This window comes from Phasianus colchicus, chromosome 1 (genome assembly GCF_987193195.1).
Source record: "Phasianus colchicus chromosome 1, bPhaCol1.hap1.1, whole genome shotgun sequence".
Lineage (NCBI taxonomy): Eukaryota > Metazoa > Chordata > Aves > Galliformes > Phasianidae > Phasianus > Phasianus colchicus.
This window is the reverse complement of record NC_143436.1, coordinates 113,760,117-114,048,474: the sequence shown is the minus strand read 5'-3', so window position 1 is coordinate 114,048,474 and position 288,358 is coordinate 113,760,117. Positions and strand designations below refer to the sequence as shown.

Here is a 288,358-nt window from a genome sequence, read left to right as displayed (position 1 = left end):
AGGTCACCCTGAGCACACTTGAGTATTATTTCTGAGTGGAAATGCTCCGCGTACAAGAAAGAAACACAGAAGCCCTTTGTCTCAGCCCAGAAATAAAGAATAGCAGCCCTTTGGGATGTGAGCTGTCTCCAGAGTTCCAGTCAGTGCTGAAGGAGCACCTGCACAAACCTCAGGCCCCTGAGGTGCTGCTCCTGCTCAGGATGGGCCCCACCTCACTCCTACAAACTGGATCCCCTTCTCCAGGGGGAGGGCCACAAATACTGGACTGTTCAGTGAAGCTGTTGTGCTCACCAGGAGAAGTAAAGCATTTCCAAAAGAGCTCCAGAGCCACTCCCGACATAAAGTATTACACAGGGTCATGCTAGTACATTTCCATAGAATACAGAATTGAGTTGGAAGGGACCCTTAAACGCCATCTATTCTAACTTGCCTACAATGAACAGGGACACCTTCAGCTACATCAGGTTGCTCAGAACCCCATCCAGCCTGACCTTGAGTGTCTCCAGGGATGGGGCATCCACTGCCTCTCTGGGCAACCTGTGCCAGTGCCTCACCACCAGTATTGTAAAAAACTTCTTCCTTATATCCAATCTAGTTCTTTCCTCTTTTAGTTTGAAACCATTTCCCCTTGTCCTATCACAAGAGACCCTGCTAAAGAGCCTGTCTCCTACTGAAATTTTCCCTCCCCAGGGAAGAGACAAATATAAAATAAAAGAGATGGCAAACAGCAGCAAAACTCAGTGACAAGGCTGACTCATGGGACTGAAGCGAAGGCATTTCCACAGCATTCACCTTGCTGGCATAGACTGGATGTTGGAGCAGCGCTGGGAACATCGCACCGCCTCAGCAGCACAGACCATTTACCAGCACACTGCGGGCGCTTCCCAAAATCGCTGCCCCACGCTCCCTGAGCCATGCTCGGAGGCGGTGGGAGGGAGCACTCACGGATGGTAAATGCCCCAGCAGGTTCCCCCGCGCAGGCACCCCCGACGCTGCCAATTCTTGATCCGGCAGCACAGGGCGGATTAGCAGCGGAAGATTAATTCCTTCCTGTCATCTCCCCGGGGAGGTTAAATGATCTCAGGAGCAATTTCTCCTGCTGGGCACGCCGCAGTGCCGAGGCATACCGCTCGCTGCCGCAGTGTGTGTGGGGCTCTCACGGTGGCAGCGAGCCGGGGGAAGGGTCATCCGCCCAAGATACATTTATTTAATTAAATGGTGGTTTCTTGGGACCCTTTTTTTTCACGCGAAAGGGATCTACAGCATGTCAGGATCTGCTAGGGACTAACAAACAGCCGTAGCTACGTGCATCTTGTATGTGGATATGGAACTAGGTCTGCATTGCAAAGAAAGGCTATGGGGAAGAAGCCAGCAGTAAAGAAGACAGCTCAGAATGCTTCGCTGCTGACCAGGTCTTCAGTTCCAGGCACTATGCATTAAGGCAGCAAAGCAGATACATACTGGCATGTGAGCCGTTTCGCTGGTTGCAAAGGGATCGCTCAGCTGCCTTAAAGGTAAGCATAAGGCTGAGTGCTTTGCTCCACCAGACTTTGCAAGAGCTGGGTGCACAGCTCTTGCATCAGCATTTAAACGATGCCCAGACACTGAGACACAGTCACTATGAGTGAGGAGTGAGGGAAATCAGAGACATATAGGGTGGGTGCTTTATAAACACACTGAGCAGGATGGAGGTGAGCTTCCTATGTGTTAACAATCAACTGGAATGGTTTACGTGTGCATTACTCTCAGAAAGTTGCAAGACTGCTGCTATCCTGTTAGCCCAACAAACCAGTAGTGGCACCCAGATGCCGGAGGGGTTGATCAAAAAGTTACCTTTGTCTCTCACAGTTCCCCTTACACAAAAGTTACCGTTTGGATGCAAATATTGCTGTCTTGCTATTATGTGTATTAAAGCCAGACAGAGCTGATCTGGAGCAAGATTTCATCTGGAAGGCATCTGCTTTGTAACAATCACAATTCCTGTGCATAGAGGCATGAGCCTGCAAGGTAAAATGCTTAGGAGTCCATACAACACAGGGCAGGCTGCACACCCACTGCATGTTGGCACGGCTGGAGGACAGTGAATGCTTATTTATTCTGTAAGGGCACTAAACCTGCGCAAATGAAACTTATGCCTGTTGTACGAGTTCCAGGACTTCCCTCCAGAGAACACTTTCCAAAATTTGCTGACTTTCAGAGCTTATGGAATTTCAAGAGCCAAGTGATCCACGGGAAAGTTAAAACCCAGCTAGTAAATGAAACGAGCAATTAACCAAACTGATGAGAGGGAACATGAAAACCCTGTAGCCACAGATCCTGGATCTTTAGCTTCTACTTTATTATATAGAAGAAAAAACGCATCTTGTGACAGGCAAGTTGAAATGACCTGGTTTATTACTGAATGATACATTCCATGGGTTTAAAGCACATGTTTGATACTGCAGGCTGAGGCAGGGATTTCGGAACCCACTACTCCTCCATTCCCTGTCTGTCAAAAAGGAAGAGGATGCGGATTGCATCTCTGCTCCCTCCCAGAGATAGGAATCCCGTGTGTGGTGGGAGGAGACGCAGCAGCTGCATTCTGGGCTCGCTGTGCTCCCAGCAGAACTGCATCCCACAGCCCCGGCATCGCCATGCCCTGCTGCTCCCAGCTGCCAGAGGCAGCCTTTTGGGGCCGAGCGACAGTGGCACGTATGTGACAGAGGACAGCTGGTTTCTGCTGGGCCTCCCAGGCTGCTGACAGCTGGTTTTGCCTGCGGCGTAATGTTGTGTGGGCTGCTACAGCTTTGGGGAAGCGTGGGTTTAAGGACACCTGAAAGCTTTGCTTATAGCATTCAGACCTCCACTGGACAGGGAGTAACAGGGCAGTGGCAGCCTTCATTTTTGTTTCAGCCAGTTTTTCACACTCCTTGCCATCACAAGGATGCAGATCACCAACTAATTCCAGCTTCTGCGTATGGCACATGACACCTGTGGCTGCTGGGTATCTGCCACAGCTTGCTAGGGGTAGCAGGAAAAGAGTTGGTGATACTGGTGCATATCTAGCACCTCCTTCTTATGTCTTTATTTTTGGTCTTACCAATATTAAAAATAAAGAAAGAAAGAAAGAAATGAAAGTAGAAACGTGTGTCTTTGGGCAGGCCTCTACAGTCCCAGGTGTCACAGAATCACAGAATCATAGGGGTTGGAAGGGACTTCTGGAGATCATCTGGTCCAACTTTAACTTCCCGTTGTAAGCTGCTTTTTCCTTGTAGAAACCATACAACCTCTCTGTGTCTCAGCACTCCCACCGGTAAAATGGGTGCAGCATCTGGCAGGATTTCGGTAATGTGAGGGCTGTGCTGTGAGATTTCACTGTTTGCCAAGCAATTTGAGGTCCTCCATTAAAATGTACCAGAGAAACGCAGCATTGCCTTCATGCACCCCGGCCCTTCCCCACCTTCTCCAAAGGCAGTACAAAGCATGTGCAGCAGGGTTCTTGCAGTGGCTTATTGCTTTCTACTGATGTTGAGGCAGGGTTGTTTGGAGTGTTTTCACAGAATCACAGAATCACAGAATCGTAGGGGTTGGAAGGGACCTCCAGAGATCATCGAGTCCAACCCCCCTGCCAAAGCAGGTTCCCTACACCAGGTCGCACAGGTAGGCGTCCAGGCGGGTCTTGAATATCTCCAGAGAAGGAGACTCCACAACCTCCCTGGGCAGCCTGTTCCAGTGCTCCGTCACCCTCACCATAAAGAAGTTCTTGCGCACATTGGTGCGGAACTTCCTATGCTCCAGCTTCTGGCCATTTCCCCTTGTCCTGTCTCCGCACACTGCTGAAAAGAGTCTGGCCTCGCCACTTTGCCCCCCACACCTTAGATATTTATAGACCTGGATCAGGTCCCCTCTCAGTCTTCTCTTCTCAAGGCTAAACAGACCCAGCTCACTCAGCCTTTCCTCATAGGGGAGATGCTCCAGGCCCTTCACCATCTTTGTGGCTCTCCGCTGGACTCTTTCCAAGAGATCCCTGTCTTTTTTGTACTGGGGAGCCCAGAACTGGACACAGTACTCCAGATGAGGTCTTACCAGGGCAGAGTAGAGGGGGAGGATAACCTCCCTCGACCTGCTGGCCACGCTCCTTTTAATGCACCCCAGAATGCCATTGGCCTTTTGGCCACAAGGGCACACTGCTGGCTCATGGCCAACCTGTCGTCCACCAGGACACCCAGGTCCCTCTCCACAGAGCTCCTCTCCAGCAGGTCATCCCCCAACCTGTACCGGTGCATGGAATTATTCCTCCCTAGGTGCAAGACTCTACACTTGCTTTTGTTAAACTTCATCTGGTTCCTTACTGCCCAGCTCTCCAGCCTGTCCAGGTCTCGTTTTCATTGAGAAGTCACACTTGTGTGTGACATCTCATGTTTGGAGGTGACTAAAAACACCTGTCGGGCACGGGCTGTTTTCTTCACGCGGTAATCAAATGCAGAAGTGAAAAACTATTAATTTTACAGTGTTTTTTTTTTTTTTTTTAAACCCCAGGAGTACAAAATCCAAAGAGGACTTAATACAACTGTTCCTGGGGGATGGTGTTCACAGCGTTGCGGCCATATGGGCACACAGCTGGCTAACCACTTCCTCTGCAGCCTTCTCCTCAAGAAGAGATCCTCAGGAGGAGCAGAAAAGGGATAAGCTGATAGGAAAGCCAATCTCCCTGGCCCTGGGGGAAGCATAACTCCAGCCATAAACAAGTTAGTGAGGAACAAAAGGATGTGCAGAGGGACCATCTCTGGTCTAAATCATCAGCTGAGACTAATTTATACCACAGAGAGACTGACATATATATTCAAGCCAGGAAAGCCCAATAATTTAAAAGAAGAAAAAAATCCAATCTGTTCCTGCTTGCAGGAACACCTTTCTTATCAGAGCAATCCTTCAAAATCCAGTAATCACCAGCAAAGCCTGAATTCACTATCGATCCAGCTTCAGCTCTCACGTACCTTCTATCATCAGTATCACACTGCCTTCAAAGGCCGCCAGGCACCCCTTCCAAGCAGCAGCCCCCGTCTTGCTTTTGGTATCTGCAACCCAGCGTGAGTCTCTTCTCCTGGTCAATCTGTTATGCACTGGCACTGCCATGCAGACTGCTCTTGGGTGTATAGGGACCACCCCACAACCACAGAACCACAGCACGGTTGGGTGGGAAGGGAGCTCTGCTCCATCTGATCCAATCCCTGCTCAAGCCGGGCCACCCAGAGCAGGGTGCCTGCTGTGATTGTGCGTAGGTAGGAGCCCAGGATGTTCTACAGCTTTCCAGTGCAATTATATAGAACTGGGCAGCCCCTCGTGCACCATCATAAACAGAGAGGGACAATGTATTACAGATGGGACGTCAGTGAAGGGTCAGGTGAGAGGCTCATGTAACTCATCGTCTGATCTCCACCAGCAGCTGGCCACAGCTGCACAGGGAGTCCAGACGGTTGGGACAGGTCTGAACTGCACGAGGAAAGAATGGAACATTCTGTGTTTGGGGCCATTTCATCCAAGATTGGTTTCAGAAGCACTCAACTCCTTAGCTCCGCGTGCCAAGGAAAGCTTTCTTAACCTTTCGTTATAAAGCCTGGTTCCTCTCATCATTTATTACAACCCTCTGGGATTTATTCGGTATAATTGATAAGCAACGAACTTGCCCTTCCCTTGCCTTGTCTTGCCTTGCCTTGCGTTCCCCTCCCCTTCCCTCCCGCAGCACACCACCTTAACAGAGCCATCAGCCCCACACAATGCACTTGCAAACCTCACGCCAGGAAATGCAGAGGAAGGCTCGCAGGACAATGTTATCTCGGCCTCGGGCACATATGCGGCACTTTCCCATTCGCACCTTTCAGGCCGATGATCCCCGGCGCAGACAGCCGTCTGTCCGTCTGTCTGAGCACCCGGCGTAAGGCGGGGGCAGAGAGCAGCCCCTTGCTTTTTTCCCCCCTTTCTCTTCCCCTAGGGGCAGGGAGGACCGGGGAGAGCTGCGGGAGTTCGGTGCTTTGTTTTGCTGAGAACTGCAGTGCCTCCCAGGTAAATTGTCTCCTCATCAGGGGTTGGTTATTATTAACACACACTAAAAAGTAATTTTTCATTTTGACTGATCCTAGAGGTGGGGAAACAAGAGCTCTTCCCATTTTCCTTTCCAACCTTGTGCTGAGCACACAGCATGTAAATATCAGCATGAAGGTGCCGTGCCAAAGGAGGTTAGGAGTGCTGGAGAGGAATAGCTGTAATGGAAGTGGCAGTATGAGCAGTCTGGCATGCAGGGTAAATCCTCCGGTCTCTGGATGATTTGTTAAGTGTTTTGCAAATATATATACATATTGCAGATATACGTTCTGTGTGTGCGAATAACCAGTAACACGTGTGTGGCAGATGGACAGATGGGATAGATAACTGCATGGTTGTGGCTCTTCCGGGATATTTATGTTCACCTATTAAAGCCACTTGGGAGTTATCCCTCTCACCTCACTCCCCAGCATCACTTCAACCTCTCTAACGCTGCATTGTTACCATTTAAGTCATCACTGGGTCTGGCTCAGCCTTCGGGTAAGGGAAGCAGAAATGGGGCGTAGAGCAACATTTTCCAGCTTCCTGAGCTCCAGGGAGGACCTCAACCTCCTTGAAAACAAACAAAACAAACAAATAAAATGGACCATCTAGTTTCCTATTTTGCCAAGAGAGAGCACAAGGAGAATAATTGCAGAATCACCATAGAATCACAGAATGGTTAATGTTGGAAAAGACATCTAAGATCACCAAGTCCAACCAGCAGCCCATCACACCATGCCCACGTCCCTCAGTGCCACATCCACAGGGTTCTTGAATACCTCCAGGGATGTGACTCCACCACCTCCCTGGTGTCACTGCCTCACTGCTCTTTCTGAGAAGGAATTTTTGAACTCCGGAGGTGGGTCCTGATCCCCTACTTCCAACCCAGCCAAAGTCACAGGCAGATTTGCTGTGCTCAAGTGGAAATCTATATTATAGCTTCCTAGTGAGTGGGTTTTGAGTTTAAATATTGAAAATTACATATTTGACCAACAGCAAGAAATGCTTCAGGGAAGCGGTGCTGGCTTTGCTGGCAATGTTCTTACGGATCTATCCATGTGCAAGAGGTGACAAACACCCACCTGCAGTCACTGTCCCTGCTGCCTCCCTGCAGTCTGCAGCTGGCTGTGCTGGCTGTGCAACCCTCTGCAGCCAGCCCCCAAAGGAAGTGCAAAGCCTGGTGTTCTCTGCATCTCTGGGCTATGGATGGGGCACAAAGGACAAGCTTAGCAGTTTCATTTCCATCCTGGGAATAGGGGGATTAAAATGACCATATCTCCTGATTGTATTTTTTTTTTTCTTTTTAATGTGGGCCCTATGTAAACTGCACTCTAGTCAACTAACTGCTGTTATTAAAAAATTGCTAATTAAATGAGGGCAGTGACTTGTTTTATTTCCCTAAGTATTTATAGGCTTCCTGCTTTCTTGTGTTTTTTAAGGCTCTGTGTATTTTGCATTTGTTTTTACTACCCGCCCCTGCTTGTCCTACTAACTATTGCTTCATAGGGATGTTCTGTTGTTTTTTTAACGACTCTGAGTCAGACAGAAGGATCTGCCTTATATTAAGACTGTTGTGTTCTCAAAAGAGCTTCTCCTACAGAACACTTCACAACACACCACAGCACACAACACAATGCAACACATACAAATGCGACACAGGACAAATGCAGCACAACAAACACAACACAACATAACATTTTGATGTTTGTGAAAAACACACATCTGCTAAATCTATCTTTTGCAATGTGTTGGCAACCAGGATAGCATGTACTTTGGGATAAGACTTGGCTTTTTAGTGCACTTTTGTCTATCTCGTCAAGAAACAGGGCCTTAAACCTTGACTGAAAGGAATTTTCATTCGGTGGAGCTTATCTCTATTAATTCAGGATGTGCAGTTGACTTTCAGATAAAGAAAGGCACCCAAACTGCAGCTTGGGAAGAGACTCTGGTACATTCAGTCATCTTTCTGCACCACATGCAGACTGCCATCCTTTAATTATTAGCACATACCGCTAATTCTGCGTAAAACCACACAGGACTGGAATGACAACAGCAGAAGGAAGATGATGTCAACTGGAGAGCCACACTACACCATCCTCCAGAAGACTCCCATGCGGTAACCAAGTCTGAGCATCATGTCAACAGAAAAATTTTCTTTGACAAAGCATACCCCAAGGATCTGACATTGCTGCTGGTTACCGTGGAAGATGCAGGCTTGCACTAAATCAACTTTTCCGAGTCTCCCACATGCTATGTGCCATCCAACCTGCCTTCCCACTGAGATATGCTGAGAGGCTGATGTGTGCCCTGGCCTCTGCATGTGCAGGGTTTTATTCTAGAAGGCACCAAAACCAGTTATCACCTTCACATCGTGACCCTTTGGGGGCTACAGAGGGGAAACCCATGCTGTCATCAGAAGGTGTGCTTATTGATCCTGAGCAAGCAGTGGATGAGAACACAGGGCTATCATTATTGGAGAATGTAAACAAATGAAATAGGAGTGAATGTGATGCAGAGCTTGTGTCCTTGAAAGCTAATTTAAGCTCTCTTGGCTCTGGTTAAGTTTTAAACATTTCTGGTGGGATGAGGGAGGTGAGCAGAGCAGCTGCAATACAAAAGATAAGGATTGGAGCCTGATTGATATCTGTGTTTTGAAAGAAGAGTTTTCGCAGCCCATCTGGGAGTGATTTATTTGATACCACCACAGACCCATTCCAGAATGAGCAGCCCTCAAACCAACAGTCTGGAGCGAAGAACAGGGGATAGCACTGAGAATAGTCTGAAATAATCACTCCAGTCAGAAGGTGAAGAACACAAAATGCCAATTTATAATAGAGAAGGAGGAACTGCAATGCTGACTGCATTCTTAAAAAGAAATAACAGTAAAAAGGTGTTATAAGAGGTAAACAGCATCTAAGTACTAGGCTGAGTGCCTGGCACCATGGCCCAGTTTCTAGAGGTTATAGGCAAATGTGCACTAAAAAGCCAAGCCTTATCCCAAAAGAGACCCTTTCCTGAGTTTGAATATATGAAGAACTTACTGCTGGCTAACAAACAATCAGGTGTCTGCTGATCCATGGCAGCTGTCCCTGCAGACTCTTGCCGTGGTCGATGTGGGATAATTCAAGCTCTTCGAATCCTCAATGGAAGAGGGAAGATGTGCTGATCTGACGGTCCTCATGTCTATTGCAGCCTAGGACGTGTAGACATGCAGGCAGTTGTATGCTAGCAGCTGACTGGTTCTGTTGCTTCTTGTTTATGTGGCTGAGTATGGATGAGTGTGCCACTGACTGTATTTTGGCCACATGCTTTTCTTATTGCAATACAGTTCTTTTTCTCTTTTTCCTGTCCTCAGGTAATCAAGTCTCCAGTGTTGCTCTCCAGCATTAAGATTGTTCCTGTACAGAAGGCAAAGGTGTTGAGTCCTGTGGTGAGAAGTAATTTGGGGACCTTCTGATTAACGACCACCATGATTTTGACATTACTGTGGTATCCTTTAAAAGCATATGTCTCACATGGCCACTCTTTACCTTCTATCTACTTGTTCTGTATGGCTTGAGCATGTTTCTTTATTGGAAACAAGGGCCATGAAGAACATTTGTTATAAAAATGGGAACCACACAAAACTAACATGAATTTAGATTTCATTACAAACATGAAACCTGGCAAAGATTAATTGAAACATTTGCCAAGGGCCAACCTAAAGTTCGATGAAATCAAAGCAGGACTTTAAACTGACTTTAATGGTCTTGGGGTCAGGTTGTAAGGCAGATTGGATACATTTCAAGGTCCCTAGGTCAATGGATTTTTTTTTGTTTTTACATCACAACCATGACGTATTATTAGTTTAAAAGATATGTCAGCCAACAACCACAGAAATCACTTGGTACCAGTCAAACAGGAACTGGGTCATCTCCCACAGGCTGTGTAGTCTGTAACGTTTGGCTCCTTGGGCATTATTTCATCTTGGAATGATCTGCCTCTGTCATGGGAGTGAGGGGCAAGCCAGATGCTAGGGAGTGCGGGGTCCGAGAGCCCCACACTTCTCTCGAGGTGACCCATGGCCAGGCGCTCTCCAGAGATGGCCATCCCCAGTGATGTCTCACTGCAGAAGGCAGCCTGTAGGCCAATGGAGCACAATGCAAAGCCTGTTGTCTCTTTCCTAATGTGATGGCTTGAGGGAAAGGGTGGGTGGGTTGTTTATTTTGTGGGAAGGAGCCTTTTCCTTTTGACTCTAGGAAGAAAAGGAATCACATTGTATATGTTTACTGAAAGACCTATTTGCTCCTGAGACATGAAGATAGGGCATGTCCTTATAAATCAGGGTGGAGAAAAAATAAAGAAAGAAAGAAATGGGCCGGGATTGCTGCAGAGACAGCGTGTGTGCATGTGCATGTGTGCGCTCAGCCAGCAAGGGGAATGACACTGACACTGTTTCAAAGGAAGGTCATTGCGTAGACCATAAATCTCAAACACTTAGAATTTGTTTCATTCATCTTTGTTAAGCCCTTTTTTTTTTTTTTTTTTTTTTTTTACAAGAAGTTCAGCAACTATTGGAGAATTTTGAAACGACTATTTATTTCTGTGGCCCTGCAACTTTTCATGGCTAACGATGGATGCGGCCAACCACAGCACAACAGACCTGATAAGTGCCATGAATGTGAGGGCTGTGTCCTTACCAGGGCTGCTAATGCATGCAATGGCCATGTGCAAGTGTTTCCTTGGATGCCCATGGCACAAAGAGATAGAAGAGGGCGTGCTGAGGAGGGCTTGTTGTCATGTTCTTACACACAAAGTTCTGGGCACTCCTGGGATGATGGGCTTCTGGTTTGAGAGGCAGGGCCATTCTTATAGTTGCTGCCCGTCCAGTTATGCTATTCTGGCTCTTCTATAACTCCCATGAGGTTCTGCTGAGCACCAGATGGGGTTCACAAGTCCTCCAAAACTCTTTTGCTCAAAAAAAAGAAGGGACAGGGAGAGTTTACTCTAACTGAGCACAATTAATGTAATTAGTACTTTGCAAGATTTTCTACCCATATCTCTTTACCTTCAAGATTTTCATTCATCCTAACACCTATTTCCATTCTTAATTACGGTCAATGAGCCTACAGCAAAGAGCAGATATGTCATTCTCTTCTATAATCATCTATATGAAAATATTGTAAAGAGACAAATTGACCAGAATAAGCATTTAGTCAAATTCCAGCTCTACATTAACTTGCAGAAGCAAGTTAATTGAGAAGCAAATTCTGTAGGTCCGTGAGAGCAGGCAGAGCATCCTGACCTCAGTGTGCTTTCAGGTAGTGCCTCAATTTCTACCAGACCTATAGACCACATCCTTCAGAGAATCTAGGTCCACCAAAGGGCGGAGAGGACCTCGATTTACAGAAGGTTGGGTTTGCAGTCCAAGAACTCATTCCTAAGCAGGTGGACACTCTGTATCAGCCCTTACTTGCTAATTAAGACGATTAATGACCATTTTCCACTTCCATCTAATGTTGCTAACCACCGACTATCACGCTTGACTGCATCCTTTTCCAAGACCAAGGGACTAGGGACATCTAATGGTTAACCGCGTGCATAGCAGAGCATCTTCTCCCACTGCAGCAGGCTGACCTGTAAGATACTCGAATGTTTAACTCCTTCAGTACCTGAGGGGTGTGTGCATTCAAAATCACTGAAATGATCATGACTGTTCACTGTTAATTCAGTGCCTGTCTGTTGCTCGTCTCCATCTTGACTCGATTCTTCTTGTCCTTGAAGGTTGTAAGAAGGATTTGAGACAGGAAAGGAATGTGGATGAGTTACTATAGTATTCCTGATGGTATCCTCACACTGGAAGAAATACCATGGCCTTCCATGGAAAAGAAGGGAAATAAAATTACGAAGCCTTGAAACTAAGGAAAGGGAAATAGACTTGATGAAATGGCAAAATGCCCCTTGTTCTGCCTTCAGGGCTCTCCATGCATGGAGTGAAACGGGCTCATGACATGATAGCTGCAAATCCCTAAGCATATACTCATGTGTAACATTAGATGCAGTCTACTGAGTGGAGGGAAGTAGGTGCTGTTGAGCAATTCAGGTGAAATGCACAGAAGCAAGCATGCCTTCAAGAAGGTGCTCAGCAGTATTTTTTTAAAATCTTTTTTATAGCTTTGTCTAGGAGTGTGGGGATGAGGAAAAGACTGTTAAAAAAGGCGGTGGGCATGGAACAGACTGCCCAGGGCAGTGGGCACAGCCCCACATGCTGAAGTTCTAGGAGCATTTGGGCAACGCTCTCAAATAAAGAATTTGGTTTTTGGGTGCTCCTGTGAGGAGCCAGGAGCTGGACTTGATGATCCTTAGAGGTCCTTTCCAACTTGGATTGCTTTACAATTGTGTGATTCTATGGGAGAATCCCTTAGGAATGACAGAGATGGAATGAAACATTCAGCACTGGATTTAGAGAAGAGCCTTTGCTTAGCAAAGGCTGAGATTTATGTACGAGCACAATGTCCAAAATCTAAAAGTCTCTATTTATTTATTTATTTATTTATTTATTTATTTAAGAAAAAATCCCGGAATAGGCTAGACAAATAAGAAAAGATCAGATAAGGACATGATTCTGAAGTCTTTGAGGCCCCCATTTTTCATAAAGGAATCCTCTTTTTGTATAGCTCTAAGTCCTGACCTGCAGTCAAAGTGTAAAGTGCCTGCGGCACACTGCAAGTGCACAGCTCTTCTCTGGGAATGGTCCCTCACAAGCAGAGGTGGGGAGGGAGCTGGAGCAGCACTGCAGATTCTGGTCCTGATCATGGCACTAGCTCCTTCTGCTGCACTGTTCCCATTTGTAAGATTAGAAGAGTGAATTCCCCATGTAGCCCCTTTCAGCATTGTTTTGAGCCTCACTCTGTTATGCTGGCTGCTGCCGTCCTGTTGCTCTGTGTGCTCAGTGGTTGTGTCCTGGCCTGCTGGGAGCACCAGGACTGAGTGTATGATTTCCTCCAGAGAAGGCATTGGACAGAGTTGTAATGCTCAGAGCTAGCCATGAGCTAAATAATTCTACACTGCTCAGCACACCTGGTTATGCTATGTAGTTAGCACCCAGCTCCTCCTGGCGTCTGACTCTGTGCATCTTCTTTAAGTGGCAAAGCAATAATGTGGCAAAATATCACTCAGAGGTGCTGGCACAGGCTGCCTGGAGAAGCTGTGGATATCCCATTCCTGGAGGTGTTCAAGGCCAGGTTGGGAGAGGCCCTGAACAGAACGTATTTGGCTTTAGATAGTTTACAATGACTTTGGCTATTTTTTTATTTCTGATATCCTCTTATATAGAAGGAATTTTTATGGCTTATTCAAGACCCGTGTAACTCAGTAACAGACTTTCAGCCAGGTTTTGTGTCCTGCTTAGGCTATGAGCTGGTCCTATAATGGTACATCTCTAAAAACATATTAAACTTTTCTCTGTAAGCCTGTTTTTTTCTCTACAAAAAAAATAATGTATTTGCAGAATGACGCTTCAAATCAAATTAAGCCATTTTGGTGAGGCAGTGACACAGGCTGCCCAGGGAGGTGGTGAAGTTACCGTCCCTGGAGGTGTTCAGGAACCATGTGGATGTGGCACTGAGGGATGTGGGCAGTGGGCATGGTGTGATGGGCTGCTGGTTAGGCTAGGTGATCTTAGAGGTCTTTTCAAGCCTTAATGATTCTATGATTTTCCATTTTAAGTTGAATTGGAGAAATAGATACTGGCAGAGCACTTGCGCTCACCAGGAAGACTTGAATACCCATGGAACTGGAGAAAGAGGATGTTGCAGGAAAGTAATTAAGATGCTCACTTGTTGGTCTATGTGCTGGTGGCTCAGCACCAGTTCTCCATGTGCTGCTGTAGATAGTGCTGAGGGGACAGTGAAGGAGGCAGACGGGTTGACAAATGGCTTTCTGCAGTGCAGATGAGATTGGGAAGGATATCTTTTCCTCTGTAGTTTTATGAGCAGTGTCTAAGGTAATGTCTACGACTTGTGATCTACTCTTTTGCCCCTAACCTCCTTGAATCTTATTTGAAATGCTCAAAAATATTTCTTTTTTTGGCTAAAAAAAAAGAGAATGTATCAATTTAGAGCATTTTTCCTTCAAGTTTTAACACCACACTGAAAAAATGATTTCTGTTGCAAGCCAAGTCCCACATTTTCCTGCTATGTGTGCAGACTATGCTTCAATACTAAGTTGTCAGATTCCATGGGACCCTGTCACCCTCCACTTACCTCCTATTGATTTTGAAGCTGGGAGCTGCTGTATGAAACTGATAGGCTGACTGGGTGTTAGCTTGGGTCTTGAGGCAATTCAAGGGTAAAATGATCCAATGCGACAGTATCTGAGAACTCAGCATCCAGAGTATTACAATTCCTGACTAATTGCCAGTGCCAGGAAACTGGCCTTCTGTCAATCATTGCCACATAGCAGGCTGACACGGTGTAGCAACACACACGCAACTACCTAATCTGTAGCTTGCAGCAGACTTAATGACCATAAAGAAGATTTCAGAAAGAAAAAAACAAGGCAGCATCAATGGAAAAGGATAGATAATAGCCGATTCAACCGGGCTTCATTAGTGGAGAAGGATGGCTAGCCCTGCAATGAAAAGAGGCTCTGATATTTACTGGAGCTGGGGTTGTTTTGATCTTAAGCATGTCTTGAGATTTTGGGTTGCTTTCTTAATATTAAAATGATTTTTAAAATTCCTTTTTTTTTTCTTTTTCTTTTTTTTTTTTTTCAATACACAGGCTTCCCCAGTATGCAGCCTACTTCCTGCACCTGGACACAGCACAAAGATGTTACAGCTCTCAGGAAACAGCACATTTGTCAGCACGCAGCCCCTGGCTGAACAAAGGGCTGGATTCATTAATGCAATATCAGACAGGAAAATGTCCCTCCCCAGCCCTTCCCCGCCTTCTGACTCAATCTGGTGAAACAACAACAACAAAAAAAAAGAATTGTCATTGGGCTTTGCAGCCTTTGAGGCTCCTCAGCAGATCAATACGTCTTGGACATGTTGATGGCCCCTAATTTGAACAGAACTGCACAGAATCACAAGAATTTGAGCTTAAATTGCGAGCCACATTTTTTTTTTTTATTCTTAATAAGGAGAAATAATACCAAACTGCTACCAAAGGAGAGATGAGAGCAGGTTCCTGCAGCAGGGAGAAGCGTGCTGTGCATTGCAGCCCACTCTGACTCGACGTGCACCATTTCCAGCTCTCCCTCGCCCCCAGAAGCACACACCCTTCTGACAGCAGCGTGGTGTTCGTTAGCGCTGTTTGCTCTGCCTGACATGACATTTAAAAGCCCGAGACCTGTACTGCATTTATTAGACACTGTCATATTCAGCAAAACATTTAAGTAGCTATTCAGCTGGAGGCACCTAAGTAGTCCCAATGTCAACAACAGGACTTCTCAAATGCTTCAGTGTATGCATGTGTCGAAGTACCTTGCTGAATCAGGGCTTCAGCTGCTGAACTGGAGAGATCGCTCCCTCCTTTACCTACAGAGCCCCACAAGCACACATGCCTCACAACATCGTTTGAGTTAATTGGGTAAAATTGCACGTGCTCAGTGACCTCAGAGAGTTCTGTGAAAAAAACACCAGTGCCACCCTGCATGCTTATTTCTGGGATGAGTCACAGCCATCTGCATGAGATGTGGCCGTGTCACCCAGAATCACAGGATCGCCAGGGTTAGAAGGGACCTCAAGAATCATGAATCTCCAACCCCCCTGCCACATGCAGGGCCACCAACCTTCCCACCTAATGCTAGAGCCTGTGCTCTGTACTCTGTCTCGGGTGCTGGCACATCCCCACACCCCGTGGGTGTCACACTGTGACAGAACAGACTGACAGCTTTGGTGCTGCCATTTTTAATGTGTTTCCTTACATCCCTCTTTCACAGATTAATAATTTCCGCTGGGCTGGAATACTGTCAGGCTGGCATCAGATAACTTCCCAGACAGTGCTATACCTGGCATTGCCTATTTTATCTAATAAAGACTTTGCTATCTCTGGTCTATTGCTTGTAATTTACCCTTCATGAACTGACTTGCCAACACAGTCAGTTGTAGAGACAAAAAATAAGACGGTGGCGTACGCTGAGACTCCTTTCAGCTCATTTAAACCATCCCTTCTCAAAACAGGATAAAGAGAGGGAAAAACATTTTGTCAATAGCAAAACTAAATTTCAGCTTGCCATGTGCCTACTCTTTCAGAACCATGACAAGAAGCAATGCTTTGGCCATTTGCACACTGGCAGAAGATAAACACTTTGAGTCCGGAGATGTGGCACTGAGGGCCATGGTTAGTGGGCATAGTGGTGATGGGTTGATGGTTGGACTAGATGAGCCTAGCGCTCTTTTCCAACCTTAATGATTCTATGAAATGCAGTTTGATATTAGCCTTATTTTGTTTTACAGGAGGAGTGTAACACTCAACCTGGTAGCACCCTCCCTCTGCCCATCCACTGCATACCGCTGCCCCAGTCCTGCAAATGCCAAGGCATGCAGAGACTCCACTGAGGTGAGCAGGCAGGAGCTGTGAGCTGCAGTGCTCATGGACACATCTGCACGACCGGTACACAGAATTCCTGGGTCCTCAGAGCTGGGAAAAACAAGCAGTAGTTCCCAGCAGTCCAATAAAAGTGCACCATATTCCCCAGACCTGCTAACTGTGCTAATTGTGCTTTGATAATTGCCTCTCTAATCCAGTTCAATAACAACAAAATGTTTCAGGAGTTTCCTCAGCAGCAGACTTGATAAAAGGTGTTGCCAAGACATGCTGGAGAAGAAAAGAAAATTATACCATCTAACCTGTGGGAGAAATAGGGGTGAGACTTGTTAATTTTGGATAATGTCTACGCTCTTCTGCTGGCGCAGTTTTAAAATACAGTCCTATAATGGATCTCCTCCTACTTTTAAGGCAATGATAAGAAAATTGTCTACAAAATGGTAATGCCCTTGTTGGCTCTGAATGTACCTTTTGAGTCGCGTCTGTTGAATTTAATGAAAAAATAAAGCTAACACTGCCATGTTCCCATCCCTGTAATAGCATCCCATGTTTGGATAATGAAGGAATTGTTCTGGGGCAGAGCTCAGCAGCCAGACAGGGCAGAGCAGGGTGGCGAGGCACCAGACCATGTGTGGGTCCCAGGCTGATACCTCTGTGGCTCTTGTCACACTAGAAAGCCAAGGGCTGAATACAGATTGCTGTACAAAAGGTTGAAGCTACCTGAAAACATTTTTAAACCCTAAAATTTGAGGGGTTACATTTGTGCTTCAGTTTGTGTTTCTTCAGCACGCAGCACAGGCATTAGAGGAAGTGGAGATGCTCAGGTGAAAGTAAATAAATACCTTTTGTTTCCTAATCACAACATGTTTGACATGTATTTGACAACTGGATTGAGCCTTTAAAGTCATAACATGTTACCTGAAGATATGGCTTGATTACAGCCTAGACATGAATGTATAATGCTGATTTTTAAAGAGCCAATTAGATGCAGTATTTCATGTAGCAGTTTCATGAAGAATGAAATTATACCAGTGTATGTTGTATGTTAATTACTTTAAATTTTAGAAGTCATTTCTTAGTATGATGACAGCAGTAAGAAGGACTTGACTAAGCACATTTTGCATTGCTTGAGGCTCAACATTGTCTGGTAACTAGTTTGAACTCTGCCCTCCCAACCCACCCCGCACACCGTGATGTCAACCCTATGCATGCCCTGCTGTCCCTCTTTACATGACAGGATCTTCTAGAATCACAGAATCATTAAGGTTAGAAAAGGCCACTAAGATGACCTAGCCTAACCAGCAGCCCATCACACCATGCCCACTGCCCGTGTCCTTCAGTGCCACATCCACAGGGATCTTCAACACCTCCAGGGACGGTGACTGCCCCACCTCCCTGGGCAGCCTGTGCCACTGCCTCACTGCTCTTTCTGAGAAGAAGTGGTTCCTAATATCCAACGTGAACCTCCTCTGCCCAGCTTGAGGCCATTACTTCTCTGGTCCCTGCTAGAGGTGGCCATTGCTGTGCCTCACAGGTAACACCACAGGTAACAGTGGCCTGCAGAACTTCAGGCACTTGATTCTGCAGCTCTTGCTTAAGCAAAGCTTCTATTCCACTGCATGGGCATTTTGCTTGAATTCACAACAGCTCAGTCAAACCCTTCAGAGATCAGATTGAGAAACATTAGTGGAGGAAAGCGAGGCTGCTAACACATCAGGCCCTCCATATTCTACCACCCATCAGAGCCTGGTGATGTTTTTGTCAGGATTAAATCACGTCATTATTAATTCTGCTCTCAGATGATATGCACAATTTGGAAGTTTTCTCAATGCAGGGCAGTAAGGCAACACTGCAAGGGAATAAGAAATAAGAATAATTTCCAGTACCTTAAAGTTCCAGAGAGAAACAATAAAAGTTACAGCAAAAAGATCAGTGCAAAACCCAGAAGATTCCTTACTGCAGCTGGGATATGGCCCTTTGTACAGAAATCAAATATTCACTCAAAGATTAATTAAAAGCATTGCTGGTATTTGCATCCTTTGTAACCCGTTTGGCTTACTGCTGCCTGAGATTATTCATGCTCCAACGATGAGTGACTTCAGTCAGTTCTTCAGAGAAATTCCACTCAAAGTACTTTTTGCTGGGTAATGATTCTCAGGTTAAACTGAAAAGCAGTGACGCCTGTCTCACTTCTACAGGAGTGGTCAGTGACCTTTTTCAAAGGTATTTTCTGAAGGCTGGATGAACTTTAGCAGACACGTGACGTGAATATGTAGGACCAGTCATACACAGCAGTTAGGGAGGAGGTGAGAATTAAAAGATACATGACAGGGGAAGAAATCCCCTGCTGAACACGTTCACTGGAGATAACATTCTACTCATTCTGTGGCAAAAACAGTAAAGGCAATTAGGGGAAGGAAAAGTTCCTCCGCGTGCTTCACTGCAGACACCTCCACACGAGCACTTGCAGGGCTGTGTTTTCCATCACCAGTTTGGCAAATGCAGAGACGTCCCTTGTGCAGATGCTGGTGAAAACCCTCTGTAGGCAAACCTCAGGGCTTTCTCTGAATGAATGTACATGAGTAACTTTTTGGACAGCTGGTGGCTTGAGTGAAGTTGACCTAGTCAGAATTTCCAGCTTGGCTAGGAACAGCAGCTAAATGGGGAAAAACACAGCCTGCACACAGAAACGTGATGGTGATCCTCCATGACCCTTCCAGTGATAACCTAATAGAAATCACAAAATACATAAACCTGTAAACTTTTGTACTGGAATTTCTCCCTCCTAGAGTTCTTCCATAAATCGTGTGTGCTGCCACAACTGTGCAGCCCTAATGCCTCCATCGGTCAGGCAGGACTTACCCATTTCCCTTTTCTACATTTCCACAGCATTTTTGCATTTTAAGGGAATGTCAGCACAATCGCAGTGTTTGCTTAAAGCTGAGCATGTGCAACAAGGCTGCCACTCACAGCGGGCAACTAGCTGGGAGCAGCAGGGAACCTGTCACACTGGGGACATAGGAGCTGCTACCACCAGGCACTGTGAGGCACCTGTCTCAGAGCCCAAGTTTTACACCCCTCGCACATGCATATGTATTTTATCTCATTATTGGCGTCAGCTGTACTTATTTTGTTACCAATTTGTGACCCGACGCTATTTTTCTAGCCAGTCTCAGTGGAACAGGCTGGTGTGCAGTGCAATATTTGCATGTCGGCTGGCCTTTCTTGGTATACATGTTGTTAATACGCACATAAACAGGATGCCATTCATATTTAAACAGCACTTTCTGCGTCTGATGGCATCACAGTCGAGGGGATGGAAATGTTCTCTCTGATTTGTATCACTTATCTCAGCAGAGGTTGTTTCCTTCACATGCTCTGACTTCTTTAGGGCTGCTGCTGTAAGGCAGTTAGAGTCACACAGGATGAGACGCAGGCACTCATGACCCCCACTCCCCCCACAGAAGCCTAAGCTTCAACCTCACAGCTGATCTTTGCAATTGTTCACCCCCTCCTTTCTCCAGCCTAATGTGCTGCCTTTATACTTCAGCTCTCCCCTCCGTTTTCATTTGCATATATTCAAGGCCCTAAAGAAAAACAGCTCTGCATTAAAAGGCCATTATAGAAATATATGCTATTTAAGCAACAATGGAGTATGCTTTCCATTGGGAGGAATTTAAAAAAAAAAAAAAAAAAAAAAAAAAAAGAGGAGGATATTTTAATTCCAAATAAGACTAAAAAGGATGTCACATGTTGTTCAGGGTGCTTTGGCTTGCAGAATTCATCCTTGCTAATGCCTGCAATTTGTCGTGGCTCTCGCTGCAGTAGTGCTCTGCCTTTTGCTGTATGTTCAGACATGCAGAGAATCTGATGCCTCCACGTGCTGCACCCCTGCAGCTCTGTGTTCCTGTGCTGTGGGTGTGTGAGGCGGTGCAACCCACACTGGGCAGCGTGCCATATGTTACACTGACTTCTGCAGGCTGCTGGTACCAGCAGGGCCAACCCCAGCAGCAACAAGCTTTCATTCCTGGAAGTCAGTGCTGCATCCAGTGGGATGCTTCTCTTCTGCCTGCAGGAGATAAGGCACCAGAAGGGATTGCACTTGCTAAACTTCTGTTGAAATGGCAGGAACAACGGATTTGTCCACCCATTTACGCAGACTTACTGTGTTCAGTTTTGGGCCCTCACTGCAAGAATGACACGGGGACCCCGGAGTGTATCCAGAGAAGGGCAATGACACTGTGAGGGTTCTGGAGCACAAGTCTTATGGAGAGTGGCTGAGGGAACTGTTCAGTCTGTTTGATTGTTCAATCTGGAGAAAAGGAGGCTCAGGGGAGACCTTATTGCTCTCTACAACCACCTGAAAGGAGGATGTGGTGAGGTGGAAGTCGGCCTCTTCTTCCAGGTAACAGAACGAGAGGGAATAGCCTCAAGTTGTGCCAGAGGAGGTTCAGGTTGGATATTAGATACAATTTCTCCTCAGAAAGAGCAGTGAGGCAGTGGCACAGGCTGCCCAGGGAGGTGGTGGAGTCATCATCCCTGGAGGTGTTCAGGAGCCATGTGGATGTGGCACTGAGGGACGTGGGCAGTTGGTGGTTGGGCTAGCTGCTAACTTCTGGTAAAAGCTCCTGGTCATTATAAAATAAAAAATATTCAAGTTATTAAAGGTAAATTAGTGCCTCTCCATAAACATAGGTTCTTTATATCCTAAGGAATCAGCCTCTGTGGTAATCTTCTAGGAGAAACATAGCACTTGTATCATAAAGCCCAATAGTTTGGAGGACTTTATATTCTTTATATTCCTATTCTATAGGAATCTTGTGATTTGACATGGGTCAAAATCCAGACTTACCCAATAATGCGTAAGAAGAATGAAATATCACAGAAACTTTCCTATAAAATGGTACAGTCCATTGTGAGAGCAACTGTGGTCAGAATCTTAATGACGATTTGATTTTAATGTATTGGAAATGATAGTCCAGGAGGATTTGTAACCTTGGGCAGTTGAGAAAAATGTCTCTGGGTGTATCTCTGCATTTTTATGCATCTAAACACTTTCAGGGAATAGGCTCTCAATGCACATAAAGCTCATACAAACGAGCATCTGTGTCACTTGTGTCATGGGTTTCAGAGTAACTTAATGCAAGAAACATTAGGACTCTATCACATGCTGTTAAGAAACGGAACAATGGAGTTGAAATGGGTGAAGATGATTCAGTTCAATCTGAGGAGAGTAGCTTTGTATTCCCCATCAGTTGAACAATCCTTTCATCTTTCAAGGAAATTGTATCTGTAATTCACTGGGACAAAGTTAGCAACTTCTCTTTTTATCTAAGTCCTATTGCTGGTGCTTGTCACAGCCATTCAAGGACCTCCTGGGAATCCAAAGGGACAGCTGCATCCTCCTCTCTCAGCCAGCAAGACTCTGGGTATCATTAACAACCTGCAAATTAGTAGTGAATTTTTGAGGGAGTAAACGTACTCCAGCAGGAAACCATGGATGAAGAGACAGGATACACAGTTCAGCTCAAAGTCCTGCCTGTGAATGGAAGGTTGTGACGTTTTCCAGTTCAAAATCAGACACTCATAAGTTTGCTGCAGCAAGGTGCCCGTGATCGTTTTGGTCCATGGAATCAACAGCCGGATTTCACAGAAGTCCATGACTTCTTATTACCACCTTGAGGATCAGGAAGCCCCTCCTAGTAAAATGGTGCTTTGCTAGTGCCTCCCTGGAGCTTCCACAGGAGCATCTTACCCCATGCCACATCACTCTCTTTCCAGCAGCATTTACGTACTTGATAAACTTGTTGCCCTCTTTGTTGTCACTCAAAATCTATGCTTTTCTTTTGCCTCCTGGGTCACTTCCCCCAGCCTCAGCTGAACAGGGTCCCACTTGAGAGACCTTCAATGGATATCGTTGTAATTATAGCCTTTTCCTCCTGACCCTTTTTTCTCATGTTGTATTGCAGACTAACAATGTTTACCCTTTCCTTAGCAGCTGAGCAAGCTGATGAGCTCAGTGTAAAAGGAGAGGGTCTTCTCAGCGTAGCTCAGCTAGCAGGGGTCCTGGAGGTAATAAGAAGGATGAAGAAGGTTTTGCCCCTTCTCCAAAGCGAAAGCTAATTGAAAACCAGTTATTTTCATGCTATTAAAGAAACTCAATCAGTAACAGGCAAGAAATAATCCTCTTGTATAACAGGTCAAATAATAATATGTCATCAAGGTGCTTTTAACTTCATTAAAATTTGTCCCTTGATAAGTGACATTTTAATTATGTGATCAGGTAATAAAATAATATGTGCCTGAAAACTTATGTCCAACCCACACATTATTAACGGTCCTAAATTAACCCCAGCTGAGAGCACAGAGCTTAATCTTAGATAGCAGATCCTCTACTGAACATTTTTCACATGCACGTTTTAGAGTTTTGAATCCATGATTCAGTTTGGCAAAATAACTCACATACAGACATTAATCTAGCCTATAAAACAAACAATAAAGGTAACAAATGCTTTTTAATCTGCATTGTAATGGTGCCATGATCTATCAAAATGTCAGGAATTTGAGGATTAGACTTCTATACTGCTTTAACACAAGTATTCCCCCAAGGGTCTTGGCAGTTCATCTAAACCTGGGAGGTGGGTCCCAACATGGTGTAAGCATCTCATGAACCAGATAAAGCAGCCACTGCTGTACATTGAAGTACATTTCTTTGAAGGCTGGATGAATTTGCCGATATGACTCTGCTTCCTCATCCCAGGCAGAAGAACATCTGTTCCTCTTTTTTTTTTTTTTTTTGTAGTTGAAGCCTTGTGCTTTGGTTACTCTCCTACCACTGCCCAGAGTACACGTGGTTCCTTGGACAGCACAGAGCAACTCACGCCAAGCACTCTGCCTGCGTTTGGCAAGGCGTGATGCACTGAGCCTCGAGCATGGCAGTCTCTGAGTCCAAAGAGCAACAATACTTACCCCATTCATCTTTGGTGGTAGGAAGACGTTATAAAAACAGGAGAGCTGACTTCTTGCGGGAGAGTTGGATTCAAAAGAAAGACACTCATTTCCCAGTAAAGATTAAGTCACACTTGGGATGGGAGATGAACAAGGCATTAAAATCTACAGCCAAGATGTATTAGCAGACCTGCCTGTCTCTATGAGAGAGTAAAGCCAGCTTGAGGTATGAGAATGCTTCAATCAGATGGAATGACAGAGGATGACTACTCACCTGCCTCATCTTCCCAGCTTTGTCCAGGAAAAGAGACATCCTTGTTGGGTGGAAACATTCAATGAGACAGGCAGGGAGGACTTCTGTATTCAAGCCCAGTAGAAGAGAAATTGCAAGATGTTCCCAGGAAGGCAGCAAACATCATTCTAACCTTGGGTACACTTGAGTGAAGGACGGCCTGGAGAGTGTGGTCTGGACTTCAGTATAAGATTATTCCTGATTTGCAAAAAACCAAATCAGGAGTGTTTTTTCAAACTAGAAGAGTAGATTGCACAGGTTTAGGCATGAAGAGGCAGTACTTATAGTACCTTAGCTTGTCTATCAAATATCGGAGTCTGATAGGGAGGTGATCTTAGTTATTGGAATCTTTTATGTACAATGACCTTAAAAAAAAAAAAAAAAAAAAAAGACTTAAGAAGAATCTTTATCTGTGAACTTTTAAAGCTGCTTGCATTTGTAGATATTTGTTGGAGCAAAATCCATTAAAAAACAGAATGAACTGTGCTAGTCAGAAGACTCAGTGCAAGTCATAAACTCCGCAGGCTCAGCTCCAGAATTCAGCTGCTGTGTCCTAAACAACGTGAGTCTAATCTAACGTATAAACATCTCCAAAGCATTCATCACTGTAGTATCTAGGTCATGTACATAGATTTCATAATATAGTGGGATCTGTCCAGAAGGGATGATCAATTTCCCATTCATCTGCTGTGCTGCCTATTGGCTTTGCCATTACATTAAGAATAATGGAAGTTACTTTCTGATCACAAGCATGTAATTCACAAATGGGCTGCCCCAATGTGATTTTAATGTGGGCATTCAGGTAAGATTTATCGTGTTTAGCTTTGCTATTTTGCAGCTCCCCAGACATTTCCCAAGAGCAGAGTCTCTGGCTGCATCACTCCATTCACATCCTGCTGTTTCCAGAGGGCAGATTTGGCTTTCAGCAACCCCAGGAGAGAAAGCTAACTGGAAGGACAAAGGTACACTGTTTCAAAGATACACACGTGCATCTGCCACTTCTTTTATCCTGGAGAGCTGGAAGCTGTTTGGGAACTTTGATGTTCTGTGGGGAGACACAAACCAAGCAGGGATGGGCCTGGCCTGGCCTGGGGGCTGTTCTGTTTTATGCCTAAGGAGTGTACAGAAGTCTCCACACCACCCAGCAACCAGCAGAATATGCCTTCTTCCCATCCCTGGCGTTTCCTCTTCTGGCCTTTCTGCAGTGTTGGGTGAAAACAAATGCAATGTCCAAATGCTGAAAGACACAGAAGTTACCCCCAAATTATGCTGGTGTCCTGCAGAAGAGTTGGGTGAATTTACGCGTTAGAAAGACAGGTGCCCCAAAAGACTCTGGGGGCAGTGTTCCTTTAAATTTAAAAAAAAAAAAAAAAGCAGTGAGAACAGGAACGGTTCTGAAACGGAACGTATGCAATAAAAACTGTTATTTATTAATAGTGCTGCTGGAAACTCCCTGGAAAATCTATCTGCCAGCAGCGATATCTGCACGTCAATCTACCTCCCTCTTTTTATTCTGGAGCAAAAAGTCTGCATTATTGCTCTTGCTTCTGTGATCCCCTCTCAGGCTGCTCTGATACATGCCTCTCCAGTTCCCTCCTTTTGGGACAAATCCCCTCCCATACCATCTGCTTTACGCTCCAGCTTCTCCTCAGCCCTCCCAACACACAGCCTGAGCCAAGGCCTCTCAGCACTCTGCCTGAACCCACAGCTACAAGCACTGTGCTGGGGGAGGTTTTGGAGCTCCCTGGTACTTCTGTTTGCCCTGAGAGCTTCAGTGGTGTTTCTGAGATCGTGAGGGACTCTGAAGGACTGTGGCTGTGTCACTGCTGTGGGCTCAGATGCTGCCAAAACACGGAATAAATTGTGTGGTTTCACTCCTGCTTGCAGGCTCTCCTGGCTAAGGCAGGAGATGATGGGGCCTGATGTTAACTTCATATCATATCCTGCATCTCTTTGCTCCAGTAGCCTCCAAAAACATTGGCATGAACAGGCAGATAAGTCACCAGCGTGACAGGGTAGCACCCTGACAAAACCCTTGCTGGTGGGTAGATAGAGGTTGATGTGACATTTTTCCATCTAGCATCAACCTGGTGGTGGGCCAACTTCGTGTCCAGTTTACTCCCTGTGTTTGAAGTTTTTTACTAGACAGCCTCTTCCAGGTTCTCTGATCCAGGCACTGGCTTTGGATGCTTTTCCCTAAATCAAGCTGTGTGCTTGACTCTCCCCATACATTAACTAGCAATCTGGTGCACTCCTGCAGCCAAGGAGCGGTGCAGCAAAGGAGCAGCTTACATCAGAGCTGGAATGATGAGAGCTGCATGTGGTGGAAAGGGAGCAGGCCTCTAGGAAGGAAGGCTAAGGGCACCTCCAGCGTACCAAATTCTGCAGCTAAGCAAGGAAGGAATGAAAAAGAGTAGGTAGCGTGGGCCAGTGTACTACAGCACTGGAGAACAGGTATAACCAGACACGCTGCTCACGTTTTGGTAATAACACCCTGAGGGTGAGGGCACAACAGAAATGGAAGCATGCTTGCTCTGATTTCCTGTCAGACCGCAGCTCTTTGCACAAGCCTGCCTGCACGCGGGCTTTGCTTGGCAGAGTTTGCTGCTGGGAGCAGCCCCAGCACAGTGCATTGGCAACGTGCAGCCAGGCAGACGGCGCAGCACCAATTAATAGCAGGCAGCAATATTTAGACTAATCATTACAGAGATCAGCATAAAACAAAACTCTTATTAAAATTAACAGCGTAGTCACTAAAACTGATGCTGTTTCGTGCTGTTCATTAGCTAACAACAGAACCTAGCCAACAGCACTTGACCAGGGCTAGGGTTGCTTTTAGTCCTGTGTGTTCTGGAGACAAGGCTGGTGTGATTTCAGATGCTGTATAGACACACTGGTGTAATCCACTGCAGTGGTGCTAAGAGGGAAATGGCTCAGAGATGGTCACTGCCGTGATCAGACTGATGCCTGAATGCAAGACTCCAAGTCAGAAGGCAAGGAGAACTTACACCACAAAAATACCATTCCAGCACACTAAATTGCTAAGGTAGATACCTGCTCCTAATAACTTTTGAACCATTTGACAGAGTGTGAAAAGCTTTAATCAGCCCCCACATGTGCATGAAAAGAGACAGACAGAGCCCTTATTAATGTCTCCCACTGAAAGGCTGCTCAATGAAATCACACCTTCCTGAGGAGCAGTGAAGACATGAGAGAGCACCCTCAAAACAAGGGTGTGCTGTGGGACCAAACTAGGACAGCAGGAGGGACATTTCACCACCAAAGAGGAATTTCTGCCTTACATGAATCTGTGATGCATCCCTTCCCTAGTCCACTGCAAATATACAATGAAACATTTTTTTCAAATGCTTTTATAATTCATCTTGTCTTCACAATAGCCTAGAAGTGCATGCACAGTCATTTACCATGTCTCTTAGGGGGGAAAAATTATTCAAATGTAATTTCCAAGAGACTGAATTGGTACAAAAGCAGATGCTAAACTGGCAAAGAAAACCGCCATCAGATTTTTTTTAACCCTTGTATTTGTTTGTCTATCGATATCCTCATTTGATCTCCCTCCCTCTCTCCTGTTTCCCATCAGACTCCCTCAAAACCTTCACTTTTTAATTCTGACAAGGTCATACTTTTTCTGGGTGATGTCAGACCCAGTGATGTAACTGCTGACCTCCAACCATCTAACTGCTCTGCTCCTTAATGTTCCCCAGGTCTCAGCATGTGCCGCCTCTCTCTGACCTCAGGGGCACTTTCAGTGTCATACGGGTTGAAACATTGGTCTAGAACATCACCACCAATTGTACAGCAGTAGGATTGGGAGGATCCAAAGAGGGTTGTTGTGTTTAGATCTATGTAAACACCTATGTGAGACAACTCCTGCCCTCGGAGTGTTATGGTCTGAAAGGAAAGGCAGAGTGTGAAGGAAGTGGGAGACATGAAAGTGTTCATAGTAACGCTAGTCACATAGCTTGCTAGTCTCTTGCTTCCTCCTCACTTCCTCAAAATTAAAATAAAACAAGATGTTGTCTTCTTTTTCATAGTGCTGTAAATTACTGTTTGCAGAAGAGATCATTTATTACAGTTCACCTTGTTTCTATACCAAGAAGTGCCACACAGTTTCCCAAGGAGGTCCCACGGTTCTGTGGGAATAGAAGCACCAGAAGATGGAAAGGAAACTCTTGTTTGCCCACCCTCCCCCGTCAGAGATGGCTGCAGCCTCACAACAAGCTTATCAAGGATGATCTAAATGCAATGCAGCCCAAGGTGTTCTGCCAGCTACCAGCACGGGACTGGAGGGGAAGAAAGGACTGCATCCCTTTGCTTGCCCTCATGATGACCCAAAAGGAAAGGTGCATCCGAGCCATGCCACAGAATATACACCTGCCCAGGAAAGGACAGAAAGGAAGTTATGAAGAGCAGGAGAAGGACTCTCGAGTAGGGCACAATGTCTCTAATGTCTAACCCTAAGGAGTTATCATTCATTCTCCTCTTTCCTGACAGGTGGAAGTGTACCAGCAGTGCAGAGCTGCACAACAAGGACGAAGGACAGTCTGTCCTGTCCTATGCAAAAAAGTCCCACTCTTGAAACGAGGCTTCAGAACGGTGTGCGCGACTTTGATTTGCATCCAGAGTGGAAACACGCTTGCCAGACATCAGGCTGATCTGATTTGAAGCAGCTGAGATATTAAATGCACTAAACCAGAATGTATAATAGCTGTGCTGGCAGACCTTTAATTATTGTCGTGCTTGTGGGCACCAATATCATTCAAATTAAAAGCTTTCCCCACTACTTGCATTTTTTTAATACGTTGATGTATGCTGCACTGATGGATTGTCCTCTGTTGTCCTTCTCTCACAAAATGCTTGGCACAATTTGCCCCAGTGCAGAGCTAAAAATTATTGGCACTCACTTGCCATATTTCTGGTTCTCTTTTCGCTTTGTTTTAAAACAGGGACCCCATAACTAGAAGAAAGATTTGACAGTTTGAAGGGATGATGTTAATTCCTCAGTCAGCAGTCCTCTTGTTCAGTAAAAGCAGGAATGCTTATTATTATTAAAAAAACCAAAGTGCTGGAGTAGTCTTCCCTTAAGGAACGCCTTTGATAGTGTTGGCTGATGGTAGAGCAGTTTCCTTGCTGCTTGCTGCACAGATGCTCTCACTTCCCTCTCAGCTGGTCCATAGACAGATATCTGGGCCTTCTTCAGTGCAGAGCTGCAGCAGCAGAAAGCTCGAGCAGCTCCTCTGAAGCCCACAGCAGTGTCTCTCAGTGCACAGCTGTCAGTGCTAGAACTTGGCTCCCTGTCGAGTGCTGTGATAAAGATGCTCGTTGTCATTCTGGAGCAAGTGGAACTGTTATAAGCAGAATGAGCACAGTACCGGTAAAAAATATTTACCAGAAAAGTTGTTTGCATCCTCCCTTGAGGTGGAAGAACCCTAGGACAGGCAGAGGAATGTTCTTATTTATTCCCCTGGATGACAGGCACAGCACATCACGTCTCCATTAGATCTTTGCAGGAGATGCAGGACTCTATTTTCATGTCGCTTCCCAGGCCCTACCTTGCCACAGCTGCCACTCCTTTCAGCTGCATCCTGCAGCTCCCCTTGCTGTACATTCTATGCAGCTAGTTCACATGCAGCAACAGAGCACAGTTAGAATGGGACCAGGGCTTGAACCAGGAAAGAGACAGGGCTTGTCTACTCATCCCTCCTCCACATCTCCCCATCTCTGAGCATCAGCCTCTCTGCATGCTTCACAGCAACACTATTGCTTGCAGGGGAGGCCATGCCTGCAGCCTGTTTTACCCATTGGAGACTTGCTCTGCTTGCCTGAATGCAGCACCAGGAGCTGGAAAACTCCTGTGTTTGTGATCCTAAATCTCTCACCGGCCTTAAGCAATTTGCTTCACCTTTCTGCCTTAGTTTCCCCACGTGCAAAAATGAGAAAATGTTTGCTTTTCTCTCAGGAACGTTGCAAGGATTAATTACTTAACTGGGTTTGATTGAAAGATGCAAAGCATCTCACGCATGTTAAGTACTGTTGTTTTCTTGGGAGGAAAAAGCCCCTCCGCTCTACAGAAATGCTTTTAGAAGCTAAGAACAAAATGAAACACAGCAAAGAACACTGGCTAACTCAAATGAACAGGATGTGGGAGTGCTGAAGAAGGGAGATGGCCATACCATAGCAAGGTTTCCAAACATGCCACCTCCCAGCCCTTTGGGACCAGGTTAAGTGAGACTGAGCAACACGTAGTGGACAATCAGGATCCTTTACCTGGTTCTTGGCTCAGAACGAACACAATTAGCCAGCAGCCAGACACTGGGGCTGTCTGGTGGCTCCAAATCTGGCAGCAGAACTAGCATGGGCCACGCTGTAATACATGCTGTCCTTGGGGGGCTCAGCAGGACAGACAAGGGCAGAGCAGCCTCACACGTGCTTCTGAAAGACAAGGAAATTCAAGCTTTCGCTAACCAGGCTTGATCTAACCTTTGGGATTAAAGGCAGGATCACACAGCTATTCCTCCTGCTTTCACTGGCATTACATTAAATTAGAAAAATTCAAAAGTAAATGCCCAGGACCCCAGAGGAGTAGCTCTCATAGAAAGGGGGTGAGAACCTGCTCAAGTGACTAGTGTGAGCAGCAGCACTACCTACTGGCAAAATAAAAGGGAGGATATTAATGAAAAGCAATGATTATCCTAATCTGCCACTTAGGTAAACTGTGTGGGACAAACCCAATGAAACTAGTTACTTTCTAGATGATAGCTGTTCTAGCACAAAGACTGTGCCAGTGGGGTTCAGGTAGTGCAGTCCTTCCAAAAGAGCTGAAAGGGCAGAGCTGCACCACCCTTAGCATTGCCACTGCTCATCTGACTCATGTCTGCCCTGTCCCCTTTTCTCCTTCCCTCTATTTGTGCCTATCAGGCACAGGTGCATTTGCACCTAAATTGCTGCAAACATTTTAGCTCTGAATGCATGTAGGGATCCTACATCTTCTCATTTGTATATCAGTGTAAGTCAAGAGTAATCCTGGAGGAGATTCACAGGGGCAGAGCTGGTGAAAAACAAAAATCAAAAGGAAGTCCAATCTATAGGGGTTGAGAGCTGATTTTCTTTAGAATGGAGGCCAATCCAATCTAAACTAGGAAGCTTCCAGATTTCAGGACTTGTAAGAAATAAAGTTTTTAGCTGTAGAGAATAGATCATTCCTAGCTGTCACAGGCAGTGCAGCTGATGAAAGCGATGGATGTATTGACTGGCTCCAGCTGAGGAAGTGGCCAGGTGTAATTAATGCTCTCCTTAAGAACAATCCTACATGAGTCTGCAGACAGAGAAAAATTCACTTGATAGGACTTTCCCTCCACGTGACCTTCCAGGGGAAGTGCACATCCCAAGATGTGCTCTGTGTTCACAAAAAGGAATGGGTCTTGCTGAATATCACACTTTGTGGCAAAGATTTCAAAGAAAGCAAGCAGGACCCAGACTTTGAGCACTAAGCCCATATGTAGGCACTTATGTGAGTTCAGTTTTTCAGCAGTGCTTAGTACAGGCTATCTCCCACTCATTTCTTTCCGTTCTGTGCCCCTGTTTTCACACCAAGTTCCAACATAACCTGCACAGTTGAGTATGATGGCAAGTGTATTTTCTCCTGATAAGCTTGGATCTGTATGTATTTCTTGTCCTGCAATGGTATTTGTCTGGCAAGACTGATGGGCAGGCAAGTGAATACTGCTGGATCTCATGGCTGTTTAATATAAACAGAATCTCTCCACAGCATTGAGTAACTTGCTTTATTCCTCCCAGACCCATTTTTGTTCGCTCCTGCTTTAGGCCTATGCGTTAACTGCATTTCACTGAGGATCAGTGGTAAGGGGAACCTTTACAAAGCAGAGGCTCTTGCTAGTATAGCTGAGTATTTCGCCACAGGACAGCTCTAGGTTAGCTCTAGCATAGGTAGCTGAGCTTCTTCTCCTGCTTGCTGGACCACTGCCCAGGGCGGTGGTGGAATCACCGTCCCTGGAGGTGTTCAAGAACTGTGTGGATGTGGCACTGAGGGACATGGTTTGTGAGTATGGTGGAAATGGGCTGACTGATGTCCTAGATGGTTTTTGAGTTCTTTTCCAACCTTAATGGTTCTGTGTTTCTATTTTGTTTCCTCTCTGGTTTGTTCAAGGCCTGCCCTTGTGTTTGCGTGCCCTCATGTCATGGAGGTAGAAGACTTAGAAAAAAAGGCTGGGAAGGTGGAAAATATGGAGATAGAGCATCTCAAGGAAACAGAAACTAAAGAATACTGCTGGTGGAAGACACAGAGGGCTGCAAAACATGCTTTCTGGTCCCCAGCCCAGGGCACATCATTCTCTGTGAGGTGGCACTCCTTGCTGTGATGTCACAGTTGTTGCTTTCACCCCTGTGGCAGCGGTGGGAGCGGTGGCTCAGTCCGCTTGTGGGACGCGCAGGAAGTGAACCCAGAGAGAGCTTTGTGTCTATCTGGAAACATCCTGTGTGATGGAGCGGCTGAGAGCCCTTCGAGGTGAGGTCCCTCCACCTCTCTGGACACCGTGACGCTGCCCGAGCACGTGTGTGCCGCCAGTGTCTCTTTAGGATGTGCCAGCAGCACTGTTCTTGCTCTGCTGAGTGCAGCCGCCCATCATGGTTTCCCCAGTACCCCAGCAAGGGGAAGGCTCTCTCCCCTCTCCCCGCCAACCACACATGTGCCAGCACAGCCCACCCCTACTGTGGGGCTGGAGGAGCATTCCTCCCAGAGCTGGCCAGATGCTCGGCCCTGGCTCCAAGCAACACCAGTGACAGCTGCTCTGCTCTTTCCTTCCAGGTCTCTTTGCCTGTGTGGGCTGCATGCCCAGACCTACACGTCGCAGGGAGAGAGGCAGGGTGGAAAGCCCTGTCCCCACCTGTGCCGTGAATTTACTGCTGCAGCGCCTGCAAGACCAGGAGGTGAGCTGGGGACGTCCAACCATCATTCCTTGCCCTGGTTCTTGTCCCGTGAGTGCCAGGCCCCGGCAGCTCATCGGCATAGCGATGGGTGGCAGCGGGCGGCTCCCCGGGAACAAGGGCAAAGCAGAACGTGACCTATCCCTGTCCCCAGGGTGACCGAGCGCAGGCGTACTGCGAGCTGGAGCACGTCCTGTGGGAAGGTGACAGCCGCCCGCCGTGCGGAGTGGTGAACCGGCTGCTGGCAGAGGTGTCCCAGGACCTGACAGCAGCCCAGGTGAGGGGTCACTCCCGAAGGCAAAGGGAGCCGCCTGCCCACGCTGGTGTTCTGCTGGCAGACGGCAGTGGCTGAGCCCTTCCAAGGGAAGGCGTCGGGCAGTCTCCTGTGCCGTGTGTCACCAGTGACTCTTTTTCAGGGCGTGACGGACAGCGTGAGGACAGCTGCCAGCAATGTCCTGGTGGCTCTGGCCCGGACACACTTCAGCTTGGTGATGGCCGAGCTCCAGGGCCACCTGAAGGCCACACGGGAGATGTCCAAGGAGTTCGTGCTTGTGACCCTGGGCAAACTCTTCAGCACCTATGGTAGAGTGCCCTCAGCCTCCTGATGCCTACGACAACCGGGCAAAGGGGTCTCTCCCCTTGCACATGATCTGCGTAGAGCTGGGGGTGCAGGGCTGCAGCCTCTCCTCCCTCCCTGCTGAGGCTCTGACCGTGCCCCTCTCCTTCCTCTCTGCAGCTCCACAGTGCATCTCCTTTGTGTGGCTGACGCTGGCTGGCCTGCGCAGTGTGGTGGGCCAGGTGAGGAGTGGTCGGACCCTGCGCATTGCTTGTGCTGGTGAGTGCTGGCCCCAGAGCAGGGGGGCTTGGGACAGCCCTTGCACCTCACCCTGCTGCAGACTCTCGCAGGCTCCTTTTTCTCTTGTTTTGTTTTGTTGTGTTTTTTTTTTTTTTAATAATTAATTCTTCATTTATTTTTTTGTTTTGTTTTTCCAGTTGTGAAACAATGGATGGACGGCGTCAAGATTCACATGTCCTCCGGAAAGCAATGTCCCTGGCCTGCCACAGAGAAGGAACAAATCTATGAGAATCTTGATGAGCTCTTCTTCTCTGTGGTGAGGAACTGGCAGGACTGCAAGGAGGAAGAGGTGAGCACTGCTGCATTCCTAGCCAAGGATGGCAGCTGGGGCATCCATGTCGGCAGTTCTGTATGTGCCCAGCAGGCTGAGAGCAGAGGGGTGACGAGAGGGTGTGGGCTGGCTCTGCAAAGGGCTCTAAACTGGCTCTGTGCTTGGGGCTGGATCTCTCTGCCAGGGAGCATCCACATGTCACAGCACTGTGACGGGGAGAGCTGGGGATGAGGGTGTAGGGAAAACCTGCCTGCCCAGGGAGAGCGAGCCCATCTCCTGCTGGGCACAGGGATATGGGGAAGGGGAAGGGAAAAAGAAAGCCCTCTCTGTAGGAAGGGCAGACCTTCAGTCTTTGATGCCGGGCCTCTGCCATCCCTCTCCAGGACAAACAGGCCGTCCTTGGAGCTGTGGCTGCCATGATGACTGTCCTTCTGCAAGAGGAGCTGCCCCGAGAGCACGTCTGGGAGCAGTTCCTCTGGCTCGTGCACCCGTGTCAGGAAATCCAAGACACCTGCAGGGTGGCCAAGGTGAGATGTTGCGCACGGCTCAGTGTGGATGTGGCCCATGTAAGTGCCACGAGGGGTCAGGGGGATGCAGGGAGGAGGTGGGCAGCCCTTGCAGAAAGAAGGAACAGGTGTTCAAGGGAGGTTTGAGGCTTCCTGATCTCTTCAGTCAAGGAAGGAACAACATGGACAGGAGCCAGGAGGAAGCCAAGAGTCACTGGTGCCCATCTCCTGGGGATGGGAGGCTTCACCACCACCACCGTGGGGCTCTTGCTTCTGATGGGGGAGAAGAGGACTGCTGGGTGGGAAATGCCAGCAAATGATGCCCAAACCCCAGGGCTCAGTTGAGAGCAGAGACTCTCTTGGTGCTGCTGGGAGGGGGGGACAAACAAGAACACCTATGCAGGAGCTTCTCCCAGCAGACAAACCACTGGGAAACAGTTCCTCTGCTCCCACGTGGCTAGATGTGGCTTCAGCCCTTTCTTCCTCTCCTGGTCTCTTGCAGAGCCTTCGTATGTTCCTGGAGGCCTTAGAGGGAGTTCAATCTGTCATCCCGAAGGACAAGTTTCTGGCTATCACCAGTGCCGTGTTCTACCAGGTAAGGGGAGCCTATCCTTGTGCACACAGCAGTTTCCCTCTTGGCTAAGCCTCAGGAGGACTGCAAAGCTCTGAGTCTCTGACGGCTGCTCAGCCTTAGCTCCTGCATGCCCGTGGCTGATCCAGAGCCCTCCGGGATGCTGTTGGGCAGGCTGGGTTTTGTCTGCATGTCCTCTTCCTGAGAGTGCCAAGGGAGACAGGAGCTGGCAGCACAGTGCCTTTTCCATCCTCAGTTCTGATGTGATTTTCTCAAATGGACTTTGTTCCCACAGCTCTCTGATGACACCAGGCAGCACAGCGAGGCTGATAATACAGAGCTGACCCACTGCATGATGCTGCAGGGTAAGGAGAGGAGCTTTGGCGATGCTTGCCAGTGCCCTGGCCGAAATATCACTCTCTAACCTCACGAATGGGCACGAATTGCTCACTAACACAGCACGGGATTTCTTTCCTGCAGCCCGAATCTGCCCAGAGGAAACAGTCCTCTTTCTGCAGTCGCAGCTGGGTGATGAGTGGGAAGCTGGATGCGTGGCAGCCCTGGGTCTGCTCAGCACTCTGGCTCGCTCTGATGGTCAGTACCAGGAGTCGGAACTTCCAGGGATCCCTTTTGCCATCTGAGTTGTGCCTTGACACATACTTCTGTGCATCTCTTGCAGAGCCCGCGATGACAGAGAAGTTGCCGCAGATTGCAGAGGCTGTGCAGTGTGTGTGCAGTGACCCAAGGACTGGGGTGAGCTGTCTGAGGAAAGAAAGCACTGTTGGGGTGGTGATGCTGCTGCCAACACGGGCAGGGCTGGGGTGACCGGGGCTGTTCTGGGGCATTGACCACATGGTCACGATGGCTCCTGTGGGGAGAGCAGGCAGAGTGGAGCAGTCAGGTCCCTGTGCTGTGCACGGAAAGTGCATAGCCTGGTGCTAAGGCCTGGGGGCCTCAGGGGCCAAGCCTTCTCCTCTGCTTTTGTCGTTTCTGCTCATGCCCAAAGGGCTGCCCTGATGAGCAGGTGGCTTCCCTTTGCCTTCTGAGCAGGAAAATCACAGCCACAATTGACCCCTGACAGGTGAGGAGGGCCGTTCTGCACTTCATTGAGGATCTGCTCAGCACTGACACCTGGAGCTGCTCAGCCTGGGATGTGGTGGGGCACATCTTCAGTGAGTTCAGCCGCACCACGAGAAGAAGGGTAAGGACAGTGGGCAGCATCTTCTTTTGGAAGACCCATGCTGCTCAGAGGCTGGCACAGAAGCAAGGGTGGGGCCACACCTGAGCCTCCTGAGTGGCTCTTGAGAACTGAGTGTAACCGGTGCTTCAACACCACTGTTGTGCAGGCAGCCGGAGTCCTTTCTGCCCAGGAAGCCAAGGAAGAGGGAGCTCTCCAAGAGCTGTGTATGGACATCCTGGAATCACTGGATGTCTCTGCAAGAGGGATGACCAAAGTAAGTCACACTCTGCCCTGCTGCCACTCCTTGCCTTCGCACCACATGTTCCTCGTCGCATTCCAACACCCCAAGTCTATTCTCCAATGTGCTCTGAAGCACACAAGACTCGGGGAAATTCAGAGTCCTCTTCATCTCTGAGTGGAGGCAGAAATGCTGACACGCTCAACTGCCTCATTCCCTACAGCTCCTGTGGCCGCGGCTGCTGCTGTACGTGGTGCCAGCCGAGTACACCGGCATGATGATTCCAATCTCCCGTTGTGTCCAAGCCCTGGCTGAGAGAGGGGATCTGACAGTGCAGGACGTGGAAGAACTGGATCCCCATTTCCTCAGCTCCATGTTTCAAGGTAGGAGGAGAGACTCCCCCCGTGAGCTCTGCTGACCCATGTTAGCACCCAGAAGGGAGAGCGGAGGTTCGTGTGGCAGGGCACGGAGTGTCTTAGAGTCTTACTCAGCACTTCTTTCTCCTCACAGGCCCACTGCTGACTCCCCAGACACTGCTGGTACGTCTGCTGGTAAGTAGATGCTCCAAAAGCCGATACCACAAGCCCCAAGGAGGAAACAGCATGGCCGAGTGTGCCAGCACCTGCTTCACTCCTGGGGATGCCGTTCTCTTCTCTAGCTTGCAGTGTCATGGGCAAAGCTGTTGGCTGCTCCTTGCCCATCAGGGCAGAGCCAAGCTGCTTCCTTCCTGGGGGAAGCCGCTTCTCTTGCTTCAGAAGTGACCCAGTTTCTCCTTGCTCTTGCTCAGGTGGTGGCAGGGAGCCCTTTTGCAGGCAGCGAACTCCAAGCCGCTGCCTTGCTGCTCATGCAAAACCTCCACAGCAAGATCCACAGAGCTGTGGGGGCCATGTGGGCTGCTGAGATTCCCCTCCTGCTGCAGCGTCTCGAAGGTAAAGTACTGGTGGGGGGGGAGAGGTGGAGTGGGCAAGTGCCCAGGCCAAGCCAGGTTTGCTGCAGCTCTTCTTTTGTGACTTGATTCCAAGCAAGGCTCTTTTGCTTCTTATTGCTGTGCAGGGAAAGATGAGAGCTTCCCGGACTCTGCAGAGTGGGATAACCATCTGCTAAAGGTACAGCATTGCAGGAAGACACAGTGCAGAGAAGTGCTTGCCTGCCACAAGGAGCCCTGCTCCCATATGAGCTACCAAGGGACAGGAACAGCCTCTCAAAAGCTACTGTGGAGCAGCTGCACACCTCTGCGGCGCTGCCTCTTCCTCCTTGTCCCAAGCCCAAGGGGGGTCTTAGGAGAGGAGCGGCAGGCAGCTTTAAGGGAGGGAATGCTGGGGGGAGCTGGGAGAGGGGCTGTTCTTCCAGGCACCTGTCCCCAGAAGTGTGCAGTAACTTGGGAATGCGGGAAGAGACAAAGGGCAAGGAAACATTGACTTCTCCTGTTCTCCAACAGTTCCTGAGGGCATCGCTGGACATCGTGGAGGATGAGGCCTGGACCAAGGCCCTGAGCTGCGAGCTGAGCCGGCGGCTGAGCAGCTCCCCCAGCAGCTCTGGAGAAAAGGTGAGTTCCCCCTGGCTCTACCCAGTGGTGCCCAACTGGGGCTGGGGCTGCAGCTGGTGCTCTGCTCTCAGCAACTCCCAGGGAGCATGGGTCCTTCCCACCTGGCCCTCTCCCAGCAGGTCAGGCTGCTGCCACATCTCACCTTCTTCCTTCCCATTCCTTCCCTTCCCATGCAGTCTTTCCTGTACAAGGCCCTGGGGACAGTTCTGGGAGCTTGTAAGGAAGTCCTCCACATCCAAGAGAAGCTGCTGCAGCACATGGAGGAAACCAACGCAGAGGAGACATCCGAGGCCCAGGTGAGCTCTCCTCCCAGCCAGCTCCTGCGAGCATCCCCGCTCTGTCCCTGGGGCAGAGGGCTTCCCCTGGCCCTGCTCCGGGCCATTTGATCTCCTCAGTTTCCTGTCGTTTCCTCCAGGCGAGGACCAGCCCAGCCACTGTGGCTGGCCGTGACAGTAGGTTCAGGCCTGTGCCAACAGCCTCCCCCCCCCCCCTTTTTTTTTTTTTTGCAGGGAATGATCTCTCTTCTCAGCCATGCTGCTGAGAGCAACTTCCACACAGTCCTGGACACACTCACCATGTTTGCGTCCAGGCTGTGCAAAGGCCGGAGTGGGAGGATTTCCAGATGCAAGAAGGTGAAGCATTACGGGTTTCCATCTTGGCTTTCTTCTGCCTTACTGTCAAAGCAGCTCCTGCCCTGGGAGCCCAGGTGCATCGCGGGGCACTGGGGGCCATTGAGCAAGTGTCTCAAGGCATTTCTCCTCACACAGACGGAGCTGGACAGCACGAGAGCTCAGGCCACACGCAACGCTCTCATCCTCGCCCATGGCAGCTTGGCACTGCGAGCCTCCAAGGAACAGCTGCTTGCCCGCCTGGAGGGAGACATTGTGGGCAACATCCTGCTGCTGTACAGCTGCAGCTGCCGGGTGAGAGCTCGAAGCGTGCCAGGGTGTCTGAGTGCCCAGCTGCAGCCCCTCCACGTGGGGGGATGCTGAGATGGGCCTTCTCTTTCCAAAGATCCCTCGGGGAACGGTTTGTGCCCAGATGAAGATCCAAGCCCTTCCCTTAGGATTGCCCCCACGTGTCCCCCTTACAGCCCGCAGCCCTTCCCACAGTTCAGAGAATGTTCTCTCTTGGGCCCCAGGACTTGCAGAACAAGCTTGCGCTGGTGCAGAGCATCACTGACTTCAGCTCTGCCCTCCATGCTGTGGGTGGCTCCGCCTGCTTTAACACCTCCCTGAAGAGCAAGCTGATGGAGATTCTGATGGTGAGTGCCTAGAGCCAGGGCCCTCTGCAGAGGAGTTCTGGGCTGTGCCACGAGGCTCACTTCCCTGGAGCCATGCAGGTTTCCCTCAGCCACACTCTCCAGCTGGTGGGGACCTTGGGTGCTGGCAGGCAGCGGCTGGCAGCGGGCTAGACCCACCAGCTGTGGAACTGCTGCATCCTGCAGTGCTTCCATGGAAAATGTGGGAGCGATGGGGCTGGTGTGTGGCAGTTGTTTCTGTCTCTGGGCCAGGCAGAAGAGCTCTTGTGTGCCCCTTGCCCACTTTGACAATGTATCTCTGGTACTTGCAGGACTTGCTGAAGAAGTATTACTTGGGCACCCCTGTATCCCCAGTGCCCCTGAAGGTGGTTCTGGCCCTGGAGCAGTTGAGGTAAGGGCGGGAGTCACTAGGGTTGCAAGGCAGGATGGTGGTCCCCCTTCTGGGTAGCTGCTGAAAGCCTGGAGGGGGTGAGGAGCTGCATCTTTAAGAGAGATGGCTGGGCTGCTGTGGCTAGTGAAGCTGAGATTCTGGGCAGGGAGAAATGCCTGGTGCTCCTGTCCCCTGTCAAGGAAGAGAAGGGAGACCTGGGGCCTTCTTCCCTTCAGAGCAGGAGCTGGTTCACTACTGCCAGGGAGGAGGCGGGCGCTACTCCAGCAGCACAGGCTGGGGGTGTTGGCTTTGCAGCTGTTGGTTAGGAGAGTCTCGGATGTTGTCTGATCCAGTCTGGAGAGCAGTGGTAAAGGCCCTTTTTGTTTTCTCTTCCTTTTTTTCCTCCTGTCAGCAAGTTGAAGCCCTCTTTAGGAAGCAAAGATGTACGTGAAATGTTGACTCTGTGCTGCAAGAACATTGTGTCACATCCTTCAGCAGAGATGATGCTGAAGATCAGGGAGTCACATCAAGCAGCACAGTACCTGCAGGTAACTTGCCGTAACTTTCCCAGCCATCTCTGCGTCGGAACCCTACCTCAGCACACACAACCGATGCTCCGGCAGCAGCCGTGATGCCACACCTCAATCCCCTCTCCTGCTTTCAGCTTCTGCAAACATCGTTGAAAGCTCTGGGCCAGCTCATGGTGGTCCTGCTTGAGACAGAGACCACCCGTGGCTTCTTCCAGAACATAGTCCATGTGAGTATGTGTGGGGCAAGGGAGAGAGCATGGTGCCCGTTGACAGCAGGGACAGAGATCTGGGAATTGAGAGGATGATCAAAGGGGGAATAATCTCCTGCTAATGGGCCAGCTCACTGCGAGCTGAGAAATGGGCAGAGAAATGGGCCCTGCAGGGGGAAAGGCAGGAGCCAGCCCCTGGCAGGCCACAGCTGAGGAAAAGCTCCTGGGTTAGGGGGCAGGAGTGTCTGCAGAGAATGGGAGCAGCAGTGTCAGTGCTCAGTGAGGCGGGGGTCCATGTGGAGCCACAGGGCAGCCCTGAGGGAAACTGTTGGGAAAAGAGGAACAGGGAGAGGGATGGCAGGAAGGGAAAGAGGTCCACGGTGAGACAGATGCTCTGCTCCAGGTTCTGCAGAGATCAGTGACCTCAAACAACGTGTGGGAGCGCAAGAGGGCCCTGCAGACCTGCTCCCAGCTGCTGGCTGCTTGTGAAGAGCTTCCGGTGAGTAAAGAGCCCCACTGCATGCTCCCTGCTCCCTCCCCAGTGCTGGAAGGCGAGTTCCACCCAGCTGTGCATGCTGTGTCATGGCATGGGGAAGGCACAGGCAGAAGAAGCTAGGGAGAGCTGGGGCTGCCTACAGCTTTGTTCCTGCCTCTCGCCACTGCAGAGAGGAGATGCCTGCGAGAACTTTGGCTCCTTGGTGGGATTGCTGGCTCCGCTGACGTGTGACCCCATGCCTACATCCCGCCAGTTGGCCGCCACCTGCCTAAGCTCCCTTCTCCGAATCCAAGGTGAGTAGAGCGGGGTGCACCAGCCCTGTGCTCTCCTCTGCAGCACTACCAGAGCCCCATGGGCTGGGCCCTGTTTACAGGAGGGAGATGCACTGTGCACAGCTCTCTTCTTGTCCCCACCCTGTCCTCTGTCTCTCCCCATGGAAAGCAGTTCAGTTTCCAGAAGCATGACTTCCCTTTTTTCCCCATGTCTTTCCAGCCAAGGCGGCCAACAGAGTCACTGAGATGGGAGACATCGGGAGCCTGTGTGAGAGGCTGAGTGACTGCAGCACCATCTCTCAGCTCCAGATCTCATCCAAACTGGCAAGAGTAAGTGGACCCAAAAAGGGGTGGTGGGATCTGAGTGCATAGGCTTCTGCATGACCCTATGCTGCCCCCAGCCTCTCACACCATTTCCAGAATGAGCTGTTACCTGGAGACTGCTTTTCTCAGCAAGTAGGTGGAGGCTCTGAGCTCTCTCTGGCCGTCAGGTGCCCTGTGCAAGGAGCTGATTCCATGACGTGTGTTTGTGTGTGACTGTGGCTGCTGGGAGGTTGGCTTTGTAAGCAAACACCATGGGTGGAGAAGCTGAGAGAAGGCTCAACCGCCTTCCATATAAATAGCAGGGTATGGAGAGCAGGAGCATTGTGATTGCCTCCTGAATTACTGGCAAGCTGCTGAAGAAAATGCCCTCAAGACTCCTTTCTGTTTTGAAGAACTGCCGCAGAGCAGTGATGAGATCTCTCCTGCTTCTCTTTTCTCTGCAGATCGTGTGCAGAAACTTCCCTCTGGAACGCACTGTTGACTTCCTGATGGCTATCAAGGAGATGCTGCGGAAAGGCAAAGGAATGCGTGTGCGTGCAGCTGGGAAGTGGATGACCACCTTTCTGCAGATGTACAGGAAGGACATCTGTCGGGATGTAAGAGACTTTCTTTCATGTGTCTTGGTTTTCCTCTGGCTGTTGCACTACGCCTTGTACCATTTGCCTCTTGTGCTAAAGAAGCACAGCCTGAGTGCAGAGTCATGGCTTGGACAAGGTAGCTGGCATGCAGTTTAGGCTTAGGCCTTGGCAGCATGTTAAGGGAGCAGGCTCATGTGCTGAATGTCCATGGCTAGGCCCTGCAGAATCAAGGATGCAGCAAGTCGTTCTTTCTCCCCTTCCTCTTTCAGGTGCTACCAATCCTCCACATCCTGCGCAGCTGCACATCATCCACGCAGCAGAGCACATTCATGCCCTTCCTGTGCCAGGCGGTGGTCATCCTCATCCGCTGTCACCAAGAGGTCGTAATTGACAACTTCTCCCGGCTTCTTGGGCCCACAGACAGGTACCAGCACTCCTGCCCTTGCTTTTGCTGCAGTCCCAGTTGTAGCTTGCCTCTGTCAGAGGGATCTCTGGAGGAAGCAGTTTTTCTTTTTTCCTCTCAAGCTGTGTTTGAGGCAAAAATTACTCAGTCACAACTTGTGACTCTCCTTTTTCTAGCGAGATGTGGAGGAGAATAAGGGAGTTTTGTCTACAACGGTGGAGCCGATAGAAGAAAAAAGAGAAGAGCAGAGAAGAGCAGAGAAGGGAAGGGAAGAGTGAATAAAGGAAGAGAGAAAAGGAAAAGAAGAAACAGAAAGGAAGAGAAAAAAGGAAAAGAAGAAACAGAAAGAGAGGAGAGGAGAGGAGAGGAGAGGAGAGGAGAGGAGAGGAGAGGAGAGGAGAGGAGAGGAGAGGAGAGGAGAGGAGAGGAGAGGAGAGGAGAGGAGAGGAGAGGAGAGGAGAGGAGAGGAGAGGAGAGGAGAGGAGAGGAGAGGAGAGGAGAGGAGAGGAGAGAAGAGAAGAGAAGAGAAGAGAAGAGAAGAGAAGAGAAGAGAAGAGAAGAGAAGAGAAGAGAAAAGGGAAGAGCTTAATAATGTATTATTTATTTTAAAAAATTAAATGCCAGAATCCTGGCTAAGAAGTAAAGATTATTTTTTCCCCATGTCTTCATTTTAATAGCTGCTGTCTCTTCTGCATACCACTTGCTGAATCACAGGATCACCAAATGTCAGGGTTTGGAAGGAACCTTGAAAGATCATCTAGTCTAATCCCCCTGCCTTAGCAGCAGTGCCTTGATTAGGTCACACAGGAACACGTCCAAGCAGGTTTTGAATGTCTCCAGAGAAGAAGACTGTCAATGGTTTATGGGCTGGTTCAGCCCAGTTCTGTGACTAGCGGGGTGGAGGGATTTCGCAAAATCCGCGCCTCCGGAAAAAGGGAACAGGGGACCCCAAGGTAATTAAAAACAGTGGCAACGATCTGAGGAGAAACAAACTAATTTACTAAATATATTTTTGGAATGCAAGATAACACACATAATACAATATAATTAGAATTGAAGCTAATCAATCAAATATAATGAGAGAGAGAATGTCCGAAAGGTGGATAGGCCTCACCAAAACGCTGAGGTGAGGTGCGCAGTCCAGGTGACCTTGCCAGGAGTTATATCTCCTCTCTGTGACCACAAAGCCCCTTGGGGAATGTAGTTCTTCTCTTCCGGGCAGGTACCCAGAACTTGAGCATTAACAGTTAAACTCCCAGTGCCCTACATGATGTTATGATGTGGAATACCAAAAACCAAAAATCACAAAACCATGATAAAGACCCCACGGTCTCTCTGGGCAGCCCATTCCAGTGTTCTGTTACCTCACCATGAAGAAGTTTTTCCTCATATTTTTGTGGAACCTCCTGTGTTCCAGCTTGCACCCATTATCCTTTGTCCTATCACTGAATGTCACTGAGAAGAACCTGGCTCCATCCTCCTGATGCACACCCTTTGCATAAATATTAATGAAGCCACATCTCAGTCTCCTCCTCTCCAAGCTAAAGACACCCAGCTCGCTCAGCCTTTCCTCATAAGGGAGATGCTCCAGTCCCTTCATCATCCTTGTGGCTCTGCGCTGGACTCTCTCAATCAGTTTCCTGTCCTTCTTGAAAGGAAGGGCCCAGGACTGGACACAATACTCCAGATGGAGTCTCACCAGTGCAGAGTAGAGGGGGAGGAGAACCTCTTTTCATCTACTAACCACGTTCCTTCTTGTACGCCCCAGGATGCCATTGGCCTTCTTGCAGTGCTGGCTCATGGTCACCCTTCTGTTTACCAGGACCCCCAGGTCCTTTTCCCCTGTATTGCTCTCCAATGTATACTGGTACCTGGCATTGTTCTTGCCTAGACACAAGTCTCTATGCTTGCCCTTGTTGTATTTCATTACATTTCTCCCTGCCCAACTCTCCAGCCTGTCAAGGTGTCAATGGGTGGCAGCACAGCCTTCTAGTGTGTCAACCACTGCTCCCAGTTTTGTGTCATCAGCAAGCTTCTATCAATGCACTCACAGGGTGACTGGTGTGAAATTTAGGCTTAGGCCTTGGCAGCATGTCAAGGGAGCAGGCACTGCTCGTGTGCCGAATGTCCATGGTCAGGCCCTGCAGAATCAAGGATGCAGCAAGTCGTTCTTTCTCCCCTTCCTCTTTCAGGTGCTACCAATCCTCCACATCCTGCGCAGCTGCACATCATCCACGCAGCAGAGCACATTTATGCCCTTCCTGTGCCAGGCGGTGGTCATCCTCATCCGCTGTCACCAAGAGGTCGTAATTGACAACTTCTCCCGGCTGCTTGGGCCCACAGACAGGTATCGGCATTCCTGCCTTTGCTGTTGCTGCGGTCCCAGTTGTAGCTTGCCTCTGTCAGAGGGATCTCTGGAGGAAGCAGTTTTTCTTTTTTCCTCTCAAGCTGTGTTTGAGGCACAAATTACAAATTACTCATTCACAACATGCGACTTTCCTTTTTCTAGTGAGATGCGGAGGAGAATAAGAGAGTTTTAAGTGGAGCAAAGAGAAGAATGAAAAGACAACTAAGCTAAAAAGAAATTGTATTATTTATTTTTAATGCCAGAATCCTGGCTAAGTAGTGAAAAGAGTATTTCTTTTTACCATGTCTTCATTTTAATAGCTGCTGTCTCCTGACTCCCTTTCTTGACTTCCTAGCTGCTGGGATGTTCTGATCTTGAGTTTGGAAGATGCACACCTTAAATTCTACCCAACTAACATGGGCCCCTTTACCTTCAATTACCCTGTTCCATTGGTTTTCCCTTACCAATTGCTTGAAAAGGCCAAAGTTGGCCCTACTGAAGTCCACGGCTGTGATTCTGCTTGTTTCTGTTCCTGCCACATGAGATCCTGAACTCCTCCATCTGACGGTTGCTGCAACTAAGGCTGCCCTCAACCTTCACTGCTTCAACCAGACTTTCCTTGTTAGTGAGAATAAGATCCAGCAGTGCTCCTGTCTTAGTTGGCTCATCCAGTTTGCATCAGGAAATTATCATCAGTGTGCTGGAGGAAACTCCTGCCTGTGTAGGCCTTCCAGCAAATATTAGGGTCATTAAAATCCTCCATGATAGCCAGTGCCTGTAATTGCAAGGCTGCTATCAGCTGCCTGTAGAAGGCCTCATCAACTTCCTCGTCCTGATTTGGTGGCCTGTAATAGACATCCACTGCAGTATCACCCGTGGCAGCCTGCCCCTTAATTCTCACCCACAAACTCTTAATTCACTTCTCAACCGCCCCTGGACAGCACACAATGCATTCTAGTTGCTCTCCCACATAAAGAGCAACTTCACCACCTCTCCTTGCTGGCCTGTCTTTCCTGAGAAGGACACACCCATCCATGACCACATTCCAGTCCTGTGAGCTGTCCCACCATGTCTCTGTAATTGTCACCAGATCACAATCTCCTGCCTGAACATGGATTTCTAACTCCTCCTGTTTATTCCCCATGGTGTGTGCTTTGGTGTACAGGCACTTCAGGGAGTGAGCTGAGCATGCTGATTTCAGCCTAGGAGGGTGGGAGGGTTCCTGATCTTCATCAGTTCTAGAGTGCTGCCCCACCAGTGCAAGTCTATCTACAACCCTATCCCCCTTCAGATCTAGTTTAAAGCTCCCTGAATGAGCCCTGCTAATTCCTGTCCCAGAACCCTTTTGCCACTGTGAGATAAACCTCTCCCATGTATTACTGTCAGGTCTGATTTCTTATAAAACCAGCCATTATTGGAGAACCCAAAGCCCTGCCTCGTAGCCAGGCATTTATGAACTGGACTCTTCCATTCCATCCCACGTTGCTCTTTCAGCAGCTGTTCCAAGGCCTTGAAGTCTCCCTTCATTCCCCTCAGACTTTGGGATACAGCTTCCTCCCCACCTGTCTCGAAGATCAGCAGTTGGTAGTAGTCTGTCAGGTGCAGCAGGGTAGGGAAGTATCCTGGTGATATCCCTGATCCAGGCTCAAGGTACAATGCAGGCTTACCCATGATGAGGGTCAACTCTGCATACTGGACCCTGTGTTCCCTTCAGGAATGAGTCACCAACAACTAGAACACTTCTTCCTTGTGGAAGAGGTGGTCATATTGCTGGAAGGCCTATAGGATTGAGGTAAGACCTCTGGAGCAGGTTGCCTATCCACCTCTTCAACAGCCAGTTGCTCCTGCAGGACCCCATACCTGTTCTGCAAGGGTAACTGGGAAGATGGGGGAGGTCAGGAGCGGATTTGCCTGCTTCCTCAAGCAGGGACCTACTTCCATTCCCCCCCAGTTTCTGAGGTGCCCCCTACTGCCTAGTAACAAGAGGTTAGGGGATTCTCCTATTTACCTGGGATCTCAACCTGTTTCCTCTCTCTCAAGGAATGCATCCACCGGTGCACTCCCTGATAGTCTCAACCTCCCCACTTCATCCTTCATCTCAGCCACCAGGCTGAGCAGGTCATTCACCTGTTCACATCTGACACAGTTGTGAGGTTTTCTTTTTTTGTTTGTTTGTTTTTGCATCCCCCTTCACGGCGTGTTTCCATTTCCTTGTATTTGCAGACAAAGAATTAGCTCCGCAGAGCCCATCTTTCTCCACATCCGATGACACGTTCTGTTCTTGCCTGCCTCCCTGTAATTTCTCTGTGCCTCCTTCATCCTCGACCTTTCTCAGACAGCAGGTTGAGGCCAGCTGCCTCTCTAGCAGCACCCTTCCAGATCATATCTGCCTGATGCTCACACTCTCTTTCACCCCTCTCGTTCTCATCCTTTCTCTTTTGCTTCACTTGTCCTTGCCCCTGCTGTGTATGTGCCTGTATGACATGCTGGCAGCAGGTGATGGCCACTGCCTTAAAAAGACCTTTTTTGTTGTTTTTTTTTTACTTCAGATCCCTGGCCCAGTACAGTCTTACCTTCCCTGAAGCTAGTCTCCACAACTTCTGGTTCAGTCACTTACACAAGGCTGTATTTGTCCTGCTGGGTAGAAACAGTGTGTTTTAGGCAGCATTAGCTGGGAAAAGCAAACAGCAATATTATGATTTTACAAAAGAAAAGAGAAGGAAAGATGTCATTTCAAATTTCAGAGTAAAGTGGTTCTTTTTTTCCTTTAAATATTGAACATGCATTCAGTGTTGATCAGCACTGGCAGGGTGGCCAAGCAGCAATAGCTGGAAAAGCCTGCATGACAATGAAACTCACACAGCTTCTGTGGAAACATGTTTTCCTAGCTTTTATAAAATAAACAGAAACCCAAATCTGTCTCCTTGACATTTCTTCCTTTTACATGGAGGTCTATCTGTTGAAGAAGTTGTTACCACTGCAATCTGAGAATTTGCATTATTGGACTCTGAGCCCATCAGCAAAGTTTGGGCAATGTGTCTGTAGCGTAGCATCAATATTCACTCAGTGCATCTCTAAATAGCATGACTTTTTTAACCCTCATATTCCGATATGTGTTCTGATTTGCTGTATATGTCATCAGTTGTTACATTTTAGTCCCCTATATTTTCATAGAATCTTAGAATCACTAAGGTTGGAAAAGACCACTAAGATCATCTAGCTCATCTGTTTTTCCACCTTAAAAAATTTCAAAAATGTATCTCAGCCCAGCATAGAAATAGAATAGTTAATCACATCCCATTATGCAACTGATATTAAAAAAGCAAAAACCCATGCTTTTCCAGATGTAAAAATCATGTATGTGTCGGTCTAAGTCTTGTAGTAAAATTCAACTCCACAATCCGTTGAATTCTGTTCATTCATTTTCATTTAAGAGCTGGAGCTCGGGAGCACAGGGCAAAGGAACAATTTTGAGAGAAAAGTATATTTTGTTAGGTTAGTGAAAGTGCTGACTGTAGAGAAACTTTAAATAATTTATTGTTAAGAAATGAGAGTACTCATGTTCCGATATGAAAGAGAAGGTAAAGTATTGATGTTTATATAAGGGAGCAGAGAGGAAAAGTGGTAAACTCAGTGAACTAATAACAATCAGTGCCTTCTATGATTTGTCCTGGAACTGTCTCCTCAAAACATATATACCCACACTTTTAACTATTGAAACTCAATATTGAAATTTTACCAGGGAACAGCAATAGAATGTGAGGGAATGTCCTCAAATTGCACCAGAGGAGGTTCAGGTTGAATATTAGGAAACAAAAGAGCAGTGAGGCAGTGGCACAGGCTGCAGGCAGGTGGTGGAGACACCATCCCTGAAGATGTTCCAGGATCTTGTGAATGTGGCACTGAGGGACATGGGCAGTGGGCATGGTGTGATGGGCTGCTGGTTGGACTGGGTGGTCTTAGAGGTAATTTCCAATCTTAATGATTCTGTGATTCTGTGATTCTATTACTGAAAAGAACTATAGAAGGTGGACTGGAAGGTGGACTTTTCCGCCACTGTGCTGGCGGAAAAGCTGAGGATACTAGATAAATGAAGAAGGTACCACCAGACTCCCAACAGGGTGGTGGATAGTGCATCCCAGTGATTGGAGAAAATTTTGGACTACAGAATAGTATTGAATTTCTGATTTTCACAGAGTTCACCAAGCTTGCTTTTTGTGAACACACTGAAAAACGTGGTAACAGGGACATGGTGCTGCATGTTTTGTAACAGCAATAATCTTTTAATTTGGGAGATCACTGCCTAATATCAAAGTTGTATCTGAGACAAATTCTGCTAAGATATTAGTCCAATATTCCTTCTGTGAGAATCCAGCTTCCTCCCTGTTTATGTAAGTCCTTGGCTTCACTCTCCTCCTTTCCCAACTGCCTCTTCTGCTATAGGTTGTAGGAGTATCAGAGAATTCATAGGTGGCTCCTGAAACCTTCAAGAGGTTTAGGTGCATTAGGTTCGCAGAGATAGAAGCCTGGACCATGATGCAATTCATAATGTGTGGCTGTCCTCCAAAGAAGAGCATTTCCTGAGGCCTGGTGACCTTGCAGACCTCCACAGAAGTGGCACAAAGCATTGGACAGAGAGCACTTTGTCATAGGATCTATCTGAAATCTAGGCTTGGAATTTCCCAGAAAAGTAGAAAGCCTTGCTGTTCTCCTAGATCAACCTCCAAATTGAAAAAAAAATAATGTAATATTTGATCTGTGGGTGCTCAGACAGACAATCAATTGGTCTGGAGAGAAAAACATTGGGCAGCTGTTCCCAGTATGTTGGGAACAAAATGTCCAAATCCTTGTTGAAAGCATGTAGATCTGGTGTCTGCTTTGCACTCTTACTTAGCAGGTATCTGCATCACTCAGCCTTTACCCCAGAATGGATCTTTGGAGGTTGATCAGAACACATCTGTGAACAATTTTTCTGGCACTCATCTGTGCATAACTAGCCTCCTCTGAACTTTCTGATGTACATTCAGATGAAGCTAGTCTGCCTCTGGTCTGGAATTGAGTCAGCTCCATCTGCTTTGTTCCTTTGAAGCATGCTACCAGTCAGTTCAGGGATAATGGAGTGCCTGGAGACAGCACACCTATGTGCATTATGGTTGGTCCTGGGTTCAGAGGTGGCTGGTTGCTGAACACATTTTCTTGCCTAGCAGTCCCAACCAACAGTAGAGCAGGACTTGCAGGGGATTGGAAGACTTACTGACTCGAACTTCAAAGAGCCAAGCAACAGTGCAAGTGCTATGGTTAGCTCCATTCCTGCTACAAGGATCATAGTGGGCCTGAGGCTATCCCTGCCTTCTTCATAGGAGGCCAGCTGCAGCTTCCCACCAAAGGGAATCTGTGGGATTCCCTTCTGGCTTTACAGCCTGTTAGTCAATGGGACAATAGGGTCTGCTGATGACATGGGAATTCTGGAGGTCCTGTTGTGTGCTACAGAGCTCTTGGAAGGTGTACAGCAGGTTGGGGAAAGAGACTGTGAGCCAAATGGCAGCTCAGGTTGGGCTTGTAGGTTCTCTATTTGGAGGTCAGGAATATCCTACCAGACCTAGGTAGACCAGACATTTTGACCATGTGTTTATTCAGACTGAAGTGCTGCTTTCCTCTTTAGCCTGTTCACACACTGGTATTCTCATTTAATCAAAACCAAAAGGTTTTGAGCTCTTCCATAGTAACATTACAGAATTTCATGTCATGATAAGTTATATACAGAAACTGAACATACCAAAATTAGTATATGCATGCATAAGGTTTTGAACTCAGTACACACAGGCAGAAGGAACTGCATTTTACAGTGGAGCTCAGGGTGTGTTATGTCCATCAGCTGCAATGTACAACTCAAAATTGTGATGAATAAATGACAGGTGAAAAGCCAACATGTAAAGTTTTCCCCAATGAAGATGGATCATGTCTTTTCTTCTGCCTATATATTATCCACTCTACAAACAACTCAGAGCCTTGATCACACCTATTCAGATCATTTCCTTGCTTGCAGCAAAGACACTTGGGCAGAGTGGCATATCACTCCTCATCTTCTCTTTGACTTGTCTCACAAGAGTTTTCTGGTAATGCCCTCATACTTCCACACCTGTCCAACAAAAAAGCAGACAGATGGTGTAAGGGGGATCTTGCTCAACAACCCCTGCCTAGAACATAACACTCAGTTGCTGGCTAAGTGACTTCCTACTAGTTAACGTGAAGAACTGTCCATGTTCTAAAACCCACTCAGGCGGAGGCATAAAACAACCTGCTAATGGGCTGCAGGGGACAGAAAACTGAAGTGAAAAGACCTTGGAGTGAGCAGGTGAGTCATTTTGTCTGTATCCTGCCAGCCTCTGACATCGCTTTGCTGACGAGGAATCCTTTTTCAGTACATTTGATCAATGTTAAGAGGGAGAAGTAAAGATTTCTGGATGCAAATACAGCAGATTTTCATAATAAAAGCACATTTATTACCTTCCATTCTTGTCTTAAATACCTAGAGCAGATGCGGAATATTGTTGATTCATGCTAACCACTTAGGCAATAACAGTTGAGTCACAGGGCATTTCCTAGGGATTAATGAGTAGCTGGGAGAGTTGATGGCCCAAAGCAAAGCAGAGGGCCATTAACCCCAGCCAGCCATTAATTCCCTGGGAAATGCCCTGTGCCTCAACTTATGTGTCACTGTGACCTCCATCCACTTCTTTACATTGTTACACAGAGGGAAAAAATGTTGAGGAGGCATAATATTCCTGCTGGAGATGGCTCTCAGCCTTATGAGTTCCTATCCAGACACAGGTTGTGCTCAGCTGCAGACTGAGAAACATTTCTAGAGATCTTTGCTGAAGAAGTGCATGTCTATTCAAAGTGCTTGGATAGCAATGGAGTAAATTATTCTGTTTTGAAAAATTAGCTTATGAGTCACAAGAAATGCATTGGGCAGTGTTCTAAGAGATGGGCAAGGACCACAGAGCCTGCCACATAAGAGTTTATAAACAAACGAACCATCCTCCATTTTCCAACTTATATATATGACAAAGTTAAGATTCCGCTAATGTGATTCTTAATTTATCAACATAATAAATATACACAGATAAGCACCTTTGTTTAACAAGTGGTAGATCTCGCAGAGTACTGTCTCTTGTTATAAATAGATGTGTTTTTATGGTTAGCAAACCATGAAAGCTAATTTTTCATTAAAAATATAGCTAGCATAACTTGCAACTGCAAAAAAGATGAAATCAATTATTTGAACCAAGATTTTCTGCTTGCTGGCTTAAATCTTGATTTGAATCAGCTCACTGTAGGTGTTGGAGTCGGCTTACAGCCTTCAAATAATTGTAGGCAAAAAAGGAAACTCTTCTTAGACATAAGCTATAAATGTATTTGCTGGTAGTTGAGACTGCAGTGACCTCCTTACATTCAGAACCTCTGGACTGTAGGTACTGGAAGACCAAGTAATGTCTCTGAATTGCACCTAAGTGACTGAGGCTAAGTAAAACCACAGCAACTGGTATTTGAACATTGTAATAGTGCCCTAAAATGGTGTGTATGATTCCTGAACACTGGACAAGTGTTCTGTTGGCCAGGTACTTGCCAAATTCATCTTTCAGCACAGGACAGATCCTGTGATCCCTAGTTTTCACAGGCAACAGATGCAACTTCCAAACCATGCGACTGGGACACATGAGAACACTGTGGGGCAGTCAGGAGAAATGAAGAGAAGCAGAACCATAACACCATAAAAGAAAAAATACGGCTACAGGAACAGATAGCAAGGGAAATCTTCAAAATGACACTTCATAGAGCATATACAGATAGACTGAACATGCAGACACTGAAAACTGGCACCAGTAAAGAAAGGGGATGTAATGCGTGCCTTCCCTTTTCTTCATCTCCTAGTGAGCTGGCTCCACAGCCCGTTATTTTCTCCTCTGCTGGTTATGTCAGCAGTCTCCAAATTCACGCAGACAGCAGCACGCCTACAGCTGGTGCATGTGCTCAAAAATAGCTGCTCAATTCATCCAGCTGCTCAAGTGCTCAGCCTGAATGCTTGGGACGGTTGGTGCTACATTTGCATTTGCCTGCTTTTTAAAGGCATCATGTCTGATTGTGGCTCACAAATGAATCTTGATCAGTGGTCTAAAAGAACCAAAAATCACCTTTTCTAGCCAGTACAGGTACTTCCTAATCCAGTTCATGAATGGCTGGTATCCATTTAATTTAAGTCAGCAATTGCTTAAACATTTATTGGTATGAAACATTTAAAAACCATTTAAAGGTTAATCTATGATAATTACAAGTAGTATAAAACCAGCTGAGATTTACAGCTTGAGTTTTAAAGAGATACAGTGTCAGTGGTGTAACTCCTAATGTCAGTTCTGTGATGGCAAAGAGCTGCACCAATGCATGATGCTTCCTTTTGCTTCCAACCTTCCTATGTTCATGCGAGAGACTTGAAAAGCAGTAAGTTTCACTTGCTGGAGAATTGTGTTGCAATTCGGATGTGGTTTGTTCTGATATAGATGTTCCCTTAGGAGACATGGAACAGTGATGCCACATTCAGATACAATTACACCTACAACCATATTTTTACAGATAGAATGACAGTGGTGAATCTCACAACTGGCATAGTTACTTGTGGAACTTTTCAGTGCTAATGAGGTCAAAGAATGACTACATCTACTCTAATACTAATTTAATTCAAAAAGTTAGATCAGTAATTTCAGAGGGAGTGGAGAGAAAGTGGGCACTTTTGGACAAAGATCTTACCACGAGGCAACCCTTGCCTCCTCCCATATTCTCCTTATCACCTATGAACAAACTATCACAAAAGAGAAACTTAGCCTTCCCTTGTAATAAAGCTCTGACAACTGTAGTACAGAATTGATAGCTTTTTTGGATTAAAAAAAATGTGAACATGCAGCTTAATCAGGAAAAGTACAAGCTTTCTTTTTAAAGATTCTGCAATGCTTGTGGATATTTTATCATCCTCACCAAACCACTCTCTAGCTTAATGGTTGGACTAGATGACCTTACTGGTCTTTTCCAACCTTATGATTCTATGATGAATATGATTGGTTTTACAAACCCACTCTCTGATGTAGCTAAATATTGTCTGTTTCACAAATAAGCATTTCGTGATAGAGGAAGACACTCAATCACACCATTAGTGGTGCTAGATGCCCTATAAAACACTTCACTTTTGACACACACGTATTACAACCTTTAGACCAGGCTACCATCTCAGGAATGCAGAGATAGATCTGCAAAAGGTTTTGAGAGTACAGCACTAACTTGGCATCACAGCTGAAGTCAGTGGGATTTCTTTAAGGCCAATAAACCCCAAAGCATCTCACAGGCTGCAGCCCGCATTCATGCTCTAGAGCTCCTCAGAAAGGCAGATGGGCTGCGCATGGGAAATGAATCTTCTCGGCTTTCAGGTTTCCAGCAGGACACAGTGGAAGAGCCAAACTCGTTGCTGTTTGATAGGTTCCATCTGGCTGGAAAAGGCTTGTTTTTCCCAAAGGCTTCCCTTTACAGCAATCTGCCCAAGCTGTGGCGGTCAGGAGGAGGCTCCCTATGGAGCCTATCTGTGCTGCTCTTTGGCTGTGGCAGGGTGGTGGGTTGGGCTTTCTGAGCCTTTGAGGAACATGCTGGACCAAGTCCTTTACCACCCCATGAAATCTTGAAACCAGCACTCAGAACCCAGATGACAACACTAACCCCCTGGGCCAGTTCTGCAGCTTATCTGATATTAAATTTCAATCCTTTGTTGCCTGTGATAAAATAGAAGCCAGAGGGTGGATACACATGAGCATTTCCAAGAGCCCTGCTTGTGTGATAGTTTACTCTGTAGTGGCTTAAATACAGACTAGAATGAATGCTTAAATCAAAGCACAAACATCTTTGGCCTCAGGATAAGAAAAGCATTTTAAACATCATTGGCCTCAAGATACAAAAACAAATATTTGCTAAACTTCCAAACTTCAGAGAGTTTGCTTTCTAAGGCAGTTCCTTACTGTTGCTTCTCTGGGAGGCTTTTCCCTTTCTCTGCTTCCTGTCCTTCAGGAAGAACATGGGCCCAGATGAGGAGCACAGCCTGCATCTCCAATTCCCTCTGCTTCTGTGGAACACCCATCTAAGCTCCACAACTGCCAAGTGACAGAGGCTGTGGAGTCTCCTTCTCTGGAGATATTCAAGACCCGCCTGGACGCCTACCTGTGCGACCTGGTGTAGGGAACCTGCTTTGGCAGGGGGGTTGGACTCGATGATCTCTGGAGGTCCCTTCCAACCCCTACAATTCTGTGATTCTGTGATCCTGTGAAGCAGAAGGAAAGCAAGATGAGAGAAACATGTCCCTCTGGCAATGCTGATGGCACAGAACTGGCTTACATTGTGACCATTTCCTTTAGACTCAGTCTGCACACACAGCTGAGAGCACAGCATGGAACAAAAACTCTGCACGTCTGATACCTGATCTGCATGTCCCATGGGGAACCACAACTTGATGGGCAGAGTGATATCAATGTCACAGTGATACAGGTGTCATTGGGTCCTTTTCCTTCACCAAGTGCAAACCAGGCCACTCAGACCCACAACTCCAAATCTCCAAAAACACATTTTGAAATTGAACAATTCAATTTGAAATATTTTCATAGAAGCACAGAATGATTTGGGATGGAGGGGACCCCAAAGCCCACCCACTCCAACTCCTGCCATGGCTGCTCAGGGCCCCATCCAACCTGGCCTTGAGCGCCTCCAGGGATGGGGCACCACAGCTTCTCTGGGCAGCCTGGTCCAGTCCTAAAACTAAGAAACTAATTTTAGTTCAGCTTTCCTCCTGAGTCTAAATGGAAACAGATTTTAAACACGTGAATAAAGTTGAGCAAAAAAATTTACAGTGAAGTCAGGATTATATTTAATACCAAGTATAAATGACAACAGGGAGAAGCAGGGTTTGCACAATATGTGATACACAAAGAGGATGAAAATCCAAGGATAAAATAGGTATTATCATCTCTACACAAATCTTGTGTAAATGTAGTAAAATGACATAGCAATATATATATAACAACTGCTATACAATATATTGTTATCATATTGTCATACAATATTGTCATACAATGTACACGCAATAATTCTAAAATTTAATAGCTGCATACCTGATATTCACTACTTGCTCCTCCAATATGTCAGTATAATTCTAGTATTAGTTTTATCATAAGCACTCTGAAGTAGCTCTAGGGGAACACTCCCGAATATCAGAAATGTTGAAGCAATACCTTCTTTTCAGGAAAAGTATATGAAAAGAGACTAGATCTGTTAGAGGAAGGTAAAAAAGGGGGTTGTTCTATTCTTTATTTTAAGAGACAAGTAGATTATAATTTCATTGCCAGTGATTGAAAGTCTCAAATATATTTTTGAGAAAAAAAAAAAATCACACAGAAATCTTCACCGAAAGAAAGTCTTTCTTCTTTCTATAACATATCTTGTCATTGTCTTGTTCACAGACAGATGTTTTGATAGGAAGTACTTGTGCTATACAAGAAATTCATGCTATGCAAGAAAAGAGCAGTGAGGCAGTGGCTCAGGCTGCCCAGGGAGGTGGTGGAATCACATCCCTGGAGGTGTTGAACAACCATTTGGATGTGGCACTGAGGGACGTGGCAGTGGGCATGGTGTGATGGGCTGCTGGTTGGTGATCTTAGAGATTTCTTCCAGCCTTTGTGATTCTATGTTTCTATGACTTCTAATAGTAAATCCATGTGACAACATAGATACAGTCGCTGTGCCACAAACACTGAATGCTTAACAAGGTGTTGGAGAAAAGCCAGCACAAAAGGAAGTTACTGCAGCTGAGAAAAGTCTAAGAAGAATTTCTTGATGAATTACGCATTTATAGAAAATGGGATAAGGAGAAAACCACAAGTGACCTGTACTTAGACCAGAAGGCAAAATTACAGTCAGTAATATCTGACATGTTTGCTTATTCCCTCTTGAAGACTTAGCTCCCTAACCAAGCTACAACAATACTTGGTATTCTTACCTCTTACCGTGAATCTGGGAGGAAACCCTAGCTACTACAGTTACATACTGACTTTCTCAAATTTGATTTGCTGAATGAGCCTTTCCTTTTAGTCTTGTAACAGACTTCCCACTCTCTTCAATAAGGCTGAAAAGTAGAAAATCATCATGGAGAGGAAAAAGTTTAAACAGGACAGGGCTCTGGGGCTATTTTTCTGAAATAAAATGGCCTTTACAGAAAAACACTACGAGTTACTGAAGGAATAAGTGGGGAATGTAGTGAAGAATAAGAAAGAAATAAGATTAAAAAATTCATAAATCATAACTTAAAAATTAATTGCGTTAGGGCAGGTGAAGCAGGCACTTCCTGAAAAAGAACAGACACACAATAGCACACTGAAGCTTTGCTGGAAGTAAACTGTCATTACTAACATTAATTTGGTATGCCCAGAATAAGAAGTGCTCAGATACATGCATAGCATCCGCTTCCCCCCATTGTGCTCCAGTGCAGAGTGAGGATAAACATTAACCAAGCTCAACACAAGTGAGAAGCAGATATTTACCTTAAAAAACCTCTGTGCTTGGGCCTGGGCTTGGAAATCTCTGCCAATGCTGTGGGAATGAATCATTTTTGTGTTGACTACCCAGTGACGTTCACCACACAGTTTCTTATCTATAACTCGGGTGTCCATACAAATGCTTCTTCATAAAAAACTGCTTCAGAGGAATCTGTGATAAAGTAAATAGTACACAATCCTGGTAAAAAATGCTTGCTTACAAAGAAGATGCCACCCATCTTATCTCTCAAGCTCTCTGAGTTATGAATCTCTTGGTATCACTCAGGGAACTCCTGGAAACCCATCCTTACACAGGAGGATGATGGACGGAGCCCACACTCTCTGTTTTCTGCACCGAGAGGATCATTGCTCCGAATTCTGAAGCCCAAGTGCCTCAGTGCCTACAAACAACAGCTTATCACTGCAGACCTTTTTGTGATCTGCTCTGGGAAAGCAATGGTTCCCGCAGTACAGTCCTCCAGTGGTGCCACATTCACCAGTACAGGACCATGGAGTCAAATGTAGAGATGAACCTTTCCCAGGGCTTCGGAGTGGTGTTCTGAGTTGTCCACTCTTCACAGCAGCATGTAATTCTCACAGGAGCTATATAAACTGAATTTGAATAAAATACACCTCCACATTTGCCCAAACTTCTTCCTCCTCCTCTCTGCTGGTGTCACGAAAGACTTAAAATAGCTTGTGATATGTTGTGTATATATCCATGGCATATATTTGCAAGGGACAGAGGGAAGAAGGTTAAGATGTGAAGCGCTGTTTATAAGCTTGTGGAAACCACCAGCACCATGCTTACTTACTGCAGGACCAGCCTTTTCCTGAATCCAGAGGTCAGAGTTTTAATTCCACAGTGCCTTCCGATTTTGCTATTCCATAAATACACACTGTGTTGAGAAATTAGGATGCTGTATCTCCTTGTCTCAAGAGAACCAGCTTTGTTCACTGCTCTAGCAATCTCTAACTGTGTCCTTTGAAGAAAAACCCTCTTGTACCTGCCACTATTTTTAGCATGTGTTTTTGAAGGAAGAGCTCTGACTACAATCTTTTATCTAAATGATCCTGAAAGACAGTCTCCAGAGCAGACACGTACTGACATATGAAAATGAACATCGTGCTCTGCACATTGCTTCACAGGCCTATTCTGCCGTTTGAGATTCAAGAAAGCAGACCTCGTCCTTTAACACACTGCTCTAATTCCTTCTTTCCCGTGTCAAGCTACTGAAAGGCTAGAGCATTAGAGCTGTGATATTGTTCATTTGCTGATGCAAAAGTCTCCTCATATGAATAGAAGCAGCTTTTCCTACACTGCCCTGCAGCAGGAAGCAGCCTTTGCACAGCAAGGTGATATGAGAACCGTGTAATCCCCGAAACTCCTTCGTGAGACTGAAATAAATTCTGATTCACTTATAACTGTTTTTGCTATTTTTGTTAAACTGCCCCCTCTCAGCTCCTATCCCGAGCAGAAAGCTTGTCAAGAAGGATTATTTTTTGGCCAATTCTCCTTCAAAGAGTCACAATCAATAATCTCTCTTATGGAAGGCAACCTTCAGGAGCACAGTAAAGGATGTTAATAGCAGTTCCTATGGACATCTCCCTTCCTTTAAAGGCAACAAATGAAATACTAAAATACAAGGTAGCATTTAAACGAGTCACTCACCATGAAGCCTGTCTCAAAACACAGGGAGTAATCAAAACTGGAGCAACACAAGGGACCCTGGCTTTATAAAAATAATCTTTCCTCTATACCATCAATTTCATAAAAGGCCTTCAAAATCCACAAGAGTAAAACTGTTTCTCACTTAGAGAGAGAAAAACAAGGAGGCTGACGTCTGTGAGCATTTCAGGCTTTCTAAAGGAAGTAATGTGGCAAATTGTAGCCTTGTGTAATTCCATTTAAGTAAGTCAAGTTAAATACGTATGTCCTACAGGGTTGTGGGGTGGGAATTCAGTAGGCTCTAGAAATTCAGAAACATCATCATCTCTTTAGTATCACCTGTAAGTGGGATATCACTCCACATTTTTTCAGCACTAAGTGGCTTATCAATACAGGGTCTCAAAGAATAGCTTCATATTTTGTGGCATACCCTGAAAAAACTTTCCTTTGAAACAGTACTTACTGTTCATTAGTCTAAGCACCACATATATGTACGTACATATGTCTTTGTAAACAAAGTATAAACAGAAACATCTTAATATCTTTATAGGCAGATATCCATCAGTATCAATAACCTTGTGAAGACTTGGGTAGGTCTGTGGCCTCTTAGGTATTTGAAGTAATACTTGGGGTCATTTGCCTCTGCAGCTGGAAATAGCTAAAAAAGGAGGGTCTGACAAAGCTGGTTCTCAATAGTTTCAATAGAAACACTTTCTGTATTTGTCTTGAACAGAAGCAGACCTCATTCTTTCTGTTGAACTAATATGTATCAATATATATCAAATATACATCAATTGTGCCAAGAACGTGTGTGCAAAATTACAATGATTATTTTTTAAATGGACACATCACTAGTAAACATGTGGAAACAACACATCCTAGCATCACAAACATCAAAAGAAATGCAAAATTAATATGTGGCAAGTATTGCAGTATAGCTGCCAGGCTTGGTTTGAATGAGCTTGGAGATGATACCAATAGTCTGCATCACCAAGTGTTTGTTCATGTATTCAAACAGTGAAGTCAGAACACAGTCTGATTACACATTCTTTGCTGATACTACATAAACTGATCAATCACGGCGAAAACTCATTCATAATGAGACATTTAAATTGGTTTCAAGTCACTGCATGCCGCAGAAATGGGCATGGCTCTAAAGAACATTGACCTTACTGCATACCAAACATTATGCACATCCTTAACTTTAAGCATGGCAATAATTCCTCTAATACAAAGCATTTCTGTGACTATTTCCCAGGCTGGATCCTAACTCTGAGCTGGTTTTCACAAAGACACTTGGGAAAATTAATCCAAATTAACTGAAGACTTAATTTAAAGCAGATTAGTTAAAGTGCATTTAACCCTGTAAAGACTTTTTAAAATTGAAGTAGTCTTAATTCCACTTTGTATAAAGCTTAATCCATTTTCAATTCATACTTTAAGTTAATTTGGATTAATTAAGTTGAATGTTCTATGTAAATCAGCCCAAGGCCCTGAATCAGAAATGTGTCCAAGCACAGATAGAAATCCACCCCTATTTGGAACCACACTTCCTTGAAGTCAGCTGTTTTCAAGGAGAGGTACACAGGTACTTAAGTATTTTTCAGAATCAGACTCTTAACTATTTTATATTCTACAATCATTTGAGAATTTGAGTTTGTTGGTAAGAAGAAATCATAGCCTAAAGAGCTGAAAAACAGATCAGTGGATCTCATGTTCCATCCTCCAAATGATAACCAATTTCTCCAGTGTGTGCACAAGAAATCTTCAGTCATTGTTTTCTGTAGAAAATCTCTGTCTGGCACAGAATTAAAAACAGGTTCTTCAGCCTGGAATTATTTTTCCTTAGAAGCGTTAAAAGAAGATTAGCCATTCATTTTCTGGAAAGGTTTCATAATGGGGTGATGTTCCCTCAACACAAACTCTACCCATTCCTAAAAGAATGGGTAGATAATGGGTAGGAATGGGTAAATCACTCTACCCATTCCTAAAAGAAAAAAATAATTTCAGCAATTGTAGTTTTCTAGGATTTTACATCCCGTATTTTGCATCTCTTCTTTCAAAACTCCCTTTCATGCATGCCTACTCAAACTATTTGAATCTGGATTGTTATCTCACTGGGCATGCAGCAAGTGAGAAAAAACAAATTTTATAGCAAGGTCTCAATCAGCACTGTACTTCATATGTAAGTTTAAATATTTGATATAGTGACACGTGCATTTAACTACCTCATTGACAAGAGGCAAATCTGCTATTATAGAATAATACAGTAGTACTATCACTAACAGCGTAACGTGAAAAGCATATTAAATGGCTACTAAAAGTGAGCTCAGAAAAAAATGATACTTCCAGAACAAAATTTGCCACCTAACATAGGCACAGGGCCAGAAAGGCTATTTAGAGAGTCACAAAGCCCACGCAGAAGACCCATGCCTGCTTACTCAGAGTTGTTTGGAAAAATCAGCTCACACATGATGTAGCTTAGCTCCTGATCCTCCAACCGACTGTCCAAGTACAAATTCCTTCAGCTCCCCCTGGTACTTGAATAGTTGTTTTCATGTGGCACAACGGAGCAGAGCACAGCAATCTCCAGGATGCCAGACCTGACATGCCTATATGATGTGTTGTATGCTAACACAGAGAACCAGTACAGCTGTATATTCATGGCACTGAGCCCAAGAAAATACTCACCTTTCAGCAAGCCAGTGAGGCTTCGGGACACAAGCTGACACGGGTACAGCTGGCTCATGCATTTTTACCTGATATTCCTCTGCTATAAAGGATATGAGTGGAAGTAGATTAAAAATGTCTGCACTGCCACATAACCACAGCTTACCTCTTCCTTGCCAGAAAGAGCAACTGCTTTGTCCCTCTTTTCTTTTACTGCCTTTCCTTACATTATTTTTACAGTCTCCTGAAGTTATTTCTGCCACCTCTTCCACTTTGGTAGAAAAGGCAAAGAGAATAGGGGTTTTCAAGAAGCAAGGCATGACTACCCTCAACAGTACTTTTCAGGATGGCTGTATTGTGAACACAGCAGCCAGTGGCATAATGTGGAAAGAGCTTCGGTTGTAAATCGGTCTTCTTTTTAATGTCACTGCCACAGTTTCCAGAATTTCCATAGCACATTTCTAGCTGAAGAAGTGAAGTTCCTGCTACTGGGGGCTAACAGAGCTTTTCAGATAGGTCTGAAGGCTATTAGCCACCGTCACATCCTTCTGGAACAAAGGGCCTTCGCTATTCTTCAGTTAGCAGATGTGGTCAGGATGAAGGCCAGTGCCCAGCTGAGGTGTGAGCAGTAAAATAAGCACCCCAGTCACAGAAAAGCAGTTCTCCCATGCGCACACACGTTAGGCTGGCAGTGTTTAACTGGCACGTAGATAATAAGGACGTCTATTTCACTGCACAACAGTTGAGACTCACAGCCACAAAATGGACTTGATAGCCTTTAAATGCTGTTTTATGGGTCTGGCTTACAGAGATGGCTTGGAGCCGATGTGGCAGCTCATTAACACTCAGTTAACACTTCTCTATATAGCACAGCATTGACTTTAACATTTTCTTATTTTCAAGGGAGAAATGTATGTGGAACTAAAGGGAAGCATAATATTTAAGGTGCATACAATATTATGAAAAAAAAAATCAGTTCTAAAAATATTGAAATGAAAAAGATACAATGTCCTGAAACTACTATTCGAGAGTGTAGAGTCCATGAGAAGCATTACTTTTACCTTGCCAAGTTCCCCAATGCGAATAAAGCAGTAAAAGAGGAAATGAAAATGTCAAACTGCATCCAATTGCCAGAAAATTGAATGTTTCCCATAGTAAAGAGAGCAATCCCCAGGTGGAATGGGGATCTTTCCATTTTCTGGTCATCTCAGAACTGAGATATCATGTGAGAGCATGCAGCAGGTGAAGTCCACCAAGAGCACAACAAACAATCAGTAAGCAACGGAGTGCAAAGCCAAGGAGGAAGAGGCCATGTTGAAGGTAGCCTTGCCCTGCTGAACCCATGCTGGGGGCCTCAGCAGGGTATTGCGTTGTGCTGAGTAAACAAACACACCAGTACATCTGCAAAGGCACCCTATATGCCAGGAGCGCTGCATGCATAGATTGAGTCACTAAACAGATTACAGCTGGATGTCCATGGCTGATTTCTGGCTTCCAGCATACAAAAGAAGGGCAGGCAGTAAGCAAAGAAGTGGCTTCTGGCCTTCTTCTCCTGAAGAAGATTCAGCCCTAGAAGTGGAACTACAAGGCATGGAGCTTTCTGTTAGAAATGGGATTGCCTCTGGAGATAGAAAGGCAGCAGCAGAAGCAGCAGGAGATAATGTATTCAGGCAGAATCCTTTTTTGGCTAAAATGCCCAGGAGGATTGTCTCCATGCAGTGCACCAAATTCTCTGGTGAGTGGACAGATGGGATAAAGGGAAGCCTGATACAATCTAGGTTTTTGCTCATATTTGCAAATGAGGCAATTACTGAGTAAGAAGACTTGTAAGGACCTCTGCTTTTCCTTTTCCCTTTCTCCCCAAACAGCCCTAAACACACTCAGCTACAGTCATCTTTCTTTATCCATCAGTCAATGCTGGGTACCTGTACAACATCTTTCTTAGTATTAGCTAAACTCTAATTCACCACAATACTGTTGCTGGTTTTACTTTTTCAGATGAGCTACTAATCCACTATGGTGCATTCCATCCTTGGAAAACAGTAAAATCCTTCTTTTTTAAATCAATAAACATCCAATATCAACCTATTTTCAAGTATTAAATTACCTACATATTAGAACATTGATATCAAGTACTGGTCTTGTTGTAAGTCAAAAATTTCACAACTCTATATCCTACATTCTCCTCTAATTCTAATCAAGCTTATCTTCTGGGCACCAGAGACCCATTGTTTCCATCAAGAAAGAGAAAGTATTTGACTTCTCCCATAGAAAAAGCAAAGTAATTTCACAGAATGTTTTCTAAGAAAAATCAGCTTTACAGCTCCAAAACATCCTGGATCAGAAATATCCCAGGGAGGAGGTGGATTCCTCATCCTTGGAGACACTCAAGGTTAGGCTGGAGGGGCTTTGAACAACCTGACCTAGATGTAGGTCTCCCTGTTCATTGCAGGGGAGTTGGACAAGATGGCTCTTCCAATTCAAATGATTCTATGATTCTATGAATATATTTAGGGGCTCAGAATCTGGCTAAATATTGTTACAGCAAAACCAAAAAGTGTATCCTTGCCATAGGAACCGTCTTCCCATTAAATACTACGTCTCTGCTATGGATGCACAGATGCACTGGATTTACTATGTAAACTGAATGTGAGCTGTATTACATGGAAAAAAAAAGAAGTGTTTTATAAACCAACCTTATTTTGAAAAATGGATAAACCATTCCATGGAGGCTTCATCATCTTCATCTACCTCCATCCAGGTAGACACACAAAAGAATTAGAATCAACATAGGGTACACAGACTGCAAAACTGTGACTCTAACAGTTATAGTTTAGCAAAGGGACTGAAAAAAACATAATAGAGTGAAGTGTCAGGTGAATTCAAGTGAAAGTTACTACCTGCTTCACCCATAATGTCTTTGTTATTGGTGCCATGGATGTTGTCGTGATGGCTGCTACTAAACACTTCAAACTAATATCCTTATATTAATCTCTTTTGGTGATACTAGGAAAATGCCTGCAAGCAATTAAGTGCTCAGTTCATGGGAGGATCAGATTTTATATAAGTGAACTAATTTTTCTGGCACTTAGCTATAAACATCAGCAGTAGAAAATAGGACAAAACCAGCAAAGTAATATGAAAACATGTGATGGTGGTTTATTAAAAGACTTACAGATGAAAAATATGAATGCCACCTTTTTGTCCCTACACGTGATGCAGCAGCCTCTCCTAAAGCTCTTTGAAGGCAGAGAATCCAGAAGTAACAGCTGAATTCTCAAATCAAAAAGCCAATGAACTGGATTATTCCCCTCAAAAGAGATGACGGTGGCTTTATTGAAATGGCTCTCCAAGACATGGCTGGCTCCCAGACTGTGGTAGGGGAGCCAGCCATCTCTTGGAACAGAGTTGGCATAAATGAGTAGCAGTGTCTATGCCAGGCCTCTTGTCATCGGCCGACCGCGTTGCTGGGATGCTCAATCTCAGGACCCTTGAATTGAGGAACCCAGTTGTCCCTGAGCCAGTGGCTTCATTCTGTCTCGTTCAGAACAAGGAATCAGCAGGAGCATAACCAGGATTTTCAAAGACGTACTTGGTGGGGCACAATGAAAGGGAGGCAGCACTGCCAACCACTGTTGCTTGAAACAAAGCTCTTGTGATAGCATCTCCTCTGCTGGGAATGAGCATGAGCACCAGCCAAGCTTGCATTCCAATAGACTGTAAGGGTATTAAAGCAAAAAAGACATCAGACATGCTGAACGGGAGATCATTGTGCTCTTGCCAGTCTGCCTGATGTAGGTGAGCTGCTGTATTTACAGATTCCTTGGTTTATGGAAAAATGAAATAACTGAGTAACTGCGAAGGCACCACCACACTTGTCTAGTAAAATAAACTTCTAACTAGCACACTGTGTACACAGACTGTTGGGTTTCTCTAGTAAGTAGTCCTGTGATCATAAACCTTGCAGAACAAAACGAAACAGAGCACTAGAAGAAACCTATGCTTGTTTCACTACACAAACTTTGCATCCAAATCTAGCAATAAATCTTTATTGCAAATTATCAAGTTGCACATCAACAATAGCTGTAGTTTTGGAGAAAATTGCAAATGAGAGATGGAATTAGTTGCAAAGTCAGATGAAGTGTCAATGACCATTTCCTCACCATATGATAAAAGGGTATTTCACTGAGCCTTGGGACACAGAGAAGCAGCATGGTCCCTCCTGGACTCTCACACAGGGAAGTGTCAGCTAGCTAGAGACATATTTACTTTTGGAGCAATCAACTACATAATATGCCAGCTGGGAAAAAAACATTGAGTGACTCAGAGGGAACAGCATTTACAGCCCCAGTACGAACTGAAGGGTCAATAATGAGAAATGGTGAAAGATAGTTCAACCAGATGATCTGTGCCATGGAAAGCTTCAAAGTAACAGAATTTGTATGAAGAGAGACAAGAATATGATGCTTTCTAGCATTCAAAAGCTAGAATCCAAGCCATATTGTATAGGATAGGTCTAACCCACAACCCAACTCATTTGGCAATGCTTTTTTTCCTAATTGAGATATATAGTCCAGCATGAATGAAATAATTCTGTAGTTAAAGAGGACTTTAAAAAGGTTTTTATTTTTTTTTTCCAACAGATGTCTCAAATTCATTTTATAGTAGTAAAAGTCTGATTAGAGGATGATATCATTGTTTGGAGTAACTTCATTCCATCGTCAGATGAGCAAAGCTAATAGAGAAGAGTAGCAGTGTTCTCAGCTGAAGTTAATACTTCTAGCACTGAGTGTTAAGACAGGTAATATTCCCCTAATATTTACTTTGATATGTGCTTTCTGTCCATACACACATTAGTACCAGGACATCAGTCAATTAGTAAATTAAAAGAGAGACCTCTAAGGATATAATTAATATTTTAACATTAAAAAAATAAAATTGTTTGTTACATTGTTTTCTTTAATCTTAAGTTTTGTTGTTGGAAACTGAACCTAATGTCTCCAACAAACATTGCTCAAGACCTTGTGAAACTAATCACACTGCTATTCTGTAGGGGTTTCACAAAAATGAGAAAGTATTAGTCCAGTACAGAAAAGACACTAAAAATGGTACCTCCTCCCTCTTTATGCATCAAAACAACAGGGTAATTGAGCTTCAGAGCTGAAGCATTCACTGCGATTTCCCAAATGCTTCAAAAACATTTTGACAAGCACACCATGAACACGCCCTGCCCCACCAACCATGAAACCCAGGGCTCGTGTAGGACTTGGGGAGGGAGGTGAGCTTCCATATACCCTCTCCACACGTAGTCAGGACATTGCCAGGGTGCTCATCCAGAGCCAGAATCTAGGACTCGTTCTTGGATCCTATGGTTTAGATGCAGTCTGTGTTTCTCCGCTTCATAGACAAGAACAGCTGCTCACTCCTAGCCCATAGAGAAAACTCTGATCCGAGAAAATGAGCGAAATTCTATTCCGAGTATTGCTTTATCAATAAAATTTTCTGTTAATAACATTGGAACAGAAAAGATCTCATGGGTCACTGAGATGTGATTTCCTTTATCAGGGAAACAACATCACAAAATCTCTTTCATAGAATTATCGAGCATGGTCTTATAATAAGCTAAATTGTTTGTTGCCGCCACTCTTCCTGGGACACTTTTCCAGAATCCGTTTCTATTTTCTAGCTTTAATTTATACAGCCCTGGAGATTTTTATTACAAACAGTGATAAGCAAGCCAAAAAAGAGCTTAGTTTAATTCTTGAAACCAGCATGAGCAAAGAAGGAAAGTCATTAGCAGAATATATCTCTTGGGAAGTATGCAAGTAAGAATTCAAAGGTACAAGAGAAAACAAGCATCAGCTGTTCTCATATTGATCACTGACAGGTGTTAATTGAATTTTCTGGACCTACGTAAACTTTGATCTGGTTTGGTTTATGACCAGAAATATAGTCCTCGTATTGAGGATGCGGGAAGTTAAACTTCCAGTTCTCTTCTCTGTACCCTGCTGAGAAAGTGCACTTCAGCATTTATAGGGATCAAATAACTTAGTAATGTTTATGAGGACCATTACATACATTTTTAGATGGAATCCAGCCTAGAGAATGTTCTGATTACAAATGTTGTTTTTTATTTACAGTAGAAGGGGGCACACGTTTTCACAGATGAGAACTGTCCTTTGGTTAGCACCAATTCTAGCTGCATACCAGTAAGCATATAAAATCTCAAATTTAGGTTTAATTTCTGACTATGCAAGCGACTCAGTCTGTGTTCTCACACCAGACCCTATCCTCTTTCTGTCTCCGCTTCCTCATCTTTAAAATATGGGTAATAATACTTCTGCATCTTCTGCATCCCTCGAGTGCTTCTTAAGCTTAATTAATTCAACACTTACGAAGCGCTTTCTGATCCAGAGATGAAAGCGCTACACATATCCCAAAGACACAGTTTCAGAACGTTTCTAAGTAAATAAAGCTCTTATTTTTAATACAGAATTGGAATGACCTGGCCTCAAGTGATCTACTCTCATGGAAAAGGCACTGGGAGGCAGGTCCATGGCCAGCATTTTCTCCTGGGTCAGTAGTTCTCTCTTGCTTGGGAAATGTGAGAGCGTGGCTGCAGGCCAGCCCTCTGCTGCACAAGGGGAGGGAGTTGAAGCACCAGGCCTCTGGCCAGTGCTTGCCAACCAAAGCTGTGCTTTTCTCATGGAAAGTGAATGGGAAAATGCACACGTAAGCCAAGGGGTTTTGCTCAGCTGAGAGCTCTGCAGCTGTCCTGCTAGGAAATGAACACGACACAGGGCAGAGAGCTGTACAAGAGCTCAGGGGCCCCTTGTATCTTGAAGGAAGGGGAAACAGAGGTCAACAGCTCTGGCCAGTCTTGCACTTTCCCAGGGCCACAGCTCTGCAAATCAGATTGCTGCAGGGAAAACAGTTTTTGGAGCTGACACTTCACTGCAAGGCCAAAGATGGGAAGCCCAGTACCCAGACCAAGATTTTTCAGCTAGGTTATTGCCTGCTATTTTCAGCTGCATACGCATGTGGAGTAGGGAATGAATAAAAACTATCACTTCTTAGTCAGGAAGGGTCTATTACCCACTAAGCTGAAAGTAACCAGGGCAACTAGGATGCTATCATCCTGCAATACATTTGTTAACGTTGGCTTCGTTCCTATGCATTATGGTGAAAATTAACTGGAAGGTAGTTTTTGGCTAGCCACAAGTTTCTGAAAAATGGAAGAAGGCTTTCTCATGGAAAAAGGGTGATCAAGCAGTCTTGGGAAGCCCCAGGTCCATTTCTTACCTTACCAGCAGCATAAGTATTGTGTTTCCATAGAATGACTCACAGAAGCACAAAGCAGCTTGCATGGCATTGAGTCACTCCGTCTCCGCATCTCAGTGCCTGATGCGCAAAATAGGAGACAATAGCAAAGTGTCACAGGGACTGTGAGATAATCCCATGCTGGAGGAAAGGGATCCATATGTGTTACTAAAATAAGTGACAGCTTGGAGTAGGGCTATTCTGGGACAAGAGAGCTGTGCCAGCTTTGCATGCAACTGCCTCCATCACAGAGGAAGTCTATAAATTTGAAAAATGTGTACGCACATGCATACTCATCTGTATGTTATGTTTCTCAGGCAGATAATTTTGGTTTATCTTAGATCGCTGGGGTGATAGCATTCAGAAATTCTGGCAGCTACTGAACTGTACTTTTTAACGGCATAGATAGCGCTGTGAGAGAGTGTTGGATAGATCAAGAGTTACAGCATTATGGGCTGGTAGTCTTCGGGGTGAGGTACAGGGAATGAGGCATTGTTTTAGTGAGTACCTGGGGTGCCTGGTGTACCCTTGCTGTTCACACAGCCAGGGGGAGTGAGGAGAACATCAGTGCCAGACACAGGATCAGAATGGCTTGGTGAAGAGCTGGCGATGGTGACAACACTCTCTCACTTCAGTCAGCTTCTAGTTGAGGCTCTGAACACTGGACTTCACTACCACATGTACCTTTTGTTGGCTTAAGCCCTTCTGCAGATCTAACATTTTATGCCTACCTATGAAAGATAAAAGCTTTGAAATATATAGCTATGAAACAAAGAGCATTTGGGGCATGTAAATTGCTGATGGCTGTATGCCATAATTAAGGTCTGCACAATCTCATTTTTCCTTGTAATGTATATCCATGCCCCAGCCTGTGCCATAATCCAAGTCGTATGGAGAAAGAAGCCACCAGACAGGATCACCTGAACTTGTAAACAGACTTTCATCAACTGGAGATGAGAGCGGGACACAAGAGTTGCTAAATATACGTGTCTGGCACTCAGTATCTAGGAATGGTTGAGATGTTTATTGAGATACAAACCTGGCAATTGGGCTTGTGTTCTGACAATAGGGATCCAGGTCTGATTTGATCAAGCAACCCAGAGTTTCACCTTATAAACTGGTCTTTGCTATCTAGCAATATTCAGGTATTCACACTCATACACCTATGCAACATTTCTTATTGCTGTTTGAATTAGAAATGTCACAGTGATGTTCACTGTGTTCACTGCCCCCTAAATCCATGAACAGATGCAGAAATTAGAGGATGCTGACAAATCAACATACTTTTCAAAATATCAAAAACATTAATGCGTGTTAAACTGCTTTACATCTTCCAAATTATTTGCTCTTATTTATGGATAATTCCTATACTTCCACACCAGTAAATACAATATATATGTACATGAAAGGTGATTTATTAGATTGAATTACTACAGTCACCATGATTTTCATCCAGGGCTTAACTCCGACAGGTGCTGAGCACCACAGTCTGGTGTAACAAGACACTGAAATAAACACTTGAAGAGAATGAATGTGCTCACATATGCCAGTGCAATATAGATTAAAATCAGGGACAGTTGGGATGGATCATTGTACTGGGCATAAATTGCAGGGTTTTGATCATGGGAGACTGCAGAGGTGACTTCTGCAAGAGTGGTGAGGTGTTGCAACAGGCTGCCCAGGGAGGTGTGAGTCACTGTCCCTGGAGGTATTCAAGAACTCTGTGGATGTGGCACTGAAGGATGTGATCAGTTGGAATAGTGGAGATGGGTTGGATTGGGTGACCTTAGTGGTCTTTTCCAACCTTAATGATTCTATCATTCTATGATATGTGTGGGTGGAGATGCAGGGCTTCATTAGGCTAGTCATGGCCACATCTGCAATGACTCTGAAATAGACAGCCCTGATCCACCATGTTTCAAAAGAGAGCCAACGAGAGGACTTCCTATCACCAAACAAGGAGGGATGCCAGAGAAGAAGGGATGTCAAAGCAGCAGGAGCAGAGCAAGAAGAGATGTAGATGGCAAGAGTGACAACAGAGCAGGGAAGACGAGTCCATAGTGGAGTGCAATCAAGGCCAGTTGAGGAGATGGTCAAGCAGGGATGAGAGCAGGCTTTAGATCAGGTTTGACTCTAAGGTGACAGTGACCCACGGAGGAAATTCATCAGAGCAGCTGAGTAACAAACAAGGAGAAGGAAAAGTAATAAGCATGCACTGACCCTGTCTCCTGCTACGTCTATGGTCCCACCAAAGGAATGGGATATAAAATGTGGTAAGGGGACTGGAGACTGGGAGAGGGGAGGAGAGGGTTCACAGAGGCATGTGGTGCTTTTCCTGCTTGTTTGTGGTTTATAAATACTGCATTTATACATATCATAACAAGGAACCAAAGGTTCACATTAATTATTATGAAATAAACTCTGTGAATTCTCTAGCCCAAGATATTTTTTGTTTGTAACACTAGGATAACTAAAGAATCAACTCAGACTTTTACTCTCAAACTGAAACTATCTCCAGCTCAGTGAAAAGAAGAAACTTTCCTTTCTGTTATCTTCATGCTTCCACCATGCTTACTGCAGATCCAAGCAGGCCTGCATTTTATGGATTGGACAATGCCCAACAAGTATGGGAATTAAAAGATAATAATGTGCTAAAACACAGACTGCCAGAGCTAGACACAGGGGACATGTAATGTTTTTTCCTGACTGTCCAGCTGCTTTGAATTCAGCTGAAACACAGTATCTTTCTGAGAAACCCAGTAAAATGGCTTGTAGCAAACAAGCTTGGCCCACCTGCTGCTTGCTCAAGACTTGGCCAGATGAGGACAGGGATAAGGGATGATGGCACTTTCTGAGGAGGGGGCCATGTTGCTTCTCATCACAAGAAATGGAAGAAATGGTGGGATGTGGGGGGCTGGGGGGCCTGTGCTGATTCTCAGATTCTGCTGGGCCTCCCCCAGGCTCTCATCACCGGGCTCTTGCAAGAGCTAGAGCCAGACAAGCATGGAAAGCATAGTGTTTCTCCTCTTCTTCAACTTCATTTCCCTTAGAACAACAGGAGCTCCCCATGACCAGACTGAGCAGCCCAAAAGCAATGAGAGGTCTGAGAACAGCCCTGTTTGTTGTCAAGCACTCAGAACAGTTAGATAGGCCTTGGAGCCTTCCATTTTTTCCATCCTAAACACCAACGTATTGCAAGTGCTAAAGGCAGAAAACTCCTGTGGTTGGTTTACAGGCAAACTATTGCTAATTCACAAAGGGTGCCCAGTGTTTAACTCTGATTGCCTACCAGTTGATCCACACAGCTCTATACAGAACAAATACTGGGACACACATTATGTGTGCATAATTAAAAATCAGCAAGGCTGAGATATGCAGATCCTCTTTATCTCAGTAACTGCCTTTCACATCACAGTGACCTGAATATATTTATATCAGCTGCATATACCAGCTGATGTGCAGTCTCCAGGTAGACTGCCTCTCAGAGCACTGATAATAGAACATAATCAAGAAGACATCAGACCTTAACTCATCTTCTCCAAAGCATGGAAACACACAAGCTCATTTATATAATAAAATCTTCTCCTTTTTAATACGGTCTCTTTGTTAGGCATGTTGAGTCTAGTATACCCACGTCCTCTTTAACTTTACTGGCTTATTTGTTTTGTGCAAAGTAGCACAGCACAGCTGTTCTTTATGGACTGAAACTTCTACCTGGCACTGAAATGATCCTTGGCTTTATTTTAAAAGCTGTAGAAAACCTCAACCTGTGATTATTTTTTTAGCTTTAAAAATGACTTTTGTTTTCACATGCCTTTAGTGCTCTTTAATTGTGCTAGGGATTTAGCTGTATAATTTCCCTGTGTTGATCTGGAAACTACTCTTTCTGCCACAAGATCCATGTGTGTGCTTGCAGCGTGGAAAGTTCCAGTTTGTGATTCAAAATCTGCCATTCAATTAGATATGGACATTTTGACTTCAGTCTGGCAAAAACACCACAGTGATTTCCCAACATCACAGATGCTTTATCTGCACACAAACCCTCCAGATGCTCGTGCTGTCACATACATACTTTTGAAGGCTGTCCAGCAATGCTCCAAGATCCTAAAAGCTTTTACAAAATCAAGCTCAACTGCACTCATCAGCAGAGAAATCACACTGAAATATGATGAGAGTGAGGACGCTGCAATGAAAGCAATGCCCACGATGGGTAGGCATTAGCAGAAGCTGAGAACCTCTGGACAGTTAGCTCAGGGTGAAAAGGGACTTCCATTGGTCCTAACTGTTTTACTCTTCAGTCCAACAACCATCATTTGATTTTAAAGAAAGACAAGAGTAGGTTCAAAGCACTTAGGGCCTGACTCAAAGTCCTGCAATCATAAAGAAAATACCACTGCTGTAGATGGTACCTGATATAGACCAGTGATGTTAGTGTCTTTGACAAAACATCACATAAAAGGACATAATAAAACTCAATATATTGTCAAATTTCAATTGGAAAACTGCGTTTTCTAATGCTTTATTTTTCATACCATTTAATACCATTGTTAATTTTGCTTGTAGCCCTTCCCGTTTGTTTCAAATTTTGCTGCTTAGGTCCATAACCAAGACCTTACAGAACAGAACATTACTATGCTCAGCTGAGAGAAATATTCATCACATGCACTCCCACAGCCTTGCCCAAATTTCACTCTATGTTTCTTTGGACCCCCTGAGAAAGACCACAGCCTCACTCTCTCTTTCCTCCTTACTCCTCTAAGTAAGGAGGAAAAAAGTGTTTGCTTATCACACTGAGTAAGACTCAAAAATAAAAATGTTGCCTACACTTACACATGGGAAATAGGCAGTCTCTACTGGGCCTTCTCTGCAAAGAAAGACCAAACCAAACAGATTTTCCCCTGCAGCAACAGAAATGACTGCCAAAGTGTCCCCACAGAGACTGCCCCTCCATTTAAGTCATCTTCCAGTAGAGGAATGGAGCAGCCCATTGCCCTACTCAGTGCCAGCTAGACTGACATAGATTTTCTTTTTCCGCTCATCATTTTCTAAGTTCTTTTTCTGTCAGTGAAAAGGACTCAGGAGCATTCTCCAGGCTGTCAGTAAAGGAGGGTGGGGTTTCTGTGAAAAAGAAGTGATGAGCAATCAGAATCAGCCAAATCACTTAAGAGCAGCATTTGGAGGGGTTTAGGGAATTATGAGAGGTTTGTTTCAAAATTTCTTTCGATGCAGTATGTTGAGAGAGAAATAATATCTGGTGGAAATACCAATTCAGCAAAGCCTTAAGTGGGTACTTAATGTAAAGTTAAATATAACATTAAAATTAATTGAAGACAAATATAATTCACAAAATTCCCAGGAGTCTTTTCCCCTATTTCTTTGCATGGATTTATTGCTTACCTGACATAAGAAACCACCACACTGAATCAAGTCCCATTTTTTCCCTTCCAGGAATGGGTCAGAATCTATTTTTTCCCCCCAGAAAAAAAATGCTTTAGGAAAAAAAAAATCATCCCCCGCCTCCTGCTTATGTACAAGATGTAGAAAGGAGTATGTATAAGGGATTATACCATGGATTTAACAGATACTCATAATTACATAAGTGTTTTCCTGAATCAGAATTTGGAAAAGAAACTGGAACAAGCAGCAGAATGCTAATTATAGCATACTGAAGTCACTGAAGTTGGCCTGGCACTACCATGGCTGAATTTGATCTGGCATGAGCACATGTTGAGTTTTTGTTTTAAAAGCAGACGGGTACAGAGCATCAAAAGGAGAAAACTAGTATTCTTCAATATATTGTCATCTCAGAACACTGCTCAGGTTCTGAAGTAATAAGTTTGATACAATCTCTCAAATTCATCTATGCCACCATGTATTCTGTATGCACACGGAAAAAAAAAATGTTCCAAAGCAAGAATAATAAATTTTGGATCTGAAAAATTTTAGATCCCAGGAGAGTAGCTATGCATGCAGATATGAGGTAGAACAGAGAGAATGGTAACCTCATCAACCTCAAATGAGTCCAAAGGTGGGAAATCTTTTCTTTGCTGAGTGTCAGACACCCTTCTAGCCCAGTAGCATTCACCTAAAAGTAAAGCAAAATCAAATCCACAACATGAAATTATGACACGGGTCACAGCCACCAACAGCCCTTCCCTGCCCTAAACTAAACTTGGTGGAACATGAATCTTATCACAGAATCATAGAACTGTTTGAGTTGGAAGGGATCCTTAAAGGCCATCTAGTTCACACCCCCTGCAATGAACAGGGACACCCACAGCTACATCAGGTTGCTCAGAGCCCCTCCTGCCTGACCTTGAGTGTCACCATGGATGGGGCATCCACTGCCTCTCTGGGTAAACCTGTGGGCAACCCATGCCAGTGTCTCACCACCCTTATCATAAGAAACTTCTTACCTATGTCCAGTCTAAATCTCCTCTCTTTAAGCCTGAAACCATTTCCCCATATCCTATCCTCATATCCTATCACAACAGGCTAAAGAGCCTCTCTCTTTCTTATAGCCCCACTTTAAACACCAAAAGGTATCTACGTAAAGCTTAATGCACACATACTGCACACTGTGAAAACCAATTTCCATAGTAGCGCACTACAGACTATGAAATGGCCCACTCTTTTATAAGTACTGTACTGTTCACAGCCTTGTTCATGGAATGCACTGTGCAAAGTCTTTTGGCAGAGTTTAAAAAAGAAGAAAGCGTGATTTAACTAACATAAGGACTTCAGAATGATAGACAAGATTTGTTCCATTCTTCTGATGTAATTCCTTTATTTGCCCTACTTACAAAGTTGGAAGAATAATGCTCATTCTTCCCTTCTACTTCAGTAGGCTGCTATGTACCATACATACAGTACACTCAATATGCAAAGCAGTATTCAACTGTGATATTTGGTATCATATTCAGTAATCGGAAAATTATGTTCCTTTAAATTCCAACTAGCTTTATTGGAAAATTATTTGCTTCAGAAAAATTGTGTCTGGCACTTTGAAAAACTGTATTGTGTGATAACTTTGTTTTAGCCTTTTATTGGTTTGTTAAGCCATTTCATATAGTATTAATGATGCAAAACATCTTGTTTAATGCTTTGATGCTGCCTGACATGTTATTGCCCTGGTCTGAAAGATAAAGCACTTTTAATACCTCTCCTTCAAAAAACATTATCACTATTTAATTTTTATTACATAAGTTTCAAAAAAATGCTGTCTCAGAACAAGTAATTTACAGATTAACTCATACTGCAACAGCTTCTAAACATCTCCACATTGTTCCAGAGCATTGGCCCAAGACATCGCAGCACGAACTTTACAAGCTCTCATGTTTGGGACAAGTACTGTGATCTATCCACACCACAATGTCTCTCTTCAACAGCCAAGCAGAATACAGTACAACACAGTATCACCACAGCATCAGCACACTGGAATGCTGAATTTCTTTACAGAAGAATGTTCTAGGCAGAAGTTTTCCAATAAAAGAGACAGCGTAATTTTGGGGGGTAACCCTTACTGTAACAAAGCTCCTTGTTCAGTGTCAAGAGAAAGTGACATTTCTGATTCTGACAGAACTCTTGACTGTAAAAACAGGGGCTGGAGCAAGTGGCAGAGGCTAGCTGAGCTGCTTTGGGGAAATACTGCAATGCTTTCTTACAACGGCAACTGGTGGGACACCAGTGGGACCACCCTGAGATCTCAGCAACATTTTCCCAACCAGAGCTGCCAATGAATGTAGCCCTGTATTTCTTACTGGAGGTCAGAGAAAGAATGAGAATAAGTAAAACACCCAGAATTCCTGCATGGTGGCATACAAGCATACGAGAGGTACTGCACTTGATGTACTTGAAGCTCCCAAACCACATCTCACTAATACACTTACTTCAACTAGAAATTTCCTCTTCCTTGAGTAGTTCTTCAATTCCAGCAGGTAATTACAAAACCTCTTTGGCACCAGAACTGCTGTGATGCACTGCAAATCCATGTATTCCTTTTGGACAGATGTCTATGGCATCACAGTCCCAGCTCAGGTTTAACATTCCTGCTGATGCTTCTATATTGTTCCTAGAGAATGTAGCAGCACTTTGGGCTTCATTTAGATTTTGAATACAAGGAGGTAAATATTTTTACATGCTCCAAGAGCAGACAATACAGAGATCCATGAGAAAAACAAACAAGCAAACAAACCAACACTGAATTCTGCAAATGCACACTAGACATGGTTACATGATTAATATACATAAAAATAGTACATAGGACCTGTATAGTAGGGCCTTTAGAAGGTAACTGTCTATCAGAAAGACCTTTGTTCTCATAGGTTTTATTATGTTTATCTTTTCTAAGAAATAAGCAAAATTATATTAATCAATCTAGAGTATTTGTTTACACATCTCCAAAATAGTAGTTTTGTTTTTTTTTAATCAATTTTCTCCACCATTCCAGATTATTCAGATTATTATCTAGATTGTGAGAATTGTTCCACCAGTTCTTAGCAGAATTGTTCACCTCAAGGCTGTTTCTTTCTGCATGATCTCTAGCTTGTGTTAGGATATTATATGAAAGACATTTTTATGTGACGTTTCATAGAGGCTTATCTTTATATTTCATTTCAAGACACTTCATTCAAATCAGTTGAGATTATCCATCTCACCCCAAATCCACAATGGCTAGGAACGCTTCTTCACAGAGCTGGTCAAGCAAAGCCCTCCATTTGCTATTTTTAAGACTGCTTCCTTGTTTACATCGGAGAACCTCTTTGACCAATTTGTTTCTTTCATCTTCTCATAAGCTTTTTCTCTTCCCAGAGGAAGGAAAGCTCCTTTGGCTTGAGCTCCAGTGCAATGGAGATAGTGCAAAGAAGGGCAGGGAATGCGGAATTCTTCTGGCAACAGCAGCAGCTGGATTAAATTCATGGCCTCTCAGCTTCAATGTAAGGCAAAGAGATGCAGTACAGCCTGAGCTCACCGAATGCTATCAGGTCACTGAAATGGGAGGACTTCTGTTGCCCCATGTCCACCTACGCATCCTTGCCTCTTCCCCTACCCTAGCTTTGATGCTCATCTCACTTCTCAACAAGTCAGTTCAGCTTTCTGAAGTTCAGGAAAACAAGCTCTGCAAAAAATAGCTTTCTGCAGAGCTAAGAGATGGGTTAAAGTAACAACACAGTGACTGCCATCCACATCAGTGATGCTTTTAGTCACTGTTTACCAGAAAGGCTTGGTAGTGGGGCAGAACTAGGCCCTACAGGAGGGACACCAAACAAAGCGCCCTTGAGAGGCTGTGTTTTGTTTAACTTTTGGTTTGAGAACAAATCCGTAGAGAGTGCAGCTGTATTTTCGACCACAAGATGGTGCCAAAAGTGTTCACTATGAAGTGATGCTTATTGAAACCATCCCCCAAAGTCTGCTGACAAATCTGCTTTGCTTAAATCCCTACTGCTAAAAGTAAGAAACTATGAATGAAGATTTAATGACCAAATCAAGTATAATTCACATGCATCATGAACATGAACATGTATCACATTCTCTCCACAGTCTCAGGAAAATCCTGTTGTTTTTTTTCTCCCAGGCTTCCTTCCTCTTAAGTGCAATAGCCTCAATCTGTAGAAGCTGTGTACATTTAATTACATCATGCATCTTTGAAACCATACTCTCTGCCTACCCTCAATGCCACTGTCGCACATTCAAGTGTGTTTTGATTACGCTGATTTCATTAAAATATAATGAGTAATGAGACTCTGAAACTACTGAAATGAAGTATCTCTTTGGCGGGCATTACACATGACCATCTTCCTCAGGCCTGTTAAGTGAAAAAGATATTCTTGCCAGTTTGCAGCACTGTGTACGGGAACAACATGTTTGTAAAATACATTTCTTAAAATCACCCATGGTCACTGAATGCAGACAGATCACTCAGAAGGCTGCACAGGCCAAAGTACAGGGGAGAGAGGCAAAGCCCTTCTCCATGTCAGCTGCCTCACTGATACCTTATTCCAGCCATTAACACTGTTCAGGCTGCAAACACCACACCGTGAGCACTGCCCTCTATGGCATGCTGACCTCCAGTGAGCCTTAAGGTCCTGGCGAAGCAGTAAACAAAGTTGTGGAGAGAACTGCTATGAAAACATGGAAAAGTACGTTGTTATATGAAGAACATATATGATCTAGCAAAAAGAACAGTAAAATAGGCTTCTTGTGCATATTTTGTGGCTCAGTCCCACATGTGAGAATGCTAGTAATCACTTTTAAAGCAACAAAGTCAGCTATGGACTGACAGAAGACAAAGGCACTTTTCTTTCATAAATATGTTTGGAAAACACCTCCATTTTTTAGAGAGGGCAGCATTTACACTTTTCATATGATTTCAGTCTTCAGGAAATCAGTTCTGATGCAGCCTAAGTCTTAGCTCATTAACAAAGGGTGTTTTATTTCTCCCGAGCCCTTTAGAAATTGACATGCCACTGATTAATTTAGTCTTGGTGACCACTGTGGCAGGAATGCAGTTTCTGCTCACGTAGATAGAATCGGCAAACAGGGACAGGAGAGCTGAAACCACAAAGTAATTCAGTGGCAGGGGCTAACAGCTCTTCACTTGAGACTCATTGCTTGCAAGCAGTGTAAATGGACAGCCAAGATAGGCACATGTGCTTCTAATCAATCATCTCACCTCCTGGCCTTCCAGCATGTCATCAGTCCCAAAACTGCCTGTCAGGCTCTTGGACCTGTTCCGTTTCCTCAACACTCAGGCCAGGGGATGTCCAACCATCCTGTGTTAAGCACATGTTCTGTTGGCACGCCAAGATGAGAAAGTGCCACAGAAGACAGTGTTTTATGTTCTCAATTTTATTTTAAAAGTTTATGCTTCATTTTTGTGCATAAATTTTCTATGACAGTGTAATGGCTGGTACCAAAGGGAATGATTCTGGACCTGGTAGCTCTAAATCACAGAATCATAGAATGACCTGGGTTGAAAAGGATCACAATGATCATCTAGCTTCAATCCCCCTGCTATGTGCAGGGTCAGCAACCACCAGACCAGGCTGCCCAGAGCCACATCCAGCCTGGCCTTGAATGCCTCCAGGGAACGGTCATCTGGTGCCAGGAATTAATTCTCTCCTGCAGAGTATGACTGGCCTGGTGTCTGCAATAGTTATGCAAATATTCCTCAGTTACAGCAGGATTTGGGAAATGATGGTTGAGAGGATTACTTCTGCTAGCAACCACGCAAGCGATACGACAAACCCAAATGATGAAGCAACAGTCCAGTACAGACAAATGGCTGGCTCTTTGACTTAGTCCTCTTCTCACACTCCCTCTTCTACCATCATTTCATCTTCAGTGCCGTTAGTATAGACAGAGCTCGAGGCAAAGGCAGCATCTAAACACCACATGAGCAATTGCCGCCGCAGACGTTTTCTGCACAGCACAGTGCTAACACAGGCAGTCAATTCTGCTATTTTGCCTACAGCTGGCACTTTGATTTTGTGACTGCTGCTACCAGTATATGGCTTAATAAATATTATTTCTGACCTAATGTGCATGTTGTCTCATTTTATTACCTTTTTTTTTTTTTTTTTTTTTTTTTTTACTCGCCCTGAGCTCCAAAGGAAATCAGTTCAATAGAGTCATGTTACTGCGTGTAGATCTGGTCACAAATACTGCTCACAGGGCTACAAAACCCACTGTTTGCATAGCACAGCTGGGATCTAAGTGAAGCCAGGAGAAAACAGCGAGAGCTCTGGCAGCCTGTAAAGCAGTGGTGTGATGTGCTGATACCAGTGGGCACCCGAGAGCACTGAGCAGGGTTACAGGGACCTAACGGCTCCATAATGAAACACGTTGCTTCTACGCACCTCTTCCTCACAGGAAAAAAAAAAAAAACAAAACCAAAAAACACACGCAAAAAAAAAAAAAACAGGAACTGGAAAACACAAGAGAGAAGAGAGATTTGGTCGTAAGCTTGGTTTCTCGTGCGATTTCAGAAAGCAATTCAAAGTAGCAGAAAAGGAACGTAAGAAACACCCAAATGAAGCCCTCTGATTCAAATTATTTCATAGCATCACAGAATGGCCAGGGTTGGAAGGGACCTCAAGGATCACGACGTTCCAACCCCCCTGCCACATGCAGGGCCACCAACCTCCCCATTTAACACTAGACCAGGCTGCCCAGGGCCCCATCCAAACTGGCCTTGAACACATAACTTCATTAAAGCAGCCCTATTCGCCCCACCCCCTCACAATTGCAACCAACGCTCCCTACTTGCCTATCTCGACCTACCCCACACCAGCATACGCCCCACAGCCGCGGAGCCTTGACACGGAGCCCTCGCTCCCTGACTGGCTTGTTCAGCTGTCAATCAGAGCTTATTCCCACCCCCTACGCAGAGCCCGCCCTCCAGGTTCGCAACTCCTTCCAAATCAGTCAGTTGTCCATTTGTTCCTGTGAGGTTCGGCCTCCGATTATACGGGCGAGTGGGAGTAATGGTGCAGAGCTCTCCCGCGATCTGATTGGCCGAATGGAAGCGCCACTCAAACCAAAGCTCCTTCCCCATCGCGGCAGCACCCAGCTGACCGCTCGGTCCCGTGACAAGGCGGGGGAGGTTTCGCAGCCGAATGGTCAGATCCGCTGTCACTCTCGCAGAGTCCCGCCCCGCCGCCCGAACCTCGCCTGCGGATTGGTCGCGACTCCCGTCCTCGACAGGCGGGCGCTGGGGGTTTTCCGTGCGGCGCTGCAGCGCGGCGTTTTCTCGGCGGGGTCCGGCGGCACAGCGGGCGGAATGGCTGTCCGCGGCTTGGCGGTGGCCGTACTGCTGGCTTCGGCCTGTCTCGCCGGTGAGCCGACGGGGCTGGGGCGTGAGGGAGCCGGGCCGCGGTTGTAGGGACGGGGCGGGGGCTGCAGTCCTGTGAGCCTCGGGCCTGGGGGCCGTGACGCTGACCGCTGCGGCTGTCACCGCTGTCAGGGGGCCTCGGTGGTGCCGGGCGAGGGAAGGTCGGTGTGAGATGCTGCAGGCTGAGCCAATGGTGAGGCCACACCTCCAGTGTTGGGTCTCTCGCTGCAGGAAAGGCATTGAGGCCCTGGAGCATGTCTGGGGAAGGGCAGTGAAGCTGTGAGGGGTCTGGAGCACAAGTCTGATGGGGAGCGGCTGGGGGAACTGGGGTTGTTCGGTCTGGAGAAGAGGAGGCTCTGGGGAGACCTCATTGCTCTCCACAGCCATCTGAAAGGAGGTTGTGGTGAGGTGGGGATTGGCCTCTTCTCCCAGGTAACAGCGATAGGATGAGGGGGAATGGCCTATCCCTCCAAGAGGGATTCAAGTTGGATGTTAGGAACAATTTCTTCTCAAGAGTGTTGAGGCAGTGGCACAGGCTGCCCGGGGAGGTGGAGGAGTCACCATTCCTGGAGGTGTTGAAGAACCGTGTGGATGTGACACTGAGGGACATGGGCAGTGGGCATGGTGTGATGGGCTGCTGTTGCACTTGGTGATCTTAGGGGTCTTTTCCAACCTTCTATGAAAAATGCATATAGCAATTTTGTGAATTCCTTCTTAAACAAATGAGTATGGAAGCGTTGCTGCCATGCAGAGCATGGGGATATGAACTGCTGTGCCATTAACATTGACAGCAGGCCATCCAGTACCAACATAAAACTAAGCCATATTTGGATCTACATTCTATGCATCTGTCAGTCCAGCCCATTTTCCTCCTGCTCTCCTTTAACCTATGCACAGTACTTTGGTTCTGTGGTGTTTGTTGTAATATGGCTCAGGTTTACTGTCAACACTGTATGCAGAGTCACAACCAGGCTTTAAAGTAACATCCTCAAGGTCAGATTGGTTGTCATTTTTCTTAACATTTGTTTAACCTCAATGTACTGGTTTTTTTTGTTTTTTTTTTTTCCTTTTGCATTTGCTTGTTGATAGACACATTTGCACCAAGTATGTTTTAAAATCAATTCAGGTAGGCAGCTGGGTGCTTGCATGCAGACAGCATTGTCATCATGTGTTAAATTGAACTATCCCATCTCTCATTTTTATGGAGTCCACTCTGACTCTATTACAAAATAAATATCATCCCACTGTACTGATTTCAGTACTGACTTTCAGTCCACTTTATTACTGAGGGTAATGTGGAATAGAGTGAAGGGGGATCCCAATATGAGAGGTCCTGTGGGTTGTGGCTGTGCACTGCCAGCCTTGGTCCAGTACTGCATGATGGAAAAGAAATGTCTTGTGGCCTTCTGTGTCTGAGAGGTCAACTGGAGCTGTTCTGCAGGAGCATGATTGCTGCTGGCAGTGCTCTGCTTCAGCCAGTGCAGGTGGACTTAGCTGGTCCTGTCTGCTCTGGGTTCAGTGGCTCAGGCTGTTGTTTGCACAGAAAGAGTTTTTATGCCAAGCAGTTCAGGAAGAAATCAGCTGTGCTGGTGTGTAGCAGGGTGTTTTGAGCCTTCCTGACTTTGCTGAGGGCTGGCTTCACTGGTTCTGCATTGTAACGCTTAAATCATGATGAGTGTACATGTATGTACTGTGCTGTTGCCTTAATCCAAATGTGGATTTATCCATTCGTAGTTTTAGCTATATAGAAACCTTATCCTGTGTTCCAGAGCACAAAAACAAACGTTACTCATTACTTAACTGTGCCCAGGTGGACAGTTGTGAGGAGGACAAGAATGAATGAAAAGTCCAGCGTGCTTTGTTTCTGTGGGGGGAGGGAAGACTGTAACAAATTGACAGTACTTTTTGCTTGGTTTTAGGTGTGTGTGGGGATGAGTTCAGTATCTTGCGCTCACCTCAGTCAGTTGTTTTTCGAGATGGAGGCTGGCCAATCCCTGGCGATCGGATCCCAGATGTAGCTTCGTTATTCATGGGCTTCTCTATTGAAGAGGTAAGTTTGGGGTCTTGGCTGCAAAACGACTCTAGAATTACAGAGCTGCTTGGTTAACATGCTTCCTGTCATGTGTTGGAATATATAAGATATTGTCCTGTTTATTGTGAGGTATGTATGACTTAACAGAGTGTGGTTTCCAAGCACAGAGTTGTACTGGTCATATGAGCAGAAAAAAGGGCTGTGCTTGCTGGCTGGTTTGAGTCATCAGCTACAGAAGGAAGCAAACCTGCAGAGGCTTTAGCAGTGTTCTTCAGTTGTTCTGAGACCCATCTGCATGTGTTCCTGCCCCCATGCACTTAGCAGGCAAACAGTTTCACTTAGGATGCTTAGGAAATAATCCAAAGACTTGAAAACCTAATTTGTTTGCCAAATTAGACTTTTGAGTATAGCTTCAACGATATTTGACTTGTGGCAGGTGAGTAGGTGCCCGTGGCTTTATTCCAAGTTGCCCAGTGAATTTTCCCCTGGGCTTCAGAAGGGGTGAGTGGATACTGAAGTAGCACGTGGAAGTTTTTAATGGCAGGGTGTCTCCAGCAGAGACACGCAACCAGATACTCAAAGCAGCAAGTTGGGATATTCTTGCAGTGCTAGTAAGGGCAGCTACTTCCTTTTCTTCCGTATTGCAGCTGGGCAAGAGGCCTGATAACTCTGTTTTGAATACAGGCTGTTTAACTGTGTTTAGGAACTTGTCTGAAAGTACTGTGCTGTCAGTTATGCTTTTAATCATACATTAGTGACACTTAAGCTTAGTAATCGCAGTACGTATACACGTAATATTTTATCAAGAAAAAGTAGCACAGATGGTCCTGCATGCATTGCATGTAAAGAAGCTCACCAGAGTAGTGGGTTTTGGCTCGTTTAGAGAGCTTGACTTTCAGCATACTCATCATCCTCATGTAGAACATCTTTATAAAGAGAAAGAGGTGATTTGGTACTCGCTCTGTTCTATTAGCAAAACTAGGAATTGATTAGCTTTTATGGGCCCACAGAACCATTTAGAAATAGTTCTTTTTTATTATTATTCTTTCAATCCTGGAAGACAAAGAAGGAAGCTCTTCAAATTGCTTTATGTAGTTAAACCCTGAAATTGAAAACTTCTGTCAGCATTGTCACTAAAGCAGAGGTTATGATGTAGGCAGCTTCCCACACTGGTATTGAGAGTACCAAGAGTCCATAATGCTCATTTTGCAGTTTACATCAAGGCTGTAGTCCAGGAAAAGAATCTGATGGTGCAGCAGGTTGGGATTTTAGAATACCTACTGCATCACACTAGACATTCTCAAATACAGTCATGAGATATTCTCTTCCTCTTATGGGAAGGTCGAACTGAACCTTGTTTTTGTCTCTATTGATGCTGTAAAAGGTTTCTCTTTTATTGAAGGTGATACAGTTCATAATATCAATGGTATTTCAAATCCAAACCCCAAATAATTTGGTTTCATGAAGCTTAGGCGTTTATATTTTTTACACAAATGGAGAACTTTGAACTCAGTGCCTGAAAACTTGTAAGTGGTGAATTGTCTAACTAATGTTCCTCCCTGTATTTCTTTCTCATATTGAAGTATCAAGATGTCAGTGTTTTAATGTGCCCAAATACATTTTGGTGCTATTTTATGAAGGTGTTTTTTCTTTTTCTTTTTTTTTTTTTTAAATCAAAGCTTCACTTTCTAAATAAAGCCTATTCTTCTGCTTTAGTTATGGGATGTATCTCTTAAAATATTTGTACAGTGCTCTCTCAGTGCATGTTTTCTTACAAACTTGCTGATAGCTTTTAAATTAACAGTTTCTTTGTGATTAACTTGAGAAGTGTTTTGTAAGGTGGAACTGTTCTTGTGGTATGTACTTGCCACGAATTTCCAACAGGCTGTCCTGTACAGAGATATCTACAAGACACTAATTAATTTTGCTGTAATGGTCAGGATGGGTTCCTTTGTATTTCTTCCTCTGAAATACAAGTGGTGGTGGTGGTTGTAGTTTGTTTTCACTATTCTCTAATAGGACCTTCCCTGGCCTGGGCTTGCAGCGGGCGATCTGTTTCACAGGCCCCGAGCTGCTGTGTTAGTGACTGTGAAAGGAGTGGACAAGCTGACATTGCCTGCAAAAGGAATCTCTTACCCTATTGAGAATGTGAGTATGCATATCTGGAGCAGTCATGCAACTCTTACATTCTGATTACAAGACTTCCTACCATAGTGCTTGATGTTCTCATCGTTTTAACTTTGCTTGAAGTTCATGTATCTCCCCTTTGAATGATGGGTCAGGCTGTAGTCATGAATAACCCAGTCTGACTCTGACCTAGGCTTTCCTTTTTGGGTTCAGTAAAACTGTTGAAGATTGTCAGAACCAGACCGTGTAGCATACCTAACATGCAGACCCCTTAAATATAAAGAAACCTTCAGTCATATTCACACTTGAAACTTCATGACAGTTCTGGTGTACTTAGTCCACATTTCCTGTATATCCCATTAATAAAAAAAGAAGGTTTCTAGTCTTTAATTGTTTCAGAAATTGCTGCTGTGGCTTCAGATGAGCTGCCCCAAAGTTGCTCTGGCAAACTACTAGATCTCCAGTATTGATGAATAATTTCAAATGATCATCACTGAGTCACTAGTTTCTGTCTTACCCAAAAATCTAACTAGACTTTGTGTTTCAGGCTGTTCCTTTCAGTCTGGACAGTGTTGCAAATGCTATTCATAATTTGTTCTCTGAAGAAACTCCTGTAGTCTTGCAGCTGGCCCCCAGTGAAGAAGTGAGTATTGCTTCGGTTCTGATAGCTGATGCTCTAGGTGGTAAAACAAACTTGTATGACCAGAGCAAAACCAGTTACTATATGAAAATGTCTTGCTTTGGAGGGTGATTTGCAAGCATGGTTGATAATTACTGTGTGGTTGGAGAGCTAAGGAGGGTTGTAAAGTAAAGAGCCAGCAGGGGGTTGTTAGAGTTAGGGTAGTTTGGTTAGGTTGTGGTTGGACTTGATTATCTTTAAGGTGTTTTCCAACCTGGGCGATTCTATGATTCTAACTTCTGTTCTTGTTGTACAATGGCTGTTCCTGCAGCGAGTGTACATGGTGGGCAAGGCAAACTCTGTATTTGAAGATCTTTCTGTCACGCTGCGCCAGCTGCGGAACCGCTTGTTCCAGGACAACTCCATTCTCAGCTCCCTTCCTCTCAATTCACTCAGCAGGAACAATGAGGTAAAAAAGCCATAAAGAGTACTTCTACAGTTAGTGTTTTTTCCTAAGATGCTTTTCTATTTTCCCTTTTTTTCCTGCGCTGAGGAGAACTCCCCCTTTTTTTCCTAACTGACTTCTAAGAACTAAGGTTTTAGTTCTTGTGTAAGCGTTATTAAAAGAATAATTTCCTTCTAGCGAGTTTTGATGCTGCAACAGATACTGTCTGTTCTAAAATATATAGAGTTAAAACATAACGAGGCTTCTCAAACTCTGGTGCCATCAAAGCAATTACCCATCTTTGTCTTTGTCCTCAGGTTGACTTACTTTTTCTCTCAGAACTGCAAGTTCTACGTGATATTGTAACCCTGGTAAGACTTATTTTTTTTATTTTTACTTTTAAACACTTCCATTACACCTGAGGTCTCAGACTTCACACACATTATTTAAAGGTAGTGAATCCATGGCCAGGATACTTGCAACCAGTGTTATGCACTCAAGCGTGTCATTACTGGGTTGCATCAGTTTAAATAATACATTCTCAAAGTATTTGTTACTGATGGAAGAAAATGAGAACTTCAGTCATTTGTAGCTTCTTTTGTGTTCTGTTTACTGAGAGCAGAGGGCATTCTAAATTACTCTTTCTCCGTACCCTGAAGAAATACTCTGTGAGAAACTTGCTGAGTTTTCCTTATTTTCTTGCTTGAGAAGCATAATGGTAGTTAAGAACATGCTCTTTGCCCTGTCACCTACTTCAAAATGTCACTAATGTTTGCTCGAAAAGGATGCATTGACTTATGTGGCGTGAACAGTGGTAGTGATAGAAATGTTACAACAGAAGGATGAGCTTTTAATTATGATCTTTTTAAGCAAGAAGCTTCTCATCTTTGTACTATGGAGCTCCTGTCTTGTTGCTGTTTTTTTTTTTTTTGTTTTTTTTGTTGTTGTTGTTCTAAAAAAACTGTTAAGTGAAGGATTGATTGAAAGAAATGGGGCTCTTGAGAAAATGAGGTAAAATAATTTGTTTTGGTCTTGCAGATCAGAAATGCCATAGTTGAAGTCAATGGGAAGATAGGAACAAATTGCATTGCTTGTTTTTGGAGGCTGTTCCCATCTGCAGTCAAATGTCAGTGCTGCATCTGGGATCAGTCCCAGCAAACTGATGTTGTGACAGTGTGTTTCTAAAGTAACCTATTTATGAATGAAATTTTTTGCCCTCCCTGGTGTGCCAAAGCTGTCCCGCCACAAGCACTTGGCCAAAGATCATTCTCCAGACCTGTATTCCCTGGAACTGTCTGGTTTGGAAGAAATTGGAAAACATTATGGAGAAGACTCTCAGCAATTCAAGGATGCTTCTCAGATTCTTGTAGATGCTTTGCAAAAGGTATACCTTCTATCTAATGAACAAAACTCACACCGATATCGTGGAAGTCATTTTTTGGTTAACTACAAGGGAGTTAGCTTACTGATGTGTGTTCTGTTGTGAGGCTGTCACTGCATTAGTAATGGCTTCACTCACGCTTGGGTTCTGCTTTTGCTTGTTGTTTTTTTTTTTAATGCAGTTGTTATAAACTTCTCACTCTGTAGAATCATGTCAACAATTTTCACTGTGCTAGCTGTTTTTAGATAAAGGAGTAGGAATCTATTAAAACTTGTATAAACATGAGCTCCGTAGGTCTGTTTTCCCTAAACAAACATCTTTCGCTTCAAAACACCAGTATGTCTCACTGAGACTGGCCTAGTGAAATGTGAAAATCTTTTTGTTTCCAGTGTGCAGTGTTTAGTTTCCCCTTGCCACAAAGTTGTATAAATCTAAACTCCAAGGCTCTAAGAAATTAACTCTTTAGCTTATGGTCTTACATAGTGATTAGCTAAAACTCTTTGTTAAGACCTGACGCCAGTATGTTTTGAGTGTCAAAAATGTGATGGAGAAGTGTAAAAGCATGAATTTACCAAGTTGAATAACTGTTTAATCTAGGAGATGTAAGCCAGTTGAAACTTTGTTGGTGGAACACTATAACAGCGGTGTATTGGGTTTGTTTGTTTTTTAACAATTTCCCCCAGTCTTGATAATCCTGAAGCTGACATGTTATGGTTTATCTTGCTAACGAAGCCCTCTTTAGTTCCAGTTGAAGTTTTAAATTAAATCTCTTTTGCTCTTCCAGTTTGCAGATGAGATGTATAACTTGTATGGTGGGAATGCAGTAGTAGAAATGGTGGCTGTAAAGGCATTTAATTCTCCCCTCTCAAGAAAAGCTCGCTCCATTCTCCAATCTTCACAGGTAGTATCTGCACTTGGTTCTCTGTCTTGCCTATTGAAAGCGTGAATGCATTCAAACTGCATCACTTCCTTACTTGAGTAAAGCTTTGTTTTTTAAGCACTAGAATACTGACTGAGGTAGGCAAGTCTTCATTGACTTTCATGAGGCTCCTGTCAGCTCATTCCTTTGGATTCCATTAATGTCAGTCACAGAATCACTTCAGCATTTTGTGTCTTGGCATTGGAATCACTGGACAAAAATGCATCTCTTTTATTTAGACTGTTTGGATTTTTGATATAATCAGCACCTGTTTTGTATACAGGCAGACTTTAAAGTAATGCACTTATTTTCTTTGTTACAGGGTGATACAGATAATCCATATAACCTTGCCTATCCATATAACTACAACTACTCTGTAATCTTCAACATTATTCTGTGGATGATGATAGGCCTTGCTTTAGCTGTGATAGTCATCTCCTACAACCTCTGGAACATGGATCCTGGCTATGACAGCATTATTTATAGGATGACGAATCAGAAGATAAGAATGGATTGAACTAAACTGTATTCCAGCACAGGGGAATGATGAGTAAGATCTCCTTTAAGTTGAGTGAAAACAAATATGTGGTTAATTGTGGAATTTTAAAAGGTGTATTTATTTCTAAGTATCTTGTTTTTCCTCCTCTTAAGCCTATTTTAATAGTTAGTAAGTAGCACTAGATTGGATTTAGAAATTCAAATCTACTTGTTTAAAAAAGTAAAAATCCCCCAAACTAACTGTTATTAAAGTAACATCATTCCATTTTTTTTTTATCATGTTTTGGAAATGCCCTGCACTGCCTGTGACTGTGTGCAAAACAGATAAACTGAAATGATGATAGCAGAGTTGTTTGGAACTTTTCCACAGGGAGATGATGAGTTCTAGCTAAATTGTTGTGTTGTATATTATGAACCAGTTGTAAATGTTTGATGTAAATATTTATGATGTAACTTTGGAGAGGATAGTTATTATTCTTTAGTAATATATTAAATGCAGAAATATTTCTATGAGATTAGGAAACTAGTGGCAGAAATGGCATTTGGATCACATGATGATGGCTTAAATGTGAACTGCAGCTAAAATGGCTCGGCTTACCTTGAGTTTTAATGATTTGGAGATAGTGTGGCTGGTCTATACAATAGAGAGTCTAGAAATATTGAAATAGCACCAGTCTGATCATAGTTTAACATTGCATACAGCTAAAAGTTCCTGTTAGGATGCTTTGTATTCCTTCCATTGTGTTGATATTATTTAAAAAAAAAAAAAAAGACTTCTTGATGATAAGACTGGACCAACACCTGATTTAAATATACCTGGATTGTAGTCCTGCTTCAATCATTCAATAAAACAAAGAACAGTTCCTGAATATGTTCACTGTTTGTTGATTCGTAGGTATGGCTGCTTCTCTTCAGTACTGCTGCCTAGCTGAGTGGAGCAGGTGCAGTCAGCTGTCTTTGTCTGACAGGGGGCCCATTTGAGATAGAGTAAGCTTTGAATTTTCCCATTACTGATTGATGGTTCTTATGTCCTGTTGTATTATTTCCTGTGTTCCTTAAGGAGATGCTCAAGCTCCATTTCTGAGATCTCTGCATGAACTTCCTGATCAGGTACATCTTTGCCACAACGTGCAGTTGTGCTGGGATGACCTCGTGTACCAAAAGAAATGAGGAGCTCATCTGTCCCCCAAGAATAAGTGTATCTTGGGGGTAAAAGATATTATATTGTGATTCTGGTAGGCCAAGTACTGTTGTGTCGCACATTTTGTAAGATAAAACAGGCTCTACAGCTACTGTCTGAGACCAGGACTAACAATAGTTTTGCAAACTGAGGTTAGCAGCTCTGATAGTGCCTTATCTTAAGCAAGGTGGATTGTTGGTTGCCTGAAAATCAGCTGTGGTAAAGCCTTTTTGGTGAGAATTTACTTCAGCTTGAGTTTCGTGCTGTTCTCCATCCTGTTAATGTGTTCCTAGCTCACTTGATTCAGAGTTCCTCCTCAGATTAGTTGTGCGCTTCAGATACTGACAAAGAGTTTTACAGAAGCCTATTGTTTAAGGTGACTGCATAATTAATTTTGTTTTAACATCTGCATTCCAGATATACCTGCATAGCTACAATGCATTCAGTTGGAAGTTTGCAATACTGAATTTGTTTAAATGAAGGACTTGCCATTGCATTGGTAATCCCTCAGAGCTCTTTTCCACCTTCCTGCTGTTGCTGCAGGCTCTAACTTTGCTTTTTACTGCTGCTTTCCACCATTTATTTGAAGGACACTTTCAAATTCCCACTTCCTGTGTTAGCAGTGCATTTGTTCAGTGCATTTGTGTGGCTGTGGGCCCTCGGTGGGTCCTGAAGGTGTTTTTGAACACTCCAATGTGCTTCTTAAATAACACTTGCTTTGTACAGGATAGACTACTTGTAGAACCACTGTAAAGCCATTGTGCTTTAGTTGGAGCAAGATGTTATGTTATACAGTAGAACTGATCCTTCACTAATCTAATATGTGATTACAATACAGGTTCCTGAGCCAGGAATGGCCTTCTTGCATTTAAAACTCAGTTAATTGAATAAAAGTGCTGTCTCCACCATTTGACCTACTATTGATCATTCCCTTTAGGTTTAATCTTCCTAAGATCATAAATTGCCGTATCACAAATCTTTTCACAGAAATTGCAGGTTTTGCAGACCCTCTTTCAGGAAAAGCAGTGAAACTGGCATGTGAAGCTCTGAGGACAACAGTGAGAGCAGAAGCCCACGGTTTTGTTTCCTAAGGAGAAATTAGCACAGTTTCTTCCAAGCACTCTCACAAAGCCGAGAGAGGGTGTGGAATCAAAGGATTCAGGATATACCTGCTGCTGGTGGAGAGCTGGCTGCCAAAGAGCCATCCCCAGGCAGCTGATCTAAAGGGAGCCTGGGTCAGATGTCTAGGTTCAGGCTTATTTTATACCTTGTCCAGTTGTAGGATGGGAGAGAATTAAAGTTTGGATATCTGTCCTCATAGTGTGCCAGCATTCATGAAAAAGGAGGGAAGTCTGAGGTGGTTGAAGCCTGAGTATTGCTTTTGATAGTTAGAAAAGAGAAAGCAAACCATAAAATAAAGGGTTCTTTAAGGAATTAGCATGCTGCTCTTTCTAGATGATCCTCCAAAGCCCAAACTCGGCAGAAAGGAGTTAATTTAGGCTCTGTACGCCTCAACACTCTGGGCTTCTTTGTGGCAACATGGCAGCCTTAAGAGTTCTTTCAGCTCTTGTACTGCTGTTGTGACACACAGGCAGAGGAAGCCCAAACCGGATCTGAAATATGCAAATGTTACATTAATTTAAAAAAGTACAAGTTAAGAAACCACATTGAAATGCAAATGTTGAGCAACTCTTCTGCTGCCTGCTGGGCTTTATAGGACGGTCTGAGTGGAGGCAACAAGGACACTGCTGGTGTGTAGGGAGATGAGCTTCTGTGTGAGAAAACATCTCAAACCAAAATAACCACACACAATAACAATGATCATTTGTATCCTATTGCTTATGCTGTTTTATGGCTGTGGTGAAGTGGATGGTTGGAGCTGAAACTCGTGGTTGATCTCTTGGGGAAAAAAAAATGGAAACAAGATTTCTTGATTGAGCAAGAGGTGGTGATTGGCACTTCTGATTTTTGTGGAGGGAGAGGTGGGGGAGCAGCATGCGCATGGTGGGCAGAGAAGGAGGCAGATAAGGGTGACTGAAGTGGAAGTGGAGGCTTTCACATCTCACAGAAGAAAAGACAGGAATAAATCAGGAACTCAGCATTTGTTGCCTGTCCTGTTCTGCCAGTAATGTGGGATGGTTCCATGGAGGAACTACACTTACTTGCAAGGCACTCAAAGCACAGCACTTCAGCAATTCTCAGCTGAAGGAGAGAGGAGCAATGAATGACAGCCAGCCAGTGCCTGCAGAAGCCATATCCCTGCAAGAACAGCTACTGCTGCCAAAAGCCCACCCAAGAGACCACACTCCTCTTAAATAAGACCAAGTGATGGTGTTGCACATCCCAGTAACCTTTGGCAGATCCAATTCCTCTGTGTCACAGTCTGTACCAATTGGCTTTCAGCAGTTCGGGTAGAAGAAAGCACTGAAGCAAGCCAAGACCAGGGACAGACAGGCAGTGCTCTGCAAGCAAAGCAATTCAGGTAAGTGTCTGTAATAAAATTATTAGGAATTCTACTTTCAAACAAGTCCATGAGGAATATCCAGCAGCAGCTATACTCAGAGTTTCTGGGGATAGCTTTTAGAATAGAAGTCCCATAGGGTCCCATAGAATAGAAGTTTAAATAGGGGCCGCACCACCAGTGTGCTCTCAGACTTTAAAACTATACTTACCTTGTTGAAGAAAAGTTTCACAGTAAAGGCCTGTGGCACTCAAATTTCATAATGCTATCGATGTCATCCAATGTTGTCAAAAATACACAGCTACCTCCTTGGCATGAATGTACATCATAAAATTCCTTAGAATGTTTCATAGGGGAAACAAAATTAATGGTTGTACCAAATGTTTTTATAAAGGTAGTCAAACCCTGCTTTCATTATGCTCCAGTGCATGAATTTATGATGACAAATGTGCATGCCTTTAATTTGGTGAGCATATGCTTTACATTAGGCCGTGGGGATAGAAGCAGTATGACCAAGCTGAATTCACAGTAATTTAACTGGTACCATACAGCCACTGCTGTGAGCTCACTGGCTGCTGGAGGACTTCAATGCTGCCTATCTGCTTGCCTGATCACCCCCTCTATTTAACATGGCTTCATAAAATGCTGTGGTCAGAGTGCCCAAGGAATTGATACAGTCTGTAGCAATACCCATATAATCAATTACAGCGTTTGAGCACAGCAGCACTAAAAGGGAGCTCTAACTACATCCTACAGCAGGTCATCAATCAAACTTTTGACTAATGTGCAGTAGCAGCTTGGAAATAAAAATCCATTTAAGTGATCAGACAGCTCTCAACTCTTAAGAATCAGTTTCTGTCACCAAGTGCCTCAGAAGCAGGAGAAAAAAAAAAAAGGAAACAATATATAAAAAATGGAGGCCATTGTCTAAAGGAAGCACTTCTCTAAGTCTGCAGCTAATCCTGAAAAAAGTCACTGGATGTTTTTTAACTGATGTAATGCTTCGATATAAGCTATGTGAGGCAGTGTGCAGCTCAGCCCCATAGAGAGCTTCTGGAAGGTGAGTGTGTCCTTGGGAACAGGGAGGCTCTGCTTGATGGTTGTGGGGAGTGATGTGGTCTCCCCTGAGCCTCCTTTTCTCCAGATTGAACAATCCCAGTTCCCTCAGCTGCTCCCCATAAGACCTGTGCTACAGACCCCTCACCTTGTGCTGCAGGGGGAATGCCAGCCTCAGCTGCCACCATTCCCAGCAGTGTAGGAGCCATTAGTCACTGTAGCCTACATCTGCCATTGGGCAGAAAAGAAAAAAAATCTAAAAAGCTCAAGTCTTTTAATCATACCTCCTGCCAACTTCCTTTATGGTTTTTCCTGTAATGTACAGCCTAACCAGCTAGGAAAAAAAAAAATAAATCCCCACCTTTGAGCAGGAAAGAAAATAATCTCCTCTGATAAATTTTTTCTTGTTGTTTCTCTTTTTCAAAGCCTTCCAACCTCTGCCTTTCTCTCCTTTAAGAAGTTCTTTATAATCTGCATCTCTTATAAGAGCCAGAGCAATAGAAATAAATAGACAAAAACATTCTGATAGAATGGAGGATTCCCACATCAAGCCCCTCACTTTCTTGGCACCTGATGTCTAATCTGTAATTTGTCATTCTCCAGTCAGAAATAAACTCTTCAGCTCTGGGCATCTCCTGTGAACTGCAAAATATAGTGCTTAAAATTACATTAAATGCTATGAAATCACACAGAATCGCATGGCCTGGGTTGGAAGGGACCTCAAGGATCATGAAGCTCCAATCCCCTGCTACAGGCAGGGTCACCAACTTCCACATTTAATACTGGATGAAAGGCCAGGTTGTGGCAGTGATAGGGCGGCAGAAGACTGCAAAGAGCAGGCATGATTCCTGAGCACATACAACAGAAGAAATAGGTGGAAAATCCCTCCAAAACTAAGCCTTGGTTTGGAAATGCAGTGCTGTTGTCATGTGCATTCAACTGAGTCCATCCATACCTACTGAGTGTACAGCAGAGCCAGGGAACAAGCAACTGCAATATGTTTCTTTCTACAATGATGTGAAAGTGAGGTGGGGGTCAGTCTCTCTTCTCCCAGGGAACACTAATAGGATAAGATGTAATGGCCTCAAGTTGTGCCAGGGGAGGTTCAGGTTGGATATTAGGAACTATTTCTTCTCTGAAAGAGCAGTGAGGCAGTGGCGCAGGCTGCCCAGGGAGGTGGTGGAGTCACTGTCCCTGGAGATGTTGAAGAAATGTGTGGATGTGGCATTGAGGGATGTGGGCATGGTGTGATGGGCTGCTGCTTGGACTTGGTGATCTCAGAGGTCTTTTCCAACCTCAATGATTTTATGATTACTTAGTTAAAGGAAATGTTTACTTTCATTTTCTTTCTGATATACTTAATGTCCTAAGTAAATATGAGGTTAAGAGTACTCATATAAATTGAAGACCTACTCCAATTTTTAGGAAAATGTGTACTACAGAGAAAGCCAGGCAAAAAGATATTTTTCTCCAGAGAAATGAACACTTGATGTAAAGGAACATTTTCACTATCATTAGAAGAATTGCTGTTAAAAACAAATTCCAGCAAAGCTTGCTGAAGGTAAAATTAGATTTGTTCTATAAAATCAGCTGTGACAACAGCAGAGCGGAGGAGGAGGAAATGCCACTTTTGCTAAAAGCTTTTGTAACTCCTGAGCTATGGAGGAAAACAACACAGAGCCATGCACGGAGGAGGGCTGGAAGAGGCTGCAATCCAGACAATAGCAAAGAGTGTCAGAAACAGCCTTTCACTTGGAGCAGGAAAATGGGATTCTGACAGCTTCGTTTTGTAAGTGCATGTCCAAAATGAAAGGTCAGAAATTACAAAAGTGAGCGCTGCTTTGCTATCAAACCGTGGCTATTTGCTTTCCATTCCTAAGGCTTCGATATCATATTCTGTGCAAAACTTCAAGGTGCCTCCAGTCAATGCATAGGGGAGTTCCTTGAGGCAAAAAATCATGACCTAATTTTGTTGTGCAAAATATGATGGAAACAGCCAAACTTGGATCCCAGAGACCTGAAATAAGAACAGTGTGTGCCTGTGTGTATTTTAGGCATCCTTCTAGGGATGGGAATTAAAGAGTGAAAGAAAACACCTTTTCCCTTCAATGTGGGTTCAGAGCTGCATTTTGTATTAAAGATTAAAAGAGAAAGGAAGTCTCTGCCAGAGCAGAAGTGATGCTGGAGTTCAGGCAGGCTCCGTGCGTTGCTCTTGTGTCAGGCAAATCCTGAACAGTTCTGCAACCATTATGGGATGGGAAAGGGGTCTGTGTGTACTTGACTTTACTTCGGTGCCTATGCAACTCAAAGGAGGATTAAAAACTGGAAAAATCAAAGAAAATCAGAATAACCTATTTGTGTCTTTCCTTCTGGATGAAAATGTGAGAAGCACTGAAATGAAGCAGTGATGCAGGTTACTCAGCCCCCCCTTCTGGTTGGTTGGTTGTGCTGGTTAGCAGAATGCATAATTCAGATTTGCAAAACCACGGCAGTGATCATCTTATAAAAAAGACTTCAACAACAACAGCAGCAATCCAAAGCCCACTGCTCCCCATCTCAGCCATCTCCCTGGGAATTGGGCATTAGAATTTGCATGGAAGAATAATTATGTAATAACTCAATTGTAAATAAATATCTTAACATGTCCTCTTAGCACTAAATCAAATTATGCAGACAACAGGCATTCAAATCATTACATTTCCTTCAAAATCTGAAAATGACAGGTTGGCTTTATTACTGCTTTAAACCATTTACCTGTATGAGTTTTGATAACTCACGCTCTTCAGGGGTATGGTGTGATGCGTGGGGAATCTTAACTGTGGGGGCAAAAAAGCTCCAAGAAACCGTGAAGCAGGGGAGCTAAAATAAAAAATAAATCTGGGCAAAATCAATTCTTTTCATGCTGACTGAGCAGCAGTGCAGCTGGCACCAGCAGGCAGGGTCTGATGTGCTGCATAACTGCATCACCGAGCTGCTCACGAGAAGCCACAACAGGTTGGATATTAGGAACAATTTCTTCTCAGACGAGCAGTGAGGCAGTGGCACAGGCTGCCCAGGGAGGTGGGGCAGTCACATCCCTGGAGGTGTTCAAGAGCCGTGTGGATGTGGCACCTTCTTCAAACTAGTCTCTCTAAGATGATAACCTGATCTCACTGGGAGAGCTGAAGTACTTTTTCAGACAGCCTCTCCCGCCTCCAGGCCCCTCCTCCAGCTCACTCCACTCCTCTCTATCCATGAGTCACATCTTTAAAGAGCTGTTGCCAGGTGGATCTTTGGTAGGGTCTGGCAAGAGAAGGCATGAAGAGGCTCCTAAAACCCACAGTCTCAGAACCAGCCTGTTGTCCTAGCGTTGCCTGGAGGGACCTGAGCTCCAAAGCAAGGCAGAACAAGGCAGAAGAGGTGCAGGTCACTGACAAGCCAGTACTCCTCAATAAATGTAACACAGAGCCTGAGCATTTTATCTTTCTCATAGCTATACAAGCAGTCAACATCTAGACATCTGCCACTCACACAGCAAGTGCTGGGCCTTCATTGCAGGCTCTGCACCCAGGAAGGAGCAGCTGTGCTACCTGAAAGAGGCACTACGCAGCCCCTGCGGCCTCTCGCCCCAAGGAGAACAGCAATGCCACCACAGGGCCCACCAAATCGGTCCAGCAGCCCTTGGTGACCTGCCTGGGGTCAGTTGCTGCTGCTGCATCTGAAATCTGCTCCAATCTGCCCACCAGCCGCAGGAATCATCCTATCAAAGTACACATTCCTCTTGGGTCACCTTGAGCCTCCAATGTGTGTGTTAATGTCACTACCAGGCCACCAATGCTACTAACATTTCAAGGTCATATCAGCTAAAGTAAATGAAACAAACCTAACAATCCTCTTTCAGGATGCCCAGAAGCCCACATCTTATGTTTGCTCACCAACTCCATGTTTGGATAAAAGGTTGCTTCCTTCAGACTTAAATCTTTCCCTGTTTGACCAGCTGATTTCTCCATACTGTGACCAACCTATGGCCAGCAAGGAGGTGGTGGTGGCAGTGCAGCTTTTGTTTTAGCACCCATCTGCAGCAGGAGATAAATACACAAGTAGAGGGAAAAAAGAAACAGCTTCACAAATCTACTTTCAGGCCACAGGAACGTGTTTTCAAATCTTAAATGAGTTCACACTGATTATCACCAACTCTGTATAGACAGTTGGAGCTTGGAAAGAAATGATCTCCAAAGCTCGCCCTGCCAGTGTAAAAGATTTAACAAAAGGCAACACCAGTCCATAAATGTCAAAAGGAGCTTGATGTTTCTGAGCACAAAGTGCACCCCTGAGCTCAGCATGGAGCTGTATCCACACTGCTACACCAAAGGGGCAGGACCCTGCCTCTCCAGAGCATCCCCAACTGACCCACATACAGCTAACCCCTTCAGGGCACACTCAGTTTACAAGAGATGGCTGGAACAGTGCCATGCAGAGCCAGGACTGAGCTGTGCTAATAGAAAAAAAAAAAAACAAAACATCTCTGCAGTATTTCAGGTTATGTTCCAGCTCTTGCATGGTAATGTTACTAAAACTTTTTTAACATAGCTAAATCCTTTGGAAATGGTCAGCTTGCAATTAAATAATTAATGCCTACATACATATTACTTTAGGCTTTTTTTTTTTTTTTTTTTAAAGCTTGCTGATACTGTGCATATGCAAACACTTCCTTTTCTTGCAGATTTTGGGGGGAGAAGTGCAGGGGATAGATGTAATTAAACAAAATCCCACCAGTACTACTAGCTGATGCTTTAAAAGAGCAGCTAGGAGAAGTATTAGCTCTTATTAACATTAATCCTCATTAATTCTGTAGTAATTCCAACCTTGCTCAGTCCCGTGGAATTGCTTCTGTGGAGGTTTGCAATAACACTGATTCTCAGCTCTGTGTGAAGATCAGGACATATTCCTATGATTAGTGCTGTGTGAACACAGGACACATTGCCTGAGAGCAGTTGACGAACAACACAGGAGCCCCCACTGAGCTGCACCTGAGCAGGAGCAACTACAGTTTTCCAGTTGCTTTGCCAGCTTGCCAGATTATTACCTGGTCATATTTAACAACGAGGAAGCAACCTCAGGCAGGCCCATCAACACACAATTTTTTTGTCAGGTGTCCAGTTCTTTCTGATAGAAGTCCCTCTGCTCTCCCAGAGAAAGCCTCTGGTGAAGCTGCTACTCCCCCACACAACAGGATATTCACGCTCTGCTATCCACAACCTTCAAACTGTCCTTTTAAAAGCAGCCACACTGCTCTGCACAGCCCCCAGCACAACCCTTCTAGCTCAGCATCTCTTATCTCTCACAGCAGCAGCCGGACATTTCCTTTAAAATCTATTACATAGGGGTCACTTACCGAAGACTCTAATTATTGTTCTGGAAGAACGTGCAGGGCTGGGAGTGCACACACTCACACACTGCAGCACTGTTTCCTCAGTTTGTGGTGCTGCTGGAGATGTGTTTGGAGACTTAAAAAACATTTCCCCTCCCATTGGCATACTGCTTATGATTCACCCAGCTTTAGGAATTATCAGCTGCTGTAGGAATTTCTACAGGAAAGACCCACAAACTTTAAGGCCGTGTGATATAACTTAAACATACATTTCTCAATTACAGCCAGCATGCAATTTAAACTTTATTTCAAACAAAACTCTCACCTTACTTCAGCTCTGAGTGTTTGCAGGGCTCAGGAAAGCCATTGTTTTCCTTTTTTTTTTTGGAAACCTTTAACACAACTTGAAATGGAACAACTTGTTCCATTTATGATATGGAAAACCACAAAGCTACTGCTGTCATCTGGGTTTATTTTTTGGATAGCCAGATTGCTTTGTGTTCCCATTTGGCTCTGGCTGACATTGCCACTCCAAACCTGGCTGATACAGAACTGTTATTTTTCTCCACATTCTTTGTTTTTTCTCACTCCATGGGCAGATTTATGGGAAACAACCTACAGGTAATGCAGGATGTGGAGTCACTGCACATTTTTTTTTAGTGAAATAAATGCACAAACAAATCTCCCTTGGCAATGAAAATCTCAGGTTGGGAAGATCAACTCATAACCACAAGTCGTTGGTTCACGTTCTTTTCTCTTTTATCCTAACTTCAGCCCACAGTTCATTTTCAACAAGTGCCTGAAGTTCAGCGGAGCCTTTTTTCCCCAGGAACTCCTGTGCCAGTGTGGGCAAAGAAGAGCAGACATTTCGCAGTGTCAGAAAGCTGCTTTTTGGCATAGGAATGCTCAGACCTCCAATCCAGACTAGTAGGCAGCAGAATATCCACTCCTTTTTCTGACATCATTCTACTGCCTCTCAATTTTATATCATTAGGTTAGTTGAGACAGACAGAAATACAAAAACTCTCCAATTGAATAACTGCAGCAGTTTACGATTGCAGAAAAGCTGTCCAACTAGAGGATAGATACAAGTTAGAATACTGACTGAGTACCAACACTCAAAACGCATTTCAAGGCTGAAATTTGAAGCCAACACTAATGAAAAGATGATCTACAATGATATAATTTATAATATCTATAATATAAAGATCTTTGACACAGACACATTCAAGACTAGAGAACAAAACCTTGTGATGGATGTGGGAGCAACAGGAGCCTCAAAGCCAACAAGGTAAGCTAGAAGATACCCACAAAAAGATTAGAATCATAAGAATTGCTCAGGTTGAAAAAGACTTTAAAGATCATCAAGTCCAACCACAACCTAACCATACTACCCTAACAACCCTCCACTAAATCACTGTTAAAATTAGTTTAATGCACCCATCAACTAAGCGGGAAGCAGACAGCTGTGCAAGTGCAGCAAGGCAGGGCTGCAGAATGCTACACTTTCAAGACAGGAAACCAAGCTGAACTCAGTAAAAACTGGAGAATATGAATCCATGTGGACAAATGATTAAATGACAGGCTAATTCTTAAAGACAGAATTTTTCTTTCATTATAAGAGCTCTCTATCATCGCTGATAAACTTATCCAAATCCAATTCAAATGTTAAATGTGAGCTAGCTTCTGTGTTTTTTTGTTTTTGCTTTGTTTTTTGGTCATCTTCAGCTTTTTTTGGATCATCCTCTCCAATTTCAGGGCATATGCTTCAATCTTCTGTCTTTCTTACCTGCTTTTACAATAACATCACAGAATCACAGAATGGTCAGGGTTGGAAGGGACCTAAGGATCATGAATCTCCAACTCCCCTGCCACATGCAGGGCCACCAATCTCAATATCTAATTCTAGACCAAGCTGCCCAGGGCCCCATCCAATCTGGCCTTGAGCACCTCCAAAGACCATCTACAACATCTCTGGGCAGCCTGTGCCAGCACATCGCCACTCTTATTGTAAAGAGCTTAAGATGAATCACTTCTACTTTTTTTGAGGTGTCTGAAAATTCCATGACAGGTGAAAAAGGTGCCTTCCTTAAGCTTACAATCAATCAAAACCATACAACTAAGATTATTATTATTATTATTTTTTTTTAAAGTTAGCAGCACTCAGAGGAAAGAGGATAATAGATAGCCAAGTAAATGTGAATATAAGAGACCTGTCCAGTGACTACAGCAGCGAGGAATAATGTTTAAGATTATACAACATCCAGATTAAGATTTTTTTTTAATCCAGTTTATTAAATATTGCTTTTTGGGGACATGTTTACAACAAGCCCAAATAAATTGTTTAAGGATTCAAAGCAGTCATATTAAAATACAGCTTCAATATAAAGTTTGTCACAGTTTTACAGTATTCAAAAATGACAGACCTGCCTTAAAAAAAGACTATTACACCAAAACATAAGAAAAACAAAAAACAAACAAGTTTGGCATCTTCATACTCTGTATAGTATAAAACAGAATAGTAAATCTATTACCAGCAAGCTGATACTTCAATCTATTACCTAGTTCTGAAGTGTCTCCCATCCAAACATACTATACAACAGCACTATACAAAAGTCGTGGTGATACTCATTTGATGAAAGTGCATCCCTGAAAGTTTGCCAGTTTATTATAGTTAGCTCTTAAAAAAAGTAAAATTAAACGTCCTCTTTTAATTGAAGGCTTAATTTCAGAGAGATTTTTTTTTTATTTTTTTATTTTTATTTTTATTTTTTTTTTGCTGTTTTGGCTCATTTTCAGCCTTCTTTTAAAAGTGTCTATGGACGCCCACCAGGGGGCAGCGTAAGATTAAGCATCAAATCCCGAACGGCTGCAAATATTGTGCATTCACCTGGAACAGGGAAAAGAGACATGTTAGCATCACACGCAACGGCAGAGCAACAGGCAGGGCTTAACTCTAACAGGCAGGTGAGGAAGCACGCTACTCGCACTCCCTCTGAGCTGGGCCAACGCTCTGCCTGCTGGCGTGCTTCAAGCGTGGCCACTACTACTGCCCTCGTAGCCCAGCACGAGGAGTATCCTGCTAAGAGAATACAATTAATAGCCGCTACTGTATCCTGTCACAATTTTTTCCTGCGTATTGGGAGAAACGTCCATTAAAAGAGTCTGAATTTTGCTGCTGAAGATGCAGCAGCGTGAGCAAGGGGATAAGAGCAGAGCCTGTGAGGATGCGTTAATTCTAACTGCCGAACTAGAGATTCCAAAGACTGTTTAGGGCAAGTCATCATTCATAGCAAAGATACAAATCGGGGCTAAGTACCATCCACTGCATCACTATCAACCAGACTTTAGCAAACTTAGTGGTGAAGCATTTTAGGAAACACCACACAAGTCCCTGGAGCTCCTCTGTACGGGTGATCTCCTGCAGCTGTAGGGACTTTCCTACCAGACGGAAGCCCGCTACAGAACGCGGGTTGGAGGCTCACAGCTCAAGCTTAACTCTATTACTCCAGGACATTGATTCCATCTCAGTTCACGTATAACTACAGCCCAAAAATAAAACAGCTTTCTTCTTCCCCCAGGGAGGTATTGGCAGAGTGATGTCAGAAGGACAGTGCACTGGCAATGAGTCAGCGTTCTGCTGTTAAATGCAGCATCACGTGCTTGCCCACAGATCTGAAAATAAAACTCTTCCAAAAGAACTTACTTTTCAGTTACTGCCATTTTATTAGGAGGAAAATTATGCTGAATACAAAATACTTTCTCACAAAGAGAGAAAGGTAAAAAAGATACAGCCAAAATGAGGCAAGACTGATTAGGGGTTACAATGACAGTGTCAATGATATCATACGTGCTCGGTGGGAAGCCCTAATCCTTTCTGACTGAGAGTGAAAAATTCACTTAACCATGCAAATTGCAAATAGGGCAGCAGAAGACCTAACACAGGTGAGAAAATCCTCAGCACAGCACAGTAGTGTCCCAACAGAAAGGATATGCATTTGGGATCTCTCACGGACTCCTGTTGTAAAAGTCTCCCAACTATCTGCTATCATCTGTTGGCTCTCCCATCTCATTCAGTGTTAAAGAACAGAAGGCATCTTGTTCTCTTTTGTCAGATACAATAATGTGAGTTTTGACAGTAAGAACATACGAAATTTAAGTGTCCTCAGAAAAGAGCCTCCTTTGGGTGGGAGAGATCAATAGAGACCCATCCTTTCTTTCGGAAATTAGAGGAAAGCCTATCAGAATTGTCCTCTGCTTAGCTTGCTATAATCTTTTTTTGCCTGGAAAAGGTCCTGCTTGGGGCCACAAGCTCCTTCTGTAGTTTTTCCTATCTGTACTCTGCTGCCTGTACTGCACTTCCAGTTTACTTCAACTGGCATGACAAACAAAAACTGTCTCTCCTCATCAACCTAACCATTACCAGGAGACACCTCACCTGGGATACTCAAGAGCTGCTTTGATTCCCTAAGCTGTAGGATTCTGTGGAGGGTTTACCTTAAACACAATTGACTGCAATAATAAACAGCAAAACAAGCATCTGCTCCTCCCCCCTCTAGGGGGGCTCAGTGGGGAAGCACCTTCCAAAAGGAACACCTGCTGTTTAGACAAAGTATCTTGAAATAAAAGAGCTATTTAACCAACTGTTCTATCATATCCTATACAGAACTCTTACAGGCAAACTTGAAGCTACTCTCCCTATTTACCTACACTATTACTACATGTCAAACAGGAAATGCTTGTTAATTTAAATTTCATCACAGTTCTCCAAAATGTATGCATATCCACACCAATTTAAGATAAACATTACTCATGTTCTAGCAATCAAAACAAACCATCAGGCATAGTTAAAATCACCACGTAATGAGATGAATAATTACACAGAGTAGAAGTAGAATTCAACCTCTGGATTCACATCTTCAAACTATTCAGGGTTATTGAAAAAAATGCTTTGTTCTTCAGTGTGCAACTACAGCAGAACTGAAAGTTTTTGTTCTTGTGAGCCATCTGAGTATTAGCTCTTCAAACCATGCTTACAGACAACATACTGCCCAAAGAACCTGCTACTGCTGTTCAGTGTTGTCATATATTAAAAAAGATAAAAAATGTAACAAAGGAAAGCAAAGTTGCTCTCAGTGCACTACCTACCTACGGGCCAATGAACACTCAGAGCAAGCTATTTAGCTCAAACACTTCACAGTACGTTTGGTGGGCAGAACTGTATACACCTTTGCTAATGGACACACTGACAAAGATGTATACAGTCACACCCATTACTTCTTAACCATTCACAGCACATGGACGAGTTATGATAACTATTTTAACATTCCCTTATACTCTACTGTTAAGCTTAATAACTTTATAGTTAAGCATGAAAACTGACACTTGACCACAGAATATTTATCGTGATTCATTCTGGGCACATTTGTTAAGAAATCCTACTGTGCAGGAAGATTTGGGCCAACAAGAGGTGCATTCTATTACTTTGGAGTAATACTTTGACACTGATATTCAGCCTGAATCACCAGTGTAGCCTTCTGGCATAGAAGTCTGCTGCACTGCCAGTGCTTGCTAATAAGTTACGTGTTGCCTGTCATATCAGGAGTTTGTGATCACTAAAGAAGTATGACAGGAACCAAGAAGAATTCAGACTTAGAGAGATTTAGTTTTACACTGGAGATTTGTCACAGATGTCTGGGTGGAGAGAATATATCTACTGGACATGTACAGTACCTGGTCGTGGTGAATTCAGTTCAGCAAACCTCTTTAGAATATTGCTAACCATCATTGGAGCAGCAACAGAAGAATTCTGTTGCCTGGGAATGTCAGCCTGTTGAGTTGTACCCGAAGCCATATCATAAATAATTGGGACAATAATACTAACAGCTTCCTGTGAGACTGTTGTTTTCTGTGTTAGCTGGAGCTGTAGGGAAAAAAATAAAGCGTGTTAAATTAACAACATACTTCATCACAACTTCTCATTTTGTTAAACAATCTGGATCTGCCAATAGTTTACATCTGAATGATAACTTCTCTGTTACAGAAGTGTCTGAAAACTGAGAGGGTGGAATGGTACACTCATTCTCAAAATCACCCTACACTAAGCATTGCTTCAGAGATGACACCTACATATTTGTTCTAATAATCTCATTCGTGCTCTCCTTCCCCAGAACCACTACTGTGTATCACTCTACCTAGGCAGTAAGCGTCTAAGAGCAAAACAACCAAAAGTTGAGCACACAAAAATCTGCAGCTCAGAGGAAACTGAGCTTTAGGATATATTGCCAGTGTTTCTTCAAGAGCACAAAACAGGAAAAGGTGTTGTGCTTTAACAAGAGCGAGGCAATACTAAAGAGATATATGCAAGTCTATGCTTCCAGACAGCAGAACATTTTTAGCTACCATGATCATCAGACACAGTCTATGTTTTGTCCCTAACCAGTGGTGATTTCAAAGATATGCAGTCCTCAAAATTTTAAAACAGCCCTACTTACAAAAAACAACATTTTGGATTTCAGCACAACAGCAGGTGTTCCTGGGGGTGCAATTGGTGGTGCACTGGGAGGAATTGTTAAACAAAACTGCACGTTCCATTTCAGCTGACTTGCCTGATCAGGGAACTGTTTAGAAAGAGCATCACAGAGAAAAAACAGCAAAGTCTCACATTAGCAACATACATGTGTACAAACAAGGGAAGAGTTAGAAAGTAGACCATTCCTCTAACTAACATATGTTTCCAAGTTCAGCACAAGTCAAAATAACTCTGAAAGAACTGAAAATATAGCAGACAACAAGAACACAGTGATAAAGATTCCAGCCAGGCTACATATGTGGCTAGTGTGCAGTAACACACCTGCAGTTTCGTGAAATCATCAGTTAAAGGGAGAAATTTGGGCAGTTTCCAGAAGAGCTAATAGTAAAACACAATCTTCTTTATTAACACTAAATAACATACAGAAAGTAATTTGTCTTCGTAGATAAAGCTTTTTTTTTTCCTTCCCAAATATAGTAATCAAAGTTGATTGAACTAAAGAGAGGTTAACTTACCAGCTCAAGTTTCATGATGTGAACACAGTCCCTGAGGATATGCGTTGGAGCCCCTAATAATTTTGTGAAGGCTATTAGGGTGTTTGCTTTAAAAGGTGGTCCTGCAACCTAAAGAAAGACACCCGTTATTACTGCCTATTTAGATAATAGCTGTATCATTTAATATGGTAACCAGCATACACAGCTGTTACATTTTCATATTTTGCAGCCCTTACGTAACCCAATGAAAGTCAGCCGAACCAATGCTGAGACTGAAAGTATTACACAAAAATGTAAACATTAGTGATCTGAGTACATACTCTTGTTTCAAAGAACTTCTCCAAAACTTGTAACTCCTCTGATTTCCACTGTCCTGTATTTTCAGGTGTTACTTTGAGTTGCAAGGTCTGGTTGGTTTTGGGATTGAGTGCAACCCTGCACTTCAGTGCCTCCGTCTTAAACATAATTACACCTGGTTCATTGGAGTTTATTAACTGTAGCTGTACAAAAAGAAGCATCACATTCAATGACTTGTTCATTAAATAGCATGAAAACACACATTCACTCCAAAGATTGTAGAGGTCAACTTATGCTGTTTCCAGAAACGTGATTCTTATATACAGGTAAAACTGCCTTGAGAATGAACCTTCTGCAGGGTTTGGCTTTTTCTTCATCACTTAAAGAATGCCAGTGAAGCAAAGAGGTGACATTGCTTGTATCGAACCCTAAAGCAACATTCATGACTGAGTTGTTCTCAATTAGTATCTACTTTCTCAGGCATTCCTGCCAAGAAGAGACATCCACAGTAAACCTCTAGCTGTTCTAGTTAACTCACAGTTGACATACTAAACTCACGGAAACCAAAGCATCAGTTATTGTGTCAGTTATTGTATTTCACCTGACCAAATAGGTATCCCAGTTCCTGCTTGCACGGAAAGGAAACTGAACTAAATACTTTCTCTAAATTTTGATACTTGGGAACATTCAGAAGTATAGAAGAACAAGTCCAATAGCAAATACTTGTGATATTTGAAGTGCTTCAGTTTGTGTCTAATTGGAAATGCGGAGTACAGAAGCACTAAGATGAACACCTCCAAACTGATATTTGCAAATCAATATTAAAACATCCTAAACCATACCGTTTCCTGTTGTATGATCCTCTGAAGATGTCTCCTCATAATAACTGATCCAAGGAATCTCTCAAGAGGGGAGCAAAGATAGCTGCCAGCTAGTCCTGGCACGAGCCCAGGGGTAGGAGAGGGCAACAGCAGAACATTCAAGGCACTGTGGGTGAGGATTGTAGGTATGGATGCAGCCCAAGAACGCTGAGGTAGTTTACGAGGTGGAGGCATGCTTGTTGGCATTGCTTGGGAACCTATTAGTAAGAAAAAAGCAGCTGCAGTAAAGAAGAATTTAAGTTGAAACCTAAGATGTGCGTTCACTTTATTTGCTATCACTACTCAACCAATGACCAGCCTGGGCCAAAGCTTAATCTTTCTTATGTGAACATCTCGCTGCCTAATAATAGGCAACAGAGCAAAGTCAAAGCATCAGAGCTTCAACCCTTGATTGGTGCAAAGTCTCAGTAACACTCACTCACGCTCCCTTTTCCTCTTTCTTCAGTGTGCTGGCAGATATCACCTTTGTACAACAAACTGAATGAGATCTAAAGACAGCTAGATCAAAACTTGCAAGAGCAGCATTACAGTTCCATAATATGAGAAGTTATTTTGGTAGGCAAATATGCCTATCGCTGTTTTCATTCCAAAGATTTTTCTCTCAGTCACGTAGCCCAGTAGTTTAAGACTAACTTTTGTATTTCAAGAGGCATCAATCCTGCTGACATTAATGCTGTATAATTCAACTCATTTTCTAGTTTGCTATAGAACATTTGAACTGGTCCAGAATAAAGGCTTCATTTCTTTACCTATTTTACTACACAAAGAAAGAAAGCACTGTTAGGTTGAGACACAAACCTACCAAAAACGCCTAGAACTAGAAATGCTAAACATGAATGTTTCACAACTGTAACCCTAATAAAGCAACCTACTTGTTCCAGCTCGTGGGGAATGAGAGGCATCTGGGATAGGTGAATGAAGGGAAGGGTTGGCTGGTGACATTCCAGGCATCCGTGCTGCTGGTGATGGACCAGAAACCTGGGGAGATCCTGGCCAGTTCCCTGCACGCTGACTGGGTGACATCATGGTGTATGGTGAGCTTGGATCTATGGTACCTGCAGATAATACAAGACCATTAAAAAAAATAAAATAAAAAAATCAAGGTTTACTAATCTAAAAAATACTTGCAAAATGTACACAATTTTAAGATGTCTTCAGTCTTTCAGAATTTATTTTACATCTGTACTAAATGGGCAGATGAAAAAAAAACAAGATAGAAATTTAAGGCTTTTCTGCTTGTGTTTTTCAAAATAAAATTGAGCATTAAGGCAAATCAATGTGTTTAACACAACTGGGATGAAAGTAAAGAGAGCTCTTGCATATAGATGTTTCAATTGCTCCTTAGCAAATGAAAGCCTCAGCTGGGGATGAAGCCTCCGGCTGAAGATGTTCTTAATCTAAGCTCTATCTTGGTATTATCTCTGCAAAAGTACCTTTGATGTGATACTCTATTACAAAGGCTGATCAGAGCAAGCTTCTTAAATTGTCTACTGTATATCTATTCCACTTAGTTCATCTCCACAGTTTTACTGTGGTGCTAAAACAACCACCTGAACCTTCACTGATTGTAACCTGTGCCACGCAGTGACTTTTGACTGCTGTTAACAGTTACCACATGTATAAAAACAGTTACTTAAGTCAATTACAAAATTCTTTTTTTCCCCCCATTTAAGTATGCCCAGGAAGAGTTAATTTTGAGCAGCAAATGTGTTCTCCCTGTCCCTGCATACAGACATGCCAGTAAGGAACTCACCGTGTGGGCTGGCAAAGTTTGCTGTTTGACCCATTGTAATTCCAAGGGAAGAAGGTGAAGGAGTTGGACCAAAGGATGCTGGTGATGGTGCTCTTAAAGCTCCACTAGGTGAGCTCGCAGCATGCAAGTTTCCTAATCAAAGATATCACATCATGACATACACATTTCCCAATTTTTTTTCTACCAATTGCTACAGCTGTCTCATTTTAGGGAGTCAGCAAACAAAATTCACGAGGATTTTTTTTCTTGCACTAAAAGGCTGTATTTTGTACATGCATGAAGATTATATTTTCCAGAGGAATTCAGCACACACATGAAACTTTCCAAGATACCTGACTTGAAGAACAGCATTTTCCCCTCCCTTAAATTTAAATAGTTTCAACTGTTGCACTGTAACAGTTGGAAACAAAAAGCTAAGCTTTGGTGATTAAAAGCTTTTCTGAAGGAAGGGGTATTTAAAATGAACAGGATTTGACTGAGCAAGCTATAAACCTTAAAAATAAAACAATCTCAAAGATTGTATAGCTCAAGATGACACATTTCTGCCATTTTTTTCTTATGCTTCAAAATACACCCTTCAAAACATGCATGGCAGGACTTTGCTTTGTTGTTTTTCCAAATTATGAAGTACATTAACTTGACTAACTTGGAGCTAAACACAGCTTGAATATCAGAAAACAGGATGCACGCACAAAAAGCAGCATGTGTATTTTCAGTATGATTAGCTCACAAATTCTCAGCCATCTCACCTGGTGACTGTGTGTGCATCATAGATGGAGAAGGTGTCACTGTGTTGTGATAGGAGGTGGGTGGCGAAGTAAGAGGATATGCTCCTGATGCTCCTGCCTGCTTTGCAAATGGCTGAAAGCATTAACACAAGACAACAAAAGTCTTCTATCATTTTGAACAAAAACTGAGTGCAAGAGAATACTAGTGAGAGTTTGATCCTCATCTACAATTTATTCAATTTACTATACCATCTTGTTCACAACACACTATTTTTTTTTAATCATTTCATAGTTTTTCAAGACAAAAATGCCTTTGCGTCTCATCCTTTCTCATCCACCACAGAGAAGCCTCCTGACTCTTCCTCCCTCCCTTCCCTGCCCCACATCCTTCATCTTCAACAGCCATTTTCCCACCCTCCATCAAAGCTTTGCTTCTAAAGTGGCAAGTCTCATATGACACTCCGAAGCTGCTGGTCATCTGCTACGGGCTGTTTATACTGGAATAAAAAATGACAAATTAATGTTTTGCCCCAAGGGAAATTCCATCACATAACACTTTCATAGTCTCCCATTCAATTCTTCACTGCCAATTATTTCAGAAAGTAATCTTAAAAACCTGCATTTGTGGAAGACAATAAACATTTTTAACTTTTGTCTGTAGGCTACCTGCTGTGGTTGCTGTGGCGGTTGCTGAGGCTGAAGCTGAGATATCAAAGAATCCATCATGTCACCTCCGATAGGAGAAGGCGGGTTATCGTCTTCATTTACAGATCGTCTTCGTGCATCCTGGTTGCTGTCAACAAACATGTTCAGGAATGTCTGTGGATAAAACGGTTTTGTTAGTAAACAGTTTGTTTTCCATTTGCATTGTATTACATAAATGACCACAGCGTTTATTGAGGTCATTAGCAGCAGCAGAACTAACCACTAGTTAGCAGTATACAAAGTTTACAAAATACATGATTTCTGAATTCAAAAACAGAATTTTTCAGTGGATCTTTAAGTTCATTTCACAGCCATCCTCCTCTTTTTTTTTTTTTTTTTTTCTCCAAAAAAGGGGTCTTCCATCATCACCAAACAACAAGCCTTGCGCATTAGTATGAAATATCTCTAGTTACCTGAAATACCAACTTAAAAACAACTTGGAAACAGTCACCTTTAATCCAGGTGCAGGGTAAAAACCTTCAACTATTTTGCTGTTGTCAAAAAGACTGTATGCCCCATCACGTATCGCCACCACGCCACGGCTCCGGCAGTAGATGTCAATGCAGTACATGTTCCTAAAAGCCAGCCTGATATGCGTAGGTGACTGTGGTAAAATTGAGAAACACTGATAGGCAGTGTTAGTGCGTTGAGTCAGACCCAGCATGGGCACAGTTGGAAGTTTGTTGATGGCATTTAATGGAGCCTGAGTGTCGAACAAAACCTGAAAAAGAACAGATACTGAGAGACCAGACAGCTTACTGTTAAGTAAAAGTCTGCAAAAAATCTGAGCTGGGTCAGGACAGAGATAATAGGGGCAGAAAAGGTACAATCTTTCCCAAGTCACCTTCTGCCAAGGAGATTCATAATCAATGCACACATGTAATTTTGAAGATAACAGTTTAATCAGCAATCACCTCTTAGTCACCTTGGACTTTTCTTGAGGGAAGTGTTTATAACATTACCTGTAACAGCAGCACCACGTTTGGTGTTTTATTAAACATCTCCTGGAGCTGGTGCAGAATTGTGTTGTGACAGTTACTGCAACCTGAGTTTGGGCCAACAGTTCCCAGTGAAATGTGGAACTTCTGGAGTATGGAGTTCCACTGAATGCTGATCTGCAACATCAAGAACAAAATGACCTTGAAAACTAGAACCAAGAGGTTATTACAAGAAAGCTGGTCTGCTCTCATTTTTATCCTTTTTTACAAAACCTCAGATTCCTAACTCACCGTTGAGGTTCTGAAAAGACTTCTGTTAGCTTTTGTATAACTTATTTAGTTAGCTGGAATGTTGACAACAATCGAACCAGACAGTTACTTCAGCAAGTCAATCAACTTGAACAAGTGCCTTTTCTGACAGAGTTGAGACTGAAGAAATTAAACATGAGAGACTCGCACCACAAAGAACTGATCAAGAGTTGCTGGAGGTGGACAGATTATCTCCACCATGTCACAAAAAAAGAACTGGATAAGCTAATATGTAAGGAAGTGACACACAAAATCCACAATGCTATTCCCATTGCTTACTAAGACTAATAGTCACAATAAAATGCACATAGAAATACTCGTAAAAAACGTGAACACAAAGACTTTCCAGGATGCAAATTTTGAGTGCATCAACTACTTTGCATCAGCGCACACTCATATTATCAGTCTGTAACAAATGTGGTTACTTCCTTCCTTGCCCTGCATTTAGTGCAAGGGAGTGAGCAAGCACACAGACAACAGTCAAAATCATTAATATGCTGTAAATTCAAATACTACAGAGTAAGCTAGACTTCTGAACAAGAGAACAGTACTGCTACAAAATAATTGGGGATTGTCCCATTTAAAAGCACAGTACTCCATTTAAAACTGAGTCATTTCTCTAAAGCAACATTAAGTTTAAAAGATCCATATATCCCAGTATAACAGCAGTAGCAACACATCATAAGTTTGAACAAAGCTGCTACGCCAGCCTTCACCAACCATAAGCTATGCTGACAGATCAGTGATGCCAGGAGAAGAACCAACTATCCTCCCCACAATTTGAAGTACATTACACAAATTCTCAAAAATTCTAGACAATAAGGAATCTAGCAAATTACTAATTCAACACTCTTTATTTCTGTCTTTTTTACATCGAATAATATTAATTCCACAATAATATAATACCAGGATATATTTTGTTGCACAATTCTAAGAACTCCAGGCCTACCCAATGTGTTTGCAAATATACATTTTAAGTGGACTTAGGAATTACTTACTGAGCTCCCCTTGGTAGTTCCATAACAAAGGATAAGTTTTCGGTAATTGTAGATACGAACTTCTGAAAAAATGTTTAAGTGGTTGGGTATGTCTTTGAAGAGAGCAGAGAAAAGAGCATTGAGAAAACCATAGTCATCTGTAAATATAATTTTTAAAGAAAAGGAGACTATTTCTGTACCTGGTAAGGACCGTGCAAACTCCAGGACACATTCATACAGCCGAGCAATGCTGTTCCAGTCATTGAGGAACATCTCAACAACTTTGCGACCTCCAACTGGTTCAGATAACTGGTTTTCATATGTTAGGTAAACATGACGGGTTGGTCCTACAGTGTTAGAACAGTAAATACTAATTAAACAAGTGGTTCCTAAACTGGCGTTTACAGACTATGATTAAACTGTGGAGAGAGTCCAGGAAGCATACTCAAATAATAAAAAAGCATCAACTCAACAGTCAAGAGCGTTTGATAAAGGTGCACTGTGGCTCATTAGAAATTTTAAGAGTAGACAGTTGTCCCTTAATGCAAAAAGATTAGAATGATACTGGAGCAGACAACATATAAAACAAAGACACAATGTTTACCTGACCTCTCTTACCTTGCTCCCTGGATGAAGTGCTATTAAGCGGACAATTTGCAAACACCAGCTCAGCGACCCACGTGCGATTATTTCTACCTTGTAATCGGAAAGTGCAATCAAGAAGAGATCGGTCCAGAGCCTTCTGCGTTTCCTCGTTTACACCTTTACAGGGAGGAATTCTATTTGTGAAGAAAAGAGGACCTCAGTTGCACACAGTGTAGTCCCCAAACTGAAAAATAACACCTTTTAACATTTCCTGAAGGACTTATATGTCTGGACATGAAAAAATGAATAATCAACAGTAAGACAGACAGCTGAACCACACAGTTGGCGGTCTTGCTCCCCTTCAAGGACTATAAGTGTGTTATAAAAGCACAGTGAGTTAAGACCAATTTTTATATGGATTCAACACTTGCAAATTACAGACTTTTAATGGAACCGCAGAACTGCCCTGATCTCCTGATAAAAGTAGGAGCACACTAACATAAAGCTTTTATACAGAGAAACAAGTTAAAAAAGATGAAAATAAACTTCTGTGGCAACTTGAATTTGTGTATCAGGATCTCCTTCTGAACAAGTTCACTTTAAATGCAATGAATAACCTAGCAATTATCTTAATACCCACTAATTTACTCATATACCAATGCAAGAATTGAATTTAGAGGACAGAGTAAATAAAGCTAAAGTAAAAATATGCCTAACTTCTCTACAAATTGAGTTTATTTTAGAAATGTCATATACCACCCTTAAATCCAGCTTACTTGTCTGCAGTTAAAAAGGTAGAGCCTGATGCATTTTAAAGACTGATGCCTTTATACCACAATGAATCTCAGCGGAGTAGAAAAAATTAAGCAGTTTATTTTACACTTTAGAAGACTGTAGGTTGGTGGCATTTGTTGTTGTTTGTTTGTTGTAAAATTGATATAATTTTTTTACTTCATAACACAACCTGAAGTTGAACTGGTAAGGCTTGAAGTAAGCCCCAAGGAATCTCAAAAACTGGCTGGACTGATGGTAGAAAGCACTGTGGCCAAAAGTTCCAAGTCAAATTGGTGGCTGCATATGGTTGGGTTAATACAGAGGCCAATAATATTTAACTTCAATAATCTACACGATGCCAAGGAATACACAGGTGATGTCAAACAGAAGGGAGCAGCACTCAGCACACTGGAGAACAGGGCTGCCATTTAGACAGACCTCAGCTGGTTGAAGGCATGAGTTAACAGAAACCTCATGAAGTTCAGCAAAAAGAAATGCAGTCCTGCACTGGGGAGAAGATAACCTCGTGCAGCAGAACAGAATGAGAGGTGACTGGCTGCAAAGTAGCTCTGCAGAAATAGAACTTGGGGGCCTGAGCGAGAAGCTGACCAGGAGTCAGCAGCATGTCACTGCAGCAGTGCCAGACCACTGCATCCTGGACTGTATTAGCATTAGCAGAGACAGTCAAATCAAATGACTACTCCCCTCTGGTCAGCATTTGAGATCTCTGTGCCATAAATCCTTGGCAACTGGAAAATTCAGCTTTGAGCAGATGGCTAGACCAGATGACCTCCAGAGGTCCATGTCACTCTCTACAGTAAGAGCCTCAGATGTTTCCTTCACAAGTTCTTAAACATGCAATTGCCTTTTTTGGGTTCCCTTGCATTTTCCTCTGCAGTGTCACATACTGGTCATTGTTAAACAATGCATGGACTAAGCAGGTCTCTGTCCTGATCTAAAATTGCAATTACAAGTTCATCAATCACCACAATGCTGTAGATGCCTTAGCGGTGCCTGGATGTTAGGACTGAGGACTGTCAGAGACTGTTTTCAGAGCACTGCAGTTTAGGCTAATGAGAAAAACAAACAATAGCTGGCTTTGAGTGTATTCTTACTTCCCTCTTTGTACTTGTACTTGTACTGAAGCACTGCTTCAAACAGGAATGCAAAGCACACAACAGTGAAACACAATTTCCTCCAAACCCCAGCCTCCGCAACATTTTTAGTGTTACTCTCTGAACAATCCTTTTTTCTCTCAAGCATATGTACAGTAATTAAATCAAACAGGAGTATATCCCCTTACTTTAATAAACGTATGGCATGGCTGAAGCCATCTCCTTCCACTTGTACTCCTTGGTGAGGAATGTCCATATTGGATAACTACGAACGAACAAGAAAAAGGTTATCTCATGCAAAAAACGTCAAGAAAGTAAGTGCAGCTTTTTCTTTTGCTAAGGATGACAGATATTTCATATCCTCTAGCACTGGAAAGCCAAAAACAAGGTTGTGTAAATGTGGTAAAAAATTGTATTTCATGCTCTCCCACAAGCCTCTCTTTCATCCTCTTATTTTTCCCTTTCCCTCAGCTTCTGAAGTCTTCTGCAGTTAGTGCTTGATATTAGAGAACCAGCTACAAGACTAGAGCAACCCAGTGTAGAACGTCAGCTACCCAAATGCAGCTAGAAAGGAGACTACAAAGTGAACATGTCTAGATGTAACTGTTCAGAGAACATGTGGACAAGAGAGTCAGGAGCAATCGAAAAGAAGAAGCAAACAAAATATTTCTTAATACATACCTCCAAACGAAGCCCTATAAATGGCATATTTGTATCGCACATGGCTACAATATGAGCTAGGACTTTATTGAAGGCACACATTTCTCCCGTCCGTTTTGGTTTCTTAGGTTCTATGGAACATGGATCACCAGACAACTAGAATTAAAATAAAGACAAATAAATATTCTTGCACATTTTGGAGTAAACATTTTGAGTAGATGTCAGAGAACCTAGTTCATCCGAATTTTAAACGAAACACACACTGAGAAAAATTCCTAAAGGGTCAACTTCAGGACTACAACAATTAATTTGAAGTAATTTTATAATCACCTCCTTCCTCAAAACAGTATTTACACACCAGTAAGCCAGGTCAACCTGGCCCCAAGAAGCAACTTCTATCAGTCCCCGTGAGACTTTCAAAGACTACACTTCCATGCCACAAAGCATATCATGTTGATACCAGTGCTTTGCTAATACAAGCTTTGCTAACTACCTCTGTACAGTGCTCTCCCTTGGCTTTCTTTTAGACCAACTAAGAAGGCTTGGCATGAATTCAAAGACAATAACTGTTGGAAAATAATTTCCCAATACCTCCTTGGGGAAGCAGCCCAGAGTAGTAAGCCTCAGAGTAAGCTGTCAGCCACACAAACTTTGAAACAGCTGCACTAAAGCTGGTAATGATGCTAAGAGCATGTGTTTGGTTTCCACACTTTAGAACGAGCCTGAAGGCTTTTGAAACACATACCTTGCGCTTGACACCACTTTTCATTTGTTTCCCACTTTTTGTGTCTAGTACCAACTCTTCAATGTTTGGCTTGAACTGCTGTAACAGAAGTGCAGTAGCAGGGTTGTCATCTCCTTCAGCATAGCTCACTGAGAGAAAGTAGTATTTGTACTCTAGTTCTGTGGGGTTGCCAGGAACATCAAACATCTCTACAACCTGCATTTAAACAAAACAACAAAATCAACAAGACCCTCAATTGAGGTTATGCCTACATCAGTTTCTATTCTTCCCCCAATTCCTACAGGAAAACACAGCCCTCTTTTTTAAGACATTAATGTGGCTACGAAAGGGATCCAAGAAGAGAAAGACTAGAATTCAGAAATATAAAAAGAATGAGGGCTGCTGAGTAGTAAATGTTTATGCCCCCCTCCTCTTTATAAGCCTGACTGCCTAACAAACCCACAGAATGAGAGAAGGTAGAGATGAGAAGCAAGGATTACAGCAATTAACTTTCTTCCTAATCTTAGAGTTACCATTACAAATTGCCTGAGGAGAGAAGAAGTATTTTTCAGATACTTACAATGTAGTACTGTGGAAGACGAGTGAGTTTGATAAACAATTTGTGTTTGGAAAGGTTTCCCACTGGATGGCTAGCATGATTAGCTAGCTGAAGCGTTTCACTGCTCACTGTAGGCAGATGCTTTATTGACTGTTTGCAACGTTGCTGTCCAAGCCAGAACCTTGCATTGAAATAAAGGCATTAGTACTTTGAGAATGTTTTAGATTTTAGTGTCAAATTAGGAGCCAGCCAACATCTAATACTGCTACACAAGCTACACACAGTTAAACAGATTTTTTTTTCCTGCTGAGTTTGTATTTCCTTATTGCTATATTTACATACTGCTTTCAGCTTGGGTAACAGATAGCTGCTAATTTATGAAGAAAAGCCTTGAAATTATTTATTGAAGGAGTATAAGTATGTATTTATATTCCAATATAAAATTACAATATAAAAAGAATAAACAAGATATAAAACAAACACACATGATTTAGAATCTCCCATTATTTTGGATATAGGAAAAAGAAATCTTCGCTCCTGTGTGCTGATGAACAAGACAGTAAGAAAGTCACCTAATGTGGATTAATATCACTCTTGATTATGTTATAAACAAATTAATTCCCTTGAATGAGTTTGGAAGTAAAGAACCACAGCAAGACAAATTTATTCTGATGCTTGGAATTAAACTTGATTCTCTTCAGATTGATTTCAGCTATGGTGGCAAGACCACAAAGCCAACCTAGGCTTGAAGGAGGGAAGCAATGCATGGCGTGGTTTCTCAAACTTCTACTGAGAGCAGCAGTGAAAAGCATGGCTGTTCAATGTCTCTCCAACAGGATGCACCATCTTTATTCTCACAGAAACATGTGAGATTAATTGTCCAAAAGGACACTTTGTAAGACTGTCTAGCTTACTCAGAAACAACAGCACTACCCAAGCCATTATCTTGAGCACATTATTTATGACAAAGGGAGGTTGATTAGTTTCTCCAGGGTGCCAGTGCTTCATGCGTCATTATGCCTCTTTTAGAAACAAAACTCCTCAAATAGAGGCTTCACTCTGCAATTAACTCAGAGTACTGGGAACTTCCAAAAAGAAAGAGCAGGTGGAATTTGTTTTTTCTGCAGATGTAAGTTGTATTTGTATTATTTGCTGCAACCTCTTATGGAGGAGCAAAACGTATCTTGCACCTAAATCTCAGGGCTCTAAAGAGCAAAGATATGAAGTTCAATACAGCCAGGGCTGAAATATTAGAAGATAAACATATTATTTAAATCATTCTAGGTCACTTCCTGGCTTTCCCTTTGTATTGTGAAAAGGGAAATTGCTCTTCCTGAGAAACAAGAAGAATTCAGCCGTAGAAGTAGAATGGAATAAAGGAGATAGAAAATGAGTATGGACACGAAATGAGATCCTCAGGAAGCAAGTGGTCTGCTCCCAATGAAGTGTGAAGACTTCATGCAGAGTGTGCATGCAGCAACACCCGAGGCCACGTGCAAGAAGGCAAACTAAAGGAGGACTGTGCAATCATCACCCAGCAAAAATTTTCTCCGCTCATTTAAAGGAGGCAACAAATACTCAAAGTTGCTTAGGTCACAGAAAAAGTACATTCCCTACACAAAGCCAAGCAAGTACGAACATCCAAAATGCAAACATGGTAAGTCATTCTATGGTAACTAAATGAATTACTCAAGTCTCTCACTTAAGCTGCTGGAGCCAAGGAATGATCCGCTTCATATCATCATTAACACACTTCTCTATGTCATCCAGTGTCACTTGATCTGTAAAAATATCAAGTGAATAAATACTCTTAACAACTGCTCTTAAAACAGCAAGCTTTTGACCTTCTAATGGAAGTGTTTTGTTTAATTTAAGAACTACAATTAAGATACAAAACAAATGATCCATAATGCTTGTGGAACCAAAGCAGTATGTTCTTAGACAAAAAAGCCAAAAAAAATAATTTAACCTAAAAACAACAACAAAACAAACACAGAAAGAGAAAAATCTGAAACATTAAGTTAGACTTGAAAAATATCTCAAAATATCTCAAAATATTTAAGGTCAATCATGTCCACATGAAATGACTTTAATCATTAGCAGGGAATGTAAGCCCTAAAGAAAAAGAATTGCAAGTGATGTCTAACAATATATAGTCATTTCTTCTCATAAGATACGCTGAACTGTGTATCATAAACACAAAGATTCACCTATCCATTCATATTCAATTAATATCTAGATCACTCAACACACAGCTTCATTAGCTTAATGCTCAATTCTAGAATTTCAAAGATTTGACAGAACTGTTCACACAAAATAACCTCATAAATAGGCTGTATTTGACATCGTGCAACCCTACTCTGTTTTACCTACTTACCAACACCGTAGAGCATCAATTGAAACATTCCAGAATGGAGATCAACAAAAACATGCAGACACTCTGATCGACCACATGGTTCCAAAATTGGAATTACAAGAGTTGGAAGAGCTGTCTCAATGAATGCTACATTAAAAAAAAAGTTAATAATTAGCCACAGAATTCAAGTTCATCATGTTAAAGTTCAGCCTATTACAATCTCCAAACATGTTTGTTTTTAACAGGAAAAATTTTTTACTTGCAGTAGTTCTGAATTCAGTATAAGCATTTGCACACTATTACACTCAAGATGAAGAGGAAACTGAATACAGTAATTTCTTGGTGAAAACTGCTAATGATAAGCCACGCAGAAAAAGCAGACTAAATTAAAAAAAAAACCAACACAACATGAATACCTTTTAACTCACTGCTTCAAGACTGTAAGCTCAATTTGAATCTCAAAGTTTCAACAGCAGCTGAAGCCTCACCCAAAGTTAGTTTTATACAGTGGAAGATTTGCTTTCAACTCCAAACTAGTTTTACAGTAGACTATTTTTAACCTTTCCACAGCAGATATAATACTCTAGCAGCTTCAGCAATTACATCACATTTACAGGTAGATATCACCAAATATTTTAATTAGCAATGCAGAATAATTTAACGCTGTATCTTTTTAATACTGGACATACTTTCCTACGTTTTTATTCTTTTTTTTGTTGTTGTTCAAATTAATGAGAACAAGAAACAACAAGAAAAACAGAAAACATTCCTGGGGATAAAAGGAGAAAGATTTCAAACACATTTTGACAGAAAACACGTACAATTGTCATTAACATTGTAACTCTTCAGAATGGCTTTTAGCTCCTGGAGTTTTTGATGAGATCTCGCATGGACACTGTCTATCAGGAGTTTTTCTATTGATAGATGGTCAATCTGGAAAAAAGTTCCAAGCAAGTTCAAATTTGACACATGGACTTTATGCCCTAGCACACAAAAACAAAGCTTAATAAAATGATTACTTTAGAATTAATTTGCCAAGAACTTTGGTGAACCAAAAGCATTGTTAACCTGAGTATTTGGTTCACTACAAAAATACAACAAACCTACAGTCATCAGTCCCTGTGCAGATCTACTTGTTCTAGATCAAGGTTGGAATATTTTCCAGCTCAGCATGCATCTGTTTATAACAAGCTTAAGCTATGGAAAAATAAACCAAACTATTAGAATATGGATACTTCTACACAAATCATAGAATGGTTTGGGTTTAAAGGACTTTAAAGACCATCTAGTTACAACCACTTTGCCATGGGCAGGGACAATTTTTCCTAGATCAGGGCCCCATCTAACCTGGCCTTGAATGCCTCCAGGGATGGGCCATCCATAGCTTCTCCAGGGAACCTGGTCCAGTGCCTCACCACCCTCACTGTGAGGAATTTCTTCCTAATACTTAATCTAAATCTACCCTCTTTACATTTAAAATCATTAGCCCTTGTCCTGTTACTATACTTCCTGGTAAAAAGTCCCTCTCCATCTTTCCTTTAGGTTCTCTTTAGGTACAGGAAGGCTGCTCTAAGGTCCCCTGAAGCCTTCTCTTCTCCAGGCTGAACAATCCCAGACCTCTTAGCCTCTCTTTACAGGAGAGGTGCTCCAGTGCTTGGACCATATTTCATGGCCCAAATACACACGTAGAATGCTGTAGAATGAAACATAACATACTCATTTTAGTCTTGCCCAAAGGGGTAACAATATAGTGAGATGAAGAGGCAGATTGTGAACACGAGCAACCCCACTGAACCCAAGAGTATCTATCTATAGGCTTGCTATACTTACAGTGCTGAAGTTTACATCTCCAGCTCATACTTGCTATAACTGATTTGTGCAACCTAAACTGAAGCATATACATTTATATCTATTCACTTTACAGTTATATTACCTACATATTTTGCCTAAGCAAAGCCACAGTTTACTACAAAACCTTCTTAACATTACGTTGCTCTGAAAACCGTTCAAGGTAAATTGAACTAAAATTCTATTCTTGCACAAGAGATAAATGCAGAATAGATTTATTCCAGCACAGAAGTATATAAAATTTCAGTACCTACCTTCATGTACACCAGAACAACTTTTTCCTGTAAGATTAGCTTTCCAAGACAAGGCCTTAAAATCAAGCATTTAAACATTCACAGGAGTATTTCAGTTCAGCAGCTGCTATCAGTTACCTAGACTTCACAAACAATTTACTATAACTTCTACAACTACATCAAATTTTCAGTACCCTAATGTATAACAATCCACTCAGACAAATCTATTTGTTTGTGCCAGTATTGTATAGTATCTTTAACACAAAAAGACAGCCAGAATAACAATCTTAGCTGTAATTATATAACAGCAGAACAGCAAACCCAGTAAAATCTCTAAGCACAGAGAATTAAAGGGGACCAGCATTAACTTCAATAAATCTCAAATTTACAATGGCCTCATTGGTCAGAACATAAGATCAAGTTTTGCATAACCCTTGTAACAAGCAAACTACATCGATTCTTTTGTACAGTATTTTCCAATCATAATGCAATATTTTCCAAACTGAATAACGCTGCTCGGTAGTCAGCTCAAGTCACACGTGGAAGCTGATTTTCATAGGAAGTTGCACAGCATCTCCAAGACAGAAAAGAGAAGCTCCTTATAAGAGCTCTTCATAAAACATTTCAAGCCAAGCACTAAGTATAACTGAAGCTTCACTGGTGCTCCCCATAGCCCCAGCATTCTATCATCATAAGTGGTATATAAAGCACTGAAAAGTAGGTATAATGTTAAAGACAAAAGTCAAGACCACTAATTTGTAACAACAATTTATGGTCTCAACATTAACACCCTGCGATCTACAGAGACAGGTTAGTATAAGTCATAGTACTGCTCTTTGGACAGAATCAAAGCAAAACAAATATTTTTAAGTTGCTGATGAACAGAAGTAGACGCTTCTTGCAAAGCAAACTTTTACCTTCATGGCTCTTTCCATCAGTTTGGAATCACAGGCTGGCAGTGGAGGTTCATGGGATATTTGCAAGGGTTTTGAGACATCAGTCTCATCAATCTTAATAGTGACCTTATGAACAGAAGCAGTCCCTGTTTTCCTGCCAAGCACCTGTTGGCTTAAAATAAAGGGAAAAATTAAAATATGTAATTGAAATAGCAGAAAAAATGCTTTTCAGTAGCTAATTCTTAATTCTGAGAGCTCTGTATAAAAGTAATATTATGTAAGCTGAACTGAGTAAAACATTTAGTTTAATCTTTTAATGAAGAAACATTAGTAAACTATATCCACACAAGGAGTTTTAGACGACTGCAAACTCAGCATGGGAACCAGAAGAGCATTTGGATCACTTTTTTTTTTTTTAATTCTATCTAGTTTAAGTCAAGCAATAGGCACGGTGAAAGACTGACAAATTGTCAATTTATTTAGATATCCAGGAAAATGAGCTGATTTTATGATCACATCCACTGCTTTTATGTACATGAATGTACATCGCTCACTTCACAAGTAGAGATACGTTCAGGAATCTTGGAATTCAACCTCAGAAAGAAAATACAGTTCTGGCTCAAATTTAGCAAATGAAAATGCTCTTATTGTTTCATTTATTAAGTTTAACAGCTTTTTAAAAATTAACTTACTTCCAAACAGACAGCGAAAGGCACTTCCCTGCATGATATCGCTCTACTTGCACTAGGTCACCCCAGCGCTCCCGAATCAGCATTAGTGTTTGTGAATGCAGGACTTCCAACTGAAGTGCTAGGCAGAAGGAGTCTAAGGAAGAGAGTTAAGGAAAGAGAAGACATCCAAAGACTGTGTTCACTATGCAAGTCCACTGCCATAAAAGTCAGGCACGATGCTGAGAACAAGCTAATGTACTAATCTACAGATAAATGTATGAAATCAGCATCAACTATTTCTAAAAGTTTGTTGGTTTTTTTTGTAATCTAGGACAGGTTGTTAGGCAGAGCGTCACAGCAGCTTTAGTTCAGAGATTTCAACTCCTATCACTTTTTTTTTTTTTTTAAAGATTATTGAAAGAAATTCAGTTCACCCTATGATTACTATTAAGCCCATCTTTCATAATCACCCATTAGTAACATAAATGTGTTTGCTTCTGCAGAAACTGTTTCATTGAAAATTATAGTGTCAAGTAATTTGTCCTTTGCACATACAAAGTCACTGCACTGGTTTTCCATACAAGCTATATCCCATTTCATTATTGATACAGGTGCAACACAGTTAACACATTGTACAGTTAAAATCATCATATTACTACGGTTCTACAGTAAGAATTGTAAGTTCCCATACCTTTTAAGTCAGCATCCTATTCTATCTCCAGAATCAGTATGCTGCTTCACTGCCTTACCATACAGCCTGCTGTCTCAAGTACTTCATCTTTACGTTTGTTGATCAAGTATGTAAAATGAAATTTTACGTGCTAGCAAATGAGCTTAACTGTCTCCAAGGCCATCACTTTTACTCCTCTTCCAGGCATTTGTCCTTAGCTTAATAGGGAAGCCACATTTTTTGGCCTCCTCCTACTAAAAAGAGCAAGATTATGTTACACAGCTTATTCAGAAGGAACTTTCAGAAGGATACGCAGACAGTTGTACATGTCCTGAAGTGGTTTTTCATCAGCAAACAGCCGTGACTGGACTAACTGATGGATGAAGTTGATCTGCATGCTGTGAACCAAGGCTCGACCATCTTTCATAAATTAAAAACCATTCACATTAGGTACCATGAAAACGGGCATTTAAATAAATAATAAAATAAATAAATATTAAAAGATAACTGTACCAAGAAACTTCCACACCTGAATTTCTAACAACATAACACAATCTTCGGTTTACCATGGAAATTTCAGTAAGTCTATTATACTGGCACAGACTACCACTGATAAGGTATCTGAAGTATACAGAGTAAGGTAAAAATTGGACGTGTATATGCAGCTTTGTTATCTCAAGTTGTGATATGCAAAAGACTCTGCATAAACAAGACTTATGCAACACCACAGAAAAACAACGTTAAAATGAATGCGTAAACTTTGTTTTCTGTATTTATTACCTCCAGTTTCCTTGTCTTCAACCAAAATTTCCAGTTTGAGAAGGCGCCAGGGGATGTCAGGGTCATCACCCATCACTGTCAAGGTGGCCTCAAACTCCCCCTCAACTCGGAACTTCACACGACCATTGGCTAAGGAAGAAAAAAATATTTTATTTCACTCAGTCTCATAAGATGCCTCATATTACCAGTGCAGTAGTTCCTGGCACTCTCAATGAATTACTTCCCTATAGACTCTGTTCTGTTGCATATGTTTATGTTGAACTCTGAAGCTTCGAGAGCTGCTTATGTAACAATACCAGTGCCAATAAGCAGCGTGGACAGAAGTCCCCAGCTGACTTGCACAGCAGTAATTTTGTCACAATAATTTGTCAGCATTTGTACTGCTTTAACACAAAGTTATACTGAGCTGACTACTAATATCTGACATTACACAAACAATATGTCTAGCTTAAATTTCCCAATTCGTTGCTATATTCAAGGAGCATCCAGAAGAGGTTCACAGACAGGGAGCCTAGGCTAAAATCTAGCACTGAAAAGACATTACACAGCAAACCATTTATTTAACATTAAATATTTTAACTCCATTTTCATGCAGAAATGATGCGCTTCTGCATACTTCATAAATATGCTCATAAGCAAAGATTCTGTACATTGTTTATGTAACTGACATACACATCCTTACACTTTTGTGAGCATAGCTATCATATGAACAGAGGCGGTTCTATATAAGACTATATAAGGAAGGTCATAAATGAAACAAGAAGCAAAGCACAAAATAAAGTACAAGTTCTTACTATGAAGTGTGGGTCAGTCTTCTCAATCAACTATCAAGTATGCCACATATACATCTTTACAATTCTTGATATTTAGAAATATTCCTATAGAAATTCTAATGATTTTAACTTAAACTTGCATATTAAAAAGCATCCCAGGTGTGCTCTTAAAAGAAATCAAATTCAAACTAGAAATTAATATTGAAATGTTTAGTTAACTGAAAAATCTCATGACTCAGATAAAAATTCATTCACATGTCATTAAGATAAAAAATGGCTCTAATACTGACATTGAAGTGTTTGCAAAGGGATCACTGAAAACTACTATACTAATTTTCAGAAATATCCTCACTCTAGATTTAGGGGATATAATTTATACAAGGCTAACTTTGTCTTAGTCAGAAGTACAGACTAGGTCCATTTCAGGTTCATTTTCTGTGATTCTGCCATAACCTAGTTTATAACCACCCTTTCTGTAGAAACAACAACAAAAACATCATAGCATCAACCTGTACTTGGACTAAATGAAAAGAGGTCTCTATAATTGAGACATTTGGTACTGCAGTGAGCCACAGAATAAAACGTGTGCACAAACATCAACAGATTTAATTCATGAAGATGAACGTTAATACAAACAAACAAAAAAAAAGCAACATTAAGTTAAAATTCAAAGAGTTTCTAGGAGAAATACCCATTAGTTTAATTAATTTGAATTTTTAAATTAATGTAAGAAAAAGCAGTTGAATTGCATGGCCTAACATGGACCAGGCACTGAGCACTTCTATCTCAAAAGAAGGGCAGAACTGTTCATAATACACGTGCTGAAAGATCAAGGCAGTCTCTACATCATTTTACCACTACCTGCACAGGCTTTCTATCTGAAAGTTATTCCAGCAAGACTATTAGTATCTTTGTTTTCCAAAAGAGAAAAAGAGAATTCGATGTCTGAGAGAGACAGAATTCCAATCTTACTAGATTAAGCCTATCTAATGATCTCACTTAATTTATCTTTTGGCTTTTATTTTAAGCACTAAAGTAACAACTAAGTCAGTCTCCAATAAACTGTTCTTCAAAAAGTGACTCAAGTTCTTACCGACTGTAAGATTTGCCAGCTGAGGAGGGAGATCTGTAGTCACTAAACGATGTCGAAGAATCTGGTTCAGCTGATGAAGGGTGGTTTGCTTTTCACTCTTTGTAATTGGGTCAGGAGGGATTATTTTATCCTGTTAAAATAAATATTAAAAAAAATCTATACATCTCAGACACGTCTCGTGCATTGCCAGTAGCAATGACAAAAATTAACCAGACCAGAAGTCTACAAATACAATTACACAGGCCATTACAGTATCTTTTTGATTGTTTTGATCTGGCATTCTTTTTTTTTTTTTTTTTTCTAGTTATTTACAATTTGCCTGAGACTGATCAGTGAATAAAACTGCTTGGACAAATTAAAACAATCTTGGGCCTTACATTAGGCTAAACTTGTTTTTAAATACTATTATTTGAAAGCCAATCCTTATCTGTAGATCTAAGTCATAGATATTATTGTTTGTATTACTCTACAAATCTATTACTCTGCATTTCATCAGTAAGAAAAGACAACAGCATTCAAAGGAGCCATAAGTAGTTCACTACATCTCAAAATACAGTATGCTATAGCCAAAATCTCTGAGAAAACTGGTGTTTGTATCTTATTTTTTCACTCTATTTTTCTAGTATGATGGCTTACCATGTAGAAACACAAAGTATCAAACGAAGAATTGCTACTATATTCACTCCAGAGATGAGCTAGTTCAAACTGAGAATGTTCCACTTGGAAAGGATAACTTGCTCAAATGGGAAGCACCTCCTGTCAGAAATTGACACTACAGAGCCTCAGCACTATGTCTGTAGCAAACTACACTTCCATTTGCACACATCAGACAATTAGTTTCTTTAACGTGCATTTGATGGGGATCTCCCCCACACCAAGTAATACTGTAATATTATTTACCCTAATGCAGGTAGGTAGGCGTGGGTACGATCCAGTCGTCAGAACATCAATTGCATACGGGATAGCAAAACTAGGTAGACGAGCATGAACCAAAGCATCCCTGGCTAGAGATGCCAGACGATCAGCAGTGTCCACAAACAGAATGGCTTGCTGATCTAAAAAACTTGATATCATCTGTAGAGGACAATGGGGGATGGGGAGAGGAAAAAAGAAAAAAGATGTGTAAAAAATGCACAAATCAGTGGTTCTTTATATCCAGCTCATCTAATATATGACAGAGATGATTCTGTTACTTCCCTCCAATTCTAGGACTCCCATCTATAAAACAAAGAATGAGTGCTCTGCCATGACATTCACATGCAAGGACACTTTCAATCTATGCACTTCTGGTGCTGTGGATGATCTGTGAAGCCTCACAGCTCTTTATCTGGTGACTGCTACTGGAATCCAACCTAACTTGTTTGCAATCACTCAAAGCTTGGTGTTTACAACACTGTGCTTTATTCTTACTTAATTAAGAACAGAACTAAAATTACAGCAAGGACTGATGCACTGAGATCACCACCTTCTGTCCTGTTCAAGAACTCTTGAAACGATGCACAATTTTTTATTTTTTAAATAACTGAGGAGTTTTGGGGAACTGTTAAGAACCTTCTTCTCAATAGGAAGAAGTTGGTTATCATTTAACGTTCATTTGCTGTGAAATACAGGTCCGGTTTTTTAAAACTTCTGTATTAATGAAAAATTAGATGGTACCAAAATCCCATGCTAATAAAAGATTGTTTCGTACCCAACTCTGTTGCCAACTTACCGCGCATTTTTCCACCTTTCCAGCATTATTAGCCCATTTGACTAAGGCTAATAAACGAACAAACAGTTGACGAGTACGGCTTGCAAACTGCACTATTTCTATTTTTCTGTAAAAACAGAAAACAATCGAATATGCATTAAGCTGGTGCTCAGACACATAATAAGCCTGCAATTCAACTGTGTGCCATTAAAGAAAAAAAGTAGTTATCATAACTTTTAATTGTGCTAACGTAGGTAATCACTAATAGATTGCTTGTTTAAACAGAACACAGGGAAAAAAGACTGAGCTCACTATTTTAAGCACCTAAATGCCAGCAACATACAGGGATTTTTAACCAACCAAGAATGTCTGGAGAAACAGAAAAGCACACTCACATGAATTAACTACTAATTTTAAGAGGAACAATTCACTAGTGAACTCAACTGAATTATCAAGATTTCCCCAGGGATTATGTTTAAGTTGAAAGCAACAAGCATAGCTGAACAAAACATATTCATCACCACAACAGATATTAGCTACCACCAAATAGAATTTGCACCTCCTTCTGATCCTAATCTGTAACATACATACTCATAACACAGAGCCTATTTCTGCAGAAAGTCTTGGTGTAATGAGGTAAACCTTTCTGTGCAATCCATAAAGCATGATCTGATTGTACCAGGTGGAGTATTTGGACCAGAAACACCGCTAACACCGTCTGGCTCAGTCTCCTGCATTACATACTACAAACTTCATCCAAGAGCGTAGGCATCAAGCCAATAATTTCCTCGCATTACGCAGCATATATTCCAGAATAATCTACAGTCTGATGTTAGAACTGCAAGTGGCAGAGAAGCCGCTATAGGTACAGACAGCCCTACTAGGATAGTTAGTACACTATCAAAGTAAGATGTGGAAAATTTTTTAAAGGTTTACAAAAACATAATGGAATTTGGAAGACATTTATAGTGAGATTTGAGAATGTCAGTAATCTTTCAAACAAATTCCCTATAGAAGTAGCTAAAATACAGAAGTAGTTCTAGCAACCAGAATTTTGTTGTGACAAAGAACACGATAGCAAGAAAATTTCAGAGTGCTTTTCCATAGCTGGAAATCAAAGATAGAAAAAAATAGGAAAAAAAACCCCACAACAATTTAATAATGAAAATTACTGAAAGGAGTATTCCAGGAATTGCTTCGTTAATACTACTTTATGAAGTTACAGGCAGTCTTTTAATTCTAATTGCCAAAATCCTACTTCAATAACCATGACTGTCACCTTCAAATCACAATCGCACTGGGAATTCACATCCATCTATCCCTCTCTGAAGAACCCAAGAGTCTTTCAGGGTTGCTGTGTTCCTCTGTTCTTCATTATAGATACTGAACTTAATGTTGGGCTGCACAAAAAAATGTCTTCCATTAAGTTGAAACTTACAGAAATAGCACATTTACAAGGCCTATAAAAGCAAAGCAGAGCACATTAAAAAGCTTTTGAATGACCACACTTAGGAAACAACCCTTCAAAATAATTCGGCTTTATTATAAATAAGAATCATTAAAGCTTTGTTTCTAACAAAAACTGTTCCAATGAGCAGAAAGCTTGACTGAACAGGAAACCCCTGAACAAACTGAATACAAATAGGAAGTACAAAGAAGGTAGGAAAGGGCAATACATAGAAACTGCTCAAGCATGCAGAGACCAGCATAGAAAATGAGAGCTCAGAAGAAAAACTAGCAAAGGATGAAGACCGACAAGAAGAGCTTCGCTACTAGAGGTCTATAAACCTGTAGTAAAGCAAAAGACCAAGGAAACATGAGTTCAGTGCTCAGCAGCACAAGAGAAAGCTGGCATAGACAAAGCTGTGGGACTGAGTAGATTCTCTACTGTTAAGTTCTGGTCTCAGGTATTTCAGATCCTTCAGCCTAGTGATAGAGCCCAGGGGAGTGAACCATTAGCTACAGTAGGAGAATATCAAGTTAAGGACTACTTCAGCAAACCTGACATACAAAAAGCCATCAGAGCAGATGGGATGCATCCAAGGGTGCTGAGGGAATTGACTTCTGAAAGCGCAAAGTAACTTTATCATTTCCAAAAGGCCAAAGCAACAAGAGATCTTAATGAACAGAAATAAGGCAAACAACATGCCCATCTTCAAGAAGGACCTACATGCCAGAGAGCCAAAGCTCAGTTAACAAGAAGTAGGCAAAAAATCTTTCCAGAAGCTATATCCAAGTAAACAGAAAACATGAAAGTGGCCAGGGAAAAGCCTGCACGGATCTGCCAAGAACAAATCATCCCTGATCAACACAACTGCCTTCTACATGCTGTCCAGTTCCACAACCAAGGGGAGAACAGAAGTTGCATTTACACTGCCTTTTGAGCATCTTTTGACAAGATATCCCACTGTAACTTTGCAGCCAGGTTGGTAACATATAGAAGGGATCAGTGGACTAGAAACTAGACGAAAAACTGGCTGCAGTGCCAAACATGAAAGGCTGACTGGCTACCAGTTGGGCTTCCTGAAAAGTGATGACTGCTCACATTCCCTACTGGTCAGTACTGGGCCCAGTACAATTAAACACCTCCATAAACAACTGACATGAGGTGAAGGATGGCTGTCTTTGGAAGCTTGCAAGTAATGTCAAACTGCACAAAACAAAGAGACCTCAGCTGGCTGGACAGACTAGTTGACAGAAACCTGATGAAGCAAAACCACATGCAAAGCTCTGCACCTGAACCCAAACAGCCTAACACAAAAGCACAGCCTGAGAACTAAGCAGCAGTAGTATGCATAAATGGATTTAAGGGTCCTGGTGGACAGGTGAGGAGATATCAGCAATGAGTCATTATAGCAAGTTGTACTAGCATGAGCACTACCTAAATCAAGGAAAACACTTCTTCACCTGGAGTCAGCATCTGTCTGAATGCATCTGAAGCACTATGTCCAGTTTTTAACTCTCTAGCCAAGAAAGATATTTGTCACATTGAAGTAAGTTAGGGGCTGGAACACATGAGATACAAAGAACAACTGGAGCAGTTGTTTGCTTACACCTAAGAAGAGAAGGCTATGGGTGAGATAGTACTGCTGTCTTGAAATATCTAAAGGAGTAATACAGAGAAGACAGGAAGAGACTCTTATCAGAAGTGCAAAAGGATGAAGGACAACAGCCACAAACTAAACCAGTGAAACACACCAATTTGACATTAGAAAAGCAAACAAAAGAAATACACAGGTTGTTTGAAGACTGACGTAGGTTGCCCAGAAAGACTGCAGGAGATCTATCTTGAAGATATGTCTAAAACTCAACAGAGTATGACCTTGCACAACGAACAACTTTTATTTTAGTCTATGTCATTTATTTGAGGCAGAGGTTTGGACCAGGTATCTCCAAAGTGCCCTGCAAACCAAAATTATGTGTATCAATGAAATTAATTAATTAGCAGCCATTTTGTCATAAACAAGAAATGAAAATGAATATTTCACAAGAAAGATGTGTAATAATTGCACTGTTGTTGAAGTTATGAATAACCTGTTTTTACAGCAGTTCTGAATTTTTGTTTAGATGGTAGTCTTTGCTGCAGATTTAAGTAGTAACAGACTGCTTCACAAACAAAACAGGAGAAACTGCTTTCTTTTAGGAAAACAATGTATTCATGTAGTTGTTGGAAGAGTAAGAACAAGGACTGTTTGTTAAGGAACACATGAATAAAGTTTTACCATTCATTTCCCCACAGCAAAAGATACAGCCTTGCAAAGTCACTGTAACCCATTGTGGAGGGTAACAGAAAAGATACCAAGCATTATCAATGAGAAAGCCCCTGGACTTCCCCTAACATTCAGCTTTATTTTTACACCACAGAACTGACACTACATTTTTTTAATCCAATTGCTTATCTTTCTCGTTGCAAAAATACATTGGAAGTGATTTATTCCTATCAGTGACAATGATGTGAATAAATAAGACTTGTCTTTGCAAAGCAATATCATATTAAGATTCATTATTTCCTACCAGATTTTTTTTCCCATAGCATCTTTTTGCTTGTCGCCATAAAAAAGCGTAGATGTTATATGAACTTTATTAGAAGATAACACCATCACATCCTCATCCCTAATACATGTACCATGTCACCAGGCTAATTTCAGGAAACAGTGCTTCAAGCACAACTACTGCTGCCACAGCAGCTCTTGAACTTGGTAAAATAACAAACCAAAACATAAAAACCCAACACAACAGTATAATATGGATAAACTCCACTGCTTAACAGGCATCCACGGGAGCTACAAAGCCACTTCATTAAGAACAACTAAATAAGTCAAACTTGACATGGATGCGAGCATTTAACATCAAGATGCATTCAGTTACAGGACACAGTGATGAACAGGAACAGGTTGCCTGAAGAAGCTGTGGATGCCCTGTCTGTGGATGCATTCAAGGCCAGGCTGGATGTAGCTCTGGGCAGCCTGGTCTAGTGATTGTTGACCCTGCACATAGCAGGGGGGGGTGTGATCATTATTGTCCTTTTCAACCCAGGTCCTCCTATAATTCTATAATTCAAGGTAAGCACTGAAGACTGTGTTATTTTCCTTCACCTGCATTCCATTCAGATTTAACATGTTGCTTCAAACAGGTGTGTCCTGCAAAGAAGTTTTTAGTTTCAAAATACTCAATGTGTAGATAGAAGAAGCCCCCACACTAGTAAGAGGGAGCTCTGGACCCAAGCTGAATGTCATTGTTTCAGCAAATATGGTGATAACAAATTGGTCTAGTGATTGGCAACCCTGCACACAGGAGGGGGTTGAAATTAGATGATCACTGTCGTCTTTTTCAACCCAGGCCATTCTATGACAATTCCATGATAACTTAAAATGCAAGTGACTGCTCTTCTTTATAAAATATTATACATAAGAAAAAGGACATGCAAGGAACCATTCCAGGTTACGAATTCCTGAAATTCTGATTATTTCAGAGCAGGTTATGAGAATTTTAGAAGATGCGAGATGACTGAATTGACAACATCCTGTTACACAGAATTCTTTATTAACATTCTTCACATCCTTCGGAATAACAGAGCTGTTACATGTCTTCAGAGAAAATTAGGTCAATAAGGGTGTTAACATAAATAGCAAAAGAAATGAAGCTTATTCAAAATAACGAAGAACAACATCTTAGAGTTCACTCAAAGAAACAAAAAAAACCCAAACAAATCAAGTTCTTCCATCCAGGGGAGAAGGAAAGGGGATTAAACAAATGAATAAAAAAAGTCTGCTCTGGTTACTTAAATTTGTTTTCAATTAATCCTTATACTTCAAAATCACACCAAACAGATAAAAAAATACAGGTATCAAATGGCGCCTATGATAAGAAAGATGGCTAACACAAAAAGGTAGACTAGAAGTCTTTACCTTGTTGAACCACTACCTTCTGAACAAGATTCAACACACTAACTAGAATCTAGGTCCTCCAGTTCCCTTTCCTATTAGACGTACTGTCACTTCATTGCTTCAAATTTCACTGTAATTAAGAGAAAAATGCCCATAACAGATTTCACCTGTACAAAAAAAAAAGGCCCAAACAACAACTATATAAAACAAAACAACAAAAAAACATATTCTTATCTACGCTGAGGAAAATCTTGAAACTACATAGTGACAGTAAGACAAATAAGGCTTATTTTCTTGCAGAAAATCTAGAATTAGGAGAAAAATATTCCTTTCAGACAGTTTAATATTAATCTTAACATCCTAAACAAGGTTTTGTATTTAACATGTATTACAGACTGTCTCATTTTAACTCACCTTTCCATATCAGTCTTTCTCGGTAACCTACAATAAAAAGGAAAAAGACAGCATGTTATCCATCGTTCCATTATGCTTCATACCACTACAAAAAAAGTCTTATTAGTAATCTTCAGACCAGTACAAGAATTTCTACATACCTATAAAAAGCATTTCAAAAATCCTGATTGTAAATGTCTCTTAAATACAATGAAGTTGCACATTTGATAAAGGAAGTAGTTTGACAGCTCTACAGAGCAGCCCAGTTAAAGTACCACGGGGGCAGAGTACTGTATGGGAAGTGGGAAGAATCAGGTGTATAACAGGACCACAGGAAAACAGCCAGAACCTGACAGTTAAGCTGGAACTGGTCAAGTTAATTGAAAAGCTTGGTGGACAAAAGATTGGGCATGAGCCAGCACTGTGCACTTGCAGCCCTAAATGCCTTCAGTATCCTGACAGGTTGGATGAGGTCCTGGGCAGCCCAATCCAGAGGGAAACATACACAGCAGGGATTGGAGCCAGATGGGCTTTAAAGGTCCTTCAAACCTAAGGCATTTTATCACTATTCTATGAGAAACATTCAAATCTCAAGATTTCTGCTAAGCCAGCTGTGCTATATAATATCACCACCTGTTCCCACTGAATAATCTACAAAATGGGTTAGTTAATACATAATAGCAATCACAGAACACCTACAGCAAGATTAACTTTGGCTGTTTCTGACTTCCTGAAATGAGTTTATCTTTCAATAGTCTAGAATCGAAGAACAGTCATACTCCAGAACTTTATCCACTACTTGCACAACAGATACTACTGCAGAAAAAAGGGGGCTATATTCTCATCAACCTTAATGTTCTAGAGTTATTACCGGCACCTCATTTCCAAGTTATTTTTCATTCATGATGCTGGTAAAGGACCAAGAGCTCTTTGTTGAAGGGAAGAAGGAGAATACTTTCCAGTTGGACTTTTTAATAGCCAAATCCATCCCTTATGGAGAAATACAGTGCAAAAATCTAACCCAACTCCACTTTTAGAGGAGACACCACAGAGCTTAAAATCTTACTTGATGAATCAGAGTACCTAAAGCATCCTCCATTTCTTCTTCACACCACTTCTCTTAGTTTGTACCTCAACTATACACTCAAGTCTAAAGAACCACTTCTACACCATAAAACAAACATAGAAGACATCACAGGCAAATGTTCCTAAAAGAACTCATACAAAATCAATTACTGCCTATAGATATCATAAACATACAGCAAAGAGTTTTCACTGGCATTTTGGAAGTTTTCTCAAGACAAAGTAAAATTCGTCATCCTTTCTAGAGTCTGAGTGCTTTTAACCACAAGTCAAACAAAACTCTGCTTGCATACTTGCCAGATGTGGTGCTTTCCAAGAAAATATGCATGTCTTTCTCCTGCCACTTTCTCCATATGTGACTTTGTAAAAAATACACAATCCCTCCAAGAATCTTTGTTTAAGCAAACAAAAAGGTGCACAGTTATTCAGAGACAGAATGCTTTCCGGAAAGCTTTTCTTGGCCTTTTTTTTTTCCCCTTGCAATTTCAAGCAAAACCTTAGCACAACAGATTGTGAATATATAGTGGTCTTTTATTTTTCCCTCGAAAGCACTCAAGTGGTAATTTAAGGACTGCGTAGATAACTTCAGGAGTCACACCCCTTGAAAACAACTGAGTTTTCCACTTTTCATTGTCATGTATTTTGACAACAGTACAAGCACCACAGGTGGGCTTTCTATCAGGCATTGAACCTGAGCACTGACTACAACAACTTTCATCCATCTGCTCTCCATTCCCCAGCCTTCTCCCCTTTTTATGACAGGGGACTCGCTAGCTTTCACCAGGCCCCGGAACACAACCCGAGAAGAGGCAAAGCCATACGAACTAGGCTTTTTGTCGGGGCAGGAGCTATGGAAGGTGCAATCACCTCCCCACGCTCCAACTCGGCTCTGGGTCAGGCCCCAGCGAAGCCTTCTCACCGCCGGGCTGCGGCACAAGCGGGGAGAAGAGGCTCGAGAACAGCCAGGGCGGGCAAGGGGCCGGGGGCACTCACAGGTCTGCCAGCACGGTCAGCTCGGCGTAGGTCCGGTGCAGTAGAAAGTCGATCAGGGTGCTGAGCCGGTAGCCGGGGCTGGCGGCGGCTGTCACCGCACCGGGTGCCGGCGGGGCTGGGGCTGACGCGGGGCCCCCGCCGGCCGGCACCAGCTGGTTGCTCTCCAGCTGCACTGGCGCCATGGCGGCGGCGGCTCCTCAACCCCAGGCAGGAGCGGCTCAGCGGCCCGGGGCTGCCGGCACTTCGCCGGCGGCGCCGGGACACGGCCCGACTCGGCCCGCAGGGAGGACGCCGGGCAGCGGCGGGCGGCGGCAGGGAACGGGCCGAGCGGCGCTCAGAACTCACTGGGCGCAGGGGCTGCCGCCATGTTGGGGGCACGGGACCGGAAGCGAACAGCTGCGGCGGACCGGAAAGAGAACCTTTCCGGCAGAGCCGAAAGCAGCGCGGAGCGGGGGGGGGGGGGGGCGGAGCCGAGCGCGGGGGGGTGGGGCTGTGTGATGGCCGCGGCCGTCGTGGGCGCTGCGGTTGCCGGACGGTTGTGAGGGCTGAGGTGTGTGGGAGGGGAAAAGGCACTGCGTGGGGAAGGTGCGAGGGAAGAGGGCTGGAGCCGGCTGCCCATCCCCGAGGAGCGGGGATGGCTCACCCGTCGTGTCTGGGTCGTGCTGGTGAGGCTCGGCGCCTGACAGGGCCGTGCTGTGGGCTGTCAGGGCAGTGAGAAGCAGCAGCCTGCGTTAGGGTCCGGGCTGACTCATCCCTGGTTAATAACCTGGGAAATGCGAGGCGTTCCTAAAGAGCAAAGGGAAAGGGAAGTTGGAGGCGAACTTTTGCATATTTCTCTCATCCGGACTAACTGACGTTCCTAGACGGGGACGGGGAAGGTCTGGAAACAACCGAGGTGGGGTTTTTGTGTACTGGTTCCCAAAGGACACGGCGTCAGGAAGGGAACTGTGTAAATCCCCTGCGTTCTGTGTTACAGCTTACTCCACTATTAAATCATACATTCCTGCTTTGTGGCTGCAAGCAAATCCCCAAAACAGATACAGTACGAGTTCACAAAGTTTAAAAAAATAAGTGACGCTAGTTTTGTAAAACTTAAAAATCTCTTACTGATCTCATTCCAGGAGGAAAGAAAGCAATAAAACGCTTTTTCAGTGTGAGAAATGTGTACTCAACCATCAAAAAATGAATAGGCGTCTATGCTGGTGGCAGGAAGAGTCCATTCTGTTCCTACAGGGAGTGTTTATTGCGCCGGGTTGTGAGCCAGCTGACAGGGAGCAGCTTCACTCCCTGTAACCTCTGTGGAGCTCTGAGCAATGTACAGACTGCTGCTGCTGGAGCCTGCACCGGCCATGTACTGATGCAGCAGAGGGCTGGTTGCAAGGCGACTGCGTTGCTCCAGTGGGGAGTTGTGCCAGCTTGGTGCTCTGCTCTGCCAAAGAGAAGTTTGCCAGCTGCTTGAGTGAGATGAAACCTGCTGGTTGGATGGGAATTTTTTACTCATAAAATCTGAAAAGTGTGTTTAGAACTAAGTTTTACTTTTTCCTTCCTCCCCCTGTGAGAGAAATGTCTACTCTGTGCTGTTAAAAAAGTGAATAAATTATGAAGGATGGAATAATTAATACCATCTGGACTGTATTGTGAACCTGGTATAGGGAACCTGCTTTAATAGGGTGTTGGACTAGATGATCTCCAGAGATCCCTTGCAATTCCTACAGTCCTGTGATACAGATAATTGTTGCTCGCTCAGTGTAAGGTCTTGCATATATGCATTTTTCTAAATCTGGGAAAGCTTTTTTTTTATCCTTCCTATATGCATGGGTAAATACGTACCCATTTTATGGCCATCTAGTTGCACTGCTGAAGATAATCCCAGTGTACATGAACTGGAATGCAATTCAGCTACGTATTATGAGAACTGTATTTAGAAATACAGGCTTTTTGTTGTTCTTTTTTTTTCCTTCTTTCCATCTTTTCCTTGCAGTTTAGTCCAGAATAAAATTCCTGTTGATTTTGAGACTTTGCTTTTGAAAAGGCAGGTGGAAATTGCTGGGATGCAGTTTTGTTGTGATACTATTTGACTTTGCCCCTTCGAGGGCGGTTCCTGCAGTACTCTGGTCTAGTCTTGGTGAATTCTTCAGCGTGGGGAGAGGCTGAAGGAAGCTGCCTTTACCTGTTTTGCTTGGAGAAATTAATCAGAACTGCTGCAGGGATCATGCTGAGCTGTCCTCACATGGTGGCTTAAAAAACAAGGAAGCTCTTGGTACTGCTTTCAAGGAAAGGAAGAGCAGCCACACAGAATGTTCAGAAGGGCAAGGTTTATGCATTGTATGCAGACAATTCTGATGTTGGGACACTGCAAGATTTGTTGTTTCAACAGTAAGCTGGAAATGAGTATAAGGAGTTTGATAAACAAGAGACTGGCCTAAATATCACTTATGAAAAAAGAAATACATGTATATGTGGTTTTGCTTCTTGTTGCCTTTCTGAGGCTGGCAGCGCTGTCTCTTTTTGTATAAGCACTTCTAAGACGGATAAGCACTGTATCTAAATTCAAAAGCCTGGCTTAAAGAAATTGGAAACAGGTTTCAGAAGCTTATTATGGTGGCAAAGGCACACCACCTGGGGGGAAGAAAGCAAAGTCTGTGAAGATTACTGGGAAGAGTAGCAGGACATTTGAGGGAGAGAACACTGCTCAGTGCTCTGATGTAGACCTGGTGAATTATATAGCTGTTACGGAAACAATAGATAAACTCTGTATAATTTACAGTTCTCCATAAGCTTGACAGACTGAGTTTGGATTTATCGAGTTGAAAAAAAAAGGACAATAAAGCTTCAGTTCAGACTGGGGCTATTGGTTCCTCCAATCTTACAGGTATTCAGTTTCTTAACATTTAAGAGTGTGACTGAAAAATGGTATATTGAGTTGTGTGCTGTGGCTGTGGACTCTGAATTGGACCTGCAGTCATTATATAGGTGAGTTTGTTGCATGTAGATAGGAAAATGTTTTAAATTAATGTTTCAAGATAAGCAGCACTCTAGATACAATTCTCCAAATAACAAAATGGACTCCTGATACAAGATAATGGTGTGTTTAAGCAGAACAGTAAAGCAAAAGCAATGAAAATGGCTAAAAATTAATCCAAATTGTATTCTTTGGTACAGTTGCGTGTGTTTTGGGAGACATTGATTGGTAATTACAGAATTTTGCACTTTGCTACGGTAAGAGGATAATTCAGCATAAAATATAACCTGATTTTATCTGTCAGGTGTGGCTTATTTTTCTATTTGTAGTTGATCGAGAATAGTTGATCTCTTTCTATGGTGCCTTGTTACTGTGATTACAGTCATTTACTGAAGCTTCTGAATCTGCTGTTAAACACTTTTTAAAATCAGTGAAATCCCAGATTGCTATTGCACTTTTCTACTGGCTCTTTGCTAAGAAAGGGTCCGTGCCCATTTATGGGGAGGAAAAGATTGGCTGCATTCATGTGGGTTTTTCAATTAAGGACAGATTTCTGTATTGTCGTTTGTATTCATTCTCGTAATTGAGCAGTTTTCAATCTTTCTCCATGTAAAGCCAACAACACATTTTCTAGTAGTAATGGTACAAAACCAGACCTTGTAGGTCTTATGTACACAGTTGTCTCCCACCTTTCTTGCAGACCAGACAAACCTCACACACTCAGCTGTGCACCATTGGGACCTGTGTCCAGCACAGCCACCTGGCATGCAGGGCACAGCCTGCCACTGCACTAAGCTTGTTGCTCAGCCTTGCTTGGCTCTCCTGGCCATGGAGCACAGGAAAGGACTTAGTGGTGCAGGGGAACGAAGGGGAGTGCCTGGCAGGAAAACTTGCTGGGGAACAGGGGAAAGTGAAGCTGTGCCCTGCAGAGCATTGCAGCCTGTCCCCTTGTGCAGCAGAACAGGCAGAAACAACCACTGTGATCTCATACCCCACAGAGAAAGTGCATGAAAGACATGAGGAAGCATTTCCCAGTGGAGGGAAAGTTCTGCTTGGCTAGGCACATTTGTCCTCCTACTACCCCCAGCATAGCTGTTGTAAGTCACTGATTAGTCTGACTTAATGGAGGTTTCTGCTTCTAGGACAGAAATACCCAATCCTCCCTTAAGTACTGACTTTTTTTTTCTTTTTTTTCCAGTGCAGACAACACCAAGGAATCAGAATGTCACATTCTCCTTCCAACATTATTAATAATATTCTTTGTGACTCCAGGCAATTGATTTCCTCTGTGTCTCAGCTTCCTCATTTATGAAACAATGACAATAATGATTGCAAATAATATTTACTCAAGCATACAGGTAAACATTCTCTTTTGGCTCCTTACTGTTGCCATCATGGTGAACCTATAAGCCCAGTTTCAGATGGGGATTTGTTGGTCACACAAAGCTTGTTGCTATTTAGTCATGGAGCTAACTGTGATAGAGCTGGAGGGAAGGACTGCTGGTGAGTTTGGATTTCTAGAGAATTTAGATATTTACTGTTTGTAGCTGTATAATAAGTATTGAATGGAAGGTAGGCAGACCATATTGTACTCTACCAGACAGTCTCCCAGCCATTCTGTGTTTGTATGTTTTGGAATTGGATGTTTTGTGTCTCTGTCAATCTTTTTAATCAGAGAATTATCACACAGGCACCTCCTGGAATTCATAGAATCACAGAATCCTTATATTTGGAAGGGACCTCTGAAGGCCATCTAGCCCAACTCCCCTGCAGTGAACAGGGACGCCACAGCTAGATCAGGTTGCTCAGGGCCTGATCCATCACCTTGAAAGACTCCAGGGACTTGACATTTAAGCATTCTTTTAATAGTAAAAAAATAATTGCACACAAATATCATGTAGTGCAAAAATTTCTTATTAATTTATGAAATACTGTCTGATATTTAGCAATATTATATCAAAATGCCTATATAAATTATGAAAGCTGGATAAGGCTTTGAGCAACCTGGTCTAGTGGGAGGTGTCCCTGCCTATCACAGGGGGTTGGAACAAGATGATCTTACAAGTCCCTTCAAACCCAAACCATTCTATGAATAATAAAATTTTCATAACTTCTATCCTTTTCAGAAGACTTTTCAGAAAACATTCTTTTCAGAAGACATCAATGAATCAGATATGGTGTAGATGAGTTTCCAAATATAACATTGGTTGTTGTAGTGCTGCATATTGTGAACTTACAATTCCTTTGCTTTGTGTTCAATACAAGTTGAGGTACGTATTTGAATTCAAATAAGAAAACATGCATCACTATATTGTAAGCACATTCCAGTGGCCAAAAAAGTTTAGTCTTCTTTTCTGTTACAGCATTTGCATGAACATATGATTTTTTTGGTTATGATAAAAATCCATTTGAAAAATACTGATGACCCTGTAATCACAAAATAGGGAAGAAAAATGATTGATTTTGTGGCTTATATTTGTATCAGTGATTACATTATTCCTTGATAATTCAGTACTCCAAGACACAAATCACTGGTTTGTGACTGTGCAGGGCTATTGGACTTACAATAAAGCATTCTTTGCAAAGTATATTTCTTTGTGTTAGGGGAAGAGGCTCATCGCTGGTTACTGCACAAGTGCTTTTTTCACTTAATTAAAACAGGTACAGAGGGAACAAATCTTTGAAAAAAAAAGTTTTTAGATAAGTTATTTCTCTTTTCTGATGTATTTTGCTCATATAATTTAAGTTATCAACTGTTTTTGGAACAGTAGAAAATATATAGTAGCAGATTGAAAGTTTTCTGGCAGTCGCTTAGGCTTTGTGAAACAGTGTGCCACTGTGAGATAGAACATCTCTTGTACGGGGTGTAGTAAAGTACCCTACAGTTCTAATTATATGTTGTGAACAACCCAAGAAAAGAAACATTCTCCAAGTCAAAAAATAGAATCATTGATTTTATTTGAATTTACAAAAGTCCCTTTTCTTATAATAACCCAAACATGGGTTGTTTTTTAAATGCTGAACATAGCCATATTAGTTTGAGGTTTCTGGGCTTCTTTATTAACAATATTGATATTCACTGTAAATTTTAAATTGGTTTGTCTCTGTCAGACTGGAACTAAATGTACCTCAAGGTCTCATTATCTCTAAAAGAGTGTATTTTCATTATTATTGGTACTCAGTTAATTGCAACACAATTTACTACTTCAGCCACACAAACCGCATTTTTCTGTGAGTAAAAAATGCTTTGTTCACAAGTAACTCTGAAATAGGAGCAAAACTGTAACATCCATTCTAGACCCCACGTCTCTGAAAAGCTAACAAAGGAGAAAGAACCTCTGATCTAGCTCATGACAGAGAGGTGATGAATTGCACTGCTCAGTCATTGCCTTGAAAAAGTTGACAATGTCATCCATAACCTGTGATTTCTCCCTGTTTAACACTTCCTGAGTGTTATTCACAGATTTTGAAAAACTGCACATACGCAGAAAAAATGCAAAGTGAGCGCTTAATTCAACATGAAACTTTGGGCAAAAAGGATTTGTTTGCACAGACACCTAAGGAGATGGAGACACTAGCAGGGAAGCTGATCTGATTAGTCATACCCAGTGGGAGAAGGACTGCAGCTGTGAGGTATTCTGTCCTAAACTTAGAAATTGCTCGATTGTATTTAACTGCTGCTGGCTACTGCATTCAGACAGTGCAAACACTCATGCTCTTCTGAGACAAGGGTGAATATCAGAACATGCTTAATTGCTATGTAGATCTGCAGCTGCGGTCAAATAGTGTTTAAATGCTGGCCCTTACACTCACTCAGAAGTAAAAACGTACATAGAAAATATGCCCAAGCCATTCTCCACTCAGAGTTTGGAATGTGAAGGGATGGGCTGCCCAGAGAGGTTGTGGATTCTCCTTCTCTGGAGACGTTCAAGATCTGTCTGGACGCCTACCTGTGCAGCCTGCTGTAGAGAGCCTGCTTTGGCAGAGGGGTTGGGCTCTGATCTCTAGAGGTTCCTTCCAACCCCTACAATTCTATGATTCTATGATTTCTAGGGTAAGATGGTGTACAAGAATCATAGAATCATAGAATGGTCTGGGTTGAAAAGGACCTCAAAGATCATCTAGCTTCAGCCCCCCATGCTATGTGCAGAGTCGCCAACCAGCAGACCAGGCTGCCCAGAGCCACATCCAGCCTGGCCTTGAATGCCTCCAGGGATGGGGCATCCACAACCTCCTTGGGCAGCCTGTTCCAGTGCGTCACCACCCTCTGTGTGAAAAACTTCCTCCTAATATCCAACCTAAACCTCCCCTGTCTCAGTTTAAAACCATTCCCTTCCATCACTTAGACTCCAGCTCAGTGCTTTGTGGGGGATGTTAAACAACCCCAGACCCCCTCTGCAGAGAGGATGCTGTAGCACAGGGTCCAGACTTCAAGGCAGCACAGCTTCTAGAATTGTCTCTTTTTATTTTTTCCTTCTTCCTGAAAGCATTAATTAACATTTTTATAGAAGTTAGCAGAAAGTTATCTGAACTTCTGAACTCTTATCTCTGTCCAAGATGTCAGCTTTGACAAAAGGAACGTGGGAATGCATTTGACTCCAGAAACTGAAGAGCTGATTACATGTTTAGTTGCAAATTTGGTGGGCTGTCAGTGAATTCTGGATACTCTTCAATGAGAGATCTGTTAAAATTGAAAGAATAGTGCAGTGAAATTGCAGAATGCTACATTTGGAGCACTGCAGAAATACTGATCTGGTGGAAGATTATAGTATATTTTACTTATAGGCGAGAGGAGCAGGTTGCTCTCTGCAGCTGTAAGAGCACACAGACAGCAGTTCCAATCAGTGTCAGTTGGGGAAGGTAATACAGGTTGAGGGTACAGTTATCATATTATGTGACATTGGGCAGCACCTAGTTTGGTAGTTGTTTAGAGTTTCTCAAAAGAAAATAGCAGCACTTGTACATGGCACTGTACTACACACTGAATAAATAATTTGGGGAAATGACTGAGCTCTATATGTCACATATTAGAATTGTTTTCTTCAGGCTTGAGAGTATGTCTGGAAAGACGAGCAAGAGCAAAGCTCTCTCTCTAATACCTCCAGAGCCAGATTTCTCAGTGTGACAGCTCAAAGTAAGACTAAAAGAGGTGAAAAAAAATGGTGTCTTTGTGCAATGTATTTAGGACAAGCAAAGGAACATTCACAGCTAATTTTAAGCAGCCTTCAGAATGCAGTGTAACACCTTATTAACTCACTTGTACTTAATCCATTGCATTCTGGTATTTTTAGAAGTCATCACGCAATTCAGCAGTACTTTCAGCCCATATCTTCCTTGCAGTGGAAGGCAACACTCTATTTCTTGTTTTAATTTAGAATTGGCTTTGACAATTGATTTAACTAAATTAATTTAGAAATGGCATTGAAAATACCTACTTTTCCTTCCTCTCCCCTTAATGTGGCATTTTTAAGTTGGCTGAATGTCTTTGTTGCAATCTAGGCTGAAGAGATGATGGCCTACCTTCCCCACGTGCCTATGTCTGATTCTCTGCGGTGTGATGAGAGTTTTGTCTACTTGAACCTCTTGCAATCTGAAACTATGAGAGGCTGAAGTCACCTTCACAGGTCCAGGGTTCATTGCCAAATGGTTGCCTCCCTTCATCAGATTGGCAAAACCCGATCGGCTTTGAGTCTTTTGAAGATAGTGCTTCTTCCTTTGATACAGAGCAGCTTATCATTTTTGACCACATGAAAACTCGAGGCATACTCATATCGAGTATAAACAGTCCTATTTTGTCTGCACATAGTTTTATCTTGATCTACTATCTCCCAGTCAGTAGACTTATTTAGCTTTGGGCTGCCTCTAATGAGCAGCAAAGGAAAACAAAGTCCTTTAAGCCATGGTTTCTCCTTGTTGTTACATATTATCTAATCAGCGTTCTCTAGAACAGGCCTTTTGAAACTTACTCTCTGCACAAGCGTATTAACTAGACTTATCAGACAGTTTATTTAAAGTCTGCTCAGGAGCAGAAAGAAACCTACAGGGATCCTTTTTGATGACTTTTCTTTCTGAATCTACGCTTAAAAACTTGTATTAAAAAGCATCCCTCTAATACTACCTAGATAATAGAGATGCAGTATGTAAAAGACCACTGTACATGAGGTAGGTATTTAGAACAAGGTACAAGAATGTCCCACTGAATGGTTTCTGTAGGAAAATTATAATAATAATAATAATTATTTTCAGTTGTAAATATCTGACATGACTGCTTGTGTATGAGAGAGTTTAGATTCTTTGCACGCTCTGAATTCTGTCCGATTTTGTTGCCCAAATGAGCTGATGTGCACACCTGCACAGATGAAGATGGTGGAGGTGTATATGTATGCAGTATGTAGCAGCAGGAAGTGCTGAACATGACCAGGGCCATTATACTGTCTTAAGATAAGAGTTATAAATCACAGTATGCAGAAGTTTGGAAGGAGCTAAGAGCAATGTGGAGGGGTGTTGTCATATCCCTTCTTCCCAAGAAACGGAGGAAGACCCATCTTCTGGTGAGAACACTCTCATTCAATAGTCTGCTTAGTCTCTCTTTTTGGGGTGCAGTTTCTTTTTCAAATACAGAGCTCACGAACTGTGTCAAAGCAACTGATTTTCCAAAGCAGAGCAGCTGCCACTTGGACTTTCTGACACCTGACTCCAAAGTCTCAGTGTATTAGAAAACTCTCCCTGCACTCCTTATTTTTTGAGGAGTCATCTGAGCCCTTTCTGTTGAAGACTGATAATCTGCTATGCACAAAAAAGACAAATTAACACAGTGTACGTGCATGATGCTGCAACAGGAAACCAACTTGCTGCAGAACTGGGCTCTATTTATGATTGCAGTGAACCATGGGCAGAAACTCCTGACAAAGAAATTTTGGCTCAGAAAAAAAAAAAAAAAAGTTTGTCATAGAAAAAAGGGAGAAAGTTGGAGAAACTAAGAAACAGTAGGAAGCCAGATGAAGGTGGACTGATTTTAAATTGAGGTGGCAGAAATGTGTTCTGCAACTCATCATGATTGATGGGAATGAGAACTAACTAGGGTACTAATGAGGCCACTGGAGAACTATGGTTTAAGGACTCTCTCAAAAAGGTGCTTTGTATTGAATCTATTGTTAGGACAAATGCCACTTTACAGTTCAGATTGAATCTCTGCGTGCATTCTGAATGTAAAAAGAGATAGTGAAATTGGGAAATTAATGTACTTCTGCTTAACCCAAGAAGAGATGTACATTCTCTGGATGTGTGCATGCCACATGTGCTTCCATCACAGCCTGATCATGAGAGTCTGGGGCAGAACACATAGTATCTCCACATAATGTAAGAGGCAGAAATGACAAAAGCATTTCCAGTATGTTGCTAGGAGAATGCATGTACATTCAGAAATTATTCTGATCAAAGGGAGAGCCTGTAGTTTCTGTGATTGCTGGTTCTATGTCTATATCCATTCATCATAAAAAAGGGAGGTGTTCTCGTGTTAGGTAAGGGAGGATGGTACATCCAGTAGGGACAAACTACTTATCTGAGATAGAGTAGGGAGAAGTCCACTTTTGTTTTGAAAGAACATTGGGAATTGTGCTCGTTACTAAAAAGGTCTTGTTTTACTTTATTGTTATCTCTTTGTGTAGTCTGTTCTTTACATATTTAGAGAGTATGTCTGTTCTGACTTCCTGTGTATCACAGCCCCTTTAGTTTCAGTGAACCAAACCTGTTACTGAGCATAACACATTCAGTAGAGTATACCTCATCTTTGACGTGATGTGTCTGGAAGAAAGTGTCCTGCCTTGGTCTGAAGATATCAAAAGGTGGAGCAGCCAAGATTCTACCTACAGTTTTGTTTCAGAAGGGAATTATGTTCACATTTAAATACTGTTCTGCTGCTAGCTCTGCTTTTGCACTCTTCCACTAGACACCACAACAGGGCAGATCAGATTTGATAATTACTGCTTTTCAGTGCTTCACATAATTGCCCTAGCACTCCTAGAGACAGATGATCTTAGAGGTCTAGTGGTGTTTTGCTTTGAAGTGGGTCCCTGTAACACTTTCTTGCCCCGAACTGTGGTAGAACATGCCAGCTGAGTATAGAAGGGAAATAAAATGAAATCTAAATGCATTACTGCGTAGCTAAAACAGTGAGGATAAATTTTCTCCATTCCTAGGTGTCTAGATTTTACTCTCAACTAAGGACACCATTAGTGGTGACAAACTGAGCTATTAGGACCACTTTCCATTGTTAAAAGGCTCCATCTTCCTTGCTCTTCACACTGATTCCTATGTGATCCTGACACCCTTGTGCTGATGTTCATATTCACTGGGCTGATTATTAACCTGGCTGAAAACTGTGCTTTTTTCACTTCTCTATATTTCTTTTCTGTCAATTCAGTGAGCTGAATTAGCTCAGTGATGGGATAGGTGGGTGTCAAATGTGCTATAAGGAAGCATGCACAAGGAACAAAGGAGTGGAATTAGGGGAAGGATGGAGGAAAAGAACAGGAAAAAGGAAAGAAGATGAAAGAACAGGATTGCTTCTTTCTATGACAGAAAGCCTTAAGATAAACTCACCTTGTTTAATTGCATCTTTAGGAAGCTAATTTCCCTAGATTTCCTGTGGTGTCAATACAGAAAAGGGATCTTCTTAAGGGAGTGATTAAAAAGTAAGTGAAGGGGAGTAGCCTAATTTATACACATCCATTAGGCAATGTAAATGTGCCTGTTCTTTACTGCAGAGATCACTGTGGATGAAAGATTTAAAATGCAATTAATGACTAAATGACTCCATGCCCAGAAAACCAAAATAACGGTCTGTAGATGAAGAAGCAGTCTTCTGAGATCTCTAAAAGGCAGTCCCTAATGCCTTTGCAACTACAATTAGAAAAAACATGTAAATCCAGACAGAGCATGAGCAACTACAGAAACACCAAGTAAATCAGCTGGCCTTCTTGTCTCAAGCAAGAAAGTTTGTCAAGCTGATGCAACTTGGAATTTGATTAGTTTCTGACAGAGGAGAAAACTGAGAACAATCTTCTGGTGTACAGTTTATTTTCAGCAGCAGAGCTTCCCCTGCCGTTCCCTTCATGCCACTAACTCTCTCTCCAACTCTGTTTCTCTCTTGGTCTTTCCACTTCCACCGTTATTTGTAAAAATCACTATTGAATGTGACCTACATAAATAAATAAATTGAATGAATAAGTTATGAGGGAGAGAATGAATGTGTGAGTGTGTGTAGGTGGATGACACAGAGAACCAGGCTGGTGGGAGCAGCAGGAGCTATCAGTTCATTTGCTGTCAGCAGCAGAGCCTGGGAAGAGTAAGGTCATTAAGTTCCTGATCATGCAAGGTGCTGAGTGCCTTCATCTTCTGTCATTTCTGGTAGTAATTGAAAGCTTTTCCATACCTTGTCAGTAGAGGCTTCAAGGAAGGAAGAAGAGGGCAGCAGCCTAAACCTCTGGTTTTCAACTTTTTTTTCAGTTTGCAGATCCCTAAGGATTTTCCTCCTGTAATGAATCTCAACTGACTGACACAGGCTCACTTCTTGTAATTACTTTTCATGGATCCTCTTAAAATAATCAGTGGACTCTGAGAGGCTTGGGCAACTGAATTGCAGCCTTTCAGATAAAGCACCTAAACAACTCAGGAAAAACTTTCTTGCAAGAGCAAGGCTAGAAGTGTCACTTCAGAGATGGTATCATTCAATACCAGATACGGTATCATTCAGTATCCTCTCAGTCTCTTCTCTATGTGAGACACTAGCCATTATGTTCATCAGATGGCCAAGCCACTGGCCATTTGCCACACCACCCACCACTAGGACGTGCTCAATCACAAAGTGAACTCTGCAGTGCAGAGGGGTGTATTTCTCCCTTGATAAGTGCCACTTCTTTCCCCACAGATGAAACGTGCCCATTTTGCTGTGCTATGGAGCAACACATGCCACCCTCTTGGGAAGGAGCTGTTGTGGGGGAGCACAATGGTAGAGTGTGCAGCCAACCTTTGAGTAAATTATCCACTCCCCTGGGAAGCACTGGAAAAGAAAACAGGTTTTTTCAATTTCTCAAAGGAATCAGAGTAGCAGCAGAGAATAGGATGTAAAGGATGAGGAGTTATTTGCTGCAGGCTGTACTTTTGAAAAGATGTGATGTTCTGAATCCATTTTCACTTGAAACTTCACAATTCCATGTACAGGAGCAGAGAATTAGAATAATAAAGACCGGAATTCATAAATATGCTTATAACTCTGGTCAAATCAAAATCCCTCCAATAGTAAGAAAGGAGCACGGTCTGCCTTTATTCGTAGGTAGCACGGTCTCTACAGATTGCTCTACAATGATTGTTCTTAATCAACCCTTTATTCAGCTGCAAGACACCGTTAACATATCAAGTAGGCCTGCCTCTCATCTGTCTGCTGTTGACAGCAGTCTAGCAGTGACTGAGTCTCGAGTTCATTGCAGATCTGTTTGTAAACCCAAGGTTATCTGTATTACTGCAGGAAAAAGAAAGAGAGAATTAAAATTTTGGCACAAGAAATCCCATTAATGTGAATCTGGGAGTCCGCAGAATAATGAATGAACACCACTGCCAGGTGAGAGGCCATCGTCCTGCAGAGAATGTTGCCTTATGCTGTCGATTGACTGGTTGTGCAACGCCACTTACAGACTGCAATATATCCTTCCTTGTCTTGAGCATTTTCTGTTTGTCTTCACAGCATAATGTCTGGTAACAATAGAAGAGGAAGTGAACATTGGCCATAGGCTGAGATGGACAGCAGTAAAAATGCTGCTTTCTTAGGGACTGTGTGTGTTATCTTCTATTTGAGCTCTCTTTCAGGTGGCTAATAGTAGGGCTAATAAAATATCTATGTGACACAGAACCTGACATCGCTTTTCAGAAAGAGCTGGGCCATGCAAGTACTTAGGGCCTCATTGTCAGTCAGTGGGACAGGTCTTACATTTAGATGGAATATTTAGATGGAAGATCAAGCATCGCGTGTATCAGAATTTCTAGAAGGATATACTCATAATTATTTAAGGTTCACAGTGTTTTAAGAGTAGGTGCCTAAGCACATATGCACTTTTTACAAACCTATCAAGTATGTATTTGTATGTGTAGATATCTCTCACAGTTTCTGCCTAGTATGGCACTTAGTCTGAAAACAAGGCTTGCCATCCAGCTCCAGTCTAGAAGCCTGTACAGTTGTGCTAGCGTGGCATGACCTGTCAGCAGCAGGTGACCCAACTCAGATGCACAGTTCCTCAACCAGAGCTGCGATTAGGTGTCTGCACTTGGATACCTGAAAAAAGCTACCTTTTCCAGTTAGGACAAAATAAATTATCAACCCACTCCGTCAGTGCTCTCTTCTCCTTTGGGTAAGGATTATCTTTATTTCATTGTGCTGAATACAGCATCAATGGGAAATAACAGAGCCACTACTCAGCATTCTTTTCCAGATATATCATTGTTAGCTTCCTTGCATGTTTCTCAATTCTTGAATCTCAAAAAATAAAGCAAAAACAAAACAAACAAAAATTAAAAAGCAGGGATAACATTTATTTGCACACTTATTTTATTTAAATAGTTCACATTGCCTCAGCCATTTTGCCTGATAATCAGAACAGCAGTTGTGAATAGTATGTGCTTCCCCTTTCACTCTGCTCTTTCCATCTACACTGCAATCCACTACCTAGAATAACATCCTGCATACAGATTTTCTTTTTCCTGCTATGTATATTTTCTTTAAAGCAATTCTTTCTCCTTTTGTGAACTGAAAGACTTATAAACACCAGCTGAGATTCGGTTAATATGCAGAATGTAGGCCAAACAGTATCCTGTACTGCTGCTCTACTCCACAGTCTTTTCTCTGAAAGAGCTGTTCTCAGCTGCAATTATACGCATTATCTGCGTAAATGTTTAGAAAATGCGATAGTTTGATAGTTGGGCATTGTTGGATTTTAACTTGATAAATTAGTTCTTCAGACTCCCGTTTGGATTTTTGGTTTGTTTCTCTCTCTGGCTATCCAGTGGTCATATCTCCAGGAAGAAAGAGCACAGCAGCACCTGGGGCTGGGTGCTACACTCTGTTTGCGTGCAGGTTGTGCAAAGGAGTCAAGGGCAGTCTGCACCTACCAGTCCTGCAGAGTCAATCCCAAGTGCCAAGCACTGAGGTCAGTACCATACAGCAAGTCTTTGAAGTTTCATTTTTCCTTCACTGAAGGCCAATTGGAATGAAAGAAACTCCATTCTCAAGCTCTTGAGGTCTGTCGCACTTCCCTGTATACTCACACATGCAGCTGTCTTTATAATGAATATCCTGGGATGTAGCAGCAGAGTAAACAGAGAACCATACCAAATTTACTTGGATTATGGGTATATTTTCATGGATCCTGCTACAGAGGGTCTTTTGTATTTTCTTTAGGTTTTAGTATCTTGCAAAAATATTTATTCTTCTTTCTCCGTCCATTTCGAAATCTACTGTGGCATTAAGCACAATGTTTTCTGTATTAATACCTGTGGGTATAGTCCCAGTTTGCAGCGGGTTTGCTGCCAGGTGTCCCAGCTTCTCCCTAGATCATCACAAATACTTATTCGGACTGTGCCTATCTACCTGCAGGAGAATGGCCCTAAGCTACCATAACATTCCCTTGCGCGAGACTCAGTGCGGCAGCTAGCTGTCATCTGTCTAATCTGAGGCTACAGGCTACTCTCAAGTGCTAGTGGACAGAGTGCAGGCAAGATTGTCAAAGTTGCCTGGTGAATGCAAAGCAGGCACATGGATATCACTTCTTGGATGCATAAACTAATAATAGCGAAGGAAAAAATGCCTTTACTCACTGTAGAGACTGTGGCATGGTATGCCCAGTCCTGAAATCAATTGAAGAAGAGGAAGGACTTGCATTTCTTTCTCTGCTCTTCTTAAACCCTCTGTAACACACTACAGTGCTCCATACTGCATGTCTGATAAATATGCACAAACCTGGAAATACTAGCTTTGTCCAGCTCCCATGATAATGCAAGAGCTCATCCAGGACATCCTATGTTAGTAGGCCCATGATTTTGACAAATCAGAGCGTGTGACTCTGGAGAACATCCCATCTGTACCAAGTCGCTAAAAAAATTTCAACTCTCTCAGTATTTCTGTCATTCAACAAGTGTATGATTTTTAAATTGTGTTGTGTTCAGTGTTGGGCACCTCACTGCAAGAAAGATATTGAAGCCCTAGAGTGTGTCTAGAGAAGGGCAGTGAAGCTGGTGAGGGATCTGTAATACAAGTCTTATGGAGAGCAACTGAGGGAACTGAGATTGCTCAGCCTGAAGAAGAGGATGCCCAGGGGAAACCTTTTCTCTCTCTACAACCACCTGAAAGGAGATGTGACAAGGTGGGGGTCAGCCTCTTCTCTCACATAATAGTGATAGGATGAGAGGGAATGGCCTCAAGTTGCACCAGGGGAAGTTCAGGTTGAACATTAACAAACTTTCCTCCTCAGAAGAAGTGGTGAGTTATTGGAACAGGCTGCCAGGGATGTGGTGGAGTCACCATTTCAGGAGATGTTTAATGACAGGGTAGATGTTCTACTTAGGGATGTGGTCTAGTGGGCAATATTCGTGGTAGGTGGATAGTTGGACTAAATGATGACAGAGGTCTTTTCAAACTTTAATGATTCTATGATTTTAGATTTTTTTTCCATGTCTTTGGTTTCCCAATTTGTGAACAAACTATGTTTTGTTCTGGTGGGTTATGCCCAAATTCAATGAGATGTGAACTGCTAGAGACAGGGGAATGTTGGGAACACACTTGTTTACTTTTCATAAATTTTTCTAGGCACCCAGTTTTGACCATTATTGGCAAAAGAGATGCTGGGCTGGATGGAGTAGAGGTCTAATTCTGTGAGATATCTGTCATTAGATATGCAATAGTTAATGCCTGGAGGAACCAGGTGATCAGGAAGCCATTTTTAAAAATGTATTTTTATATTTCCATTGGTTTCATCTAAGATGGTCCGTCTCAGATCCAAATCAAACTGACAGCTGAGAAATGTTTCATCAGCACAAGCATTTTCTGTTCTTCTTCCAAGATGTTGACTCCACTGATTACCTTCCATAATCTATTTCACAGTTAAGAAGTGAGTTTAAGCCACATACTGTAGCTTATGTGCTCTGTTGTGGCTAAAGGACAGCAGATGGAAGCGAAAGTTGTTCTAGCTACCAATTATGAGAAGGTAGTTGTCATGCAGCAAACAGAGGTGACTAATGCAATGTACTCTTCCCTCTCCTGTCACTGCATGAATCACCTTTCTTTCAAATAGAGCACTCTATCCAAGGAAAGCTCACTTCAATTTCTTAGTTCTCAGATGAGCTTTCAGTTAAAAAGTATTGCAGGATCAGAACATTACTTAGTGTGAAGAGTTGTACAAGATGCTGCTGTGTTTTAGCATGTGGCTACAGTACAGTTCTGCTAGAACTGTATTTCAAATGTGCTCAGTATGATGAACGTACATTTCACTGCAGACACAGATTTTCATCTTTTACTGCCTCACATGGTTCTCTCTCTTGCACTGCCTTGTCACTTTTAATTGTTTGTATTAGAAATGAGGAATGGTGAGATAGAGGTAACAATTTTATTTATTTATTTATTTATTTATAGGAAAATTCTGAGGAAAAAGTTCAGAATCATTTTAATTGGGCCAAGAAACTGGAATTAATAAAAAATTACTCTTCATGATATCAGCTGCAAACTCATCCCAATTAGACCAGGGAGGGCAGTTGCTTTTTTCTGCCCCTTGTTGACATTTGGGCTGTACTGACCTCTTCCTGTATCACTTGGAGATTAAGGGAAAATTTCAACTTGTCAAATGCAATGCTGCGTTGGTACTGGGATGGGATTTTTATTGTATTGCCTGGGTTTTCCATGACTCTACCACTGCTCCCAGCCTCTTCTATTTCCATATTACACTCCTGTTACCAGAGTCTGGAATAGCCCAGGAAGAAGTTCATCTTAGTATACATTTATTTCAAGGTATATTTCTCAAATGCTGATTTTGTCTTCATCTTCTGTTAACAATCATAAGATTTTATCATAAGATAAAGATTATCATAAGATAAGATTTTATCATAAGATAAAATCAGGCAGCTTGATAATTTTATCATTTTTTCCTTACAACAGGTTGGGTCAGCCTATGTGGGATCTCCATATGTGATTTACCCACCTGATTATGTCAATACCAAATCCATTGGTACCATCTCTCCTGGATTGTAGTTTGAATTAGCTACCTCAAGTGTGAGAGCAAACCTTGCTTCAACGCGCTTTTTTCCTTCATCTGAAATAGTTCATCTTTCTGCACAGGTGTAATGAAAGGGAACATAAATATTCTTCTGTTGTGTCATTTTCCTCTTTTCAGTTTTACACTCAAAACCCAAGAAGAGAATGGAAATGAGATATTCTGATAAAGTCTGATTACTGCTGATACCATATCTGCCACAAGAATATGGAACGAGGCAGTGAGCCCTTCTAAACAAGGTATTTTGTTCCAAAAAAACTGGATCATATTTGATGCTTTAAAAAAAATCCACCAATTTTTGTTTGCATCGTGCAAGAGTGCATACATCATGGAGAAATCAGTCAGAGGGTTTTTGTGTTATAAAACACAGACACTCTTAAAAGCGATTGTGCTTAGCTTAAGGCTATTCTTCTCCGTGGCTAGTTAACCTGAATCTGTTAAAATTCCTTTACCACTCAGAATTCAGCAGCATTAGCAGTTCTGATTGCACTGCATTACAATTGGAAATGCTTGGGCTGAGTATGACTTCACACAAAGCTAAAGCCACTAGCATGCAGCTCTTCCTAGTGATTGTTAAGCCAGAATACAAATTAATAAGGATGTCATCCTCCATCTTTATGCTTAAAAAAAAAAAAAAAAAAAAAATCAGTTGGTTATTTGAAGGGGCAGAGAGTAAGTCATGTGGGATGGGGTGTAAAAAGCACTTTTGCCCACTGTGCTATCAGTTTCCTGTTGGACAAAATCATTGGCAGTTTTATTCAGGGGGGCTGAACAAGCCCATCAAAATGTCTGCACGCAGGCCGGCCCTGCAGCACACTGCCACAGGGGAGATGTGTCGAGGTATTTATACCACGCTCATTGCTATGGTAACAGAAAACCTTATGAAATGTAGATATTCCATACAGAAAGCTTGTGCTTTTCTGCCTCTCGTGCTCACTTGCTCCTTCTTCCCCACCATAGGGGCTTCTCTGGATGCTTGTGCAGCAAAGAGGCACAGGACCAGAGAGACTTGCCATGATTCCAAGACTTCCAGTTTCCAGCTGTATCTTCTACTCCTTCAGTCGCTGCTGCCAGCTGTCCTGAGGACCTCAAGTGCAGCCAGGGATTTCCCTGTCCCTCAGCAGTATCTGGAGGGCAGAGCTGAGAGGAAGGACAACTGAGGTCCAACTCACAGCAAACAGGTAGCAATCAGATGGCTGTGATGGACGGCCTGGCAGGTATACTGTGCAGTTATGAGTAAGGAACCATGTCCTCACTCCTGCTCTGTGTGGAAACACTGCTGCAACACTGCTACTCTGTGTCTTACAAGGGTGCAAAGTGAGGCGTGCATATACCTGCACTGTCATGAATTTCCTACTTCTTTATAGAAAACATTTTCTCACTAAATAGATGCAGCCCAGAATCATTCACTTTTATGTCTTCATGTCTGACACTGCCTATGTACATTTTAGAAAGGGAATAATCATGCTTTTTTACCTCCAGTCCTCACAGGCATCTCATGAGACCCCATCCATTGATACCTCTATAAAGTACCTGCAAAGTTGTCGAATGAACCCAATCTCAGTAAATGTATCCCAGTTACTTTACAAGGAAACTAGTTTACTTCTGTTTGGACAAAGTGGAGCTGGTGAAGGGTGTACAGAACACCTGAGGGAGCTGGGATTGTTCAGTCTGGGGAAGAGGATACTCAGGGGAGACCTTATGACTTTCTACAACCACCTGAAAGGAGGATCTGGTGAGGTGAGGGTCAGCCTCTTCTCCCAGGTAACAGAGATAGTAAGAGAGAGAATTGCCTCAAGTTGTGCTAGTGGAGGTTCAGGTTGAGTATTGGAAAACATTTCTTCTCCAAAAGAGTGGTGAGGCAGTGGCACAGGCTGTCCAGGGAGGTGGTAGAGTCACTGTCCATGGAGGTGTTCAAGAACTGTGTGGATGTGGCACTGAGGGATGTGGTTAGTGGGCATGGTGGGGATGGGCTAGTGTTTGGACTGGGTGATCTTAGAGGTCTTTTTCAACATTAATGATTCAATGGTTCTGCCTATTAAAAAAAAAAAAAAGAAAAATTAAAAATAAAGGCCTATCTGAAGAGCTGGATAATTGGTAAGCTTTGGCTTTCTTAAACCCTGTCTACATAACTTGCAAAGCTGGGTTTAAGTCAGTGCTCCAAATTAATATGTTGATACTAGTCACTTTCTAAAGAGAAAGGCTGACTACCAGTCTGCAGAATGAAATATGTAGAAACACTGTGCTTAGCTTTATGGTAGCACGTTGCACTAGCCAAGAAAAATCCAGGACCAGGTTTGGGGCATTTTGAAACTTTTTGCAGAGCTAGAGTCTCTGCACAAGCAAAGCAAAGAGCATGTTACCTCTTGCTTCCTGGGGACTTCTCCATGTGTATTGCTGTGATGGATTTCAAAGAAATACACCCCACTGTCCTTGACCTTGGAAAGTTTATGAATAATGGAGAAATTAAGGCAGAACATTCTGAATAGGGGAGCTGAGGTGATTAAAGCCAATGGAGAGGTGCACTGTAGTTACAATATGTTGTTTTTACAAGTATATTCATCTACTGGTTTAAAAACAGTTGTACTGTTAGTGTAGTACTTCTTTTGCTATAGCTGCACACTCAAGGAGGCATAATACAACACCTGAAATGGCTACCTAAAGATCTGGTATTTGGTACACAGTGTGATTTCTAATTGCTTGAATAGTACTGCACAGTGGAATAACTTCTTGCTCAGTCAGAGTTGTTTCTCAGTGCCTGAGATAGAATAATCACCTGGGAAGTTAAGGAGCTGCAAACTATAATGGTCTATAAAGAACATTTTTGCTCATTCTGTATTCTTAAAATGCTCTGCATTTAGGAAAAAAAAATGAATCAGGAGAAACTGGTAAAGTTGCAGCAGCTGAATGAGATGGCTCTTCAAGAATTATATATAGAATCCTTTTTAGACGCCCACAGTCCCTATATTAACAACGGTGATTCAGAAAAACAGCAGATTCTTGAGCTGAATTATCGTGCGTAATTTTTGCTGTCTACATTTAAAGCAGTGAATTGTTTATGAGAATGAACTGAGAATTATAAGACACATTTTCAATAAAACCATTTTGTAGTGTAGACTCTTTATGTGGATAAGAGCTCTCCTAATGTTTCTATTTTTAATATAGCAGTTTAATTTACTATATGCATCTGTGGGTATAACAAATTTCTCAGAAAAACATGGAAAAATTCACCCATAATTGCACATGATAACACTAAAAAAAGACATAACAGAGTGAGCCTGAAAGTAGTAGCAAAGGCAAATCCAGTGCCTACAGGAAAAACTGGAGGCTACTGTGCTTAAGCCTACCAATAATTAGGCAAGTCAAGTATTTGTTATCCAAACCCATATACACGATACATTTGAAAAGAGTGTGGAACAGCCACACTCACTGAGTAGGTCTTAAGGGGCTGAATGTAGACCAAAATCTTCCAACCCTCCCTACAGGTGGAGGTCTACTGGAAACATTTTGGTTTGTCAGTCAAACCGCAATAGGCAAATGTTAGCTAAACTCCCTGGAGGTACAAGGCTTTTTGCATTTTTCATGTTTGCTGAGTAGCTCCCAATTCATGGAGCTACTGGAGGTGGGGAAGTGACTGAAGACCTCCACTGATGCTAAGGCATCAGAACCCAATATGGGACAGAGGTAATGTTTAGGATACAGTCCAGAATAGGAACTGACATAATATTTGGAAAGCTGCAACATTTCCATGTTAAAACATTCTTGCCTAAAGCAGTAAGACAGGTCAACAGAGAAAGGAATCTCCTGTTGTAATATGCGGAAAATCCTAATGGATAGGAATCCAATCAGGGCAGACCCATAGACCCAGTCCTTAGAGAAAAATGCAACTGCTCTTTGCACATGGAAGCCACGAGCTTCTCTTTCTTTCTTCCTCATTCATGGCAGGATGAGAGGTTGCTGGTTATGAAAGGTGATGCTGAAGCTGGCTATGTCCTTATGCAGGCACTTAAGCACACTGGAAGCTAAGGCAGTCCCAAACACAAGAAAGTACGTTTTAAATTGTGCCCTGCAACAGTTTTATGTTGGTGAATCTAGGACTATTTCTTGATAAAATTCTTGGTGCTATTGACTTGTGCAGGAGAGAGAGCCCAGGTCACAAAGATCCCAGCAGAGCAATTGCTCAACCACTGCTGGACCAGATCACTGTGCTGTTGTGCAAGAGCTGCCAGCCCCAGCCGCAGCAGCCCAGAGTAGGGTGTAAATTCTCCATAGCCATGGTCTCTAGTATCATGGTGTGTCATGTAAACAGACTGCAAACTGAGTAACAAATATAAATAATATGCATTCTAAGGATTTTTTAGGTGATTAGGGCTATCTGGGTGGACTGAAGAACTGTGTCTTTTTATTCCTTTCCTGGCTCCTCTGCTCTTACAGCAGCAGAGGAATTTTCCAAAATGTCAGTCAGTGTTTCATCCACTGCTACCGTGATCTTTCTCTGGACTGAGTAAATGGTAGAAAGGGTTTTTCTAGATGGAAACTAGCAATAACTATGGTATTTCACAGTAACAGCAAGCCTTCGTTTTCCTTCTAATACTAGCAAGGAAGAGAGGTATGTCATATGGGATAAAATTAACTAGTCAAGAGTAATGTACATATTCACAATATCTACTTGCTCTTTCAGATCAGAAATCAGTGCTGTACTATCTATCTCATGGGTTGATGTGGAGATAGGCTTTGCTAGACACTAATATAGAAGGAGAGTAGTAGTAGTAGTGCATGGGCAGTTTCTGAGTCCCTATGGATGATAAGGAAGGCCAGAATTTGTGTACCTTACTCTTGACTAGTTACTAAGTCCTCACTGACAACGAAGGTGGGAGGTGGCCCGTTTTATCCTGTCACCATCACTTGCGAAATTAAAGCCCTTGGAGGTGACACCAGGGAAAAACGAAGCCACAGCCTTCAGAGAAAGCTGTGTTTGGAAAGAAGGGGATTCCCATAATAAATCATTCACTTTCTGTCTCTAAGGTTGTGTTAGCCTGCCACAAGTCTGCTTATGACAGAGGCTTTCACATGACTGGAAAGTGCTTTTCTCTAGAAAAGATAACCAGAAAAATAACCAGAAACCAGGCAAATAAACAGTACTTCTACAACAGGCAGGAGGTCCTGGCAAGTAAGGCTTGCTTTGTTCAACCCGTAGAGCACATATTGGAGTTGTCCTGCACGTGTGCTGTGTGCCGATTTGCAGGATGGGTTACAGAATCACAGAATCACAGAATGGCCAGGGTTGGAAGGGACCTCAAGGATCATGAATCTCCCCTTGCCACATGCAGGGTCACCAACCTCCCCATTTAATACTAAACCAGGCTGCCCAGGGCCCCATCCAACCTGGCCTTGAACACCTCTAGGCACGGGGCATCCACAGCCTCTCTGGGCAGCCTGTTCCAGCACCTCACCAGTCTCTCTGTAAAGAACTTCTCCCTGACATCCAACCTAAATCTGCCCTCCCTCAACTTAAAACCATTTCCCCTCGTCCTGCAGTTATCTACCCTTTCAAAGAGTTGACTCCCCTCCTGTTTGTAGGCTCCCTTTAGGTACAGAAAGGCTGCAGTGAGGTCACCCTGCAGCCTTCTTTTCTCCAGGCTGAACAAGCCCAGCTCCCTCAGCCTGTCTTCATAAGGGAGGTGCTCCAGCCCCCTGCTCATCTCTGTGGCTCTCCTCTGGACCCTCTCCAAGAGCTCCCTGTCTTTCTTGTACTGGGGGCTCCAGACCTGGACACAGTACTCCAGATGGGGCCTCACAGGAGCAGAGTAGAGAGGGACAATCACCTCCTGTCCCTGCAGGCCACCCCTCTTTTGATGGAGCCCAGGATACCATTTGCTTTCCAAGCTGCAGGAGCACACTGCTTAAGCTTTTAAGTTAAGCTTTTCATTTTATGTGGTTTAAACCTTTTATGTTAAGCTTTTCATCTATCAAGATCCCCAGGTCCTTCTCTGCAGGGCTGCTCTCAAGGACCGCTCCTTCCAGTCTCTATGGATGCCTGGGATTCCTCCTGCCCAAGTGCAAAACCTTGCACTTTGCTGTGTTGAACCTCATTAGGTTCACCCAGGCCCACCTTTCAAGCTGGTTGAGGTCCCTCTGAATGGCATCCCTTCCTTCCACTGTGTCAACCACACCACTCAGCTTGGTGTCATTTGGGTTGTGTTTAGAATAATGCTCCAGCGAAATTAGCAGACGAGTGTGGGGCATTGTGCGGTGTTGTATAACCACAATGAAAGGCCTCATTGTAATGTGCGCCTCTTATGGCATAGAAAATTATTGTGAGATTTGCAGGCTGAAGCCTCGTGTTAGCACTGTCCCAGCACTGTGCTCTTTGTGCATAGACCGTGCTATGTTCCATTAAGGAGCTGTTGGAAGACAACCCAAATGAAAGACGAGTATGTTGGAGAGGAAAAAAGAAAAGCTGTGCATGAATTGCAAAAGTGGAGGTATACCAGAGATCTCACATCACCTTTTAGCCTTTTTCACAATACAGCGTTACATCCCCTGAGCACAGTGTTTCTATTTCTTCTGTCATACGTTCTTAGTCAGCAGTACTGTATTTATTGGTACGTGCTTGAAAATACTGGGGCATAAACAAATCAGGACAAAAACCCAAAGTTGATAAAGGCTAATGCAGACAGTCTGGAGCACTACAAAAGAAACCAGAGGATAAACATAAAAGATCAACGCCCGATTTGGACTAAAAGCGGTTTAAACCTATGTTTGGACTACCAAAATATACGTAGTTACATCAGATCACACTTCAGATATTTGGAAGGAATACAAAGTTTCCCCTGTTGGTAAATTATTCCCTTAACTGGTCACTACAGAGTTTCTTTCATTTCCCTCCTGTAACATCTGGCGGTAGATGCTGCAGAAACCCACAGTCAGCAAGCAAGATATGCAAGCGGGAACCTAACTTTAGTTCATGAGTCATTGCAGCAGATCCTGTGGGACAGTTCAGGTGGTCAACGTTAAGCATGTGCTTAAGTACTTGGCTGAAATGAAGCCAGAAGAGAGCTTACTGGCTAGGTGGAGAATTGCCATCTAACAGTGTGTCCCGAACTGTTTATAAAACGGATTCATTTAAATCCTCATTAGAGGATGCACCTCTGCTGTGAGAGCAGTGATTTGTTGACTCTCTACATGAGTGTACTGCTGTCAGCCCTCACAGCTGCCCCATTATGATCACTCCGTTCACTGAGAACATTTTAACAGGATTCTGAGCAACAGGAAGTGATGGGTACCCGTTTTGTACAAAATTTCTGTCTTTCAGTTAATAGCAACTCGGTGACTGATCTACAACTGTGTTTCCAAGGCAAAAAATCCAATCTATATGTCATCGTTCCAGAATAGCCATTGCCACTGCAGAAGCATAGAAGCAGAGCATTTCCACTCCCATCCAAACATTCATTCATCTTAAAAATCCTTGTTTTTTAAACTTCCAACTTATTCTGGCCGTTGTAAGCATGCTCTTTGAAGCCTGGGTCACCACAACTGCTGTGATTTATTCTGCTCACATGCCAGTCTTGTGTCTGCAGCCTCATGAGTGTTTGCTTTTACTCCAGCTTTAGTGCTACAAACCCAAGCACAGGTAACAAAGTTTGCAGTTGAGATGGGCTTTGTGCTTCACAGTGAGCATATCCAAAAAGTGCTCACATACAGGAGATTTGTATTATCATGCCTGTATGGGATCTGTATGATGTTTCCAAATAACCCTTTTTAATAAAATCAGATAATTGTTTGTTAACGAAGGAGTCATTTCAAAAGTCTCTATAAAAGAGTATCTGTGTTGTCAGTAATACCTTTTTTTGTTTTTGTTTTTTTTTTTTCTGAATAAAGAACCTGAAATGAAATTTTTGTTAAATAGAAGGCAATTTTCTTCAGTCCTATTATCTATATAGTATTTCTCCTTCTATATTTTCCCCAAATTGCTAAAATCATAAGACTGGAAATTATAGTGCCAGCAGCTTTGCTAGAAAATGTCAGTCAGGCACACATTTTTTTTTGAAGAACAGCAGAGTCTATTTTGTGCTGGGCAGCATTGTTTAAAATGGAGTCTCTGAAGTCCCCAGTTTCTCACTTCCAAGTCAAGGCCAACAGAGAAATGTCAGTGCCAAAGGTAAGGCATAGATTTAGAAGAGAACTGCCATCTCAGCAATCATTTTGAATGTTAGTATCTTTTGACACCTGAATACTGGTGGCAGTGATTCACCTAGAAGAGAGACTTAACTAGGATTTATTTGTATGTCTTTCAAGCACTGAGTGTCAATCATCACTCTCTCATGCTTCTATTTTCCTTTGAATCACCATGCAGTACAGATGTTATAGTTTACTCCCCATTCAGCACTAGACAAGCTTTTCTTTCCTTTGGCAGCTTGGTTCTGCGCCTGCTGAGCAAGGCCTGAGCTGGAGAAATACTCATGGGCTTTGGGAACCATGCTTGGAGCCTAGGGATGGGGCTCCATGTCCACCTGCACCACTCAGAGGCTGAGGTCATGCACATGAAGACAGATGGCAGCACAAATGGTTGGGGAAACATCTGTAAGTAGGGGGGTAAACAACAGCATCAGTTGTTGGAAGGAAGCTACAGGAGAAAGCTTTGAGTTGTCATCTTTAAGAGAAGTTAACTTGAGGGATCCTTTTTCTTACAGTATATGGAAATGTTACTTTAGCCAGATATTAGGAATGGAAGAAGTCATTGGCACACGCTAGTGCTCTCCTGCTAAGCAAATATCATGGCCTATACTCCCTTTGGGAACTTTTCACTGCAATCCTGCTGTTCTAGCCAAGGAGCCTTCTGCAATCCTGAGGCACAGTGAATTGCCAACTTCCCTCTGAAATTGCTGCTTGCCAAACCCAGTAGGCAGCCTGCACTCCTGGGCTGGGAAGGTGCCTGCCTTCATTGCAGGGCTGGCAGGAGGAAGACAACTTACACTGAGCAGTACTGAAATAACAACATGGAAATACTCTACTGCAGCACAGACACAGAGCAGTGGAGTCACAAAGTGAGGCTGTTTTCTCCACAGGCTCATCACCTGCACCATATAAATACATACAGACAGACACATAGACCTTGCAGGCATGTTTCCTGTTTGTTTCAGCTCGAGGAAATTAGGTAGCAGAGAATACAAAGAGGTCAGGGAAAGGACCTGCCTCAAATTACGGCTTGTGCAGCTGTCCTCAGAGCAAAGCAAAGCTGCACAAAGACTATGGAGAACAGGGAGTTTAGGCAAGTAGAAATTCTTCTTTCTGCTCTCTTTCCCCAGCATCTCTTTTCCCTTCCCTGTTTTCTCCTATTTGCCCCCTGATTTCTGTGTCCTTCTTCCACTCCTGTGACTTCAAAATATCTGTGGTAGCTCATCACCAACCTTGTCACTATTTCCTGTGCAACTGAGTAGAGATCACAGCCTGGGCAGAAACACTGAGCATTTTGCAGCATGGTCAAAGACTGTCTGAAATGAGTCTTTCACAGCCCTGATTCTCCTTACCCCACCCCCAGCAAGGTTCAGTTTAACACAGACCAAACATTTCCATGATATGCTCCCATGTAGAATCATAGAAACATTAATGTTGGAAAAGACCACTTAGACCATCTACTCCAACCATCAGCCCACCACCACCAGGCCCACTGACTGTGTCCCTCTGTGCCACATCTCCACATTGATTATAAGAGCTGTCAGTGAGTTTTTCTCCCAGCAATTGTCCAACAGGCATACATACTTCATAAAACTTCTTCTACAAAAGCATTTTCCTTTACATTATCCAAACTGATTATTTAATAGTAGCCTAAAATTTCTCCCATGAAGTGTAGACCCAAACTTAAGCATCTATCTCATTTGTCTCAAATAGACTCAGAGAAATCTGCTGAATCGCTGGTCTCCAGGGACATGGAATATCACTCCAAACACTTGAAAATGCTTCTAGAGAACAGTGGCTTGTATCCAGACCAATTACCTCTCTAATGCAAAATTTTCAGAGGATCACTTTCATTCAAAAGCCCACAACCCTCTCAAAAAATTAATTTTCAATTGCTCTTTACTAAAGGAATGTGAGAGTTCTTGACACAGCCATGTTAATGTGCTCTGTAAGTCCGTGTGGAATGGGAAAGGAGTATAAACAGATTATTTCATACAGTGCAGTTCTGTCTCTGACAGAGAGGAAATGAATCTGTTCAGTGACACTATTTAACCCTCAGAGGATCAAATATTAGCAGCCCAACTTAAATGACAGCATTGTTTTGCATGCTTTCTCCTCCCAACTAGAAGCTGAGGCAAGGGAATACGCACTCTTCTCAAGGAGAAACAACCTCTCTGAGTGTATTTTTCAAAAGTATTCCAGAACAACTGCATGTTTTTGCCTGAAACTAGCTAAGCATCATTATGCTACGGCCAGTTGTGCCCCTCATCTAAACTAAACTCCAGCTTAATCCCAAAGCTAAGGAGGAATGTTTAAGAATAATAACATATTCTCAAGCACATGTTTTACATATTTGTAAGAATCTTGGATGCATTAAGTTCTATTTCATAAAATAACAAAGGGGAAGTTTAGCAGGCCGTGATGAAGTGTGGCTCTTTAAATCAGCAGTCAGAAGTTTTGCTAGAAGAAATAAAATGTGCAGACATCAAGGTCAAGTACAATAGGTGCCATTTCTTGTACCAGATGTACAAGAGGTGCGAAACTGGTGCTCTCTGTTGACAAAACATCCCCCCTGTGGTATGGCTAAACTGATAAACCTTCCTGTACTACTGCTATAGCAGAGCCACCACCTCTTGAAGGAAATAAGTGCTGTTGATGAAAGTGCTATATTGCAAGTATCACTGTGTTTGTACAAGGAGTTTCTTCTGGCAGCAGTGAGGATTTTGCTTCTTCACATCCCCAGGAGACATAGGTGTGTTGGCAGTTTCCCATTGCTGGCAAAACATTGTAACAGAGACCTAGGAGGTCTCTGTCAGAGGCCTGAACAGAGCAGGACTATTGCTGAGCAATTACTGCCTTGAGTGTTTACATAGCCGTAAGAGTAGATTAGTCTTCAGAATGAAAACTGAGTAACTTCTATCTGTGGCACTGAAGTGAGCCAAATAACACTTTTCTAAACAATAACTACAAAAAAAAGATTGTAAGACTCTAATGTCAAAACAAACCGAAACAAACTGCAGTACAGGTGTTAAAGCTAAGCTCTAAAGAAGCAGCTGTGCGGTCAGCATCATGCTGCATAGAAAAATCTGCATCAGTCCAAAACAAAGCTGAATTTGTGGCAGTTCTTCTTCTTTCAAAAGCTTTTTGTTCTTTGTCCTTCAGAGAATGGAATGCAGTTCCTTCTTTCATCACTACCTTTCCCTCCAAGTCTGATGCAATTTTTAGCTACTGCTTTATGATGAGAATGTGTTTATGATTCTGCAAACATGCAGAAATATTTCCTCACATTTCCTCAACCCTCATGTCCCAGGAGGGAAATGATGGGATTCATCTGGCGAAGTGTGTGCTCCCATTAGCCATCAAAGGCTCTCTAGAGTGTCAGTTGGAAAGAAACAGGCACCATTCTCTCATTTAAAAATAGATGCCTATGGGATAAAGGCCCTTCAAAATTTTAGGGTATTTATAATATTTACTTGTGTGTATCTACATCAGGATGGGGTGAATTGTATCCTGAAAAAGCCTGTTTCCCTCCAGTTGACTTCAAAGGGAGCCTTGCCAGCTTCATCAGGTGTGGCTCTTTACACCTGTCTGTAGCAATGTGGGGATTGGCCTCTGTGATAGGATGAGAGGGAATGGCCTCAAGTTGCACCGGGAAAGTTTCAGTTTAGATATTAGGAACAATTTCTTCTCTGAAAGAGTGATGAATCACTGGCACAGGCTGCCCATGGAGGTGGTGGAGTCACTGTCCCTGGAGGCTTTCAAGAGCTGTGTGGATGTGGCACCGAGGGACGTGGGCAATGGGCATGGTGTGATGGGCTGCTGGTTGGACTAGTTGGTCTTAGAAGTCTTTTCCAAGCTTAATTATTTTGTAATTCTATGATTCTATCTAATAAGAGACCAGTCTCACTCCAAAATGTCCTCCTACCTCAGCTCCTTCTGTAACACTGCTGTACAGGTATGCACATTTAGTTCATGGTTTATGCTTCTATTACTCCAGTTGAGCATTCTTAACTGCACTTGACAGGAACCCCCCTGCAGGTTGGCCTACATGCAGAAGTTCAAGCTCTTCAGGCCCACCTCTGAAGCTGATGGGACTCTCTCTATACTTCCTTTAAGGCTACAGGTAATGCTACCCTTGGACAAGAATACAACTGCATGAGAAAGCCATGTTGCCGCCCACATGTCAGATAACTGCTGGTAACCAACCCTCCCTGCACAGCCAGCCATAGTGGTGGCTCACATAGTGGTGTAACTCAAGGTGTGTCTGACATGACAGTGGATCCTGTCGAACAGTTTGGTGCTGCTGCAGACAGAGCCCCATTCCCCTCCACCATGCCCCATTCCCAGTCCTACCTCTCTACCTCGTACTCCCTGTCACTGGGGCTCCTCCAGCACTGCTGGCAGCTACCTGAAGCTCACCCAGCATGATGAGGGATGCATTTTCTGGCACACTGGCTTCCTGGTCTGGCTCACCTCAGTGCCACAGGTGCATGGACAGGAGAGAGGGAAGGCATTGCTGAGACCAGAGGGAAGGGAAGGGGCTGAAACTCCAGGGAGAGCATTGGCACAAAGCCAGCAACTGGGATCTTTTTTTTTCTTTTTTTTTTTTAATTACTTGGATAGCCCAATTTCTCTTGTAGCTATGTAATAAAATCAATCTGAAACTTCTGACCAAAGTTGCCATAGAGGTCATTTGCCAACATTTGGTTCTCTGGCAGCCCTGAGGAAAAGAGCATATGGCCCCATGCTGCTTCCTGGGGGCTTTCTCTGTCTGTGCTCAGAGCAGAGAATGGTGGTCCCACAGCAGAGACTCACAAGGCTACCTTCTCTCTGGAAGGAAAAGGGATGAGGTGGATCCTGCCCCTCATCCCAGAAGCAGCCACTGTCCCCAGATCCCCCAGGCTGCTCTGATTTTCCTGTGCCACTTATTAATATTTACAATTACAAATGAAGTTGACCTGCTGAGTTTTTAATGAAGGCACATTTTTAAATACTGTAATCAAAGAACTTTCAATTGGATTAAGACTTCACTGTGCTACCAGTTTAATTACAGGAATTTGTAATCATAAATAAGGTTTTGCTTTACTCCTGCCTTTCAGACAGGCCACAGCAAGGTCTTCTCATTTGTTATCACTGAGTATTTGATCATAACTGTGGGTCAAACTCCAGTGGCCAGGATTTCTACGTGGCATCCCATGCAGTGTGAGTCAGCCTTGGACACACGCAGCTCCAGGGTGAGATGTCACCAGCCACACTCAGTCCATGTGACACGTATCAGCGATGCAAAGAATTCTTGAGGAGGAGGTGTTACTTGAAATAAACGATTGAGCTGAAGGGGGTACTGTTTGACAAACACTCCAAGTCAGCACAGACACTGCAAGAGGTTGTTCTGCTTCCCCTTGTCCGTCCCCAGCCTTGCTGTCTTTGCTAGCACCGTCACTTCTGGGTTAACATAGCAAAACAGAATCAAGAGACCGACGTGGTTGAAAGCAACCTTCCCCATTCTCCTTCCCCATCTCCTTCCTTTTCCCCTTCTCTTTCCCTTTCCTCTTCTCCTTCCCTCCCCTCTATGTGATAGCAGTGACACATTTGTCTGCTTAAATGCTGAGCAAGGTGAATCCTAAGGAGAAAGGTGAGAATGACTGCCAGCAGAAGTTTAGAGGTCGTTATTAAGTATGTGTCCTACAAAGAAAAAAAAAAGGTAAATGTTAATTATTTCTGCACTGTAGCTCCAGAAAAGGGCAATGCATTTAAAGAGCATTTGAGAATGTGGTCTATCTATCAGCTTCAAACCACCCCAGTTGGCAAGCCTCCTAATTTGGGGCAGGCCGAGATGTCATACAGCAAAGGAGGTCTGAGCAATAAGCAAAACACATTGGGACCTTAGTTTCAGTTCTGCTTTGTCTTGCAGCCCAGTCATTTTCTAGACTTTGAACTTGCCACAAGCACACACAGTGCTCAATTTAAGGACTGGCTGGTAGGCAGGATGTGCTGCAACTGCCAGAAGAGATTAATTGAAAGAGAAGTATAAATGAACACCAGTAGTTGTGTACACACACACACACAGTTATCAATTTAACTACTTCAATTTAGAAAAGATTGAAATAAATTGGCACAATCTTCTTTTTGGACAGACTAGAATCCACACGCCTTGGGCTTGTCAGGTACAAAGAGAGTGTTTGATCTGCACTACCACCAAGAAAAGGAAACTGCGGCTGTGACTATACGAGTTATAGACATAGCTGCAACATAATAGGCATAAAAATAGCCATGAGCTGCCCTTTTTTTTTGCAGAAATTACCTCCACATGCACTGTACTAAATTTAGTTGTAGCTGATGGCAATTTTATGGTAGCAAAGTAATTATTTTGTTTTACTATCAACAGTGTCAAGAGTTCACATTAAATGATTTCCCACAATGCAAAAAGAATTTAACAAGTGAAACTCTGTAGTCATTGAATTCTGACTATTACGTAATTCCTAAGATTTCATGGACATCTGTATTATGTGTTCTCAGCATACAGGCAAGAGACAGAAGCAGAAATTTGTTACTGTTTCAAAGAGAAAAACAAGCAAATAACCTGATGTAGATTGAAGCACAGAATCACGGAGTTATGGTTCGGGTTGAAAGGGACCTCACAGCCCATTCACCCCAACTCCAGCCGTGGGCAGAGCTGCCCCCCAGCAGCTCAGGCTGCCCAGGGCCCCATCCAACCTGGCCTTGAGCGCCTCCAGGGATGGGGCACCACAGCTTCTATGGGCAGCTGTGCCAGTGCCTCACTGCCCACTTGGGAAAGAATTTCTGCCTAACATCCGATAGTGTATGATAACACTAAAACTATTAATGTGGTACGTAATATATAATATATACTAATCATACCTTTTTCTGTTTTTGAAGGAGCTGGAGAGAGAGGCATGTGTCCATATGCTGGTGGAAGCATCCATCCTACTGCAGAGCCAGGCCCTTTGGCTGAAGCAGTGCAGAGATGGGTGTCATGGGAGCCATTCCTCTCAGCCTACAGCAGACCAGATGAACTTACTTCTCCATGTTTTTCACTCTCAGGTGTCCAAAAGGACATCACTCAGTGTTTTATTTGCTTAGTCAATTTGAGCAGAGATCAAACATTGATCTTTCCAAGAAGATAGAAAACCACGGCTTTGTCAAGTGTGACTAAATAGGAAGTTACGATGGCAACAGCTGCTCGGTCTGACCTCTCATATAAGTGCTGCCACAGGCATTCATGAACACATTTAGTAAAAAAGGGAAAAACAGTACTTGTTAAATTGATCTATCTGTGCTAGCTATTCCATATGAAAGTGCTGGCAGTCAGAGATTACCGCTCTTAATGCCACAGTGAGAGCCTCCATCCCCTGCAGTGTTGAACCCAAATCACAGACTTAATCTGGGAGTCCCTGAGGAAAAGTGGGGAAGTTCCAAGAACACAGACAGCTGGCGGAGGGCAAGTATCCACAGGCTGTGTGCTTCCCCAGTATTCAGTCCCAGCACTTGGGAAATGCTTGCAGGCAAACAGAAAAGCAGATATTTCATGGGGTTAGTTTATGTAACTTGGAGGATTCATGTGAATGTCACTGCTGACTTTTGCTTTCATTTTCAGGATTGCTGAATTTTATGCCTTCAAACTCTTCATTTTAAAGTCAATTTCATATCTTGCAACAGAAGATGGTTTCTATTGCTGTGTTTATAGCCAGTAAGAGACACCCCTGAGCTGCATAACGAACTGATAGAACATCCTATACACTGGTTTCCTTCTCACGAGACTTAGTTCCTCAGGCAACAAGCAAATACATCACTTGCTTGGGGAGGACTTTCACTTCCTTCTGATGTACACTACTTCAAGAATGATTAAACTTTGGGCTTATTTTGCAAAATGCATTTCTGCTTCACCTGGCAGCTCCCACTGGCTGCTGATGGGGCAGTGCATTGTGGCACCAGTGCTGGCTGAGCTGCAGGGCTGCGAGGATGCCTGTGCATGTCCCAGAGTGTGCAAGTGAGACACTTCTGCCTTCTCGCTGCTCAGAAGGACGTGGTGCGGGGCTTAGCACTACACTATTGGAGAGGCAAGCACAACTCAGTCTCTCCCTGCCGTCTCCCCAGGAACACACAGTGCATTGCAGCTTTGGGCATCACTGCTCCTCTTCTTGCCTAAAAATAGAGCTGGAATGGGACTGTTCGAGACACAGCCCTGTGGTAAACAAGGAAATTGAGCACACAGCCGCACAAAGCTTTGTTTATTTTTCTGTCAGGATATGTAAACTGTTAAAATATATTGACTGAAGTTTATTATTTTGGAGCCTATTCCCAACAAGTTTAAGAAAACCTTCTGCTGCTGGGCTGCTTCAGCACACTGCAGATCCCAAAGGCTACTTGCACGATTACAGGCTTTACTGCAGCAGGCATTTTGATTCATTTAGCACACAAGGTAAAAGTTGTGTAACTCTATGCCGACTAGTATAAACATTTATATTACGATTGCCTAAAATTGTCCATTACAACCTAATTTTCAATTGTCTATGGGGTGGGCAAACATTTGCCTGTTTTTAAGTCAGATTGAAAGTAGAAATCCATTTTCAAGGACAAAAAAAACCCACCCCAACAGCCCAGCCTTTAAAAAATACAGAAACAGTGCCAGAATAGCTAATGTTAAGCACATTCTTCTTTAAATTTATGTTGCTCAAGTGTTTCTATTTACAAATGGGCATCACCAACTGTGGGCTTATTTTATCTTTTGTTTTCTCTAAGGAAGCCCTTTCATGGATTGGACAGACTTGTAAGTCTTCAGTAACTCCTTTTTAGGCACACGGTGACTCAGAGCCATACAGAACATAGCATGCTGGACCTGTCACAAAGAGCTGAGACTCTCAGGTTGGATGGACGCTCAGCCTCACCTGGAGCACTGGTTGCAGGTTTGAGCACCACAACATAACAAGGACATAAAGCTATTCGAGAGTGTCCAAAGGAGGGTAACAAAGATGGGGAGGGATCTAGAAGAGAAGATGTATGAGGAGCAGCTAAGGCCCCTCGCTGTGCTCAGCGCAGAGCAGAGGAGCTGAGGGGAGGCCTGATGGCGGCTGCAGCTCCTCACAGGGAGCGGAGGGGCAGCGCTGAGCTCTGCTCTGTGTGACAGCGACAGGGCCCGAGGGAACGGCATGGAGCTGTGTCGGGGGAGGGCAGCTGGGGCTCAGGGAAAGGGTCTGCACCACAGGGCGGTGGGCATGGCTCCAAGTTCCAGAGTTCAGGGAGCATCTGCACAATGCTCTCAGACACGTGATGGGAGTTTTGGGTGGTCCTGTGTGGAGCATGAAGTTAGACTTAATCCTTGTGGGTTCCATCCAACTTGGGATGTGATATTTATGACACTTCTCCAGGCTTGTGTGGGCAAGTGCAGCCATTCTGACATTTCCAAACACTCGAGTATCTGAATTTGCAACCCAAACATTGCTGAAGCTCAGCTTGCAGCGTAGACATGCTTCCCCTAAGCCTGTAACTCTTGGGAGCTGAGATACTTTATTTTACCATCTGTGGTCTGTTGGTCACTCTTCTGCTGTTCCCCATGGCTCACCTGTGCTCTGTCAAGCCGAGGAAGTCTCCTGATATGGGAATAGATGGTCAGAAGAGCATGCAGAGGTTCTCAAGAGTGTATGGAAGCAAGAGTGTATGGAAGAAAGACTCCAGGAATCTCTTTTTTGTCACAAAATCATAACTCTTCACCACTATCGTGCCATTTCTCGCATCCCTGGCTGTTAAGAGGACTAACTGTCAGTGCTGGAAGCAGACCAAACACATCAACCAGCAAATCTGTAAGGTGGAAGCCATTAACTGGGCTGCCTTCCTTCTCTAACTCTAAAGTATCACAGGCAACCCAGAAAAGGCATAAAAAGAACAAAACCAAGAGCGTGGAGATGCGATCAGTGAGGATTCAATAGTGTTTACGTGGAAAGTTTGTAAAAAGCCATGTGACCTTTTAGACAAAGGCATCGTCTCTCTCACACAAGTATTTTTTATGGACCCTGCATCCCATGTCTTGCTGCCCTGCCTTTTTTCAGTAAGACTGACATCGCTGGCATGTCTTCCTCACCTCATATAAAATCCTTGACACCCTTGCCACCACTTCCCTTACAGATGCCTCCCGGTAGCCCAGACTCTTCCATTAAGGAGGGATTTATCCCCTGTGCCCCTTCATTGTCCTCGTGACTTCATCTTATTTCCCCAGCATTCCTGCTCTCTCCCCTCCCAGTCTGGGAGGATGACACACACATGTTTGTCATGCAGCAGGAATGTCAGTCAGCCTGTGAAGGTAGCCAGGAGGGCAAACTCGGCATTTTCTCCCCCGCAACCAACTGACCCTTCCCCTCACTGATTTGTCATGCCTTCTTCTGGCTCTGAAAAATCCCACTAGGATATCAGAGTGGCACCGCACACCAGTCTGTGATGCTTCTCAGAATTGCAGAGCCTTCTCAGAATTTTTTCTTTAGATCCAGGAAATGATCCATTGCTTAAAATTAAAGCCTTTCTGAGTACATCCAAACTGTGATATGGGCAGCTAACTTCACTGTACACTTTAAAACAAATCATGGTATAAAATGCATAATGTTTACAGATGTTTTCTTACTAAATTTATACCCATAGTTTTTGCATAGCTAATCTCAGAAACAAGAATGGGTATACTGAAGGCTGGAAACTGCACAAGGATGGAGAGAGTTTTTTTATTGTGTTAAGAACTGCATGAAAGAGAGGAAGCAATTAATGCACTGCCTTGGTAGGACAAGAACTTTGAAGGGACATATATGTGCTCAGTGCAACAGAAGAGAAAGTAAGAGTGCTGCAGATGACGTGCTCCTTGGCACGCAAAAGAGGAACAGAGACTTTGAGAAGATGCAACAAGGCAGGGAGAAGGAAACAAGGAGACAGCCAGACAGTCCCTGGAGCAGAGAAGCAGAGAGGAGCTAGGCTGGGAACTCAGAGAATCTCCCAAGCTGTCACCCTGGTCACAGCTTTGCCGTTCTTCTCCCTAGGGTGGACAGCAGGAAGCTGGGTTATGCTTCCACAACTTCTTGCTGCACATGTGTATGCTCAGGGGAGACTGCAGCTGGAATAGACATAGGACACACGGGACCACAAAGCATGGATAAATGGGGATTTTGCTCAGTTCAAACTATTGGGACAGAAAACAAGATACAGGCAGATGATGTGGTTAGATGCACTCCTGCCTGTATACCATAAGTGTGTTTTAAATGCTTCATTCCTAAAAATGTAACATTCCTAAAGCATGCTCTAACGCGGGAGTCAGAGCAGCCATTATTCTTTGTCCATTCAAACAGGCAGATCTTTTCAGCAGAGTCCCTCTTCAGCGACAGGGGCCAAGAGGACAAGAAAAACTAAAGGTGCAGAGCAGCTGGAGTGAAGAAAGCGAAACTAGAGAGAAAAGAGATCCTCCTGCCCAGTGAACCACATGTGGTGGACGCACAAGGCATGGGACAGGGGAGAGAAAGGGAGATAAAGTTATGATGAATGGCATAGGACATGCAATTGTGTCATTAAAGATCAGAGAATAAAAGCACAAGAGCAAAAAGAAGCCAGCAGAAGTGGAGAACTGGTGGGGGAGAACATGCAAAGAGAACTGTGTTATGGAAAACCTTACAATGGAAAGTGATGCTGGGGTTTACAGTACTACATGCATGCAAGACTGATATCCAGCTCCATGGCTTGCACCTGAATCCAGTGGTTGAAACATGCTTAGAAGTACAAACCTCATCTTCCAAGTTCTCCCAGGTAGTGATTACCTCTTCTGGGTAATAAAGAGGTTCAGAAGTTGTTACTGCTCACACTGAAGAATTTGGCACTGGCAGTAATTGTTATCGTGTGCTTTTACAATGGTCCCCATCACCAGCAGTACCTGAGGCACACAAGGAAGTTGACAGAGTCAGGGCAGCGAGGTGCACAGCTGCCTGCAGCATGTCATGGGCATGGCTAGCAGTCTGCAGCTCACTTCGGACAGCCTCTGCCAATACTCTGTTACAGACTGAAAAGAAAGCTTCCAGTACACTCATTTAATTTCCATTTACAAGAGATTATAATTTTAAAATATTTGTGAAGCGTTATCCAGAGCTATGCCAGATTTTTTTATACATCAAAAGCCTTCATAAAGTGCAGGGGGCTGCCTGGAAAAGCTAGGTTTTAGATTGCAAACAATGTGGTATCAGGGCAGTTTTTCACTGAGAGCTGTAGCATGTGTTCACATTTCTGTTACAAATCCTCATTCAGCTGCTGAAGGAGCTAAACCAATTCTGAGGTTCTTTTTGTTTCTTCACCCTCCCCACGAGAGACCAGAGGGCAGATATTCTTCCCACCTGAAGAGCAGCTACCTAGAATTTTTGACAAGTCCTTTGTAAACAGACAAAAGAAGATTAAAAACAAATAAACTTGTTGGAATTAAGAATAGTTGGTCCTTAATTTGTCACCCAATTTCTCACATATATTAAAGGCTGTTATTCTTGAAGGAAAGAGCCTCTTCATCAGCAAAAAATATTATATTTCTACTGCTTATTATAGAGAACATAAAATATCACTGATAAAACTGCTGCAACAAAACCAAATAGCAAATTTAAGTGCTCACCTACCAAAATTTAAAACACTCATTCATTTTATTTATAAGTGGATGAAAAGTAATTCCTCTAGAACTAAATCTACAGAGATCTTTTCCTGCTTTTGTGCAGTGTTCCCAGCTGGGGTCTGGTTTTGGATAGTAAATGTAATGGGCAGTATGATTTTAACTTAGAATCCAAACCTTTCTTCCCAAAATTTTAGCCAAAGAGAAGTCACAGCCACAGGCAATGGCAGAACAGAAGAATTGGAAAGGTCACCTGAGGAGCTCAGCTTCCTAAGGACTTTCAAACATCCAACCTACTTGCAGAATTACAAAATATATATATTAGTAAAGCACTAGGAAACAATCATTCTTAACCGTTAATACAAGCACTAATAAGCTTTTAGATTTCTGTTTTAAATATGATGGTTTTTTGCCAGAGTGTGTGTCCTAATTTTATCTTAGGACACAGTCACATAAATCAATATTTACTGCAACGATTCAGTACAACTCTAAATAAGACATATCTCTAGATCTATATGTTAATATTTTATTTTAATAGATGTAAATTCTAAGAATTGGGATGCAAGAAATACAACCCTGAAGTTGTCCACCCTCGTTTACAGACATTGGACAAAGGTCATTACCATAAATGAGCTCCTGTAAAGCAGCACCATCACCTTATTTTGATCACTCCCTTAAATCACATTAGATTAAAACGGTGTAGAAATCATTCAACACTTGTCACGTAATAATAAAAAATTGGAAAAAACCACCAACAGTATCCACAAGATACACTCCTTACACCATCGGCCATCCGTTATATAGGACAAGCTGGGCCTGAAATACACAGTGGATTGAGAACCCAGTAACAGTGCTGCTGCAGACCAAAGAGTCACTCTGGCATCTCTGTACGGCATTTCAGTTTCTGCAAACTTCTTGTAAGCCAAGCCATCTCCTCAGAGATAAGATAGAGAAATATGACCATACCAGTGACACAGTGTGTTCACAGCCTCAGTAATCTTCCCACAGGCTATATGGCATGGATGATCTTAGCTGTGAAAGTCTCAGAAACTTATATCTGAATTCTTAGCTCATGAGAAGGTATCTTCCTTGTCAACATGTGAACCCCTTATTATCCATTTTCCATTTCCTTTCCCTTTTCCTTTACTTTTTCCTTTTCCTTTTTTCCTTTTCCTTTCCTTTCCTTTATTTCCCAGTGTTACATTTTAAGCTAAGGATGAGAAGCAGCAGCACACACAACAGCCAATCTGGGGGGCAATTAATGAATCCAGCGTGTGATTTTCCTTATTTTACTATTGCTTGAATTTTATTTCACAGTCTGTTCTATGTACATTCATTCTTTTAGGATAGTTTAGATTATTGTTTATATTGAAAGGTATTCCTAATGTGGCATAAAACATCAACAGTGTTCATATTTTCCTAAATACTATGAATCTCCTTTCCAAACCAGACCCCCTCTAGTAGGACAGCTCCTTAGATCTTTTCAATGCAAATACAGTTCCCAGTCATGACCATCAAGGTTTGTTTGTCCTAACTCAGCACATAGAAGCAATGAGCATTTGTCTCCATGCTTTAGTGAGCAGTTTGTGCCACAAGCAGGGGACCTCATGGAATTTGATTTCCTGTTGGTCTGTGTCCTTGAGATCCTTGCTCCTGCTAAGATGACCTTGGGCACTTGGTTCTCTACTTGTCCCCTTCTATGGGCACTCTCAGGGAGTGCCAGCAGGGCAGAATGCCTGGAAGAGGCACGTGCCACTGGCCTGCCCTAAGGGAAGATCCTCTCCAGCGTAGCCACCTCCTTATCATGCCTCAATCAGCCATCATGTCTGTAGGTTCCCTCATGTGTGCCCATGTTTCTGTTCAAAATGCACAGAATTGGAAGAGCTTGCCTTGAAAATCTTGAGCAACATTTGTGTAAAGCTACATGGTGAATATATGCTGGCTGAGTCTGGCTTGGATGGAACTGGAGGGCTATGCAGGGCTACAGGGATGCAGATGTAAGAACCTGCTCCTGAAATAAGCTGTGCCTGAGCCATTCGCAGGTTTTGGCTTGGAAGGAGCTCATTGGTTCAATCCAAAAAGAGAATCCATCATAGAACCACCAAATATCCTGAGTTGGAAGGTACCCATTAAAATCATCGAGTCCAACTTCAGAGAGAACTAGCCATGAAAAATAGAGAACCCAGCTGTCTGCAAGTGCCCTTTCTCACAAAATAAAACATCTAAATGATAATTTTAATGACTCAGGATTTCCTTAATTTTAACATTTCCTATGTTAATGAGAACTGAGGACAATTTTCCCAAGTTTTGGACAAGTTATTCCTTTTCTCTGTGATTGTTTATTGTTCGGTTCCTTTTCAATACCTTTTATTTTGGGATTTTAAATTTTAAAACCTTAGAATGAAGTTTTGTCATCTGTAAGTTCATCACATTATGCTTCCATTAATAAAAAGGCAAACCCTGATGCATTTCCTTTTATGTTTTTGGAGCGAATCCTCAAGGATAGAAAGCCTTCTTGCTGGTTGCATTCACAGTATTTACCCTTTGCATTTGTCATTTATTACAAACTTTTTCCTCTGTCATCTCATTTCTTACTAGAAATGCACGCTTTAAATGTTAGATACTGGCAAAATTTCCTCAGGACTGCAGCTGGTGGAATTCTACTATCTTGGAGCCACATTCAGGATTTTTAAATCAGACACTTTTTCCTTTCACCCTTACACAGAAAAAGCACTTAAAAATAATGGGTGCTATTTTGAAAAGATTCTCAAGCACTATGTGAGGATTTCCTTTTGATTATACATGTCTGACCGTCATGTACCATTCTGCCTTGGATTCTATGGAGAAAAAAATTCAATAAGGACTCCTGTACAGGAGAAGATTTTACTCTGAAAGAAGTCTTCACAGAAATGTCCATCCCAGTCTTCAAACCAGTCCCACCAAGTATGGGATGGAAGCAAGCTCCTTATAGCCTACGTTATACCAATCTCGGCAGCATCTAATCAAAGAACATAAAACTCCACAGCTCTCATCCATCACAACTGCAGAGGAAATACCATCTCCAAAGGAATCACTGATGAGCCTGGATCCCACCCTCACATGACCAGGAATGTAATATTCTTCACGCAGTGCATAATAGCAATTAAAGAAAACAAAATAACCCTTGGGTCCCAGAAAGAATTCACAGAAAATAACACGGAGAAACACCTATGTGCCAGTCCTTCCATCTTAATCCTTCTGTCCTGATCCTCAGAAGAAATCTGAAGATGAGCCTGGGAACCATGGGCTCCCCATACTGCAGTACAGAGACTTAGCAGGGAGATATTTCTAATGTTTTATAATCTCTCTTCATCACAGTTAACCTCTCCCCTTTTTACACCAGATAAAATATGAGAGTGAATATTAGCAATCAGAAATTTAGATGGCCTTTCATGAGCGCATGTAAAAAGGATGAAAAAGGATGAAAAAGTCAACAACATATTTCCTTTTCTCTGCTATGGTTATTTAATATAATGTGTATAATATACAGTCTCCAAATGTGTTCCAATCTGTCTTCAAGAGAGTTACAGCAGAAATCCTCAATTTCTCAGCTGCAGTTTTTGTCATTAAGTTGGAGATTATACACTTAGAACACAATATTCTTTCCAGAAATAAAGTTTAAGAGAACTTCCTCCTCCCCAATTTGCAATGGATTTGAGTTAATTAGGTAATTCTCCCAGATAATAAGATTTAATGTGACTTAAAATACTTGATTCTGAGTTTTACCAATGAGAACAAATAGTTTTGAAGGATGGCCTTTGATCCACCATTAAAAGTAAGTGAATAAAAAAGTGTCAACCACATGTTGGGGGTGGGACAGGAAGTAAAATTTTGATGATTTTTTCAAATATATGAGATTGAGTTGTGTCTTACATTCTAATTCTTGTAAGCTCTATCAGCATTCAAATTTAGCAGCCTTAAGGCAACTCCAAGATGTTACACCTGAAAATGTTCATATCACAACAAGCCCCATGTTTCCTGGGTCCAGTCTACATTTAGTACATTTATTAAAAAATAAAAACAAAACTAAAGAATAAATTTATGTGTAGCTCCAATAACAACTTGGACCCCAAATGTTCAAAGTACACATAAACAAGAGTCATTTTGTAATTTCTACTCTCTGAAGGAAAGAATTAAGCTTTTGAAGCAGTAAAACAAGGAATAATGCTTGATTGATGGCAAGGAGTAGCCATCATCAGGTGCAGGACAGGTACTCAGTGGGAGGATCAGCCATTTCCAGAACAGCAGACCAATCTTCAAATCATATAAATGCCCACGAGCGCTAAATGAAGGGCATAAACCTGTCTGTATCAAACAGCTGTTTGCTATTAGGATGAACACTCTCAAGTACTGCGTAGGTAATATTTGGAAAGTGTGACCCATTGTTTAGGATAAGCTAAAGAGACCGTACTCTGGAAATAATTGTTTCTGCTCAGACTCTCAATATCACATCTATTTTCTCAGCCTATCTTTCTCTCCCAATAGCTGCAGTGGCACCTCATTTATGTCTGGTACAACAGATAAGTGGTTGTCATCAGCCCCACAATATGAATTACTCATTATATCTGCTCTCAGAATACTTCAGAAGCTCAGGACAGTGTGTTTCTCTTTCTCTGGACTGAGCAGTTTGTAATACACTTGCTGTCTGCTTGCTGACTAAGGGAAATGTCAATTCCAGGCTTCCTCCAGCCCTGACCACAGGCGCTGGCTTGCTAGCATGCTCCTTGTTCAGCTTGCTTACTACTACAGAACTCAGTTCTGTCTACACATCCTACTTTCTGAGAACCCAAATTTCATACTACCAAATAACTGCATCCTGCAAGCTATGTTTACACTCTTGCCACTGTAGTGGAGGGTAATGGAGTGAGGTGGGTCATGCTCAGGGGATGTCCACCTTCCCCCATGTGTGAACTATTGGTCAACATGTTAAGAGCCTAATTTTTCCTTTGAAGTAGAGAGGCTTATGAATGGTTTAGACTATTACATAGGGTTTAGATCTGAACTAAACAGCAATCAGCTGCAGTCTTTCGGCCACGTGTTTTTGATACTACTAACATTCCTTGAAGTAAAGTTCAAGAAAAACTTTGAAGTCTGCCATTGCTCAGTGAAATGAATACTACTGACGGCATTAACCTATGCACATCAGTCAGGATTTTCACCTGAGAATAGCAAGGAATTGGTCTTTTGCAATGCTTTATAGTCACAAACTTAAATTTCTAAGAGCTGAGGGCTTTTTATAGTTCATCTACTAGATATGTTTGTTAGCAGGGGAAAAAAACAAAAACACCAAACCTGAATGATTAACAATTTTTCTGTCATTTCAGAAAACAAACAACTAACTACTTTGTCTCCAAGAAGCTAAAAATACTTTGTTGTTTTTGTTGCTCGTTTTTTGTTTGGTTTTTGTTGTTCTATTAAAGATGAACCATAAAGAGCCTTCAGTTTTTAGGGATTTTAATCTGTGACCCCTAAAGGTGTAGTATTACACTTGCACGTTAAAGTGCAAATACAGGAAAAGGCAAAAAAGTAAAAAGAGTCAGAAATCTGACCCTTGTTTTAACTTGTGAAGTAACCAGTAGTAAGTTTAAAGTAGAACTCCAGCAGTTAAGATTTCCAATAGAATAGTAACTTGTTGGGATCAGATTCATCCATTTGGTCTCAATTTGAAATTGAGGGCAGTGCAAAAGATAGAAGTAGTGAGAAATCAGTTGGACTTTCACAGAGTGTTATACTTGATATTCAGAAAGGCAGCATACAGAAATAAATTCTTGTTTACAGCATGAACTTTGGGTCTCCCCTTGAAGTTATTTCAATATATAGAGATCTTGTATTACATTTACTTGCTCAAACTAAAATGTTAAAAACTAAATGGAAAAGGATTAGTGCCCTGAGAGAAAGCAGACTGCCTATGGATACAAAGGATCTACTTATATTTTGTTTCAACAGACCAAGTGATATCTCTAGTAAAAACAGACGAGTTTTGATGCATACAAGCCCATTTTCAGATCTAATAAAAGATACTACCTCTCCTTACAAGTTTTGGCTTGCTTACAGCCTGATACTGTTCTGACTACAAGAACTGTGATATTGCTCAAACAACACTGTTGCTACCATTCACCTTCCAGGTTAAAAACACTGTTAGTACAGAAGTTCTAGGAGGAGCCACTTCATATTTAACACATATTTTAAAGGCATATAATCTCACAGAAATGCTATCGAGCTACACAAAATACAATACGGCATAAAAGTAATCTGTGTTATGTTATGAAATGACCTGCACAGTGAAATAATGGAATATCCAAACAACTGCAGTCTTTACAAATCAACAATGTAAAACTGAAATTTCCTTACTGTTACTGTTCTGTGAAAAGACAAATAATTATGTTTTAGGGATTTTTTTTTTTTTCACAGTGGCAATTATTTTTGTAGATAACTGATGATAAGATATAGATAGCCAAGAAAAACTTCTGATAAAGAAGACAGGAGTGGAAGAACAAAGATGTAAGTGAAGGTTCCAAACTCCTACTGCTCTGCATGCCGCACTGTTAAATTCCTCTCTGAAACAAACAAACAAACAAAACAGACAAACAAACAAAAAACCACCCAACAACAAAAAAACCTTTAATTCCAAGAAAGGAAGAGATAACTGACTTTATAAAATTAGAGACTTCCTGCATGTACATATTTTCAGATGTAAGCTTTGCTGACAAGCTGTTTTATAAAGAAAGCTTGGTTAAAGCTATTGATACAAGATGTGAAATGGAGCTGTATTTTGATTCAAATAATGTTTGTGTGTTTCTTTCAAATGTTGTGGATTACACTTTAATAATCTTTTTCAATTGTTTGTCTCTTATACAGATCACATCTCTGCCTGGTTGGGTTTTTTTTCCCTTCCAAACATGGGTTAGTTTTGAAACTTTTAATGATTTCTTAATGACATCGGTTTCACATGCTCCTATTGTCTCTCTGTTCTCCTGCCTATCAGTTTCCCTTCAGCCTTTCAGACAAACTCTAAATGCAGGACAAAATCTTTCAAAGAGAAGTTAATTCCTATATTTTTTTTGGAAGACTGTTAGCAAGGGAAGAGAGAAACACAAAAGAAAGCAAGTAGGATCTGGTATTACATACCCTGCTTGCTATGAGACAGTGAAGGTCCTGGCCAAGCCGGCATATTTAACCTAAAGCAGGCACTTTAGCATGGTAAGAATGTAACTAAAAGCTGGAAGGAGTTCAGGGCCAGAAGGTTCTAAGATGCTAATGCAGGAAAACAAGCTTCCTTGGTTCTGCTGCTCATGTGGCAACCCTTGTTCTCAGAAACCCCATATAACAGAAAATGAACGTGATATAATATGCCAGAGATGTCATTTTGTGAACAGCAGCCCCCCTAAAGTTCATACTGATGCAATGACAAACACTCAGTGTACAGAGACACATTCCAAAAAAGTGAGGAAATTGCAGTACTTTGTGAATCTACAAAATTCTTGGCGGTTTGTTGACAGTGTTCTCATCCAGCAAATTTAGGATAACATTGGCAAGTTTTAAGAATGGTTCCCATCTTCCCTTACTCTACTCAACAGGCTGGAAGGAAGTCAGACTTCTTCAAGGTTCATGTGGATGAAGAGGACCATATGGTTGTCAAATCAGTTTGCTGAACTCTGTCCAAATCCTCTGAGACTGATACTTTTCACATGGACACCACATGGTTTATCCAAGGTCAATTCGGCTAGGAACCAACTCAGCAGGAAAAATGAGGCATGCTGAATTGCTGCTCCCTTTCCAAAAGATGGACAAGACACATTTTAGGATCTGCAAACAGAAGTTTTCATAACTCGTCTCTGTGATACCAGCATTTCATAGACACACAGAGTTTCTGTCTATACCATTCACTTAACTCTCATTTTAACAACTAAATGGATAACAGAAAAATAGAAAATGATAAATCATAGAATCATTGAGGTTGGAAAATATCTTTAAGATCACCTAATCAACTGCCAGTCCATCACACCATGCCCACTGCCCACGTCCCTCAGTGCCACATCCACGTGGTTCTTGAACACCTCCAGGGACGGTGACTGTACCACCTCCCTGGGCAGCCTGTGCCAGTGCTTGGCCACTCTTGGAGAAGAAATTATCACACCATATTTTCCTTATTGTAAGGACCATTCATAATGAGCACTACTCTTCCTTCAGCTTAAGAGACCAAGGCTCCTTACCATATTTTTTTCTTACCAAATATCTTTGATTCTTATCTAAGTATGCATTCTTTAATAATCATAAGTATGGAGCAGAAACTCTGTTTAACTCCCTAGAATGTGACATAAATCTCATTGCAACATGGCTGTTAATATCTCATGCAACCAGAAATCAAAAGTAGAAAGATGAAAAGTTATGAAGAGAAGTTATATATTGATGTTAGGAACAGTAATTGCAGCAGTTGTCTCCGTAGAAACTAAGAGGAAATATCTAACTTTGACCTTTATCTGTAAATGAAAAGAGATATAGTACAACTCCAGAACAGTTTTTACAGCCTCTTGATATATTACTTCTATAAGAATTTTCTTTTTCTTTCTAATTTTGAATGCTAATTTGTGTGTGCAAGGCATATATCTGGACAACATTATTTCCACAACTCTGTACAATATACATGCTGCCTAAAGCAAAGACTTGGGCAAGAGTGAGTCATTATTTTCCTTACCTGTACTTGCATGCAGACTTAAATAAGTCAATGAAAAATTATGTAACCAACAGTGCTACTCCTCTGTTTAAGTAATTTGTTGGGATGGGACAAAAAATACTGAAAATATTGCAAGATTGATCCTTGATGCGATCCTTTAAACAAATCGTACCATCCAAGCAGTAGTTCTTTGGCTTTCAAGCAACATTTTACTTCCTTGTTTGCTGCACTGCCTATGTTGTTTTCTGAAGTTCAGTAGATATTACATAGTGCAGTGCTTAGGGGGGGGGCTGAACCAGAAGAAATAAAATATATTATATTGTCCTGTGGTAAAAATCTGCTTTCTCTTACATGTTATTGTTCTTTTATGCTTCTAGCGTAAGATATGTGTGAGCAATTCTGTGTGTTTTGTCTTGAAGCAGCGCAGCGTCAATTAGAGTTTAAGAACTGAGAATAAATGCAACTGTTCTAAATTCTGACTCAGTCCTTCTCTGCTTTCTTTTTAATTTCTTTGGGTCAGCTAATGATTAACACCATCAGCTTGCTTGTGACTAGTTTCACTTTTTATTTGATAAGGCTGGATGCAATGGCAGAGCTGGAAAGCCTGCAGGGAAACATTTCAGTTCCCCACATTTTCCCTAAGAATGTTGTGAAAGCATTTCTAACCATAGCAAAGGTTGTGCACAAAGGGAAAGCAAGCAGAATGACTACCGAAGAATACATTTTTCTGTCATAGTTCTCTGCGTGGACACCTATCTGAGAACAATTGGGGAGTTTAGCGCGTGCCTACTGACTTCTGCCTTCATGCCATGGGTACTCTTTAATCAGCAGTTTCCTCTCACGCATATCTTTTTGTTTCCATAGTTGCTCCACAGAGATAAAGTGGTAACATACATTTGCAGCACCAGGAGGGGGAATAAAAAGAAAAAAAAAAAGTGAGAATACTTTCCAGAGAGCAAACAGTGTCATACAAGCTGAGCTGAGCGATCCCTTTGGAGTGCTGGGTGGGCATTTTGGTTTGTGAGCCAGAGGCCAGGAGCACTGTGTGCTCATTTAGCAGCCACAAAGTGCCATTGCCGTCCCAATATCTTCTTTTATTTGGTGCCATAAATAGCTGTCTACTTTAGCCTATCCGTGACCTTTGATTAGCACGGCTACAAGCAAATACTGCTCTGTCAACATACTTCAGAATATAATTTTACAACAAAATGGAGGTCAAATTAAAAGTAAGAGAATAAACATGAAGTAATAGTCATGCATAGTTTTGTTCCCCCCACCAAACAGAACATTTCTATCTCGTTATATGAAGTATTGCACTTTCTGCAAATTGTACAAAAAGTGGAATCTAGAAGAAGAAAAATACCACCAAGGTTCCGGGAAACCGAGGAGCAATTAGTTCTCAGTTTGTTCCAAACCTAAGGTTTCAATTAAACAAAGCTTCCACTCCTACTCTTGGCCAAGAGAACCCTTTGAGAGGGAGTACTTGCTACAAGTTGCACTAGTATTGCTTCTGTTCTTTTTGTTGAGTTTTATGTGAACCGACAGTCAATTTCTTGGTGGACAATTGCCCACGTTATAAAACTCCACTGACATGTCATTATTTGGCTCTGCCAAAAAAGCCATAACAGTGAGAAGGCTCATAGTATTTGGTGTGTCACTAAAAGGGAGCTACTTAACACAGTAAAAAGAAAGGAGCATCAGCAACCACAGCAATTTATTTTTTTAAGGATTGAGACTCGTCAAACAACATACAACTGAAACCACTGGAGGTACAGCTATGCCTCTGTCAGTCATCAGGCAGGAGCTCCAGGGAGAGCACTGAGGCAAGGAACGTTATGTGTATTACGGGTGCAATAATTTTAAGCATTTCCCAGGAGAGCACGATGGACAAAATGGAAATAGGAAGGACAGCCCAAAGTAATTAGCAAGGCCCAAAGAAAAGGAGCAAGGAGGCCACAATAATACTCTCATAGGCATGAAAATCACTGAGATGAAAGGGCTGTTATTTCTGTGACTACACATATTTCTAAACTGAACACAACAGGCTTACACTGACACAGATTTTCACCAGTCGTGGCTTGTTTTTATTGCTGGTAAGTAAAATGCAAACACAACCCCTTTTTCAGAATGCAAACTGTTGCATTTGGACAGCAGTGAAGCTGCTGCATCGTTTTGTCTGAGGTTAATGCAAGGACCTACTTCAGATTTCCTTCCCAAGTAATCCCAGCGATTAGCAAAACCCAGCTAACCCTAACTTTGTTAAAAGAGGAAATAACAGGACGTATCACTGCTAGCTTTGAGCTCTGGCTTTTTACAGCAGACACTCCCTCCCCATCCCTGGAGGCATTCAAGGCCAGGCTGGATGTGGCTCTGGGCAGCCTGGTCTGGTGGTTGGCACCCTGCACATAGCAGGGGGGTTGAAACCAGATGATCTTCGAGGTCCTTTTCAACCCAGGCCATTCTACGATTCTGTGATATGATTCTACGACCATGACCAGCTGTATTTTGATCTTTGTCACAGCGAGGTCCAGCAGATAAACGCTGTGCACAGAGCGAAGGCTGTTACCAAGCCTCTGAGCAAATTCCGACCCGGCGACCTAAATTCCTCCTGCGTTTTCAGCTGGAGACTGGATCCTCCACTTCCTGCTCTGAAATTCTTGAATGATGTCGTTAAAATGGGACTTTGACCTCGCAATACAGATGACAAAAAGCGTCAGATAAAACCAAGCACGGCTCCAGGTACTCGGAGAGTATGCTCCCCGCGTCTGCCGAACTTCTGACCTGTCGCAAGGCGTCATTCCTTACGCTAAAAGGCTTTGCCTCCCTAAAGGCTACATAAAGCACCGTGCTCCTAACGGCCCGCCGTGCGCGCGTAGCTCGGCCTTCTCACAGCGCTCGCACCCCCCCTCAGGTGCCGGCCCTGCGGCCTACCGAGGCTAACGCCCACCGGGCAGCCCGGCGCCGCCGCGCTTTGTGCCGCCGTCCCGCGGCCGCTCCGCCGGGCCCGAGCGAGACGCCGCCCCCGCCGGGCGGCAGCAGCGGCGAGGAAGGGAACTGAGAGCGAGCGAGCGAGCGGCCGCGTGACGTCATCATCCGGGTCTCGCGCGGTCCGCCCGCCGGTCACAATGGAGACCGCTCGAGCCCAACGGCCGTGAAACCGCCAGCGCGCAGCTCCCCCCGCGCGCGCGCAGGGCTGGGGGCGGGCGGTGTGACTGACAGGCTGCGGGGCTCGGGGGCGGGAGCGGTACGGCGGAGCCCTCGGAGCCGCGCTAGGCCGGGCCCAGCTCCGCCATCTTGGCCAGGGCCCCGCGAGACTCGGGCGCCGCCGCCGCCGCGTCTCGCCTCGCGCCCTCCCCCTCTCATCCCCTCCCCCGCGCACGGAGCCGTCAGCGCGCAGCGCTCCGCCGCCCGGCCCGGCCCCTCCGCCGCCGCCGCCTTCCTTCCTCCTGCCTTCCTCCCTCCCTGCCCCCGCGCGCAGCCCAGCCCCGCAGGCCGCAGGCCCCGGCTGCGTGTGCACCCCCTCCCCCTCGAGCGCCCGCTGCCCGGACGGGGCGGAGCGCGCAGGCCCCAGCCAAGCCCCAGCCGGAGCCGGAGCGCAGGGCCGCCGCCGGGCAGGAGCTGGTGACGCAGGAAAAACGCCTCGGCGGCGCGGAGAGCGGAGCGGCCGGGTGCCGGGATCCGAAGCGCGGGCGGCGGCGGAGGCTTCGCTCTTCGTCCTTCCTCCTTCCCTTCCGCCCGTCGCAGCGCCCGGGGAGCGGGGAAGCGGAGCCGCCCCCTCAGCCGGCCGGCCGCACGCCCGGAGCGCGGGGCCTGCCATGAGACCGTGCCGGGCATGAGGCAGCCCCCGGCCGCGCTCCTTCGGCAGCAGCCGGCAGCGCTCCGGGCCGCGGGACGAGGGGACGCCGTGCGGGGGTGAGTGGCGGAGCGCCGGGCCCGGGCGGGGCTGAGGAGGAGGCCGAGGCGGCGAGGCCGAGGCGGAGGGCTGCGGGAGCGGACGGGGCGCCCGAGCCGATCTCCCTCCCCCCGGGGACGGGGCTCGGCGGGGGCGAACGGCGCGGGGGGGAAGATAACGGGCGGCGGGCGGCGTTTCGGAGGGCGAGGGAAAATGGCTGACGGCTCCTCATCCTCTCTCTCGCCGGCTGCCGGCGGGGGGAAGCGCTCCCCGCCCCGCCGCCCTCGGGGGCCCCTCCCGGCCTCCCCCGGGCGAGCGGGGCCCGGCGGCTCCCCGCGGCGCTGCACCCCTGCCGCTCGTTTCCCTCCGCACCGAACGCCATTACTGAGGTGGAGTGATTGGAGCCGCGTAGGCCCGGGCGACGCCTGGCAGTCAGGCCCCGGCGAGGCGCTTTTCCGACAGCCTCAATGAAAAACGCCAGCCCCGGCTCATTCACGCCCGCTGTAAACATGATTAACGCGTAGGCCACTCCTCTAGGCCCGGCTTCCAGCCAGCCGATTCGGATGCGCGAAAAGCGGTGGTGGCTTTTTGTGTCTTCTTCCTCCAGTTTGCTCCGCTGCTCCTCCTCGAACTTAGGGCTCAGGGCTCGGTGCTGCGGTTTATTTTAGGAAATACCACCCTCTCCCCTGTCCGAGGTGCAGGTTGGCCGCAGTCTTTCTTATTGTCTTCAAGACAAACACAGCGTTTCTCCAGGAAGATGAGTTGTTGGGTTTTTGTGCGTTGGCCGTGGCCCCGTTAATGCGTGCCGGCCCACTTAGTGTGGGCATTGTTTGTGTACTGTATGTATGGCCTTGGGAAATGATTCCTTTCTTCCATAAGCGAGTCTCCTCTCGTGGAGACAGGCAGAAGCGTTGAGGTGGGCTTTAAGGTGCCATATTTAATTTTCAGGTTGCTCTTTCAGAGGTCAAGTATTTTGCCGGTGTACACCAACTGTATAGAAAGGGAGTCGTGAAGGAAGAAAAAAGGAAATATTCTAATTAAAATATTCAAGGGATTCCTAGGCCTAGCTACTCACGTGCTTTCTGTACGACTGGATTTATACTCACAGCTCCACAGTTATATTCGTATCATTGGACATTGCTGTCAGCACGGAGGCTCTCTGTAGTCACAGGCTCAGGGCCAGCACAAGGCCCACTTTTGCTGACCTACTTGCAGAATGGGGGCCTGTATTTTTTGGAAAGCTGTTGAATTGGATATTAAGTACACTGTTGCAACACTTGTTATGACAGACTGGCCAGGTAAGGTGTGTTTTTCAGCAGGCTTCTCAAATGCCCGGCAGATGGATGTTAAAGCTGTTATGGGGCTTAGCGATGGGTTTCTGGAGAATTGGCCTATAGTGATGGTAGAATTCAAATGGTGTCTCTAGTAAGGAATATTAGGGGTGGCTGAAATCTCTAGGCAGCTAACTTTATTCTTGATCTCTTAAGGTTCTGTTTTGAGACATTGGCTGGGCTCCCCACCATAAGTGTTCTAGAGCAAGTAACCCTTTTGTTTCAACAGAATCTCAGTCGTGAATTTTGATTATTTTTGTTTTGTTTTGTAATGTAATGGTTTTGATTCTGAGTTGAAGTAATGTTTATTCCCTGAACCAACAAAGTACGGCAGTGAATTTCAAGAATTTGGGGGAAGAATGTAGAGTACATGCATTCATTGGACTGTTGCAATCCCCTGGACTACACTGATGCTTAATAATAGTTTTGAACAACAACAAAAAAACCCATAAACATAATCATAAAGCTGCAGTGTAAGAACCTCATGCATCAGCATGATTTTTTTTTGGAGGGGGAAATACAGCTAAAAATAAACAAGCAAGACTGTATCATAGTAACTTTTCCTCTCCTCAGTATCTTATGTACTTTTCTGGTTGCTTTTTGTGTAGATTTTCTTAATGATCCTTCTTCTGGGTACCTCTGTCTTCATCTTTCCAGGGTGCTATTTCATGTCATGCTGAATTTGCCCTTGTGATGATACTTCTGCCCATTGAATTAATTGACAGGAAGACTACATCTGGAGGTAGTAATCAATAAGGACAGTGGTAGCAAAGCTGTTTACTGTTTTTTCTATCTGTAGAACACAATTGCTCTAATATATACATTTTCTCTCTCACTTTGTGATGCATTTATATTCAGAGTAGTTGCATTGGTCTACTTCTCTATTTTAAATGCACGCCTCTAGCTTTATCTGTTCTACTTCGTATGTTGGAATTATTGCAAATGAGATTCAGAACAAACAAAAATGGTGAATTAGTAGCTAGGCATGTAAGAAAATATACCTGTAGTGCCTTTGTTCCAAAGCATCCTAAATTTAAAATAAAAATTAGTATAAGGCTTTTCAATATGAATGAAGTTATGTAAGGAGCTTGTTTGTTACTTGTTTGAGTGAACAATTTGTTTTTAAATGGTGATGAGGTTACATTTCTTTCAGCTATGTATTGATAATACTCAGTTACTAAAGTTCAGTGGAAATATTTCTGCCCTTCCCTCTCCGGTTTAGAAATTTGTTCTAAACTTATTTCAGGTATTTGAAATAAGTACTGTTGTGTTGGGCAGTGCTTTGTCTATCACTAGTGGTATTATTCCTTTTCAGAGATGCTGTTTTATATATCCTAATAGATACAACAACTAGGGGTATATTTTGATAAAATCCTGAGCAGGTTAGCCTCATCCATAAATGACTGAAGTTGTGCATTACTGTGGGTTTTTTTTTCCTTAAAGCACCATTAAAACAAAACATAATAAACTCCCATCATCCCCTAACGCACTATTATCTGCAATTAATTTTCCTTGTAATCATGAACATTGCTTAATCAAACCAGTAGTCTTGCTTACTCAGGGTTTGCCAGAGACCTGTGTTCAGTGTTCATCTCAGGATACAAGAAAGTTTGCTGGGCTTGGGAAGCTGTGTGTGAAGGCTTTTGAGTCCTTTAGGGAATTATTCCCTAGACACTTGCAGTAGTATTAATTGGGACATGTGGACATGGTTTGTCTTGCTCAGGAATCTGTGTTTTTCTTGACACTGTGGATGTACCTCTTGAAACTCTCTGTAGGTTTTGTTAATCCATATCAGCCTCATTTAGAAACAGTCCAGAATGTAATACTGTACATGAGGATTTGTACCTATCTTTTGTTGTAGTTCCTTGCCTTTTGCAAAACGAGCAGTGCTGTATATGTTGCTATAGACTTTATTTTCTACATATTTGTAATAAGTACTGTTTTTCCTCCTTTTTAACTACCTAACCTTTGTTATCATAGAATCATAGAACATAGAATGGCCTGGGTTGAAAAGGACCACAGTGATCATCAAGTTTCAACCCCCCTGCTATGTGCAGGGTCACCAACCACAAGTTACGTATGCTTTCATCCCGACACAAACTAATGAAAAAAGATACAAAAATTAAGTTATACTGTTATGCCTGCCATCTATCACCAGTGTGGAACGTTCATCGCAGTCTTCATTCTGCTCTTCTTTTGAACACTTAACAGGTGGTTCTGCAACATTCAGTAGTGGCCAATGTCTTTTGGTTAGTGGCATAGCCAGATAGTTGGTTAAGTTTAGAGTGGTTTGGTAAACCTTGGCATTGTAGAATGGCAGTTAAAAGAAATGTTTTGGGTTTTTTGTTTTTTTTCCAGAGTGTCAAGAGATGAGAAGAACATCTTTGTAAGTGTATGCTTGCCTGCAACAAGACTCACATTTTTGTACAGATGACCTGGAAAGTTTAAGCACTTTGAATTCACGCTTTATAAAAATGCAGCAGCTTCTTTCATGTATTAAATCTAGTTTTTGTTCTCCTATTACTGGAGAGCCATCTGAAAGTTCTTATGCTGTTATAATGATTTACAGTTTCATAATGAGTTGAGCTATTTTCTTAAAAACAGTTCAGTTGTATTGACTGTCTCATAACAAAGTTCTGCTGTGCTCAAGGCTGTAGCATGACTTGGGAATGTGGTTAGCAAAGATTCCTTCTGCACTTCCTGACCAAACCATGTTTTGACTTGGATCTTCTTGTTCAGAGCCTTGAATACAGATAGTGGCTGGAACTCTACAGTGGTGATGGTGGCTTTGCTCCCTCTGAGTATCAGTTGTTGCGTTTCCTAGGCATTCCTGTGTTGCTTCTGACCCCTTGTGTGTTGAATGCTTTCTGTGCAGGGCATCTGGTTTGGGAAAATTGATGAAAATAGAAGTGCTAGTGAGGTTATGGGCAAGCCCTTGATAGCTTTGCCTACAGTAGGTGAGAAGAGAAATGTGAATATAATCTTAGAGTGGACATTTGTGACTTAGTGTAAAATATTTTCTTTCTTTCTTTCCTTCCTCTTTTTTTTTTTTTTTCTTTTTTCCTTCTTCACTGTTTGGGAAGCTTACCAGCACAAACAGTTCCTTTTTCATTTTCTGTTCTGGACTTTCTGGTATTTTCTTTCTATATGAATACATTCATCTTGTCTTATTTGAGAATTGAAGTCAGCCCGCCAGTTATCAAAGCTTTTTAGTTGCCAGCTGTGGATGTGTTTCCAAATAAAAATTAGAATGCCAGGAATAATGATTTAAAAATATAAGAATGCACATATTTTGCTGCTCTATGGTTTTCTTAAGATGTAAGCTGCTGTTAATTGTGAGACTTATTAACGTCTTGTGCTTAAATTTGTTACTATGCCTTTTGATCCCTTTTGATTTAAAATGTAGTCATGTTTTGAATGCTGGTATTTTCAACTTTTTTTCATGAAGTTAAAATGTAGACTGCTTTAGGAGTGATACATCGATATCAGGGATGTTACTGTGGGATACTTTTATTTGTAGCATCTTTGATCTGTTTACAAAACAGTATGTAATCCTGTTTTGTGATTTAGTTTTCCTAGCGCATGAAACTGGCAACACAGAAATGTCACTTCCTTACATGTTTAATTAATTTATTTTTTTTCTGTTAAGCTTAACCTTCCTGGACATTTAGCAAATTGTACTGTCTGGCAGTTAGCTTTTAGCCACGAATTTACTCATAGAAGGGGAATTCCACATTGCATCATTTTTTTTAAAGATGTACATCTGTGAATAGAGAGTTCTCAAAGAACTCTTTTTAAAAAGACTTTTTTAAAGCTGAGACCCACGAGTATGTTGAAGGCAGGGCACAAACATGCAGCTCCTTAGTGTTGGCTCGTATCTTCTCCTCCTTCTGCTACAAACTATAGAAGGTTTCCTAAATATAAAATCTGCTATGAATGATAAAAGTTATGTGTTGTTTGTTTTTCTTTTTAAGCAGAAGCATTATTCTGATGAACACTTCAAGACAATGAAAAATTCCTAGAGGGTGTTTCAGGGCTTTTTATTGAGCTTCCATATAAAATAACCCAAATTTAAATAGTAGAAAACTTTCCCAGGAAGAGGTTTTATTTTAGTCAAGAAACAGCTAATGGGCAACGTGAAATGATACAGAAATGTACATTATGGATTCCATAGGTCTCAATCCTTGAGACACTTAAATGCTACTTGACTTTTTGCCTTGCTTCACTGGGAGTAGATACTGTGGGATAGGGTGGTCTTAGTTCTAGCACTCTGAAATGGAAAAGATTGTTAAGTGAGCAGGCCAGGGCTGCAAGCCAAGTAGGATCTCTCTGCTACCAGGCTGGCTTTTTTAGGTGGAGGGCAGTGTCTTTGCTAGCACTATGGTTCAGGAGAGTGACAGCAGGTTTGTGTTGGCTGGGGGTGGAACTCCAGGTTTTGGTCATCTTTTGCCAGAAATGGACATCGACAGTGAGAGGAGTAAGTCTTTGTTTTTCTAACTTAAGATGAGAACAGACATCCTTGTTGAAGTATGCTGGCATCTCAGTGAACGAGCCTTTCATGTTTTGGGGTTTATTTTTTTCTTCTGTGAACTAACAAAGCTTCAGTGTGTTTTATTTATAATAAAGTTCAACACAAATCTGTGAATTTGAATCTTTAGTAAGGAAAGGGAATCTGCATACTCTATTTTAAGGTGAATAGGGGATGAGAGACAACAATTTTAATCAGCAAAAAAGCTTAAAGTGTAGTTTTCTTTGCTAGAAGACATTGTATGTGTCTTATTTTTGAAATAGAATGTTAATTGGTTATTGATTTCAGACTTTTCCTTTTTGTGCATTTTCCTGAATCCTTTAGCAATAATTATTTCCAGTATTTTTTACAAATGATGACATGAACTCTCAGGAGCTTGGAGGTGAAAACTGCAGGGTCATGTTCTGCTACTTCAGGCTCCAGTTTTGGACAGCCCTCCATATGCCTTGGCCAGTCTTCCAGTCAATGCTTTATTAATCACAATGAGACCTCAAAATCCCAAGTGTTTTTTCTTGCTGCTTTTGTGCACGTGTGCGTATACAATGAGATGTTTTCAAGGATATGCACAGATATTTTTTTTTTCTCCGCAGGTAAGGTAGCAGTGTCAGATTGCTTTGGTGTTTTGGAGCTCCCTTGGAGTTGTGGTTGACAGTTTGTAACGTGTCTAGTGAAGAAGTAACTTGAAATGTGACTTCCCCTTATGGCATTGGAGAAATCATTAATTCCTTTTCATTTCTTATCTTAAGATTGGGAAAATGGTGAGATTTTAAAAATAAGATTAAAAGATCAGAAGTAAAATGAAATGCTCCATTTTCCTCAGTGGCAGTGGATGCAGCAAGGTCAGTAAAGTGGTAGTTGAAGCCTTGCCGTAAGCTTATGGTGTGTTTTCAGCCACGGGGGACAATGAAAGATACTCAGGATCAGGCTCTGGTTAGCAGGAATATAACTGAACTTTTACTTGTTCCATCCTAGGATTTTTGACCAAATGAATGCAGAATCCTGTCATGAATTTTCCTGTTTCCTCACATCACTTTCCTGATAATGTAACAAGTATTTAGAATCAGCAACAACTTCTGAACATGGTGTCTGGAGGCAGCTGAGTAACAACAGCAAACAACCAACGTGTTAGTTTTGTCTTGTTGGCCACAAGTAGTAGTCAAAATCAGTTTAACATAGAGATTTTTTTGTACTTCTGGAAGTTGTCTTTGAAACTGTGCTACTGTATTTGCAGTTGCAGTATTTACAAAGCCAATGGCTTCAGGTCTCTGAAGGCTTTCTGGGGGTAGCTGGGCACAAAGGAAGGTGGTAGAAGGTACAATTTCAACACTAAAAATGTATAATTTTGCTCAGTACCTGATGTGCTGTTTGTTTAAATACAATGTATTTGCTTAGATGTGTGTATCACACGTGAAGACTGGAGAGTTGTGAAAGGTGTGTGTTATGTAGTGCAGCAGCAGGTAACTGACAGCTGAGAGCAGAGAAGCAAAGCCTCTGCTGTGAAAGCTGTGTCGTGCTTCTAAGCATATAGAATATTTCACACTGTACTACACCCAAAACACAGCTTGAGGGTTTTAATGTTGACGAGCCCGTGTGGTTCCCCATGAGTCTGAAAATGGTACAAAATAGTCATTTGCACCAACAGTTAAGTAAAACTCTTCACTTCTTTCCATTATTCTATGGTCAAAATTTTGCTTCAAATACAATTTTATCTTTGTACAGTATTTAACTACTAAATTAACTACTAAAGGATTTTTTCTTATCTTTAATTCTTCTCAGTTCTTCACCAAAAACAAGAAGAAAAATCCTTAACAAGCATATTGAAGTTCGAACGGTTCAGTTGCAAGTTTTTCCATCTGTAGCAATGATGAAGAAATTATTTTTGAGGGTATATTTCTGGAGGCTGGTAGGGTGGGTATGAAAAAGACTTCTATGCTTCTATAACCCTTGGAAACGCTTGTTTTCTATTAAGAGATCTTATGTGCAATGAGAGTGTTTTCTCTTACTAAGATAGAAAAAATTTTTGTAGTTTGATCTTATTTGCCTGCATGGTCTACTGTTACCTTCTTCATGGTGAGATTTTATCTTCTGTTTAATCTGTTCTGTGTTTCTCATGCCACTTTTCCTTGGCAGTGTTGCTTCTATAAATTCATAGTGCCTGAGTGTTTTCAAGTGTATCTTAGGACTTTTTTTTTCCCCTTTCTCTCTGTCACACCGCTGGGTGGCTGATGTTTGGTTCTTCAAAACCACTGAGGTTCAATGTGCAGTTTGGGCAGATATTCTTGTTTAGAATTGTGTTATTTACAGACAACAACTTGTCACAGGGTGTCTATAATTTGTGGTTGTTTATTCCATTGCTGAACTTGTAAATATAAGATTCCTTATTTTTGCTCAGCTGCTTGGTAAATGCTGGTGAAAAGGTTAATTTCTCCTGCTGCCTGCCCCCAAATTAAGATGTAAATAGAATTTGGAGTATTACCACTTCTCCCTGCTTCTTCCCCCCCCATCTATAGTATATATTAGTTCATCTAGGCTTGTGGTTTGTAGTACTTAAGTAGAACTTGAAGCATGATTCTTAAAAATGCCTGTTTATTTTTTGTTTGAATTATCAGGTAGCTCAGGGAGGTTGCTTGAAAATTGGGTGGTGTGAAAAGCAAATGGTGCAATGGGACTTAAGAAAGTGCAGAGGTTGTGAATGATTTAAGCATTTTACAGTGCAATGGGGAAGTTCTCACTGGAGCTGATTTTAGAAGATTCCTCTACGTGAAGATGGAAAATGTGGGAATATGTGCATTACCTTTACATTAACCCCTGCTTCTTCCACTTAATTATGAATGACAAGAGCCCTGACTTCCCATCAATTGGGAGGCTGATTGAATTGGATTGCCATTCAGTATTTTATCTTCAGGCTTAATTCTGCAAATGCATCAGTCTAACCCCCATACTGATTAGATTTATTAATCCGTTAATAGCATTTATAGATGTTTTTTTGTTCTCAACCTGTGCGTTTCCCAAACATTACTGTATTACTTCTCACCTCACTTAAAATTAAAAGGCTTGTGTTGTCTTCTGTTTTGATGATGAAAAATTAAGACACAGATACAGTTTTTTCAGAAGGAACTTCTCTGGTAGCATTTCTACAGGTTTGTGTTAGATGTTCAGTTGTTACAGACACAGCTCAAGTCAACATATGTTGCTCTTGTGCTTCTTCAGTCCTCTCTGTTTTACCCACGTATCTCAGTAGCCAGAGAAATGGGAAGAAGATGAAGAGGTTAATGTGGAGAAAAAAGCCCAAGCAAACAGATTTCTTCAGCAACATGTGTGAACGAGACACAGAGAGAATTCGGTTCTCAGTGCTTCTGTTTATTTCCTTTCAAACCCTGACTTTGACTTTCCCTTTGACTTCTTTTCTTGTGAAACATCATTGAATTTCTGCAACAAAAAGGTAAAGGCAATTTTTGTTCCTGGTGCCTCAGGTGACTGCTGTCCATGCAGATGACTTAGTTTGATGGAGGCAAACATTAGCTTAATGCAAGTTTAATTTGAACAGAATCTAGTTTACTCTAAAAATCCCAAATTGTGCAGGAGAAAAATGACAAATGGAGCCTTTGACCAGTCTAGAGAGCACGTGTCTTTCTCTCTCAAAATTGTTTTTTGAAAATTTCTTTTGCTAACAGATGGTGAGACTTTGACTGTTATGGTGGACACAGCTCTGTCAGGTCCATTTTTTAAATATGTATGTGCAGATAATATTTGAATTGTGCAGAGTTGTTCACAATTTCATAACTCTGCCCATTTTCTTGGTCAACAGAAATAAGTTTTGCTTGCTTCTGTGTGTTGCACACATCTTCTACCTTACCTGCTGCAGATCTCTCACTGCTGTATGTAGTTGCGGTCTGATTATTCCAAGCTTTACTGCTAAATCAATTTTCCTGACTCACTGTGATCTGAGTGCCATTTTCTGTTGCTCCTTGCAGTGGTTTTATCATAATGTCTGGGACAAATGCAGTTTTTTGCCTTTATCTTCTTAAACTTCTCGCACTTAGCCCATGTTTGCTCTGGCTAGTTAATATTTCTTTCATGACTGAACTTGTACTGTTTATGAGTTGACATTCCTGGCATTTATTGTATACTAATCAGCTTTCTCTGTGTGCTATTTCCTGTTAGCCATTATACTTAAGAAGTGCTTCAGTTTTCGTGACATTTCTGTATTGTTAAGACTCATCTCTGGTTTCATATGTGTGAATCTTCATTGCTCTCATAGATAAATAAATGCTAGCTGTAATTATCCATACACTGTTCGTTCTTCTTCCTTCCATCTCAAGTCTATTTGATTATAGATTTACTCTGATGCCTAGAGTTGATTGTGTCCAAGGATATATATATATTTTAACTGCCTCTTGCACCATTGTTAGTGTTCATATGGTGTATGATCCAGATAAAAATGAAAACAATTTTCATTCCTTTCCCCTAGTTACTTTTCAGCCAGAGTGATTTCTTGATGTGGCTCACTGTGTGATGATGTGGTGAGGAGCAGGTTAGAATGAAAGCAAGCTAGATCATCTTCCTCTGCTTGTGATGACATAGGCTTCCCTGATTTCAAGCAGACTGTGAAACTGTACCTTCAGCTGAGGCTTGTGCACCTGCAGAAGTGCAGTGAAAGTCTGTTCTAAAATGTACCAAGATATAATGCTGTTATGGAGGAGTAAGATCACCTTTTCTTATTGAGATTCCAGCAATACAAGGAGAGCAGAAGAATTTAAGCACTGTAAAGCTGCGTTATGAGAGTTCTGACGCTTTTGCGTTGTGCCAGTATAGGCACTGGCTGTTAAATGAATGGTTAAACAATTTGTTCTCTCCTGGCCCATTCAGGGGTTCAGCTGAAAACCAACTTCTTAACTAGTCTGTTTTGTGCACTGGAGAGAGATGGTGCCTTGATGTTTCTTGGACTTGCATGATTTAACATTTAACCATTTTATTGTGGGTTTTGTTTTTTTGTTGTTATTGTTTGTTGGCTTTTTTCTCCTGTTTTTTTTTTTTTTTAATTATTTGTTTGTTTGTTTTTTAGTCATAACTTCAATTTACAATTTTTAATTTTACAACCCATCCTCAATCTTTAGGATATAATAGTATAGTAGGTAGTTATCACCCGCATTTCTTGGAAAGGAAGGTTGTGACAAACTTTCTGATAGGTTTTACAGCTACATGAGAGTATTATGTTTCTGGAACATTGGAGATGCTTTTTGGTTTCGTGAGGAAGTGAGTGTACAAATGACTCTCCTACTTCCAGCCCTGCTTGTTTCTTCATATGTTTACTTGGGGCTTCCTTACTTGTTCCTACCCAGCTTCCTCTGCTACTGTATTTTTGCTTTTAAATCAAGCTACCACTTTTGTTGTGTTGGCAGAAGGAGCATTAAGAAGATGTTCCTGTTGCCACTTATTTTCCTTCAAAGAGGCCAGGATTTTTAAGGGGATTTGTTAAACAAGCCCTCTGGAGCAGATAGATAATTCTTAGTGATTGTTTGAATGTGCAAATGGTTTGTGTGAGTTGAATTGGAACAGAGTGTGTTTAAAGCAGGCAGTCTTTGTGAAGGTTCTCTCTCTACAAAACTTCCTGGTTGCAGTAGGCAGTTGGTACATTGAAAACTAGCTGGAAGTTTGGCTAAGCTTCATAAGCAATTGTGAAGAAACAGCTTATAATTGAAAGGTAAATTTTGATGCTGGTAAGAGTTATGTCCGTGTTTGAGGTATTTTAAGTTATGCTTGATGGTAGTGGTAGTGTCTGAATTCAGTGCTTAGTTTGTGCTTTCCAATGTAGTATTACATGAAACTCCCCTCAGTTTTATAGTTTTTCTACATGATGCCATATGGCGTGGAATATCCCTCTGGCCAGTTTAGGTCCTGGTTCTGTGCCTTCCAGCCTCCTCACTGGCAGGGCAATGTGAGAAGCTGAAACATCCTCAGTTCTTTGCAGCATTGGTCAACAACAACTAAAACACTGCTCTGTTATCAACATTGTTTTTCTCCTAAAGCCAAAACATAGCATCATACCAGACTTGATGGAGAAAAGGAACTCTATCCCAGCTGAAACCAGGACAAAAATGCTTTCAGCTTAGTATCTGGCTTAGATGCTGTAGCACACTTTAACTAGCATTAAATCAAGTTTTCTGAGTTTTATTCTTTGAGGGAGAACTTCTATAGGGTATTGATAACATCATGGGCTGTTACGAATACGCGCTCTGAATATTTTCTTTAGTGTTCTGCATAGAACATAAAAATGGAGAACATAAAAACGTTAAGGGAGTCAGAAGGGGTTAGCTAACTTTTAACTGTACTTTTCTAACAGAAGTCTTATGGTATTATACTCTTGAGTTGCTTGAAGTCTGAAGTGTGCTATACTATAAATACTTTCATATTTTAAAGTCATAGGTGGAACAAGTACGGAAGACCCCATTTGCTTCCCTTTGAGTGAAGGTAGCGGAGCCTTTTTAGTATCTGCCAGCAGCCGGGTGGAAAGTATGAACCTTGTAAATGACAGAAGCCGGAGGTATTTGTGTGTCTCTGGCAGAAAACAAGCATAGAAATGGCACAGGGAATGAGAAATCATAATTTGAACATTTGTACAGTTCTGTGTTAAGCAGGATGTTCCAAGTGTTACTGCCTTTTTCGTTTTATCCCCCAGCAAGAATTGAAGTTGTGAAATGTATTAAATTACTCTAGTGTAGGAGATCAAAAGGAGCACTTTGTTTAAACTTTTTTCATTAAGTTTTTCAATTTTTGTCTGCTGTTATAGGTAGGTGAATTGTTATCTCTAACTCTTTTGTTGGAGAAGGAGATATACTTCTTGGTTTCAGCTTCATCCCCTCTGCCTACAAAAATGTGCTAAAAATCCTAGAGATTTCTGTGAGCCCTGCAGTAAAGGAAGAGTGCAGTTTTCAGGGAAGTTTCAAAGGTCAATAGAGCTAAAGCATAAAGGTTCTTAGTAGTCCTTCAAGGTTTGAGCCCAAAAAGAGAAAGTAAGATATTTTGTAGGAGCTCCTTGGAATTTACAAACCTCATGTACTTCTCTGGTTAACTGTAGATGTAGAAGGAAACCACAGAACCTAATGCAACCTAAAATCACAATTAAAACTGCTTACATAAGTTGTATGTAATATGTTTCATTGGTTTCCCCGCTACTCTTATGTCATCGGAGACAGAAAACAATTGTAAAAGTGCAAGGATTTGATCATGAAAGAAGAAAGAAATATCACTCTGTAAAGGCAGAGTTGAAGGAGATTCTAAAATTAACTAAGAAAGTAGAGTTTGCGTTTTGGAGGAAGACTGTGTAGATGCATCAACATTTGTTTATTTGAATGATTTAAATTAAAGCAACCTTAGTAAGAGATGAGCTGTATGTACTGCTCTTTCTCTGGCATGATTTGAATCTTAAAACAGCTTTTTGCTGTAGTACTTCTTTTGGCTTTGTTTCTCAATGGTGAAGGCTTGCCAATATTCCTTTCTGTACATAGCTGGTAGTAGGTGTTTTTACCCTGTTATTTCTCATTTTGTTTCAAGCATATTGAATCTAGAATTTCATCTCCATTTAACTTTGAACTTTGTCTATATTTTTGTCTGCTCTCTGCTTGAATTTCCAGTGCAAAGTCATAACGGTGCCCTAATTTTGTTTCTTGTGTGTTGGAAGATAAAATTCCCAACTCCTTTCAGTGGGTTGTTCCTGGGACTATTGGAGCAGATGGAAATACCACCTGGTGTTTTGAGTATGCATTCGATATCCTCCTTTCTCACCTGGTATGAAGAACAGTGTTACTGAACTTACTCTTTTCCATCTGCATTTTCAAAGTTATGTTCAAAGATGGTTTCTGGGCATTAGATTTTAATTGAAAATGTAGCTCTGTATAGTTGGGAGGGACATCAGCTGGTTTTCTTAGCTTTGTGTGCTATTTCAAACAGCCAAAGAAACGTTTTTGTTCATACTAGCCAAAATGTAGCAAAACACACATTTCAGATATATTGGTTCTGTTCTTGAGGTCTGCAGCTTAAAATCTCTTAGCATGAAATAATATCTTAGTATATTTATAACTTTGTGCTTCAAAACTGAAAAGGACATATTATGTCATGTTTGGAAAACAACACCTCTCCTCAAAAGTTGCAGGGCGATGGCAGGTCCTGTCTGCTTTTTATGATTTTGTTTGTGTGCCTCGTTGGCAATGATTGCTTCTTTGAAAATGGCAGTTATAAATACAGTTTGTACAGTATTTGCCTGTTGGCTTCTCAGGGTTTTTTTTCCTCTTCTGAGCAGCTCAAAAGCTGAAGAATAAGAGTAGAAATAGCAGTCTGAAAAGGATATCTTTATTCCTTTACTGTAAGGATGTAAGATAAGCAGCAGTTGAAGACCCTGGAACAGGTAGACCGTCTGAGAAGTGCATGGTCTCTGGTGCCCTATCCTGTGGCCAGTCTTATAATTGGTTCAGATATTAAATACAGCATGTAGCACTCTCCAGGAGACTAATTCATACGGGTTGTATTTTTGTTGCTACTTGTTTTTCCTAGATGTAAAAGGCTGTAATTCATGAATTTCTTACCAGTTCTGCAGATAACATCATAGAATCATAGGATAACTTGGGTTAGAAAATGATATACTTCTTCTAAGAAGATGATGGTCCTGAGATTTGTTCTTGCTAAAGGCATGCAGTTGTGGTGTTTGCATTTGGGTGCTTTTCCAGTACAAGTATTCTTCCAGTTCTGTTTCCAAATACACAGAAAATTTTCTGTTCACCCTGTTTTTGTAGTTGAATGACCTGATACTTTACTATGTTAGTGCACATTCTATTGTGCCAGGCTTATCAGATGATAGAGATAACTCTATTATGGTCTCATTGTTTATTATCCCATTTACTTGTATGCCATGTGCAAAAATGTATTAGGGATTTTATAGTTCTGTTTAAGTCATCAATAATATTGAGTTGTATGGAATAGAGAATTGATATCTGTGGGGTTTTGCTAGAAGTGTTGGCCCATTTTACATTAAATCGCTCTTAGTAGTTTATTCTGTGATCTAGTGGCGGATAAGGGAAAAGCTGTTGGTGTGGTCTACCTTGACTGCAGCAAAGCCTCTGACTCTGTCTCCCACAGTATTCTGGGCAAGCTGGCAGCCCATGGCTTGGAGAGATACACTCTTTGCTGGGTAAGGAGCTGGCTGGATGGCCAGACTCTGAGAGTGGTGGTGAATGGAGCTAAATCCAGCTGGTGGTCAGTCATGAGTGGTGTTTCCAAGGGGTCGGGCATCCTCAGTAAGTTTGCAGATGACACCAAGCTGGAGGAGGTGTTGTTCTGCCTGAAGATAGCAAGGCCCTACAAAGGGATCTGGACAGGCTGGATCACTGAGCTGTAGCCAATGGGATGAGATTTGAGAAGATCAAATGCCAGGTCCTGTACTTTGGCCACAACAACTCCAGGCAATGCTACAGGCTTGGGGCAGAGTGGTATAGAGGAAATGGACCTGGGGTATTGACTGATGCTTGGCTGAACATGAGCCAGCAGTGTGCCCAGGTGGCCAAGAAAGCCAATGGCATCCTGGCTTGCATCGGAAACGGTGTTGCCAGCAGTAGCAGGGAAGTGATTGTGCCCCTGTACTCAGCTCTGGTGAGGCCGCACCTCAAGTACTGTGTCCAGTTTTGGGCCCCTCACTGCAGGAAAGACATTGAGGCCCTGGGGTGTGTCCAGAGAAGGGCAACGAAACTGGTAGGGGTCTGGAGCACAGGCCTTATGAGGAGCGGCTGAAGAAGCTGGGATTGTTCAGTTCTGGAGGAGAGGAGGCTCGGGGGAGACCTCATTATGCTCTGAAACTACCTGAAGGGAGGTAGTGGTGAGCTGGGTGTCAGCCTCTTCCCTTGTGTAATAGGACTAGAGGGAGTGGTCTCAGATTGCACCATGGGAGATTTAGGCTGGACATTAGGAAGTATTGCTTTTTTGAAAGAGTGGCCAAGCTCTGGAATGGGCTGCCTAGGGCGGTGGTGGAGTCACCAATCCTGGAGGCATTCTAGGAACATTTAGACATTGTGTTGAGGGACATGGTTTAGTGGGGAATATTGGGGATAGGTGGATGGTTGGATTGGATAATCTTGAAGGTCTTTTCCAACCTCGGTGATTCTGTGGTTCTATGATTTATACATTTAAATATTTTTAAAAATTATTTGACATTGCCTGTTTTGTTTACTGTAAGCTTAATCAAAAAGACATGTAAAAATGTGAAAAATCAGGTAATCTTCAGCATCTTTCACATTAAGTGTTAAAGTAAGCTCTAACTTACAAGACTGTAGGAAGTCTTGTATCCTGCATTAGCGGCTGCATGTTTTATGAGACAGGTCCATGTACAGAAATGGTAGTTTGATTTCCTCTCTCTATTCCCCCCACTTCTCCCCCGTTTCCTTTCTGTGCTATTGTGGGCTATATCCTGTTTTCAGAGATCTACTAGAAGTTGTGTCTATAGATTTCTTTGGATTCTTCAACTCGTAAAGTAATTTTATGCAGCTTACCTTAGTTTTCAGATTTTAAAGTATTTAGTATAAGTTGTTATTGTGTGGTAAATGATATATATTGGAAACAGTTGTTGTTATGACATTGAACGCTAGACAAGCAATGCATCAGATCCGAAGCAGGAATATTAATATCATAGCAGAAAAAGTAGAGAGCTTTAATATTTATCTAATGATTCATATGATGATTGCTAGGATGTTTTGAATGTCTTTCTAAACTGTGGATGGTGATCACACGTCTGTGCTGGGAAATATGTACTAAATAATAACAATCAATTAGAATAGTTATTTAGACTGTATATTAAACGAACTGTGTGCAGAAAAAATATTTAAAAACACATTATTGTTTTGTTAGTATATTGCAATATGTTTACTTAAAAATTAGTTTGGTTTCAAGTGCAGGAAAAATGAGGTGTTTTCTACCTGCATTGGTATACTAAGCCATATATTCTGCTGAAAATTTTAAAGACTCATTTCACCAAAAAAAATTTGCTATGGCTGTCCATTTATTGTTTCCTGAACCATTGCTACATATTGAATGCTAAGAATAACACTAATTGGCTAGAATGGGAGACTGTATTGTGCATATCTTCATGCAGAGAGAATGTGGAGATGAGTACTGTTGTGTAAATGTAAGCTTCTGGTCTGCTGGCTCTGTCAAACTTCAATAACATCCTACTTCATACATTCTGAAAACTCTTCATTTTCCCTTTGTGGTGTGCTTGGGCAACTCATAGGAGGTCAGTGATATGTCAGTGCTCAGAAGTATTTACATTTCCTCTGTTCCCCTAGTGCTTTGCTGTAGGAATTCATATCTTACTGAGAAAGCTTTCATTTTTTAAGTGGAGTTAAGCCTGTATTTTTTGCTACTGATAATTGTGGGAATATATTTTGATTTTTCTCACTGGTTTTTGAGCATCCAATAACAATGCTTTTTTTCTTTTGTAGGAAAAAGGCAAAGCAGTCAAGTTGAATATGAAATAATATTAAAAGTTAATTATACCTTTTTTATAAATGAAGTGAGATTAAATCTTTCCAAAAGCCTAATAGCATAACATCATGTAATTATTAGCATTTGAATTAATGCTTAAGGAACAAACAGCATTCTTGAAGTATTGCAGACTGTAAACTTTGCTATGTAGCTTTGAGAGGTGTAATTATTATGAGGACTACTCTGAAAGTCATGCTTCCTATTTTGTATGTTGGCCCACAACATCAGAGGCAGATGTTGGTGGTATGGCAGTAGAGGTTTAGCCATCTCACCAATATCCATTCTATTTTGCTGCCATCTGACAGGTGGCAGCAGGGGGGCACTCTGACACAATGGCGTGGAAATGCAGAAGAAGCAGAGGTATAGAACTGAAATCCTCCATGCAGATAATGTTGATAAATGTCACTGGGTACCACACCTGCTGAACGTTTATGGAGACCAAGCAGTGGATGTGAGCACAGTGAGATGGTGGGTGCTGTGTTTCAGTGATGGTGACAGTGGCGGTGGCTCCACTCTGCTGGAGCAGATTACTCCAAGTGCAGTGTGCAGACTTGTTCATTGCTGATGAAAATAGTTAGTTTGTGGTGGTGGCTATGCTGAAAAATAGTATTATGTAGCTGAGACTTTGCCTTATCATATTGTATTATTGTGCTCTTTGTATCTGTTGCAGTAGCCATGCATACAAATAGGAGGCATTACTTTTGGAGCAAGCTATGTACATACATTTTAGAACTGGATAAACAGTGTGAGCTACAGATGTAAGAAAAATAAGGAACCAGGAGGATTTCATCAGTCGTTGTTGCAGACATTAGGCATATTCATTACTTTCCTGCACTGGCAATCAGTAGATGTAGTATTTCCATAGTTAGTAGAGTATCAATTGCAAATATGAGTATTCTAAGCTTATTAAAAGGAACGCAATATAAATATAAGCATGAAGCTGTGATTTGTCCTTGCTTATAGTGTTCTGGTGCTGCCTGAGGAGTACCAAGATTGCACTCAAACCCACAATATCTACTCAATCCTTGTTGTTGTATTGCCAGGAATACATTTTTGGAATGCAGAAGTGTAGCCTCCTGAGTAAATAAACAGTAGCATGATTGGAAGAAGTATAGCATTGCGTTGCCTAGCTGCATGAGATTTAATCTAACTCTGAAACAAATGCACATAATAAAATTCTTTGATCTGATTTTTTTTTCCTAGTCTCGAACCTGTTGTAACTTGTCATTTCAATGTAAAGTGGAAGGAAATCTTACCCACTTTTTTTGCATGTTCATTGTGAATTCAGGAAAAGATTTGCTTAGCCATATGCATTTTTTGGCACGGAAGGCGTACCTCAAGACATTGAAACACTTTTAATATAGATGTTAGCATTTTTCATATAGAAGTAACTCTAAGTTACTTCTTCTCTTAGGTTACAGTGTGTGCATTTACCAGAGCTTTGTTTATTTACCTGTCCTAATGATGTTGCAGAGTCTAACTTGTTTTACAGCAGTGATCAGAATTGTCCTCTCCCAGCATAAGAGATGCTTTGCATGCTTGCTTACTAGTGGCTTCAATGTAGTTTCTTAATTGCCTGGAAGTGTTTAAGAATTTAAATGATATTGCAGGATCTCCCATATTCCCCCTTCATTCAAACATATTAAATCTTACTGGGACACACAGTTTCATATCAGTTGAACCGAGTTCGCTCTGGCTGAGAGCTCTGGAGAATGAAAGAATGATCATACTCATTCTGTCCATGTTTTGTCTAAGGCAGCAGCCTGAATTTGTGCCTATGGAAAAATATAGCAAGGCTGTGGCTTGCCAGAGGGAGCACAGTTAATTGCCTTAATATTTGCTGGTTTTGTCTGTAAGGCATTGAATGTTTTCTTTCTTGGTGCTGTATATATGGCATTCTGCCCCACACACAATCATGTGAGCAAAGCACTTTTTCTTCCTCAGAATAGGAACTGAAATTGATTTTTCAGTTTGGTGGCCGGAGGAACTATGTGTAAGATCTGAAGACTTGACTTCTCACTTTTACGTTATCTGGGGAACAAGTATCCTGTAAGTTGGGTATCCATTGGTGTACTGTTTAACTGTTCAGAGTCCTTGGCAAGTGTGGGCATTCTAAGCTTAGATGGTTGCATCGCTGTCCAGTTCCCTTTTGAGAGATTGAACTTCATTGATTCTTGACTTCAAGCAAGACAATTCTTCCTATGTTCTAAAGGATATCCTTGTTGATTTTGTTTGTTTTGGTGCTGTTAGTGTTTTTTCTTTCTTTGTTTTCTTTTAACTCTTTTGGGAAGTTGTTTCAGGTGGGAAACAAGAAAATAATGTTTTGATTATGTCAGTTTTGCTGTCTGATGTGCAGGACCAAACTTTGATTTCTCAGCGTTAGCCTGAATATAGCTTGCTTTGTTTAAGATTTCTTAGATGAGATCAAGACTGAAAAATTGAGTGGAAATTGGACAGCATTAGCCATGGAAGCCTGAGAAGAGGCTTTACTTCTGATGACCTGATAAGGTTTCTATTTGAGCCATAAGCTTAGGCTGGCTGACTGGTAGATCTGCAGCAGCTAAATGTAGCTAGATTCTGCTCTTCACCAGTATGTCTCAAGTCTCATTTACATGAGAAGCCATGTTTTTTGATTCAGAGAAACTTCTCAAAAGGTAAAATAATTGTTTCTGCAGTAACAGAGCTATCAAAAAAAACGTTGCTTTTTCCATCATTCATACTTCTAGCCCTGGAAAAATACGGAGTTCTTTGTCTGTGTTTTTGAGTTGTGCTACATGTTTCGGTATTACAGTTGTTCTAAGGCAGGGTGTGTAGATGTGACGATTTAATTGCTTTGGTGTTGTTGAACTTTGTTTTCTGGGTACCTTGATTCACATTAAGGCTTCAGTCTTTGAATGTCTTCTGAATTTTAGTTTTTCCCCCAGACTTCTGCGTTCCACAATTCTCTAAAATACGAGCAGGAGACAACAGGTCAGGCTCTCACTTCTCTAAATCTGTAATACAGATTGTATTCATGTTTGTTACTCAAGCAGGATGAAACACTATTGCTTAAAAATAGCATTTTATTCTTTTTTTCAGCTTTCTTGTGCAGCCTCTTCAGCACGGAATGCTACATAGTTGGTGCAGGATGATTTGCATGTGTTTAGACAAATCCTTCTTTGAGACCATCCTGAAGCAGTTGAGAGCTGCGGTCCTTTTACTTTGCCCTTGAGGTGGTAGTAACAGGTGACACTTTGTTATGGTAGTTTACTCTCTTGTGCTTTTGCAGCTAGCTAAATTCATGTGAGTGGTGGGAGTAGGAGCTTCTGGGTAGAAATGAAGTTGCATGCCATTGAATAGGTGTAGTTTAACCTTAACCTATCTCAACATTATTTTGAAATTTAAAATATTACAGTGATCTGTAAATCATTTCCTCCTTCCTGAAAGACACAATCCACAGAGAAGGCTAACGAGGAATCTGCTGTGGTTTATGTAGAATGCAACTGCTGAATCAGGTCAGTGTTACACTTCTGGAAAGGTGTTTCTAGCTTAGAAGGCGTTTTGATGGCAAGAAAGGAATGGGGAAGAAGGTCAAATTCCAAGTCTAGAACTTTTAAGATGAGAATCACATCACATCCCTTGTGATGAGTTAGTGTTTTATTAGCACTTTAGGAAGGCAGTTCCCAGAATCCTATGTAAAGTAAAGCTGCAATACCTTTGAACCCTATATTTGTATTGCTGCAGTTAAGGGTTTTGCAGTGCAGCACTAAGGAATAAAAAGCTTATCTTCTTTGAGATGCTGGTAGGGTAGGAACATGTCTACAAATAATCTTGGAAAAAGCTCATGTTGTTTCTTAGAATACTTGTATGATTTTAGGGAGCTCCATTCTTAACGTGTTCAGTATGTTAGAATTCTGGTGTGTGGTGTTAACACCACAGAGGAGGTTTGGTTTTGTGGCATACATAACCAGAATCTTTTCTATAGAAGGAAAATAGGTTTGTGTTTCTAGATAGGGCGCTAGGTAAAGCATATGAATGATGAGTTGTATTTTGAGGTCTGCATGATCGTCTGTCTCCTTGTATTTGCTTTTTTCTGAGATTTGGCATTACAGGTAGCTCACTTGGAAGACTGCACGTACTGAGTTATTTCACTTATTTCAGAAGTGACTTTGAGGAAACTCAGATGAAAACTGTTCTAGAAGTGAACTGTATTAGAAAATTACATATATTTCTTCATCGTTCCATGTTGGAAATCAAAGTTGAGGTGAGGTTTAAGCATACTACTGTCCCAGTGGAACCCTACCAGCAGCTGGTGTATTCTGTAGTTGCCTTTTCCCAGTGTCATCAAAATGGCAAAGAGACAGGTGGAGCAAAAACTGGAATTTACCCGTCTTTTAACAGTGGATCGACGTGATGTGAAGAAATGGAAGATGGCACGGCACATCAAGACTTGCTCAGTTGACAATCAAAACTGAATGTCAGTGGGATGTATTTGACTCAGTTTTCATAGCCTCGCACATTGCTTGATGAACAGTGGAGTAGTTAGTGTGACAGCTAACAGGTGTATGTCTCCATTCAGATGCTGTATCAAAACATCCATTGTGAAAGCCTTTTGATAAGAATGTGATTTTTTAAAACACTGCTTAGTATGTTGAAACCAAATTTGAATATAGTAGAAATTAGCCATAGATTATAATAACAATAAAGACTCCACATGCTTTAGTTGAATACTAGCAGTTAAGAGTTGTTGGGCTGTCTACAGGTGCAAAATGAGGTGGCACTGCATCAGTTTACATTTGTTTATAGACAGGTTAATTTTGAGTAGGTGCAAAGGTTAATTTGGAGCTGAGCCGTGCTATGTGCCTTAGGGAGTTCTAATTCTTAAAAGTTGAAATTGAGTAGTCTGAATTAAGTGATTGGAATTCATAATTTCCTGGTTAACAATTCCTATAAAAGTTAAAACAGGGTATTCTGTGGGTGTGTGCCATTTGATGTGTTCTGTAAAACAAACGGTTAAATTCGGGGTGGTAAATGACTCCCTTGTAATACTGTTTTAAAATATATAAATTGACCATGATTTATGCTTACACAAATGTGTTTCCTTCTCTAATTAGAAGGAAAACCTCAAGGATGTCTTTGCAATTTAGAATACGTGAATACTATAAGAAGCAGTCAGGTCATTTCTTGGAAGTGGAGTGTTCTTAGTTAGCTATAGCATAACTTGGTGTTACTTCTGTATCTCTGAAGATATACACCAACACCTTCTCCCCCCCTTCCCCCCAAATATTGGGGTGGAAGGGAAGAGTATAGGAAAGAGAGCATCTCACTCATGTAGTTGTCCTTGTCTTAAGCAGTCACAGAATTGTAGGGGTTGGAAGAGACCTCTAGAGATGGAGTCCAACCCCAACATGGCCAAAGCAAGTGATGAACTTCTCTGGAAGTCCTGACGTATGTTTTAATGAAGAATGAGAAAATAGTACATGGAGACTGTCACAATTAGACATGATCTGAAATTTACTTTGTAAATGCTCTGTTTACTAATATCTACAGAATTCTGGATGTTTTTCCTACACAGACCTTGTTTTAATCTGTGAATCTGCAAGATTCTGAATAACATCATCATTTCAGTAGTAGTTTTCTTGTATCTCTTAGCTACATTGTCACTCATCTTGAGCAGAAAGGAATTTACAAAAATATTTTGCCCAGAATCTCGAGGTAAGCACAGAGGGAAAATCTGAGTGTAAATTCAAGCTAGTATAAGGTCAGTGTAACAGGAGAGCTGCAGGGTTGTCCCGGCTTTGTGGCTTGCATTAGGATGAGTATGCTGTGGCTTTGTAGTATGCCAATTCAGGTAATTACAGAAACTGAGAAACAATCACTGTCTCTGTAAGGTTTTTGTTGTGGAGTGTTTGGTTCGTTTGGTTTTTTTCTGGGGGGGGGAGGGGAGTGGATGGGGTGGACATGCAGCTGGCAAAGTTTTCTTGTTTTTCATAGACTGAACGGGATCACTCAAGAATGAGCTAAGCAAAGGAATGAAGGAATGAAAAGGGGCGGGACTGAAGCAGCTCACCTTCACTGTGAATTGCTGGGGAATCGCAGCTGTCTGAGGTTGCAGTTTTGCAGTTCAGGGAACCTGGACCAGGACTGCTGCTGAAAGCAGCTATTATGCCCTTTCCCTGTCTCCTTGCTGCCTCACTCAGTGTGGTAAAATTATAGACCAGACCTACTGAGGAAACAGGGAGATGTTTATTGTGGTCATAGAGTTGGCTTAAGGCTGTTGAAAAGTACAATATAGGTTGGGAGAAGTTTGATTTCATTAGTATAAGCAAATACCTAGAAGCTTCACGCAGGTAATGCAGTGGAAATAAGTGCATTGAACTGCAGTAGAGCACAGTGTATGTTCTCTTGGCCAGAAATTCAGTTTTATTAATGTTTTCTTTCTAAACATAATAGAAAACAAATACTTAAAGCAGTGCACTTAAAAAAAAAAAAAAAAAGAGCACCAATGAAAGCAAGTTGCTCTGTAAGATTGCATTTTTAAAAGTAGATAGCACACTAAAGAAAGCTTGTCTTAGTAATGCCTTTGTTTAATCAGGCTCTCTACACTCTTAGATTTTAATATTAGTCATAAAAGGTGGTGATGGATTGCAATTGAATGTGTACCAAGTACACAGCTGTGTTCAGGAAACAAGCATTATTTTAATAGCAATGTTAGTATGAGCTCTCTAAATTTGTTGGTGATATGAATGTTGGAGACTGAGTTGAGAAGAAATAGCATATTTGGTCAAAATTGGTATTGTGTTTGAAGGTGGCTTTGTAAATTTACACAGTTTAGGAAAGGATTTTGAAGGGTCTTAGGGAAAGACAGCAAGAACCTATAAAATGAATCGGTATAAGATGTTGCAATAAAGCAGTTATTAACATACATACTGTTGCAGCAGAAACTTTAACTTGTTAATGTGGATAGAACAGTTCAGTTGTAGGAGTCTGCAAAGATCTTTGCTTTCGAGTGTGATCTCTTCGTTGTTAACCAAAAGTGAAAGCACATTATTGAGGCATTGCTCAAATGCCTCTTGAGCACTGATAGGCTTGGGGCATCATTAGTCTAAAACAACATAATGAAGTTAAATATGGAACATTTATGGATCTTTTGCTTTGTCACAATTACAACATCAGAAAGTAAATCTGATGTCCCCATCTTATTGGCTAAAGTACTTGGTGGGGTTGAGGTGGACTTTGTACTGGGCTTGAAAATTCAACAGATCCAGGTTTCCATACGCAAGTGCTGAAAGAAAAAGGAATGCAGGTCAGACATCTGGGTTGAATACTGGTGTACTAATGGAAGTTTGGCTGCAGGCTCTGTTAGTCTTACTGAGGTGGAAACAGTCTTCCTTAACTCCCACTCATACATCTGCAGTTTGGACAGTCAGGAGTAGAGTATTCAGCAATGTGATAAGTGTGTCTTTTTTTGTGCTCTTAATCAGGTCATATTAAGCAGTTGCATTTGGACTTGTCTGTTTGTCAGTGATATAAAGGCGTAATTCTCACTTGGAGCATTAAAACCGTGTTAAGTATTTCAAATGGTACCTTTTGATGTCAAATGTACTCAGTAAAAAGAAACAGTAAGTCTAAAATAAAAGATTTTTTTTAATGGTAGTATGGTAGTATGTTTGCTTTTGTAGTGTTCTTTTCAAGATTCAAATGACTTTTATGTACATGTATCACTAAAGCATATTGTCTTTTTTTTCCCCCAGGTTATGCAATGGTCTCTGCAAGATGGCATGTTCTTGAGTTGGAGCTTTTTAAAACAAGCATATGCTGGTACTTCAACTTTACTAAGTGGACTATAATTTCTTCTCTCACAACAACTACTTAAGCAGACAAAATTGCAAAGATCTGCCCTGTGTCGAGTATGACAGCCACGACTCGTGGCTCTCCGGTAGGAGGCAATGATAGCCAGGGCCAGGCTCCTGATGGACAGTCCCAGCCTCCCCTCCAGCAGAATCAGGTATGATACTGGCAATCAAGTTATCTAGAAGTGCAGAGCTTGGTTCTTTAGAACAGTGTTCCTGATTTATCTGAACTGTGAGTTTATGTAGTGCCAGAGATGTCTAAGTTAACTCGTTCTTTGTTTTTGGGAGTGCAAAAGGAATTTAAGGGATAAAGACAGTGCTGCTGGCAAAGTAGATAATGTTAGGGAGCACCGTGTCGCAAAAAATGCTTCCTTTTCAGGCAGTGACATAGTTCTGTAAAGCATATTTATTTGGAATATGAAGTTATCTTGGAATGATAGCAGAAGCTTCCTCACAACTGTGTTGTTGAGTCTGCCAGACATTTGTATAAGTACTCTGTGACTTCGGTTTATGCTCAATTCTGTAAATGCATTTTGTGGATAAAGGAGCTTTTGGGGGTGATTATCTTCTCTATTACATCGTCTTCTGCTGAGTCGCTGTTCATTGTATTAGACTGCCTGAATGACATGGCATGTTTCTTTTGAACACTGTACCCTGCTTTCAAAGAAGAGTAAAAACCTTCAAACATACAGTGTTATCATGCAATGGCTATTCTCTAACTTCTTTAAATAGAAAAGATGCATTTAAAGACTGTAGCCCAAACCAGTTAATAGCAAAAACACACCTTTTCTTTTATACAATGTTTAGATGATGTTTATTAGATATCATAGGTTTTAATATTTATTATTCTTGAGAATCAGTTGTTCTTTGGTATATGTGTGGTGGGTAACCTCAACTGGCAGGTAAGCCACCCTGCCATTTGCTCACTCCCTCTCTGTGGAATGGGCTTAGGTAATTATGTGCTTGTAGTCGGCTAGTAGTAGTACTGTTGTACTTGTTGTAAACTTTCAGAAAATGTTTTCATGATCTGTTTTGCTTTGCTGTTGCTGAAGTTTTTCTGCAATATAATATTCATCTTCAATAGATAGGTAAAAGCAGAGTATCCATATAGTTTTTATTTTCATTTTCTAGATAGGTGGTTTGCTGAAAATCAATCTCTGACAAAATAAAATAAAATAAAAAAATAAATATAATAATAATAATAATAAACCTACAACAGTTTCCAGGAAGTACGTTAATGCTTAAACTGTTCAAATAGAAAACATAGCACATTCAATGTCTTATTATTTTTTTGAATAGATCAAAAATGAAATTACTAAATATTATTTGTGGTGACAGATGTACAGTTCAAGTGATAATTTGAAATATAATCTGAATGAAAAGCCAAAGTAAGTGGCACACAAGCCTAGACAGTATTTCAAGTATTTTCCATACCAATTTTAGACATCTTCACCTGATTCTTCAAATGAGAACTCTCCAGCTACCCCGCCTGATGAGCAGGGCCAAGGAGATGCTCCACCTCAGCTTGAAGATGAGGAGCCTGCATTTCCACACACAGACCTGGCAAAGTTGGATGACATGATCAACAGGTATTTTCACACTTAATGCATTTTTTTTCCTGTGTGTGTAGATTATTTGTGAAAATATCTTGATAGCGGAAGCAGGATTTGTGCTTCTTCAATTCACTGGTTTTCTTGAAATACTTTTTATTGGGTTAGAGTTTGAAAGAAATGCTCATATCAGGTTTTGTGGGTTTTCTTTTGAAAGTGGAGCCTTCATCAGGGCCTTTAAAAATGTGTATTTTTTACCTTTCATTAAAAAGGAACAAAGATTCCTCATTTTTAAGACGCACAATTGAGATGCATGGTTTTGTTTTGTTTTTGAATATAGGCCTCGATGGGTTGTTCCTGTGTTGCCGAAGGGGGAATTAGAAGTTCTTCTAGAAGCTGCTATTGACCTGAGTAAAAAGGGTAAGCTGAAAAGGGAATGAATGATCATTGAACTAGCTGACAAGTGATAGGACATGAGGAAATGTTCTATGTTGGATCAGGTGACAAATGGTCTTAGGTTGTGTCAGAGCAGGTTTAGATTAGATATATGGAAGAGTTTCTTCACAGAGGGGAAGGGGCCACCCAGGGAAGTGGTTGAGTTTCTGTATTTAAGTCATATGTGGCACTGAGGGATGTGGTTCAGTGATAGAACATGATTGGTCACGTAAATGGTTGGATTTGATGATCTTGAATGTCTTTTCCAACCTAGATGATTGTACAATTTGCTGTGTAAGCTTTTTGGTTCTGAGGACTTTTTGAGTCTCCAGTGGAAGCTTAAAAGTTCTTAGTTATTTCTGTTACTGCACTGGTCCTAGAGATTCTGTATCGCTCAGCAGTATGCAAAACCTTCATAAATCAATAACTTGAACATACTTATCCATGTATGTAGAAATTAGGTGCCTTATATGGTTTAAGTATAAAGGTTGAAGAAGCTCACAGCAATAAAAAAAAATCTTGTCATTCCTGTCCTACCTGTTTACTGTGTTTGCTTTGATATCAGACCTGGGGGGGGTTTGGTTTGATAACGGATACTAAAACTCAAAAAATTTTGGTTTTTATGTGGGTTCTTTGTTTGTTTTTGTGTTATCTTAACTGAGTTGCTAATCTAGATTTTCAGTTGTCTTGCCTTACATTTTAAAATTCAACTTTGGCATATTCATGCTTTTGAGAATATTATAGGAAAGTTAGAATAGTAAGCTGCATAATAATAGTCCTACCATTTTTTTGCTGTATCTGACTTGCTTGGAACTAGGACAGTTCCCTGTCAAGATTGTGTACGTGTTCACTAAATTGATAGATTTGTCATGTATTTGTAATCTTGTTCTTGCCCTGGTATGTGAGTGATGCCTAAAGTTAGATACTTTTCTAGTGTACCTGTGCTTACTTGCCAGTTGTGTTTTAAATATAGTGACATACAAAATGCCTGTTCCTTCTGTGACATAGCTAGACCAAGATGACTTCACTGCAATGATGATAAAGGTTATACTTAGGCAGTGTCAAGAATAAAAAGCTGGCTATGGTCAGGAAATTTGGAGTAACCCCAATTTGTTTTCTGCCTCTTCTTTCTCTGGAGAAACAGGAGTTGGATTGCAAAAGTGTCGTCCAAAATAAGATAATGATACACTGTTGCTAACACTGATTTATCAGCTGGAGTTGCATTTTAAATTGGCTTTCTTTGCACGTAGCTAGATCTGGCAGGAATTTTAAGGAGACTGTAGACTTTTTTAAGAGATCACACCTGTTCAGGAACTAAAAAATTCACCCTTCTATATGTGTGTAGGCTGTTGAAGCAGTGCAGTGAAAAGAGATTTTCTGCTTATGATTTACGAGAGAGGAGATGTATGTACTGCCAGCTGTTAAGTCATATTAAAAAATAAAACACACAAAAGCATGTCAGTGCAATGCAATGAAGTAATAAGAGTAGAATGAGATTTTTGGCTACTCTTAACATCGCTATTCTTCTCAAAAGCATCAGACGTAGCCGAAAGTTCTCAAACAAAAAGTCTTTTTCATTTTTTTCCTCTTAAAGCTATGAAAAACAGTGGGAATCTACGCATACTCTTCATGTGAAAAGTGCTTCTGCTTTGCTATTTAATTGTTCCTCTTGCCCTCTGGATGAATTTCTTTGTGTTGACATATAAAGGGATTATTTGGTTAGAAATAGTTGCTCTTTAACCATTATCTTCATAGTTAAATTCTAGATTCTGTTTATACCTGCTATTTGAAGTTATGCACTGGCTAATGTAGTCCTTTTCTGTTTTTTTTTAATATACTTTCTAGTGTTTGATGTATGTGATAGGGTGCCAATTTGCTCTAACAGGCACTGCTTTTCTAGTTCAAAACTAGACTGACACTGTTTCAGTAAGTAATACAAATAATTATATAAGTATGTTACTTTATATATACTTATACTTGAAAATGTATTCTGTTACTTCAGTAAGATCTGAAATGGCTACCTATCTGTGAGTGTTCCTCTTAACCTGGGCTCTGTTTCAGGAGAGAACTGACAGGAGAAACTGAAAAGTAACTGGCTGTTTGAACTACATACATTTTTTTTTTTTTTCTATTGCAGTCCATAATTCATTACATCTCACTACTTCATTTATTGTATTTGTTTTGATTAAGCACCTTTTTCTAGTGGTTGGAGCTCTCAGGTAGCTTTTTATTCCTCGTGTGTCAGTGGCCATTGGCATTGGTTTTCTGGAGGGACTGTGGGGTAATTCCTTTCTTCGTGACCTTATCTTTACAAGAAAATGACTGCATTCTCTTGAAATAGTTTCAGGAACTGAAATTAAAAGGAACTTAACAGAATTGAAAGTATTCATAAAAACACAATTTTGTCATTGCCACATTCAAGTGCAGTGAGCATATTTGACAGAGTAGTATAAATCCTGCCTGGACTATGACTTGCATTATTCCTGACAGATGTTTGTTTGTGAAAAATTATCTTATTGTGTCTTGGCATCAATGGATTATTATTCATTAAGTGAGCCATAAGACTATCAAGTGATAGTCTGGAATAACTTTTTGAAAAATAGCATTGAACAAGAATGATGTTTTTCTTCACGTAATTCTGGAACACTTGTTAACTGTTTTGGATAAAATTTGCTCCAGAAATAAATGTCACAGTTATTTGGATGCTAGAAATTTATAAGGGAAAAAAATTGTTCTTAGTTCTGTTGTTTTTTAATGGCTGAAATATTCTCTGCTCTTTCTTCTAAAATTCCCTCTGTAAGCTCTGTATTGCTTTGTTCTTTGTAATGTTTATGTTCAGTTTTAACATGTTGCCAAAACTTTGCTGTGCAACACATAGAAATAAGATACAAGGCAGCTTTACAACTCAGAGCTTATTCAAACTGAAATAAAATTTCACCATACAGATGAAACCTTCAATTTCAATCCCAAATCTTTGTTTCTGATGGATCACAAAGGCTTGTAGAGAGGCAGGGCCTTAAAAGTACGTAAAAAAATAAAAATAAACTTTTATCTGGATGAACATCTGCATTTCTGTGGGACCACCCTTGAGTTCATTACTGAAACTATATTCTGCATTTTCTTAGAGTACTCTCATGTTCCAAAACTTAGCCAGTTTTGTTGGGCTAGAACCAATTGAGCAAAATGATCAGCAAATTGTGTGATGCTCTGGTGTAAAAGGACTCAAGTATTCCTGCTGATTAAGAGTTCTTGAAAGTCTGCAAGAATCTGAGTGTGATGTGGATCCACTGCATCTGTGAACGAGTGTTTTTTCCTCAGAGCTCACTAGCTCCTGGTCACTGTTCTGCAAGGTCTAACTGTATCCTTGTCACGCCACTGAGAGGCTTATGTACTGCATTGCCTGAGGCTCCAGGTCTAGGGGGAGCTTCAGGTTGCCATGGCAATGCATGGAGCCGGCTTAGGTCTGAGGTTCCAGCTACCAAGTTGTTTAATCCGGAGTCCTGGAGAGGAGCTGGATGACTGTGTGTGGGTTTTGATGCTCCAGCTTTTCCTCCTCCAGTCCCCCTAGTTGCAGCTTCCATATAGTATATGTTGCACACCACCTTATTTCATACTCACTTTTTTCTCGCTGCATGGTCTATTTCCACCACCTTTCTCTAAATACTTAGCTTGGCTCTGTATCCTTGCACTTCTCAGCCATTTTCTTCCTTATCCTTCTCTGCCCCCAGAATTTAGAGAATGGGCAAAAAAGGCTGCTTGTGGTCTTACCTCAGAGTTGGGGATAATACTGAATCTGATTCAAGCAGTAGATATCAAGTAATTAATGTAACTAGTGGTTCTTTTCTCGATATCTTTGAATTGCTGATTGCTTCCTCTTCCACTCTGTCTTCTAGGACTCCTGTTACCCTGATACTCCTATCCTAGTAGATACCCAGCCCTGGTTCCTTCCATGAGTACCATATGTTTTTTCAAGAGCTTGGAGCACTGTAAATGGAGGTAGAGGGTGATTCCGTATCTAGGAGTCATACAAGTTCTGAGATTCACCATCTTCCCTCTTTTTCCAAGTTCATTGAAGCACAGAAAGGACAATACACTTTTGAAACATAATCTATTTTAGTGTTCTTTGAACCTGATCTGAAAAGTCTTGCTGATTGAACCTGGACCACCACTGTGGGAGGAGATGGTGCTTGAAAGATTTAGAGAGATGTTAGTGCTGTACTGGTACTCACGGGAGCATTAAAATGACTTGAGGGCATGCCTTAAATTTGTGTTCAAGAAGTAAGTTCATTGTTAGATTTGAATGGAACATTTCCTCTAGGTCACACTGAATGAGTTGGCTGGCTTTTCTTGTCCTCTTCTTTGCGTAGGGTGAATTTGTAGTGTTTACACCCTTGAGTTTGTCAAGTTCATTGTTTACTGCAAATGCCAAAGTTTTAGGCAGCATCCATCTCTTGCGTTCTCTTTGTCATTTTGTTGTTGTGGTTTATGGCCTTTTATTGCTGGTCTTAATACTTCATAGTGCAGGGATATCAGCCATCCAGATTACGAGCTGCATAGAAAGTTAATGTGGAATTTTTGATACTTGATTTACACACTGTGGTCATGTACCTCTGGTAGTGATAAAAGAGAGTGCTGGCATAGGTCTCAACATGGCTCTCCAAAGATTCTTGCTTTACTCAAGCTGCTTGAGATCTGCACCCACCAGAAATGTATAGGCTGACAAGCACTGTTACAAGAGTTTGGAAAGTCTTTGTGGGATGTAATAACATGCAGGACAGAAGTTCCTCTTAAAAACATCTGTTGTATGGTTATTTGTGACTATGAAGAACTTTTGATTTGATAAGCAAAATCAGTCCTTTGAAACCAGTAGAACTTTACTGTCACGAAGTATCATTAAGAATTTAAGGGTGGAGGAGGAGAAAAAGACAGCAATTCTTGTGAATCTGGGTGGGTTTATTGAATGCTAAAATTACCTGATTGAACATTAAACTTGTTCTGTAGAGAAACTGTGTGCAGGTCACAGTTTTCTTTAATGTGCCCAGAGGCTTTTCTTGTTTGCAGTGTGTATTCATGCATATTGGATATATTTTCCTGTTGACTATTAGTCCTATTTTGGTCTTTGTAATAGAACTTTTAAAAAGGAGATACGGTTTTACCCTGGGTTCTAAATAATTTGAGCATTTTAAATAACTAAAAGAAAAGTACAGAGGACTTGTACTTAATTTTAAATTGCGTGCATGTTGGATTGAAAAGGTTTATGGCAGTGTTGGCATCTAGTTATATTGGGTTCTGGCAGCAGAACTACAGGAAACTGTACTTCAAGTGACAGTGGCAGAAGAAAGGATTCGTGTTTAATTCTGTAGATCAGTTGCGTCTGGGAAGTTAAACAGATCTTACCCTTTCTCCTTTTTACTCACTGAATTACATCAAGAACACAGAGGTCACACCTGGAGTACTGGGCCCCTCAGTATAAGAAAGACCTAGACATACTGGAAAGACCTCGGTGGATGGCTGCCAAAGTGATAAAGGGACTGGAGCACCTCTCCTGTGAGGAGAGACTGAGAGAGTTTCGACTGTTTAGGCTGAAGGGAAGAAGGCTTGGAGAAATCTTTTCAATGTGTATTTGTACCTGAAGGGAAAGTACAAAGAAGCTTGAGCCAGCTGCTTTTCCATGGTGTCTAGTGCCTGGACAAGAGGCACCACTAACTGGAACACAGGACACTGCATCTGAACACCAGGCAGCACTTCTGTGCAGATGACAGAGCACAGGCACTGGGTGCCAGAAAGCTGTGGGGTTTTCTCACTGGAGGTCTTCAAAGGCTTGCTGAATGTGGTCCTGGACACTGTTCTCTGTGTGTCCCTGCTGGAGCAGGCGTTGGGCCCTGTGACTTACAGAACTTCCTACCAACCCCAGCCATGCTGTGATTCTGTGAAATGCATGTATTATGGAGGTGTAAAAAGTAAAGACTGTTCTTACTTTTGCTATTATACCTCTGATGTTATAAGCACAACAAAACTACTGTTTTTAAAATAACTGAAAAACTAACTAGAGGACTGCAGTTGGTGAAGTGTCTTTACTAGAATATTAATTTATCATATATTTTGTTTAAGCTTATGTAAGTTTAACTTCATATAAGGCGTCCATTTTAAAAATAATTCTGAAACTGATCACCAAACCTTTGTCTAAATCACTACTTTCAGTATTTGCAAGTGCGTGCAACAACTAATGAAATTACATATATCATAATTGTTTGTTTCTTTTCTATTTTAAAATAGGCCTTGATGTCAAAAGCGAAGCATGCCAGCGATTTTTTCGAGATGGGTTGACAATATCTTTCACAAAAATCCTTACTGATGAGGCAGTGAGTGGCTGGAAGTTTGAAATCCATGTGAGTCTATTTTTTTGTTTGTTTTGTTTTGAAAAGCAAATGATTTTAAAACAAGAATGGAGGCTGCATTTGTGACGTTGAGGCGACAGCAAAGACTGAATGTCATTTTCAGAAATGAGCACTACAGAGAAATGGGAGAGTTCTCACACATGTGGCTTTTGGGAAGAAAAATAATCCCTTCATCATCATATTTTCTTAATGCCTCTGGTGTTTTTGGAAGGAAATACAACACAAGGGATGATGTTGGCAGAAAATGGACTTTGTATGTTCAGTAGAACAACTCCTGTTCAAGGGGCTGTCTTTGGATGGATGTCTAGATACCTACTTATTTTTGTGTCCATGCTAGGATGAGAAGGCTTGCTTTTTTTAGTAAAAGCTTTTAGCTGCCTACTAAATTCTGGATGTTTGTGGCAGCTATTTTAATATTCAAAGCTATCACTTGGACAGCTGGTCATGTGCTGAGAAACTGCAAAGATCTTGATAAGCAAGTTAAAATCTGTGAGAGAAATGGCTGGAAGAAGGAAAAGTTGCTAGTTTATTGGTGATTCTTAAGTGTCTTACATAACCAAAAATATTTTGGTCTTTTTTCTAAATTAATTTTCACCTGGATGCAGGTTAACTTTGTTCAAAGCCTTTATTGGAAGAGGTACAAAGTTTTTAGTAGTGTTGTAAGACACTTAGGCAATTCTGAACCATTTGCAACTAGCTTACAGACTTTATAGGTTGCATTGGAATAGTCACCTGCCATATTGGTATGTTGTTTTTTCTTAATAGAGATGTATTATTAACAACACTCATCGGCTAGTAGAACTCTGTGTGGCCAAGCTGTCCCAAGATTGGTTTCCCCTTCTTGAACTTCTTGCCATGGCCTTAAATCCTCACTGCAAATTCCATCTATACAATGGTACACGTCCCTCTGAAACAGTTCCTGCAGGAGTCCAGCTTGCTGAAGATGAACTTTATGCACGTCCTCCTGACCCACGCTCACCAAAGGTATGACAGCTTTTTCAGAACTGTTAGACTGAATATATTTATTTACCTGTGTTACCTAACTATCCAGTAGCCATATAGAAGTGTTTCTGGGGGAAACATGGTGGGAAATACTAGTTTTGGGGGTTTTTTTGTGTATCACCCAAGAACTTTTGCTGGTTTTGACTCCTAGTAGATTGTTATTTAATGTACACTTGGCCTTGTAACTCTTTCAGTCGTTGGTCCACCATTGAACTGTATTGTGGTTTTTTGTGCATAACTTTTGCAGTGCCATTCCTTCTGTGTTGTTAGGCTTGTTTCTATTTGCTGAGTGATGGATGTAATTTCTCATTCCCTGTGATTTTTTTAGACACCATATTTTAAGAAGGGGGGTTATGTAATAACGTAGGATTCTTTTTAAAAAATAGATCACAAGTATAATTTTGTGGTGTTTTTTGTTGTTTTGCTTGTTTTTCTCAACTGACGATTCAGATTAGTAATCTGTTTCAGGCCCTGGATCTGGATTTTTCAGAATTGTGTTCTAAGTGGCATTGGTACAAACTCAAGAGCAAACTGAATTATAATTATATTTTCTTTCTTTGTTTTCTTTCTTTTTTTCTTTTTTTTTTTTTTCTTTTTGGTAGTACTGCTAGCTATTGATATGTGAGAACAGAAGATAAAGAACTCTGTGTCCTTCCTTGCATTGCTGGTCTTATTTATAAGAATGTTATTTTGTATTTCTGCTGCGTTTTTACACAGCATTATCACATCTAGGACTGGAAAAGAATACCAAAATTGACATATTTTCTGTAGAAATTTAGCAGCCAGACCTGAAATACAGATGTGTTTATTCTTGGATATTTGAAAAGTTACCTTGAGTAACTAACATACAGCATTTGTACTTTTCTGTGATAATAGGAAAGATAGTATTCCTAAGTATTTCCTTCAAACTGAATATTTAAATTATATTAACTAGTTCCTTATCAATTCTGTTACCTTCTAACAACTTACTGTAAAAAGACATTTTTTTAAAGTAAAATGATTACCAATAGATACTTGAATGTAATCCCACGTAGTTATTTATAAATGTCAGATAATTGGTTATTATATTGCAGGGTTGGCTAGTAGATCTTATCAACAAGTTTGGCACATTAAATGGATTTCAGATCTTGCATGATCGCTTCATGAGTGGATCAGCATTGAATGTTCAGATAATTGCAGCTCTCATCAAGTAAGTTTTTAAAGAATGTCTTAACATATTTGGGAAAGTTGAAGTATGTTAAATAAAAATATGAAGTTAGCATAAAAATTAGTGTTTTGTTGAAGCACTCCCCTTGCCACATCTTTTTTTTTTTTAAGTAGATCCCCTTTAATTTGATGTGTTAGTAAGTAGACTTGAATTTTTAGAATTAATTGCTCCTTACTATCTTAATGTACAACTATTAATTGTGGCACTTTGATTGCTTTTTTTTCTTTCCTTTTAGGCCATTTGGACAATGTTACGAGTTTCTAACATTGCATACAGTGAAGAAATACTTCCTTCCAATTATAGAAATGGTTCCACAATTTTTAGAAAATCTAACAGATGATGAACTGAAAAAAGAAGCAAAGAATGAAGCCAAAAATGATGCTCTATCAATGATAATCAAATCTCTAAAGAACTTAGCTTCAAGAGTTCCAGGACAAGAAGAAACTGTAAAAAACTTAGAAATATTTAGGTTAAAAATGATTCTTAGGTAAGATGGTACCTCCTAATATGATATGCTACTGTTGATATTTGTTCCACACTAACTACATTTAATTTATCTTACAGGTTGTTACAAATTTCTTCTTTCAATGGTAAAATGAATGCACTAAATGAAGTTAACAAAGTAATATCCAGTGTATCATATTATACTCACCGGCATGGTAATCCTGAAGAGGAAGAATGGCTTACAGCTGAAAGAATGGCAGTAAGTTCTCTTCACCATAAATTATTGAAGAGATTTTCTTCCTCCTTATTTTTTTTAACTGTAGAATAGGTCCTGCACACTGCTAATTTTGCTATGTAATATTCTAAATGTCATGGTAATAAGTAATTTAAATACTAGTCTTTCTGTTAAAAATTGCTGCATTTCTTCCAAAACTTGTGTTAAATATTTTCTGTGCTACAAAAATCTTGCATTAAAAAGAGATCCTTGAATAGTGTGGTTTCTGTATAGTGTTTAAAAAAGAAAATGAAAAAACTGAATCACACCAGTTTCATCTTTTGAAACTTCAGTGACGCCAGACCTAAAAATGGATGTTCATTTAAATAAGAATCTTGTCCTGTTGTGCACCAATAAATTTTTTTAGTCAGAATTCTGAGTAATCATTCTGCATTTCATTTTTCAGAAGTTGAAATGTGTAAAAAATAAAATTTTGATCCATATTCTTTGGTAAAGGAAACTCTAGACATCCTGTTTTGTGTTTGTTTAATATTCATATACTTTAGATATCCTTTTGTGCCAGTGTGTGTATGTGGCAACTAATAAAATGAGCGTGTGTAAAGTTAAGAATTTAACTCTTCTCTTAAAGTTCTTTGTGGAACTTGAAGTTATTTTTGCACCACCGGTCAACATTGTAGCTAGTTAACTGGCCTATAAGGTGCAGAACTGCTGGCAAAAAGAAACTATTGCAAAATTTGACCTTTTCAATAAATAGGAGGAAATGCTTTTTTCACCCATTCCTTGTAGTTAGTCATCTCAGACAAGGCCTCTGTTTTTAAGTAAAAGCATCTAGATTTCAGTATTTTGAGACTAGATTGAATGCTTTTCTTCTGTAGTCAAGGATACTGTATTTGATACAACACTTGTTTTCTTTTCTGACGTTCAGAGTGCTGCTTTGCTTCAGTTGGTGTATGAAGCTATTTTCAGGCAATTACACCACTGGGAAAAATACATCTACTTAAATATTGCTTGAATATTTGCCTCTCATTCAATTATTATTAACACTGATCCTTTTTTTAAGAGCAAATTATAGATATAAACAGCTTCTTGTACTGCATCTTCGTAGCTTTTCCCAATTGGAATATTGTGTATAAAAACATTAATATGTAACAGATTGAACTTTTTAGCCTAAATATTATTAATAGCACTTGAGAAATTCGTTATGACACTACTTTCTTTTTATAATCAGGAATGGATCCAGCAGAATAATATTTTATCAATTGTGTTAAGAGATAGTCTTCATCAACCTCAATATGTAGAGAAGTTAGAGAAGATTCTTCGTTTTGTCATCAAAGAAAAAGCCCTCACTTTGCAGGATCTTGACAACATTTGGGCTGCACAGGTAAAGTATTAAGCTGTTAGTCTGCTCTGGAGCAGGAGGAAACTTGTTCTGTGTCATGAACTGAGATGAGTTTGTGCTTCTTATGATTGGTATTAGACAAAACTTAAGAAAAATCTGCAAGCAAGTAGTGTTTGTTTTTGGGATTTTATATTCTCAAATGTGTTTGGTAAAGGAGATCAACTGCACATGTACACAAAGTCTTCAAAGAGCTGTGTCCTCTAGGAATCAGCTTTTATGGTTCAGGTCCACAAGTGCTGGTTACTTCTTAAGAGCTATCTTTTAGAAGCACAGGATCAGGCAGTCCCACATGCTATAAGTCAAGTAAGTGGGACAGAAGACCGTCTTGGCAAACGGGACTCTATTTGGAATTCAAGCAGTTAAAGAAAATGTATGATCTCTCTAATCAAGGTCAGGCCACACAGAAAGATTACGGAGCTGCAATTTATATTTGCAGGAAGAAAACACACATGCCAAAGCTCAACCAGAGTTAAGTCTGGCTGGTGATGTTCTAGTTAGCAAGGAAAGCTTTTTAGAGTGTGTTAATAGCAGGAGGAGGTTTAAGGAAAATGGTGGTTCATTACTGGATGATGCTGCATTTCTGCAGCCCTACTTGGAGTTTTTTTTGCAATTCTGAGCTCAACAATTAAAAAAAATAATAATAAAAAAAAGATACTTAACTGTGTCCAGAGGAGGGCAACAAAGCTGATAAAGGCACATGTTATGAGGAGAAGCTAGGGGCACTGGCTTGTAAAGGCTGAGAGCTAACTTCACTGTTCTCTCCTCCTTTTGTGAGCAGAGCAAGTGGGGAGAGAGGTACTTATCTTTCCCTCATGTTATCTAGTGACAAGATACTTGAGAGTGGCTCAAAGCTGCATCGGATGGGATGTTAGGAGCAATTTCTTTTCTATGAGGGTGGTCAAACACTGGAACAGGCTTGCCAGAGATGTAGCTGATGCCCTGTGCCTCTCATTGAGGCATTTGGATAATGCCCTAAATGATATATTTTAATGGTTTTTTTGTTTTGTTTTTTTATGTTATTAAGAATTTAGAAACCCTCAAGCTTGAGCAAAGTTATAGGAAAAAAAAAAAAATATATATATATATATATATGATATATATATATAAAAAACTATATATATATGAGGATTTAATATTTTAAAATACATCAAGAATATGTGTTATTCTGTAAATTCACCGCAGTTGTATAGCTTTTTTTTTCTGTGAGGGGAACTATTTAATAAGGCTTATAATAACGGTTGTTCTAGATCCTGTTTAACAGAAAGTTCTTTGGTCTGCGTTCTAACGATTGGGTTGTTCTGTTTGTGTTTTTTTTCAAAACTTGTAAATTTTGTAATGTTCACTTGTATACTTATTTGATCATTGAGGCTGGACTCCTAGTTGTGTGTACTGCATGAACTTAGTTTACATAAAGGGCTGTTAAAAGGACAAAATGATAATTAAATGTTGAGTAGTCAGAAAATAAAGGGTAGTTTTAGGATAGAAATAAGCATCAGTGAATTTATTTATGAACAAGGGTATATTCATAGTAAAGCTCATAACATAATTGTATGAGACCTAATATCAATTCTACTATAGGAAGGCTACATCCTAGTTTGAAGACAGAGGGCTAATACAGGAATTGAGTGATAGTATATCCCTTCTTTCTTTACGTTCACACTCTTCTGAAACCGTTTGACTTAAATGAATTTACCCAGGTGTCCCTGTTTTCAGGCATGTCATTTTCAGGTTACGTTTAAACTACTTGGTACTCCAGGTAGCATAGTGAAGGGTTGACTTTTCAGATTTCTGGTGTTTCAGGCTGGATAGCTGGGCTGAAGCCAATGGGTTCAACAAGACCAAATGCCGGGTCCTGCACTTTGGCCACAAAAACCCCAGGCAACGCTACAGGCTTGGGGCAGAGTGGCCGGAAGACTGCATAGAGGAAATGGACCTGGGGGTATTGATTGATGCTCGGCTGAACACGAGCCAGCAGTGTGCCTGGTGGCCAAGAAAGCCAATGGCATCCTGGCTTGCATCGGAAACGGTGTTGCCAGCAGGAACAGGGAAGTGATTGTCCCCCTGTACTCAGCTCTGGTGAGGCCGCACCTCAAGTACTGTGTCCAGTTTTGGGCCCCTCACTGCAAGAAAGACGTTGAGGCCCTGGAGCGGGTTCAAAGAAGGGCGACAAAGCTGGTGAGGGGTCTGGAGCACAGGCCTTATGAGGAGCGGCTGAGGGAGCTGGGATTGTTCAGTCTGGACAAGAGGAGGCTCAGGGAGACCTTATTGCTCTCTATAACTACCTGAAGGGAGGCTGCAGTGAGCTGGGGGTCGGCCTCTTCTCTCATGTAACTGGTGATAGGACTAGAGGGAATGGCTTCAAGCTGCGCCAGGGAAGATTTAGGCTGGACATTAGGAAATACTACTTTTCTGAAAGAGTGGTCAGGCACTGGAATGGGCTGCCCAGGGAGGTGGTGGAGTCACTGACCCTGGAGGTGTTCAAGGAATGTTTGGACGTTGTGTTGAGGACATGGTTTAGTGAGAACTATTGGTATACGTGGATGGTTGGTCTGGGTGGTCCTGTGGGTCTTTTCCAACCTTGGTGATTCTGTGATTCTATAGTAACTGCACAGGCAAGGAGATCTTTTTTTTTTTCCCCTAGTTATCCATAGATGTCCTTCAGGAAATTAAAAAATGTAACTTAAAGTAGTATGTGGATCTTGAATTAATGTCTGTGACCATACTGTTTGTTTTTGCTTGTGGTCTCAGAAGTTTCCAAACTATCTTGGCAGAAGAAAAAACTTAGAAAAGTAATTATACTACTAGTAGGCTTGTATTAGTTTTATTAGAGTCTCACCCGCTATAGGAAAAAGTAACTGGAATTTGGAAAAAAATTTCCAAGCAGTTAAATATTATTGCTTAGAGCCCCTGAAATTTGGGATGTATGGACAAGCTAGTTTGAGCCACGCTTACGCTGTTCCAGAAGAGTGTGAACATATTTTGCAACCCTTGAAAGATAGGGGAAGTCCACTCCAGCAGTTGCAAAATAATTTCAGGAATAAATCTTTCATGCCCTCAAATACTTGGCTTGCTCTGCTCATTCCTTTTTTGCTTTCTGTTAGATAGTTGCCACGGTGCACTTGCAGGCTTGTCTAGCTTTTTTTTTTTTTTTTCCATTGAAATTTGGATTCAGTAGACCTTATTCAGGTAGATGTTTTCACTGTGGCTTTGCCCATGGAATTAAATCAGATAAGAGGGTAAGAATAAGTCTGCTAATATGGAACAATTTTTTTTCCATCTTCATTACTGTACATGTTTATAAGTTCTTATTAAATAAGTGCTTCTCAGAGCAGGTGGAGCATGAAAGGCAGTAGTGAGGAGTTGATTTACTTGGTAGCTTTATATAACAGGCAGGCTATTTTAACTCTGACTCAGTGCAGTACTGATGTGGTTTTGCTTTCAGACTGGAGCCATGATGTTTTTGCCTAGATTTAGAGGTTGAGCATGCACAAATATACAGTTAATGATACAGAAGTGCTTTGAGAGTCTCAGCATACAATGAGAATTTTAAAAAAATTGTTCATGAGAAGTAGTAAAAGCTTTACTTTCTGCTTTAGAAGGCAGCTTAAGTTTTACTGGTGTTTTCCATTGTCTTACAAAATCAGCACTCAAAATCAAAGTATATTTGATTTGAGGAATAATGTTGATGTATCTAAAGGCAAGCATGAAGTTACAGCGTCTTGAGCTGCAAGAATCCATCCAGTTGGACAAGGAATAGTTTCATTACTGATACTGATTACCAGTTTCATTACTGATACTCCAAAGTACTTAATAAGAATTTTAGGCTTCCCTGTTTCCATACAGCAAGTTCACAGGGTCACACTCTAGATTTCTTATCTCCTCCTGTGTTATACTCAGGAGTATATACTCAGCTCAGTGCATTCTTCTTTCATATGTCAATCTAGAGATGCTCTTCCAGTTTTGTATGCTGTTCATTTTTCTTTCTATCCACAAAGTAGCCTGATGAAAGAGGGAAGAAAGTAGATGTTTGCAAAATTGAGTGCTGCAGCTGGTTTAGTAATTCCCTTTCTCCTAATCTGACACAGAAATAAATGTTACAACTTTTTTTGGTAAATTTAGGGCACACAATTAAGATTTCTAAGACACAACGTATTAGTTTATTTTCTGCTGTTTTTAAGTGAGCCACTGATGCAAGCTTTAAATGATTTTCACAACTGCTTATACATGCATTTTTAATATTGTACAGGATTAATTACATCAAAGGGCTGTTTTTTTCTATGTATGTTTTTCATTTTTATTCTCCACTTAGAGGAGATTTTTCTACAGTAAATCAGCTATTGATTCATGTAGTCTGAAGTTGTTTTTCATGAGTGCAGATCTAAAGTATGGAATGCATTTATCCTACTGGGAATTGTAGGAAAGCTCACAGTGTTAAAAGGCAGCCATTTTTTTCTTCTTCCTTAAATGTCAAAATGATGATATACATCAAACTGATTAAAAATGCTGCCTAGTATATAACTCAACATCTTGGCAGTAGAAGTTCAGTTGCTATATTTTATAAGGTTATAAGGTTCTGCTTGATTTCAAAATGCTATCTGCTAACAGGTTGTTAATGAAACTGCTAGCACAAAGGAAATATTTCAGAAATACTAAAAATTGTTTTACAGCTTAAATTCAGTGAAATTCATTAAAGCAGGTTTTGAATACTTAAGAAAAAACTGTGTTAAAATGTTAATTTGCAAATTAAAATACACTTACAAACTTTTTTACCATCCTGTCATGATTTAAAAATAAATATTCCTGTTACAAAGTAAATACGCATTTGCAGTGCATGCACTTGAATACTTTCATACAAGATAAATCCAAATACTGTGATTTCCAGTGAAGTCAGTACCAGTTTGCCCACGACATTGGAAGTTCTTGCTAGCCACTTCAGATGGCCTTCTTGTAAAAACAATAGAAGATATCGTAGTGCTTAATACTAATTGTTACAGATGTTGATCGATTTTGTTGTCTTAACAGGCAGGAAAACATGAAGCCATTGTAAAGAATGTACATGACCTCCTTGCAAAATTAGCTTGGGATTTCTCTCCTGAACAGCTTGATCACTTGTTCGATTGTTTTAAGGTAACTATGCATGTTTAGGTTATGTTCAGGAAATGGGTTGCACTTCCAAGAAGTAGCTAAGTCCAGTCTGTTTTGACTACTAGTGAATTAGTTACTGGTGTATTGTTAAGTTTTACAAGCATATCTGTGATGTTTATTTAAAGATCCTTAAAGTCTCAAAATTGGGTACATCCTATCTGTAAATGTTGGAACTGCTCAATTTTGACTTACACATTGCAATTATTTTTAACAAAAGAAATATGACAGCTGTTTATATAGTTGCATCTTTTTATTTTCTGCTTCATATTTACAGTTCAGATTACAATGTGTGAAATTAAAAAGTGTTGTTTTCATATTGAGTAAAATCTTTCTTTAGGCAAGTTGGACAAATGCAAGCAAAAAACAGCGTGAGAAGCTACTCGAGTTAATCCGTCGTCTCGCAGAAGATGACAAGGATGGCGTGATGGCACACAAAGTGCTGAACCTTTTGTGGAATTTGGCTCACAGTGATGACGTACCAGTTGATATCATGGACCAGGCTCTTAGTGCCCATATTAAAATCTTAGATTACAGCTGTTCACAGGTGGGTAATCTGGTATGATTTTGTTGTGAAATCTGTCACTAACAGTTTCATTTTACTCCCTTTTGGAAAGTGTGTGGTATTTGATAATTTAACAGAAGTGTTCTTTATAATGAAATGAAAGAATGAACATTCAGGCATTTCTTAAAATGTGACAATGTATTTTAAATAACACACTTGGGGCTTTAATTGGTGAGTGAAATAGAGATTTTCCTATCTTGTGTGCAACTACTAAAGCAATTGGCAACATACTGTTTTTTGTGAATTGCCAAGAACCCAAAGTAGGAGAAGCATCTCTCCACCCACCTTTTTAATTAGAGAGGTAGATGTTCTCTATCTTTGCTATTCCCCAAACTCTTTTATGCTAACTTGTCTTTTCAATAAGTCCTTACATGCCTTAGGTAATACCAGAAAAGGCCTAGCAACAGACAGTGAAAACTACTACTGTCTTTTTTTTTTTTTTTTTACAGCCATTGACATGTTGTTTTTTCTTAGTTAAGAAGCAGCTCCTTATTGTTTCTTGGTATTTTGTAGCATTTAGTCTGACCAGTGAGTAGAAATAAGTGAAAGAAGAAGAAAAACGCAAATTAATTTAATACTATTGATTCGATCTGGCTATACTTTTTCTGAAATATAAGTGCTTGAGTGGATATAGCAGGCAGAGATACTGTATCATGTTAGTTATCTTTCTAGCAGCCCTGTTTGGTTTATCTTACGAATGTATGCTTCAGAACTCAGTTGAAAGGTAGTATTTGCATAGCTGTATATATTTTGTGTTAGAAGCAGGTAAGTAGGGGGATGATTATGGTTTCTGAAATGCACTTAATTGCAAACACTTGTTCTTTAAGGATCGAGATACACAAAAGATCCAGTGGATAGATCGTTTTATAGAAGAGCTTCGCACAAATGACAAATGGGTCATTCCTGCACTGAAACAGATTAGAGAAATTTGCAGTTTGTTTGGTGAAGCACCACAAAACTTGAGGTAAGAATGGAATGCAAATACAGAATTGTCTCTTCAGCAGTGCATGATGACAGGACAAGGGGAAACATCCACAAATTGGGCGGAACTTCCTATGCTTCAAATGTGTGTAAGAATTTCTTCACAGTAAGGGTGACGGAGCAGTGGAACAGGCTGCCCAAAGAAGTTGTGGAGTCTCTTCTCTGGAGATATTCAAAACCCACCTGGATGCCTACCTGTGCAACCTGTTCTAGGGAGCCTGCTTTGGCAGGGGGGGGGTTGGGCTACATGATCTCTAGTTGTCTCTTCCAGCCCCTACAATTCTGTAATTCTATGTCCCTTATAAGTTGAAAAGGTAAGAATGATCAATTCTTTGCAGGCTTTTTTTTACTTTATGGAGGCAGGGAGAACTTGAGTTAAATCATTTGTGTTTGAAGATGCTCTTGGGTTTATTTTAACGTATGGAGACAGCATTCAAACACATAGCGTTTAGTAAGAAAGCTAACATTTTTTTCTCAAACACGCTTTTATTCATTTTTAGTATGGTAGATGTGTTGTTTATGGACTTCTGTGCCTAACAATGAAATTAGCACACAACATACATGCAAAATAATGTTTATTCTTTATAAGTTTAAAAAAAAAAAAGTAGTATGTTTGGACTTGGTAATATCAAGGAGCTGGGTTTCATTACCCTATATTCTTACCACTGAAATTGAGAATTTTTTTAATAGCCACGTGAGTCAAGAATGCTGCATAATTCCTTTGTTTTAATTTGTTGTAAGCAGGTAAACTATTCAAGACAGTATTGTTGTCTGCTTACAAGAAAGACCAAGGAAGAAAAAAACAAACCTTCAATTTAGCCAGCACTGCTTTTTACTGATACTAATTTAAAGGAGCTGTGATAACATTGCTTTTCTGGGTATTGAAGGCTTCTATATTAATTTAGTTTACGGAATTTCTTGTTTTCATGATATTTTAATCCTTTACAGCTTTTCATTAATGATCAGTCACAAAGTTACCAACTTACTAGCACATAAGTCTGGTTTTTTGTGTCTTGGAGTCCTTAAGCTGTTATATGTTTGAAGATCTAGGGAAATTGTAGCAGTCTGGTTACTTGTGGTATCTGTTCAAGTTAGACAGTACGGTACAATGCCGTAACTAAGAAGCTTTGCTTTAATTTACTGAAGCTCATTCAAAGCACCAATTGCGTTTCTGCTCTGAATTAATCTTGAGAAGAACCTAACTTCTCTTTTTACTGTAGAAATTCAGACTCCTTGTAAGTCAAGCAGTTAGATTACTTGAATCTGTCTTTTTCTGGTGAGATCATGTGACCATTTGTCAGATTTCAAGGAAGCCTTCACAACAGTAAAACATCAGTCTTATACAGAATTTGAAAATACATGGTCAGAAAGCAAACTTTAATTTAAAGGTTTTAATCAAGGGACACATATCTCTTCTTGTGAAGAAGCCTTTACTAGCAAGATACATTTGAGAGAATTCTTTAGTCAGATGTTACTGCAAAGATGACTCAGACAATATAGTGAGTGAAAACATCTTTTTGAAGTAACTAATAACTTTCCAGTCTTCTGAACTTTCTGATAACTCTTAACGTTGATACCATTTGAAAATTCTAATGCATGCAATCTAATATTTAGCAGCTTAGAACTTTAATTTCTATCATCCTTTTAGAATTTGGGTTGAAAATAATTGTTACAAACATGTTTCAGTCTGTCTCAGAATCATTTCACTGAGCTTTCTGCATGCAATATTCATTCTGTTATCCATGTACTACTCTTCGATTTATTGACTATTAGAAGTTCACTCCAAAACAACTAAGGCTGCAGATGGTTTGCATACATAAGTGTAAATTACCTTATGCCATTGGTATTGTAGAGATTCTTTTAGGGATCATTGAAGTGCTGCTAGTAAATTTTGAAGTTGAGCAAAGCGACAAATTGGTTATACAGTTGCTCTGGCAACATTTAAATTCTGAAAACACGTGACATTTCTTTGTGGAGTTTAGCTTAAGTAGAATTGCTGTAACATTAGAAAGTAATAATTGCATTGGTGGTAGGGTACCCGATAGTATTAAGGAATAGTCAACTTCGTTACTCAACAGACTGATTTTTACTGTGTAAACAATTAAAAAAATTGTCATATTTTTCTATGCTGGATGAAGGGGGAGAACCTCATGTAAACCAGTTTTAGTTTGACTTGGATCTATCCTAGAAATACGAGATTAGTCTCCAAAATTACTTGTTGAGAAGAATAATCTGAATATTGGTAGGACCTTCTGCAAGAGGTAAGGAGTTTTGTGGCTGCATTAGGGCAACAGTTAATTTGGTCTCAAGTTTTGTGTTTGTTTTTTTTTTTTAACCCAAAAGTAGAATTTGCTGGTTTCAGCCTGATATTTACTTCCAATATCTTTTTTTAATGTTTGGTCACATGTATTGGTCTAATAGAAGATTCATCAACTTTGAAAACTGAGTTATATGCAGTATTATATTAAGCAAGTTATATGTGCAGATAAATAATCTTATTGTTTTAAAATAAATCAATCTAAATGAAGTGTTTGGGACTTTGTCACTCGGTGAATAGTTTCTAGCAAACAAAGATGGAGTTTAGTTATTGTATGCTCTTAATAGCATTTCCAAAGTATTTTGGCATCCATTTCAAAATGATATTTTTTCTTGCTATACATTCTCTTTTAATATCCACTTGAGAGAACAGCAGTGAGAAGATGACAGTTTTGCTGTTAACATCAATTTTTCATGCTCTTCAACTTAATAATAAAGTGGTATGTCACGCAGAAGCGTCATCAATTAGCCCAACCTTAGATGCTTAAGGAATAATTCTGTAGTTTCATGTGAAGTTTGTTTTAATTGTAGAAAGCAAGCTTGAAAAATCTTGTCAGATCAGCTTTTTTTCCTGTGCATAGAGACAATCACGTTGCCTTGGACTCCATCCTAGCAGATGGCTAAACTAGCAGTACACATGTTCCTCACAATTACTGTGCAACAACTCGTAGCTCATAACTCTAGTTATTATAATTAAACTTTTTGAACTGGTTGCTAAGCAAAGTGAATCCATGTGTCCAAATTTACTGTTTGTGCATGTGATTGAGAGGAGCGGGGAGAAGTGAAAAATACATCTTGGAAGATCTACTTGTCTTTTGCAGATCATGCTTTCCTATTGTTGTGTTTAATAAGATTGGTACAAATGCATATTATTTTGAGTACATGAGTATATATGCCACTAGCTTGATTCAGCAAAATATTTGCTCTTGTTTGTGCTTGTTCTTTTGCTTTCATCATATGTATTTCCCAAAGTATCAGAGTTCTTTTTTTAATGTTGTCCTTTGTAAATGCATCTTTCTGTCTAGTGCTGACCTCCCAGGTAGCCACTGAAACAGAAATCCAGTTTTCTGCTAGTTTTACTGCTAATTTATGCTGAGCAAAGGGAGTTGACAGAGCTGGAATGAAGTATAACTGGAAGCTTCTCACAGAGAAAACAGAGGATATTCTTTCTGTATATATGAAATTCTTTGTTTTCTGCCTTTGTGCTTTCATTTCAGTTCAGCTTTTTAACACAATTTCTATTTTAAGTGTTACCTTTTTCAAAGTATTCTGGAAAACTGCGTGTTATCCAACTTAATCTGTTGATTTCTCTGCTTCGCGTGCCAAATTCTCTTGGTAGCAGATATGACTGGATATCTGTTAATGGCTTCTGTCTTTTAAACCCAGATTGACAGTGCTCTGTCTGATGAATCAATTTAACTGTTGTTGCATCTACAGTGAAATGTGTTTATCAGATACATAATCAGTAACAGCTGGGATTGGAATCTCTTGCCTTCCCTACTGTTCTCAAAAGATGTTTTGATAACTGTAGAGTGTTGTAGGTCATGTGGTATGTAGACTTAAGCTTCCAAGGAAGGGTGAGAGTTCCTACCAGTAATCTAGTCAGCTAATTTGAAGTCTATTTTAAATGCTGAAGGAAAGGAGAACAGTTCTGAAACCTTGTTTAACTTCTTGGTCAGTTTATGGGATCAGCAGAAAAGCAGTACAACAAATAGCTGCTTTTTTTTCCCACTCTCAAATTGGTGTTAGTCATGCAGATGATACTGAGTGCCCTGATCTGGAGGAGCTGATGCATTCTAAGGTAATTCTGCAGGGGTGATTAGTCCTACACTCTAGAATTTGATAGTGTTCGTGGCATGTGGTTTTGGACTCTAAAACTGCAGCATATTTAGCTGCTCAGATATTTTTCATACGTACTGCAGCTGTGCCATCCTTGTTAAGTAACTACTGTTAATAACTGGTAAGACTACTTTTGTTTTCAGAAGAGGAAAAAGAACACTGTCAGAGAATTAATATTCTGTATGTTGTAGATACTTTATCAAAGCTTGAAACTTGCATTGAAGGCATGGATTTCCTAAATAGATTTATGAACTGTTACATCCAAATCTTCTCTGCCTTTCTGACAACGTTTGTATTTTAATTTCAGTCAAACACAGCGAAGTCCCCATGTGTTTTACCGACATGACTTAATCAATCAACTTCAGCACAATCATGCCCTAGTGACGTTAGTTGCAGAAAATCTCTCTGCCTATATGGAAAGCATGAGGCAGTACGCTAAAGGTAAGTTCTAAATAAAAATTAGCCTCATAAAATAGTGTGTGTGAGAGCTCCAGTTGACAATGAAGTTGAAAGCAGATTCTCATCATGAAGTAACTGTTATTGTTCATTTGTTTATTTTAGAATATTTATGAGTTTGATAGCCTTTGGGGTGTTGTCAGACTGGTCAAGAAAAACTTAAAATGCAACTGTTTTTATTCATGATCCCAATTATGGGGAAATGACTGTTTATCTGCGGACTGATAATCTTGCCTTGCTTAGGCAAGAGTGGTTATTTTTGTGGAAAGTCCTAACAGTAATCTTGGATTTTCTTCCACATCTGTTTTGTATTTTTTAGTATCTTTGAGAAGTTCTTTAATCGCTTCCGTTGTTGTTTTATTTTTAACCATATAGTTCAATTTCTGTTTAGCTCTCCCTGTATTCATTAGCAGCAATACTTTGGCAGCACATTGTGCAAGTATTTCTATATTTCAGTGTAGACTCAACCCTGCGCTAACTATTTTACCCTCTTAACCTTGAAGGAAGCTAGCTTTCTAGCTACTGAAGTAGAGAAATGAGAATGTTGGATAAGGACCTTCGCTTTGATACTGCACTGCAGTACTCTATGTATTAAACAAAGCCAATGAAATAGAGAAGGAAATTTCACTCTTTCACTAACTGAAACTAGGAACCATTCTACTCTGTAATAGCATACTGCCAGGCTTTCAGTTGTGTCTCAAAAGTGACACAGTGTATTCTCTAGGAATTTAATGCTGATTGCTCAGAGAAGACAGGGTATGTGCATACTGCAATGTGTATTTGTGTGTGGCTATCTTTTCCTATGCCCACACAACTTTAGTTCTGGAATTGATTTAGTTTTGGAGTACTCAATATAAAAACCTAAGATAAGTCTTTGAAGACTTGTTTTAATAGAGGTGCAGTGTGAAGAAGATAGCTTTGGCCTGGTACAGGTCAATGAAAACATTTAAGATAACTCTGTGTACCACTGCTATATTTTGCTGTTCAGTGATACATGGGAGGGTTTACCCTAATGAGAGTTACTTCGTTAATGATAACATTGTTCATTGTTCAACATCTATTCTCAAGCAACAGTGTCTTAAGCTTCATCTTGTCTGAGGAGGTGAAATAGAATGTATGTTATTCTGTATAACTACTGTAAACTGTTAAGCTATGCAAAAGTGATGTAAAAGTAGTTCCATTTATAATGAGCTCTTGTGTCTTAACTATATGGATAACTCCATTTTCTTTGGCTTTGGCCAGCAGTGAAAATCTAGGGCTCAACCTTAGAGTTATGAAGGAAACATAATCAGCGACTATATTCCAGTGCAATTTTGTGTTTGTCCAAAAATTGCCTACACGCATGATTCTTATATGAACTCTCATCCATTAATTTTAATTTTTAACTCTAAAATGAAGAGGTCATTTTTGACAAAATTTAGCTATCAAATGGTCAGCGACTTAGGCAGAAAATTTAAGCTAGTATCTTGCAGACTTTTTTCCTTTGGCCTAAGAGCACATCCCGTTTTCCTGCTCCACCCACTTCACTCTTCACGCACATTATGACTCTTAATGAAGTAGTAATTTAATTATCTTTTGCACAGTAGGAATTAAAAATGGAGTATAACTGGTATGTACTCACAAAGCAATTAAATTGTGCTTTCTTGAGATGAAGCTGCTGCAGAACTTCTTCCTATTTGCAATAAAGTGCAAAAACAGAGGAACAGTAATATATTTTTCTTTTTTCCTGTAAGCTATGAATGCCTGATCCTCAGGGGGAGGTGTTCAGGCCAGGCTGGATAGAGCTTTGGGCAGCCTGGTCTGGTGAGAGCTGTCCCTGCCTGTGACAGGATGGTTGGTACTGGATGATCTTTAAGGTCCCTTCCAGCTGAAGCTGTTCTGTGATTCTGTGATTTTTTTTTTTTCTGTTGTCTTTCTACTGAACTTGCTCCTTCCCCCAGCTCTGAAGAGTTGGGAAGAAGTTGACAGTCTGTTGTGAGATAAGGTATTGTGTCATCATCCTGAAAAAGGGCATTGTTGTGGTTTTTTTTTAAGTGACCATATGTTATATCACTAATTTTATGTCTCTGCTTATTCTGTCTCTTCTTAATGTAGACACTTTCAGTACTTCTTTTGCACTGGTTAATAAGGTCTTGGTGACAAACAATGCTGTTCAGATGCTGAGTTGATATATAAATGCTAGAAGATCTTAATTCTAAATACTTGAAATTTGTCGTAAACTTTGCAAACACCAGACTTGACATAATTTAATTTATTCCAGTAGGTTGGATTTTCTCCATTTATACTTCTCTTGAGTTTCTTGATTGTCCTCCTTTTCCTGTTCATCTTTTCTCTAGGTCATGTTTCAGTTTATTGAACTCTAAGCGTTTACAGAAGCCTAAGATGTGAAACTTGCCACCTCAGTTTTTTCTCAAATTCTTCTCCTTTTTGCTTAGTGATGAGTTACATCTTAGCTCGCAGTTCCATCTTCTTGACTATTTATTAAAGACCTTCTCAAAAGTTGAATGAATTGCTAGCCAATTCTTCATCTTCTGTTTTCTAAAAAAAAAAAATTGAAAAAACAAAATCCACCTGTATGAATGAAATGTAATTATTTATACAAATTTTGCTATGTGATCATCCATATGTATTTGTGCCCAATTATACTTAAATTTTCAATTTGTAGTTTCAGTAGCTGTTCCTTTGCTCTTCTGTGTTCAGAAAATTTGTAAGGAGATGGTGATTGGACTCCCTGTGAGGTGTGTGGTGTAGAAAGCAAATTGAGAGAGAAGCTGAGAATGGAGGATAGTTGTAGAGACTTAATTTTTTTTCGTAGTTCAGCATTTTTCAATATTCTTAAGCACTTGCACATTGGCTTTGGGCAATCTCTACTACTTGAATTCTTCAATCCCTGCCACTCTTGGCACTTTTCTGTGTATTAATCTATGTTCATCAGAAAAAAAAAAAAGCCCAGATATTCACTCTCCCCTTCAATAAGAATAGTTTAGCTAGCACTTCAGCTAATTTTAATTTCTCTGCAATTCCTTAGTTGTTCTTTAATTTCTTAATTGCCTTAATTGTTTCTTTCTTCTAATTAATATTTTTTATTTGCTAGTTTTATATGCTTTATTTTGGATTTTTTTCACAGTTTCTCTAATTGCTCATTTATGCTTACTTCATTAGGGTTTTGAAGGGGGACATAATGTTTTCACATGTCTAGTCTTTATCATTTAAGTACTGGAAATCTTCTGATTTCCCTTTTATTTCATTTTTAAGCTAATGTACCTTGTGTATATTGTATGTAGTGATGTATTTATGATAGCTATTTTCTGTTTGTTTTAAAACACATTTGAGGCACTTCAGGTGTTAGACTTGGTGTCTTTTTGTGGTTTTTTTTCTTTCCTTGATAGAGTAGGAAGTGGTGATTTCAGTTCTGAAGATCAGTTTTACCATGGATGAATGTTACCATGATAATAGTCTCCCACAACTGGGTTGTTTTAGTTAAGTGTAGTCCATATAACTTTTCACATAGAGTAATAATTATTTTATAATGGAACTGTCATGCTGAACATGTAGCACAATGAAATATTTCCTAGTAGTACAGGTCAACTGTCAGCCCTGCTAATAATAGAAGCATACAACAAAGAAGTGCTTCCTATTCTGGAGGATTTAAGAATGTACAGAAGTCCATTGATATCTAATTTACGACTAGCAATTATTATCTGAACTGCTGAACAAAAGGAATATTTTTTTCTGAATTTGAACTGATGTAATGTATCTAAGTTATGCTTCTGAAGGCAACTTCTGTATGCAGTAGTATTTCAACAGTAAGTCTCAATCAGGAGTACTCATCTCTGGAAATATAACTGGCTCTTTGGTGTAGCTGTTCTCTTCAGTTTGTATAAGGAATTAAAGAAGGTGATTATATTAACGAGATGAGAGATACCTAGCCTTTAGCTCTTATGGAGGAAAAAATCAAAACACAAACTTGTTTGTATGAAGCAAACAGCTGTTTGCTAAATATTACTCTGAGATTTGACAAATTGAAGATAAAAAAATTTATGTATTGTTTTCACATTGTGCAACTTCTGTTTTCAGTCTTGTATCACAGGGATTTGTTTTTATCCTTGCAAGCTTTATAGTAAGTGAACATGTCATATGATTACTTCTTCCGCGTGTTCTCATGTATATAGCTACTTAGAAAAGAATTAAAGAGCTGGAGTTGTGGTTATCTCTGGGGAGGAAAGCTCCTAACAGTGTAAAACAAGCTATGGAAAAGATGTTCTATGGTGAAACTAGAGCATCTTTAGGAAAAAAAAAAAAAACAACTGGATAACATGATTTGTATGCTTTTACTTTAACTGACTTATTTCCCAAAGAAAATGTGTTTAAGCAAGGTAAAATTTAAGTTGAATGCAGATTCTTAGTTATTCTGTAGTACTTTAATTATACTGAATGGGGAACACATGCATCTGCCCTTAAGTATTTGTTGATAATCCTCAGCAATTTTTCCTGTACCCATTTTCATTTAATGTATTAACTGTTATATGTTAACTGTTATACATTAACTATGTATATATTTCATTTAGTATATTAACTGTTAGCAGGTTTCTGAAAATGACTTTCTTACTCCTTCCTGAAAATACATTAGGTTTTGATTATGTTCAGGCCATGAAGTCTTCAAATATGTTCTGTCCTTCAGAGTCTGCATGTCTTCTTAGCATGTGTTGTCTGATAAAACTTTTTATATTTGCAGAGCATGGTGAATATGATCCGCAAACTGTAAGACCAGGAAGCAGATACAGTCATGTGCAAGAAGTACAGGAGCGACTTAATTTCTTACGGTTAGTTTTAACTTGATCATTTTCTTGACTTTTCTAGGAGTATTTCAGATACTTGAAAGAAAGTTATGATAGCTGTTTCTCTTGTCTTTCAAAACTCAGATGCAGTAGTGTACTAAGTGTGTTTTCTTGTTTTCTTTCAATTTTTTTTTCCAGTGGACTTCTGTGCTAGTATAAGAATTAAAATTTGTTAGCATCTATGTAATTCAAGACTTTAATTGTACTGTAAGATCCAAATGGGATATTTCTATGTCCAGAACCCTACTGACTTGAGTACAGTGTGTATATGTATGCAGTTACACATATATTAGGATAATGTACCTGAAAATTTTAAATACTCCAAAGAAGGTGTGTCCGTATTTGTTGTACCACACCAAATTTAAGGCCGTAGTCATAAACTGATGTGCTAATACTAGGTTGTTAGCCTTAGGAGGAATAGACAAAAAAATTACTTGAATTACTTTTCATTCAAACAGCTGCAAATAAAATAAAAAAGCAGAGGATCTCTGCTTGTGACAGAGTTGCTGTCTGTTGATGATTTGCAGGCCTTCTTGCAACTTGTTCTTATTCTGTTCTTATGTTCAAATTATATGAACTGTCAAGTTGTGAAATGTTTTAAACTTATTTTTAAGGACATTTAAAAAAATATTTTAAAACTTTACAGAGTAATTTTTGTGAATTAAAATGAAGTGCTAAGCAACCACTTAAGTTATACAGTAGCATATGCATAGCAAACTTGATTTATCACTCTTAATTGGTTAAAAAAAAAAAAAGTTGTCTTTTAAATTCACTGTTTACTTTTTAGTTCTTGATGTAAAGGAATTAATAATGTCCCATGACATTTCAACTGTAAAATATGTAGGTAGCAGTTTCTGAAAAGTGATGTCATAACACAGTACCTGTTTTCTTTTAAATAAAAAAGATCTTGAATCAAAAAAATTGATTCTAAGTAAAAACATTGATTATCCTGTGTTTTTCCTGAAACACTCTTAGTATTAACCTTCCTAATTAAAGTTTTCTTTAATAATTTAACACAAAGGAAAAACTTAAAACTAGTTTTTTTCATTTTTGACTTCTGCTCCTAGTTCTGCTCGATGTAATTGATGCATCTTTTTGTGATTTTGCTAATGACTGTAGAAATAATTTCTTATGATGTGACCTGACTTTTAAACTGAATTGTTTACCTTAGGAGATGCATATTTTTATATAGTATGTATAAAACACCTGGTATTTTTCTGTAAAATGTTTCTGTTTAATTTTATTTCTTAACTAGAATGTAATGTTTTGATGCCTGCAAACTTTTGCTAAGAAATCATGGGACTAACTATGAGAGGGCTGATGATATAGATAAAGTTTTTGGTATCATATTTTCATGACTGATTGATGTTGTGTGTGTATAAAATACATATTCAACTTTTTCCTTGTATTTCTTATTGAATTGTAAGTCCAGATGCCAATTAGACAGTGCTGTTAATTGTCTCTTTGTTTTGCTCAAGATTTTTATTGAAGGATGGTCAGCTGTGGCTCTGTGCCCCTCAGGCGAAGCAAATATGGAAGTGTTTAGCTGAAAATGCTGTTTATCTTTGTGATCGCGAAGCCTGTTTTAAATGGTATTCCAAACTTATGGGGGATGAACCAGACTTAGACCCTGACATTAATAAGGACTTCTTTGAAAATAATGTGCTTCAGCTGGATCCTTCCCTATTAACAGAAAATGGAATGAAATGTTTTGAACGTTTCTTCAAAGCTGTGAACTGTCGAGAAGGAAAGCTAGTAGCAAAGAGACGAGCCTATATGATGGATGATCTGGAATTAATAGGATTAGACTACCTTTGGAGGGTAAGTTAATTGGAGGAAACGTCTGAAAGACTAACAGTTGAAGTCTTTTTCAGTCTTGTTTTCTTTAATATATTTTCAAGAATGTGTAATTTATTAGTTACAGACTTAAATTACAGAAAACTTATTTTTCAAATTAAATACATGGGCATTGCCTCCTGTATTTCTAGCAGGTATGTAAATCAGTGGCTTTGCAGGCTGCTCAATGAGCTTGAGAGTTTGTGCATGCACATGAGATGAAAAACTTGCGTATGCTGTTTAGGAAGAAAGGATCATTCCTGGTGAATTTTCTGTAGGTCTCTTTTTCCACCTTTATAATCCACTCCATACACCTTCACTTCGTTTTATGTGCTTCATTGTTCCTTCTAGCATGGTAAGCTGGAGTGATTCCAGATTAGTCTGAGTGATGGCTGGTTTGATTCTCTCTTGTATCCACAACCTTTTACCTAAAGATGGTTATAGCTTTTCTATAAAAGCATTGTAATTTTTGTGTAAAAAGCCTTCTGAAACTTGCCAATCTGAAATCTGAAAAACAGAAATTTGGTGCTTAGTTGTTTTCAGTCTTTGTAATATTGAAGAGCTGCATAGAACCCACAGCATCATATGGTATGAGTATCATGGCTGTGTTTCAAACAATGTGCTGTTCATAAAGCAAGAGTCTTCAGTAATTTTGGCTGTGGCCTGTTGAACGTTTAGGTTTTTTAATCATTATAATCATCATTATAACAGTTGAAACCAAAGTAGATGAAGATTTCTTACAAGTTTGCGCACAGTGTTTGTGCACATAATGCCTATATAATACTAGACATAATAGTAGCATATATTCGTTGTGAAAATCAACTTACTTGGTTCTGCCCAACTGTTTGGCAGCATGAGAACTCATGACACTTTTGACCAACATCCTGCAGAGGCCCCCTGTAGGGTCTGTTTTCAGCATCCATTCTGACCTGATGAATAGTAATGAAAACTTAGATTATCAGGTAAAAAGAACTCAAGTCCTTACATCCCAACCACCCAGCCCCAGCCATCTAAGATACTTTAAAACTCTGGTGTTTTTTTCATCTTTAATATAATTTGTTTAAGCATCTCAAAAACTTCTGTTTTATAATGCTGTTATTATTGTAGTTTAAATGCCCAGGTATCCTAAAGGAATGCTAACAGAACTTGCAAATCTAGCTCATTTAAATGGAGCCAAATGTATGTTACTTGAAGACAGATTCGAATGCTATTATTTTAACAAGTTGTTTTCTTCACTGAAACAAGTGAAAATGAAAGTGTGTGAACATGAATATTTGAAGTCTACTTTCATTCTGTTTATAGAAACATCAGCTTTTGTTCTGAACTCCATTAAAGTACTGATTTCTTAATTTTGACTCTTACACAGTTACTCATAATTTGTATTGGTTGTATATAACTAAGAATTTTAGCCATATGTAAGTCTTATAAGTTAGACTACTGCTGTCTGAAGATGCTTGTATGTAGTCATTTTGCTTTTAAATTTTATACCAGAAAGTTGTATCATGTTCTAATACTTGTTGGTTTGGTTTTTTTACTATGCTAGGTTGTGATTCAGGGAAACGATGACATTGCAAATAGAGCAATTGATCTTCTTAAAGAGATCTATACTAACCTTGGTCCACGGTTACAAGTTAATCAGGTAAGATTATAATATGTGTTACAATATGATAGGAAAAAAAAAGTAGTAAAATTCAGTGCAGTATTTTTATATTTGAAAGTTTGAAATCGGGGAATAGTTTCCATGTTTTAAAAAGTATACTCAAGTGTCCAGCTGTCAGATTCTGATCAGATACAGAATTAAGAGCACCAACATGTTTGTTAGCTAGATATGTTGAGTGTTGTCACAAGCTAGTCTAATATTTTTGTTTCGTCCCTTTCAAAGGATCATAGTGTCCCATATAATTGTCAAGCTGAACTCTAACAAATCAGATATTTCCTTCATCTATTAGTATTTGCTGGGAGAGATTTCAATGGATAGAGAGGAGAGATCATGAGTTTCTGAAAGGTCAGGGGAGGTACAGTGTTTGTGGGGGAATACTGTCCCAACAGTCTCCAGTTGGTAGCCTGCCAGTTGTATTCCTTAAAAATTTCATTATTTGTCCTCAAAAGAAAAAAAAAAACTTCTTATGTAGTCTTCGGTGCTCCCAGTCTCATAGATTGAATACAGCTGCTGTAGGTGGTGTGCTTACAGCCATGCGAGCTGTATCTTGCTGTAGTGGCTGAAAACTTGGTAGGCATGCATAGATCTGTCCATCTGCAAATGATTACATCAGACATTTCTAGGAAATGTTGGTTTTACTTAATGTACATGCAAGTACTATGCTTCAGTGTGCTGGTAACTCCTCTGCTCCTGAATTGTTGCCAAGAAAAGTGAATACTGGATTGGGTTTACTGCCATGACTATGATGTAATGTAGTCTGCAGTAGAAATGCTTTCCTCGCACCTGGGAATTTTTGCAGATCTTCAGTGATACAACAGGTTGTGTGTCAGTTTAGGGCAGATGCAAGTTGATGCTGTGTTAGGAATCAAGCAGAAGGATAAGAGTCCAATTTAGTTATTTCTCTGTACAGACTTCCACTTTTTCTATTGAAGGGCAGATTTGCACTCTACGCTAAGAGCTACCAATGACCTGTGCAAGATTTTGAAGTGCAGATGAAGTTAGAGTTCAGCATCAATGGGAGCTTATTCTAACACGGAATAAAACAACTTTATAGAGTTACTTACCTTTTTTTTTTACTTATATGATTTGATTATGCAGGCTTTTAGCATTTCTTGTAATTGTGACAATTTTTATGTCATTAGGTAGTGATTCATGAAGACTTCATTCAGTCCTGTTTTGATCGTCTCAAAGCCTCCTATGATACATTGTGTGTGTTGGATGGAGATAAAGATAGTATTAATTGTGCAAGACAAGAAGCAATACGAATGGTGAGAGTGTTGACTGTTTTAAGAGAATATATAAACGAATGTGACAGTGACTACCATGAAGAAAGAACTATTCTACCTATGTCAAGGTACGTGTGAGAATGGACTATTATAATTTGTTTTCTCTTAACTAAAATATTATGAACATCTTTGTGACTGCATGTTCTAAAGGGTTTCTTTTCATGGGGTGTATTTACAGAATTTCAAAATTGTTATATTTGTACTAAATTCTGATTTGTAGTTTAAAAAAGAATACGTGAAGGGTCATGCAAATACAGGCGTTCTGCTAAGGGAATAGGGGACCTGAGAATAATATGGTTTCTAGTGCTTTGTTCTGTAACTGGCACAGTATATACCTTGAGGCTCAATTGTTTACAATGTATTTATTTTTCAAATAGTTAACGCAAAAGCAGTACCTTTCTCTAAGTTAGCATGGGTGAAACCTCATTGTTTTCATAGTTTTTTCATAAAAAAAAAATACGTTGTGAACATGTATCTTACACTTCCACAGTTGTTTAGAGATGCTGATCTTGCCTTGCAAGCTTAAATTTAGAGATACTAAATGGAATATTCCCATTAAATGGGGGAGAGCAGAATGGCACTTGTAAAGTATATACATTTTCTGTATGTTCTCACTTTTCTGTTTGTAAAGTCCTCGAGTAAAAAACTGAAATCCTAGCTGTTCCTTCCCTAACTCCATCTTTTGTACAAAGAAGAGGGAAGTGATTTAATCTGATGTTTGTGAAAATATCTACGCAACTATTCATTTCATTGGACGGGAAAGCAGAAGAGAGGACTGCTTCATTGTTCCACTGTTAGTATATGCTGCATGTGGGAAGAAATTCTCAAAAAGTCATAAGGAATACACTGAGATTGCCTCAGATTTATGATGTGGTTAATGTAATTTTAGTAATGGTGAGGGTTTGTTGTCCCCCTTCTTACTTTGAATACACTTTTTGACATCACCTGCTGTGACGGAAATTGTATTTCTCCTACAGCATTTTTGTTGTATACGTTGATGATAAGATCCGTGTTCTGTTGTTTATTGCCGGTGCATCTTGTCTATATGGGCTGCTTATGTGATTAGACTAATTTTTTCACAGGTCTTGCTAGCAAGAAGCTCTTATGAGAAATTTTTGCCTTTTTTTTTGTTGTTTAGTTTGAGGTTATCTGGACACACACTTAATAGCAGATACCTTAGCATACTAAGTGTGGTCACTAGTATTGTGAAAATATTTATTCCTTTTTTGCCCTTTACTTTTTTAAAGCATGGTGTTTTTATAAGCAGACTTCTAATATAGAACTTCTAAAAGCTTTTGACAGAAGACATATTAAGACTTGGTGACCTGATGGCTTTTTTTCATCTTGGTATTTTTAAATCTTTTAAGCTTGCACAATTACTGATGCCTTCACAAAATAATCTGGAGTGTACTGTCGTATGTACAGATTTGCTGTCATAATATCTGAAGCACAAAATGCAGAAGGAAAAAATTAACTTACTTTATGAGGTCAAAAGAACTTTATCTGGTTTGTTTATTTTTAGAGCTTTCCGTGGAAAACATATCACACTGGTAGTTCGTTTTCCAAACCAAGGCCGACAGGTGGAAGATTTGGATATTTGGTCTCACACAAATGACACAATTGGCCAAGTGCGGCGTTGTATTCTCAATCGTATTAAAGCCAACAGTGCGCACACAAAAGTAGAACTGTTCATTGGTGGTGAGCTGGTGGATCCTGCAGATGATAGAAAATTAATCGGACAATTGAATCTCAAAGATAAAACGGTAAGTGTTGCAAGTTGATATTTATGTAAGTTAAGATATTGCTTTTCTTTTCTAAATAATTAAAGAGTGGACGGAGTCATTGGTTCTTGTCAAGTAGTTCTGTTCATTCTTATAACATGCCATTAACATTATCTTAGATGATTATTTAATAAAGAATTTCCATTTTTCCATAGCATTAAAACTCTGGTTATGTTTTGCAGCTAATTACAGCTAAGCTTACACAGATAAATTCTAATATGCCCTCAAGTCCCGATAGTTCTTCTGACTCTTCAACTGGTTCTCCGGGCAACCATGGCAATCACTACAGCGATGGTCCAAACCCAGAAGTCGAAAGCTGTTTGCCTGGGGTGGTAAGCATACACTGAAGTGATGGTTTTAAAATGTTTTTTCTTCTCAACTTGTCTTTAACTAATGATTTTTGTGTTGTGTTTTTATTTGTTTTTTAATTTATTTATTTGCTTGTTTTAAGATCATGTCACTGCATCCTCGATACATTTCTTTTCTTTGGCAAGTTGCAGACTTGGGCAGTAGCCTAAATATGCCACCTCTTAGAGATGGAGCACGTGTTCTTATGAAGCTCATGCCACCAGGTAAAAATTAATTTCTTCCTTTAATGACTTCATTTCTTGCCTGTTACATAAAAATTATAGTTGAAATATTTTATATTTTCTGCTAATTTATTGTTTTTTTAAAATTCATTACTTTTATGTAATGAATGTTATGCTAGTTGGGGTTGTAGATGTATGTCCTAAATTAGTTATTTCATGTCCTAGAAATGTTTGCAGTTGACAGTGGGATTTGATGCTACAGTGCAGTGAAAAGAGAGAGAAGCATCGTATGTTGAGGGGCTTTGTTGTACTAATTTAGCTTGATCACTTCTAGTGACAGAAATAAACACTGCATGACCTTTCATAGTCTGATCTTGTCTGTCATTCACGTTTTTTGCAACTTTTCTGACATACTGAATTTTTTCATATTATTAATTGTGAACAATACTGACTTGTTCTGAAGTAGCTATATTACAAGATGTTTATAAGTTTTCATTGTATTGCAGATAACACTACAGTTGAGAAACTAAGAGCTATTTGTTTAGATCACGCAAAACTTGGAGAAAGCAGCCTTAGTCCATCCCTTGACTCTCTATTTTTTGGTCCCTCTGCCTCACAAGTGCTATATCTAACAGAGGTTTGTGATACTTTGCTTTTCTTTAAAAATAAAGATCTTCAACTCTTCTTTTTTTTTCACTATCTTTTCAGTAACATTGTGAAAGCCTGGAGTAAACTGGTGTACAGTCATTGCCATCAAAGCTTAAGATGTATTCCAGCATAGTCTGTGTTTAATCACTTACATTCAAACATGTGTATCTCTGTTAATTAACTCTCTCTTGTTCTACAGGTAGTTTATGCCTTGTTAATGCCTGCCAGTGCACCTCTGGGAGAAGATGCCAGCGACTTCCAGTACAACTTCTTAAAAAGTGGTGGTTTGCCTCTTGTATTGAGTATGCTGACTCGAAATAACTTCCTGCCAAACGCAGATATGGAAACTCGAAGGGGTGCCTACCTTAATGCTCTAAAAATAGCCAAGTTATTGCTAACAGCAATTGGATATGGCCATGTTCGAGCTGTGGCAGAAGCCTGTCAACCAGTTGTGGAAGGCACAAGTACAATTTCACCGGTAATATAAATCTTCCTTGATGCAAATATCAATGTCTTGTGACTTAATATTGTCTGCAGCAAATATATATCTACGCTCCATTGACAGTCTCTTTGAATAATGTGTGTACAAAGAACTTTCAGATAATGTTGTCTCACAAATCTTAAAGAGAGACAAAGCGCTGTTTCTTTCAATCTGTGAAAAGTCAAGCATGAGATTTCATATGCTTTTCAACAGTTTACATAATTCCCAGTACAGGCATCTTCCAGTTTTCAAGTATGCCTATACCATAAACATAAACCCAGATTCTTTTGGGCTGTTAAAGTGTGTTGCAAAGCTAAGTGATTATAGTAGAAAGGTATTCTGCACTAGGGCCTCTTAGAGTTGGAAAGGGCAATTGACATAAGTGACATATCACCTCAGTGATATGTTCAAAGCAGTAAAATTTGTGCATGTTTAGTATGGTCCATAAATTTTTCTGTATCTGAACAAATATGTTGTAGGCCAAGATTTTATTTCTGTGCTCTGAGAATATGCCTTTGGCAAAGAGCTCAGAGCTTTAGAGCAGTTTATACCAGAATATTTAGCAAGTTTCTTCTTTGAAGCAGAGAATTAATTTCCCCTTATATCTGGAAAAATAAATACCTATTCCGGGTATGTGCGTCTGGAAGATACCAGATCCATTCATTTTCAAAGAAATCAAGTCTTGATGACTGTTAAGAGGTAAAGAAGTTTTTATGTCTCATGAGAATGTACTAGAGACATCTTGAAGAAACTAGTTTGCCCTTCTAGTCTTCATCTATTAAAATGAATAAAATTTACTGTTATATTTTCTTGTGAGGATTAAAAAGGCAGTTTGGAGCACAGCATCAGTTTAGTGTCTTAAAACACATTTGTGAGTGATTTACACTGACCACTTATGTGATTGAAACCTTTGTCTGTGACAGCTGACATTCACTGTATAGAGCTACAAACACCTAACTTCATTATTAACTGATCTGCTGTAAAAAGCAGTTCTCGCAGCTTTCACCATTGTCCTCTTTGAAGGACTTGGGTCTTGATACTCCTAACTGCTGCAAAATCAGTAAGCTTACTCCTTGAGATGGAGGTGGGATTTGTAAACATTTATGACCTATTGTATCTAAATCAAAAGTAGCATAGCTTAACTTTCTGCTTTGGCTTTCCAGCAGTACTGGAGAGTGAGGAAACAAAGACTGTCTACAGTCGTCTTGTTGTCAGTCTGCTGCTATCATTAGGGCCTGTTGAAGGCAATTGCCGTATTTTTGTTCTTCTATTGAAAGTTGTTGAATCAATAAGGTAGTTAAATATAGTATTCTGGTACATAGATCCATGAGTTGTCCCATGTTATGCATGATCCTTTTATAGCCTGCTCCTGACAGCTAATTGTCAACTCTATTACTGTCTTCAGTGGGAGTTGTGTGATTTTGTTCAAGTCAGGTATTTTAGTGAAGCTGACACAGCAAAGGAAATGACCAGTGCCAGGCATTACAGAACAGCTTTGTAGTGTCTTCTGAGCAGCATCTGAGAGAGGTTTTTTGAATGGAGTTGTACTAAAAAATGGATAACCCTTTTGCACAAAAAATTTTAGCTTCTATCCACAGCAGTCTTTTCAAACAAATTTGCATAAAAAAGGAATCCTTTCAGGTTTTACTGGTCAAGACTGTAGAGTCAGACTAAGCTTCATGCTCAAAACAATAAAAAATAAAAGCTTCTCTTGTTGCTCTTTGTCCTGTGAAAATATGGTAAAAAAGAGGACAGCAAGTTAAGAGCATTATTGAATTCTTTTTTTAACTCAGATGCTTAAAATGGTACTTAATTACATTGAACTGTGTTCAGTGTAGATGCTATTAGATAATCTGGAGGGAGATCCATTTCTTAACAAACCTTTCCGTATATCAACAGAAAGAGAAGGAGGCATTGTAATTCAAAGTGTTCAGTTAACCTGAAATAATCTGACCAGTGACAAATCCCTACATAGAAATAGTTTCAAGTCTCCTAGCTTCATGATTTTACACGTACCACGCGTACAGTGAATCTTGATATGTGATGGTATCCATTCAGAAATTTTTTTTCTTGGTTTATAATTTCTGTAAGTAGTTACCCATGATCATGCCTAGTACTAATAAATTATGTTTATATTTTCATATCACTTCACTTTCTTTTTCTTTCATGTAAGAAATAAGAAATCCTTTCTTACAGATAAACCAGGCTACACATGACCAGGCAGTGGTGCTACAAAATGCCCTACAAAACATTCCTAATCCAACTTCAGAATGCATGCTAAGAAATGTAGCAATACGTCTTGCACAGCAAATATCTGATGAGGTTAGTGAATTCCTTTGTGTATATTTCCTCTACCCCCTCCCTCCCAATCAGTTTTTTAATGCTTAAATTTATAACTTTGTAATAAATGGATTTTCCTCCTACAATGCCATAAAAACTTAAAGTGCCGTTCGCATGGTTAATAAATAAGCTGTGAACTGTTTAAAAGTATTTCATAAGTTCCATATGAAATTATGAAATACGGTCTAATGGCATGAAGAGGCTTAAGTGAGATGGGTTCTGCACAATTTTTTTAATGGATTGTGAATATTGTTGCACTTGCATCAGAACTTGAGAAACACATTGCAGTGGTTTTAAATAACTTAATTATGTTGCAGGTATTTGGTTTGTTTCCAAGAGCATTTTTGTGATATTTTCGTCTTGTTTTTATCTTCTTTTATACTTCGGTTTTTAAGTAATTTACTTCTCTTGAGGAGAAACACAGAAAATAGGAGGAAATTTTAAATATGAATTGAATTGCTGGAAGATGAGTGTGAAATCGCTACTGGTGTATCTTTAAATACTGAAAATCCTTTAACGATGCAAGTGAGAAATTGGATTGTGGAGCTGAGTAATGTTAAGTAATGTTCTTTAAAAATAGAGCATCTGTATGATACTGTATGGTATGACCAACTCCTTTTGGAGTTGAGTCATGTTAGTGAATACATCTGTAAATTCTGCTGAATTGAGTAGAAGCTAAAATTAGATCTGCTACAACTATTTTCAAGGTAAATTGAGAAACTTCTGTTTCCAATATGGAAGCAGTGAATATTGTTTTTCAGTGTGGTATAGAATCTCTGCAAAGTTATCTTCAGAACATTTATAAGACACCTAAATAAAAGCAATCTTAAATGACCATCTTTCTGCTGAAAAGCATTCAGCAACTCTTGTGAAGAAAGAATACTGTCTAAAGAAAGCACACTGTACTAGACTGAGCATTTGTCTTCCATTAGTGGTGGTTTTACATCCATAGTTGATTTTATGTGTAAAAGTCAGCCAGTTGACAGAAATTGGAACTCCAATTTCATTCCACAGAAGTCTCTTTTGAGGTGAAGTATGGATAAGGCACATCAGAGCAGACAAACACTGGATGTCTTTTACGTGTGGATACTCAGTATTACTGTTGACATTAACATCTAATGTTCTGAAATTATTAGAACTGGTATAGATCTAGATTTCATAAATATTCTGTTTTTGTGGTCAGAGACTTCCCTCTTAACCTCACAATTAAAAATAAAAAATAAACATCTGGCATTGTTTCTATATCTGCCAGCACAGAAGGAAATCTTTCACTGTTTAAAAAAAAAAAAAAGTTTTGGTTTATGATTTTAAAGCTGCAATGAGATAAAATCAGAAAACGGTTTTTTTCTGTGACATTTTTTCCTTGTGATGCTGCTGTGGTAAGATTGCTTTGCTTGTGACAAGGGTGAAATACCTATCTTCTAGCAATTGTTAATGTTTAGTAGCTGGAATACATGTTCAACTCTCTTGATAAGATTGGTTTATTCATTAAGCTTTTAAAGTCTCATTTTATTATTAAATGATACTGTTAGGAAAGTAAAAGTTGAAACTGAGAGCTGTCTATCTGTTACTAAAGATTGCTAAATGTTTTGACAGTTTGAGTATAGACTCAAGTGATGTAAGCTATATGTAATGATAGTAATACTTAAGCAGAAATTGTTTGTGTCATGATTAAAGTACATCAATAGAAACTACTGTATATGAGCTCAGACTATGTCCAAAGGACTGAAGAGTGATTCTGTATCCATAAGATATGTGATCTGCATTCTTGCTCATTTAAAATCCTGTGTAACTTGAAAACAAGGGAATCTCTTTATGTATTAGTCAGGTACTTGATAAGCTTTAGTTTGTCTAGCTATTAGCTAGAATAGGTAGTAATAAGTCAGGAGGCAAACTGTCAAGTAACTTACATTTGTTATGTTACTTTCTATGATGCATGCCTTCTAGATGCGTGCTTGTTTTTGTTTCTCTCAACTCAAGGAATTTTTAGAATTTAAGTATAAGCAAAAGATGGAACATTTGTTTCAGACATCCTTGAAGTAGCCAATGGCTTGTTTTCAAAATTTAAACTTCATTTGCTTACTGTAATGTTACAATTTAAGATTCTGTGATACATATAAAATACATGCTTATTTTTTAATCTCTCTTCCCTCACTCCCCTTCCAGGCTTCAAAATATATACCTGATATCTGTGTTATTAGGGCAGTGCAAAAAATTGTCTGGGCGTCTGGTTGTGGGTCAGTTCAACTTGTGTTCAGTTCTAATGAGGAAATCAGTAAAATCTATGAAAAGGTAAGAATTTATTTTTTATGACTATTCCTTCATTTAGAAAAAGAGTAGGGCCAGCCAGTTCAGGCTTAGGAGTATTATGAGTTTTTAGGTAGTTGTCTTGATTATGTATTTTGGAGTCTAGTATTGTGTGTCAGGTGTCATACAACTCTTTAATTTCCTATTCTGAATTCCTTTTCTCCATAATTGTTGCATTGTAGCTTGAATCTAATGTCAATTTAAAAAAGAAAAAAAGCATCTGTTCTATAAGCCACTATAACTTGTTTCCAGCAAACTCAGATTCCACACCTAAGAAAGAAGTGCTTCTTGCAATGCTCATTTTTCCTAGTCTTCAGATTTAAAGGTCTATTCTACAAAAGTTGATTTAAAACATATGCAGTCTGCAACAAGAAACAAGAGCTAATTTTTCTGAAAATGATGCTGAAGCACTGGTGAAACTCTGTGAACAATAATCATGGTGGTATTTTGTTTGTTTTTTTTTACCATTTTTATTTCGTAGTGCAGATAGGTAAATCCTTTTCATGGTTTCACACATTGGGTGTATTTCACTATGACACCACACTGCAGTTAACAAATGCATATAGCTAAGTGAAACAGTAAACTCCTGACTTGACTGCAACTCATATTTTTTGTTGCTGGTCTCTAAACTTGTCTTAAAACATTAAATTTATTACTTGTTAATACTGTCCTGAAAATAAAAGTGAAAGCAATATATAGGTAGATTTTGCATATATTATTAACTGTTGTCTTTAAATGTTCTCTTATTTACTTGAGCAAGAGGTAGTATCTTTCCATTTAGCTTACATAGGGGGTATGATAGCATCTGCTCCTATGACTGCTAAATGACTTCATGAAACAAGTTATTTTCCTTCCCCCACTCCTTTTGTTTTTGAGCTGATAACTTGCATTTAAATGAATACTAAGATGTACTCTTACATCTGTACGTTTGATGTAAGTTCTAAGAGTAGAAGTGTAGAAGAGAAAATACGTTTGACCAGAACTAAATAAAATTATGTGCACATTTCTCCTTTTCTTAATATGCTGACTAATGTAACTTATTTTGGTTGAGTTGAGAGCATGCCCTGTGCTGTGGTCTTAACCATGGCACTGTTTATTTCCTATTTGGGTCAGTGATCAGGTTGCGCAAGGGTAATGCAGGAGGATTTTGTCTTTTATTGCAGCTTAAAAATACTGTTAAGCCACGACTATTCCTCCTTCACTGAATAACATTTTTATGGCATTTACTTCTGTTGTTGATAACATATAAAGCATTCTGCTGCTGCCAGATATGCCTTATTTTACTGTGTTTGTGATTTTAGGATTAAGTAAAGAGGCATTATACAAACAGTATTTTTCATTTGATTTAAATATCTTGCTTTGTTTCTGACATTTTTCTGGGTGAGAATTTTACAGTTGAATTCTGTAAAAATATTTTTAAGCAATTGTGGTCTAAAAATAAGTGAAATTTAAACTGCATAGACCTCAAAAGCTTTTCAATATTTCATAATAACACTGTTACTGGTTATTCTTCAGAGCTGTTTGTTTATTTTTATTTGTTTGTTACTCTTACATGGACATTTTTAATAAATGACAGCTGCATTTGGTTTATGTTAAGGAAAAGGGACATAAAAGTCAAAGGGAAAAACTGCTTGAAAGAAGTAATAGGAACTGAGAATATGATACAATTAAATAACATTGATAGAAAAACCTATCACAGAAACAGATTAGTATGGTGCAAGAAAAGATGCATTGTTTATCTCATACGTTGCATTCAGTGTCAGGGTAGAGGAAATAGCTCGTGTGGTAGTTTTTATAGAGATTGAATATACAAGTGACTAGAAAATTCTGGCTTACATGCGAGAAAAAATGATTTAAGGAAAACTTTGTTTCCTAAGTTGACCACTAAACTCGATCTTATTTATTTATTCTTAAATTGTAAAAACATTTTGCTAAGTGGGGCAGAGATTTAACATTAACTGTTAGTTCAAGGGAAAAAAAAAGTGGGCTGAATTTTGTGAAATGAAGATTAAGCAGCTTTTCAGAATAGTCGTGTCAACTTAGGGGGTCCTCCCCAGAACCCCTGAAATTCCCCATAGAACCCTCCCAAATCCAACCCAGGACCCTCAGGACCCCCAAAATCCCCCCAAATCCCACCCCAGAACTCACAAATCCTCCAACCCCCCTCCCAAAATCCCCCCAGGCCACTCACTAAGCATTTAATGGAGAGAATAATCTATGTACTAATCAGAAATATCCTTCCATACTTCAAGAATCACCACAGCAGCTATGTTATGAATCAGCTCAATTTTTGACTTCTGAAATAATGTTTGTGAGCACTTCAAGAAGATTCTGAACTACACAGAATTCAATTAAGCTGAAAAACTGGAGTAAATTATTTTGAGAGCATAGATTTTACAGAAATTATTCTGCATACTGCCTCAGAAAATGTGGTATAGCTGTCCTCTGATTGGTGGATTGAGAAGATTATACACTGCTTTTTGTAGTATCAGACATCTTGTTATTACCTCAGAGAGGGCCTGTAATCTTAAAGTACTGCAAGTACGGTGTTTATACAGACTGGCCAGTTTCTGTTGATTGAGTGTCGAGAAATAATTTGAATATGAAAGGCACACTACATTTCTTCTAGATCCCTGCCTGCTTGTAAAAATAATTTTTTTCTAAGTGAGGTTTCAATGCCAGCCAAGCCGACGTAGTCCTGAACTTGTTAAGTCTTCTGCTGTTACTTTCATATCTTGAGACAGCTCGGAATTTCCACGTCCTCCCACTATAGTAGTAGTGACCTTACCTATTTTGGCTTTACACAACTAAAATCAGTGTTTTTAGTTCTCTGTTCAGTACATAATCCATTCTTTCTGCCTACTTAGTCTCTCCTTGTATAAAACAAATACATATTTAATTCATAGAGCCATAGACTTGCTTAGGTTGGAAGGGACCTTAAAGATCATCTATTTCCAACCCCCAGTTCTTGTGGTTAACACTACTAACCTGCAGCCAAGATTACCAATGAATTAAGATCGAAGCCTGCTCACATTCAGTTCCTTCAGAACTTCTTCAACCTAATTAATTTTGGCTTAGATGGAGAAGAGGGCTTACTTTTATTCTTAAAGCAGTTATTTTGCATAAGTGCACCAAAGTCAACTCACTAAGCATTTAATGGAGAGAATAATCTATGTACTAATTAGAAATATCCATTCATACTTCAAAAATCACCACAGCAGCTATGTTATGAATCAGCTGAATCAAGTATCTGTTTCTGAAAATTAGTAACTAAACAATAGCACTGATGAAACTTTTACCTACAGACTTTCTATTTAACTTTGTGCACCTTAAGTTTGTGATTTGGGTCATCCTTTGAAAATCCAAGAGCTCGAAGTTCAAGGCATCTGATGTGGTGCTTTGAATAGCACCTGAGTGAAGTGCATTAAGTATGTGTTGTTAATAATCACTTTAGTCAACAAATTCGTGTTTGAGTTTGTAGTTAGAATATATACCTGGAAGCTGCTGAGCTTTCTCTGAATTATTTTTCTTCTGTACCTACTTTGTGCTCTTTTTGTTTATTTTCACAGACAAATGCAGGAAATGAACCAGATATGGAAGATGAACAAGTTTGCTGTGAAGCATTGGAGGTGATGACCCTATGTTTTGCTTTGATTCCAACAGCACTGGATGCTCTAAGTAAAGAAAAAGCATGGCAGACGTTTATCATTGATTTGCTATTGCACTGTCACAGCAAGTAAGTTTTGTTGTTTTTTTTATTTGTGTGCCTTATTTTCCAGTGTGGCATGTGTATATATATCTACACATAGAGAAGTGACTTAATTTAACATTTTTTCAGCAATCGTCTTGATTTACTGTTTTGCAATCTATAAATCTGTAATTTGGATACCTGTCATAAGATGATAGTGTCCAGAGAAACATAACTAAGCTGCTAAACTGGAAGTTGTGTCCTGTGAGGAGACTGTGAGGACCCTTGACTTATGCAGTCTGGAGGAGGCTGGGAGGCAGCTTCCAGAGGAGGGAAAGCAGCAAGGAAGGTTCCAGTCTCTGCACCGTGGTCATTGATGACTGGTTGCATGGGAATGGCACAAAGCTGTGTCAAGGAGTGAAGACTGGACATTAGGAACAGTTTCTTTACTGAGTGGTTAAACTCAGGAGCAGGCTTCCTAGAGAGGTGTCAGTGTTCAAGAAGCATTTGGTCAGTGCCTTCATCCAAGAGCTCGAAGTTCAAGGCATCTGATGTGGTGCTTTATCAGTATGCTTTTACGTTTGGTTAGCCTTGAAGTGGCCAGGTAGTTGGGCTTGAAGATCTTTGCAGATCCCCTCAAACTGAACTATCCTATTCCATTAGTCTTATCTTCCGTGTTCTCTTACAGAGTATATTGTCAAGCCAAGTGATTGCCTAATAATAGGTAGCTTTAGAATTCTTAATTTATTTAGAGTAAAATACTAGGTGATTTATATTGTTCACGTAATTTCTGAAAACTACATTAGGAAGTTTAAGTGAATTAGATACAGGAGAACTTTCAAATAAATGCTTTCTTTCTGGTAAGTAAGGACAAGATACAGTCCTTTGAAGAGAGGAGAGGAAGATTTAGTCCTTTGGTTTTCTTGCATGAGAATGGAAACACTTGTGACTCTGTGTTTTGCAAACATTTGTATAAAACTGTCACATTGGAGTTGTCACGTGGTGCAGTGACTGCATCTTGGTTGAACCCTCAGCACTGGGGGACATATGTTGCATGTCTTGTGACTTTTAGCATGTGAACTACAATTAACTTCTTGTACCTATTGGTGAGACTGTGGATTGTTACAATGGAGATCCACAAGCTTTATTATTACTATAAAACCTGGTATATGGAATGTTGCATTAAGTAGCTTCACTGAAGCTTGTTATCATTGCTTAAGTTCATAAATTACCTTTAGTTACTTTACAGCACAACGTAAAGTATTAAAACAGCTACTAACAAAATAGCAATGTTTTGTTATTACAAATAAAATAATGCCAGTGAAAAACCTGCACCAAAGATGACTTATTACCATTCTTAGTCTTTGAAAATGGTGGATGTTCTTTGCAGCTATTTCTGTTCTGGTTCTGTTTCCTTAAGTAAGTGAACTGTTAGTTCAAACGGGGACCTTCTGAATCTGCACATGTCAAGCAGTTTTAGTCTTCAATTTTTTTGTGCAGATTCCTTTTAATAGAATACATTATTGAGGTAGAATGTCCTTCTGGTAAAATTTAGTCTTGATTTACAGATTTGCAAAACCATGACAGTTTTTGCTGTCTCTTCCAGTGGTTAATATCCTTGCTGATCTGAACTTTGTCTGAAATTTGAATCCCAAATATTTCATATTGTTATGCCTAGTGAATAGTTCATTGTACTTTCCTTCCTAAAATACTGGAATAAACTAGATTATTCCTCAGGCTGGGACTTCTCTTTGCACATGTTTTGTTGGGATAGGAGCCAGTCTGAACAGCAGTGGCTTAATTCTGCAAATGTATATTGGCTTTTCACCGTTCAAAAACATAGTAGCATTAAGGAATAGCTTTTGCTTGTGTGGTGTTCTTGTGTTCTTGTTGGTTTTTTTGTTGTCAGAGAAGATGAAGTTTTGTAAGGGCTCCCCTTTTCAAAGTGGACTGCTGCTCAGTTACTTTACTCTCTGCTTTGTTTTTCCACCAGCCTGGGAAATGAGCTGAGTTTGTATGGAGAAATGATTCATACTCCTAATGCAAGAAGTTGTGCTTCATTTATTTTCTCTCATATGTTTGTAAAACTTCTGACATGTACCTGATGATTTCACTTAGAATTGAACAGTACTATTTATTATTAGATAATGGTTAGAATAGCCTGAACGTCAGTGTGAACAGAAACCAATTTGAAAATGAAGATAGTGAAGTTGAACTAAAGAAATGCTCCTGTTTTGAATTGATGTGCAAACAAATTAGTGTTTGTAGAGCTGCAAATATCAGACTTTCAGAATTCTTCACCTCTCAGTTTTGACCGTCATTCTCTCATCTCCTAACCTCTATCAGAACAATATGAGCAAAACTATGCATGTGAGAAAACCTTTTTGCTGTACCATAAAGGTCAGGGAAGATGGTCCGTCTCACATCTTGGATATTGTCTTCCTGGAGCCAGTGAGATGGATTGTTGTGTCTTAACTGATGGTTCTTAATTTTTTGAGATTGTATGGGACTTTTGCTGTTTCATCATAATATAACCTCACCATATATAAGTTGAGAAATAGAATGCAAAATGTTTAATACTAAACAGCAAAGCAGTTGTTCTCTCCTATATAAGTGATTTTATACTAGTGAGCCATGAGTGCAAAACTGACGTAGTTGAAATAGTCCTAACTGGTCCTAGAACCCAGAAGCATGCCACTGATGGCTGTAAAATGTTTGGTCATACACGTAGACCATTCCCCAGATTCTTACTGTCCACGATAAGCTGTGGTACTTAAGATCCATTGAAGAAGCTAACTTATAACTAAATAGAGAGATGTATCCTGGAGCAACTAAGATAGGGTATAGGTTGCCCATTATAATGGAGGTATTTGGTCTTCAGCTTTTCACCAGGTGAATGAGAGTTCATCGTGCAACTTGTGTGATATCTGGCAGCTCTGCATCGTTTTCATGTTGTCTGATGTGGCACTAGATGTCTCCTGAGGGAGCTGTATCCCTCTCCTGGTTCCTTAAGAATGTAGGAATGTTCCTGAAAAGTAGTAGTTTATTGTAGCCACACAAAAATGTGATACTTGTGTTTAAATATTGTGTACTGCTCAGACCTCAGACGTAACAGTGTGAGACAGTGTGTTTCATCAGTCACACTTCTCACTGTAGGAAAATACCGTATTTACCTATTTCATTTTGCCTTGAAGTGTATGAACCTGAGGAGTATCTGTGGGAGATGTACTGTAGACAGATGAAAGTATGCATCCTAAAACACATGTCTGTGAGAAGTTTTAGGAAAACAGCAACTGTGCAATCGGTTCCGTAAATGTCACAAGTCATTACAAACAAAATAGACCTTCTCCCTCCCGTGGTCGTTCTACAACTCAGAGCATTGCCATAAAACTTGTAAAGATCAGAGAACGGTGACAAGGAAGATCAAAGCTCTGAAATTATTTCCATCTGAATAACTTGAGGCATTTTTTTATTGGAGAAGATACAAATGGTGGGAGGAGAATACCACAGAGACCTTTAAAATCAGAAGTAGCAAAGGAAAAATTAATAGGAAACAGTGTTTCTTTCTCTTTCATACTTGTAAAAACTTTTTGAGCGTAATATTTAAGTAATGTAAACCGTCAGTTGAGAAATGGATTGAGGGGATTCTTTCATGAGTTTGGCTGGTTGGGGCTGCTTTTGGTGGTCTTGCTGAACCATGAATTGCTAGAAGCTGAGAAGACATTCTGGAGGAGTATCACTGCATGCTTCTCTCCCCTCGTGTGCTTTCCTAGGTGTTCGCCAGAGACACAGTGCTGGGTTAAGGGCTTCTTCACTTTGACTTCATGGCCATTCTTACATGTCTTAGAAGCACAGTTAACTGCACGCAGAAGAACTCTGGAGAAAATAAGATTCTTCTGTGTGCTTTCCACAGTGATCTCATGAGCAGAGAACAATTACAGCCAAACCAAAAAGACACTGCAAAATTCAGTTTCTTGCATGTTGAGACACTGCAACATTGATTTTCCTTTTTTTCTTCCTCTCTGCCCAAGCAGAGTCCTTTTTCTAACAGTTTTTGCAGGAATTGGTACCACAACAAACTTAAGAGATTTAAAACTTCAAATAGTTTTTTTCTTTTCCTTTATGTTTCTCTATTCCCTAGTTCAATTTAACTGATGGGATGAAATGCTTAGATAGAAAGCTTCGGTTAATTCCAGCCATGTTAATTTTCAGGAAGCCCTCTTTTATCTTTCACATGATAAGTTTTGATTGCACTGTAGATAAATAGCAAACTACTACAGTGATATGTATGAGTATTTTTGCTAGGATCATTTTATTTTGTCTTTTAGGCACAGCTTATCCATAATTAGAAAGGAAAAAAAGTCATATGACATCTTAGGCCTGCAAATTGCTTGTTTAGCAATCCAGTATATGCTGGTATTGTGCAGGGTTAGGGTTTTATTGCTGTTATGTTTCTTGTACTTTGGTATACTTGATTTGTAGATCTGATTTCATAATAGTAAATCCTGTCTAAAATTTCACTAGGGGAAACTTAGTCAATAGCCAATGAATAATTAAAGTATTCCCATTTCTTGCATTACATGCAGTTTTAGGAAAATGACGTTAAGGAATGTGACAGATAAATACAGATTTAATTGTTCTGTTTAGATAGGCGGATTGTATTTAATCTTTTCTATTAAATGTTGTTTTAGAATTGTTCGTCAAATGGCACAGGAGCAGTTCTTTTTAATGGCTACCAGGTGTTGCATGGGACAGAGACCTCTCCTTTTCTTCATTACTCTGCTGTTTACAGTTCTAGGGGTAAGTTACCCAGTTGAAGGCTTTGGTACAAATGTGAATCTTTGTAAAAGTACTAAGACAGAATATTTGCAGATGAACACAAATTTCTGTTAACAAATCAGTAAGGTATAAATTCCTTTTGACATATAAGTAAGCAGCACAATCAATTTCTGTTTCAGTTGGAGAGGGGTGCTGCAAAATAAATAGAATCATATATGAATTACGAATCATTCACTTTTTGTTTGCATAGAGTACTGCCAGAGAGAGAGCTAAGCATTCTGGAGACTACTTCACTCTCTTAAGACATCTTCTTAACTATGCCTACAACAGTACTATTAATGTGCCCAATGCTGAAGTTCTTCTCAATAATGAGATTGACTGGCTGAAAAGGATCAGGGTAAGTTTGTAGAATTAATTTATTTTTAATAATGAGATTTTTGGTGCCTTGCTGTGAAGTACAGTTTTAAGCTTCCTAGATGGTGATGTATATTATTCATTAGAGTATCCTAACTTTCTCTTCTGTGGTAGGATGAAGTAAAAAGGACAGGGGAAACAGGTGTTGAAGAAACCATCTTAGAGGGTCACCTTGGAGTAACAAAAGAGTTGTTAGCATTCCAGACACCTGAGAAGAAATACCATATTGGTTGTGAAAAAGGAGGTGCTAATCTCATTAAAGTAAGTTCAAGTTTTTTGAATTGTGGAATTTTGAGTGTCATTTATAAATAAGTAGAAAGATTTTTTTCTTGTAGTTTGTAGCCATGAAATCCCCAATCCAACTGTTTGAAGAGAGTTTCTTATTGGAATTAAAAAGAGGAAGAAAAAACCCACACTTAATTCATAGGAGTACTTGGCATTCTCATTCTTCATGAGCTGTGTAGAGTTGCTGTGAACTAGTGAACTTCTTCCAAGATTCAACAAACATCACACGTGGATAGTGAGCTAGACACAGGATAGACCTGTTTAGAATCATAGAATCACCAAGGATGGAAAAGACCTCCAAGATCATCCTGTCCAACCATCCACCTGTCACCAGACTAAACCATGTCCCTCAGTACAGCAACTAAATGTTTTTTTGAACACAGTAGTATAGGACTACTGTCTTTCATTATGCTGTATTTTTCTTTCCTCCATGTTTCTAACTATTACTGTTAATGTTTATGGCAGGTTTGAATAAATGCAAGACATCTGAGCATCTCTTTAATTAGACATGGTTTCTTTACATATCTGATTTTTATTATGCAGCAGTGTTTTTTTTCCAGCAGTAACTGATAAAGGACTTTGTAGATAACACTGATTGGGCAGAATTAAAATTACTGAGCAAGGACAATATAGATTTATTTTTAATTTGAGGGGAGGAATTTGCAGTGAACTGCTTTAGAATAAAAGTTATTCTTTCCTAAATGTAAAAGCTCATTAGGATATTGGTCTAAATTTTAATTCTTATCTTTAAGTATGTCTCCAATTATTAGATATTCATTTATGTAATAACTTATAACTTGTTATAGAATAGTGTTTATTTTTACGATAACAAGTGATTTATTTTCTTTTATCTTTTTCAGGAATTGATAGATGATTTCATCTTTCCAGCATCCAATGTTTATTTACAATACATGAGAAATGGAGAATTGCCTGCTGAGCAGGCCATACCAGTCTGTAGTTCACCAGCTACTATTAATGCTGGCTTTGAGCTACTAGTTGCACTAGCAGTTGGATGTGTCCGAAATCTCAAACAGATTGTAGACACCTTGACTGAGATGTATTACATAGGTACAGCAATCACTAGTATGTAATTTTTTTTAACTATTTCCTATTTTTTAATATATATATTATGTATAGATTTTGTTTGTATTATCAACTGAGCTAATTTTTTTTTACACCATGGTTTTAATGTGGAATGTGCTTTATTGTAAAATTGGGCCTTTGGACCTTAAAAAAGTTAGTATAGCCTTCATTTGTTCTTCGTGCAGTTAGTAAACTGACTTCGCAAACTGTGTCTACTTCACTTTGCCCCTACTAGATCCCAACAACCTTATTCTGTCCCTTTTTTTGTTTGTTTGTTTGTCTCATTGTTTCAGGCTTTGCCTAAGCAGTCCCAGCACCTCATCAAATTTCTTTTGCTTACTTTTAGTGCCTGCCTCCTGGTTGCTCACTTGATCTGTTATTCTTATCCACACAGCTCCACCGTCCTGTTTTTAGCACCATACTAGTGCTCTGCTTTTGTCATAGCCTTTTCTCTATAATTTTTCTTTCCATTTTGGCCTTGTCTCTGCAGTGCTCTGCACTTAAAGAATTTCATTCTCATTGAAGAAAGATAATAGCAATTGCAGGACATACAAAAAAATACAGACAACTTAGTGTTTCAAAAGCATATAGTAAATGAAATCTAAGCTTGTTTTCACAGGGATGGCAAAAATCTTTTAGATAACAGATTTTTTTTTCATCAATTGAAAAAAGATTGATTTAAAAGATTTTCTTTAAAATGAACAAACTAGATCGTATTTTGTGCATCCCTGTATCCCAGTATGGGATAGCTAAACTTTTCAAGTGTAATATTAACATGGGAACAAATAGGCTGGTATTGGAAACTTCGTTGCTTAAATGTGTAGATTTTAGCAAAACTATAAGCAACTAGAAATAGTTTTCCATAGTGAGAATAGCAGTGCTGCTTGCCTTGTTTGTGATGTCAGTCATATAGTCACAAAGTCATTTGAGTAGTTACGTATGAGATTTTTCAGTCTTTTGCTGTTCAGTTCCATCTCAAGTGAACAAATGAGCAGATTTGTGGTTTTACCCCTTGCCTCATCCTTTTGTCTTCACCTTTTTCTGTGTGAAATTCCTTGTGTGCTCTCAACTAGAAGGATTTTATGGTGTTACCTTCTATTTAAATATTTGATAAGGATGCTACATCACTGTAGAACGCTACACAAAATAGTACACGTGTATGAACTGTACATACACTAAGGAAAGTTTGTGTACTTTGTTGTCATTTGTTTATGTTAAAAATCACAGCACAACAGATAGTGTAGGAAATATGTGATTGTAAACGTATTCTGAAGAGATGTTAGAAGTGTAAAGGAGAAGGCTGAGGAAAAATCTTTCACAAGGTATATAGGTAGCACTATTAAAAAATGCTTTCCTGGCAAAGGAAAGTGAGGCGTAAGATAAATATTTAATGTTAAGAATACTACAAATTTATGAAAGTCTTATTAGTTGGTTATATGTTCTAGTTTTGTTACTTGCTAATGACAGATCTGGAATGCTTAAAATAGAAAATTTGCTAGTACTGATGGGAAGAGTTATGTTTTGTCCATAAATAAGCTATTTTTTCAAATATAGCTACTGTTTTAATTACAAAATGGAAGAATGTGGTGTAATCTTAAGGTTATAGGTAGTGTTATGATTTATTAAAATGTGTTGATTTTAACAATTGATGTTCTAGTGAAGTGTTTTTGTTAAACTGCAGCATGATACAGACTAATACTAATTTTATGCAACTGTCCTTTATACTACAACTGAAAATCTAATACTTTATAGCAAAGTAATTTTTCTAATTGCATTCTGCTATTTTTTTTCCTAGCTTGTGAAGCGCTTACAGAATGGGAATATCTACCACCTGTTGGGCCTCGACCACCAAAGGGATTTGTAGGATTAAAAAATGCTGGTGCCACTTGTTACATGAATTCTGTTATTCAGCAGCTGTACATGATTCCAGCCATCAGGAATGGGATTCTTGCAATTGAAGGCACAGGCAGTGATGTAGATGATGATATGTCTGGGGATGAAAAGCAGGACAATGAGGTAAATTTAATTAGGTAGAGCTTCTTTATCATCATCATCAACATTCTTTTTGATCCAGAGTTTATATTAAATTTAAGTGACCAGTCATTTTGCTTTCCACTGCTAACGGGGGGGCAATCGTATAATATTCTTATGTGAGTAGGCTCCTTGGCAGAGAAACAGCTGAAAAGATACAAGTAGCCGAGTTTGCAGAATTCTTCCTCGTGTATATAGGCCTTGAATATACCATGTGTTGCTTCTGTCACCAGAACTCAATCAGTGCATGCAAAGACAGTGTTTATTTCTTTTGATTGTTAAAATCTAGGAATAGATCTGTAAGGGATACAACCAATTATTAGGTAACTAAATACCAAATCTAGTTACACAAATTCTCTTCTGCTTTTCAGAGCAATGTTGACCCACGAGATGATGTGTTTAGCTACCCACATCAGTATGAAGACAAACCAGCATTGAGTAAAACAGAAGACAGAAAAGAGTACAATATTGGAGTCCTGAGACATCTCCAAGTAATTTTTGGTCATTTAGCAGCTTCCAGGCTACAATACTATGTACCAAGAGGGTTTTGGAAACAATTTAGGTAAATAGAAAATTTATTACTTGATATCTGTTTGAAACACTGAAATGCAACAAAACAAATTGTAGTAGAAAAAATCATATTAAGAGCTGTAAATTAGCAAAACCTGTGTAGATTTGTATTTGTTATCCTACCTTTTCATCCTTCTGTGAAATTCTGTTAATAAGTCAGAATTCACAAAAAGATGGTGATTTGGAATTCCAACAGTTTTTGAGCTTGGTGTTTAATCTCTGAACAAAGTCTGAAGTTACACACAAAAGGCACTTTTCTACTTACTGATAAGTAACTGTCAAGAACAGAGTGGTAGTTGATATATTAGATCACAAACCAGTAGTTTTACCTGTAAGTTCTTACCAGTAAGAAGGGATTAATAACTTCAATAAATCTTTATTAAGGAATTATTGAGGAACAGGACAAAATGCATTTGACAAGCATGTGCTTTCGTTTTCAGACTCTGGGGTGAACCTGTAAATCTGCGTGAACAACATGATGCTTTAGAATTCTTTAATTCCTTGGTGGATAGTTTAGATGAAGCTTTGAAAGCTTTGGGCCATCCAGCAATGTTAAGTAAAGTTTTAGGAGGATCCTTTGCTGATCAGAAGATTTGTCAAGGATGCCCTCATAGGTAAGTGTTTGAGTCTACTTATAGAATAAATAACCTTTGTTTTATGAAAAAGATACAATTAAGATGCTCTAAAGCAGACAACCTTATAAAAGCGAGTGGAGAATCAAGACTGGTATGTCAGTTGTTTTTTTTTTTTTTTGAAGCTCATAAAATTTGCTGTTTTTCTACAGCATTCATGTAATTGTCTTGAAGTGTCTTTAAATATTTAAATAAATATTTAAATTTTAGTTAAATTTTGTGCTGCAAGCAGTTGATCTTCTTACAGTTAACATCTTTCTGATCATAGAATCATAGAATGGCTCATGTTGGAAGGGACCTTAAAGCCCACCCAGCCCAAACCCCCTGCTGTGAGCAGGGTTGCCAGCCACCAGCTCAGGCTGTCCAAGGTTTCATCCAGCCTGGCCTTGAGAGCCTCCAGGGATGGGAGTTCATTTCTGAGTCATAGGACAGGTCTCTCTACACATTACTATTGAAAATACTCTGTGGAAAGTGACTGTTCAGCCTTAGCCTTCAATCAGTAAATAAAAGCCAGAGAAGACTGATTAAAAACCCATTTTGTTGTGATGATCTTTCAACTTCAGTTGAGTTTACATGTGGATTAAAAGAACTTTTCTAGTTTCATGGATTAAAATGTGTGACCAGAAAAACTATTGGAGTATAGCAAATTAACAGACTTTGTGAGATACCAGATAATATTACTGTTTTAAGCATTTCTAAATACTAATGTATTCACTGTTATAAAAGCTTTTGTATGTTTCAGTGTGTATCAGAGAATCAGGCCCTGTAGGATAATGCTGGAATGGATGCAACCTTTTGAATTTTTCATTACTTCTTTATCTGTTGAAAAATGTATCGAAGATGTCTTAACCAGTTGTCTCTCAGCCATTTCTGGTTCATTTCTAGGAGTTCCTTGGAAGGTTTTATCACAACACAGCAAAAATCTACACAAATAAGCAAAGAAATTTTTATGAAGACAACTATTTAGTTCTATTCAGTTAGAAAAATCAAAACGCTTTTCTAAAATGTTTTGAACTGTTGTGTGTAGGCATGAAACAATTTTTGTACAGTATTGGTCTAATTGCTGATGGTAAACCTCTTTAACAGACACCTGTACGGATACTGTAATGTAGCTGTAGGCAGACTGCAATTTAAAAAAAGAACTCATCAATGTAAGCTGAACATGTTTTACCTTTCTCTTACATATATCTGTTCATTTTTATTCGTTTATAGGTACGAATGTGAGGAATCCTTCACAACTCTGAATGTAGATATAAGAAATCACCAAAACCTTCTTGATTCTTTGGAACAGTATGTTAAGGGAGATCTATTGGAAGGTGCAAATGCATATCATTGTGAAAAATGCAACAAAAAGGTAATGATTCTTTATATATAAAATTTGTATACCACTGTACTGATATGGCTGTATTAAGTTCAGTCTTAGAATTTGTTTAGGAAAAAGTTATAATTACTGAATTTGGCTGTTGGTAAGAGTGTTATGAATAGGAGCTTCAAAACTCATGACTGCTCATGTCCTTTTTTTTTTCTTAGGTTGACACAGTGAAACGCTTGTTGATTAAGAAGTTGCCTCCAGTTCTTGCCATCCAGTTGAAGCGATTTGATTATGACTGGGAACGGGAATGTGCAATCAAGTTCAATGACTATTTTGAATTTCCAAGAGAGCTGGACATGGAGCCTTACACAGTAGCAGGTGTAGCTAAATTGGAAGGAGATGACGTAAATCCTGAAAATCAAATAATACAAAATGAACAGTCAGAAAATGAACATTCTGGGAGCACAAAATACAGGCTTGTTGGTGTGCTTGTACATAGTGGCCAGGCCAGTGGTGGACATTATTACTCTTATATTATCCAGAGAAATGGTGGAGATGGTGAGAAAAATCGATGGTATAAATTTGATGATGGAGATGTGACAGAGTGTAAAATGGATGATGATGAAGAAATGAAAAATCAGTGTTTTGGTGGAGAGTACATGGGAGAAGTATTTGATCATATGATGAAGCGTATGTCCTACAGACGCCAGAAGAGATGGTGGAATGCTTATATTCTTTTTTATGAACGTATGGACACAATAGACAAAGACAGTGAACTAACAAAATACATTTCGGAACTTGCTATCACCACTAAACCACATCAAATTAAAATGCCATCAGCCATCGAACGAAGCGTACGGAAACAGAACGTGCAGTTCATGCATAATCGTATGCAGTACAGCCTGGAGTACTTCCAGTTTATAAAGAAGTTGCTTACTTGTAATAGTGTCTACTTAAATCCTCCTCCAGGTTAGTATGCTGAGAATTTGGTAATTATGGATTAATTTCCTGTGAGAATAATTTTGATTGCGTTGTCAAGAATTTGTTTAGTCGAGGACAACTTTGCACATTCTGCTTTCGCTGTTTCTGGACTTCTGCAGTTAGACATCTGTTGTTGAGTTGGTCATCAGTGATAACATGCCAGAGTATGTAGTAAATACTGCTTAGTTTATATACTAAGTTATGTTAAAATACTTAAGTCTACGGGACTTTCTGCTGAAGATAGTTCTGACAAGTGAAATGCTGAATGATTGGTAAGCATCTGTAACCTGTAATGGTAGGTTTAACATATGCTGATCTTAAAGCTTACATTTTCAAATAGAACAGAAATTTTGATGTTTCCTTTTAAAATTTGAACATGATGTCGGACAAAATACCAATTGTGAATCAGTTGAAGTATTAAAACTAAATTACCTTTACTTTGTTTACATGTGAGTATTCTGTTTTTTCTTTAGGACAAGATCATCTGTTGCCAGAAGCAGAAGAAATAACTATGATTAGCATTCAACTTGCTGCTAGATTTCTCTTCACCACAGGATTTCATACAAAGAAAATAGTCCGTGGCCCAGCTAGTGATTGGTATCTTGTCTTTTCACACAACTACAGTTCTGGAAGTTCAATGTCTTTTGAAAGATCATAGTTTGTGTGCATATGACAGTGAAGTGTCAGTGGTCCATCCTGTTTTCTGCCCCTCTCCCAAATATGTGGGGAAAAAAGAGAAAATACTGGGAGGGAACTGAGCCTTAAAATAAGCTACTGAGCTGAACTGCTTTAAAATTCATTTTTAAACAGAGTTTAAATCTGCCCTTTTGTCTGCTTTTGTCATTAGATTCTATATTTTTAGAGTGAAATTAATAAGTTATATATTCTAATATGAATTCAGAATCTTGTTCGTAGTTCACTTAATTTTAAACAGAACTATTTTCAACCCAGTTATGAAGCTTTTATTTGTTTTCTAAAACTGTTACTTTCAGATTCTAAAACTATAGATTCCATATATCCGCTTATATACATTGCTATGAGGCCTGTAATTCAAATCTGTGTGTAGTATAACTAACGGTCCAGTTTTACAACAGCATTTTAGTTGTCTTTAAACTGTTAGTTTGTTCTGGGGAGAGGAACGTGGGTACTGTTAGAACTAGGAAGAAAATCTCGTATTTGTTTACCAACAGCTATAAAGTAGTTCTTCACTATGTGGCAAACATGTGCCTCACTTTTTTCTCTAACAGCAACTTTCAAAACTGTTATACCTGTTATTTTAAGAGATCAAGAGGCATTGAAATATTGCTGCTGAGAGGACAGCAGTCACGAGTCCTCTCCAAAACAGGCACTTTACTGTGTTTTTTTTTTTTTAAATTTTCTCTAAATGAGAATGTGAATTCCTAACATGTTATGTATTTAGTTTGTAGTCTTATACATAGCTTATGTATGTTTTGCTGCTCAGCCTCTCCCCCAGTCTGAATACAGAGGAAATGAGAGCTACCTATTTAGGACTGCATTTAGTAGTAGATGGGAGGTCAGGGAATGTAATTCTTTTGTTGTGGTTTTACTTCTACTATCCATAACAACAGCTTAATACTGGAGGTTTTTTTTAATTCAAAGTATTTTGGTTTTTCAGAATCATCTGTGATTGTAACTCATTCATCTGACTGTAAACACTTTGTGAGCAAAAATATGTGGGGATCACCTTTAAAGTATATTTTCAAGTTCTATTAAAAAAAAATATGGCTGTCAATTAGTGTCTCTAACCTGTATCATCTTCTGTTTCAGGTATGATGCATTATGCATTCTTCTCCGTCACAGCAAGAATGTACGCTTTTGGTTTGCACACAATGTCCTTTTTAATGTTTCAAACCGCTTCTCTGAGTACCTTTTGGAATGCCCTAGTGCTGAAGTGAGGGGTGCATTTGCAAAACTTATCGTATTTATTGCACATTTTTCGTTGCAAGATGGACCATGTCCTTCACCTTTTGCCTCTCCTGGACCTTCCAGTCAGGTATTTAATATGAAAATATTTGGAAATGTATTCTTATCTTCATTAATAGCATGTAATATAAAGTTAATTCAGGAGTAGGTGTTTACAAAAATACTGTAAACCCTGTACAAAAGCCTGTTTTGCACTACTTGACATTACTTGACCAATTTTGTGAGAGTTGCTGTCAGAGGGGTTCGGTTTCACATCATTTTTAAATCTCTGTCAAGACTAAGTAGTGAGAACTTTGAATTTACTTAGAAGTATGACACTACAAAATAAAAGTAGGTAATTAGATAGTGTGAAAGGAAGTGAACCTTTGTTTTCCATTTAGAATTTTAAAAAAGACATGTAGGAGTTTTTCAGAGTATTCAAACCTGGCTGCCATGGAAGAAAAAATTCAGTTAAAAACTTGTGTGTGCATAATTTCTCAGGCATGTCTGATATTTAGTGTAGCAAGTGTTATTCTCTGTATAATACTAAGATACTAGCGGGTTCACATTTTCTGTCATCGTAGAAAGTATAAACTAAATAAGTAACAGGTTCAACAATTAACAGTACAACTTTCTTTTATAGGCTTATGATAACTTAAGTTTAAGTGATCACTTACTGAGAGCGGTACTAAATCTTCTTCGAAGGGAAGTATCTGAACATGGGCGGCATTTGCAGCAGTATTTCAATCTGTTTGTGATGTATGCCAACCTAGGTAAGCCAATTATATGCACTATACTGATGCAGTGTAATGTTTTTTTATTAATGTTTTAGATTTCCAAGTAAGCGCATGAGGATCCAGTTTTTCAGTTTCAGGCAGATTGTTAAGATTAATTAAGTCATGTGAATGCTTTCTAGAGAATCTTTGCTCCTCCAGTTTGGGTTTTGAGGCTTATCCTTCTGAAGATTGCAGGAAGACAACATAAGAAGCTTATATCTATGAAGCTGTCCTTCTGAGTTCTTGTGGGGATGAAAATACGGGAAGATAAATTATTCTTCATGCAGACCTCTTTTGCAGGGAGGTCAGGAAGTATGTGGGAGTCTTGATGTTTTTGGTCTGAAGAAGTTCAGAAAGGTGGAAGTTCAGAAAACAAAAAGATGGTTTTTCCTTAAAGTAGAGTAATGCAGCTGGTCATGTTTTGTCTGTGTGTTCCAGTTGTACCCTTTCAGCGTTAATTTCAGTTTAGTTCAAGCAGGAATTTCACAGCTACAAACGCAAAACATTAGCTCTACAACACTCTTTCCCTTTAAAACCTCTTTGGGAGGCTGAGGAAATAGCTCTATGTCTGTTCTTAAGGCATCATTGCTTGCCAGAATGCTTTCACCAAAGCATCATATGAGGTAAAAGAATGCAAAAATCAGGAAATTCCACTGTAAGTTTATCAAATATTGTCATTCGTCCAAGATAAACATTGGCAAGAAAAGAGAGTGTTTTTGCAATATAGGAAGGCTTAAGTGAAATTCTCCCAAACTTGGAAAAGTGATTCTTTTCCTAAACACTAGTGTCCTAAACTTACTGATGAAAGATCAAATTAGGAATTGAGTGTGATCTCCCATTAAGTTCTTTTAAGTTTAGCTTAGAATGCAAGGCTGGTAGGACTTCTCTATATTTGCAGGTGCTGTATTTAAGATTCATCCGTCACACACATGCTGTAATACTACTGACATGAGGTGACTGTCAGTTTTGGAGCAGTAGATGTGAAATGCTGGCTATGGCCTCTGCAGCATCAACCATTTTTGCTATGGGTCTTAATTTTATCCAGCACTACAAAAATAGTAATAGATACAATTTTAAAAGTATGAAAACAAACAAACAAAAAACCCACTTAAATTCTGGATTGTGTTTGTTCTTTGCCCAGAAGAAAGTCATTAGCGTGTGTGCTAATAACTTGATAAAATAATATCTGAAGTAACAATTATAACCGAAGGTAATTCTTGCTGTTGAACTGAATCAGCTCCATTCACATTAATGTGAACATCTGTATCGTGCTTTCATGTAGCATTACCCTCACACTGAAAATCAATGATAAACTGTTTCTCAAGTGGGTTAAAACATTGTGCTTCATACTTTTACTCTCAGGAAGAGCAATTAAGAGGAGTAAAATGCAAATTGAATGAATAAAAAATTGCTTCTGCACTTCCAGATTGAGGGTAATCATAGTTTCTGACTGAGTAAATTTCTCACTAAACTGTTCTTACTTTTCCCAGTTACTTGGATTTTCTGTCAGGGGCCATTTCTCATGTGGTAGCCTATGCAACAAAGTGTCTTTCTGTGCAGCATTTTCTACAAAAGATACAGTACTACTCCATAGTAGTAGTCTGGACTCTTCCTTGTATTCAAATATAAAATTTTCTCATCTTTTGTGAAGCAGTATGAAGTCAGAAGATGGTTCCCTTGGGAATTCTACAACGTTTTACAATATATATTGAGCAGCTCAACCGTTGCTGGTTATCACCCCATACAGGCTACAAGTCTGAGTTTTTGTTGGATTCCTTTGTGCCTAAAATGTTAAACAAGTGTATCAGTCCAAACTCAAAACACACAAAGTTTTGGAAGTTCTTTAAAACTGTCTACCTTCACAAAAGGAATTAAATTTTATATCTGCAGTGTAACTCTAGGTAATCATTTCAGTTTCACCTGTACTGTATGTTATTTTGATAAATCTTTCTGTTAGGCAGATATTCCACCATGACTGGACTTAATGTCGTTATAGAAAAGAGATGGGATTCTTCTGCTTTGACTTATTTTTTTCTGAATTTTTTTGTCATACTGTGCATTTGAAACCCCACAAAGATAAACATGGAAATATTAAGCAATTTGAGTCAGCCAGTTGTGCTTGTACAGTGTACAAGCTGATGGCATCTGTATGGATGCAGAGTGTGTACTCACCAAAAGCTACAGTACATCCTTCCTGCTACGCTCTTAAGTACTGTGAATAAGATTGCCTGTTTTGAGAGATTAATTCAAGCAAGAGAGGCCCTTTCTATAAAGAATGTAACTATGAAGCTAACGTAACTAAAAAAGTACTGTAAGAGAGCTCTAATAAGGTGCTCTCTGAATTCCTTCCTCTTATTACAGGGATGATAGGTAAGATTCAGTTGTTTTAAAATAAGAAAAAATTTTGTGAATGTGTGAGAAATCATGACTTACAGCCAAACTGAGAAACAGTATACAAGATCAGAAGGGACATATACCAGATGTAATGGTAGGTATTTGCAAGGCACCTTTGAAGTGAAACCAACTGATGTTTGAGTTAGTTGGATTATTGATCGGTGTTGCGGATTTTTTCATTTTTGTTTTGTCTCAAATTGATTTTTGTCATGCTTTTTTTCATTTACTGTGTAGTATGACGCAGTTGGAGATGTCTTAAATTTGTAACTGATGCATCTATGGCATAATGGAACAATCACAAAATATACTGTGGGGGTCTTCATCTACTCCTGAGCCACGTAATGATCACCTCTGGGGAAAAAAAATAAAAAGAAACACTATTTTTTGTCCCAAAATAAGCACAAATGCTAGTTACTCAAGTGCTAATGAGTACTGTTCAGAAATTGTTGTCATTTACAACTCTAGTTCAGCTGAAGAAAAACATACTGAAGATAATTTTGTGTACATTTTACTGATTTTCTTTTCCAGAATACCTAATAACTACAATAAAACCCAGTAATTGAGAAGTTACCAATTGCGTAGTATTTTTTTCTGAAAAATGTATTGTCAGTGCTAGAAATAAGAAACAAATTTTCACTCTGTAGGTGTAGCAGAGAAGACACAACTTCTGAAACTAAATGTTCCTGCAACCTTCATGCTTGTGGCTCTGGATGAAGGTCCGGGCCCTCCAATTAAGTACCAGTATGCTGAACTGGGGAAGCTGTACACTGTTGTGTCACAACTGATCCGATGTTGCAACGTGTCATCGCGGATGCAGTCTTCTATCAATGGTATAGTGAATTTTACATTTTCCATAGATTAATTGGATATATCAGTAAATGTATTTTGTGCACCTTTTGTTATTATGTAGACAATGAATTAGTTGAAAAAATGCCTGCCTTCTGTGTTTAGCAGCTCCTTTCATTTGAAGACAGAAATCTTTTTTTTTTTTTGGTACACAAAATTGATTTGATACTGACATACTTAAAAACATGTAAAACAAAAATCAGTTCTAGAGTTTGTACTTTGTGGCTTATTAAATAAAGATAGAAGAAAACAGATAGTGAAGTAGTTACCTGTTGATGCAAAATATTACAGATTTTACAATAGCTTAAACTGATCGCAAAGACATGCATAAAGATCTTTCAGTTCTGAGTAGGAAATGAAATAATAAATGACTTTCACATTACCAGGACAGAGTAATCTGTGCACGGAAAAAACTGTACTAGGCTCTGAAGTAGCTGAGTGGTTATTGGAGAAGAGAGGTCGTTTTGGATAGCTCTTGAAAGTTCACTTGGTGCTCATTTGCAGTCTGAAAGACAAATAGAATCCAGCACTTTCATTTACAAATGAATCAGCTAGAAATTATCATAGAATAAATCATTAATATCCTCACTGATTGAAGACACTTTGCAGTTACTTTTGAGAAATGGTGACAGAATACTGGGCTAGGTGAATTTTATAGCTTGTCTTATAACCCGTATATGTATGTGTTCTATATTAAGTATATTTTAGAAAACCTAATTAGGAATCTCTAGAGAAGCTATTCAGTGATAAACTCATTACAGCTCAATGTGTCAGGCAGTAAAGTCAATAGGCTAGAATGTGCCATAGTAAGAATTAATGAAGTGAACATTGTACTGTGCTATAATAAGCTGCAGAACCATTTGGTAACTTCGATTTGGTTTTATTTCCAGTATATTATTTGATGATAACAGCAAGAAGATATTCTGCTTTTGAAAATGAATCATATATTCACTGTATTCACAATATACTAAAAATGTGTTTTGTGTGAATGTTATTATGACTATTAATTATGATTACTATTTGCAGAGCTAATTTATTTTTTTATTTAGCATAACAAGCTAGGAAAGTTCTCCTTCGGACTTCTAATCATCTTCAATAACTAAAAATTGAACACTGCTACATCAAGAAACATCAGGAGCAAATCAACAGTGTTTCCTTGTACAAAATTAACACTACTGAAGAAGCTGTGTTAATTCTGATTTTTTCAAGAACATTATTCTATCTACACTCTAGAGATTCAGACTGGAGTTTTCTACCAGCTGTTCCTATAGTAGATTTAACGTGTCCTTAGATTTGATGGATTTGGAGTGTATTATACGAGCCTGGAAGCAGATTCTGAAGTAAGAGGTTTTCGCTGAGAAAACTTCCAGCAATTCCTCCTCTTGCATATGAATCTGTCTTCAGCTATTCTGCTTTGGTTGTCACAGTATAACTTTATCAGAGAGTAGCAGCTTTATCTTAGTCAGCAAGAGTCCAGCTTTGCAATTAGAAAGTTATTTCATACCATTGCTTGTTTCAAAGCAAATTGATTGTTGTGTGTTTTGCTTTTTTTTTTTTTCCTTTCTGTTGTTTACTGATTAGTTACAGCGACTTAGATTTTGTTGTTTACACACAGAAAGGATTCTGGTACCTTTTCATCTAGAATAACTGCTTGTTGCAGGTAATCCTCCGCTTACCAATCCCTACGGTGATCCTAATTTGTCTCAACCAATAATGGCACTTCAGCAGAACGTAGCAGACATTTTGTTTGTGAGAACCAGTTATGTGAAGAAAATTATTGAAGATTGCAGCAATTCTGAAGAGACCATCAAATTGCTTCGTTTCTGCTGTTGGGAGAATCCTCAGTTCTCTTCCACTGTACTAAGTGAACTTCTCTGGCAGGTAAAAACAAATGTTAGAATAAGGTTGAGCATGCGAGTGTGTATGATGTAAGATACTGTATTTATATATGAGACTCTTATCTAATTGAATACTGAACAGGTGCTTGGTAAATAAATGTTCCTTAAGGTGGTATCTTTTATCACTGTTCTTACTCTTGTGTGTATGCATCATAGTGTAGTATTATGAGAAGTCCTTTTATAAATTTAGGAGAGCAATAAACATTTTTGAGTTAGGAGCACAAGGCTCAGGGCTCTGTGTTTGCCCCTTGGGGGTCTGTATTAGGACTGATAGTACTTAATATTGCAATAGGAGACATGGACAGAGTTGGATTGAGTGCATGCTCAGCAGACATGTGGATGACAGCAAGCTGAATGGTGCATGTGGATACTCCATAGGGAATGGATGCCATCCAGAAGAACCTAGATAGATTTGAGAAATGCACCCACAGGATCATAATATGGTTTAATAAGGCCAAGTGCAATATGCTGCACTTGGGTTGGGGCAATCTCAGATATAAGTAGATTAGGGAATGAATGGATTGAGAGCAGCCCTGTGGGAGGGCTTGGGAGTACTGGTGGATGAGAAGCTCAGCATGAGCCAGCAGTTTGTGTTTGCAGCCCAGGTGATGAAAGATATCCTAGGTTCAGTCAGAAGAGAGGTGGCCAGCAGAGTGAATGGTATGGACCCATTGGATTGGGTCCAGAGGAGGGCCACAGAGATAATCAGTGTTGGATCACCTCTCTTGTGAAGGCAGGCTAAGAGAGTTGGGGTTATTCCGCCTAGAGAAGAGAAGGCTCTGGGAAGACCTTAGAGCAGCCTTCCAGTATCTAAAGGGGGCCTACAAGAACAGTGCAGTGATAGACATGATCTATTGCTTTTAAGCTAAAAGAGGGTAAGTTTAGAGTAGATATTAAGAGGAAACTGTGGGGATGGTGAGGCAGTAGAACAGGTTGTCCAGAGTAGGTGCGAATGACTTACCTGGGAATTGTTCAGCCACTCTGTGGATGGAGCTTCAGACAACCTGATCCCTCCATGGCAGGGAGGTTGGAACTGAATGGGCTCTATGGTGCCTCCTAACCCAAGCCACTCTATGAAAGAAGTAGAGAAGGTTGATCTCTAAGTGCAATTTGTTCATTTTCAATATATAATCCATATAACAGCTTGTTTCGTTAGCATCAAACTTTGGGATATTTTATAAAATCTTTTCCCTTTTATTTATTTTGACTCTGCATGTAAGGTGTTTCTTTTGCAAGTCTGCAAGACGTACTTGGTTTCAGGCTCAGGAAATAATCATTGTTTGGAACTGCTTTGTTTTTCCTTCGTAATTTCTGTAAGGTTAATCACACTCTTCCACTCTGAATAAAGTTTGTTTCAACTTTAGCTAGTTAAAAGCTAGCTTTTTCTATGTAAACATGAAGTTTTTCTGCATCCTTCTGTTTGGCACTTGGGAAAAAAAAAAAAAGTGAAAGTCAATTTACTGATGTTTTACTTAGCCATGTATTTTCCAATTTAGTATAACCTTGAACATACTGACTAGAAGTAACAATATCAGTGGAAAATACTATTTTGTAATTTTACTTTTCTAAAGGTACTTTTGAAGATAACTTCTCTGCATATCATGCCTGGCACTTCAGTTGTGTTAGAAATTCATGATGAAACACTTCTTTATAAAACCTACCATTAATTTAGAAAAAAATCTGATGTTACCAGCATTTAAAGTAATAATAGCATGCTCTGCATCTAAAAATATCCCTTACTTTACCATAAAATTCACTTCCAATGAATTGTATTCTTGTATTGCTCTATGTAATCTACATACTTTGAAGAATGCTTTCTTGTTTTCTCTGCATTTTTACTTCTTAAGGTTGCATATTCATACACATATGAGCTTCGACCTTACTTGGATCTGCTTCTGCAAATCCTATTAATTGAGGATTCTTGGCAAACTCACAGGTTTGTAGTTACCTATCTTTTTATCATTTGTTACCACTGTGTTTGGTTTGGCCTGTTCCCCCGTGATTCTGCTGCTGATCCTTTCAAGAGGTTAGTTTTGGAACAAAATACAGGGAATAAAAAGCATTTTTTCCCTTTTATTACAAATTTCAAGACAACTTGAATCTATATTTTTTTAACCTTTCTTTTTTACTATTAAGGAATTTGCAACTCAGTCCTATAAATTCAAGGTTTTTCATACAGAGGAGAATTTTACTAATGTGCCAGTTAGGCTAAACATACTCATGTTTACTATGTTTGCTTAGACTGATTCCTGCAAGCATCTAATTTTATGAGGATTCAGTGATATCCTGGCCTCGCTAATACACGTAGCAATCATAGGAATGATACTAAGGCATGGATGAAGTGTGAACCTGGGAGAAAAGCAGATTTCATAGATGGGAATATTTTGTGTGATATCATTTCAATAGAATTTTATCTTTTAAAATAATAAATATTCACCCAGTTTCAAACCAAATTTTCATGTCAAGGGAATGAGGCTTATGAAAGGTGAGATTAGGAAAATGTAATTATTACAAATACTGACTGTCTGAGAGAATACATAGAGGTTAATTCCTCAGAAGTTTTACACAGCAATAGGTGAGGTAGCACAAAATAAATGTAATCAGTGTTGTACTCAAAATATTCAAAATTTCACTGTTTCATATTTGATGAATATTGGCAATACTGGATTTACTAAATAATTTGCAACCATGTCCCATGCGTATTTTAAATATTTTGAGTAAGAGCACGCTTGATTTTAAAACTGTCTGCACAGTGAAATTGTTGGAGTGAACTCATAAATACGTCCCTGTAGATGTAGACTACTCTCAGGATTTCAACAGTTGCCTAGCCTTACTCTAGAAGATATTCAGAGAGAAGGTGGTAATCTGGCTTACCACACTCCAAATCCTGAAAGCTAGGGGGGAGGGGTTTCTTCATTTTCCTTATTGGAATTACTCTTAAGGTAAGGGATGAGAGTACCTATCGTATGCGGGCTTTTCATGTTTGCATATGTATGTAATGCAAATATAAAGCGGTTTGTTTAGATGTACTTCCTTCTAAGCAGATGTCCTGTCCAAAGTCCACAGAATGCTGGAGGATGGGCATATTTTAGAAAGTGTGAAGTAAAAGAAAACATACTATGGTGAAAATGTAGGTGACAAGCAAGCTTTTTAGAATAGTACTATGTTTGAAATAATGAAGATATGAAGGAGGTTAAATGTGGTGTAGCTTTCACTATACTTGAAGATATACATCATTTTGTATTCAAGACTGTAGTCTCAAGAATAACAGCATTCATTGGATTCATGCTAGGCTTCAGCAGAGGAACATAAAGTGTCCAACTGCAGTCATCTTCTGATTTATTGCTGTCATTAAACAACAAAAAAAAGAATAGTGTAACTGTCCATAATAAATAGTAATCTCATATAACTTCCAGGAAATTAGAATCATATGTTTTTTAACAGTGTGCATCCTTCAGTGCTTCTTGTATTTTCTTATTGGGATGGCTGCTGCCATTCTTTGGCATCGTGATTTGACAAGTCAGTGCCCCAGTTTGGGGATAATAGTATTACCATGTGCCATTACATTAAATCAACCAAAGCTCATTTTACTTTCTTGATGAATCATAGAACTGAATAGAGAAGAATCATATAGGTTGGAAAAGATCTTCAAGATCACTTGTCACCTCAGAAAAGAAGCCCACACTCCCCTTGCTGTGGTCTGATTGAAGAGCAATGAAGTCTTCCCTAAGCTTCCTCCTGCAGTCCCAGTTCCCTCAGCTTTTCTACATAACGCTTTTCTAGTCCCATCATTGGCTTTGTTGCACATCACTACACGTGCTAGAGCAATGCAGTGCACTTCATGGAGTGAGGCCTAGGTTGTCAGCTGCCTGGAGACTATTTGCTGATTGTTGTCAGAAATGAACAGGAAAGAGGACAAACAAAATAGTTTGTCCTACAGTGAATGTAGCTCTTAGAGATTTTAACAGCCTAGGTTCTGTGTTCTCCTCCAGTGTTTTTTTCAAAACCAAAAGTAAGTGAATTGGGAAATAGTGCAAGAACTGAGTGTGTCAGTTAATTCCTTTATCTGCTCCCTAAAGAGTAGAAGGCAGAGAATGTGTGTTTGGTTTCAATGATTGTCTAAGTCCCTTATGCACTTGCATGTATACCATTCACTTCTCTTCAGAGGAGCTGCATCTAAAAGGCTTTATCTTGAAGATCTGTAACATAGTTCTTCTGTCAAGGATTTAACTGTTCCAACTCTGTAAGAACATAATGAATTTAAAAATACAGTTTTGTAAATGCAGTTTATATTAAAAAAAAAAAAATCAACAATACAAAAAAGAATCACTGTTGTGATTGGTTTTATTTTATTCAAAGAGCTTAAACTGTTGACTGGCTTAAACATTACCAAATACTTGCTGAAATTGTACATTCTGTATGCAACCGATCAAGTTAGTCTCCTAATTTCAAAAATTAGAATATTCATAATATGATTTACCCCTTTGATAATTACACTGTAAGTGAAGATTTCTAACACTGGAATATTTTTGTAGGATTCACAATGCACTTAAGGGAATCCCAGATGACAGGGATGGACTATTTGACACCATTCAACGCTCCAAGAACCATTATCAGAAAAGAGCTTACCAGTGTATAAAATGCATGGTAGCCCTCTTCAGCAACTGCCCTGTAGCCTACCAGATCCTTCAGGTAATAAATTTTGTTGTCTCTTGCTGCTGCTTTTTTCCTGTTGTCTGTTTAAAAATATATTCAGTTTTCACTGGCTTGACAAAATTATGGCCTTCAAGTAAAACTCATGTAAACCTTCTGATACACTGACTGATTGTCAGTATATTGAATTCAGAGTGATTTGATTATACTTGTCTTCATGTGATGCAACTGCAGATCCTCTTATACTTCATTTCAGTTTTGAAGCTTATATCGTGTGGAAAAAAAAGAGTCTTTGGAACAACAGCATATAAGTTGGTGGTCTGCTCTCTTGAAAGGCAGAAGTATTCCTCTCTTGAAGTACAGAGAAAATAATTTCTAAATGCTAACTTTGTATCTGCAGAGTAACGGAGATTTGAAGAGAAAATGGACCTGGGCAGTAGAATGGCTTGGAGATGAGCTTGAGCGTAGACCATACACTGGCAATCCCCAATACACCTATAATAATTGGTCTCCACCTATACAAAGCAATGAAACATCAAATGGCTACTTCCTAGAGAGATCACACAGTGCTAGAATGACTCTTGCAAAAGCTTGTGAACTCTGCCCAGAGGAGGTAAAGAATTATTTCAACATGGGTTAAAAATTTGGAGTAAATATGTCTATAAATAAGTGATTGATAAGGAGTTTTGTTAGCTTTAGTTATGTATTCATGTTTTTATCCACCTCTATTACTGGTTTTACAGACATCCGTCAGTTAAAGAATTAGTCTAGAATTGAAATTGATTGTTTGAAGTAGACTACGAGTGATTAAAAAGTCTATTTTTCCAGTACTATGTTGATAGGTGGGATTTTAATACAAATACATAATAACCCTAATACAAATTATTATATATTATATATACATATTATATCATTTGTATAGATACAAGCTACAGGTGACACTGGGGGTGGGGGAGTGTTTTTTCTTAGAGCATGCCTGAAAGGATGGCTTGCACAAAGCATTGGTTCTGAATAGAATAATCTTAATGTGTTTTACTTGAGTAAATGAATGTTTTTTAAAACTTCAGGAACCAGATGATCCTGATGCTCCAGATGAACATGAGTCTTCTCCACCTGAAGATGCACCACTGTATCCCCATTCACCTGGTTCCCAGTATCAACAGGTAAAAGCTTAAGAATTACTCAAGCCCTGGGTTAGCTTTTAACGTTAGCATTCACGGTAACTCTCATTACAGGTGTTTAGCCAGAAGCATGTTACTATCAAATATCACCACTGGAGAAATAAAGATTCAGATTCATTTTGCCAGGAACAGTGTCCCCATCACTTTCATGAGAGAATTTTAATGTTACCAGATCGGAGATTAATCATCCATAGAAACAGCAGGGGGACAGATGTCATCCCAGGCTTGTGCATATGAAATTAGATTTTGGTATTTGTTTGTGTTGATATTTTGTGAGTTGCTTTCTCGTTTTTGAAATTCAAAATCAAGCTCAAGGCCTGATTTTGGGTTAGAGTTGATTATAAGGCTTTCATAAAAGTGGATATCTTTGCTGTGTGTAACTTGTGCGATGAACATCGATCTCCAAATTTTAAGTACATACAACATGTAAATTTGTTTTAGGCTAAATGGCTGCTTAGTTAAACTTTTAGTGGAGAGACAGATCTAAAAGAAATCTTTACCAGATATTTTGACTGACTAAATTAGTAGGTCCCCTACTTAGTTTCCCTTTTTCTTATTCCGATTAATTTTATTTCTTCTGAATCTGCTAATTTAATTTCCTCTCCTGCCCAAACCCATTTTCCCTCCATCTTGCTTTCCTTACTTGGTGTTCTCAGCAGAGCAGTTGGTAAGTTGTGCGGATTTTCCCACTCCCTTCTGAGCTCCTGAGTTCAGACACGTACTGTAACCCCACCATTACCTGTGTGATGTGTTCACTTCCTTGCAATAGGTGGCATTTTTCACTAACACACACAATTTCTAATTCATGTTTCTGATTTCTCCACAGTTGGTTAAACTCTGTGTAACAATAGGTAGATGAGGTATTTTCATTTGCCAGGTGTGTGTATAGCTTTTTAAATTGGGACAGAGCATCTGGAGAAAATGACTGGTCTAGATTTCATTCAATTCTGTAACATTAAAGTTTTCCCATACATCAATGTATGTTACATAAATACAGGTCTGCTTTTTCCATTGTCGTAGGGAAAACATGCACACCAATTGAATCTGTTCATAAAGTATGTGCACAGTTCAATATCCAGAGCACACAGGCAGTCCATTTTTCTTGCTTTTGCTTTGCATGTAAATGTTCTTTAGTCAAAAGCTAAACTGACTGTTTAATTCATCATTGTATCTTTGCAAGTTAAAAATCTAATTACGCTGTGTTAATTAAAAAGGTAAGTGGAGGATGTGATTCAGAGGAACGACGACGCTGTCGTGTATGTTCCTGCAAATACCGCCACACCAGGTGTTGGGTGTGCTCAGTGATACTTCTCAATAGTTTGGAGCTAGAGGTGAAAGTCCAGTAACTGGTTAGTAAACAGATTTGATTTAATGTCCTTTTAAAATGTTTATGCTTTGTTCCAGAATAACCATGTGCATGGACAGCCATATACAGGCCCGGCAGCACATCATATGAACAACCCTCAGCGAACTGGCCAACGAGCACAAGAAAATTATGAAGGCAGTGAAGAAGTTTCCCCGCCTCAGACAAAAGATTAGTGAAATGCACATAATCAATTAACTTGCTCCATCAAGACTGTGCACCCAGGCCTTACAGTCCAACCTTTCTCTGTGTCTGGCTAATATTTAAAACTAGAAAAACTATTCCTAATCAACATGGAGTGGAGAGTCTATTCACTGTCTTATCTGCAGAAAATTGCTGTCAATATATAACCCGCCTGCAGTGGAAAGTGTATAGTGTTTTGTAATAAATGGCCTGATGCTAATGTGTAAATGGCAAAGGTGTATATAGTATATTAATGTTTGACTGTTAATTCTTAAGCAAGAAACATTTTTTTTGTCTTGATGAGACTCACAGATCTACAAAAACAAAAAGTAATTTCTTGATATATCTGCTGCGCTCTGCGACCAGTGTTGCCTGCCTCACGGCAGTTGGATCAACTCCTTTATGAAAAAGCCTATCCATGTCAACCACAAAAATAGTTTCATGTTAATTCTTTGCCACTGGAGTCGATTTTACTATGAGCAACGTAATGGCTGGTAAACTTTTAATTATTTGGTTGATGTGGAAAATTGGTGATGTAACATTGTTTCTAGATCTTTTTTCATTGCCTTTTTCATTCTGGTATTAGGTTAATCACTTTGAAGCTATAGTTATGCTGTAACATTTAGCATGGCTTCACACCAAGTTAGTGTAGCCAACGAGGGGGGAAAAAAGTGACAGCAGTTGTCCCAATGTGACAACTGTATCGCTCAGAACTTTTTCTTCTTACACCTAGACTATAAAATGGGGAGGGAAAATGTGACAAACAGACAAGTGGTTTTCAGTTTCACATATGTTCCTCACATCTGATGTTTGACAGTTCTGTCTCTGGGTGGGATAAAGAACACTTAGTTTTCAGTAATAGGAATTTAAAAGATTTAAAACAAATATGCAAAAATTTGCTATGCCAGGATGCCTGGAGCATAATAGACTGTATTTGGTGTGCTTGTTTTGTTTCTTTGGTAGAGCTTATTAGATAAACTTCTAACACTTTCCTTCTACTGCATCCCAGTGAAGTGGAAGTCAACAAAATCACACAGTACTTGTGAGTGCCACTGCACCAAGTTAACTTGCTGGTTTTCTGCTCGTTCACAGTTCTACTTGAAAGCGAGAATTGTCTTAGCTCTTTATCCATATGCAGGAGATCTTAACATTAGAAGCAGGGTTTAATGAGAAGAGAAACTACTGGTTAGTCAAATACAATTCTGAGGTATCTCTATTCCAGAATAAACATTTGTTTAAAGACTTCGAGAAACGCATCAGTAAATACTGTATTTAAATGAAAATTGGTAACTTGAATGTGTGTAATTTTTTGGAACCTGTCTAAAAACCAAATACCCCTGCAAAACAGATACAGCCCACCCTATACTATTTAAATATTTTGCTGTTTTATTTTATAGAAATTATTTTGCTGAATTCACAAATAGAATTTGATTTAAGAAGAATGTTTTGTCCTGTGGTGTGTGTTGATTTTTTTTGTTGTTCTTTTTTTTTTTTTTTAAATAGACTGCACAGAAAGGCGAATTCTGTGCAGTGGCACTATGCTGAGTTCTGGAACAACAGTCACATTGAGATTTCTGTGCACAAAAAAAAAAAAGAAAATAAAAAATTGGCCCATCAGAATAAAATAATCAGGACAATTACACTGTAAAAGTTTCTTAATGTGATTTATCTTGTACTTTTTGTATGTTTTTATATATACATATATATATTTAATGAGCACAAGCTTGATGGTGTTTTTTACAAATGAGTTGATAGAAACAAAGCTGCTTATCTAATTAAAGGTCTGTAGTTTTGAAATGAACCAAGGAAAATTCAGTCGCAGGCGCATTCTTAGGCATTTTTAGGGACACAGAAGATTTTAGAATATGCTTATGTAGCAACGATCACTTTTATGCTTCCATGTTTTCTCAGTGCTCAACTTAATTCAGATTTTTTCATAGTTTTTTAGTAATGCCATTTTAC

General features: G+C 40.8%; 4 protein-coding genes and 2 long non-coding RNA genes across 10 annotated transcripts; 4 read left to right on the top strand and 2 right to left on the bottom strand.

Moving 5' to 3' along the window:
* The first annotated feature begins 32,295 nt into the window (after positions 1-32,295).
* LOC116229831 (maestro heat-like repeat-containing protein family member 2B) lies at positions 32,296-42,804 on the top strand. Of its 3 annotated transcripts, none has more exons than XM_090123721.1 (31): positions 32,296-32,380; positions 32,681-32,802; positions 32,954-33,076; positions 33,216-33,381; positions 33,536-33,634; positions 33,793-33,944; positions 34,310-34,453; positions 34,935-35,027; positions 35,299-35,368; positions 35,484-35,597; positions 35,683-35,756; positions 36,085-36,204; positions 36,350-36,457; positions 36,645-36,804; positions 36,932-36,972; positions 37,209-37,350; positions 37,475-37,527; positions 37,860-37,967; positions 38,144-38,263; positions 38,477-38,599; positions 38,735-38,890; positions 39,109-39,231; positions 39,540-39,619; positions 40,011-40,146; positions 40,263-40,355; positions 40,741-40,836; positions 41,003-41,126; positions 41,326-41,435; positions 41,873-42,025; positions 42,277-42,431; positions 42,587-42,804. In XM_090123721.1, the coding sequence occupies exons 1-31, from the start codon at positions 32,356-32,358 to the stop codon at positions 42,636-42,638; spliced, it is 3,435 nt and encodes a 1,144-aa protein (XP_089979847.1). In that variant the 5' UTR covers positions 32,296-32,355; the 3' UTR covers positions 42,639-42,804. The 3 variants fall into 3 exon arrangements, with proteins under 3 accessions (XP_089979847.1, XP_089979842.1, XP_089979858.1); XM_090123716.1 differs by having other exon boundaries at positions 39,061-39,231; XM_090123732.1 differs by lacking the exons at positions 40,263-40,355; positions 40,741-40,836; positions 41,003-41,126; ... (2 more) ...; positions 42,277-42,431; positions 42,587-42,804 and having other exon boundaries at positions 40,011-40,230.
* A 68-nt stretch (positions 42,805-42,872) lies between these two features.
* Positions 42,873-81,357, bottom strand: LOC149919965 (uncharacterized). 2 transcript variants are annotated; one of them, XR_016459650.1, is made up of 5 exons: positions 81,316-81,357; positions 57,381-57,546; positions 55,012-55,111; positions 47,331-47,391; positions 42,873-44,858 (listed from the first exon to the last, which is right to left on the bottom strand). It is a non-coding gene; the product is annotated as an uncharacterized LOC149919965 (long non-coding RNA). The 2 variants fall into 2 exon arrangements; XR_016459649.1 differs by lacking the exon at positions 42,873-44,858 and having other exon boundaries at positions 45,101-47,391.
* A 341-nt stretch (positions 81,358-81,698) lies between these two features.
* Positions 81,699-90,755, top strand: ATP6AP2 (ATPase H+ transporting accessory protein 2). Its single transcript, XM_031594581.2, has 9 exons — positions 81,699-81,869; positions 83,785-83,915; positions 85,917-86,045; positions 86,572-86,667; positions 86,975-87,112; positions 87,406-87,459; positions 88,323-88,472; positions 89,254-89,370; positions 89,711-90,755. The coding sequence occupies exons 1-9, from the start codon at positions 81,815-81,817 to the stop codon at positions 89,903-89,905; spliced, it is 1,065 nt and encodes a 354-aa protein (XP_031450441.2). The 5' UTR covers positions 81,699-81,814; the 3' UTR covers positions 89,906-90,755.
* An 11,444-nt stretch (positions 90,756-102,199) lies between these two features.
* On the bottom strand, positions 102,200-137,218 carry MED14 (mediator complex subunit 14). Its single transcript, XM_031594582.2, has 31 exons — positions 136,831-137,218; positions 134,776-134,802; positions 128,996-129,101; positions 128,185-128,358; positions 127,285-127,414; positions 125,419-125,547; positions 124,951-125,058; positions 123,990-124,122; positions 123,319-123,469; positions 121,142-121,253; positions 120,342-120,467; positions 119,667-119,745; positions 117,986-118,145; positions 117,427-117,621; positions 116,703-116,837; positions 116,210-116,286; positions 114,166-114,326; positions 113,748-113,894; positions 113,569-113,660; positions 112,286-112,438; positions 111,775-112,044; positions 111,285-111,437; positions 110,640-110,751; positions 109,891-110,022; positions 109,010-109,192; positions 108,099-108,334; positions 107,280-107,459; positions 106,981-107,088; positions 106,428-106,553; positions 105,667-105,856; positions 102,200-102,823 (listed from the first exon to the last, which is right to left on the bottom strand). Exons 1-31 carry the CDS (start codon positions 137,010-137,012, stop codon positions 102,750-102,752), a joined length of 4,341 nt encoding a protein of 1,446 aa, XP_031450442.1. The 5' UTR covers positions 137,013-137,218; the 3' UTR covers positions 102,200-102,749.
* Positions 137,219-137,308: 90 nt separating this feature from the next.
* LOC149919964 (uncharacterized) lies at positions 137,309-171,837 on the top strand. The gene is made up of 7 exons (XR_016459643.1): positions 137,309-137,380; positions 140,991-141,150; positions 155,221-155,339; positions 156,061-156,281; positions 163,517-163,683; positions 167,303-167,401; positions 170,176-171,837. It is a non-coding gene; the product is annotated as an uncharacterized LOC149919964 (long non-coding RNA).
* A 16,091-nt stretch (positions 171,838-187,928) lies between these two features.
* USP9X (ubiquitin specific peptidase 9 X-linked) lies at positions 187,929-288,046 on the top strand. 2 transcript variants are annotated; one of them, XM_031594584.2, is made up of 45 exons: positions 187,929-188,531; positions 213,630-213,883; positions 215,172-215,317; positions 215,619-215,698; positions 221,990-222,102; positions 222,877-223,095; positions 224,187-224,302; positions 224,556-224,807; positions 224,885-225,023; positions 226,228-226,380; positions 231,421-231,525; positions 231,881-232,087; positions 232,933-233,069; positions 237,549-237,682; positions 242,433-242,520; positions 244,014-244,356; positions 245,915-246,010; positions 247,174-247,385; positions 248,840-249,080; positions 249,281-249,430; positions 249,550-249,670; positions 250,135-250,265; positions 250,476-250,754; positions 252,954-253,079; positions 255,264-255,389; positions 258,974-259,140; positions 263,784-263,892; positions 264,122-264,268; positions 264,400-264,546; positions 265,431-265,638; positions 267,449-267,669; positions 268,056-268,246; positions 268,695-268,868; positions 270,099-270,240; positions 270,417-271,167; positions 271,653-271,776; positions 272,968-273,193; positions 273,746-273,875; positions 276,917-277,102; positions 278,779-278,999; positions 280,864-280,952; positions 283,552-283,708; positions 284,070-284,282; positions 284,737-284,832; positions 286,255-288,046. In XM_031594584.2, exons 2-45 carry the CDS (start codon positions 213,788-213,790, stop codon positions 286,387-286,389), a joined length of 7,644 nt encoding a protein of 2,547 aa, XP_031450444.1. In that variant the 5' UTR covers positions 187,929-188,531; positions 213,630-213,787; the 3' UTR covers positions 286,390-288,046. The 2 variants fall into 2 exon arrangements, with proteins under 2 accessions (XP_031450444.1, XP_031450443.1); XM_031594583.2 differs by having other exon boundaries at positions 265,431-265,653.
* Positions 288,047-288,358: the final 312 nt, after the last annotated feature.

Bases quoted from the DNA above. Each gene is read 5' to 3' on its own strand.
- MED14 (XM_031594582.2), bottom strand. From the start codon at position 137,012: ATGGCGCCAGTGCAGCTGGAGAGCAACCAGCTGGTGCCGGCCGGCGGG. The intron at 118,146-119,666 runs GTGAGAGACTTG...TTTCAATGCAAG, and splicing joins CCTTGGCTCCAGCAGCTTAA to GTTCTGGCTTGGACAGCAAC. The intron at 116,838-117,426 runs GTATGTGTTTCA...TTTTAATTCTAG, and splicing joins AAAGTGGTGTCAAGCGCAAG to TTGTCTGGTGATCCATGTTC.
- USP9X (XM_031594583.2), top strand. From the start codon at position 213,788: ATGACAGCCACGACTCGTGGCTCTCCGGTAGGAGGCAATGATAGCCAG. The intron at 273,194-273,745 runs GTATTTAATATG...TTTCTTTTATAG, and splicing joins CTCCTGGACCTTCCAGTCAG to GCTTATGATAACTTAAGTTT. The intron at 280,953-283,551 runs GTTTGTAGTTAC...ATATTTTTGTAG, and splicing joins GATTCTTGGCAAACTCACAG to GATTCACAATGCACTTAAGG.
- ATP6AP2 (XM_031594581.2), top strand. From the start codon at position 81,815: ATGGCTGTCCGCGGCTTGGCGGTGGCCGTACTGCTGGCTTCGGCCTGT. The intron at 83,916-85,916 runs GTAAGTTTGGGG...ATTCTCTAATAG, and splicing joins TGGGCTTCTCTATTGAAGAG to GACCTTCCCTGGCCTGGGCT. The intron at 86,668-86,974 runs GTGAGTATTGCT...CTGTTCCTGCAG, and splicing joins AGCTGGCCCCCAGTGAAGAA to CGAGTGTACATGGTGGGCAA.
- LOC116229831 (XM_090123716.1), top strand. From the start codon at position 32,356: ATGGAGCGGCTGAGAGCCCTTCGAG. The intron at 33,382-33,535 runs GTAGAGTGCCCT...TCCTCTCTGCAG, and splicing joins CAAACTCTTCAGCACCTATG to CTCCACAGTGCATCTCCTTT. The intron at 37,528-37,859 runs GTACAGCATTGC...GTTCTCCAACAG, and splicing joins GGGATAACCATCTGCTAAAG to TTCCTGAGGGCATCGCTGGA.